This window comes from Dipteris shenzhenensis, chromosome 15 (genome assembly GCF_047967505.1).
Source record: "Dipteris shenzhenensis isolate YYH24624 ecotype China chromosome 15, Dip_SZ_1.0, whole genome shotgun sequence".
In the NCBI taxonomy this organism is placed as follows: domain Eukaryota; kingdom Viridiplantae; phylum Streptophyta; class Polypodiopsida; order Gleicheniales; family Dipteridaceae; genus Dipteris; species Dipteris shenzhenensis.
Window position 1 is genome coordinate 1,026,099 of NC_141610.1, and position 288,358 is coordinate 1,314,456.

Consider the following 288,358-nt stretch of genomic DNA (forward strand, 5'->3'; position numbering starts at 1 on the left):
ATTCTCCCACCAAAGTACGATGGTCTTGTTACAGCACTGAATACACAAAACAAAAATCCGCCCCTCAACTTTGAGGATTTCAGCATGATGCTTCTAGAGGAGGAGATGCGTCAAAAGAGAGGACTGGAGAAGATTCGGCTTTCTATGCTGGATCAAAGAAAGGTAAGGGTAAGGACTCTGGTAACCCATCTTCTTCTGATGATAAAACAAGAAAGAAGAAGAACAAGTGCTTCTATTGCAACAAGGCAGGGCACAAGCAGAATGAGTGCCAGAAGAAGATTGCAGATGAGAAGAACAGAGTAAAGAAAGAGTCCAACAACAGCACGCAGGCAGTACCAGTAGAGCTGTTCATAGCGATTGAGGAGATTTGCACGGAGGCAGTTCATGTACCTACGGATGAACCTTGGATTATTGATAGTGGTGCATCGCGCCACATGACCAGTCGAAAGGAATGGTATACCTCTCTACAGCCAGTAGGGAATGACATCCTGGTAGCAGTCAACAATGATGCAAAATGTCTAGCAAAAGGAAAAGGTACGATTGCTCTCAAATCAAATGGAGTTGTAAAACAGTTGTCCGATGTTCTTTATGTGCCAGATATCAAGAGGAACTTGTTGTCCGTTTCTACGATCACGGATCGGGACCTCAAAGTTCAATTCGATAAGAATGGTGCACAGATTCTGGATCTTCAAGGGAAGGTCGTTGGTAAAGGTACACGGTGCAACAACATCTATGAACTCTTAGCTTTCAGTGCTCGAGCCGATGTGAAGAACACTAAGCTATGGCATGAGACGTTTGGTCATCTAAACCTTTGCTCTTTGAAGGAGATGCATAAAAGTGGAATGATTGCAGACCTACCAGAAATTACAGATCTGATTGATGTATGTGAAGCTTGCATGATGGGCAAGCAGCATCGGCAGCCCTTTCCTAAAGAGGCTAGCAGGGCAAAGGCTCCTCTAGAGCTCGTTCACACGGACCTCTGCGGAAAGATGGAGACAGAAGCTTTGGGTGGTTGCTACTACTTCATGACGCTGATCGACAACTACAGTAGAAGAATATGGATATACTTCCTGAAGACTAAAGACGAGGCTTTTAGTAAGTTCAAAGAATGGCATGTAATGGTCGAGAAAGAAACGGGGAGGAAGGTGAAGAAATTGAGATCAGATAGAGGTGAAGAGTTCACATCAACTGAATTCGAAAGTTACTGTAAAAATCACGAGATCAAGAGGCAGAAACCCCCGCCACATATATCACAGCAAAATGGAGTAGCAAAATGCAAGATGCGCATCCATAAAAGATAAGTAATCTATTTCTTTTCTTTTCTATTTTAAACTTGATTACTTGGAGACATACTCCTATCTCACTTCCTTGGCAAGTATATCATGGAGCAAGGACATATTCTAATGAAGCTTAATGTAGGACTATGAACCCTAATGAACATCATGACATGAGGAGATGTAGACCTATCAATTGAGGACAATCGATCCCCAAGCAAGAGGGCATGTCATGAACAAATTTATGGCCTAGAATGTATTAGGCTAATTGATGAAATGAATTTAAATAGAAGGTAGGTTAGGTAGGCATAATGGCAGAGAGCCATGGATTGTGCATTTGACTATTTGATATTCATACTTTTGCAAATGGGTCTGGATTTGTTTTGAAAAATGTGAGACATGTTCCTAAGCTGACCAAGAGTCTCATTTCAGTTGGTCAACTAGATGATGCTAGTTTTCAGACCACTTTTGCCTTTCAAAGTTGGAAAATTCAGAAGGGATCTATGGTTTTGGCAAGAGGTGCCAAGTGTGGGACATTGTATCCCTTACATGTATTAGGGGTGTCTGATCATGTTGTTGCAATAACCAAGCAACCAAGTACTTCTCTAGTGGCATTGTTGGTTGGGGCATATGAGCCAAAATGGAATAAAACTCTTATGCCATTTGGGTTATGTACCGCATTCGAGTTTTTCTGACTTTGAATTTTGTGAGCATTGTCTTTGTGGGAAGCAGATAAATCAGCCCATAAAAGAAGGGGAAAGAAAGAACTTGAAAGGCTTAATTTGGTGATTTAGACGTATGTGGTCCCATTCCTACACGGTTATTAGGTGGGGCTTAATACTACGTGACATTCATTGATGATGCAAGTAGGAAAGTATGGGCTTATGCTATAGCTCGGAAGAGCGATGTGTTCCAGGTATTTCAAAAATGGCTGGCTTTGGTTGAAAATCAGTCAGGTAGAATGTTTAAATGCCTACGAACTGACGATGGTGGAGGGTCTCTCTCATGACTTTCAACATTTCTATGACACACGTGGGATCAAGAGGGCATTCATGTCCCCTCGTACTCCAAAGAAAAATCCTATTGCAGAATAGAAGAACTGCATCATCCAAGAAAGGTTACAATGTATGCTTTCCACTGCAAGTCTTTGTGGTGGTTTTTGGGTTGAGGCAATGAAGACTTTAGTGCATGTGATGAATAGATCACCTAGTAAGAGTTTGGATGGTGGCATTCTTGAAGAGTCATGGAGTGGCAAGAAGCCCTCTTACTCTCATTTGCATATATTTGGGTGTGAGACATATGCACATGTGCCAAAAGAGCTTTGGAAGAAGCTAGATCCTAAGTCTAGGATATGCATCTTTCTGGTTTATGGTGAAAGTGGATATGCAGGTAGGAAAGCAAGCTGAAATGCCCTTGAGAAGATCATCTAGAGTGTCTAGACCTCCTAAGAGATTTGTTCCAAAGGCAGACTATGTTATGCTTTACTGATTGCAGGGAGCCTTCTTACTACAAAGAGGCTATGATGTGCAAGGATCAGCGCAAGTGCGAGTATGCTATGCAATCAGAGATGAGTTCACTCATAAAGAATAAGATTTGGGACTTGGTTTCTTTGCCACATGGAAAGAAAGCATTGTCATGTAAATGGGTCTACAAGATGAACGTCACAGGTGATGATGTGCCTAAGTACAAGGCCTTTTTGGTTGCTAAAGGGTTCAAGCAAGAGAAGGGTGTGGAATTCGATGAGATCTTCCCTCTAGTTGTGAAGATGATCACACTTAGATGCGTACTTGGACTTGTGGCAGTAGAGGATATGGAGCTTAGAAATTTACATGGTACAGTCGAAAGGCTTTGAAGAAAAGGGCAAAGAGCATTTGGTTTGCAAGCTGAAAAAGAGTCTCTGTGGAATTAAAGGTAATTAATTTGGTTAGTGATTGAATGTCTTCTAGAATAGATGTCATAGAAGCATACAAAGAGATTTTGAAGGAGGACACTGAAAGAACTACAATAGTAGTTGAATGGAGTATTCACACACACACACACACACACATACACACACACACACACACACACACACATGCACGCACACACACACACACAAAGGATTGATCAATCAGCTAATTCATACATACATACATACATCTCTCTCTCTCTCTCTCTCTCTATGTGTGTGTGTGTGTGTGTTTGTCTCACAAAAAGGTGGATGAACCAAACACTCAACACATTTATTACACTGCAATGGCCCTCCAATTGCGAAGAGTGCCGATGTGTGTGGGACACCTGTATTTTTGCTATATACTTCTCTGTAGGCATGAGAACATTAATTAATTAAAGGGGAGATTGAGAGAATTCCAAGTCAAGTCTACATGGATGGTACTAAGCTTTCAATAGTGCCCTTGCCCCCGTATCCCATTTCACTACAGCTAGCATATGACTCATGAATGCCTACCATTTCAATGCACCCATGTATCCTATCCATTTCTACCCCCTAGGAACTAGTATGTGTGAATTCTTATCTTTATGTCGCCTACTCCCACTATGTCACATGCATAGTTATTTCCAAGATGCACACAACCTATCTTTCCACTGTCATAAGTGGAGAATCATTCCCTATGGGGAGTAACATGGAATGAAGCACCAGAATCCAAAATCTAGTCTTGGGAATATGCATCATCTGAAGTGGTAAGCAAGTCTGCAGATAGACTAGACATGAAGTGAATGTCATTGTCACTATCATCAGTGATGACTGCATTATTCTCCTCGATCTTCACTTTTTCTTTGTCCTCCCTTGTACTCTCTTCCTTCTTATTTTCACCCCAACTTGCATTCTTTTTCTTATCCTTTTGCTCTCTTTTTAGCTTTAGCAATCCTTTTTCATGTGGCCCTTCTTGCCACAGTGGTAACACTCAATATTTTGTGTCCTAGATTTGCTACGAGACTTCCCTCTTTCTTGGGACTTCCCCTTGAACTGTGACTTGCCCCTTTGCACATTTAAGGCTACATCATGCTTGTTGCCATCCATAGACTTCCATCTAATCTTCTTGGCCAACAAGCTAACCACAACATCATCAAACTTCAGTACTCCACCAGGTGTAGAGTTATTGGCAGCTGTACGGAAGGTATCCCATGAGGATGGCAATGAACATAAAAGGAATATTGCTTTAATCTCCACATCAAAATTCATCTTCTGAACCTGAAGCGCTGGTTGAAAATAATGTTGAATTCATTCAAGTGAGAAGCAATGGAGACCCCTTCCTTCATCTACAGCTCAAACAACCTCTTCATGAGGTAAACTTTATTAGAGGTAGTTTCCTTCTCATAAGTGGCACATAATTTCTTCCACAGATCTTTCGTAGTCTGCTCATTCACTAATGTGAAATAAATTGACTCTACAAGATGAAGTCTTACTGTAGACTTTGCTAATGCATCCAACTCATTCCAATCATCCTCAAACATACCTGTAGGTTTAGCTTCAATCCCTGCCAAAGGGTTTAATCTGCTTCTTTTGAATAAGCACATCCCTTATCTGTTCTTTCCACAAAGAAAAATTTGTCCCTTATAACTTTTTAATGCTGAAAAACTCCTTTTTAGACATGGAAGAGGATGCCATTATGCAAATGAAACAAAATCCCAAATGCTAGTACCTCTGCAAGAGAGAAATCACACCAAACACTAGGTGCACCCAATATGTCTGCCATAATGAAGGATAGTGTTACCAAAACTCAAGGCTCAAATATACATCTGACTCATGTGCATATACTATGCATCCATATGAGCAAAGTTGGCCCAAAAGAAAATGTCAACCCGCAATGACAAATCAATGGCAAACCCAATGCCAATAAGAGCCAAATGCCTCAAGCATAAGCACTGTCCATGGGCATAAGCATCAATAATGTCTCAGCTAATAGAGCGTAGCACTATGAGTGCATTAACTGCAATGTGTCAAAGCTTTCCCTCGGCATAAAATAGCATTTGTGTGCTAAATGTCCATCAATAAAGCATTCCACAAGGCAATCTGGGCCTATCAACCAACAAGGATCACAATGCATCCAAATGGCTTGTAAAGCATCCACTGCAACCCAATACAAACCACAAAGGAGCACACGTGGCTCAGAGTGAACACAGAGTGATTTGCATAAGGTATATCCAAGAAATCACAGCCTTATGACAATGACTACTAGTGAAAATAGAACCTGGGATGTCTCAAAACATGGGCATCACTGCATAATTGAACTTAGCAAGACAATCTGCAAATATCTCTCTTTTGCCACAAATCCAAAATCTCATCCAAGGATGGAGTAAGAGCCAGTCAACCCTTGCATTTACTTGCAAAAATGAACCTTAGGAAACTTAACCTTAGCCAAAATGCCACTTGGCAATCAACGAGAAGGTCTTGGAAACTTTGAAATTTTTCCTTCAAAGAGATGACGAAAAAACAATGAGAAGCACAACTCCCTTTATTCATCACGGAATGGCAAGAAACTTTGTAAATAGATGTTTCAAGTAGTTTTGGATCCAACGGGATAGACAGCTCTGTAAATGGAGGCCCGAATGTTGAGTTTCCACTCACACAGGAAATGACGGAATAAAGATGTTGGAGTAGACAGAGCTTCACCCACAACTTCAGAACTTCACGGAATTGGAAGGAGCTTTGCAGGTTGAAGTTTTGGACCGCTCTGAATCCATTGAAAGTGTTTGAACTGCAAATGGTGGCCTGGATATGGAGATCCCCAACACACGAAATCTGTGCAAGAATTTGAATTTCATCACTTTTTGCAAGAGCTGTAACTTTTCACTGAAAACTCGGATGACAGAGATGTAAAAATGAAAAATGAAGTACTCAAAGTCTTCTACAACTTTTCTTTTGATCTCAGGGCGAGATTCAGCTTCTAGAGAAAGATATCTTCATCACAAGACTCTTAGGTCTAAAATAGACTGTCTTTTGCCTCCAAAACCACCTGCTAGCTTCCAAAAAAACCACTCAGAGAGCTTTCCAAAGGTTTCTACAAGGTCTCTACACATCATGATGTAGGTAAAGTCACGCAATGGAGCTTCTCCTTCCTCCGACAGAGCTGTAGCAGCAGACTTCAGACTTTAGGCTCACACTCGGGCTCAACTAGAACACCTGCGCTTTGATACCAGTTGAGAGATCTCAACAATGGTAGCGGAATAGAAGAAGGTGAGAGAGAGGGAGAGCCAGAAGAGATAGTCACACAAGTTTTTGGTGGGTGCAGAGCACCCTAATCTTCTATCATCTGTATATATATGTATTTGAGTATTGTACATAACCGAGGTTAAGGTACAGTGGCCTTTAACCCCACACCTAAGATGTCACTCAAATTTTGTACTCTCTGCTTTGGCTTGAGCATCCTCCCTAAGATGTCACTCAAATTCATATTTAAGTGTTCTTCATCAGCTTGAGAGTGCTCTCAACGGAAGCAAGAACGGAAGAAGGAGAGAGAGAGACAGAGAGCCACACAAGTTTTGGTGGGTGCAGAACCACCCTAATCTTCTTTTTCATTCATTTATATATGTGTTTGAGTATTGTACATAACTGGGGTTAAGGCACAGTGACCTTTAACCCCCACAACCTCCCACTTAAAGGACAATGTGCCTTTAAGGGAGAACAACCAGTGAGCATACTATCCAATGCCCATCAATACACGATAATACTCAAACCGCTGACTAGGTAGACTCTTCGTCAGCATATCTGCAGGGTTATCATCTGTATGAACCTTGACAAGCTCTATGCGCTTGTCCTCAAGTACCTCCCTGATGAAATGGTACCTGACCTCAATGTGTTTGGTCTTTGCATGAAAGACCGGATTCCGTGCTAGCTGAATAGTACTCATGGAATCACTATGCAATGTCGGTACACCTGTATGAATCCCCAAATCTCCCACTAGCCGATCAAGCCATATAGCCTCCTTGCAACCCTCTGTGGCTGCAACATACTCAGCCTCTGTGGTAGACAAAGCCACGCACTTCTGTGCACGAGACATCCACGACACTGCACCACCTGCAAAGGTGAACACATAACCAGAAGTGGATCTCCTACTATCCACATGCCCTGCATAGTCTGAATCTGTGTACCCAAGTACACGCATGTCTCCTTTACCAAAGCAAATGCACATCTCCTTGGTACCCTTCATGTACCTCATGATGCACTTAACTGCCTCCCAATGCCTCTTTCCTGGATTAGCCATATACCGGCTAACAACTCCCACTGCAAATGCAATGTCTGGTCTAGCAGCTATCATAGCATACATAAGACTCCCAACTGCTGATGCATAAGGAACCTTGGCCATCATGGCCCTCTCCTCATCTGATTTGGGACTATCTGTATGACTCAGTTTCACATATGGAGGCAATGGAGTACTCACTGCCTTCCCCCCCTCCATATTGAAACGCTGTAATACTTTTGTAACATACTCTTTTTGTGAAAGCCAAAGGAGTTTCCTACTCCGATCACGCGTGATGCGCATACCAAGAATATGACCTGCAAATCCCAAATCCTTCATATCAAAGGCCTCATGCAACTTGGCCTTTAATGCATCTAGCTCATAAGTATTCTTGCTAGCCAATAGCATATCATCCACATATAGTGCCAGGATTATCAGGCTACTATCCTTAGCCCTTTTAGTGTAGAGGCAGTGATCAATTTCACTCCTTCTAAAACCCTGGGACCGAATGAAAGCATCAAACTTCTGATACCATTCTCTAGGTGCTTGCTTAAGACCATAGAGACTCTTCTTCAGTTTGCAAACTAAATGCTCTTTGCCCTTTTCTTCAAAGCCTTCCGGCTGCACCATGTAAATTTCCTCATGCAAATCCCCATGCAAGAAAGCTGTCTTGACATCCATTTGCATAAGCTCCATATCCTCTACTGCCACTAGTCCAAGCATGCATCTAAGTGTGGTCATCTTCACAACCGGAGAGAATATCTCATCAAAGTCCACACCCTTCTCTTGCTTGAACCCTTTAGCAACCAAACGGGCCTTGTACCTAGGCACATCATCACCTGTGACCTTCATTTTGTAGACCCATTTACATGGCAATGCTTTCTTTCCATGTGGCAAAGAAACCAAGTCCCAAGTCTTATTCTTCATAAGTGAACTCATCTCTGATTGCATAGCATACTCCCACTTGCGTTGATCCTTACGCATCATCGCCTCTTTGTAGCAAGAAGGCTCCCCGCAATCAGTAAGCATCACATAATCTACCCCTGGAACAAACCTATCAGGCAATCTAGACACTCTAGATGATCTTCTCAATGGCATTTCAGCTTGCTGTCCCACCTGCATATCAGCCACATTTGGCTCATCATTTCCACCAATAGATGATCCATCATCTACCCTTGATTGTATACCTGTGGGAGTACTTGGTGGTACCATTTCTTGCACATTTGGTGCATGGACAGCTTGCTGTCTATCAACATAGGCAGGTGGATTCACATCCTGGAAAGTGATTCTCCTCATTTCCACATCCCTCATGGGTGCCTTATGCATCTTCTTCTCATTGAAGACCACATCATGGCTGCGTATGATCTTCTTTGCTTCTGGATCCCAGAGACGATAGCCCATCTCTCCACTTTCACCATAACCTAGAAAGATGCATTTCCTAGACTTAGGATCTAGCTTCTTTCGAAGCTCTTTTGGCACATGTGCATATGCCTCACACCCAAATATACACAAATGAGAGTAAGAGGGCTTCTTGCCACTCCATGCCTCTTCAGGAATACCACCATCCAAACTCTTACTAGGTGATCTATTGATCACATGCACTGCAGTCTTCATTGCCTCAACCCAAAAACCACCAGAAAGACTTGCATTGGAAAGCATGCATTGCAACCTTTCTTGAATGGTACGGTTCATCTTTTCTGCAATTGGATTTTGCTCTGGAGTACGAGGGGATGTGAGCTCCCTCTTAATCCCACGTGTATCACAGAAATGCTGAAAGTCATGAGAGAGATACTCTCCACCATTATCAGTCCGTAGGCATTTAAGCGTTCTACCTGACTGATTCTCAACCAAGGCCAGCCATTTCTGAAATACCTGGAACACATCACTCTTCCGAGCTATAGAGTAAGCCCACACTTTCCTAGTTGCATCATCAATGAATGTCACATAGTATTCAGCCCCGCCTAATGACCGTGTAGGCATGGGACCACATACGTCTGAATGCACCAAATCAAGCATTTCAAACTCTTTCTTTCCCCTTCTTTTATGGGCTGATTTAGTTTGCTTCCCATAGAGACAATGCTCACAAAATTCAAAATCAGAGAAACTCAAATGCGGTACATAACCCAAACGGCATAAGAGTTTCATTCCATTCTGGCTCATGTGCCCCAACCTGCAATGCCACAAAGAAGTGCTTGGCTGCTCGGTTATTGCAACAACATGATCAAATACCCCTGATACATGTAAGGGATACAAAGTCCCACACTTGGCACCCCTAGCCAAAAGCATAGAGCCCTTTTGAATTTTCCAACTTTGAAAGCCAAAAGTGGTGTGAAAACCAGCATCATCTAGCTGACCCATTGAAATAAGACTCTTGGTCAGCTTAGGCACATGTCTCACATGTTTCAAAACAAATGCAGACCCATTTGCAAAAGAAAACTTTATGTCACCTGCTCCCACTATGTCACATGCATAGTCATTTCCAAGATGCACACAACCTGTCTTTCCACTATCATAAGTGGAGAACCATTCCCTATGGGGAGTAACATGGAATGAAGCACCAGAATCCAAAATCCAATCCTGGGAATATGCATCATCTGAAGTGGTAAGCAACTCTGCAGATAAAGTAGACATGAAGAGAACATCATTGTCACTATCATGTGTGACTACATTGATCTCCTCGATCTTCACTTTTCCTTTGTCCTCCCTTGGACTCTCTTCCTTTTGATTTGCACCCCAATTTGCATTCTTTTTCTTATCCTTTTGCTCTCTTTTCAGCTTGTAGCAATCCTTTTTCATATGGCCCTTCTTGCCACAATGGTAACACTCAATGTTTCGTGCCCTGGATTTGCTACGAGACTTCCCTCTTTCTTGGGACTTCCCCCTGAACTGTGATCTGCCCCTTTGCACATTTAAGGCTGCATCCTGCTTGTTGCCATCCATAGACTTCCGTCTAATCTCCTCGGCCAACAAGCTACCCACAACATCATCAAATTTCAGTACTCCTCCAGGTGCAGAGTTACTGACAGCTGTACGGAAGGTATCCCATGAGGATGGCAATGAACATAAGAGAAATATTGCCTTAGTCTCCACGTCAAAATTCATTTTCTAAGCCTGAAGCTGGCTGAAAATAATATTGAATTCATTCAAGTGAGAAGCAATGGAGACCCCTTCCTTCATCTGCAGCTCAAACAACCTCTTCATGAGGTAAACTTTATTAGAGGCAGTTTCCTTCTCATAAGTGGCACACAGTTTCTTCCACAAATCTTCAGTAGTCTGCTCATTTACTACTGTGAAATAAACTGACTCTACAAGATGAAGTCTAATAGTAGACTTTGCTAATGCATCCAACTCATTCCAATCATCCTCAGACATATTTGCAGGCTTAGCTTCAATCCCTGCCAAGGGTTTAATCTGCTTCTTTTGAATAAGCACATCCCTTATTTGTTCTTTCCACAAAGAAAAGTTTGTCCCATCAAACTTTTTAATGCTGAAAAACTCCTTTTCAGACGTGGAAGAGGATGCCATGATGCAAATGAAACAAAATCCCAAATGCTAGTCCCTGCAAGAGAGAATCACACCAAATACCAAGTGCACCCAAATGTGTATGCCACAATAAAGTGAAATATCACCAAAACTCAAAGCTCAAAGCATCAAAAGATGCATCTGACTCATGTGCATATACTATGCATCCATATGAGCAAATCTGGCCCAAAAGAAAATGCCAATAAGTGCCAAATGACTCAAGCATAAACACCGTCCACTGGCATATGCATCAATTATATCTCATCCAAGAGAGCATAGCACTATCAGTGCATCACCAACAATGTGTCAAAGCTGTCCCTCAGCATAAAATAGCATCCATGTGCAAAGCGTCCATAAAAAATAGCATCCCACAAGGCAATTTGGGCCTATCAGCGCATCCAACAAGGACCGCAATGCATCCAAATGGCCTATAAATCATCCATTGCAACCCAATGCACACCACGAATGAGCACACACTGCAACCAGAGTGATCTGCATAAGGTATGCTCAAGAAATCATAGTCCCACAGTAATGAGCGCTACTGAAAATAGAACCTGAGATGCCTCAAAACATGGGTGCCATTGCATAATCGGAATCAGCAAGAAAATCTACAAATATCTCTCTTCTGCCAGAACTCCAAAATCCCAACCGATGAGTGAGAAATGGGAGTCAACACTTATCCATTGCCATGTGGCATAAATCTAAGGTTTCAAAACCTTAGAATGAAAAATGCATAACAGAGAGACGAAATCGAATACACAGAGATCTATAACTCTGAAAATCCTCCACCAAATCGCGCAAGAACTGACAGGTAGGGGTTTTTGGGCGTCCGAAACGCAATGGGACAGACGGTTTTGGAAACCGTGGTCTCAATCACTGGGTCCAACACACGGGCTGAAAAACGTTTTTGGAAACAGAGCTGTTTGTAAACTCCACCGGAGTGCGAATGATGAGCAACATAGAAGTTTTAGGACCTCCTGAGTCCACCGGAACTGACAGATCTGCAAATGGTTGCTCCAAACTTGAGTTCCAACACCCGGGCAAAAAACGCAGGAACTGACACAGTGACTCAGAAACCCAATGAAATGATCCCAGATTCAGGAATGAAGGTGTTTCCAGGCTCCTGAAGTAATGTGGACACCAAAAGCAAGCAATAGTTGCCTCTACAAGTCAATACGGAGTCTCTGTCATCGAACGTAACAGGGAAAAGCTCAAAAAACGACTTTTTCTTTGAAAGCTCTTAACAGGCTCTCAAAACCACTTCGTAAAGCCAAAGTGACTTTTCCAAAGGTTCCTCCAAGGTCTCTGCACACTCGGATGCAAGTAAAGTCGCCCACAAAGCTTCCCACAGAGCTTCTCCTTCCTCCCACAAAGCTGCTGAGCTTCCAAGCATTCACGCACGCTCAGCTAGATCACCCGAGCTCTGATACCAGTTGAGAGTGCTCTCAACGGAAGCAAGAACGGAAGAAGGAGAGAGAGAGACAGAGAGCCACACAAGTTTTGGTGGGTGCAGAACCACCCTAATCTTCTTTTTCATTCATTTATATATGTGTTTGAGTATTGTACATAACTGGGGTTAAGGCACAGTGACCTTTAACCCCCACACAGCTATCCTCTATGCCTTCCTCATCTCTGCATCACTTTTGTGCAGGCGATTTGTAAGGCCCATGCTCAACATGTGCACTCCTATCTCATTGACTTAAGGTGATAGTGGAGAATTGCACACAAAACTATTCTTTAAGTTGGTAAGCACAGTTTTGGTGATCACCTTGAATAGGAGACTTGATCTCAATGCAGTGGCTCTATTGTTGCCTAAACTTGCTAGTACTTTGTGGGTCCTCAAGCATCCAAAAAAGAAATTCCTCATTTTCTTTGAAGCTTTTTGAACTTCTTCTGGCAAGCTAGAAACCTTAACTCCAACATCGTTTGCTATCCAGCACAAGGGGAAATTCCTTAATGAGGTCTTCTTTCTTCCATGGATGCTCTAAGAAACTAGCCTACAAACTACCTCCATTGAATTTGAGTAGTATGAAATCAACCATCTTTGTGTCGACTTGGATTTGAGTATTCGCACAAACAAGGTATCCATCTTTCACATTCACTCCTCTTAAATTTTTTGTGAAGATGTTAACAAAGACAATAGTGGATGCATTGGATGTTGTAGTTGCAAGATTGGCTAGAGCAAAGGACCCATTGGATGTTGTGGAGGAGCTAGTTGGAGGGTATTGAACCTTGGAGTGTGCCTCTACTGAGTCTTCCATGATTAATACAAGGAATAAAAGTTGCAAGGAGAAGGCTTGCAAGGTGCACTGATAGAAAGGAGTAAGTAGGAGTGTGAGCTCAAAAGCTATAGCAAAATCACAATCAATCAATCAACTACAAAACTAAATCCAATCAATCTCGGAGCTGGGACTCAGAAACCAAAGACTGGCATAGTAGTGGCACTTTGATCCGTTATGAAAATATCTTGGATTTGCATCTATTTATTTGTCTCATGCTGTGGCGGGGACGTGGTCTCCACAATCTTTGAACCCTCTAAGCTATGTCCAGAGTGACCCCTCGTCTCTGTCAATCTGCCCTAATAAAAGTTGTGATAGGTAAGACCTCAATAGAATGTAGATCAGTATAGATTAGTACTTAGCAAGGGCCCTAGCATGCCCTTTGCTCAAGCCCATTGGGGCTTGTATAAGCCTTATTTTTGTGCACTTTGTCCCATAGGCCCGCAAGGCCTCCTGAGGGCACTAATACTTCTTTCTTTCTTTCTTTCTCTCCCTTCAGTTATAAAAGACAAGAGCTCCCCCCCCCTCCCCCCCCCAAATTTTAGAAGACAAGGGCCCTCTCTTCCACCCCCCCCCCCTTCCCCCCATTTCAAAAGACAAGAGCTAAAAAAAGTGTCAGAGTGTAAGAAAGTGCCAAAAAGTGATAGAATATGCTAAAATATCAAAAATTGCTCTCATAGTCCTCAACTAGTTGTGATAAAATATGTTAAAAATGAAAAAGGTTGAAAAAGTGCAACATTACCAAAAAGTCTTCTCATAGTCCTCAACCAAGTGGCTTCAACCGGCATGGTGGTATCTCTCTCTCTCTCTCTCTCTCTCTCTCTCTCTCTCTTGCATTGGCTACACCCACCAATCATGCACTAGCCCATATTTATAGCACCTTCAATATACCACAATGAAGGTGCTATATTACAAACTATGTGCCATTACCACATTGTATGAGCCATGTAGTTCCTATTCACCTAAAATATTATCTCTCTCTCTCTCTCTCTCTCTCTCAGCTAACAACATTGGAAGTCCAACGACTAACTTGTGTTATGTCAAGCATGTATATAATGTGCTCCTCCTGTTGCTTGCATCCTCTCCATAGCTTATAGATGTCTTTCTTGTTTGGAGAAACTCTCACGTTATTGTGACAAAAACAATGTCACTACAGAGATACCTTCCTCACTTATGCTATCTGTGCTTTTCTTTCAGTGAGTTGATGCCCACAGGATTCTCATATGGGGCTGCATCGCTTCCACTCTATGACTAATCTCTTGTAAACCCCCATGTGCTACATGGCGGATATTAAGGGAAGCAGTGATGGGGATTACCTCAAAAGTGATAGAGAGAGCCATATGAGAGGAGACCTTCATGTCCAGTTTGGAGGGCGGTGATATCTCCAACCTACCATCATTATGCATTTGTTACGTCACCTTGATTAACTATATTTGGACCATTTTCGGTATGTGGTATTTTCCCCTTCCCGATAGATAATGGATTGCATTTCATTTTCATAGTTTGTAGTTTCTTTCTATATAACTTTTTAATACGAACTAACACTTAGGGAAGGTCCAAACTCTCCCTCCTCTATCATGGTTCCTTGTTGTTCCCTAATCAAATTCTTTGTCAACTTTCAAGAAATTCCTTTTCCTTTGCTTGCCAGAAGCAAAAGCACTGATAGCTAAGTTGGAGCTACCTAAAAGAAAGGAGAGGTTCAAGTCCTATTCGGTGCGTAATCATTTTACTTACTCATAATAAATCAACGATTGGAACCTCATATCATTGTTGAATTGATTCTAATGTTGGTCCTTCTAATGGATAATATCATTGACATTATGTGCCTAGGTTGTTTCGTGTTGTCTTAGAGGAAAATAATATAGCTAATGTAGCCCTCTTTGTAGCTAGCTAATCTAAGCTATGCATGCCTTTTATACTACTAATGCCATCTCTCAACTTAGAGAGTATGATATCTTGGGTGTGCAACTCCTATTGGATTGAAAGATTGGACACTCAAATACTTGGGTGCATGGTAAAGTTTGTAAGGACACAAGCCTGGTAGTCTCTCAAATGACTTGATGTTGTTGCCTTGAATGCTCCCACCAGTTTTGAGACCATAGTCGTGTTCTTTGCTTTGATGGCACTGCTCAAATGGATGCATCTATTGTCTAATTTGAGTCTATTTGCTCAATGGGGAGGTGTTTTTCCTTGCAAAAGTGTCTTTCATTGTTGCCGTTTGGATATTGTATCATTGGTTTCCATGACTTTCAACCCCTCCTCATACCCTAATCAGGTTTATCAATGCTTCTCTCTCTAGTTCTCTTGCAACAAATGACAAACTACATCGCACCATGTGGTACCTTCTTTTAAATAAAGAGAGAAAATCAAGAAATGAGAAATAGTTTATGTTAAATGAGCTAGCTTGAGAGGAGAAACAAGGATTCCCTTTAAGCTTCATGATAGAAATCGAAACTTGTGCACATTCCAAGAGAGCATGAGCGGCATGGAGAACATGGTGCTGGGGATGAATCTCCTTGAAAAGAAAATATGCTCCTAGAAAACACCCTATAGTATATCATAAGCTTATGCAAACTTTCTTTAATTATTATAATTAAGTATAGCATAATTAATTTAGTATCATCTTTCTTTAACGTATGATACAAAGGAGAGGAAAGATCAACTTGAAAATTTGTGCTAAGATATAGTATAAATATCACATAAATGTGCAAGGAAAGAAGTTATATAGACCATGAATTTATTTTAGGGTGCAACTTAGTCCTTACCTTTGCAATCATATACGAGAAAATTAGTTGAGCTTCCATAAATCTAATAATAATCCTCGAGTCAGCCATATAGACTAAATTTGCAGTTAGTGAATTTGGATTTAGTGGTCAATGTACTTGGCATGAGCAATTGTTTTGCCGAATATTGTTGGCTATTGAAGTAAATGCCATCTAATTCGCATGCCTTCAAAGATATTTCCTTTGGTAGCTATTTTTAGAACTGGAACCTACATACTACAACCATGGAAGCTCAAGTCTTTATGAAGATAGATGTAGAAGGTTTGTGAAGAAAAATCATGAGAGAAGGCAAAATCTTGCATTATTTAATTGGAAAAATTTAGAGTGGGTACACACTAAAGGAGAAGTTATTTGCATCTTGCTTATGGAATTTATGCACATTCTCTTACCATAAGGTGAATTAAAGCACACCAATATTTACATTCACATATTGTACAATAAATTGCAGTACCCCCTCCCGTCTCTCAACCCCTCTACCACAAAAAAAATCCCATGATGTATGATGAAACATAATCAACGATCGTTTAGTATGGCTAGTGATGCCCATTAGGTCCCCTGATTAGCATTGGCTTTGTTATAAGTGGAATGGTATATAAAAGCGAAGGCAAATAAAGTACAAACTGTGCATAGAGAAGGATAGGAAAAATTATAAATCGAGATGTATATACTTTATAGTAAAAAGCCACGTGCCCCATCTTACACTCGTGGTACATGACTTCGCTATAAAGATGAATTGGAGTGCACCAATATTTACACTCATTCATTGAACAATAAAATACAGTCTAAAAAACCTTCAATGTATGATAAAACATAATTCATGATCATTTTGAGTCACACGGATGTATGGCTAGTGATGCAAATCAAGTTCATTATTGGCATTGGTTTTATTATAGTTGGAATCCTAGGACATAAATGTAACCTAGGATTCCATGAGAATTATAAGTCGTGTAATTATAAATGAGTTAGAATTATCAATCTTTTGCTCATTCTCACAAGCAAGGTCGCAAAAAAACACCATAAACCCTGGAAGAAAGGTCATGAGAAGTCCATGATTTAAACCCGGCTTCCTGGGGGTTTTCTTTGCCGTAAATATCGTTGGACTGCTCACTGAATCGTTCGACAGCCGCCATGTGAGTCCCTGTACTACATGAGGCACTCGTTGGATTATTTTACTTTTTTTTTTTTGCTTGATACCTCTACAACGATTGACACCATCTCCTTCTTTCTGTTTTACGACCATCTCTTTTGTCATTGCTCAGCAATTGGTATAATTGGATCCGATAAACAGGCTGCAGCTTCACCCTAACATCATATCCTCGACTTTGCTGGACTACGAAGCTGAAGGGTTCTGATCGGGAACACAAGGTTTCTCGCACATAATGCGCTATAGTTTGATCCGATCATAGTGAGAGCATTAACATACATGGAAATCATATGCTTCAAGATCTAATTCAGCCTTTCAGTCAAGAATTTTGTCCGTGGGCTCAGTATGTAATAAGTTTCTACCGAAACTTTCAAGACTTAAAATTTGTAGCTTGATCGACAGAAGCGTTTTTCGGCCACGTCATGGGCAATTAAGTCAGCTATTCAGAAGTTGGCGGCTCTTCATGCTCCAGTTGAGACGGCCTAAGCCAATGAGATACTTGATTACGAGCTTGGCAACTGCTCATGCTGAAGTGTCTTATACAACCCTTGCTTCCTTCCAGCGTGTTAAATGCTACCATATACCGAAGAATGGCCTATAATATCCACACCACAAGCCGAAACGTCCTAGAACTGAGACCGCTGAAATAGGCCAAGAAGGGCTTGGTAGGTGTCTACTGCATTGACATAATGGCTTGCCCTTCTTGCTGTAGATGCCTCCACCAAGAGTGGGCATAATCTTCAAGGTGAAGAACAACAAATCTGATTTTACCTTGATCACCCTTTGGATATAGAAGGAAGTAGTCATCCATCTTGTTGAGCCATTCCTCCAATTCCTCAGGAGAGGTAGAATCACCTTTGAACTTAGGAAGTATAATCTTGTCTTTCATATCCTTATCTTGATGAAAAGATCCTTTTGGTTCAATAGATTTTAACTGTTTGCATATATTGCTGGAATGTCATTGCTGCCCTAAGGTCTGCTAGTAGCAATTTATATTCATGGAATTTTTGACACAACTTTTCAGCTGTTGAACTGTTACTATTAGGAGCCTTACCATGTGCTGAATCCTTATCCATAGGAGCTATAACTCCACTAGAGTGATAGGTCCTTCGGGCATAAGCCATAAAACCAACTAGGTCAGCTACATGTACAGGATCATCATCATCATCATCATCATCTGAACCTAAGTCTCCATCAATTTGGGGGATCCAAAGGTCTCTTCTCATCATAGATTTGGCTTCTCTTGAACTGGTCAAATCTTTTATTAAGAGTGGCGGACATGTTCTGCATCCTTTGGTCAATCCTCTGATTATTGGTCTTGATCTCATTGGTTAACTCCTTGAATATCTGTAGCATTGGATCCATACAACTCTTTATAATCAGCTCCTGGTTAAGGGATATTTGTACATGAGGAGTTGCTGCCAAATCCCCTTGAATATTGCTAACATGAGGATCATTGGGCTCAGAAACTACAGCTTGATCATCAATTGCTTCCTTCTCTGAGATGGAATTAAGGATTCCCATTGGTTGCTTACTAGTAGACCTCTTTACAGGCATCTTTAATGACTCGAATCAAGAGTAAATGCATTGTCTTAAGCCCTGATCAAGAATATCAAACTTTATTAGTTGCATCCATGGAGCTAGGCGACCATGTGTACTAAAGCTGACCCAAAATGGAGTTATAAATCTGAATTTCCGCAGCATTTCTTCTATTCCAGCTAGTCGAATTTGCTCATAGCTCCTCCATTTGAGCTCATATCTCCACGAACGTTTAGGAGCAGCACCTAGAGGCTATGGCAACCAGAACAAGCCAACTATGACAAGGTTGGGTACATTCAACTAGTAGATCATTGACTGGCTGTCCATTCCACCTGCGACTGGAATTCGAGTGCAATATGGGGTCAAACCCTACTAATTTTGTGATTCCAGCACATAGGAATGATTGGGAGATCAAGGGCTTTCCATTGATGCAAAAAGCCCCAAAATTTGATGCACTTCGAAAATCAGGGTTTCCCAAAGCCTGCCATGTTACAGCTCGCAACAGAGAGCACTTCTGGCGCTGAATTTTTGCACAGAGGTAGGCCCTAGGCTCAAGAGTAGATGCTCCAAATTTCAAAGTAATTGGACAAAGAATTTCCCACAAATTCCCATGAAAAGTGCTCTGATACCAATGCAACAGAACTGCTCCTAACTGACAGTAAACACCACTAAATTGGTAGAATATGCAGGAAAGTTAGAGTAGTGAAGTACCTTATGTTTTAGGAAAAAGGTAGGAGTGGAAGGTCATGGGCTGGACCTACAATAGAGACTTGTGAGGGACTGCACAAGGACAGGAGGAATCAATCCTTATTAGAATTCAGCTGAGTAATGGAACTCTTGCTGTGTATTCTGTTTCAGTAATGTAGTACAAATCATGAATGAATGCCAAGTACAACTAGGGCCCTTATATAGGTATCGCCTAGGTGAGTACAAAACAATATTGCATATGGGATTACCTGCTAGGATGCCACGTGGCAACTTATGGTATCCCCTAAAGAAAGGAAAAACACTTGCAAGCCAATAAAGGCCTTTCCACTAACTTTTAGCCTAAGTAAAAGCCACCCGCTGTTACAGACACAGATCAAATATAGATGTGTTTGGACGGATGTCTAGATGATGCTTTAAGGAATTGAAGCATGTGGTGACCCATGTTCCATACAAAATCAGGCTAAGAAGTGGATTACAATCCTCTGATGTGACAATGGACAAGAATACAATGCCTTTTGTAGGCATCATGATTCATGGCATCAAATGAGAGTGGGTAGGTAGGTTAGCGATGAAGACGAAGAGGATAAGATAATCGAGAGGTGATAAAATGAAGGAAGAACAATGAATGGTCTGTGTTCTTCTTGTCGAACTTCCTCCTTACCAGCTAGGCATTCTCTCTCCATAATCCTATGAACCCCTTGACAATTGTCGCCGATAAGTATTGTGCTATTACAAACAGCAGTCGTGATAAAAGCTGTGAATTCACTAAAACTCCACATGATTCTTTGTCTCTAGGCCCCAGTCTTTTGATAAAACTATGAATTCACTAAAACTCTGCATAATAATTCATCTCTAGGCCCTGATCTTTTGGTTAAATTATCATTGATACAAGTGTAACATCATCCAATAAGTGTAAGATCATTGATACAAGTGTAACATCATCCAATAAGTGTAAAAACTGTGATTTCAAACTTCACAATCCCATTCCAAATCAATCCAATTCTACTTCTGAGAGCTGCCAATATGTAACAAGCTAGGTCAAGTTGTGCCTAATTTGCATATGATGGTTTGAATTCACATCTATGTATTCCAATGTTTTTTGAAAGTGAAAATAAATATACGTGGCTGGTGTATGCAAGATATTCATCTCTCGAATTGCAATATGAGTACATAAACGGCATCTAGATAATATGTCCTTATCTTTTGTATCCATATTTTTCACTCAAGACTTCTTCAAGACGATAATATACCCAACAACGCCCAGCAAGGGCCACTTCCCTCGGGTTATAATTCTTTGGGAAAGGAAGTGCACTGCCTCCCCACCTACATTATGTGTGGTTATAACAAATAGTTACATAGTATTATAAAAATATATGTAATTGCTTGTTCTTACAAAACGTGCAAAACTTTGTTCTCGAAATATATTTGCTCAATCTAAATTCTTACAGCATCTACTATTCTGTCTCCGGTGCTTTCAATAGGCATATGATATCATTTTCCAAGCATACCCACTATCGCCTCCTGCTCTCCAACTTGGCACTGTCTACTTTTGTTGACACTTCATAGCCAAGTATTTTGCTACTATCTTATGCTTTCACCTTTTCCTCCTCAACAATACCATTTGATCGAATTACCATTCTTACTTTTGTCCTCAATCTATATTGTCGCATTCTAAACCCACAAAACGGCGAGTGCAAGGTGCTGATATGTAAATATAGTGCCCTGGGAAGTAAGACGATCTCTCTTGCACTCTGGGATATGCTTGGCATGTAGAACCTACTGAGTGCGCGGCTGTAGGAGTTAGATGTCGTTCTATCGCGGGGTTTGTGTACGTGTGGGCGAAATTGTATGAAGATGGGCGGATGAGCAATTACATGAGAGTGCGAGCGTTGCAACGAAAACTAGAAATGTGGACCGCTAGCACTAATTGGATCTGCCTGCGTGGCCTACTGGTGCTTGCCTTAGCTGTTCAGATGCGTATCACTTGGGTATCGGGAAGGCGAAACTCTGGTGCCTGGTCACCTTGAACTTGGGTTGGTAGTGAGTTAACCCAAGGTCGACATTTTGCCTCATCTTAGCTTTGTCTGTGTCCGCGAGGATGTGAAACAAAGGCGCGAAAGAACCACTCTCCAAAAGTTGGAGGCAAGACTGCCCGGGAACGTTGCCGAGATGTTGATATAGACTTAGGGCACTTGGAAGCTGGCCATTCTTGTAGAGGCACTGGGCACCTGATGTCACATGCAGGTTTTGCCCAAATACAACGAATGATCGCCGCTCCTTTTGATTTTTTTGCTGTTCACAGATCTTGCTAATTGTAGGTTGGCTGATTGAATCAGTTCCTGCTGCCACAGTGTGGCTTCTTTTGATTTGCTGCAGATCATTGCTTAAGATCGCCCTCAATCGCTTCTTCAATTAGATTGCTGCCTGAAGATCTTCTTTGGCTTTGATTGCAGGTTTTGTTGGTGAAGGCATTGCTGCCTTTGTGCTACCCACCCGCTCCTCTGTGGATTTGCTGCTGCTACTTTGTTCTTTTCGCAGGAAGAAGAGCTTTTAAAAAAAAAGGGTTGGTGAAGATTCTACCCCTTTATCTGATGTGAGAACTTTAACACATTTCCCAGTTTGGTTTTCAATCATGGCCCACGGATTCCGTAAAGTACTTGAGGGTCTCAGACTTCTCCTTCAGGAAGTACACCCATGTCTTCCTAGAGTAATCGTCTACGAATGTCAGGAAATAAACCTCCTACTGATTTGACATTCAAAGGACCACATATGTCAGAATGTAACAGCTCAAGGATATCTTTTTTCCTTGAACCTTCTTTGGAAACTTTTCGCAGTTGTGCTTTCCCATGATACAGCCTTTGCAAATCATCTTCTCTTGACGAAGATGAGGCAATCCATTCATGAAACCTTCTTTGTTCTGAAGGACTAGGCTTTTTATGTTCAAATGACCAAAACTTTCATGCCATGGGACTTCTTTCTTGCTCAAATGAGAGATGTAGGCCTCGAGTTAGGTATAGATGATGTCAATTCATAAAGGCCATCTTCTTCAATTCCCTTGGCTGTGATTTTGACATCATCAGCCCTGTCTCGAATGAGACATTCCCCTTCATCAAATTTTACCTTCTTGTTTTGTTTAGTAATGGCACCAATAGATAGAATGTCTTTTGTGGAACATACAATATGATATATAGGTCCCATATATCTTTATTCAGCATTTGTATTGGTAAATTACTTGTACCCTTGAACTCTAGAGTCTCCTAGTTCTACATGGTCAATGCCACTTTTCTCTAAGCAGAGAACGACTTCTTGTGCGGAGTGATGTGACCGGACACTTCAGAGTCAATGATTCATGACTCATCATCAGCTTGGCCAAACTTATTTGGTCTTGAGATAGCCAAGCTCTCAGAATCAGTAGTCTGGTGCATGGCTTCATTAGCGGTGTCTATACCACTACGTTTAGACCCATGTTTACCCATATTTGCGATGACACTCGGAAGGCGTCCCACTCCGTTTAGACCCGCGTTTACCCATATTTGTGATGACACTTGGAAGCGTGGCCAGGCTTCCCACAGTTAAAGCATTGTCCTTCTTGGTTTCATTCCGTTCATGATGATCTTCTTTATCATGTTGACATTGAGAAGTAGAATTCTGCTTTGGTTTAGGGCTGAATTGGGGTTTTTGATTTTGTCTTTTATTTTTAGCCATAAAGGCTATATCATCCTGATTACCTAACTTTTTGCTATGCCTTTTGGTTTTCTCAATGATGAGGTAACCATGCAATTGAGTTAAAGTGGGAGGATGCTCTCTATAAGAGAGCATGATGACAAAACTATCCCACAAGTGTGGAAGACTATTGAGAAGCAGCTCAACTACCTGTGGATCGTGCATCTTCTCACCAAGCATTGCTAGTTGATCTATCAGGTCTTTTAGCTGATTCAAACAACCAACTATTGCTCTTCTCTCAGTATGAGGATCTCCTGGCTACTGTAAGCCCTTCTCTCAATGTGAAAGGATAACAGGGTTTGAGATGATTATGCGAGCATAGCTCTCAATGACGAGGATCAAGTGGGTAAAACAGGGCCCTTGTAATACAAGTGGCAATTTGTATTGCCCTTCTCTGTGAAAACTGAGGATCGACCAATCAATGAACTAGGATATACAAATGTAAGAGGCAGCTACTGCTGCCCTTCTTTGTAGGCCTTGCTGTGGATGGCCTGTGTCTGCAGACAAGTGCTCTCTCTCTCTCTCTCTCTCTCTCTCTCTCTCTTTGTGCGTTGGTTTGCAGGTTTTGCCCCAAATACAGCGAATGATCGCCGCTCCTTTTGATTTTTTTGCTGTTCATAGATCTTGCTAATTGCAGGTTGGTTGATTGAACCAGTTCCTGCTGCCACAATGTGGCTCATTTGATTTGCTGCAGATCGTTGCTTAAGATTGCCGTCAATCGCTTCTTCAATTAGATTGCTGCCTGAAGATCTTCTATGGCTTTCATTGCAGGTTTTGTTGGTGAAGGCATTGCTGCCTTTGTGCTCCCCCCCTGCTCCTCTGTGGATTTGCTGCTGCTACTTTGTTCTTTTTGCAGGAAGTGCTCATGTCGAGATAACATGACCTTGGATGGGTCAGTCAGCATTTCCCTTTGGAGGACTGACAATTGTAAGGAAATAGTATTTGTGCTTTTATATAGTCAAATGGATTTTATGTCAAGGTCATCGGTAAGGGTGATTTGCATGAGTAGATGAATCCAAAGGTCAAAGGTCTAGGTGTTCCTATTCACGGATTTTGCACAGGGGCAAATGATTTTAAGGAATCCCAAGAGGGCGTAAAAAGGGGCATCTAGAGGAGCCTTAATTAATGGACATGTGGCAATCTAGATTCATCTAGGGAGATTCGGGGTTCTGTAGAGAAAAACATATGTGAAATGAAATGATTGAATTATTCGAATCTTGTGAGAATACTGCAGAGCATGGCTGGGAGGAAATTCTTGGGTGTTGAAAGCAATGGAAGCTCAAAAATGGAAGCACAAAGGAGAAAAACGAGATGCTGTAATAGATTGCTGCAAAACTGAAGTATGTAGGCTCAAGGAAGAGCCAACATAACAAAACCCTAGGGCTAACTGCCCTAACTGGACTAAGTGTCCTAACTGACCTAGATGGTACATAAACTAACTGTACCAATAGTCCTAACTAACTATAACTAGGCCTACAAGGCACATACCAAGGTATAAGTGGCATCTATGGATAGCCCACGAGATGGCCTACAAACCTCTCTCCATGGTATTGACTGAAGTATCCTGATGTGTCAAGGAGCCAACGGGGTATCTTTTTGGGCTCTTGAATTTCTGCTCTTTCCTAGTCAAGAGCCCTGTGCAAATGATCATGATCAATGATAGGCATATTAGGCTGAATTTCTGGCTGCACATGTGGCTGCAGAGGAGGTATAACCGTAGATGGAACATCATCCCGAGCATCGGATGGGAACAAAGGCATCAAACTGTCAAATATGTCAGGGGCATCAACAATGGGCTGTTTTTGACAGTCTAGCAAAGGCATAGTGTAAGATTCATCAAACACAACATCCCGATTGACAAAACACTTGCCCGTGCGGGGTTGAGATAGCATATAGCCCTTGCTCTCTGAACTATACCCAAGAAAAATGCACTTGACAGCGTTATCATCCAACCTAGTGCGTTTCTGTGAAGGCACATGAGCATAAGCTAAGCATCCAAAAGTCCTCATGTGGGAAATGCGAGGCTTACGACCCGTCCAAGCCTCACAAGGTGTGATAGTCTGCAATGCCTTTGTAGGACATCTATTCAAGATGTAATTTGCACACATGACCGCATCCAACCACAACTTATTAGGCAAATGTTTGCCTTTCAACATGCATCTGGCCATTTCCATCACTGATCTATTCTTCCGCTCAGCCATGGGATTCTATTGAGGAGTATAAGGGACTGCGCATCGATGATTGATGCCACGGGAAGCCCAAAAAACAGCAAACTCCTTCGACATGTATTCACCCCCCCTCTCTGTATTAAGGTGAGCAATGTGCAGCCCACTCTCATTCTCAGCCAAGGCAATAAAGTGCTTGAAGCATGAAGAAACTTCAGATTTGGATTTCAATGCGAAAATCCAAGTGTACCTGGTGAAATCATTAATAAAAGTAACAAAATAATAGAACCCCCCAAGAGTTGCAACCTTCATGGGTCCACAAACATCACTATGAACTAGATAAAGCTTGTGTGAAGCACCAACTCTCCCATCCTTGGGAAATGCAGCACGGTGCATCTTACCAAGCAAGCATGGTTCACAAAGATGTTTGGTAGGCATATGCATTTTGGGAAGATCCAGAACCATATCTTCCTTATATAACTTCACCAGGGCTCCAAAATTGAGGTGTCCAAACCTCTCATGCCACAAATGAGTATCTGCCATGGTAGAATCAAGAGCAAAGGCATGTGCATCGGCAAGTTCAGCATCATCATCTGAACATCTGTCATAAGCATCAAGTCTATAAAGACCCCTAGACAATGTGCCAGTTAAAACCATGGTAAAGGCATGTGTAGCATCATACACTGCACACCTCACATCATCAAAAAGAACCTGAAAGCCACATGTAGCAATAGCTGGAATAGAAATGAGGTTCTCACGAATGCCTGGAACATAAAGCACATGCTCTAGAGTAACAATACCACCAGAGACAGAAGTAAGAGCAACTTGCCCAATACCTTTCACGGTATATGATGCATTATTGGCACATGTGGGAAGTGATGTGCTTGCTAGCACCACTATCAAAGGAGGAGGCATCACGAACATCTGAAACTGCCATACAAGCATCATGAACATTAGGATTATACTGACATGTAACCAAGAAAGCCCAATGCTGGTCTTGTGCGAAATTAGTGGACTCATGTCGATCTTCTGCACTAGAAGAACCAGATACTGCAAGACAGACTCTTTCTTTTTCTTTTCAAATGCTATGTGCTTCCTGCATTCGGAACTATCATGCCCAGGTTTCTAGCAATAATTACATCTCTTCTTCTTTTTGTTATTCCCTGAAGAAGAGGCACCATGTGAATGATCAGCATGGGAATGAGTGTTGGAATCGGAGTCCTAGTGTGTGTGGTCCTAGAGTCCTAGGAGTGTCCTACAGTTGTGAGTGTGAAGAGTCTTGAGGCCACTTGTGCCACCTCATGTGGTAGATGTGATTCCTCCCCTAGATTATAGGATCTGGATTCTCTTGTGTGTGACCTCATCTATGAGGTGTCTGTGTGGGAAGATAAGGCTTGCCCAGCCTATAAAAGAGGCTATGTACTTGCTGTGAAAATACAATCCATCAACATCAGTTTGTGCCTCAGCTCTTGTCTCCAATCATGCGTCTCTCACCCTCTCCCCATTTTCAACAGTTGGTATCAGAGCAGGTCTTCCCTGACTGAGCCTTACCTCCACCGCACGTCGCCATCTCTATGTTGTTGACCAGTAGGCCGTTCCAGTTCTGTCCGCTATCTTCCCTGATGCTGCGCCATTCTGCCCGCCATCAGCCTCAAGAATGACGATGTTGTCCGCGCTGATGTTACCTCTTGCCCGCTATCTCCTCCGCTAACTCCTCTGCTTGCTACCTCTCTCCTCCCTCGCAATCTGCTGCCGCCTCTCTGCTCTCCTCCTTCTGCCCCTGACCTACGACAGCTCCTGCAATGATGTTGGCGGCGTCTCGCATGTACCAGCGACTGACGACCTTGTGAGGGCCGTGGCCATCGACTCGCACGTCACAGCTCTTCTGGTTTGTAGCTCACGCTTCCGTGCTGATTTGTGTTGCCCACGCTTCAACAAACTGTTCCGCCTTTGCTCAGCTTGATTGCCCTACTGTGAACTCGGAGGTATGTTGCACTATCTTGCTGCCCGTGTCAAAATCACTGCCACATTTGGAGGGGATTCAGACCGACCTGAAGAGCGGCTTGTTCCAGCCCATTTTTTAGCCCAAAACCCTAAATTGCGCTTTTCAAGAATTTTGCCTCATTTTGGGTGAATTTGTTGGGGCTTTTATGGTCTGAAGCTTCCCTAGTATTGCTAGAACACTATGCTCTAGGAAATTTTGAAAAGTCCCAATTTTTTGCAAACCCTAATTTTGAACAAGCCTGCAGTGTTGCTGTTTCTGGTCTATCTTTCCATGAGGTGATAGATGAAGAGTGGGCTTTCTAGAGTCATGTGTGTTAGGTACTCTGCCTTGGGTAGTCCCCCTAAAATGATGTAATAATTTGTCATTTTGTGTGCCTTGTCCTATAAAAGGCTCCACTTATTTCCATGTACCTAGTTAGGAGACAGGGGGTTGTTATGTCTTCCTTTATCAGGCCTGGCCTAGTTCCAGGATGTTGGTGTACTCCCTAGACCTATGAGTTGGTCATGCATCCATGCTCAGATTTGAGTATCTGATCACGTTGACACCTAAGCCATGAGAGTGCTTGGTTCAACCTCTGAATTATGCTCAGCTGTTAGCCTACGAGATTGCTTGGGATGCACAGCCTGGATGATGTCATAGTTTCTCACCCTAGCTTCGAAGGGGGGTTTGTTGGAATCGGAGTCCTAGTGTGTGTGGTCCTAGAGTCCTAGGAGTGTCCTACAGTTGTGTGAGTGTGAAGAGTCTTGAGGCCACTTGTGCCACCTCATGTGGTGGATGTGATTCCTCCCCTAGATTATAGGATCTAGATACTCTTGTGTGTGACCTCATCTATGAGGTGTTTGTGTGGGAAGATAAGGCTTGCCCAACCTATAAAAGAGGCTATGTACTTGCTGTGAAAATACAATCCATCAACATCAGTTTGTGCCTCAGCTCTTGTCTCCAATCATGCGTCTCTCACCCTCTCCCCATTTTCAACAATGAGAGGGTTTTCGAGTTGCAACCTTGCCTTTACCTTTGTGATGGGCAGCAAATGCTTGATCACTCGCCATAGAAGCATTGCGATTCACACGACTTTGCTCCTCCTGAAGACGAAGAGCAACGAACTGGTCAAATGAGAAATGATTGGCATCACCCCCTGCAACCAACCTCAATGTAGTAGCAAAGCCTTGATATGAATTAGGCAATGCATAAAGGGTAGTAGAAACCAGCTAAGAATCAGGCATAATCTCATCAATGTTGGCCAACTGCTCTTTCAAATCCTTCACATTAGTGAGATAGGCATCCATGTTACCACCCTCATCAAGCTTCAAATCTTTCAACTGCTTGCGGAGATCGATATAAAGATGCAAGTTGATCCCATGCTTGCTTAGCTGTCTTGCAAGACCGAATATGAGAAATAATAACCCGTTTCATTGAAAAGCAATCAAGGCATGTGCTTTGGCACCACGACCATCCCACTGAATTTGCTCTTGTGAAGGAGGCAAAGCACCTGGAGCAGGAGGTGCAGGTGTCCTAGCAGTACCATTAGAACCATCACCTGAAGACCCATCACTTGAAGAAGCAGAGACTGTAGGTGTAGCACGAGAAGTAGCAGTGCGTGTAGGCCTAGCCTCTGAACCTGAAACATGCAAAAATTCTTGGCAACCAAAACATGTCCCATCATGTATGACCAGATGGGATAATTGGTACCATCAAGCTTGTCATCAGCCCCAATCAGCCAAAACAAATCATCTTTGCCACCAGACATGGTGCTGAAATACAAGACAAATGCACCAACTGGCAAAGCAAATGAGAGAAAGGCAACCTCTCAGAATCAAGTAACAAAAATCTGCCCAAGCTTCAAAGCTTATGCCTGCAAGAGACTCTGCTGTCCCAAGGTGTACTTGTTGCAAGAAAAATCCCCAAAGGCAACACGAGGCCTTCCAAGGCAACACGAGGCTTTTCCAAAATGCAAATGAAGCAGAAATTGGAAAGAACCAATGCAACAACGGCTTACCCAATGATGTAGCGAGAAAGGACAACAGTGATAGGCTGAATGCGAGCAAATGAGGGCTGGAACTGAGAATTACAGAAAAAGAAGTGCTCCCACGAGGAGGAGAGCACTTAGAAATGGAGAGAAAGAGATCCAATGGAGGTGAACTCGCAGCCCGAGGCAAAGGGACGCCAAATGAGGAGGGAAGGGCTCAAGGAGAAGTCTCCGGATCAATTCAGCATGCTCCAAATGTCTTCTAGCACCAGCACACACCACGAGAAAGCACGAAAAAGCCTTCGAAATGCTAGCACGAGCTTCGAGGTGGATCAAGAAGGTAATAAATGCACCAAACCTGCTTGGAAAATATCCGTACAGGTAGTATGGAAATCCATACAGGTCGTACCCTCAATAAATGAGCTTGTACCGCATTAAAGATAGATCTGCAGGTCCGTACAGCCTCCAAAGATGCAGTAAATACTGGCACAAAAATTCGAACAGTTTCAGAACTGCTTTAAATGCACTCGCCATGCTCCGTACAGTAATAAAAGCTTCCATACTGTTAGGTTTGCTGCAGAAAAGTGCTCAAATTTGTTCCAAAATGTGTCTCCTTCGCGGTAGCTGCTCCAAATTGCGTCAGAATGAGATCTTTTGCGACAGAAGTTCTTGGAAAGGTCTCAAACACTCGTGGGAGTGTGAAAACCAGCAAGACCAGCAAGGAAAGGAGCTGAAATGAGGCTGGAACAGGTCACCAACAGCTTGGAAAAGCTGGAAATGGCAAGAGAACGGAACCTTGACCTGCTCTGATACCACTGTTGGGTGTTGGAAGCAATGGAAGCTCAAGAAAAACGAGATGCTGTAATAGATTGCTGCAAAACTTAAGTGTGTAGGCTCAAGGGAGAGCCAACATAACAAAACCCTAGAGCTAACTGCCCTAATTGGCCTAAGTGTCCTAAGTGATCTAGATGGTACATAAACTAGCTGTACCAATAGTCCTAACTGACTATAACTAGGCCTACAAGGCACATACCAAGGTATAACTGGCATCTATGGATAGCCCGTGAGATGGCCTATAGAAATTTATTGCAAACCACTCGTGATACTTTTGGTTTTGTCTTCAGAAATCATTTTGGCATTTATCATTTGACAACAAAGCACGTATCCACGGGAGAAGATGGTGAAATCGTGACGAAATTGAGAGGAGCTTTAGACGACGATGTCCATCATATGTACATGTATATGTGACCATCAAACCCATAGTGTGGAATTCCGACCTGCCCACGGGCTTCGTGATCTCCTTGTTCACAGCCTCGTACGGGTCTGGCTTGGGAGTAGGATTGTGGTTCGTGTTGGAGATATCATAGTCAAAGAGTGTGTTAGTGTGTAGTACTAGGTGATCCAGTACTAGTTTATGTGTGTGAGTCTTGTGTGAGTGCCACATGTCATCATGGGACTTATCCCATATGCACTAGGTGCTAGAGTGTGTGTGAGTAGCCTACATAAGGCTTGTACTTCACTTGTCTTGACACACTTGATGAATGAATGAGAGCCTTTCATTATGTCTTCATTGGAGCATTATTTCCTCACACCCTGACTCTCTCTCTCTCTCTCTCTCTCTCTCTCTCTCTCTCTCTCCTTTCACCATGTTTCTAACATGGTACAGAGCCACCTTCCATAGCTGCCCTAACCCTAATTCGTCACTCTTGCTCTAACCCTAATTTTGCTTCAGCTCTTCTTCCTGCAGCATGCAGCCGCCTCAGCCTTGCTTCATCTCAACCCTTGTTCATTTCCGCTTCTAGCTAGCTCATTCCGCCTCCTTCTCTTGCGGCCGCCTCAGTTCCACCTCCTTTGCACTCCTACTTGCCCACCTAGAACCGCCACAGCCAGTCGTACAGTCCGTACTGGCTGTACGGACTGTTCCGTACAGTTTCTCCCTGCTGCGCCATACCAGGTCGGCAGCTCCCGCAAAGTGTGCCTACGCGTGAGGGTTTCCAGGGTTATTTCGAGGCCATTTCAGAGCTTTTCGATGCTCAAGACAGGCTCAGCTTGCTGCTGCTGTGTATTTGACCACTGTGAGTGCTTTGTGTAGCACTTCGAGGCCTTTGGAGGCATTTCCGACATGTTTTGAGCTTGCTGCTGCATAACTGCCTTCAGTAGAGGCATTTTTTAGCTGCTTTGAGGCCTTCGAGTTGAGTGATCATCTAGCTCGGCTTCAATCTCTTGTTCAACAACTCTCAAGTTTGAAGAGTGTCCCTGATGATGAAGATAAGATGGCAGTCCTTATGAAGAGTGTGCATGGAATTTCTCGCTTTGAGCACACTCTTGAGATCCTTTGTCTTGCCACTACCACGTTTGATGATATGGTGGCCCTTCTCATTGAGAAGGATCGTTGCAATAAGGAAGTTGTTCTTGCCTCTCCTATTGATCATGCATTTGCTTCCACAAGCAAATGGAAGACCAACAAGAACATCATTTGCAGGTTTTGCAAGAGGAAAGGACATATTGAAGCCCATTGCTTCAAGAAGAAAGCACAGGAGCAAGAGACGCATCATGCCAATCTACTGGCTGAAGACGAAGCTGAACCTGAAGAGCCCCCGGAGGAGATACATGCAGCTACAGCAGAGGTTCATTGCCTCTCTCTTGACAACGAGGATCCATTTGACCAAGATTGGGCTTTCTAGGCCCCTTATGCTATGTGTGTTTGTGTTGAGTCACATAAAGGTTCTCAACCTTGAGTTGTCCCTCTAAATTGAATGTCTTTGGAGTCAATAAGAGGTCCTCTGCCCTAGGTTGTTCCCCAAAAATGATTGTATTGTGTTTTACTTTGGTTGATGGTATTGACCATCCAGTTCAGAGTAAGGGGGGATGATGAGTGATGGTTGCCCTTGCCGGTCGCAAGCTGACTGAGAAGTCACTATCACACGGGAGGTGTTGGATAGTTGGACTTGCTCTTTGCAGTATTGCGGTGGAGGGGTCTACTCTTGCGTGTTGGGTCTCACACCTCTTTGCTCTGAAGGGGGGTGTTGGAGATATCATAGTCAAAGAGTGTGTTTGTGTGTAGTACTAGGTGATCTAGTACTAATTTATGTGTGAGTCTTGTGTGAGTGCCACGTGTCATCATGGGACTTATCCCATATGCACTAGGTGCTAGAGTGTGTGTGAGTAGCCTACATAAGGCTTGTACTTCACTTGTCTTACACACTTGATGAATGAATGAGAGCCTTTCATTATGTCTTCATTGGAGCATTATTTCCTCACACCCTAACACACTCTATCTCTCTCTCTCCCTTCACCATGTTTCTAACAGTTCGATTGGCAAAGGGCTGGTCTTCACGTCGTGGGCAGCCAGAAGCTTACACAAGGGAGCTGGTTGAGGTCGCGGAGCAAAGCCTTTGGAGGTATAGTCATCCGTACACTGTACGGATCTGAGAGTGGTGTCAGTATGGGCTGTGACCGTATGACTGTACGGTGGTTTACTGCAGTGCTGTGACTGTACGGTTGTACGGCTATCTGCTGCTGTTGGAGGGTATACGGGCTATTCGGATAACTGCTGCTACAAAGTGTACGGGGCTGTACGGATAGCTGCTGCTGCAGGGTGTACGGCTGTACAGGGTATTTGTTGCTGCTGGGAACAGTCCGTACGATGAAACATAGTGCAAGCTAAAAACCCACACCAGGGAACTTTCCATTTCTCTCTTGAATTCAGCCTTTCAAGTTTTAACTTGGATTCAAGCTCTTTTGCAGCTGATTTCCGAGCATAAGAAAAGGGAGTTGGTTTCAAGTATTGTGAATTTTCAGGACTGTAAAGTCGCTGTTGTATAGATGCCTTTTGTGATAGTGCGATTTGAAAAAAACTATTGGTTCATACAGTGTGTATATCCAGTTGCTTGAGATTGCAAGTGTTTCCCTAGTATAGGGAAAAAGTATTAGCCTTGGTTGTGAATTTACAGCTTTATTGTTAGGGACTTTGATCAGTTGTGAATACCGTTTCAGTTTTAAGATTAGTATTAAAAAAAAAGCCCCAACCAACCCAGGTAGGGTTAGACCTTTGAGACCTAAGATTTTATGGATAAAGGCAAAGCTGTAGCAATGGAGCTTGAAGAAGAACCTCACGGGTGGATCCCGTAGAATCGGAAGTCCGTCCAGCATAGCAGGTGTCGCGTCCAGCAGCCCATACATTGTCGGGTAGGATTGCTCTGTTAGAGGATGCCTTACAACAATATTTGGCTCAGCAAGTACAAGCAAATGTAGGGCAATTTGAACTTAGACAAATGGTTCATAGTATGTCTGCAAGACCATCTAGGGAGGATAAAGGATAAAGGAAAATTTCTGATGGAGCGTGAAACCAGTATTCATACGGTCAAGCCTAGGAGGGCTAAGATACGTAATATTGCCAATTATAGGCCAGAAAAGTATTCTGGTTGGATGATTGACCGTAGCTCTGATGTCATAGAAGTCTGGTTGGATGAAGCTTTTGCCATTTGTAAAATCAGGAATGACAAAGAAAATCGGTGACGCCACTCATATGTTTAACGAGGCACAGTGGATAGGTGGTGGATTAAACAACAAAGAGATGATGCGGCATCCACTACTTGAGAGGGATTAAAAAAAGAATTTAGAAAACATTTCTCGCCTCCTAACGAAGCATCTTGAGCTTGGGATCAATATAGGAATCTTCATTAAAAAAATTTATCGGTGGATGAATATACTGACAAATTTAGAAAATGTGTATTAAAAGTATATGAGCCTCTTCCTCAGTCGGTGCAAGTAAAGGATTTTATTTTCAGACTGAATTATGGAATCAAGATGAAAGTTTGGGTTAAATATGCGAACACTCTAGGTGAAGCAATAGCCATAGCCTTGAACTATGAAGATGTCAAAGGTAACAAGCTAAGTGGGTTTGTGCAGACTGGGACTCGCTATGAGCACCCGAAAAGGAGTGGGTTTAAGAAGAAGTGGATTAGTAAAGGTAGTGTCTCATTGCCTAGTGGCCAAGCCAAGCAAGCAAAGCCAATAGAAGCTCCTTCTAAACCAACCACCATAGGAGTGAAGAGAAAAGTAACTCCAATGGCAGCCCGGGCTTGGTTAAAATCTTCTTTGACCCTAGAAAAAGCGAGGAGAGAAAGCTTATGTTTTTAATGCCTTCAACCTCATACGTGGAAAGATTGTGCACGTAACAAGGATTATCAAATGGCTGAGATGTGATCTCAGAATGCGACATGGAAATGGAGGGAAGTCCTAGAGCCGACCAGATGCAGATTCAGCCAGCGGGATCTTCTCAGACCTGTGTTATTGTGTGTACGTGTTGCTAAGTTAGTGAATAGTGCACCTGATAATATCCTATTTAACCCCACAGCAATGGGGTATATAGCTTTTAGCGATAAGGACTTAATTAAGATGAAAGGTTAAGCGGCTAACCATGACGTCATTTTGTTGTTTGACTCAACATCAACACACAATGCAATTAACTCCAAGATCGTAAAAAGGTTGAAACTAAAGACTAGTCCATCTGACTATGCATATACAGTCAGAATGGTAGATCGAAATTCAACTGAAGTATGGGACCAAAGGGTTAGCCAGTTAGAACTTTGGATGTAGACTATGTGGAGAAGCTAGATTTTGAGATGACCAGGCCTTCGAAAGGCATGGCATTCTAATAAGAATCCAGCCATTGATTGAAAAAAAGCACATTTATGTGTTATATGTCTTACATGGTGAAAATGATTTTGCCTCGGGAACTATTAGTTTCTGTGATGGAAGGACGAAAAACTCAAGAAGAGTTTTTGTTTCTTTGTACAGCATCGATAGAGTCAATTGACGGTCCATCGACTAGCACTGATGCTACCCAAGATGGGAAGATGGCCAAATTAGCCGATCAGATTGCAGAGGAGTTCTCTGATTGTTTTAGGGATGAGTTGCTTTATGTTTTGCCCCCAGAGTGGAATGTTCAACATAAGATTGAAATTATCTCGGGGGCAGAATCCTAAATAGGCCTCCCTATAGATTGAGTTTTACTGAGAAAGTTGAGGTGCGAAGGCAACTGGAAGAATACCTCAAGCTGAGGCAGATTCAGCTAGTTTCTCACCTTTCTCTTGGCGAGTGATATTAAAGAAGAAGAAAGATGATACTTTCCGTCGCTGTATAGATTACAAAGGTCTAAACAATATCATTGTTAAGCATAGGTATCAGATGGCTCGGATTGACGATTAGCTAGATGCATTACATGGAGCCATAATTTTTAGCAAGATAGATCTTAAGTGTGGCTACCATCAGATCCGGATTAGAACCAAGGATGTGCATAAAATTGCTTTTAAAAGGAGGTTTGGATGTTATGAGTTTTTGGTAATGCCATTTGGACTTACCAATGCTCCAACTACATTCGTCATACTTACGAACTATTTAGTACGCTCGTATATTGGAAAGTTTGTTATACTTTTTTTTGACGGTATCCCAAAAGTATTGTTGAGCATCGTGAACACTTAAGAAAAGCGTTTGATACTTTGAGGAAAGTTAGTCTATATGTGAATAAAAAGAAAACCGTGCTGTGCATGGTAAAGCTTGAGGTAATCTGGGGTTTATCATTACTCCTGATGGATCCAAAGAAAGTGGTTGCAATACTAACCTGGCCTATTCCTCAGAGTTTGACCGCTTTGCGATCATTCTTAAGATTTGTCAAGTTTCATTGAAGGCATATCAAAGGATATTCCAAGATAGTATCACCTTTGATTGAGCTGACCTCGGATAAAGTATCTTTTTGATGGAGACAGAATCAACAAGAGAGTTTTAATGCTATAAAGAAAGCTCTATCTCTGGTCCCGTGTTAAAAATTGTTGATCCCCAAAAATTGTTTTTTCTAGAACTGATACAAGTGGCATTGTGGTAGGAGCAATTCTTCTCCAAGACACTGGGAATCATTCTGAAAAGCGGATGGTCAGACAGAGATAGTCAACCAAACTTTAGAGGATATGCATAGAGCAAATGTTTCATTGAGGCAACATACGTGGGACAGTGGTTGCCATTGTTGGAGTTTGCCTACAACGATAGAAAACATTTCTCTATAGGAATGAGTATGTTCGGGTTGAGCTATGGTTATAGACTAGCTAATCCAACTACGTTGGAATACCTCAAAAAGTGCCAAGCTATGGATAGAGCTAACATCCACCAAGCTATGGATAGAGCTAAGGCGTATGCGGATGAAAATAGATCTTTCAAATAAAAAGTTTTTCTCAGAATTCCTTTACATTCCAAGTCTTTGACTGCAAGAGAGTGTGCTCCCGAGATTGTGGGCCGTGGTTAATTCTTAAAAGAATAGGCAAGGTGGCCTATAAATTGGAATTACCACAAATTTGTGAGCTGCACCCAATGTTTCATGTTTCTTGTTTAAAGAAGTTTTTGCACCTTGGTGACTCACTAATCGAGGGTGTTGTTTTGTTTCAGGAGATAGAGGATAATGCAAGGCGCAAACCAACAAGAATCCTGGACTGAGAAACAATGCAAGTATGCAATCGGAAGATATCCACGGTGTTGGTTGCATGGCATGGTCTATCTCTATCTGAGGCTACCTAGGAATCCGTGCATCAGATGTGGAGAGTATTTCATCATCAAGGATGCTGATTCTTAAAGAGGGAAGGAATATTATGCTCAAGTTGAGATAACATGACCTTGAAAGGGTTAGTCGGCATTTTCCTTTGGAGGACCGACAACTAAAAGAAAATTGTATTTGTGATTTTATATATATAGTCAAAGGGATTTAATGTGAAGGTCGTTGGTGAGGGTGATTTGCATGACTAGATGAATCTAAAGGCCAAAGGTCCATGTGTTTCTATTCACAGATTTTGCCAAGGGGCAAATGATTTTAAGGAATCCCAAGAGGGGGTAAAAGGGGCATCTAGAGGAGCCTTAATTAATGGACATTTGGCAATTTGGATTCATCTGGGGAGATTTGGGGTTCTGTAGAGAACACATACGTGAAATGAAACGATTGAATTATTCGAATCGTGTGAGAATATCGCAGAGCATGGCTGGGAGGAAATTTATTACAAACCACCCGTGATATTTTTGGTTCTGTCTTCAGAAATCGTTTTGGCGTTTATCATTCAAGCTTTGCTGGCGTCAAATATTCAGCGTTACTTTTGCTTGCAGATTCTCTTTGCTTGTACTTTTTTACACTAGTTTTGCTTCTTGTGCGAATGGCACTAAGATAAAGTTTATGAGAGTGGAGACAACACATAATGTTGGAGAAAGCTTCAGAAAGTTGAAATGGATTGCACACACTTTGAAATGCAAAGGAGATGTGGGTTTTGTAGGAGACCCTAAATCCTAGCTGTGGATGAAGTTCTAGAGCGACACTTGGCGTAGTGCCACATGTAAGGTGCATTATTGCACCAACCTATGATAGATACTACTCTCCTTTGTTGAAGTGGAGTCCGATTATAGATATGAACTCTACAAAGAACTTAATTGTACAGCTAGTGGAAGCTTTTGTGGTTTCTTGGACCTTAACGTTACTCAATCTTCCTTAGGTTCAGAAGTTGATATCTATGATAAACGACAACAACCTGAGCATGCTATGTTGAATATCATAGAATGCCTCACATAGTCTCAAATATCTCTGATATGGCTAAATATGGAGTGATTACTTCCCAATTCTATAGGTTTTCTCATCTTTGCACAAGTAAGAGTGCATTTATCTCTCAATTTAGTAAGAAAGGCCTATAATACAAGAAAAGTAACGAAGAAACGCCGCTTTGTCCTTCGTTGTAGTCGCTATATCTCCAAAATTTTGGCTTTGGGGATGTTTAGGATCATTAAACGTAGAATCAAAATCCAAAGTGGGGCACATTTTCTTTTTAATTCTAGATTTGTTCTATTTTTGGAGTCCATGTACTCATAGGTACTTGTTTCGTTTAGTTCTGCTATATGTGTGTGTGTAAATGTAAATATAATTTTGTTTTTATTACAAAGTAAGGGTAATAATTGTTTCCTTGTGCTTGCGTTGGTGTTTAATTTGTTGTCTTATATGTACGATTGGTTTATCCATTAGTTGTTGTTTCTTTCTGCTTCTTTACAAATAAAAAATTTCAGGGTTAGGTTGGGTTGTGATGGGAATTTAACCTGATTTAATTCTCTCTCTCTCTCTCTCTCTCTCTCTCTTCGCTTTTCTTCTTCTAATGTTCTGCTTATTTCTTTCTTTTTGCTTTCAAAGCTTTTGTTGTTTGGTTGCGATTTCAAAGCTTAGTAAGCACTGGGTTTACCCAAGAGATTCCAGAATATTTAGAAACCCAGATGGCAGCTTATGCTTGGGTACTGATGAGAACATAAGTGTAGCTTTGCTTTCTTTTGCTTCTTTTTACTTTTTCTCATTTACACATTTAAAAAAAATTCCTATTTTATTCTTTTGCTTGTTCTATAAATTTTTTATTAATTTGTAAGATTGGATATATTCTAGTCTTATGAAGGCATATATATGAACTCTACAAGGTGTCTAGGACTGTATATATTGGTTACACATGTGGTAACCTAGTGTAGACTCGATATTATAACGCATGAAGACATTATCCTAATCTAGGATGGGCATAGCCTAATAATTCCCTCCCTCTTTTAGTACATAAGATTTTCAACCTTTATACGCGACTCTTTCACCTTGTATTCAAAAAACTTGTGGAAGGCCTGATAGTTCTTTGCTATAGAGTGCACCCATGTGAATGTAAGAAAATATTGTTCCATAGAAAACAGTTTGGTTGACATGTATCCACTTAGCTCTGAGTAAGTGGTACCTTGGCTATGAATGTAGCTTCCTTTTAAGAATGGTTTCTGGTGTTGCTTGCCCTCCATGCAAGCCTCGTAGACTACTGAAGTGTTTGTTATGCTTTCACCATTCTAGTTCGTCATGTCTCTTAGAGTGTTTTGTAACTAACATAGCCAACCTCTCATGACACAATCTCAAGCTATCTGTATTTTTTTCAGTAAAATACTACATGTGTATAATTCGTCCTTCACCACATTGTGTGCAACCACCTTTCTAGTCTTCTTTGATCGGATTGGCACTCTCTGTCATCGAACTCGGCTCTCATCCTATTTTTAGTACCTTTTGTTCTCAAGTATGAGTCTTGAACGAATGCATAGGACCGAAACATGACAAATTCAATGCATATTACTCATTACCTTGAACCATCTCTTGTCATTGGATGTGTGTTTTGAGGGACCACTATCTATATACTAGTCACCACTTTGCTCTAACATTGTATGCGGGGTTCAATGTTCTAGCACCAAGAACAACTCTTCTTTTGACACCTTGGCCAATTCAGGTTTCGACTCTTCCTTAAGTTTGTCTTCTTTTCTTTTTCCATCTTCATTTTGTCAGCCTTTTTCTTTCTTCCATCCTTGGCTATGTGCGCACACTTGCCACATAGAAATATCTTCTTTCCTTTCTCTTGTCTTCGTCATCAGAATCTTAGATTTGTCACCCTTTGGTTCGCCATTACCTTTGGGCTTCCCCTTTCTGGGTAATTGCCCTTACCACCTTTTCCTTTCGCTAGAAAGGTCTTGTCACGTCCATCTCATTATACACGTACTCCCTTGCTGCCTCTTGCAATGGAATAGACCCGGCTCCTCTTGTAATTGGTTTGGATTGATTCTTAATCATAATTGTTGTCATAAGGCTCTTGAAGCTACGGTGCAGGTTTTTCATAAGGAGCATTGCTAGTTGATTGAGTCCACCTTAGAGACCAACTGCTCCTTGATCACCTTTACCTTTGCGAGGGGCAATGTGCCCTTTGTCTCCATATAGATGGTGAACATTCGAATCTGGGGGAATAGGATCCTGGCTGTGTTGTTGGTCTCGTACAGATTTTTAAGGATCATCCAAGCCTCATTGGTAGTCCCCGCAAGCTGAATATGAAACTCAACTGAATTTGTGATCTTGCGGATGATCATTGATGGGGCCTTTGCTTCCCTCGTCTTCCGGTCTCTAATGGTGTAGTTGTTACTATCTAACTTGTGAAATCACAAGTATCCTTAAGTTGAAGCTCCATCCTATTTGTAGTCTCCTAGATTACCCATGCCACAACTGAATTTGGACTTTACCTTCTTGATGGAAGTTAGTACCATATGCTTTCCATTCTTGCCCAAAAAAGGGTATTGGCATGCGGGAAGTCATTGACAATAATTGGAGAAGCTAAAAGAAATGTGCTTTAGAAAATAAACGCAATACTTGAAAGGAAAGGCTAGCACTTGGTTGAATCGGGCCACCTTTGCCTTTGGAGGGACTTCTTCCTTCAACTCAAGGGATGCCAAGAGTGCCACCTTGGCCTTTGATACCTTGCTTGAATAGAGTAAAGAATGAGGGCGTGGAGGACATTGACAAAAATAGTATGAGCGGCTGTCTTTGACTTCGTAGGTGGTCCTTTGAGCTTTGGTAGAGGTCCTTGTGAGGTTCCTGGCTTCTTCGGGCAATCAGCCCGAGTGTGCCCACGCTTCTCACAAATGAAGCATCATCCCTTAGCTGGTTTCTGTTTCTTCTAAGGAGTATCCGAAGATCTCACTTCTCCTATGCTAGAAGCTGAATTAAAAAACTTTCTCTTGTTCTTGCTCTGGGTCTCGGGTGTAGTTGACTTCTTGGTCGAGGCCATGGTATCATCATAAATGCGTGCAAAGTGAATGGCCTTTTCAGGGTAGAGCTTTTATTATTCTTGACCTGCAACCTATAGGAATTGGGTAGTCCAGCTACAAAGAAACCGAAGAGGGTAACGATCCATCTTTGTAGCGCGGGTCTACAGGTCCTGGAATGTTTGTAGATATGATTTGAAAGTGAGGTTCTGCTTGGTCATATCTAAGGCCTTGAACTTGGCCACGATATCATAATCATCGTCCTTTTTTAGCAATTCAATTCTAAAAGCTTCTTCGAACAAGGTAAATAACAGTTAGCTTGTACCTAACCCGGGCGTACCTATCTAGATGAGGTAATGTCTATAGGCTAAAGTAGATGTTTGTTTAGGGGTGTAATCACAAATAGCCAAGGAAAGGAAGAATCTTAGCTTCTTGATGCAGTGATTGTCTCAGTAATCAAAAAGTAACAGATGTATATTTGGTCTTGGATTGATATAATATAAACCCCCCCTTTTTTTGGCAAATAGCCAAGGACTACGTTAATTGATGTTTAGTAGAAGGATAGCTATTAATTTAGGATTAGGAAATAACAGCCACATGGGCCAAGACTATATAAGCAAACCATAAGCTTGGATCTTCTCGTGAGGCCCAATGAGTTGGCTCATGTGCCATGGCTTATTAAGAGAGAGTTGGCCTTAGGCGATGAACGTGACCCTTAGTTGGAGGGTTGTCCAAGGTATTGTGACCTTTGGTTGGGAGGAAAGCCTGATGCCAAGAACCCTTGGTTACTAGGTCTACATCATTATTTAGTGATCACTACTCCATTAGTATTTAGTGATGACTACGCGAGTAGTTTTAGGTTGTGGCCTTGACATAGTATGTACTCCCCTTGTATGGAACGAATCCAACTTGGTCGTACTTTAGACCTATGGTCTTTATTGTGCATAGATCTTTAGATTTTAGACAGAGTCAAAAGTAAGGTGAACAGATGGCAAGGACTGCAACCGACCCTAGCAAGAAGAAAATTTGTCCTAAACCACTACATATACCCCTCCATTATCTACTATATCTCCTACTGGTTCCCGACTAAGAAGTTCTTGAAACAGATCAACAGCTTGTTCTGATCATTTCCGTGGGGAGGAGATGAAGTCAACCACAAGGCCCCTAAAGTGAAGTGGCAAACCTGCATAAAACCAAAGGCTGTTGGTGGACTAGGAATAGCAGATGTGGAAAAATCCGCGGTAAGATTAATGGTGCAATGGATAATAAAAGCACTGCAGAACCCAGTTAGCTAGCTATTGTGGCACATTACAATGACGTGTGTGAGTAGGGTGGTTGTTGCAATTGATACTAGCCAATGTTGTTTCATTGTTAATGTGGCTTGAAATTGGCTGATAAATTTGCTGTAGTGCTGGACACCTTTAGTATATCCCCTAGGGTTAAGATGGTGTTAATGAATCATGTGTTGTAAACTTCTGATACTTGCAAATCCATCAAAGGATTACATGTAACATGTATATGTTCAAATTGAAAGGGTAGTCTTCGTGATCTATCACACTTTGGGCCATGCACTAGCTTGTGTAGTTCATAGCACATCTTTCTCAAATGGTGTAATATTTCATGAAGTTATGGTTGTTGTTATATGGTGCTTTGCAATAGGAAGAGTGATCTCATATGATTTGATAGTAATTTTTATTGATGATTAATAAGGATCTTGTGTTATGTATACTTTGCAAAGGAAGAGCAATCTATTATATGAAATGTTGTTGTATTCATTTTAGCAAGGAGTGATAAGGCTTTTGTTTGGTATAGACATAGTGTTTGATCATGACGAGTGGTGCGTACTTGCCTCCTGAAGCGGGTTACAATCCACGTAGAGAGGTATAATCTCTTTGACCTTCAAATTCGGTCTTTTTCAATATTGTGAGAAAAGACTATTGTACGAGTGGATGTACGAGTGGATGACAGTACAGTAAAGCTTTTGAGCAGTTTATGCTATGGGCTTAGATTACAAATCTACGATATTTCATCATTTCAACAATGTGGTATAGGAACTTTTGGTGCTCTTGCTCAACATATCTAGCAATTGCTTGTGAAAGAAATAGTGCTTGAGGAGAAAAGAAAGAAAGAAAGAAATTTTATTAGAGTCTTCGGAAGACCGATGGGTCTATGAGATTGAAAGAAAACAAGAAAGAAAGAAATTTTATTAGAGTCTTCGGTGATACAAATCACAGTAAGGGTGGAGCTACTGAAACGAGCATCATCACCCATGCTGAATCCTAAGTCTGATCATACATAATCAAATCTTGTATAGATTTAAATTTTATGCATAATCTTTTGTGCTCTAGTTGTCCCATGCCTTTAGTAATAAAGTTGAAGCTAGAGTATCAAATGTTTAAAGTCATCGTTATAGATCCAATCTCCTTAAAGTTGTTAACCATGGATGTTGAAATTGTCATATTGCTGATCATTGCCTTGCAACAAGGGTGCACTGTGCAATACCATCGATAAAGGCTATCTTAGCTCTTGTGGAGTTTTCCCCTCCCTATCCACTTCCATGCCCTCTTGATCCTATGATCTCGCAACCAGATCCTCACTTTTCCCCCCAAAAAGAAAGCATGTATGATTCTCTTGCCACCTATGGCGTGTAAAGTTGCATGTGCTAGTGGGGACTAGGGGAAGGTGATGGTACGAATAGAATTGTTGGGAAAGCAGGCATGAATCTATATAGAGGACATCCTTTAGGAAATACCGGTGATAAAGGAGCAAGTACATCCCAAAATGGTGAACAGATAGTTGGGTTGGATCAAATGAGAAACAATCTTCCATATTTGAAAGATTTAAACCCATGTTGATGAGGGCTTGTGAAGTGGTAGATGCTGAGGCTGAGAATGATGATGCGAATGTAGATACTAAGGATGAGGCTACTATGGATGTAGATCTATGTACAGCAGTGCTATCTATTTGAAGAACGTTGTGTCTCGTCTAGCTCATAAGTACTCTGTGATATCTTGTTGTTGCTGTTGTTGTCCCTTCTACTATTGTCTCGGTTGCTACATTTTGGGCTTCTCCTCTTTTTTATCAGCTTTTACAAAGAGCACTGCTTGCAAATTTTTGCGAAGGGCTTTATTGATCCACCGAGATACACATAGGGGATATCGGTCGGGTAGTTCTATGTTTCATCACATCGACTTTGCATTGAGATTGGACGGGCAGAGGGTATACCCAAAGAGTGTCACAAGTCGCATCTTCACTTTATGTGGGTAGCGGGGGATCGAGTTTGAGGAGCATTTCACTTTCAGATGCCTTGTATACTATGAGATCAGAGGTTGCTATCACTATTTGTTCAAGGACAACTTCGGACTCCTATCTAGTTTCTTGTCTTACCTAGATCAGAGATGCCTGACAACTTTCATCCATGAACACAGGGAGCATTTGCTTAGAACACATAGGTGAGATCAAGGTGTAGAGCTAGACCACTCAAAGCATGATCGGTGAGTTTCTCCTAACAGACAGCACTGATCGGCAGGGCTCGGAGAGACGGCAATCGGAGGACCATAGCGTGAGACATGTTAGACTTGCCAACGGGTTGAGGCACAGATCACAGACTAGGGCCCTTCCCTACATGCTTACCAAATCAAGGGGCTAGGAGACCATAGCGGACCACACATATCGACAGCCGTCGGTGTGTTATCATAGGTTTTATGCCACCACAACCTCACACATACCCGACCCCTCTTAGGCTTGACGGCTCTCCCAACGACGTCTTCTCTGCCAATTTCTAGAAGTGCCGCCAGCCCACATCTTCTCCATGAGGTCAGCGATTTCTCTTTATGTATCGGTATCGTTATGACTATAGTCATGGGCATTGATGCCCACTTAGGGGCTCCCCCTCTTTAGCTCGTTGTATCAAATGCTTTCAATCTCATAGACCCTTCAGTCTTTCAAAGACTTTTACTTAACTTTCTTCTCTTCCTCCCTCTCTCTCTCTCTCTCTCTTTCTCTCATGGTGGCTTTTTCTTGCAAAAAAGCATTGCATCTCTCTCTCCGAGCACGGCGACACGTGCAGCACACACAGCGTAAGGACACCTAGCGGCCCATCACTGATTTCTTCCAGTCACAGGATACCTCTCCTCAGTCTAGCCGACGACGCGGACGTGAGCGAGAGCCAGAGCCACGACAGCTGCGCCAGCGCACAGACTCACACATCCGGGTCCATGACATCTCGTCTTTGCTCTCTGCCCGCCCCACCGGGGTTACCGTTGCCCTCATCCACAGGGCCACCCGCTGCCCCCGACGATCGAGCTCGACTAGGCCGCGTGATGTTAGAGGCCAATCATCTATGGCAGGGTTTTTCCTGGCCTCTCATTTGACGGCCCCTCTATGATTGGTCTCTGACGATCACCACCTGCACATATATATTGTATCTCCCTCCTCTGCCCCATTTTTGGTGCCCCCCCCTTCTTTTTTGTATCATCTGGAGGTTGACACGTATTTTTTGTATCAGGACTAGACACACTGTCCTTCATAACCTCTTTTTTGTAGAAACGGTTGACTGGCCCGTTTTGAGACCGCCACCGTTATGCTCATTGTATCAGTTATCTTTAGTCTCATAGACCTTCACGGTCTCCCGAAGACTTTGATAAACTTTCTTTCTTTCTCTCTCTCTCTCTCTCTCTCTCTCTCTCTCTCTCTTCTAGATGTATTTGATTTGATTATGTATGATCAGACTTAGGATTCAGCATGGGTGATGATGCTCGTTTCAGTAGCTCCATCCTTACTGTGATTTGTATCAGGTTTTCTTTAAGTCTCATAGACCCATCGGTCTTCCGAAGACTCTAATAAAATTTCTTTCTTTCTTTCTTTCTCCCCTACTCTCAGCCCCTCCCCTCTCTCTCCCCCCACTGCTCTGCCCTGCTCTTCCGTTGCTCCACCCTCTTGTTGCTCGGCCTTGCCCTCATAGCTGCCCCGCCCGGCCCTCGCGTCTCTCGCTCCCCCTGCTCCTGCTTCTCCCGCTCACGGCTGCTCCACCCTCCGCTCCCGCTTCAGCCCTCCGCTCTCGGCTGCTTATCCCTTCGCCTCTTGGCCCCCCGCCTGTAGCTCCCTCGCCTTCACCTTCGACTCCAGCGTCCAGTCTTCCTGTCTGCATCTTCACTCCCCCCACCTGCAGCTTCGCTCCCCCCGCCGGCTCTCTTCCCCACGTGTCCTTCCGGGCTGCAATCCCTCCGCCTCCCCTCCCATTCCAACTCTGCCTCCCCTCCGGTTGCTCCCGGCTCCCTGCCCTGCTCTTGCTCCTCCTCCGTACCTACCCCCCGTAATGTGTGTGCCTCCCACCATGGAGGGGGGCCTCATACTCCCGCTCCCACTCCATCTCCCGCACTAGGACCTGTGCAAAAGGAAATCAAAGTCACAGTCCAAGAAAATGGGCAAAGGCGATAAAGAAAGAAAATGAGCAAAGGCGATAAAGAGACGGACAAATCCAAGAAAGACGACCCCAAAAAAAAAAAACAGCAAACACAACTGACACTTGAGGATGTGAACACAGGCTACAACTGGAGTGGACTTGGGGTTGACAGGAAGGCAAAGGCGGGATCCACCTTAGCCTCGGCTTCAGCCTTAGTCTCTGCTTCTACTTCAGCCCCTTTTTCAGCCTCAGTTTCAGTTTCAGCTCCCGCTACATCCTCATCTTCAGCTTCAGCCTCAGATTCAGCTGCAACCTCTACATCCCCAGTGACATACCCATCACATCGGCCTCCTCCCTTTCCTCTAGGATAGGGAGGTTGTCACAGTCCTCATCTGTCCCCTCCTCCCCCGTTATAGCTCTCGCACCGATTATGACACCTACTTCAGAGGTGTCATACACTGCTCCTCATTACGCCTCGACCTTTCTCTCCCCTCTCCCTCTCAGTTAGCCTACGCTCCCACATCCCATTGGGATGCCACTATCATCTCCATACCTCACCCAGCTCACCCAATCTCATCGCCTAGCTTTCGGCCTCATCCTCATACTTTTATGTCATAGCCATTCGAGTTTCAGCTAGGACACAGACGGGCTGACACACCAAAGGCCTGGGAGACCTTGCTCATGGAGGTACAGGGTATTCGTGAGCGCGAGATGGAGCTGACACACTTCGCACAGGAGCAAGTCTGCTTCAACCAGGAGTAGAGCCGCGTCATACGCACCATTTGGGAGCATGCTGGTCTCATTCAGGGACTCAGACATGATATCTCACAGCTCCAACACGAGGTCACAACCATACACACAGTCCGAGGGAGCAACCCGGTTGTTGAGGCACATATCGCGAGCATGCAATCTGTAATTGAGGAGACTTCCAGATGGATTGACGTGGCCAAACGGGAACCTGCAAGGGTGACTATTTCGGTTACCCTCATGGAGCAGCAGCAGAGAGCCAGCAAGGCTCTCAACCTCAAAGTCCATGGGATCCTGCGCACTGAGGCCACACCGATGACAGATGCGATGGCTTTCGTGGCCACTACTCTGGGTGTGGTTGAGCATAGGATCGAGAGGGCATGGCGGATGGGGAGAGACCCCAACCGAGAGCAGCCCCTGATCATACAGTTCCATGACGCTCATGCACAACTTTCAGCTTTACGGCGTAGGTCAGTCCTACAAGTTCAGCCAGCGATCTCCATGGATGAGGACCTCCCCCGCCTACAGGTTGAGGAGAGGCGCTTCTTGTTGCAGCAGCGGGATCAGGTCCGAAAGAAGGGGAAGTGGGAGTGGTACGAGAGGGATGACTTCTTACAGGCCCCCGTCAGGCACCAGCCCCCTCCCCTACATAGGGAAGCGGGGTCTATAAGACTCAGATATTCGAGACCCTATCCTGCACCATTTGGAACTGTAATGATACCGTATGGTCAGAACCAGGGAACTTCTCGAAATCCTATACAAGTCACGACATAGTCTTTTACACAGGGACACATCAAAGTCTAGAGCGCCTACTACCAGTAGTCAGCGGGTACACATGGGAGTCTGCCTCCTACAGAGATGAGATGAGGGATACATGGGGAGTGTGAGAGTCAGGTGGAGTAGTAGTCCCTTACAGATCCACACTTTTGGGGACCATTTCAGTAGAGCAAAGAGATACACATTCCAGGTTTCTTTGGATGCGGATTCGACACTTGGACAGCCAGGATTTATATGTTGCAGTATGCTACTTCCCTCCTGAGACCTCCCACTTTGCTAGAGATACTCGAGATGAGGATGAGACATCTCCGTTTGCAGCTCTTTATCAGTCCATTGTTGACTTTTCTAGCCACGGAGAAGTCCTAGGGAGAGTTGGTTGCTCTCTTGCGGACATGCTGATCCGGATATTGCTTTATGCATATGACATGGCTCTTTTGTCTTCCTCAGCAGAGGGGCTCCAGAGACACCTTGACGCACTATAGTCCTTTTGCGAGTCTCATGATTTGAAGGTCAACCAGGTTATGATCTTCAATACATCTCGAGCCGTCATGCGAGGAGCTGTTCACATTTGATGGGTCACTTGTTGAGATAGTTTCATCACACGTATCTTGGGGTTGTCTTCTCCGGACCTATCTTCACTATGAGACCTGCGATGTAGGCACGCTTGGGCAGAGGATATGCTTCATTGGCTAGACTAGAGAGGTAGTGCTTCCGCTTGCACTTTCAGGATCCACGGACCAAGGGGTTGCTTTTTGACTCCTTGGTCCGCCCAGCAGGGATGTATGGCAGCCCCTGTTGGGGGCCAGACGTGTTGGATACAAAGTGGGCTCGTGTGGAGTAGTTACAGGTTCTCATGTTATCATGGATGATTCGCGGTAAGCCATCCGTTCCTCACCAGGTCATTTAGGCTGAGTTTGGGTCATCCCCATTACAGCTAGATGCTGCATTTCAGGTCATCATGTATCTGTACTAAGTCAGGGAGGATGGGGATTACACTTCTAGATGCAGCAGGCTATCATGGCTAGCACTGTACTCTTCTATGGTACTTTCAGCAGGAGGGGACCAAAGATGCTAGTATGCACGCACAGAGAGATTGTTTGAGCGACTGAGGCTCCACATGGATAGACTCCCTCCCTTCCAGTACAGCATGGATGCTCCGTTTTCTCCCCTGCTATCACGTGAGGTTAACTAGGTTATCTGTGAGCATCTCTTACAGCTACACATTCCGGACCTTTGACCCACCAAGATACACACGGATCTACTTACCCCACTCACTGAGGATCTCTATTGGGCAGTTCTGGGTCTCTTCACATAGACTTCGTATTGAGAGCGGCATAGTAGAGCGCTTACCCAGGGAGAGGCGCATATGCACATTATGTGACATGCATGAGGTTGAGGCCATGGTTGACACGTACAATCACGTTCGATGCGTACCGTTCGATGTTAGTGCGGTACTAAACGAACTAAAAAATATTAGGCGTACGTCCGATGGTATGTTCGATACCCAAAAAAAAAGACAAAGATTTAAGAGTTTTGGAGTAGGTACTTGTACAAGCTTTAAAACTTGTACAAACATGTAATATAGGTGCTTGATGGAGATAAAGAGGGAGAGAGATGAAGATGCTTGATGCAGCTTGAGCCTCGTCACTTGTTGGAGATGGAGAGTGGAGAGTCGAGACTTAGAATTGGAGGTAGATGCTTAGTGGGGGCTAGTGGGGAGGTTGCCACAGGTTAGCGGGAGGGTGGTGGCGCGGGTAGCGATCAGCAACGACGAGTAATCAACAACAGCTATACCTCCCTCCGCTTAGATCATGGGTGATAACAACGATAAATATGTGCGTGTGTGTGTGTGTGTGTGTGTGAGAGAGAGAGAGAGAGAGAGAGATACAGTGGTCTCCCCATTTATAAGCCCCCAAATGAGGAGAGCGTGGGGGAGGTGGACCTAGGGTTAGGATTGCCACATGGGGCATCTGATTGGGTGCCATGTGGGCAACACACCCAGAGAGAAAAACAAAAAGAGGGGGCTGCTACATGGGCAGCACGTCAAGGCAAACACGAGAACACACATGGGGCTGCCACATGGACAGTGCATGGACTGCCATGTAGGCCAAGAAGTTATGAGGCTGCATGGAGGGCAGGACTGTGGGTATGCCACGTGGTCGCCGGGGACTGGCTGGAGCAAGAACTGCGCAGGGATGCAGGCCCGGGACAGGTGGTGCTGACATCAGCAGGAGTAAGGACTGTGCAAAGACTGTACCTCCGGAGGTATGCGGAGCAGGGTTCAAGGCTGTACGGGGCTGGAGAGGGCCTGGCAGGAGTGCAGCAGCAAAGGGGTTGAAGAGGCGGTAAAAAGGATGAAGGGGGCAAGCCCCTTGCCCTTTTATAGGGCCTGGTTGGGCTGGTTGGAGCCAGCCAACCAGGTCCGCTGCTACAGACCTAAAAGTCGGCGAGAAGGTGACCCAGACGAAGCTGCAAACTTAGCTAGAGTGGCAGCCCACGTAGGCTGGTATCCAGACAGTAAGGTGGAAGAGATCCTTTGGATAGAGAGTCTACATATGCTCAGTGGAGCATGCGGGCTACAAGATCTAGAGGTGCCACGCATATAGTAGGAGGACATTTTGGTATTGTTATGTGTTCGGTTTTGGACGGATGGAAATATATAAGTGTTGCTTCGATATTTGTCTTTGAGCACAGTCTATTTACTGGCTTGCACACACATGAATGGTTGTGGAGTACACACATGTTGATGAAGCTTGATTCCATAGTGTGACGCTTTTGTGTGTAATTCTTGGGCCCATCTATAAGTCTTCCGTTGCGGGATACTCTTTGTAGGGATTTTATTTTCTAACATGGTATCAGAGCCTTGACAGAAGTTCTCGGGAAGTGGAGCTTCAAGGCAAGGACCTTGCTGAAGGACGACCTTGATTCATTGCTTAGAGGAATTAGCTTCGGTGTTTGAAGGATTGTATCCAGGGGGGAGGCTCAGGTTCAGGCAGGCATAAGGGTTGTACTCAGGTGGGAGGCTCAGGTTTAAGACAGGTGTATGACACTTTGAAAATATTTACCTCTTTCAGCTCATTATCATGGCCAATAGATACCAGATCCCAAATTTTGGTGAGACAGGCAAGCTTAACGTGACCAATTACCCGTTGTGGAAAATGAAGGTTCGGGGCCAGTTAGTGTTGAGGGATTCATGGGGGATTGCAATGGGTATAGAGCTGTTGCCTCAGGCCACCGTAACTACTCGAGCCACATAAACTTCGGTGGTGATAACGCCAGCGGACCCTTTATTAGTGAGAGCATGGCAGATCCGGGATGCGGAAGCCTTGGCTATCATTGTGGGTATGAGTAGGCGGATATGGTGCTGCCTCATATTTAGATGGTGAACAGGCTTGGACGACATTGAGGGATATGTATGAGCTCGACAATGAGGAGAGAATCTTGGAACTTGAGGGAGAGCTGTACGGCATGAGGAAGATGAAGGGGAATCGGTACAAAGAACACATCACCAAGATCAAGGTGGTGCGGGATCAGCTAGCGGCACTTTGTCAAAGGACGAGCGTGACTAGGATGGCAAGGCTATTGCTGGGAATGCTCCCTCGGAGCTATAGTAGTTTTGTGACTACGATGATTGCAGGGCATAGGGCAACGCTAGTGACTTTGCTCCTGATACTGGATAGATTGATCTGGCCCACTATGCAGTTGCAGCCGACTATTTCTATTCATGATTATGACTTTGTTAGCATAGATTAGTACTTAGTAAGGGTCCTAGCGTGCCCTTTGCTTCAGCCCACTAAGGCTTGTATGAGTTTGCTTTTCTGTGTACTTTGTCCCATAGGTCCGCGAGGCCTCCCGTGGACATTAATATATCTTTCTTTCTTTCTTTCTTTTCTCTCTCTCTCTCTCCCCCACCACCCTTCCCCCTCTTTGGCCATGTTGGTTCCATCTCACTCTCTGCTGTTTTTTTCTGGTGCAGCAGGATTTTTTTTAATAAGATTCACGAAAGGGGCGAGATAAAAAAACCGGACTAGAAAGGCTCAAAAGGGGAGGTTGTGGAGCGCTAGAGGGTAGCAGGGGGGTTGCAGCAGGGTAGGCGGGAGGGTAGCAAGGGGGTAGCAAGAGGCTAGCAAGGGGGTTGCAGCAGGGTAGCGAGTTTGTTTTGGTAGGTAGGCAGGAGGCTAGTGGGGGGGGGGAAGCGGGAGAGTAGGCGGCAGGTCACGGGGGGCTAGCGCGGAGGTTGCAGTAGGGCAGCAAGGAGGTTCAGCAACATAGTGGGGGGGTAGCGGGATGCTAGATGGTAGTGGGGGGTAGCAAGGGGGGGGGCTAGTGGGGAGCTTGCAGGAAGTTAGCAGGAGGGTGGTGGCGGGGGTAGCGATCAGCAATGGCGAGTGATCGGCAGCAATCAACGACAGCTATGCCTCCCTTCGCTTAGATCATGGGTGATAACAACGATAAATATGAGAGAGAGAGAGAGAGAGAGAGAGAGAGAGAGAGAGAGAGAGAGAGAGAGAGAGAGAGAGAGAGTTGGAAATACAGTGGTCACCTCCCCATTTGTAAGCCCCCCAATGAGGAGAGCGTGGGGGAGGGCTTCCCTAGCAGCCCTCATCCTCGGTATGATCATTCTTAGCCTGAGCACCAGAGCCCTCAAGATTCTCAGACGTCCTTCCCCAACTCACCCCAGGTCTTCGGCTCTTTCTCCTCTAGGATCTGCCACTCACATAATGTCTCCTTTCTTGCCCCAGTCCTCCTCGCCGCCCCCCCCCCCCCCCCCTCCTTCCCACCTTGATATCCACAGGAAAAGCACCCTTTGAAATAATAAAGGGTGGAAGAAAGGTACCTTCCATTTTGCACACGAAAGAAAAGATCTTGAAGCAAATTGGTTTGTGGAAAGTTTGGATGCAGCCTATAAGAAGGTGAAGGAAGCCCTCCAGAAAAGCCTGCCAATTGTCATGGGCTTGAGTTGGTTTTGAAAGAAGGTGATCGGGTGCTGTTGCATTTTCATCAGAAAGCAAGACTTAAGCGTATGAAATGCAAGGATAAGGTGTACACCAAACTGAAGATGCGGTACTATGGACCATTTCAAGTCTGTCATGGTGATGATCACCATGGAGAGACATGATCCATCTAGATTTGGATCAAGAGTCCATCATTGAGATATAATTTCATTGCAGTCTGCTCCTTTTCTCCAAAGATCTCAGATTTCGCTAGGGAGCTTCACGAGGAGGGAGACACATTGCCATATGGATATCATGGAATTTTTTGAGTCGTGGGGAAGCTCCCCCTGGAGACTTCAATGCTAGGACCGCTGACCATCAAGAACCGATAATTGAATTTCGGCATACTTGATTATATTTCTTGACATTGATTTATATGAGGCAGGTATCTCCCAAGTGTCCATAGATCGATGATTCCTATCACGCCATATGGGCATCCTTCATTAATACTATGCTCGAGGATTTCGATGATATCCCTCTTCTAGAGGACAGAGCCACACTTATCACTTGTTCCCTACATGATGCTGCCATCTAGCTCTTCCCTCACACCACTAGATCCACCTGTCCACCACCTGTTGCATCAGTGTCCCACAATAGATAGTGCAATGACAAGTGTAAGGCGTGCGTTGCCAGCTCAGACTTGAGACCAAGCATCACTTTCGATTTATATAGAGACCAAAGGAGAGTATCGTCTTCTAGTCCATCGGAAGAAGAGAGAGTATCATCGTCTAGTCCGTTGGAAGAAGAGAGACTTTATCCATCAAAATGAGGAAGAAGTATTGAACATTTTGCTAAGTAATACTTTGAAGGATTTTTTATGGAAGTTTCTCAAGCCGAGGTCCACATCTTGTATCACTGATCCGACCATTTAGCACACTTAAACACACTTTTTTGTTGTAAGAAGCAATATTTCATTCAAAAAAATGTACATTCATAGCTGTCCAAAGTGGAACATTTATCATTGAGAAACTAAAAGCAAGAATGAAAGAGTTCTAACCGGGCTAGAGGAAGGTCTCCAAGACAATGTGCATTCTGAAGAGAGCGATGCAAGGATGAACATGAGAAATGATAAACATCCACCAAAGAGTGCTCGTATGGGTGAATGTTACGAGCACAATATAATGACCACAGAGCCCAATAGCGACACCAGCAAAAGAACTGATCATAGTTTGGCATGGAGGCATATCTGCCAAACAACTAGAATTCCCTGCCAAAACAAATCCTGAGAAAACAAGCATGAAGACGAGTCCTCAGCTCGAGAAGAAATCATGAGCGGTAGGGCAGGTCCAAAAAAGATGCAGCACGGTCTCCCTCAGATGTGAACAAGTAGGGCATGCCGAAGAAGCGATATTCTTGGCAGCCAACAAAAATCCCACTGGTAATGCCCAACACCACAAGAAAACTTGCTGCTTGAGAGGAAACTTACTCTCTTAGACATGCCGAAGACAAACCTTCCACCGAGTAAGAGACTTGTTAAGATGCCAAAAATGATTTCCATACTCTTGGATCCATGGCTGTGGAATTAATAGATGATAGGCTTTCTTGGTTAGAAAGATATGCAACTGAGAAGGGGGAGTAACTAGGAAGTGCTCCATCAAACTTCTAAACCCAATAGAGGAAGAGTAGTTAACAGCCGGGGTACAAGCTGAAAGGGTTGCAGCATAGTGGAGAGAATGTGCCAAATAGGCCTGTGATGCCTGAGTAAAAGAAAGATTCCAACTTGATCATCCACCACATCCTCCATTGTAGAGACAGCCAAACGATGTAAAACATATGCCTTTCAAAGCTGAAGTGGACTAAAGGGGGAGCAAACATGCAACTCCAGTGAAATTGTTCAAACTGTTGGTGTTGCCAGGATTTGGAGGCTGACCCGACCAAGGCAAATAAGCGAGAAGCTGATGCCAATTATGAAGCAGGTGAGAAGAAAGGGATAGCCAGGAATATGACCATGGAAGTGGCCAAAAATAACATCAGATATAGCAGGAATCCAATGGCCGAAAGCATCTGTACAGAGAGAGCCAACCATATAGGAAAGCACGAGAGCCCATGGCTGATGCTGGTCCAAAAGGGAGACAAGAGCGTGGCCTTGCGAGCTAGCATATGAGTGTGAATATTGTGAATGTTCAAACCCCCAGGCATCATGGGCGAACAAACGATGGAGTGCCTTATGATCATGTATGGTGCGCCAAAGGCATTTCATAACCTTGGCGATAAATTTTTGAATGTCTAGCGGCAAATAAAACTGTACATATGCCATGAGAATTGGCTGCACAATCCGAAGGCAAATGTGCAGCAGCCAAGTAGACAATTTCCAATAATCCAGGCTACCAAAAAACTTTTGTACAAAGTCTCTCTTGCAGCAAAGAGATATGCCATCCAATAGGTAACCCAAATGGTGCACCACCTGATCAAGAGGGAGCAAGAGGCCAAGCCATAAAAGGCAATGCCAATAATAGTCATGCAGAGGCAGAAGTTTTGATTTACTGAAATTTTCTTTCAGTCCTGCTGCAATACCAAACAAATCAAGCCGCTTGCATAAGATGTCTAACATCTTTTTTCGAGTTCAATAGAAAGAAAAGGGAATCATCAGCATAAGCTTGGCACACAAAAGGAGTGCCCTCAGGAAACTCAATACCATGCAAACACTACTGCAAAACTTAGGCATCCATATGCATCAACAATGTATGAGTGGTGATTGCATAAAGCAAGGCACTAAAAGGACAGCCTTGACGTAGAAAGTGGCCCAAAGTCCAAGACGAAGAGAGGGCATTAAATAAAAGGCAACAAGCTGTGGCATCTTCATAAAGCCAGTAAACCACATTTTGCATCGTGGGTCCAAAGCCCATCTGTCGCATAACATCTGCAAGAAAGTCTAGCAGTGTCAAATGCTTTTTCAATGCCCACTTGCATGATCAAAACATCTTGATGGGTGTATTTGGCATATTCAATGCTCACGTAAGCATTCACAATATTACCCATGATTTGCCTACAGGGCACAAAACCGGGTGTAAGCTCATATAGCGCAAGGCCAACATTTTAGAAATCAACTTATATACCACAGGCATCAGAGTGATCGGCCGGGAAATTGGCATAAAGGCTTTTTTGGAATCAAATGCTTTTCCACGATGAAGGCATAGTGCGAGAGAGCCAAGCATTATTAATTAGCTGATCTCAAAATTCGTTTAAAAAATCAACTCCCAACCAAGGGATTTGGAGCACCCCAACTCAGACAATGCCACTTTCAATTCTTGATCAGTAAAAGGCAGCTTTAGCTTATGTGCATCCTTTTGGGAGAGAATTGGTTGAACATTTCGAAGAAAAACATTGCGGGCATCAACCTGTATAGGTAGAGCAGGAGGGGGCTGCAAACATATGAGAATAATATTTCTGCACCACATCATCAAGCCGCTTCCTATTCATAGTTCATGAGCCGTTCTGACGCAGCACCCGATACAGAAAAATGCATGCAGCGGGAAGTATGAAGGATTTTAAAGAAGCCTTGGATGAGCAGCCCGTATCCTAGATGGCTTTCTGATGAGAGTGAAGCTGCCATTTTCTTAACTTTGATCATTCTCAGCCAAGCAATGAAGAGCTGCCTGAAAAGCAAATTGGCCATCCGTGGACAATTGGCGGCACATTTATGCACACACTTTATGGCATCTCTTATCAGCCTACACCAGATCTCCCGCATGTACTGTGCCCTATTCCTGCTTATTCTTCACCACTGATGATATCAAACACAACTCTCAAGCTACACAATGGCCAAGCCAAAGATCTTGAGGGGCTATGCATTGAATACATTGGACATGGGATTGGTACCCTAGCCCCGATCTTGGCAAAACTATTCAATGAAGCAGTTTGCACCTGTTTCCCCCATACCTGGACCCAACAGCATAATCCCAATCCACAAGATAGGGAGTCCCATGAGTCCAAAAACTACAGGACTATCGTGATCGGACATGTTATGTCCAAGATTTATTCACCACCAAGAGTTGTGGAGTGTGAGGAATTCAGAGCGATGGGGCAAGCAAGCTTTCGGGTAGATCACGCTACAATGGACTACATCTGCACATTGAGAGCTATCATTGAGGAGGCCCGAGCATGGAAGCAGAGAGTTAATTACACGCTTTGTGGATTTTTGGAAAGCCTTTGACATTGTACCACGGGCCCGGTTGTTCAGATGATTATTTGATCTATCCTATAGCCAAGACATCATATGGGCAATTCGAACATTATCAGGTAGAGTCAAGACATCGATTGGGTGGACACCGTGCAGCCAACAGGGCGCCCCGGCTCGACACCACACCTGCTTTCATCCAACTTTGGCGGAGGGCGTGGTGCCGATGGCTGCGCCTTTGGACGCGACCCCTCGACGTTACGTCCACGGTTCACTGTATTTCTCAAGGATGCGTGTCAATGATCCTTCCGCAGGTTCACCTATGGAAACCTTCTTACGACTTCTAATGATAAGGCTTAATGAAATTTTCACAACGTCACCGGCGGCGAACCATCGGTGTTGCCGCAATCCAAAAACTTCACCGGACCGTTCAATCGGTAAGAGCGACGGGCGGTGTGTACAAAGGGCAGGGACATAGTCAACGCGAGCTGATCACTCGCGCTTAATAGGAATTCCTTGTTGATGATCAATTATTGCAATGATCTATCTCCATCACAATGAAATTTCAAAAGATTACACCGGTCTCTCGGTTTGGTAAACTCGTTGAATTCATTAGTGTAGCGCACGTGCGGCCCAAAACAATTAAGGGCATCACAAACCTGTTATTGCCTCAAACTTCCATGGCCTAGACAGCCATAGTCCCTCTAAGAAGTTGGCCACGAAGAGGATCCTTCGTGTAACGAGTTAGCAGGATGAGGTCTCATTCGTTAACAGAATTAACCAGACAAATCATTCCACCAACTAAGAACGGCCATGCACCACCACCCATAGAATCAAGAAAGAGCTCTCAATCTATTAATCCTTACTATGTCTGGACCTAATAAATTAAGCCGCAAGCTCCACTCCTGGTGGTGCTCTTCCATCAATTCCTTCAAGTTTCAGCCTTGCGACCGTACTCCTCTCAGAACCCAAAAACTTTGATCTCTCATAAGGTGCTGGCGGAGTCATCGAAGTAACATCCGCCAATCCCTAGTCGGCATCGTTTACGGTTGAGACAAGGATGGTATCCGATCGTTTTTGAGCCCCCAACTTTCATTGTTGATTAATGAAAACATCCTTGGCCAAATGCTTTCGCAGTAGTTCATCTTTCATAAATCCAAGGATTTCACCTCTGACAATGAAATACGATTGCCCCCAAATGTCCCTATTCCATGCTAATGTATTCAAAGCATAGGCTTGCTTTTAGCACTCTAATTTTTTCAATGTCCCCGACAAAAAGAATGGAGTGACCGGTGCACACCAGAAGAGGCGGACCATTCACCCCACCCCGAGCTCCAACTACAAGCTTTTTAACTGCAACAACTTAAATATACGCTATTGGAGTTGGAATTACCGCACTGCTGGCACCAGACTTGCCCTCCAATGGATCCTTGTTAAGGGATTTAGATTGTAGTATTGTTATTTATTGTCACTACCTCCCCATGTCGGGATTGGTTAATTTGTGCCCCTGCTGCCTTCCTTGGATGTAGGCTCCCTCTCTGAAATCAAACCCTAGTTCTCCGTCACCCGTCACCACCATGGTAGGCCTCTATCCTACCATCGAAAGTTGATAGGGCAAAAATTTGAATGAAGCATTGTCGGCGCAAAGGCTATGTGATTTGGGAAGTTATCATGATTCATGGCGTTATCGGGCAAGTCCGCATCGACCTTTTATCTAATAAATGCGTCCTTTTTGGAAGTCGGGAGTTGGTGCATGTATTAGCTTTAGAATTACTACGGTTATCCGAGTAGGTACCATCAAAGAAACTATAACTGATTTAATGAGCCATTCGCAGTTTCACAGTACAAGAGAGTTTATACTTACACATGCATGGCTTAATCTTTGAGACAAGAATATGACTATTGGCAGGATCAACCATATACCTATCCTTGAATACACGAAGGGTGCGAGCCGTGTGTTCCAACTCCGCACGCGACGTGGCATGCCGCTATGGGAAGCGACCCACCCCGGGAGGGCAGGCCGTGCTCACCTACAAGGGCCGAGGCATGTCTTGCCATCCAAAGACGATATCATTTACGGTCGAATCACCCGCTTTGGAACGCACCCATCTAGAGCAGCTCACAACCCCTAGGATCAAGTCATCACGGAGTTGGAACCGCTCGATGGTTTATCACACAAGGTTCACCACCCTTTGTATGTCTACAAGCCACAACGTCCATCCGCAACGGGAAGCACCGATGCAATCCCAGAATTGATGATCTGTTGAATGAGCTTAAGGGTGCTCAAATCTTCACAAAGGTAGATCCGAGATCTAGCTAGCATCAAATAGGTCTGAGGTTCGGCTACAGATCAGGGTGAAAGAGGGTGATGAGCACAAACAATCTTCTATACAAAAAGATATTTGTATGAGTTCAAGGTAATGCCATGCGGGTTGACTATGCACCGGCCACCTTTTAGGCACTCGTGAATGAAATATTGCAGCCACTTCTCTTCCAATGTGTGCTGGTTTTCTTTGATAACATCCTCATTTACAGCAAAACAAACATGAGCACATTGAGTATGCCAAAGAATTGCTGGAAATTTGAAGCTGCATCGCCTCTATGCAAAAGCGAACAAGTGCATCTTTATGGCAGAAGAGGTTGAATACCTGGGGGCACATTGTGGGCAGAGATGGGATTTTGGTGGACCCCACAAAATCGAAATGCATGAGGAGATGGCCATGGCTACTAAACCCCACCCAGCTGAGAGGTTTGGGTCTTGCCTTGGACTACAGATGATTTATACAGATTCGCCAAGAGGACCTGCTACGGACCTCTTGAAGAAGGGCAGTTTTGAAGACCTGAAATTTGCATTGACTCAAGCCCTATGTTCTTATGCCCTGATTTCTTATGGTCCTGGTTGTGGAGGTAGATGCTAGTGGCAAAGGCTTGGGAGCTGTTCTTCTAAGGCGTGTGATAGCTTTTGAGAGCAAGAAATTTATCAAAGAGCTCACCTACCATGTTTATGATCAGGAAATGTTGGCCAACTTACATGCCTTCAAAAAGTAGCATCATGACCTATACGGGAACAAAATTAAAGTCAAAACTGATCATAGAACACTCGGACTTTTCCTTGCGCAGCCCAACCTGTTGGCTTAGCAAAAGGGATGGTTGCGTGTAGCAGTCCTATGATGTTGACTTTGAGTATCGAACGGGAAAGAAAATGTGGTTGCATATGCTTGGTCCAGGATGTGGGCTTGCACATTTTCGGTAGTCTCTACAATTTTACTAGACTTGCATACATGGCATTCAATAAGAGTACATGCAGAATTCAAAGACAGCAGCCATCTTTTCAGATTTGCAGAGGCCCTCATGTCAAGATCATCTGGAATTTAAATTGCATAATGGCTTGTTGTGGTTCTGGAACAAAGTTTATTTGGTTCCAGACTCACAATATAGGCGGCTACTTGGTTTGTTGCAGCCATCACACATTCCAAAGGGAAAATGGGCAGACGTAGCTATGGGTTTCATCACGTGGCTTCCTTGTACAGATAGAGGATGGGACAACATCTATGTAGTGGTGGACAGGATGACAAAACAAGCCCATTTCATACCTACCAAGACCTGGTAGTTTGCTGTACACTTTATTTTGCTGACATGGCAAACATTCAGCAACATATTTCACTTCATCTTTCTACAGAACTTCCCAGAAGAAACTCTCCCTTATCCTCTCTTATGTCCTTGTGACCCCTGTATGACCTTCCACAGGAGAAGAATGCATTCCCTCAACACTGGTATTAAGCATCATAGGTTGCCTTTTGATCACATGTTTAAGCATCGTGGATTTCCTCAAGAGATTGTCAATAATAAAACAGAGATGCAAAACTTATCGGTCATTTTTGGCAAGAATTATTGATAGCAGCAGTGGGTACTTTACTCACCCCTAGCATAGCATAGTCAGTCTAAAATGGTGAACAAATGGGTAGAGCAATACTTAAGGCATTTTTGCCATGACACCTAGAGGTTGTGCTATTCTGAACTTGGAGTTTAGATCACCCTGAGCTCAGCGACTCGCTACAGAAAGAGCTTGTGTCTCAATGAAAATGGCGTCATAGAGAGTCTTGCCTACCTGTCCTAAGGCAGTTTCTCAAAAATCACCTTTGCAGTGTGGCTTCTGCTTGTCAGGTTTGACTGATTGCTCATGGTTGGTGCTTGTTCTGACCTCAAGATGCTGAAGGAAGGGAATTCATGTCGATTATGTGTGCTGTGTCCCAATTTCCAGTTTTTAAGAGCTCAAGAATCAAACCTCAATCTACACATGAAATAGAATCCACATGCAACATGGTCAATGGGTTATGTTGATTGTTTTTTTCCACTTTGTTGGATGAATCAAGGGTTTCCTTTTGCTTTGGTCAATTACTTTGGTGTCTAGCTGTATTGGTGCATCTGGTATCGCTCTCAGTCTTTGTTCGCTTGTGGAAAATTGAGAAGTGCCTAAAACTTTCCAATTTATGTATAATCTGGCCAGTTGAAATGCAAAAGCAGATTACAAATTCTGAGAAATCCTCAAACTTAAACTGATTACTGTTCTGTTTTTCACTCATGGCCTGGTTTGCTGTGGTGTCAGAATATGTATGGGCCTCCTGGAGTGATGGGCTCGGATGTTCCTGGGCTTGCTCCTCCCCCAGGAATCAGACCATATATGCCAACAGGTGGTGGCTTGACTAATTTTGGTATTCCTGCCATGGAGAATCCCGCGATGATTGCTCAGGATAATCGCATGATGGGATCAGATACCGCCAGAGGACAGGTTGGGAATTTAGGTCCAACTAATGCAAGACAAGATTTTATTGGGAGACAACAGCTTCCTGTCATTCAAAATGCACCTGGGCTGCTTCCACCTGATGCCTCACCAACACTGTTTGTGGAAGGGATTCCAGCTGATTGTAAGCGAAGAGAAACAGCTCGTATCCATATTATGAATCAAATGCTTCGTTTTGTTCACTTTCTATGACCATGAATTTTCCTTTCCTGCTAGTATGTCCGCCCCCCTCCCCCGCCTCCCCTTTTTGTCACTGGCCGCCCTTCTAAGTTCTTCTTCACATGTGCTTTCCCTTTTCTCTGGAAAGAGACAATGCTGATTATGGAGTAAGATAAAATACTTTTTACCTGAGTGAGTCTTCACATAGCTGCCAAGTCCTCTTTATTGTCAACAGACTTGTCTTTGGGGGTGCATCCTATGGTCACTCGCCTAGGGTCTAGGTTGTTTCTCCTGGATAGTTCCAGAAAAAGCCAGGAGTCTCATGAATCTTCTTTCAGGTCATGCAATGCAACATCAAAATTGGCATACAGAGCACCTTTAAGGGGAGCTCAATAGCCAGTGATGTGGAACTTATGCCCATAAGGAAGCCTGCACACACAGGCTATTTAATGCCTGGAAACAAGACGAGTGAGCAGAGACTTGAGGTCTATGATACCAACATCCATAATGTATTACTTTACTTCTACTTTGTAAGGTCAATAGGTCATAAATATACTTTCAAGTCTGGTTATTATCAAGTTCTAGGAGGGTATCAATTAATTGTTCTATAAGGACACATTGAGCATGAATTAGCAACGTTATCTTATTTGACTACGGTTTCATCTTTTGGAGAACTCGTTCTCACTTAGGGGAGTCCTGCTTGACTTTCAACTCCTATGGTTTCTCAGCATCCTTCTTTTTAGCTTGACGTTTCTTTGGAGAGACGAGGAGTACATAGATGCATGGTTGTATAAATGGCAATCATATTTTGACATGCACCAATTTAAGGAAGACAGGTGTCTCACTTAGATGCAACTATATCTAAATGGCAAGGCTAGTGGAGAGACCTTGCTCCTAAGCCTAGGATTGGACTGTTTTAGAGAAGTATCCCACGATGCAGCTGTTTGATGACATGTTTGAAAATTACAACCACCTTATAATTCACATACCTGGAATGGGGCTCGATGACTGTACCCATGAGTTCAAGGATATGGTTGCACAAGTAGGCACTGTGGCTCCTTTGCAGAAGGAAACCATGTTTGTTCCCAGTGTTGGCAACCAGCTGGAAATGCTTCAGAAACAATGAACTCCCTCAATGATGCCATTCACCATGCCAAAAATCTATGACAACATTGTTGTGATGAGAAGGGCGAATTGCACTCCTTCTAATCTGCAACTTTCCCAGGATACAAGCAAAATTTGAAGGGATTGCCACCAATGCATGGTCATCTTGTGTTCGCATAGTCTCATCTTTTGATAAGAAGCGAACAAAAGTGGAGAATACAAATCATATCCAAGCCTGGAAAGACAATTTGTGCTTCACATGCATGCAGCCTGGCCACATGTCTTGTGATTGCCCATGGAAAAAGGTGTGGTGTGTGTGTGTGTGTGTGTAGAGGTGTGTGTGTGTGTGTGTGTAAGAGAATTTATGTGTGTGTGTGTGTGTGTGTGTGTGTGTGTGTGTGTGGAGAGAGAGCTAGGTCGTTGCTGCTCAGCTTCCCCAAGCCCCCGTACAGGCCCGCGTCAGGTCTCGTACGGACGCCGTACAGTGGTACAGACGCCGTATACCCGTACGGACACCGTACGTTCGGCGAGTTTCTTCACTGGGCATCCCCGTCCCTGTCTGCTCTCGTCCCTCGATTCCCCCTCCGTACCTTTTGTCCTTTCTCGTACAGTTACTGCGTCACCCTTCCGTTCATCTCCATCTTCCGTACAACCCCTGCGTCATCTTTCAGAAGCCCCGTTCATCTTTATTCTCCATACAGTTCCTGCGTCACCTCTCCGTACATCTCAGTCCCTTCGTAGACTGTCTTCCGTACAACCGTACAGCCTGTACTTTCCATACAGTCCGTACAGTTTCTGCTTCCATTATTTACTTCGTCCGTACAGTTCTACCCCATCTCTGCAATTTCATCAATCCCGTCCTGTTTCCCTCTATGGAGGATCAGTTTAAAAGTTACTCTCGCAAGGATTCGTCCCGGGATTCCAAAAGATAGCAACTTGATTTCTCTATTGCAGATTCCGTAGATGCTCACTATGTTTTTAACATGCTTAAAGATGAATTTCAGCACAGCCGGAAGGAGTGGGCCAAACCTCCCCCAGCCATCAAGTATAAGTTGAAGCTGCCTTCCTTGGTTGCTCCTCTTCGAAAGTTCTCTCAGCAAGCAGTCATCATTTTCTTCCCAGGAAAGTTACCTTCAGCAAATGATGTGGCCTAGTGGGTTCAGGCATTGTTGGGAGGCTGCTTTGTTGAAGGAGTATACTTTGCTTCCAGAGGTTTCTATGAAGTGCATTTTTCGGATGCCTCATATCGTCAGCAGATACTGGAGATGTCGCCTCTATTCTATGGCAGAAAAATGGTGCATGTCATGCCATGGTCGCCAAACAAGGATTACCACAGCCTCATTCGACATCATTGCCCTGTATGGGTTGAGGTAGTGGATTTTCCGGACTATATGAGGGCCGAGTTACCAAGTTTGGCAGCTACTTTGGGGCAAGTTGTATGCCCACCCCGTCCTTCGGGTAATTGCAATCGCTTTTGCGTTCTTTGGGATACAAATCACCCAACCCCTCCTATTGCGGTAGAAGTGGAGGATGTTCCCCTTGGTGAAAAATATTTTGATTTGAAATGAGGAGTCTTTGCAGGTGCTTGTTTCACATGCCATAAGTTTGGCCACTTAGCTTCACAGTGTCGTGCAGTCCTGCATCAGCTCCCACCTACAGCTATTGCTCCAGAAAATCCTTCCCCCCCAACTTATGGCCCGGGGCCTAAGGTTATGCCTACTAAACTGGGTGATGTGCCATCTAAATCTGTCCCTTCTAAAGAAAATGTGGTTCAGGTTTCAGCCAAGCAAAAGGATAAGGGCAAGGGCAAAATTTCAGAATCTCATGCCTCCCCCCAGGGTGCCTGGCAGCAACCCAAAAAGGTATTCGCTCTCAAACCACATCCTCTACAATCTCGCCATTGGGATGCTTCAACTTCTACCCCTGGTCAGACCTCTACCCCTGCTGACAGCCTCACTTTCCAACTGTGGGTTGATGTGTTAAAAAAGGGCATCCCTGTATGCGACAATGATGAGGATCATAGAGCTAATGATCCAGGAGGCCAGGTGGATGTTGATGTCATGGCTGAGGCCTGACAGCTTATACTTTACTCTGCTCTTGGTTTGATTGTACATATCTTCTATGTCTACTTCAATTACTTGCATCACATACAACGTTCAGGGTCTTTGCAATGTCAATAAGTGGAGACTTTTCTGGCATTATGTACATAGCATGCATCCCGATGTGATCTCTTTACAAGAACACAACAACACTTCTTGGCTGGTCAGCAAGGTCACTATGCTGGTTATGATATTTTTTATGCTGGTACAATGCACTTTTCGGGGGTCTGCATGCTGGTAAAACATGATATGCAGCCCATGGTTGCTTACAATGACCCTCAGGGTCGATGGATGGTGATCAGGTGCACTTGGCAGGCTGATCTCTATGAAATAGCATCTGTTTATGCATCACAAACCTCTGCGACTAGAGCTCAAATGTGGGTCTCCATCAAACAATATCCATGGCTGTCCAATGCTTTTTTGTGTGGAGACTTTAACAACTCACCTGCCACTCAAGACAATACCACTCATTGTTCTCACATGATCCCCACTGAGCTTCGACATTGGGAAGATATGCTCTCATCCCTGCATGCAGAAGATCTATGGCTCTCAACGAGGGACAGAGATATGGGTTATACATATCATCACAATGCCTTTACTCATTACTGGGCTCGACTTGACAGATGGTATTTGCTGCATGCTCAGCAGTATGCTGATTTTACATGTACACTATGGGTTGATCATTCCCTCTTGCTATCTGATCATTTTCCAGTATGCTTGACATTATCTATAGCACGTCTTACATATGATATGCCTTTTTTTGGTCGTCGACTGCTCCATGTTAACAGTGCTTATTTGCTTCATCAGCAATTTCAGAACATGGTGCGAGTGGCTGTCCGTCCCCTCCTCTCACATGCTTAAGAGGATATGGATTTTGCTTGGGTCAGTCTTGCTCATCGCTTGCAGGCTGTTATTCAAGATTATGGACGGAGCTACATGGGTAACCTCAGGCTCAAGCTGAAATGGGCTCAATCTCACAAGCAGCAAATGGATGCAATCAGTTCTCATAGACAGCTTACCTCTTCTGAACAAGATTCTTGTGCTTATGCGGTTCATATCATTCACCAAAATGATTTTCGCAAATTAAAGAAGTGGCAAATCCAAGCTCGCATGAAACCCCTTTTGGATAAGGGCTGTTCCTCCAAGACCTTTTTGAAAGGTCTCCACGCGGATAGGCGAAAGGGGGATATTTGCAGGATCAAGAAAGATGATGGCACCTGGACCATTTCCAAATCAAAATTGGAATTGCAATGTTCTAGTCATGTCTAGCATCTCTTTTCTCTTCAGCCTGATCATTTGATACAAGTGAATGCAGCTAGGTCTCAATTTCTTATGCATGTCCAGCCCATATTGTCTCGGGAACAGGCTCATGCATTGGAGCAGCCTTTTATGCTTAGTGAACTGGATGATGCTTTGTGTCATCTACGTAAAAGCAACTCTCCTGGTTGGGATGGTTTGACTGTTGAATTTTTCCGTGCATTTTGGGGTGATCTCAAGCACACTCTTCTTCTAATGATCAATCATGCTTGGGCAGAATAATCTCTTCCTCCATCCTGGAAGCATGGCTTGGTCAAATAGATTCCCAAAAAAAGGTTGTGTGAGACGATGGCTGATTGGCGGCCTATATCTCTCATGCTTGTTATTTACAAACTCATCGCTAAAATGATTGTCCTCAGGGTTCGCTTCCTTTTGCAAGCAGGACTTCATCCTAGGCAGTATGGGTTTGTCCCCAGAAGGCAGATCACTGACAATATCTCCAATGCTTTGCTTGCGATTGAGTATGCCAAATATTCTAAACAAGATGTTCTCATTCTGCAAGTAGACATTGCGAAAGCTTTTGATACTATCCATTGGGATTTTATTTCTCAGACTATGCATAAATTGGGATTTGGCCCTCGGCTCGTCCATATTATCTACTGGCTCTATTCTCAGGCCACGGCGCAGTGCTTGCTTGGTGTGGATTGTCAAGAACTTGGACTATGACCCGCTCAGTGAGACAGGGATGCCCTCTTAGTTCCTTACTGTATGCCATTGCTACCCATCCGTTACTGTTGCACATGGACTATCTTGCAGACACAGGACAGCTTCATGGCTTGCAAATTCCAGGGGCACAATCATTTCTTGCACAAGCATATGTTGATGATATTTTGGAAAAGCAAATCTCACAAAAAGGCTTTGCAGCTACTCCCAATGCAGTCTATTTGTTCACCCAAGACTCATGGGGGGCTGAATATTCTCAATCTCCAGGTTCATATGTTGGCAAGAAAGAGCACTATGATTGCTGATTTCTTTCAGCAAAAACAGCCATGGGCTATTATGCTAGCAGCTATGTGTGGAAACATGACTTCCCATGCATATGGGCATTGGATTACAGATCACTGGGAAGCAGTCATGACCACATTTCAGGGGAAAATTCCTGGTTGCCCTGTTTCTACTGCTTTTATTCATGATTGGAAGAGAATTCTTTCATATGCTAAATGGACAGGTGCTTCCTCTCATCATGGTAATTCTTTTCGCTTGGAAAGCATCCATTGGAGCAAGGTGTTTGAATCGCCTCTCGTTTTACAGGCACCTCTTAAAGCATACAATCTCATGAAATTGGGCATAAGATTTGTTGGCGATGTTGTGGATCAACAAGGATGTATGCTTTCATTTCCACAAGCTTGCAGGACATTCTCCTTGGGACTGCATCATAGGTCCATTTGGAAAACACTTTCAACTATGTTGTAGCCATTTATTCCGGTTCCTCCACTGTTTGTACAGGACAGATTACTGGACTGGAATTTGACTTCCTTACCTCCTGCTATGCATACGCTTTCAATGCATAATCTGACCTCCTCGAAGGTCTACAGATTTCTTCTCCCACCGCCATGGATTGACAAGCATGCCAACACTCTTTGGAACTTGGATAGGCCTTTATCTTGGTGGCAATCACAACTCATGAAAATCTGGAAAGCCAAATTGCCATTAAAACAAAGGCTTTTCTTTTGGAGATGTATAGTGGGAGCTTTTTCCATTGGGGTGAAATTGGCAGCACGTCGCATTGCTCCCTCTTCCAGCCCCCGTTGCTCTCATCACCGCGAGATAGTTCCTCACCTCTTATGGTCTTGCCCACACTCTTGCCTATTAATCACTCATGTTTCCCATTTGCTGCGGCTTCGGTTTCCCTCTATCCGATTTGGGAAACTCTTTTGGATGTTTGGATGCCTCTCATCTCAGATGTCTCCATTCCTCCTCTTCTTTCACTGGACTCACTTTTGGGTACTATGGACCATTTGGACACAGAGACTGCATTCCAGGATGGGTCAACAGTTTCCTCAAACGTATATTTTCTTCAGAATGTCTCTCAAGCAATCCTTACATGATAGTTTTGCTGCAAGGGACTTGGATGCTACTAGCCTTGAAGTGTTCTCTCACTGTTTTTGAGTTCTTTCATTGGGCTCTCCTTTGGAGTCTAATGTCATGTACATTGATTTTATGTTAATATAGTCATCTGCTTTCACCAAAAAAAAAAGTGTGTAAGAGAATTTACAGCAATAAAAGATTTCTTCTCACCAAAAAAAAAAAAAAAGTGTGTGTGAGAGAGAGAAGAGCCTCCCGCAACAAGCCCGTGAGCCTCAGCTCCCAGTTGCGCTGCATCAGAGCCCAAAAACCAGTGATCTGGAGCATTTATCACCTGCCGTACAGCCCGTCAGAGTTCCGTACGGATTCCGTACATGTGTATGGCCTGTACAGACATTTCCGCCTGCTACAGTTTACTGCTCTCCTTCAAAGGCATTTCATCTGTGGCGGATGTACTTCAGGATGATGGCACACTTTTATCTTTTTCTATGGCTGCTAGCAAATACGGTTTGGGAGCTCATTATTGTCCTTTATGGCATAGGATTTCAGCAATGCTTCAACCATTCTTGCCGGTACCTCGTTTGGAACTTCAGAATAGGCTTGAGGATTGGATTTTACACTCTTCTTTCTCATCAGCCCGTCCCTTGAAGCTCTCACATATCACAGTGTCATCTTTGTATAAAGTGTTACTACTTCCGCCTTGGATTTCTGACAGAGCAAATACTATTTGGCATATGGATCGCCCACTGAAGTGGTGGAGAAAACGGCTGCGTCTCCTTCGGCATTACGAAGTCCCTCTTCGGCAACAACTTTTCCTTTGGCGAGTTCTGCTTGGCATTTTTCCATCTGGCCAGTTACTCGCACACAGACATATTGCTCCGGCTGTTTGTCACAGATGCCTTTACTCTACTGAATCTGTGCTTCACATCTTTTGGTCCTGTCCACATACTTGTGACTTCATCGCTCTCATCCGACAGAGGCTTCAAGCGAGATTTCCTACTGTTACTTTTGGCAGGTTTTTCTGGTTGTTTGGTTTTCATCCAGCGAGACAGGGTTTTTACTTATTTTTTGTATGGGTACGCTACTGGGCACTATGGACTCTATGGATGGACAGAAATCATAGAGTCTTTGGTGACCCACTATTTTCATCTTTTCTTTTTTTCAAACGATCTCTGCAACAATCATTCTATGATTGTGTTCAGACTCGTTTGATTGATCAGGATGTGTATACAGCTTATACGGAGATCTTTAGTTGAGTAGTAGTTACTTCTTTTTCGAAGTAACTATGAATGTAATTATTTTACAAATAAAAGATTTCTTCTCACAAAAAAAAGATTGCCCATGGAAAAAGGATAATTGTAATTCTAAATTTACTAAATGTTTTTGGCCAGCGCTATTGGATCAATCATGGAAACTCCAGTGTGCATCTTGCTCGATAGCAGTTCAACTCATAACTTTATAAACTATCTGGTGCAGAAACTCCAAGCATGGAAGTGACCACAAGCATGTAGTGCGTCTAGTTAACGAGAGCAAACAAACAATTAGTATTACTTGTTGCGAGCTCTAGATGAAAGATTATGAAGAGGATATCCTCTTGATGAATCTTGAGAAATATGATGTAATGCTTGGAAAAGCACGATTTTATGATGAGCATGAGGACTAGTAAGTTATTTACAGAGTCATGTTATCTCTATAGGCTGTAAATGGACATTTTTGTAACTCATGGTGATAGAAATTCTACACCATTGGTTTCTGTTATTGCACAAGAAATTAATTATTGTATAAATTTTTGGAGTGCATTTTTGTTATTTTATACATAAGCTTTATTTCTATCCTATTAGTCAAGTCCATTATTTGAAATTTTTATTGAAAACACTGTATAATTGTGGGAACAACGATTTTTCCAGCGAATCTTCCCAACATCTAAGTGATCACAAAAAAAGGCTTCCAACTATGTAAAAATTTGGCAAAAATGGATCAAAATAAGTCATACGTTCCCTCAGAAATATGGAAAGTTTTATGAGAATGCCTATTTTTTACATGAATCTTTACATAAATATTTGGTGATGGTGAATAACATAATGGGATGGCTTTTAAAGAAACACACATGTAGAGGGTAACATTGAAAACCTCTCTCAACCTATCTTCACAAAAGTGTTTCTCCAAAGAAAGCTCATTGAAGCAAGCCATCCAAGGTAGTTTCGCTAGCGAGATCGCTTTGAAGCAGGTCTTCCAAGGTAGTTTCACTGGCGAAATTACCTTGGACAATACTTTTGAAAGCAACATAACTTTCATATTCAATGTCCAAATATAGCCATTCAACCACTCAAATTGATTAGAAAAGGGCCACTTGAGCACATCTATGGGGTTATATCTTGCAAATTCTTGCATCTATAGCCTTAAATATTACCTTTACTTTTACAAGAGTAGATATATAAGCCCAAGTTAATATTTATTTATAGTAATTTTAACTTCTTTAGAAACATATCCATAAATATCTTGTTTTTTATGCTATAAATATACTAGGAAGCTCTTGTCATTTATACAAATGTGTTTAATAAGTTGTTATTATATGTATAATATTATTACATTGAGAGTGATTATGAGGGATGTTTCTTAAAGGAATTCTTTTTCAACACTCTTATTAGGTAATTATAGGGGTACAAAGAATGTCTATGAACAAGAAAATTTACAACGTCTATATGTTTTTTATCTAGTTTTAGTGAAAATAAAAGTGCAAAAACCATGTTTCCTAAAGAAATACTATTTTGAAGAGGGATTCTTTCAAAGAATAATGAATACTTATATTAAGTGTTGTTACTAGGATGTTTTTCCTCCCCTAGTCACTGTATTTTTTAGTTTGATAGCGACCGTAGTAATTTCTTGTTGGGTAGTTGACCTGTCTTCGGGAAGGAGGTGGTAGATGGAGCTATATCTAACCCGTCCAATCAGCTTCCCAATTGCAACATCCTTACCAGCTCTGTAGGATGGATGGGCTCATTGGGAGTTTAGGGTATTTAGAGATGCAGACCTAGGCTTTGAAGTATAGACGTGCTCTACAAGCATGTGAGAGGGCCCTTCAGAGAGACCTGTCTTCCATAGAGTGGTTGAGGGAGTAAGACCTATACTGCTATTGGCTTGTTGACATATATGTGAGCGCTCAGTTGTCTCTTCAGAAGACCGAGGCTAGATGGGTTCGTAACCATGGAAGTTGGTCTCTGTCTCGTAGCCTGACTCTGTCTTTTATCTCTTCTTTTCTTATTAGAGACCCAAAGATGCAAAACGAAGTCCTCTTGAGCAAGCTCACCTTTAAGGTCTTACTCCAGGTACAGAGCCTTTTACAATAGAGGCTTCTAAGCATGGACTCATCATCAGACCCCAGTACCTTAAGGATAGAGGAGGACAAAATATTGTAAAACATGTACCAAGTATGGTCACAATGAGTCCAAGTGCCTATACGCCAAGAAGCAGACTGTGGATGTGAACGAAGTGTCAATTGATGACAAGCCTAAAAATGAGAAGCCTCCAAGGCCTAAGCAAAGCAATAATAAAGGAAAGAATGACACTCCCCGCACATGTGGGTATTGGCAGCAGTCTCTCAGGTGGATTTTCTCAAAGATGACCTCACACAAAAGACATCGTCATTGATGTGGAGCTTGATGAGGGTGAGGCAATATCTCTCAGCCTCAAAACCACCAGCTAGGTTGGCCTTGTGGGAACGCTCTTGTCGATCCATCGGGATGAGGAGCCCTTGGATTCAAAGTTTACAAATGACACGGCCTGCTATGTGAAGGGCACGATTGATAGCCTTGAGAGAGTATGGCACCTTCTAGAGACCTATTGCAGGGATTTTGGAGCCAAGATGAATTGGGAGGCTCTCATAGCATCCGAGGAAGCGCTCACTTGGAGGGATGATCTTGGGTTCAGACGGATATCCCGTGGCCAGATGGCACACTATCTAGGATTCCAGGTGGAATTGGATAATTCAATGGGTTAGTAGATAGCCCTTGTCGTAGAGAGCGCGTTCCTTCCAAGATTTCCCATGTAGGTCAAGCGATTGTAGTAAACTTGGTTCTCTTGGCCACGACCTAGTACATTGCATCTTGTTGATGTTTCCATAGTTTGTATGGGGCAGCTCAAGATGTTGGGTCTAAACTTGCTATGGGCAAGGCATAGATGCCGCACAAACTACGTAAGCACAAGTTGCATGGCAGAGAGTGATCCTCCCCTAGACAAAGTGAGGGGCTTCTATACTCCTAAGGCAAGCCAAGAAGTTCCAAGGTGATTGGGATATGATGTTGTGTCTCCATGTCCTTTATTGTGAAGCCGCGGTACCAAGCTATAAGGAAAACCTAGTGAGGTCCCAGGAGATCAAGTAACTTTGTAAAAGTGCATGGGCATGTGATCTCCTTCCAGAGCGAGGCTTGCTTGTACCCAATCTTGAATATGGCGTCTAGTGGGAGTAAGACCCACTAGACGCCCCATGAATACTCTGTCATTGAGTTCCTATACCAATTGATCAATCTGCTACTTGTCCTTTGGTTTGAGAGTTGAGGATGTTGCCATGGAGCTCCTCTGCGAGACCCTGATGGGTCCCTGTACCTATTACACTAGCACTGAGGTGTGAAGTGTTCTAGGGGAGTAAAAGGGGGAGAATAGGCACGAAAACGAGGCAAAAAAGGGGCGGCAGGGTGCTGAAAAGACTGGGGAGAAGAGAGAAGGAAAAAACAAAAAGGTTCAGGGAAGGAAAAGGATGCTCTGATATCCACAGGGAGGGGAAACAAGTAGAGAAGAGGGAGCAGAAGGGAGGAACAGACACAAGGGTGCAATGGGGGCAGAGGATTGTCGAGACCACCAATGCAGCCTCACCGCACTTGCATGACCTCTTCTTCACATTGGCTACTTCACCAACAGTCCAGGGGTTTTCAGACTCTAATCCGAGTCCCAAGGGCCTTGAGCAAAACGCAGCGAGAAGGCATTGAAAAACGCGCTTTAGTCAGGTCATCAGTCAATTCAAAGGGTTCTTGCTTTGGAGTTCTAAACTTGTAGCTACAAGACAATAAACTCCAAGTAAAGTCAGTACATATGCTGCTATTTTTTTGATGTTTTGGTCATGACTTTTGTTCTTATTTGCAGGGCAAGAATGTTTATTTTTATCTCTCTATTAAGATAGAATCTGACAAAATGACTAACTTTTAGTTTCGGCCTTTCTCTATAGTTAACCATAAAATGCTGATCCATACATATGTATCCCTAGAAGATATCGATGGTGACCATGCAATTTATAAAGGATGTGACTTCTAGGTTGGAGCATCATTTTGATTTTGTTGCATCATATTATGTATTTACAGCAATATAGGCTAATTATAGGCAAGAGTAAGTACAATCTTGTCATGTTATAAATTGTTTGACAATCATCAAAAGGTCAATTAACCAAGACAGTTCGCTTAAACAAATGTGCATGAAAACTACTTATGACTTAGTTTCAAAAGTTCCATCTAATATAGCTAAAGAAGCCCAAAAAAGACTTGAGAATTCGGATTAGTTATGGAAGCTGTTGTATATTAACCTTTAAATGGTTGAATGCTTTTTCGTAGAGTGTCTCCTTAATCACATTATTTGCTAAGTAGCTGTAGCATATCTTTTAGTGACTAGTTTTAGTTTAGAACCCAAGGGCTTTATCAGGCTTAATTTAAAAGCAGCAAATAAACACAAGAGTTGTTGAAGTCATTAAAAAATGATAAGTTATGTTGCTCTTGTTTTGGCCAAACAATCAATCTTGTGATATTCTTCAAGATGAATTCAAGAGCATCACATCCATATGCAATCTTGTTAGTCTAAGAAGGTTGCAGGTTGCTTACACATGCGTTCTTGCCTTTAAGCATAGGACAAACTCATTGCTATTTGAAGTTACTTGAGGAAACTTACACCACACAAAGCAGCCCATTAGGTATTCAGAAAATCTCTCAAAATTTAGCCTTTCCTGACAGATATAGGATCGGGAGGGGGTGGGGGACGGCTTGGCAGGGAGCAGGCGAGCGAGGCGTCCAGTGGGTCTGAAGCAGCCCTGTGAGGGCTGAGAGAGCTCACGGCAAGGGAGGGGTTCAGCCAGCAGTTGGGGGCAGGGAAGGAAGAGGTGGTAGGGTAACAGGAGGGAGCAGAGGGGGAGCAGTGAGAGGGTGGGGGCTTGGGCAGGGCAAGAGCTCCTCTGGGTTGATTTTGTTGGTGTTAAACCACAATTCAATCAAACATGGGGAAGGATTGGTGAGGGAATACAACTGGGGATAAAATGATCCTAGTGTATCACTCATTTTTTGCATTTCGGGTTCTCATTTTCAAATCATAGAGGTTGACAGTTTGAAATTTCTGGCTTCTAATTTCTAAACTGATATTCTTGGAGTCTCTGTGGGTTCTTCTATTTAGTGCTACTTGTATGTTTTATCATAATTTTACTTGGTCTTTGATCTCACATGTCATTTTGGGAATTTTCATGATTTCTGATTGTCTTGCCTTTGTCATGCTATGATGACTAATGTTTATTGTCATGCCATGATGGCTAATTTTAATTATAGGATATAATCCCACATGCCTTTGTGCATTGAGAATCATATTGCTTTTTATCTCGTAGGTTTCACTTGGTTTACACTTTAAAGAAGTTTCATGATGAGGACCTGGTGCTTTTTGATATATGAAATTGCAATTTAGAGTATTACTTAATGGGAACATGCAGACATATTTCGTCCATTCATTGGGTACAAGGAAGTCCGTCTTGTGCAGAAGGAGGCCAAGCGAGTGAGTTCTTTTACTTTTGTGGATATTCTGTGTGCCCTTTTGTCACCTACCACTAGGGATCTCATATGCTTTGTGAAGCTTGATAAGCTGTTCTATTGTCAGATCGATATCTTTGGACAGGCATTTAATTTGTGTATAGACTTGCTAACTTAAGGGTTTCACATTTCCTAAAAATCAATGAATTGCTACAAGAGAGTTACAAGAGTATCTCATTGCTGTTTATCAATAAAAAGCTGTCTTTTCTTACTCCTAACCATTACTTGGCAACCCCCTCCATCATGTAGTCTTGTGTGATGAGCTTGTATTATCTGATGCCTGCGCCTCTTACACTACTATGCAAAGTCTAGTGGGCCCACTTGTCTATCTCCTGTCCTTGCATTGAAGTCTCCTAGAAGGAGGGTGTCTCCTTATCTGGAGAACTCTACAATTTCATCATGTATTGTCTCAAATGGGCTGTGTCCCTCTGTGGTGACCTCATGGGCATATGATGATGTGTCTGGGGGGAAGTAGCATACCACAATGAAGATCAGTCGGGCATCTGGCAGCTGAACTCGTATCCACATATGATGCGCATGCTCCTCTTTCCATACTGCAGATATGAGTGGTCTCAACTGTGTTTTGAAAAGGACAGCCATGCCTCCAGAGCCTCTTACCCCATTGTCTCTCCTCAACTCTCTTCTATGAGTTGATTCCCAGGTATATTCTGTCACTGTGGGCAGCCCTCTCTCTGGGCTGTCATGTGTCTTGGTGTAGAAGATAATGTCTCTATCTGTGTATGTCTCTGAAAAGCCACCTGAATCAGACCAAAGGGTGCCATTACAGTTCCAAACAGCCATATTCAACGTGCCCTGTGTCTCTATCTCAGAGGCCTGACACTGTCATGCACACTATCTGTGTCTCCTCCACCTTTTTCTGCCCTTTCTTGAATGATTACTTTGCCATCTCGGTATACAGCCCATTTTCCTTCCTACCTCACAGCCATCACTCGGATCATCCCCTCCCTTCTATGCTCTTGTTGTAAGAGCGTGAGACCATCATCCAAGTAGGTTCTAGTCCCCTTCAGAGGTACCCTTATACTCATGAAGGTAGACCGTTCTGCTATTGTCTGAAATCTCACAATTATAGGTCTTGCTGGTGCATCATCCTTTCCTACCCTCCAAGCCGCCTCAAATGTAAGGTTGACCCCCATCTTGGTGATTAAAGCTTCAGCATCCGCCATTGCAGTGTTCCCAACTGGGAGGCCTCTAACGATTATATTTAGTGCTTTACTATTTCTTCTCTTCTCTTCCTCTAAGGCATCGGAGATAAACTCTTTCTTTGTTGGGGCTGCTTTGCCCTTACTGACCACTTCTTTCCATTCTTTCATCTCAGCATTCCCTCTGTCTATTTGTTTAGAAAACTCCTCATGTTTTCCTTGGATTGTCATATGTAGGGCAGCCATCTCTTTCTTTAGCTTTTCATGTTCTGTTTTCAGCATATTCAGCTCCTCTCATCAAGAGGCGGTCGGATCTCTCCTTCTTCAAGTGGATTGCGGGCTTTCAATAGTTCATTCTCATCCTTGAGCTTGTCAATCTACGTTTCTAGTTCCTTGATCATCAATGTGTTGTGGCTGGTTTTGGCATCAACCAAGCGGGTCATTTCCTTTTGCATCTTACAAATTTGGATCCCCATTTGTATTGCATTTCTGATCTCCATTTATTCATTTGTTCTTCCAAAGAAGCACACATTTCCTGTTTGATGGCATCAATATCTACCTCTTTGCTATCCTCAAGCACCTTCTATAAGTTTTCAATATCACCATCATGCATTTTGGAGATGTCTTTCATGGTATTTATGCATGTTTTGACATGCTCCCCACTTATCTTCTGTGCACTTGCCCAAATGGCACTATACTTTCTTTCTTTTTCTCCCCTTGTTTTCTTGTCAGGTGAACAGTCCATACTGGACAATTAGCCCTGCATTATCCCTTCTTGAATATTGTGCTGAAATCTAAAATTCTGAATGCTCACCTCAAGGTCTTTCCTGTTTTGTGGATTCAAAATTTCAAATTTTATGAATTTGAAAGCTGCATTTTTTGATCAGATATTTTCTTATGAGGTTTACCTTGAAATCATGCTCTGTTCTCTATTTGATGGTGTCTTGACATGGGAAAACCGTCCAAAATCACAGCAGAGGTGGAAGAAGAAAAAAGGGGAGGGGGGGAAGTCGATGGTAGAGGTCTCCTATTGGGGCCTTAGATAAGGCCAAGCTCCAATGGCAGCCCAGCTTGGCTTAGCCAAGCTATGGGACTGCCAAGGGCAGGTGCACAGCCCAAGCTGCTGCCACAAGCATGGTGGGGGGTGCGCCTGCACCCTCGTCATCTCAGGCCAATCGGGCTAGGTGCAAATAGCAATGTGCCATGGGCGTGCCGGAGGAGTGGGGGGTCTATGAGACTAAAAGCAGTCTATTAAAGTCTTCAAAAGACAAAAAAGGGTCTATGAGATTAACAGAAGCTAAGACAATGAAAATGATGGGTGGAGCCACTTCATGGGCATCGACACCTAGGATAAATACAACATCCATAACCAAAATCCATAATCCATAATCCTGCCCATAATGGCTTTTGTACATAGAAGGCAAAAACTCTTTGAGTGGAATCCAGTGAGAGTGCCAACCCTAGGAGGGGGACGTTGGTGTGTGAGGCTGTAAAAACCCTGTGATTAGAAAGAAAGAAAGAAAGAAAGAAAGTTTATTAAGAGTCCATTCTTCCTCATTTGGCATCCCTTTGCCTCGGGCTGCGAGTTCTCCTCCATTGGATCTCTTTCTCTCCATTTCTAAGTGCTCTCCTCCTCATAGGAGCACTGTATTTTGCTGTAATTCTCATTTCCAGCCCTTAGTTGCTCGCATTCAGAGCCTTTCACTGCTGTTCTTTCGGGCTACATCATTGGGTAAGCCGTTGTTGCATTGGTTCTTTCCAATTCTTGCTTCATTTGCATTTTGGAAAGGCCTTGTGTTGCCTTTGGGGATTTTTCTTGTAACAGGTACACCTTAGAATAGCAGTGTCTTCCAGGCATAAGCTTTGACGCTTGGGTAGATTTTTGTTACTTGATTATGAGAGGTTGCCTTTCTCTCATTTGCTTTGCCAGTTGGTGCATTTGTCTTGTATTTCAGCACCATGTCTGGTGGCAAAGATGATTTGTTTGGGCTAATTGGGGCTGATGACAAGCTTGATGGCACCAATTATCCCATGTAGTCATACATGATGGGACATGTTTTGGTTACCAAGAATCTATGGCATATTGTTTCAGATTCTGAGACCAGGCCTACACGCACTGCTACTTCTGGTGCTACACCTACAGCCTCTGCTTCTTCATGTGATGGTTCTAATGCTACAGCTAGGACACCTACACCTCTTGCTCCAGGAGCTTTGCCTCCTTCACAAGAGCAAATTCAGTGGGATGGTCGTGATGTCAAAGCACATGCCTTGATTGCTCTTTCAGTGAAACAGGTTATTATCCCTCATATTCAGTCTTGCAAGAGAGCTAAGCAAGCATGGGATCAGCTTGCATCTTTGTATCAGGTGTGGAATGAGGCGAGGGTTGCCTATCTATGCAAGCAGTTGAAAGATTTGAAGCTTAATCAGGGTGGTAACATGGATGCCTATCTCACTAATGTGAAGAATTTGAAAGAGCAGTTGGCCAGCATTAATGAGATTATGCTTGATTCTCAGGTGTTTCTAATATCCTTGATGGGTTGCCTGATTCATATCAAGGCTTTGCTACTACATTGAGATTGGTTGCAGGGGGTGATGCCAATCATTTCTCATTTGACCAGCTGGTTGCTCTTCTCCTTCAGGAGGAGCAAAGTCGTGTGAATCGCAATTCTTCTATGGCTAGTGATCAAGCATTTGCTGCCCATCACAAACAAAAAGATAAAGACAAGGTTTCAATTGGAACACCCTCTCATTCCCATGCTGATCATTCACATGGTGCCTCTTCTTCAGGGGATAACAAAAAGAAGAGATGTAATTATTGTAGGAAACGTGGGCATGATATTTTTGAATGCAGGAAGCGCCTAGCATTGAAAAGAAAAAGAAAGAGTCTGGTCTTGCAGTATCTGGTTCTTCTAGTGCAAAAGATCAACATGAGTCTGCTTATTTCGCACAAGACCAGCATTGCGCTTTCTTGGTTACATGTCAGTATAATCTTGATGTTCATGATTCTTGTATGGCAGTTTCAGATGTTCGTGATGCATGTTTCTTTGATAGTGGTGTTAGTAAGCACATCACTTCCTGCAGGAAGTTATTCAGCTCATTGGAGCTTACATCTCAGGGGGGTAGTGTCACATGTGTCAATAATGCATCATATATCGTGAAAGGTATTGGGCAAGTTGCTCTTACTTCTGTCTCTGGTGGTATTATTACTCTAGAGCATGTGCTTTATGTTCCAGGCATTCATAAGAACCTCATTTCTATTTCAGCTATTGCTACATGTGGCTTTCAGGTTCTTTTTGATGGTGTGAGGTGTGCAGTGTATGATGCTACACATGCCTTTACCATGGTTTTGACTGGCACATTGTCTAGAGGTCTTTATAGACTTAATGCTTATGACAGCTGTTCAAATGATGATGCTGCACTTGCCGATGCACATGCCTTTGCTCTTAATTCTACCATGGCAAATACTCATTTGTGGCATGAGAGGTTTGGACACCTCAATTTTGGAGCCCTGGTGAAGTTATATAAGGAAGATATGGTTGTGGATCTTTCCATAATGCATATGCCTACCAAACATGTTTGTGAACCATGCTTGCTTGGTAAGATGCACCGTGTCCCAAGGATGGGAGAGTTGGTGCTTCACGCAAGCTTTATTTGGTTCATAGTGATGTTTGTGGACCCATGAGGGTTGCAGCTCTGGGGGGGTTCTATTATTTTGTTACTTTTATTGATGATTTCACCACGTACACTTGGATTTTCGCATTGAAATCCAAATTCATGCTTCAAGCAGTTTATTGCCTTACCTGAGAATGAGAGTGGGCTGCACATTGCTCACCTTAATACAGACAAGGGAGGTGAATACATGTCTAAGGAGTTTGCTGTTTTTTGGGCTTCCCGTGGCATCAATCATCGATGCACAGTGCCTTATACTCCTCAACAAGAATCCCGTGGCTGAGCGGAAGAATAGATCAATGATAGAAATGGCCAGATGCATGTTGAAAGGCAAACATTTGCCTAATAAGTTTGTGGTTGGATGCGGTCATGTGTGCAAATTACATCTTGAATAGATGTCCTACAAAGGCATTGCAAACTATCACACCTTGTGAGGCTTGGATGGGTCATAAGCCTCGCATTTCCCACATGAGGACTTTTGGATGCTTAGCTTATGCTCATGTGCCTTCACAGAAACGCACTAAGTTGGATGGTAAAGTTGTCAAGTCCATTTTTCTTGGGTGTAGTTCAAAGAGCAAGGGCTATATGCTATCTCAGCCCCGCATGGGCAAGTGTTTTGTCAGTCGGGATGTTGTGTTTGATGAATCTTCCACTATGCCTTTGCCGGACTGTAAGAAACAGCCCATTGTTGATGCCCCTGACATATTTGACAGCTTGATGCATTCGTTTCCATCCGATGCTTGGGATGATGTTCCATTTGAGGTTGTACCTCCTCCATCTACTGGTCATTTGCAGCCACATGTGCAGCCAGAAATTCAGCCTGATATGCCTATCATTGATCAGGATCATTTGCACAGGGCTCTTGACTAGGAAGTAGCAGAAATTCAAGAGCCCAAAAAGGTACCCTGTTGGCTCCTTAACACATTAAAAGACAGCAAACAAGATACTCCTCTACCAGCCCGTACGAGAGCAACTGTCCGGAAAGAGCATGCTAGTTTGGTTGCTACAGCATGCAATGAAGAGCCCTTATTTCATCAAGATGCCTTTCAGAATGATTGTTGGATGAAGGCCTTACAAGCTGAATCTGATTCTATCCATCAGAATAACACTTGGGAGTTGTGTGATTTGCCTCATGGCAAGAATGCCATTGGAACTAAGTGGGTTTACAAAATCAAACGGAAAGCTGATGGTTCAGTGGATCGTTACAAAGCCCATCTTGTTTCTTAGGGCTATGCTCAGCAGCATGGCATTGACTTCGAGGAGACTTTTGCTCCCACTTCCAGGATCACTACCATTCGCATTGTTACTGCCTTTGCTGCCCACTTTCATTGGCGGATACATCAGCTTGATATTAAGACAGCTTTCCTTCATGGTCATTTGTAGGAAGAGGTCTATGTTTCCCAACCTCTTGGCTTTGAGGTTGAAGGTTCTGAAAGCAAGGTATGCCACTTGAAAAAGGCACTCTATGGATTGAAGTAGGCACCTTGGGCTTGGTATTCGAGTTTTAGTCCTTTATGTGGATGACATGCTTGTGACTGGGACACATGCTCAGCAAATTGCAGATTTTAAAATTGATATGCAGCAGACATTTGCTATGTCTAATCTTGGTCTTTTGCACTACTATCCGGGCATCCAATTTGCTAGCAGTGAGGGGGGCATTTTGATATGACAATCCAAGTACATTGGATAGCTTTTGCAGGGTTTTCAGTTTGAGGATTGCAAGCCAGTATCCACACCATTAGAGACTGGTTTTTACTTCTCTTCTGAGGATGGCAGCGGTACATGCGATGTCACTCTCTATTAGTAGGCAGTTGGTTGTTTGATTTACCTATGCCATACGAGACCTGATCTATAGTATGTTGTCTCACAGTTGAGCAGATATATGCACAGCCCATCTATGCACCATTGGCATGCCGTGAAGCGTGTTTTCAGATATCTTAAAGGCACTCAGCATTTAGGCCTTCTTTATGGGGCTAATACTTCACTTGTCATGCATGGATTCACTAATAGTGATTGGGCTGGTTGTTCTGACACTCGTGTGTCACATAGTGGCAATTGTTTTATGCTTGGTACTTCATGTGTTTCTTGGTTCAACAAGAAGCAGAGTACAATTGCTACTTCTAGCTGTGAAGTTGAGTACAAAGCATCTTTTACAGCTACAGTGGAGTGTGTTTGGCTTTGGAAGCTACTTGCAGATCTTTGTGCATGTCAGGCTGCTCCTACCGTCATCTTCACTAATAGTTAGAGTGCTTTGGCTATTGCACGGAATCCAGTTTTCCATGCTCGCACAAAGCACATTGAGGTTCACTATCACTTTGTCAAAGAGCGATTATCAGGAGGTGATATTGAGTTGTCTTATGTTCCCACTGAAGACAACTTGGCAGATCTTTTTACGAAGGCTCTACCTCGACCTAAGTTTGAGGCTTTTCGGCAAGCTTTAAACTTAGTACCTTTTGTAACTTGATCTGTTGTACTTTGTACAGTCATAGGTTGCTATATCCCTACAGGACGAACATGTGCAAGCATGACACTAGATATTTAGGTATCCTGAGCCAAGATACTTCAGCCCATACCATGGAGGGGGGTTTGTAGGCCATCTCATGGGCTATCCATAGATGCCACCTTTACCTTGGTATGTGCCTTGTAGGCCTACTTATAATCAGTTAGGACTATTGGTACAGTTAGTTTATGTACCATCTAGGTCAGTTAGGACACTTAGTCCAGTTAAGGCAATTAGCCCTAGGGTTTTGTTATGTTGGCTCTCCCTTGAGCCTCCACACTTCAGTTGTGCAACAATCTATTACAACATCTCGTTTTTCTCCTTTGTGCTTCCATTTTTGAGCTTCCATAGCTTCCAACACCCCAAGAATGCAGATGCCAGGTACGGATAGACAGAAATTATGTTGATGATTGGGCACTAGACACAGATGTTTTGGTATGCATTGCTTCAGGGTTCCCACCTTGGATCAATTTTTGGTGTCTATGATGATTTATGAGCCTCATTTGAGATGCTACTGTGTTTGTATCTGGATCCTAGATGCCTTGTGCGCAAGGGAGGGCCTCATAGAGGATGTTTTGCAAATTTGGGGGTCTCATTTGCAGGTGGGAGGAAGAGTCAATAAACACTTTTTCTCTACTCTTGGCCCGAGCCATGGTAGAGAGAGTGTTTCTTAGCTTATTGACCCTGACGGGGTTTTAAAGTATGATCTTGATGCAGTCTTCCGTATGGCTATAGATTTTATGCCTCTCTTTCTTTCAGCAGATCCTCACACACATACTAGAGATAATGCCAGAGATAGAGTTTGGCAGGGTAATCCAACATTGTTGAAACCAGATCTGAGAGTCTCACTTAATGCACCTTTTACCAATCCGGAATTCAGGAATGCACTTCTCACCCTCCACAAGGCTCAATGTCGGGGTTCAAATGGGTTGACACCTTCCTTGTTTAATTGCTTTTTAGGACATGATTGGGGACCAAGTTACCTCGGCCCTGTAGGGCGTTTGGGACTCTGGGTATTATGCTCAATTCACTTACGAAGGGTCTCATTCATCTTCTTCCAAAGGGAGGTTGCAGAAATTTGATTTCCCAATGGAGGCCACTTACTCTTTTGGGAGGCCATTTGATTTCCCAATGAAGGCCATTTACTCTTTTGATCAGACTGCCCTTCTTCCAAATGTCATCCATGACATATAGATGGGCTTTCATGTATGTTAGAAGCAAAGCGGCTAGAAAAGAGCCTCTACCTCTTTTGCCACATCATCAGTAATGCCAAGAGTTTCACCTCAGTCTTAGACACTGGAAGCCCACCAGAGCTCCTCATTAGGAGAATGTTCATACTGCTGACTTGCAGAAATCCTTTTGGAAGAGACTTTGGAAATCTCTCAAGAATAGAAGATAACTCTTTTCTTTTGGCTTTCTATCCGTGGAGGCAACCGGTGGTCATGTTTGGGACATACTCTACTTGTATCCGTTGCGTTTTTGCTGAAGAGTCTATCGACACTGCTTATAGGATTGTAGACAAGCGAGGATCATCTAGAAGGGAACTTCTTGTTATTAAGCACCTTTACTTCTCCTCCCTTCTTCATGACCCGGGGCTTGGTTGCTTGGCTATTTCTTAAAGGGCCTCAGGTATTTTATGAGAGATAGGTTGTTCTAGGGCTTTCTCTCCCATAAGCTTTCTTCTTGAGAAGGCACAAGGCGTGGTCGGGAGGGAGGGCAGTATGTCCGGTACCTCTATTCAGAAGATCCGTTGACCTTGGATTTTGTAAGCTAGAGAGGATAGATTGATGGAGAAGGTGTGGCTCCCTCCATCATCCATGCAACCATTTTTGAAGTGAAGTCTCACTGCATCCTCTTTGTCTTGGCTACGATGTAGAGGGCAGTTGGATTCTTCTTTTCTAGACAGTACCAAGTGGGGCTTGGAGACCTTTTTCCACTAGAGATAGATGGAGACCTCGGAGATGGATGGATGCTCACGTGGCAGAGGATCAAGGTAGTAGGCAAGGTTTTGGACCCTTCATCTAATTTCAATCACTACGGGTGCAATAGGGGTCGTGATGGCATCTTTGGTTATAGGAGAGCCAATCTCTTTATGAGGTGAAAGGGGATCTGGAAGAGTGGTTTTCAAACCGGCCTTCAATAAAATTAAAGGGCAGTAAAACTAACAAGTAACCAACCAACACTGTTACATTAACAATTCAGCAAAAACAAAGACACGGATTGGCCCCAAACCTTGGCACCCCTTTTGGTATTTCCTTAATTAAGTGAGAGGCCCTGAAATCCAGGCTACATAAAGGATACATTTGTTCTCACAACTGGGGCATTCCACATCCCAGTGGGCATCCACATACCCTGCATAGCCTTTACTGTTCACCGCTCTCACTAAACCTGGCAATAAGCATCCATCTCTATTCCATATTGATTGCACTCAGCCTGGAACTGTTACTAGCAGCCCACTCAGCCACTCAGTTCCCCATAGCTGTCACTAGTGCCCAATTAGTCAGAAAGCATACAGGAGCTTTCTCCACTGTCCAGGACTGCCATGGTCAATAGTCTCTCACCCTATGGGTCACACATATCCCTATACATCAACTTGTTTTCCATAAGAGAACTAGCATCACAACACAACAAACAGTATGGAAGTCCAAGATGTGCCATCTACCTAGCAACCACTGCCTGCATGTGACCCCGTCTCCTAGAGAAATCAAAAACATATTCCGCACATGGAACATCATGTTCCTTGCCAAAGCCAGCAAATAGGTTACACTGTGAATTTGATCACAAGTGCATTCAATGCTGTTCCCACTTTCCGTAGGCATCATAATTCCATACATTAACCTTGTGGGGCTCTCCTCTCACTCCCATGTGACCATAGGCATCTATTCTCAGTGCAAACACCTGCATTAGAACCTGGGAGCTGTTACTAGCAGCCCATACAAGACCACACACTCCCCAGACAACCGCAAGTGTCCACTGACTCACTGGAATACCCAAACAATGGGTGAAAGCATAACTGATAAGCCCACAATGCTTAGAAGCACGGACTTACTCTGTAAGCATGCATTGTGAACCATCCTGCCAAGCAAGACTCTCCAAAAACACAGCCCAATGCTCACGGGCAATCACTAGAAAGAATGTGTGAACCCTTTACCAGCCCGGAGTTCAACCCAAGCTCTTCCACGAGCCAATGCTCAACTCCCTTCTAGCTTTCTATATACATTGCGACTTAGTTAGCTGCCCCAAGCATCCTTAACCCAAAATGCTTGTGCACGCAGCCCAAAGCCACTGCAAACTGTCCACATGAGCTGTATGGTAGGCCAATACCAAACCCTTTACAAGCCCGTACAAACTGTACGGCTGATTAGTACATAAGAGTTCAACTTTGTCAAGAAAGCCATGGAAATGCATTCACCAACAGCCAAGAGCATCGTGTACAAGCCTGAATCCGTACTGTAAACCATGCATGCTTCCTATTGTAGCAACGAATAATTGAATCGTACGGCAGGCCGTACCAACTGTCGTATGATTCCGTAGCAGCAGCTATTGATGGATCCGTACGGCCGTACTAAATCCCCTTCCGTACTGTCGTACGGCCACCAGCTACCTCCATTTATCTACGTGGAAGAGCCAATGAGATCCCGTCGCTCGGGCCCCGTACGTGACCATCCTGTGCCATTTTCTTGCCTAATCCCTTCCAAGGCCTTTGTTTCCAAAAATAATTGCATGGGCATGCCACGTGGCAGCCCACATCTTGGCTTGCCCCCAAGGGCTTTAATTTGTCCCTAGGCCCCCTCTAATGGGACCTTTTCAAAAACCCCACCAATGACCAACTTCAATTTCTAAGGTTCTTTGGGCCCCTCTTGGCCCTAGACCTCTCATTTGCCCCCAAAGCACAATCCCCTAGGGAGAATCTCGCACACCACATCTCGTGACCTTGCCAACTAAATTCCCAGGTTTGGGCCCACATGCAAGTTCTAACACATGCCCTCATGACATACCCCTCTCTTGAAACATGGCAAGCGACCTCGATTACATCTGGATGTTACAAGGATATGCAGTAACTGAAATACATGTGAATATACCATCATGAAAGCATGTATTACCATTTGAGACAACATATATGATTGTTCAAAGCCTAGGGTAGCAATCCATATACACTATAAAAACCATCTTATAGTGACTAGTACACTAATTGTAGAAGTCCCAAGGCAGATGTACAGTCAGCAGCAGTACCCCAGGTGAAGCATACAATGTCACCGAGCAAGCTCTAGATATCTGAGCCTGTCTGTAACAAAGAGACAGAGGTTCTACCCCTCGTTTGAGCATCAGGCAATGCTCCAGACCTACACTCTACGGAGCCTGAAGGAGTCACAACCAAAATTGGCTCAAGCTAAGAAACTTCCAAGTAAAGCTGAAACAACTGAGGTGTATTTGCCAGATCATCCTCTTCGAGCCACTTTGCACACAATGGTGAATGATTCCAAAGCTTCACCAGAGAAACTTTACCTCTAACTTTCCTTATGTGTCAACAGCTGCTCTAGAACTAAGATATCATCAAGTTCCCCAACTTCTGGCTACACACAGAAGGCATATCCTCTGACACATCTCTTGGAAAGGTTTAAGAAGATTGACATTTCAAGCATTATGAATCCTTCAAAGATCTGGTAGCTTCAAGCGGTAAGCAACATCACTGATCTACTAACATACGATGCAAATCCCTACAAAAGCATCCATCTTTTGTCACAAAACTGGCCAAAGAAAGTTTGCACTGCTTTCAATAAAGCATCAGTACGTTGATTTCCTGCATGCTAGGACTAAACTGCTTGTAACACCAGAGACGACCATGCATATGAAGGAATCCATCTCTGAAAGTATAGTGCATGCTGCTGTCCATCAAACAACTGATCATAGCGCCTTGCAGACTCCCCATCCTTTGCATACTAGTCCTTCATTGGATCCAACTCAGGACTCAACACATATGCTTCTCAGACAACCTAGTCCATTCAATGGAATCATGTCTGCTATCCCAATCGTCGTCACTGTGTGAAATACTTGCTGAATGCATCTTGCTGCAATTCAATTACAGCGAGCAATACTTGCACCTGAGACAAACACATGCTCACCTCCTTAAAGAAGATGGTGATGTCTTCTCACCAAAGCAACCACGGACTCACCCCCTTGGGAAAGTTGGTGATGTCCCGCCAATGGAACCATGAAACCGGCCTTCAACAAAATTAAAGGGCAGTAAAACTAACAAGTAACTAGCCAACACTGTTACATTAACAATTCAGCAAATATACAACCAAGAGATTGGGAGCTAGAGTGCCTCTGCACCAAAACAAAGACACAGATTGGCCCCAAAACTTAGCGCCCCTTTCGGTATTCTTTAATTAAGTGAGAGGCCGTGAAATCCCGGCTACATAAAGGATACATTCCTTCTTACAATTGGGACATTCCACATCCCACTGGGCATCCACATACCCTGCATAGCCTTTACTGCTCACCGCTCTCACTAAACCTAGCAATAAGCATCCATGTCTATTCCAGATTGATTGCACTCAGCCTGGAATTGTTACTAGCAGCCCACTCAGCCACTCAGTGCCCCACAGTTGTCACTAGTGCCCAATTAGTCATCCATCTGCTCATAGTAGAGAAAGAAAGCATACATGAGCTTTCTCCACTGTCCAGGATTGCCATGACCAATAGTCTCTCACCCTATGGGTCACACATATCTCGATATATCAACTTGTTTCCCATAAGTGAACTAGTATCACAACACAACAAACACTATGGCAGTCACTCCTATACCATCCCTCTCGGGGTTCCAGGGATACTTCTCATTCCAAGCGTGGATTCTCGACCCCGGCCTACTCAGCAAAATGAGGTTGTACTCAAGATGTGCCATCTGCCTAGCAACCACTGCCTGCATGTGACGCTTCTCCTAGAGAAACCAAAAACGTATTCCCACACGGAACATGTTACTTGCCAAAGCCATCAAATAGGTTACATTGTGAATTCTATCAAAAGTGCATTCAATGCTCTTCCCACTCTTAGTAGGCATCAGAATTCCAAACATTAGCCCTGCGGGGCTCTGTTCTCACACCCATATGACCATAGGCATCCATTCTCAGTGCAAACACCTGCATTAGAACCCAGGAGCTGTACTAGCAAGACCATACACTCTCCAGACAACCACAAGTGTCCACTGACTCACTAGAATACCCAAACAACCACAATTGGCCACTAACTCACTAGAATACTCAAACAATGGGTGAAAGCATAACTGATATGCCCACAATACTCAGAGGCATGGTCTTACTTTGCAAGCATTCATTGTGAACCATCGTGCCAAGCAAGACTCTCCAAAAACACAGCCCAATGCTCACAGGAAATCACTAGAAAGCATGTGTGAACCCTATATCAGCTTGGAGTTCAACCCAAGCTCTTCCACAAGCCAATGTACAACTCCTTGCTATCTTTCCATACACATTGCCACATAGGTAACTGCCGCAAGCATCCTTAATCCAAATGCCCGTGCACGCAGCCCAAAGCTACTGCAAACAGCTCACATGCGCTGTATTGTAGGCCAACACCAACCCCTTCACAACCACGTACAAACTGTACGGCTGATTAGTGCATAAGAGTTCAACTTTTTCAAGAAAGCCACAGGAATGCATTCATGAACAGCCAAGAGCATAGTGTACAAGGCTTGAGAATCCGTACTATAAACCATGCATGCTTCCTATTGTAGCAGCAAATAACTGAATCGTATGGCAGGCCGTACCAACTATCGTACGATTCCGTAGTAGCAGCAATTGATGGATCCGTATGGCCATACACAGCTTCTTAATCCCCTTCTGTGCCGTCGAATGGCCACCAACTGCAGAAGAGCCTATGAGATCCCATCGCCCGTATGTGACCATCCCATGCCATTTTCTTGCCTAAGCCTTTCCAAGGCCTTCCTTTTGGAAAACAATTGCATGGGCATGCCACGTGGCAGCCCACATCTTGGCTTGCCCCCAAGGGTTTTAATTTGCCCATAGCCCCCCACTAGTGAGACCTTTCTGAAAACCCCACCAATGACCAACTTCAATATCTGAGGTTTTATGGGCCCCTCTTGGCCCTAGACCTCTCATTTTTCCCCAAGGCACAATTCCTAGGGAGAATCTTGCACACCCACATCTCGTGACCTTGCCAACTAAATTCCCAGGGCCGGTCCCACATGTAAGTACAAACTCGCACCCTTGTGTGACAGGTTTTGGCCTTTCAGTGTAGGACAATGGAAGATCTTAGTGGATGTGCCCTTCTTCTCATACATGATACACATTGGTCGTCCCTTGCTAGAGATAGCGACCTAGAATCCTTCGGAAAGTTGAGCAGCGGGTGCCATATCTCTAGATTCTGGTCACGCTTATGGATCAGTTGTAGGTTTCATATTTCTTCTAGATGGGGGCCTAAAGAGGATTGCCCATGGGTTCTTGGGTAGAGTAGATGCGAGTTGGTGGTAGATGCCACCATTGTGCAGATAGAGATATGGAGACAATCTCATGTTGTCTTTGGAGCTACTCTACATCACAGAGGATTTGGTTGGGGGCTCTATGCAAACAGGGGCACCTCAATCCCAGAGAGCTGTCCATACTAGCATGGGGGTGTTGATGCTATGTGCAAACCCTCCGATCGAGATTCGGGGACGGCAGAGTCAATCTATAACGTCTGAATACCTGCCCCCTCAAATGAGAGAGGGCTCTCGCTCATGCCTATGTCTCAGTGGGGAGACAATTCCATGTGCTGAATGAATTGGCTAGGCCACTATTCCACTGTGGCTGACCAATGTTCGTCCGTTGCCCTAGCGTGAAATCTCCTGATCCCGAATGTCTCGGTGCCATAGGAGGGGTTGTCGCTCAGACTCCTGACTAATTGAGGGCTGGCTCTAATGAGTCCTCCAGACAAGTGTTGCCAAATCTTGTGAAGACTCCTCATGAGGGGTGGACCCTCCCTTGTAAGGGAAGCCTCTGAGAAGATCCACCTATGGGTTTGACTCTGAGCACAAGGAGATGGCAAGAAAAGAAGGTTGTCTTTCAAATGCCTTCAAATGTATTTGTGCAAACATTGTTGGAAAAACTAGAGCCTTCGCATGGCTGAAATGCCAATTTCAGAATGGGATGGAGGAGATTCCCAAGGTTGATGACCTTAAACTCCAACCAGCAGGATCCTCTTACATGTTAGAAACTATTTTATTATGTCTTTCTATTTCTAGAAAGCTTTGAGAACGCACTTTCTAATATCCTATCGAAGCCTGAAGCAACATGGTATTCAAGTTTTGCCAAAACAGAACTAATAAAGATAAAAATGTAAGTTGTCAAGCATAACATCGTCATGTTGTTTGACTCAGCATCTACACACAATGTCATTAATTCCAAACTGTTAAAAACCAACCTATCTGATTATGCCTATACTGTCAGAATGGCAGATGGGGTCCGACTTAGGTGCGGGACCAAAAGGTCACACAATTGGAACCAAACATCCAAGACTATGCGGAGAAGCTAGATTTCCAAATCACCAAGCTTGCTCACGCAGATCTAGCTCTTGGGATGCCGTGGCACACAAAGAAAAACTTGTTGAGGCACATCTATCAAATTTGGTGTGATGTATGCTCATCCAGGCAAGAAGAATTGTCCTCCGGGTCCTTTGATCTCGATGTCATTGCTTTCAGATTGCTTTGGCACTGCGTTGTGATTGCTTGCTTTGGTGTGAGTGGTTTGGTAGTGCTTTGGCATTGCTTTGCATTTTTAGATTGCTTTACATGGAATATGCAAAGTACTCTACATGTGCTTTGTGGGTCTCACTGATTTAGCACTGCTTTGTATGTGTGCTTGTCAATGCTTAGTAGGCACTACTTTCTCTTTTAAAACTGCTTTCCGTGTAAATAGTCATTGCTTTCAGTATGCTTTGGCACTGCTTTGTGACTGCTTTTGCAGTGCTTTTGCACTGGTTGTGAGTGGTTTGGCACTACTTTTTGTGTAAACAGTCACTGTTTTGAAAATGCTTTGGAACTGCTTTGTGACAGCTTGATTTTGTCAATGCTTTTGTGACTTGTTTGGCAATGCTTAAGCACGGGGTTTAGATTTTTGTTTGCTTTCCTTTCTTCTTTACATATGCTTTACATGGGCTTTGCAAGTGCATCATGTGTTTTGTGACGGTTTTCAGGGAGTGCTTTGTATATTCATTGGTAGTGCTTTGTTTCTGCATTGTTTGTGCATGACTGCATGATTACTAAATGTGCTCTCGCATTAGTTTGCATGTGTTTTTTCCACCAGGATAAAATCTCCGTTGAAATTTGGCATGTTCTATGGCAATGCTTTGTAGATGAGAGATTTCAGCAAGGGAAAATCTAGCAACCACATGCATAAGGCATGAGGGAAAGAACATCGTAGCACAATCCTAGGGGCATAAAATCCATTCCCTTGCTGTACTTTCACAACTTACATGTAAGACACTACTTAAAATGATGCTTGATGGACTTCTTGTGAGCCTTTTAGCATGCATATTTTGGAATGCTTTGAAAGGAAAACACTCAAGAGTTTGCACGCTAATTGGTAAGAAATTGGTGCATGTTCATGCACCCTCTTTTTGTATGAAAGAATCCTTGTGAGAGCGGTTCTTTAGGAGGAAGATAAGCAGAGTGAGCAAGGTTTCCCCCACCACCTAGCCGAATTTATCATGCACAAGTGCTAGACCTTCAGCTCACACACTTCCACCCAAACTATGCATGGAAAAGGCAAGAAATACAGTGCGCATTAACACACACATCTTTCTTGCCTTTTACATGCATATTTTCGATTACGAGAATCACCGCAAGCAAGATTTCAAGCATGCATATAATGAGACAATCACTCCTGATTTGAAAAGGAGATGTTTCTCCTGGACAATTGCAGAATCAGCAGTTGCCACATATTGTTGAAATGTCCACCATTCAACCACTTGATCTCGTGAATCACGTGTGACCAGGTGGGAGTCCAGGTTTTCAATGGGTGCATTTCGACCATGTCCATTGAGTTAGGGGATGGTCCACCATGGGTGCACATGTCTATGACCCTTACACAAGGGAACTTTTGACAATTGCTTGTGAATTCAAGGTGAAAGACGCAATACGATTCTGAAAGATATTAAATGATCAAATGCAAAATAACGGGCTTGCAAAACTTGAATTTCGAGGGTTCATGGCAGATGCAGTGGGGGATAATTGGCTTGCTACACAGACAATTTACAATGGTGAGCCACAAAATGAAATGGAGGGCAGAGAAAGGACTTGTCGTTTCTATTGGGAGATGAGCATGGTTGGACAGTCTAGAATGTGTATAAATCTTAATCCCATGAACAACATAAAATGGAAAAAACTAACTAGAGTTGCTTCTGCAAACGGCTGCAAGCAAAGATTAATCCAATTTTGGTCTTCATTCCATGTTCAAGAGGGGGAGCTGCCTACACTTAACACCTGGTTGGCTTGGTGGGATGTTATTGATGGGAGGGAATGTTTTGCATCAAGAGAAAAATCCTGGCTTTGTTCCTACAATGATCTTTCAGAACCCAAACGCTGTAGCATGAGGATGGCCCATGGACATATTACATTGTATGATGCTTGTGAAATAGATCTTGCAATGAGTGTACTTCAGGGTGCTTATTGCAATGCCTATATATCTGGAAAACACTTGGGAACTGGTCCAAATTTATTAGCTTTGCGACAGATTTTTTATGGTGGATCTAGTTAGTACTTGCTTTTTGGGGTCTCTTGCTTTTGGGTAATCCTCATTGAAGATCTGCTACCTTCTTTCAGAGATCAGCAGTCTCAGTCTGGAGAGATTTCAATTTAACGATTCAGTTTCATGTGTAATATTATAAATAAGCTGTGAAAAAACAGTGAGTTTTTGAAGTGGTGCAAGTATGTCACCCACATGGTGGCAGACTGAATGCACATGCTTGATGGTAAGAAATGCAACATCAATGGTTCCTTTTATGTTTCTATTTATGGTTGGCTTTGGGGTTGTCAATGGCACTTCAAAGGGTGCTTATGGTGGCAGACTGAATGCACATGCTTGATGGTAAGAAATGCAACATCAATGGTTCCTTTTATGTTTCTATTTACGGTCGGCTTTGGGGTTGTCAACGGCACTCCAAAGGGTGCTTTGGGCACCGTAAAGCCTACTTTTAATACCCATTTCTTAAAGGCCTGCTTGGTTTTTTGCAGTCGCAAACAGTTTCTTACCTTGATAACCTTTTTTCATTGTCTGTCTATCTGGCTGTATTTTACTGTAATTCGAGATGAAATGGGGGTGCAATTGAGTGGGAAGTCTCAGTATTATTCAAGGACTGGTGCTGACAAAGTTGCTTGTGCCTTTGTTTTGCAAAGCCTGGAGGGGACCAACTCATATTGTGCTTTGTAGATTTTACTGATGCAAGATGTGCAGCCACTGCTTTGGAGGCCTTACAAGGTATGATGCTGGGATGCTAAGATGTTTTACTTGTTTGAATTTCAGATTTGCCTAGTGGTGCACTGTTTGGTAGTGTGGTTTCACTTGTCTATGAGTTTCAGAGCCTGAGGCAAAGCTGGATATTGAAGCATCAGTGTTGCTTAATGTGCATGACTGATAGAAGGGCAATGTACTTAACCGATGAAGGGCTAAGTTGCCTTGTAATCCGAAAACCTGTTTCCAAGCATTTCCAAAATATTGGCATTTTGGAAACTTGGAAACACCTACGAAACTCCCTTCCGTGTGTTGATAGGCAAGTGTATCCGTTGTCCCATGTAATGGTTGGGCAGTAGACACTCATCAATTGGCAAGTGGAAGCATCTAGACTCTTCAAAGGGTGCAATCACTATACATCTGTCATTTGTAATGTACATGTTGAATGTCGAATTTGTTTTCATCCTTGAGTTACTCATGCCTCTCTATAATTGAAGCCCATACCTTTATAGAGTTTGCAAAAATCAAATGCAAAGGGATACTACATCTCTATTGTATAGGGGGAAGTGCGAGGGTTGTACAATCATAACAAATGCTATTGCTTATGTGGCATTATGCACTGATGACGACATAAGTGTTGCTTTGCTTGCTAAGTATGTCTTCCTTTTGTTTTTCATAAAAGTTTTTGTTTACCTCTTTTTTCTTCTCTTTTATTTTCTTTGTAGATTTTTGATCTTTAGAACAACAAAAATTCTAGATTTGTATGATTGGACTTATTCTAGTCTTACCAAGGTATATCTTAGTTTTTGAATGTTTGTTTTTCCTCAGAGCTTGAGCCAAGAGCAGACTCATGAACTAGTAGGGAGCCCTAGGGGACAGTTGGTAGAGCGGGGTTTGTTGGACGATCAACTAGACCTCCCCCTCAGGTATTTGAGGTTGACTTGTGCAGGCTCCCTTAGCTTGCTCCTCCTAGGGGATGGGGGCTGGTGTGGGTCTTCGCCTCCATCTACTACCAACGAGGTGCCCGATATCTGTGAATCTCCATAGCTCGCTTTCCTAGCTTTCTTTGATCCACCGGCGTCCAAGCCCCTCGGATAACTCAACCTAAGGTGTCTAGGTCTCTTGCTGCTACCTATCTGTAGAATGTGTGTAGAGGTTTGGCTACACAACGCTCCCTCTGCTGTCTAGCGGAGGTGGAAGGGTAGAGGAGATGACCGGAGCGGTAGGGGTGAAAAGGAAAGAGGGGTGGAAGGAGGGGGTAGAGGAGAGAGTCAATTTGGAGGCAGGGCGGGGGATTGGGCCTAGATGATGAGGGTGGGAGGAAGGGGAGCCTCCCCTAAGCCTGAGCTTGGAATGGACTTATGAATTGATTTGGAGCCCTGGGGATGGTTGGGAGAACCGCGTTAGGTGGAAGATTGAAGAAGACCTCTCCCTCAAGTGTTTGGCACTGACTTGTGGGGGATCGCTTAGCACACTCCTGTTGAGACGACACTAGTGTTGGTGATGGTCTCACCCCCGCCTGGTAAGGATAGATCACCTGGCACCTACGATTCTTCGCAACTCACTTGCCCAATTTTTTGCAATTCACCCAAGTCCACGAAGGTTCAACCCGGGCGTTCAGGATTCATGCTATTGCCTGTCTATGGGTGGAGGTCTAGTTGCAAGGCCCTCTCATAGATGCCCTTGCTTTAGGCGGCGGCACAACATGTGTACTATGTAGGCAAGCTCTCGCAAGGTGCCCCATCTGTCTACACAGCGAAGGTACTGCCTAGGATGTTGAGAGACCACGCTCAACATCATGTGATTACATGTGTAACACATATATAGTGCTATAAAGGAAAGGGTTAGATGCCCTAACCCTAACCATAAATAGGTTTGTATATATTCTACATTTTGAACTAAATCTCGTGTACAGTTAGTCATGTACAGTTAGTCATTTGTGGTGTGCTCTCTAGCTGTGCCCTCTCTCCTCATCTCCACTCTTCTCCTCTCCCCTCTTCATATCTTGTCATGGTATCAGAGCTTTGACGTGTTGATGGTGCTTCGGAGTTGTAGGGTCGTAGCAAGAGCTTAGTCGCTCTAAAGCTATGGAGAGGTAGTTGTCTGAGAAGGCCGGGGCTCTTTCTACCTAGACTGGGACCAGTCTAGTCTCTCAATTGGAGAACTAGGGCTCTCAGTAGTCTGTTTCTCTCCCTATATCTCTCTCTGTAAATGAACGAAAACTTTCTCTCACACACTCAAGAATTTCTCTCTCTCTCGAAATACAAAGGAAGAAGAATGGATGGATCTTAAGCAATGAACGGAAATTTTTTCTCAACAAAGCGAAAGTTCTCTCAACGGAAGAGAACACTCAATCTCTCGAGCTCTCATCAGCAGCACCCCGCATAGTGCCACGTCAGCACCTTATCTCCCACGTGCCACGTCAACACAAGGAGACCCTATCTTGCCACATCATCAGACAACTCATCAGCTACCACGTCATTAAAGACACGTCATTAGCCAGCATTGCCACGTTAGGATTGACACATCACCAAGCTGACATCAGCATTTTCACGTCATCTACCACGTCATCAAGATTGACCAATCAACTGTCACGTCACCTTGTCCACTCAGCAGTGCCACATCATCACTGCCACGTGGCTCTGCCCCCTACAGGCACACTGGACCCCTTCCAGGCACACTGTATGTGACCACCTGTGCCACCTCATTACACAATGCCCCATAGGCACACCCCTTGGCAGGCACACCCCTACATGTGACACAGAGCTGCCACATCATCACTGTGCATTGCACCCTTTTTGCCCCTCCACCTAGATCAAGTTGTATCTCTTGATTCAAGAAGAATTTGAGGGCGCTCCAAAAAGAAAAATTACAATCCCTTCAAGTTCCTTTTGTGTGTATCAGCATTTAATCAATTGTGAACACTTATCTTTGGAAAATCTCTTCATCAAGCCAAACTATCAATGATTTCCACAAGGAGAAGTGTTGAACAAAATTATGATGAAGATTCCAACAGAGGGAGGTGCCAGGAGACATGAAAGTTGAAATCATCAGCTAGATGGTGGAATAGGTGTGCACGACGTGAAATCGTAATTTCTTGGAAGGTATAGGGTTGTCTTGGCAAATTGCAATTTCCAGCAGGGTAGGCTTCCAAATAAGCTTGATGATATCTAAATTTGTAGATAGCGATTTGGATGTTGGGATGTAGAGCTGGTTGTCGAGCGAATGCTAGAACTGCAGAAATTAGATTCTAAGATTTGGGGGAGGGGATATCATCAAAATCATCCAAGGGGGTATGGCTGACAGATAGGGAAAGTTGCATCGATGAAGAAAGAGGGTAAAGCTAATAGAAAGAAAGAAAGTTTATTGATGTCTGCAAAAGACCAAAGGGTCTGTGAGATTGAAAAAACAAGCTACAATGAAAGCTAAGGGTGGGGCAACTAAAGGGACATCCCTACCCAAGGTTGATGTTTGTTAGAAGAAAAGTGCAATACATTGCGTTGCCTTGCAAAAGGAACTCAAAAGGGAAAAACACGAAGGAGGAATCCCTCTGCCCATCCGAATGATGGGACATATGTATGTTGTATGTGGGACCAGCACCACCGAACGAATGAGGAGAGAGAAGAGGAGCTCATTGACAGTGGCTTGGGATTTAGTGAGGGCTGGCATGGAGGAAGAAAGTCAGAGATATATTCCTGCTGGTGATGGCTTGTCTAGGTCCATCCCTCTACTCTATAGTCTCTGTGATGCAGCTAACTCTCTGACAAGTGCTATTTCATCACTCCAGGGGTCTATCTCTCCACGTCGACGAGAGACTATATGTGTGCAATCCTCATGTGAGTGTCCAATCGGGGCCGAGTCTAGCTCTGTGGCTCTCTGTTGTATTTGGTCCCTTGTTGTCCCTAGCTCAAGTCACCAGAGAAAAAATTGTGCCCTGGTTGGGCTCAGTTGGTCCCTTATGTGCACTCCTTTGTGCTTGTATAAGTTGGTCTCCATGCCTTTAGGCCTCAAGAAGGAAAGTGGCTGCGCGTCGCTGATTGAGATGTGCAAGGATCTGTCCACTACTGAAAAGACATTGATGTCGTCCATGAATCTCATAATATACATGGCATCTAATGTAAAGTGATCCTCTGTCTCGGTCTCTTGCATATAGCATAAAATGCAGATCCATCTCTCATGTGGAATGCCCTCTACCTGCCTTGTCTAAATCCGTAGCTATGTGAATGTATCCAAAACTGACCAATTGTGATCCTTAATGCATGCGGAAGATGAATTTGGGTGTAGCCCGACGTTTTGGTAAACCCCTCCTTTGAGATTTGTGTGATCTTTGAAGAAGCTCAGTTTAACCGAAAGCTCAATAGGTGCTAACAAGGTCCTGTATGTGTGGAGTTGCAAGAGATCCTCTCCTATATATGTGGAGCTGAAAGAGATCCTCTCTGTATGTGCTAACGAGGTCTTGGATGGATGGAGCCTCAAGGCTGTACTGGAATGGTGGCAATTTGTCCATCTACCTTGCAAACCATGTGCGTGTTTGAGCTTATTACTTCCTTTGATCCTCCATCTAGCCATGGGAATCTACGGCATGCGGATGTTGTGGTACCAATTTCCTTGATCCTATGTAGATAAGTGATTGCCTAGAAGACTACATCAAGCGTATCCTCAAACTTTGCTATTATCATCTGATGCGGGACTAATGGATTGTTGTGGATCATTCGAGCATAAAGCAAAACTTGAAGTATCTCTATGTGGGACCAATGTGTCTTTGATAAGTCTGTCCCCCAGAAGGGGCTACCATACATCCTCAATTGGTGGACCATTGAGTCAAAGAGAAGACTCCCAGTTCTAGGATCTTGAAAATGTGAGTGGAAACATTGACACTAGAGTTTGGCTAGTGTGACATATCCCTTGCTCAAACGAGCCTGCATAGTTGGTTACATCTTGAAGTTCGAACCCAAAAAGAGAATCCCCCAAGTATGTATAGAATGCAACGATCTCTACTAGAGCCCCATCAAAGGTGAATTGCTCTATGTGCATGGCTGCTTGCAATATGTTGAAGATAACGGCCTTGTTTTACTTAAGTTGACCTTCAAATCATGCGGAAAAAGACTGTAGTGCATCCAAATGCCACTGAAGACCCTCATCCTAGGAGGACAGTAGGGCCACATCATCTGCATATAATAGAATCGGGATCAAGGAACCGGCCAAAGGGGAACTTGCTCTCCTAGAGACGGACTCAATCTCATCAGTTTACAAGCCAAGCAAGATCGGCGATAACGGACAATCTTGTTTGACCCCACATGATCTACTTTGTCCACCCCGTAAAAGTCCATATTCTGCCTTATACTCGATATAATAATGTATGAACTGCCTAGATGATGTCTTGACTATACCCTAGATCAAGTAGCTGTTTGAAAAGTTGAGCTTTTGGCACAATGTCAAATGCTTTGTGGAAATTCACAAAGAAACAATAGACTCTCTTTTTCCGCGCTCGGATGACAGCTCTTAGTGTAAAGATGGAGTCCAGTATAGCATGATGTGATTGAAAGCATGTCCGTCCCATCACTTTGAATCCCCTACACTCTTCCTCTCAGCATAAAGTGCTGCTGCATAAACCGTGGACATAACATGTCCAATCATGATGGTCTTATAGTTCTTTGGACCCCCTGCCTTGTGGATTGGGATAATAGTGTTAAGGGTCCAAGCATGGGGGAAACCGATTGAAACCACTTCATTGTAAAGCTTGGGGCTAGTGTACTAATACTTTGTGCAATGTACCCTATAGAATGCCCCTCATGAGCATTGCGAGTTTGATATCATTGATAGTGAGGAGTGCGTAGGAAGAAGGGTGCCATAGCTGTGGGTGGTCTAGTGAAGGCTAGCAAGGGATGCCATAGAGTGTGCATGTGTAGGTGTGCCAAATGATCGGGTCAGTGAGAGGTGATGCGGACCTCCGCTCGAGAAACTTCCGCAAAAAATCATTGGAATTGTTACTAAACAGAATGTTCAATAGGCTTTCCTCATTATGACGGATAGAGTTCTCTTCTTTCGATGGAGCATGCTATATCATAGTCGAAAGGTGATGCTTGGTCTTGAGTCTAAGTTGATGATGCAAGGCCATACACTCGTCATTGTACTAGTTATTATAGGGGACCGATCCACCAATGGGCAGTGGATAGTGGACCTAGCCATATGAGGGAAAGATTGGATGGCGGCATCATCTAGGGGTTGGATTAGAAGTGCGGCTTGTTCCTCTAGAAGAGGGATACTATCAAGGTCCTCAAGCATAGAGGAGAGGCAGGTGGCATAGGTATGGGTGTGTATGGTCAAAGTGATCTCCTAGTAAGCAGTGTAAGTGGGATGTGAGGTGCTCTGTGGTGGGAGGGGAAAGGATAAGTTAAAGAACATGCATGTAGGATCAGCTCTGAGAAGTGGTTTGGAAAGAGAAAAATCTGTGATGGGGGATGTGAAGGCAAGGGATCCCATGATATAGTCAACTACCTTGGTCCCTCCTCCATGTGGGGAACAAGTGAGCCCATTGAAAGATGGCCATCTCTCTAGACCATTGTATATGATCAGGTCATGTATCGTGCCCATATCAAGAAAGGTGTGCCCATGTACGTGATTGGGGATCTACGATCTATGGATACTCGCAAGATACTTGGCTCATGTGAATTAGTGTCAGGTGACAATCAAGTCATGATGAAAGTTAATGATCGGTACCTAGTGGTCAACGATCCTGGCGTTGAAGCCTCCAAGAAGGAGACCTCCACGCGACTTGAAAAATACATGATATCCTTGTATAAGACAGTGTATGGAATATCCTATCCATCCTCTCGAAGCTCCTTGGCAAAATGTGAGGTCTCAGGAGGGAAGTAGTAGACTGTAATTAAAGAATCTCGTGAAGATGTGCTCTTGATACGGATCCAAATGAATTTGATCCCTCCACGGTGACCATCCCTGTGGGAGATGATCTGTATAAAATTGCTACTCTACCAGATCCACGTACTCCCCTCCTTCCTTGGTGTCCTCCCTAAGGCAGACTCCTATGTGTATCCACAAAATGGAAGAGCAAGAATAAAGGAGAAAGCAAGATGACATAAAGCAAGCTATTCTAAGCAAAACTATGCAGATTGTAACATGTGGCAATTAGAGTGACTATGGTTAGTTAAAGGAAATGTGACTACAGTTAAGGTTGACTTTAAACTGATGGTGCCTAAAGACCACTATCCAATGATCAATATTCACTTAGATCCAACTAATTACTCATTCCCAAGTGTTCTAAAATCATCATTGACCCCAATAACAAAAGCTAGGTATCTCAAATTTGCCCCAAATTTTTCCAGTCATTCCTATCATAGGCTTGTGCTCTTGATCAACTTTAAGTGTCCAAGATTTAACTTGGCTCTATTGTGGAGATCATATTCAACTAAATTTCACTATATAGTAACGGTCTTGCTATGCTTAATAAACGTCGCAAAGCCATTGAAGAATTATGATGCAAAAATGAGTGAGTACTCTTGTAATGTGTCCATGTGGATGTAAATTGACCGAGTGCACGGTGATGTGGTTTTGATCTCTAAACAATCAATGAGTTGGGTCCTTCTCTCTCTCTCTCTCTCTCTCTCTCTCTCTCTCTCTCTCTCTCTCTCTCTCTCTCTCTACGATCAACGCTAGGACGAGCACGCGCCAAGCACCACTCTTGGACTTCCAAGATGACTCTATCATGCTACCAGACATGGACCTAAACGGAGCAGGTATGGCCAGGATCTCATCGGACCGACACGGGCCTGTTACACCATATGGACACGCGCTCCTTGACCTGGGCAGGATGCATGATCTCATCATCTACAACGGGCTTGACCTATGGCCCTCCTCAGGTGGTTTTACTTGCTTGGGCCACTAGTGTAGTTGATTGCATCATGGGATCCCCAACCTTCACCTCATGTATCACCGACTTCACCGTAGCACCACTCCCTCCAAGAGCTGATCACACATACATATTCTTCACTATTGCCACCTCACGCTTAGCCACACCACACACACCACATATGACGCACGACAATGATTTGGAGGTCAACCTTGGCAAGACCAAGGTCATGATCTTTAACACCTCTCGAGCAAACATGCACCAGAAGCAGTTTACTTTCGGTGGGTCACCAGTTGAGATCGTATCCTCATACACTTACTTAGGGGTCATCTTCTCCGGCCCGATCTTCACGATGAGACTGGCGATGCAGGCCAAACTGAGCTGGAGATACGCCTCACTGGCTCGGCTATAGAAATAGTGCTTCCACTCCCACTTCCAAGACCCTCGGACCAAGGCTCTTCTCTTTGACTCCTTGGTCCGACCAGACGGTATGTATGGCAGCCCTTGTTGGGGACCTGACATGTCAGATATAGAGTGGACACGGGTGGAGCGCCTACAGATCCTTATGCTCTCACAGATGATCCGGGGGAAACCATCTGTACCACATCATATTATTTAGGCCGAGTTTGGTGCTTCTCCACTCCAGCTAGATGCAGCCTTTCAGACCATCACATATCTACACCGGGTTAGATCATATGGGGACTGCACATTAGGGAGACAGAGGTTGCCATGGTTGGCTCTCGATTCCTTCATGAGGTTGGCAGTAGAGGAAGACGAGTGATGCTAGTATGCATGGACTCACAGGTGGTTTGTGAGACTGGGGTTTCACATCGATAGGATACCTCCTTTTCAGTACAGTTTGGATGCCCCCTCGGTACTCCCACCCACCATCCCAATCGAGCCACACACCAACCAGGTCATTCGAGAGGATCTCCTGCAGCTATACACCTTTAGGACCTGGTTGGAGCCAAGGGAGCTTCCAATGAAGCTGAGCTTCTACAGAGATTACTATCTTCGTATTTCGGAGGAGGGATTCATCACACCACCGGGGTACACTAAGCTACACATGCCTCACTCACTATGGATCTCCATCGGACAGTTTAGGATATCATCACACCGCCTCCGCATAGAGAGCGGCAGAGCAGAGGGGATCCCTAGGGAGCATCGCATATGCACATTGTGCGACTGTCAGGAGGTTGAGTCAGAGGAGCATTTTATTTTCAGGTGCCCAGTGTACTACGAGATCCGAGGTCGCTAGCACTGTCTCTTCAGAGATGGCTTCGGGTCCCTTTCCAGATTCCTCGCCTACCCAGATCAGAGATGCCTCGCAGCCTTCATTCACGAGGGGGTCCGACACAGAGAGTACTTACTCAGGCGACGAGGCTTGGCCACACCACCAGACACCTCTCAGAGCAGGATCACAAAGTTCTTCCCATCGAGTGATATTGATTGTGCAGTCTCTAGCCGCAAACATGACAGAGACCCCAACCTGACGACCGTAGCACGACACACGAGGCATCGAGGGGACACACAGATCACTCTGGGGGACCTCCTGTCATTGTTTAGACCCGGGACACGTCCCACGGGAGTCACGGTGGCTATTCAAAACTGTTTGCCGCAACAAGGGCTCATCAATATGTTCTTTTGGATTAGAGAGCAAAGTATGCCTTTCATGTACGTGAGTCATTTTGGATTGAGATGGAAGAGTCTAGACATAGTAGAGAATGTGTTTATTGACTCTGATGGGATTTTACAGCCAGATTGTCTTACGCTTAGCTACTGATTTTTATGCTTCCCTTGTTTTAGTAGATTCAAACATGCCTTTGAAAGATGATGCCAGTCAAAGATTTTGGCAGGGTATTCTAGTATTGGTGAAACCAGATATGAGAGTCTCAGTTGATGCACCTTTCACCGGGCACTTGCCCTTGTGAAAGGTAAGAAGTGCAGTCCTAAATTTTAGATTGGGCTTAGATGGTTGACTTCCTTTTTCATTACTTTTTGGGACACAATTGGGGACCAGTGTTACCTCATCTGTGCGGCATGGCATTTGGGACTTTGGTAATATGCTTGATTTAGAGTTCACTTACAGAGGGTCTCATTCATCTAAGGGGGCTTGTGGAAATTTGATTTCCCAATGGAGGCCCAACCACTTTTTTAGGCTCCTTTATAAGATTTTGGCTAAAGCTTTGCAACCCATTCTTCCATATTTTCTGTATGATATGCAAATGGGCTTTGTGCATGGCCGAAGCTTTAATTTTTGGCAGCTTCTGATTGAGCTATGCTGAGTGGCCAGAGGTTAGCCATTCTACTTTTGGATTTCAAGAAAGCTTATGAGAAAAGAAAGAAAGAAAGACACATCCAAGCTGCTGTGGGGCTGGGGCGAGGGCTCACTAAGGCCCTTCGCTGAGTACTATGCAAAAGTTAGAAAGCAAAAACTAGTAGCTAGTACTCAATATCAAATACTTAGAGTCAAAATTGAATACATAGCCGGGTGCCCTGGTAGCTACCCTATGGGCTGCGAGTATATCTCGTACCTGCATCTGTGGGCTTGTCTTCTGCCATGGCAGTGGGTGTGGTCTTCGGGATCTCTATATGTGGCGGGCCATATCTAGAGTGACACCTTTTCCCGAACGGTCCCCTCCAAACAAGGTAGGAATGGGCTGATCCATCGTGCGTGCCTTGGTCCGCCTCTGCGTTGCAAGTGGTCCCTGCATGTCTAGCTATGCCTCGCCTCTCCGTCTCCTCTCGCTTGCTAATCCATGTGGCCCACAAATCATGTATCTCCTCCACCTCTACCCCGGGGCGGACTCAGAAAATCTAGCCCAAGTGTGTCCCCCTTCCCCATCTATTTGCTAAACATCATTTCACGCTTTACCACCTCGAGATGACAGGCATGTGGAGTTGGAGAGGAACACAAGAGATAGCAATCGTGATTCCAACAAATATTAGAGAGATTGTTTGATTGTGTGCCACTTCATTTGCCATCTCTCTTTTCTCTCTTACGAGTAGCTTGACCCGTCTACGAGCGGGCTAGGGGCCTCCTTCTCTCTCTCTCTCTCTCTCTCTCTCTCTCTCTCTCTCTCTCTCTCCACATATGTAGCCCATGTCCTAATGTTTCAAAAGCTTTCCTTTTCCTATAATGTGCATATGATTGTTGCTCACTTATAAGTCTCTTGTGATGGATTTTGTAGTTTTTCCCAAGAAAGTGGAGCCGAGTCTCCCTATTTATAAACCATGCAATATTCATCTGGAAAGATTCAATTAGGTGATTCTCACCTCCATATGGATGCCTTATGCCTATCGGTGACATGTCGTTGAGTATGGTCCATCTCTGTATCCTGTGTCCCAGTCTCATCTGTTGTAGAGTCATGGAAGTGAATCAGCCTGTAGAAAGGCCCTAAAGCAGACCCGTCTTGGAAGAGACATTGGTACCTCCCTCAGTTCTCATAGTATATTGGGCAGGTTCACAAGAAGTGCTTCTTTGACTACACCTCTCCCAACATGCATAACGTGCAAATCCGTTGCTCTCGAGGTGTACCTACAGCTCTCCCTGTCTCTGATGGGATGAGACCCACATCTGTCCGATAGCAATCCTCAGGGCATGCAAAACTCGTCTATTCTCCAACTACTGGGTCTTGATAATCACTCTTGCTACTGACACTCTCAAGAAATAGTCTCGGTAGAACTGTGCCTTGGTGGGGACCTCCTGCTCCCCCCCTTCCCCTCCCCCCAAGTCCATGATGTGTAGAGCTGAAGTAGGTCCAACCGTATGATACGGTTGATCTCCTCTTGAGGGATCAAATGATCAGGGGCATCCAGGTTGTACTGAAAGGAAGGGAGACGGTTCACATGAAAACCTTGTCCTTCAAACCATCTAGATATACAGGCATACCATGCTGTCCCGACCCCCCTTTCGGCTAGCCGTATAGAAGACTCCAATGCTAGCCTTGGTAACCTCCCCTTGGGTAAGGCCCAGACTTTGTGAAGGTAGGTGATTATCTGGAGCGGCGTCATAGCAAACTTTGCTTGAATAATTTGATGAGGGACTGTTGTCTTACTCCTGATCATCCTGGATCCCATGGTCACCTGGAGTCTCTCAAAACACTATTCAGGCTCTAAAAGGTCACCACCCTAGAAGGGTGCCGCATACATGGCAGTAGGTATCACAAGTGTGCCAAACAGTCACCCTTTCATCGGCGGGGGATCTTGGAAATGTGCTGGAAGCATTGTCGCTCAAGTCCAAGCTAAGGCTCCCTGTCCTCGTGTGAGTCGTGCTTTAGCTGCATGGGTCATCATGAAAATTGGTCCCGCAAAGACAGCACCTACATAGGTGTATGACTGTACAATCTTAGTTGGCTCCCATTGGTAGGTAAAGTGATGTCGGTGGAGTGTTGCTCGTGAGGTGTTGAAGATCATAATGTTGGTCTTACCAAGGTTGAGTGTGAGGTCTCTTATCCTGCAAAACACCTCTAGGGCCTCCAGGTGTTTTTGTAGACCAGTTGCTGTGTTGATGAGGATAGAAGGACTATGTCATCTGCATACAGAAGTATTAGCACCAGTAAGTCGGCCAGCATCAATCCTTCCCCCCCAAGCGGTCAATGAAAGTCATAGTCTCATCAATATAAAGCCCACACAGTGTCGGTGAAAGGGGGCATCCCTATTTCACTCCTATCGTACTCTGGATCTTGTTTGGATAACCTCCAGGGACATGGAATCTCCCTCTAACTAACTCATATAGGCTCATCACCACCTAAATAATAGCTTTTGGGATCTACATCTCTAAAAGCCATGCAATCATGCGAGACTGTGAGACTGTGGGATTGTGTCGAAGGCCTTTGGAAAGTCTCCTAAGCAGGCATAGACTTTCTGGGATCTAGATCTTGCCTCCTCGATGATATCCCATAGAGTAAAGATGTGATCTAGAGTGGAGTGTTGTCTCAGCTCAATGCAACATTTCAGGTCATCACTTACCTATATCGAGTGAGGGCTTACGGGCAGTAAATTACCGTGGCTAGCATTTATCGCACCATTAGCTGCTGTGCAGGTGACCAGATATTCCGGTTTGCACACACAGTGAGGTGGTTTGAGCAATTGGGGGTTCCACATGGGCATGCTTCCTCCCTTCCAATACATCATTGATGCACCGTTTTCCCCACTCCAGTATCATGAGTTCAATTAGGTCACATGTGAGGATCTTCTACAGCTACACACATTCTAGACTTGGTTGGAACCGAGCTCCCAATGAAGCTCAACTTCTATAGAGATCGTCGACTACACAACTAGAAAGCACAGGATCATGAGGGTCTACGGACTGAGCATTTTGTGCATGGGCAGGAGGTCTTAGCTCTGGTCCTAGCACACATGTTCAACCAGGTTGTTTGTCATGGTTTCCTACCCGCTTGGAGCACCACTACTATTGTACCGATACACAAAGCCGGTGACCCTATGGTGGGAACTATTGCACCCTCATGATTGGTCATACTCTAGCCAAGATCTATGGATTTGTTCTAGAGAGGGATCTGAGTAGTCATATAGAGGCTGGAGGGCAGTGGGCACTAGGACAGGCTAGATTCCGAAGGTAGCATTCTACCTTAGATCACATATTCACCCTAAGAGCTATCATTGAGGAGGCGAGATCCAGACACCAAAAAGTCTACACATGTTTTGTAGACTTTTGGAAGGCCTTTGACATTGTCCCGTGATCCCAGACTATAGGAGATATAGATCTTGCAGGTGCTGATTTGGGGTGTGGTGAGCTTATATGAGTCAGTCAGAGGCAGAGCACGTGCTTCAGGTGGTCTATCGCACTAGGTCGAGAGCACGACTGGAATGAAGTAGACCCTCTTCGGGCTCTACATCGATGAGATCACATCTTTCATAGATCGCCTAGGAGGCGAGGGATCACTATTGGCTGACCTCATGATACAGATATTGCTATACGCTGATGACATAGTCCTCATATCGTCCTTAGTAGAAGGGCTGCAGATCCTTAGTAGAAGGGCTGCAGAGTACTCAAAACCAGAAATAGTAATAAAAGTCTTCCAACTGGGCCTGAGGAGGGAATAAGCATCTTGAAGAGACCGAAACAAAGAAGCTCAAAAGGAGGGAAATATATTCACTAAAGAGTACTCATACAGCCGAATGGTACAAGCATGATACAATGACCAAAGAGCCCCAATAGTGACATTAGGAGAAGAAGTGATCATAGTCTGGCATAGCAACATGTCTTCCAAACAACCAAAACTGCTTGCCAAATGAAGGGAGGGAAAATGAGCTCAAAGTCTTGTCATCAAATCACGAGTCGGAGGATAGGTCCAAAACAAATGTAAGACCCTCTCGTGGATGAGAACAAATGGGCAAGCCGAAGCAATGCAACTGGCAACCAAGAAAGATCCAACTGGTAAAGCCCCAACCAAACAGCACCATAGAAAGACCCTCTACTTGAGAGGTAGTTTATTGCTCCAGACCACACACACTTTTTTTGGTAAAAAAACATTTCATTAAGAAGAATGTACATTTGTAGCTGTCTCAAATTGAGACAACTACTACTCATATGCTGTGAAATAACAGTTCTAGCTGGGCCGAAGGAAGATCTCCCACGAAATGTGCGTCCTACAGGGGGTGATGCAGGGAGAAACGGAAGAAATGATAAATATCCACAGTGGATTGTCCATAGAGCCGAGAGTTACGGGCATTATATAAAGAGCACAGTACCCAATAACAACACCAAGTGAAAAACTGGTGTATCTCCCAAATAACCTCCCTCGGATGTGAACAAGATGGACACTGCGAGGCCAGAAATATCCCACTGGTAGAGCACCGACCAAACACCGCCATAAGAAAAGCCTATGTCTGAGCGGGAGCTTACTGTTCCAAATGCGGCCAAGACAAACCTTCCACCAAGTAAGAGGTTTGTCTAGATGCCAAATAAAAAGGCCATGCTCTTGAATCCATGGCTGTGGTAAAAGAAGACAATAAAGTTTCTTGGCAATAAGATCCGCAAAGGAGAAAGTAGAATAACCCAGATGCCTCGATCACATCTTCAATCCATAAGAGAACGTTCAGTAAACAAATGGGGAACTGGCTGAAAAGGAAGCAGCATGGTAGCGAGAATACTTTAAAGAGGCCTGTGATGCATACCCAAAGAAAATTGTCTCCTGGCTTGTGGAAAAGAAAGAGTAAGATCCCTATCATCCAGCGTGGAAATACCAAATAATTCTTTCTAGGCTGAAGATGAGCCAACGTTGGATCAAAGACATGGCTCCAATGAATACTCTGTGAAGGGAGTGGGGATGGCCTGACCAATGCAAATGTTCCAGAAGAAGCTGCCAATCATGGAGCAAACAAGTAGAAAATGGACAACCGGGGATGGAACCATGTAGATGCCCCAAAATAACATCAAATAGATTCCCCCCCCACCCCCAAACACACATATGTATAGATAAAAATACATACAGATCTCTCTCTCTCTCTCTCTCTCTCTCTCTCTCCTCCTAGTTTTCCTTCAGTGGATGAAACTGATAACAGAGCCAATACAATGGCAGCAACAAAATCAATCCCAAAAGTTGAACTGGTGTCATCTTTAATGTCTGTCTTTTGTACTAGATAGGCAAGACCAACCAGGCAATTGGAAGGGTAAATTGGGTGCTGCACCCTGTAACCTATAAAAGCTTCAATTTGTTCTTATCTCTGCCTAATTGTAAAGATCCTTTTCTGTTTCTTTAAAGAGTCTGCTCATAGGAATTGTTAATGTTACCTGAAATGATCTGCATTTCAATGTGTAGTTAATGTTTGCAAGACTTCTGAATAGACTGATTGTTGCTTCTTTCTCAAATATTTGAGGGCTGGTTAATGCTATATTTGGTATCTGACAGCTTACATATGTAATAATGTTACCTTTTGCTTTATTAAAGCTTATGTTACAATATACTGGCTATTTTTACAGGTTATAAATTGGATGAAAATGAGCGAGATTCTCCCTCACTCAGGTTGCAGTTTGCACGAGTTGTCGGTCCCCGTGGAGGACCCCGTCGAGATAGCGTTGGTGCAAGACATGACAATGTTTTCTGGAAAGCCTGAATAGTCTATTAGAGCAGGTGATGCTAAGGCTAGCAGGGTTTGATGATTCATTGGGATTCAGGAAAATGAGGCAGGAGCCGGGTCAATATGTCAACTACGACTTTCTGTAATTCGTGTGAATTCTACACAATCAACCTTCAAGTATGGTCAACTGATCAATTCATGGAGCGATCAGATTATGACAATGTATAGTGGTGACTTAGTGCATCACCAGCTACCTCTCATCTTTTTTTCTATGCTTTCACTTTGTTTGGTAGCTTAGTTTTGTAGAGATGATGACTGAACAGAGTTGTGCTGTGAATATCAGAAGTAGCTCATGCTGTTTTGTAATCTATGCGGAAAAGCACAATGACTTTTTTTTTTTGCCAGCTTTGCAAGGTGATCATAGAGTCACACAATCTCTCCATAGATACTAGTGCAGCAGGTTAGAGCATTCTCTGTGGCTAAGGCCTGGCCTGCAGGAATCTTTTACACCCTTTCCGGTGGGAGATATCCAATGGTGGATGTATAAACCACCACCTTGGTTGTTAGCCCCCATTCTAGAGTATCCTTAGGTAGTGAGCTGCTTCTCCAGTACAATTTGGTCCTTTTCTTCTCTTTGTACTTACCATCCTTAGTTTCCTTTTCAAAGCTGATTTGTATGGTGTTTCTCAAGCATTAATAGAAGGTTCCTTTTTCTAGAAAAGGAACCTTTAATTAATAGAAAGTTCCTTTTTGTGGAAAAAGGTTGTGGAGCTCATGCAGCACTGTGCAGCCTTTTAGTCCCTCCCTAGACCTTGGGCTTCAAAGCAATACCACATAAGATACTATTTTAGCTTAGGCACTACAATTTTTTTTAGAATGCCACATGGCATATACTTGATATTGGCTCGTCAATAGCATTTTAAACGCATGAAAAAAAATGTAAAAAACCTACGTAGTACTTGGGTTGAGCTTTCTTGGAAGCATGTCATATGGCTCGTAATGTCGACTAGAATCTAACAATGAAATTGGCTCTTGACCTCCTACTGGTTGCCAATATCCGACTATCAAAATTTGACCCAGAATGTGCCTTGTGGCACCACTTCCCATATCATTGAACAACACTCTATGCTTGCACACCCTTCCCCAACCTGAGCACATTAATAGTTTCTCGTCTCAAATGTAGTGATGGCAACATTTGCGAAGGGAAGGTGTTCCATCATAGGCATAATGAGGCCACCTCCTTCTGATCCAAGCAAGTTCATAAGGTTGACAAACAATGTATTGTCATTTCTAATGGCCTAAGGTTGATGTAAATGGTTAAACATTGGTGCAAAAGCCTATTATGGATTGTCTAACTTGCCTACGTCTTACATGGTTATGCTTATGCATGTACCAATGAAACAAAGAAACTCAATTCAAGTTTATCCCACATGGAATAAGGTTGCTTATGCATGTACTTATGAAACAAAGATACAAGAGATCCCACATAGAATAAGGTTGGTCACATTCACATGAGATTGGGCAAATAGAAGTACCTTATGAAGCACACCACTACCTCACTACTATGAGGTTAATGCTTGCACGAGATACTAATGCTACCATTGCCTCTGCCATCTCATGTGAACATGGTGCGCCTTCCATGTGTCATTGATGGCATCATAGGGACTATATGGTCACCATCCCTAAGCCAAAACACATTCAACGGCTAGTACAAAAACCTAAGATAAGCATGGTGGGGTATGAATTGTCTCTTGGAAATCTCAAATAGTTGGATGATGAGCATGACACAACCATTAACATTGATCTAAGGTTCAAGTAAGTGCCCTTGTTTTTTGTAGAACCCTTATCCTATGTACAAGCATGCATGATGTTACTTCTATAGTATTGTGAACAAAACATTATGCAAAGTGTTCCACGATGCTTTGTAAATTTTCATTCTTTGTGATGCTAATGCATTAAATTACCCTCAAGTAAACATTACGGTTACAATATTTAGAGGGGTGACATATCATTATGATGTGTAGGACCAAAAGGTGTTACTTTTTCTAGCAAGCAAGCATCTTTTGAGGGTGCTCCACTCCTTTGAATGATGACAAAAGGCACGGGACAAATATTTAATGGCCCTTTCCATGTAAGTTTATTTGCAAAATCCCCCTATTGTCATGACCCTCTAAGCTAGAAAAAGACATGGAAACACAAATTGGCCAAGTATGTTTCTAGCTACAGGTTCCAAGTCAAAAATGAGAACAAAATGCTAGAGAATGGTCCTAGCTTGGCCCAATCAAGGTACAATTTTTTGAGGACATAGCAAAGGGAATACACCTATCGTTGAGGTTAATACATCTTTTATAATAAAAAAGATCAATACTGCTGAATGATACAACTCAATGCTTATGATGGTGGATACATGCATGCCTTGGCAAGAACCTTCCATTGGTTTTTTGTCCTTGACTAGATGTGCTCCATAACCTATCGGGGCAATTTCTAGGAATGGAATTTGATACTTTATTAACCCTTGTGGGAATGCGCAAGCTTACTTGTCCATTGAGCCCCTTAAAGGAATATTTTGGGAAATGCTAATGGTACTCTATAGCAATTTCTAGGAATAGAATTTGATACTTTATTGACCCTTGTGGGAATGCGCAAGCTTACTTGTCCATTGAGCCCCTTAAAGGAATATTTTGAAAAATGCTAATGGTACTCTTTAGCAGGAGAAGGTTTTCTACAAAAATATTACAAACTCCTACTTCCTTCATGAACATGGGGGTTCTTCACCAAATACAACCCCTACACTCTTACTTCTTCATCGACAATGGGGGTGCTTCATTAATTATGGCCCCTATCAAGTGAGGAAGCCAACTCTGATTCACTCTGTTATGTAGATGATAACAATAAAAGGAGCACACTTCCAAAAAATCTTAATTAGTCAAATGAGGGAAAGCCACAAATAAAGTATCCCCCCTACTAGTTCAAACTTGTTGTAGAAAGATGATGCTCAAGGCCCTACTTAAAAATGAAAAATTGGAAGACAAGATATGGATACTATATCAGATAGGGAAATACAACCACAAAAGAGATACCAGTTGAAAGCCTGTTTGATATGCTACAAGATATGGACATTACATCAAATAGGATATACAACAAGGATAGTTCTTGAGACCTGATTTTCTAGGGTACTCAAGGGTGAAATAGTTGGACTAAATAAGGAAAAGAGAAATAAGCAAGGTAACTAGTTCATTGTGGCGAAGCACAAAAAGGGTTCAAGCCAATGTCCTTGATTAACTTGGACCAATTAGGAGACTAAGGAGAAGAGAAGATTTTTTGCTAAAAGGGAAATCGTTTCATGATGCCACATTAATGTTTATTTCTAAGCATTAATATTCAAGTCCTTAGAAACTATTTAAGCCTAAAATGTTCAAGAGGTGGTTGACGGCCCTGACTTCATTATTTAAAAACCTAAGACTATTGAAATGAATATTTTCCAATCATGATGGAGACAAGGATAGAAAGTGAGTGATCGCCTGCATCATGAAGGTAAATCTCTCTTGCTCAATCATGTCTATTTTCTCCTACTCAATCATGTGTATTTTCTCTCTCATCCATTTCTATTTATGTAACCAAAGACAAAGCAACTTTATGGCACACTTGGAATATACATGTAACTTTATTCTCTTGTGAGATTTCAACATGGTTAAATGAAGACAACATAGATGGAAAGGTTGGGGACTTTCGTACAATGGAATGAAAATCAAAGACAAGCTTATAAGTGGTTAACAATTTGAAAGACACTTCCTTCATCTTGCTTAATCAATAATGATATAATGAGGGAGTGAGCAAATTCTTAATGTATGGGTCATTGCCTTAGTTCTAGATCTCCTTCCATGTATGTGTTTTGTCCGCCACAATTCAACATTGTATCAAAGCCATTTGTGTCTCGAAGGCTAGGTGGATGTTAAGGTGAGCTTTTGGAGCTTCCCATTCCCCCTTGTTAGCTAATGTGCTCAAGTTTGGAGCTAACAAGTTTCAACATTGAGTGAGTGTCCACAAGATATAATATGTTAGCCTTCTCTCCCATTTGTTCCAGCTCCTTCTGTGTCAATGTTGGGATGTGTTGTATAGAAGGACAGGAACATAAGGTGTGTCGAGTAAAGAAAGATCTATATGGCCTTAAGTAGACACTTAGGACATGGTACAACACTTATTTGGTAGCACATGGCTTCTACAATACTCCAAACTAAGAGTACACTCTATGTAAAAATACTAGAATAACATGTTTGGTCATTGTACTTTATGTCATGATATACTACTCATCAAACCCCTTGAGCAAGGCATTGTAGCCTTTAAAGGCTGAATTACATGCCTTGTTTGAGATGAGTGATCATTTCTATTTGGGGGCATAGCTTTCACAACAAGTAGATGGTATCATCCTGATGCAGATGAAGTACATATAAAAGCTATTCTAGAGTTTTTATTTTGAGGATTGCAAGCGACTTGCCAAACCTATGGAGACAAATATGAGGTTTGGTCTTTCAAGACTTATGAGATCCATTTGATCAAACTTTATACCGATAGGCTGTGGGCTGCTTGGTGTATTTATGCAACACAAGGCAAACAAACAATATGGGGTTTCATAGTTGAGTAGATTTATGCGTAGGTTAGGGAGTAAGCACTGGCAGGCTATGAAGCAAGTGTTCCATTCTCGACATATGGTTGGCTTTACCCCTAGAGGTAATTCTTAGCTGCAAGCTGGCTACTTTGACACACGTGTCCAATTTTGACTTTTGCTTCTTCTTGGTAGCTCATGCATTTCATGGTTGAGCAAGAAGCAACCTTGAGTGGCCATTTCTAGTTGTGAGGCCGAGTACAAGGCAGCATTCATGACTACTGTTGAGTGTGTGTGGCTCAAAGGGTATATGTTGATTTGGGTATGGGATAGCCATCCATTACCTCTATCTTCATTGACAACCAGAATGCTTTGGCAGTTGCAAAGAATTTTGTCTTCCATGCTCACACAAAGCATGTTGAAGTATCATGATTTTCTACAAGAGACATCAACATGATCCACATGCCTACATATGCTAATGTGGTAGATATATTCAGGAAGGCATTGCCACATAAAAAGCTTGAAGGCTTTCATAAGATTTTGAGCTCATAGCCTTCTGGTGGTTGATGTCACATCTACCTTGTACTTGATCACCAAATCTCTTGAGGGGGGTTTGTAAGATCTCGTATTAGGGAGTGCTAGATGATCATATAGGTTTAAAGCCAGGGCACTCTTTACTCCAGCTAGTGGACATTTTTTTCCACATGCTTAGTCATTGCTTGGTAGGCACAGTTCTATGTGACCTACAAGGTGTGCTTGTGTTGTACTTGGCATATCTTGTTTAAAGCCAAGGCACTCTTTACTCTAGCTAGTGGACATTTTTTTCCACATGCTTAGTCATTGCTTAGTAGGCACAGTTCTATGTGACCTACGAGGTGTGCTTGTGTTTTACTTAGCATATCCTATGAATATGGCAACTTCTAGTCTCCTCATGCAATCTAAGCTTCATCCTCTTTTAGTTTCCTACTCCACGACTGTGTGTACATGCTTCCACACTCCAACAGATACTTCTAATAACCCTTACTCAAACCAAATCTAGCTAGATCCCATCACATTATTCCTTGATACTAGTGTTGAAATCTTTACTCGATGCATTAAACATCTTACTCAAGCCTTCTCCTGCACAACTAAATCCTTACTCGCATGATTTCTTACTTGGGTCATTCATTGCTTAGGTAATATCCTATTCAAGTCAATCTATCATGTCATCTGTGCCATGTTTAATGCCACATGTCACCAACCTTAGACAAATTTCACCTATCTTGGGTAAAACCTAAGTTTGGTTAAAGCTTGTCAAGTGTTATAATGATGGTTATTTCAACCAAACACACCAAAATAGAGGGGTAACTAGATGAGTGCATCCAATTAGGCTTTATCACATGTACTAATTCCAAGGTTCTTTTACATAAGGACCTTAAAGTAGCATCAACAACCCATCCTAATGTCATGGTTTGGGAGTACTAATGTTCTCCAAATCATCCATTCAAATATTTGGCATTGTGCTTCTACACTGTTACACTAACAAAGCTTTATATTTCATTTTTAACTAATGAGTATTATAGGAAGGCCTACATATATTTGAGAATCATGCCAATAAGTGGATAAATATCCTCCAATGTGACAATGAAGAAGAGTACAACTTGTATGAATTCAATGCCTTTTATAGGCGACATGGCTTCAAAAATTGTGTTGTAAAAAGAGAAAATAGAATATTTAGGTAATTTGCAAGATGTATGTTTCTTAATGATGAGAAGAAAGGTCCGAGATCATATTGGGCAAAAGCATCTGCAGCATCATTATATTTGATTAATAGAAACCCCAATACTATTTTAAAATTAAGCCCTTAATTAATTGTTTGAGAGTATTTGGCTCTCCAACATATGCACATATACAGATGAGGTGAAGAACAAGACTGACATGAAACCTATAAAACATGTTTTTCCTAAGTATTCAAAAGAGTCCAAAGCATATAAGTTATATGATCTATTCAAAGGACATTGATAGTCTCTAGAGGTGTTATCACTGATGAGATTCCTTCATACTTTAACCACACCTGAATGGCAGCATGCAATGATGACAAGTATAATGTACTAAACTTCTAGTAAGTAAGAACCCTATCGGATGCAAATGGTAAACTTGAATCAAAAGAGTACAATGATAAACACAAAGCTGTACTAGTTGCCAAAGATTATGCACAATATTATGGCATAAATACCAATTGCAAAAATGTGACTATCAAAAAAACTTTTGCTCTACAGCCAATAGATTAGATGGATGCTAGATGAAGAGATCTACATGGAAAATATAAAAGTTATGTTCCAAAAGGATAAGAATAAAAAGATTAGAGAGTAATAAAACCCTTGCATGGATTGAAATAGGCACCAAAGCCACGATCAAAAATCACTTTATCAATATGGGTTTTAAACCATTAGCTTAAATACTTCTCTACACATAAAAAAGAAAACATAGGACATCATGCTTAATGTTTTTTAGGTGGATGACTTTGATCTCGATAGAATCAAAGGGCAAGCTCATTTCAAATGTCTAAATTTAGCTCACATATTCATTTGGCATGGACTTGTTTTCCTGGCTTAAAAATATAAAGAGACACACATGGAATGATGTTAACTCGAGACAAGGACATGCAAAGAGTTCTAACATAGCTTTACATGCATGATTGCAAACCCTTGCTTGATCCCATGGATACCATCGTAATATTTTAGCTTATCCAAATACAAGTCTTGAGCAGAGGCAATCAAGCAAAACATAGAGTTGGGGAGGAAGACAATGTGCTGGTAGAATAAGGTGTTTCATTAGATTAGCAGTAGGATTGGGGGATACATTAGATGCTAATTGAGTGTTGGTTTAGTCTACCGTGGGTGCCAAGTGTCCTCTGTGGGGCACACAAATTTTTTTTGCATGGACTCAATGCATCTGCAAAATGGCCACCAATTGCCCATGGCCTAATAGTTATCCATATTGGAGATGACCCATTAAGAGACACCATGCATGTGGAGGTCCATGAGTATCACACAACCAATCCATTACATCCATGCTACTGAGGTCCATGCCATTAATCCATTGAAGTAGAGTGATGTTATGTCATGCCATGTCCTTATGAGATGAACCACTACCACATGGCATGCAATATGGTTGTCTACCATGTCCTATCTACTCTCTGCCTTTGAGGTGACTAGTTTGCCACATTTGCATTGGCTATGCCACAAGTAGCCAAGTAGCAGTGCTAGTAGACTATCGTATATCCAGGACCCTTGACGCTGCACTATGGCCAACGCATCACATGTGTGGGTGGCTCTAGGGCTACTGTATGGGCACTGGCTACTCCATGGCCACTTGAGGTTGTATTATGGCATGTGTGTCACTTGCGTGGTTGGCTCTAGGGCTACCACATGGGCATTGGCTGCTCCATGGCCTACCACCTTTGTCTATCCATTGATGTAGACATCATCGCGTTGTACTCTACCATACTACCACGATATGATATGTCATTAGACCTTCTTGGCCATCATGCCATTGTCTTAGGGATTCTTGACTTAATCTATTGTCTGGGGTTCCAAGCCTCCAACCTAAGCTCCAAACCCAACAAACTCCTTAACCCAAGGAATTAAGGGGGCCCACAACTCACTATTGTTGCTCATCAAGGGAGGCCGACCAAGTTGCTACATTGCTATCGGGGTCTTGCCATGTCATGTGCTAGAGTGTGGAGTGTTTGAAATGAGGAGTGCTCAAAGAGGAAGAAACTCAACATAGGATAAGAAGAAGATGAAGGAGATGCCACATGAATAGATAGGCCAACAATATCACATAATCATTTAGCTATCAACATTGTCAAGATAAGGGTCCTAGGTGCTCCAAACAATACACCAAGGTTTCACCTATTAAATAGGCAACCAAGTCTCCACACTCTTATCCAATCCCTATTCAAGATATGAACCTCCAATCATTTTAATGATAAAAATTTGACACCTTCTCTCAATACAAAGTAAGAGAGAGGAGTATTGCAACACATCAGAAAATATAAAAATAGGAGAAGCCTTTATTTGCACATTGGCCATTCTCACACAAGGACCAACATGAGGATGTCACCCTTGCTTAAGTGATTTGCACATGGATATAATTGGGATTCCATGAACATGCTTGTTCTTCTTTTCATACCATGCTTCCTCCAACAATGAGGATAGCAACACCTCCTCCAAGGGCAATGAGGCCATTCCTTTGAATGATGGCAAATGTATAACAAAAGGAGGGCCTTACCACTTGCCTTATATGAATAGTCAAGGACAATGTCTATTCCATTACAATGTAGAGAAATCATATGCATATCTTGGAAATGCGGGTGCCGATCAACTTCTTCAAAGATAGAAGAAATCTCTTGTACCTTTCCCTGTTTCTTGCTCTTACTTGTTGAGAGCCCTTGTTGTAGCTCACGTCTCACCTTAGGGCTTAATGCTATTGGTTGAGGAAGCATGATGCTCAAAGATCAATGAGCAAGGTCCTGAATGACCGAATCGTCTTCTTGCCCTAAGCTAATAGGAAAATCTGAGGGCGACCACTTACTCCTGCAAGATCTTTTAGTCTTCTTTGTTGGTGGGTTTGCCATCTCAGCATCTGAGGGCTCTGAGAAGGACACCTTCTCCTGGGCAGCCCGGTCCATGGTTTGGAGAGGGGTCCGAGGTGGTAGAACTTCTCTTCCCGAGGTCAAGGACCTCTATGTCAGAATCCTCGGTGCCTGATTCACTTAGAAGATTCACCCTTTGAATATTGGGACATTCGGTGCAATAATGACCCTTCTGGTGGCACTCATAGCACACAATAATGGCATGTTCTCTTGGAGGGTGATTAGCTTGATTTCTGATGCCCACCATCTCAAGCCAAAGATCATTCATGGCCTTGGCTAGGTCATTGAATCCAAGCTCTTTAGCAAGAGGGGCCGGGGAGTATGAAGGAGGGAGGCTCATGGGCGAGGCTGGGAAAATCTTCTAGGCGGAGGGTGAGGATATACACCTTGTTGAGGGTAAGCATCTAAGGGAGGACCATACATTTGAGGTGGATACATCCCTGATGGGGGGTGGGGGTATGCCCTGAGTTGGACCCCCCTGGTTGTTGTTGCGAGAATTAAGGGGGTTGTGAAAGGACAACCATCTTCTTTGAAGCGAGGTCAGACTAAACTTTATCAAACATTTGAGCAATCTCTTGTGCTAGCACCAGGGTCTCTGGATTCTCCCATTTAAGCTTGAGGCGGAATTCATCACTTGCTCTTGCTTGAAATTCGGCGTTGTCCTCCTGTGTGGCAATTAAATGGTTTAGGAGCACGGCCACTCGATCTACATATCGATGCGCTATCTCACCTTCTGACTGCTTTAGGTTTGCCACCTGTAGGTACACATTCTCCGGCTCCTTTTCTTTGCCGAAATACTCGATCATAGCTGCTGTCAACCTTGGCCAGCTTTAGCAAACGTCCTTGGCCTGCTTCTCATACCACACTTGAGCCAAACCCTCTAGAAATGTGGGAAGAACCAACAACCATCTATCTTCAATAATGCCATGACAAATATCAACAGTTAGAGAGCTTGCACATCACCTTCAGCCTCTTCCAGTTCTTGTAGTCGCCATGCTATTTCTTCAAGGGGTGTGCGGTTTGGCATCCTTCTTTTGAGCAATGTCCTTAAGGACCTTTCTGATGATCTTCCAAAGTCGGTAAACTCGTATCAAATATGCCCAACACTTAGTTTCATGATGACCACAACCTTTGCATTCCTTACAAATGATCACCCTCATTCGTGGCTTGTGGCTTTGTTGGGGCGGTGCTTCCACTCGCTTCATGCGTGATTGAAAGACAAGCTTCTCATGCCAAGAAATCAGCAACTAAATTTTGAGCTCGAGGGATATGTTGAATTTTTGCCTCTTCAAATTGTTGGCAAAGTTCCAATGCTTGTTGATGTCATGGAACCAAGCCTTCGTTCCGCACCTTCCACCTTCCACTAACTTGTTCACACACGAGTTGAGAATCTCCTTGCACCTCAAGTTGCTTAATGCGATGTTCTTGCACCTTTTGTAGCCCAAAAATGAGTGCCGAGTACTCAACTTGGTTGCAACTACTTGCGGGTGCAGACTTGCTATAACAATACACCTCAACCCCTAGTAAAGTGAGCTTCACACCCACATCAGTAGCCTTGGTCGAAGGTTTATATGCTCCATCAAATTGGAGGAGCCAAGATGTCATCACACCAAGACTAAAATCCGGACATCCCAAGTCGGTAGTCCAAGATAGGTAGAAGGAGAGGGTGGGGAGAATTCAATACTTGAGCAAGACGTTCAGCACCAAATAAACTTGCAATCCTTTGTTGATAGTTTATCTTTAGACAAAAAAGAATTACAACTTGAAGCTCAAAATGTGGCACAAAGGGTTGATTACAAAGGGATTCCTTAGTCGAAACATTACCGATCATAGTCGAGCCCTAGAAACCTTTGTAGTGAGGTCGAGAAGAAATCATTTAAGATGAGCTTATCCACAGGAGTTAATAAGGAGATGCGCTAAATCTCCCCCCAAGCTTGTGGATCATCCCACCCTTGGAAGAATGTCATCCTTTTAATTACCTTCGATGCAGTAAGTAGCTCGATCACTGCACAGTGAGTAGAATTGGAATCAAAGCCCTCCCAGTGTATCACTAGTTCTTCACCTTGAATCATCCACGGTGTATCATCCCACCCGTCGTCTCCTTGAGCAATGCATTGTACAATCAATTGTTGAAGATCAACATGAAGATCAAGAAAGAGATCTTGCCAATTGGTAGCCATAATGAGCGGAGGACTAAGTACCAAATCCTTGAATTCGTCGAGAAGTGACATAAATATCCACCCTCCTCGTGTGGCATGCGTCCAAGGGGTGAACTTGAAAAAGTTCAAAATTTGTGATCTAGTATGAGATATGAATAGAGCACATGGAATGAAGTACTTTTGCTTTTTACAGCAAGAGGAAACTCCCTACAGTTAGAGAGTTACAGTTCATGAGATTTTAACATATAAGCAATATCATTACACTATCATCACTTCCTATTTGCTGGCCCATTGGTAAGCCTTCCTTTTGTGAATGGGGAGGTCTTGGGTTCAATTCCCAATCCTTAATAAAAAGAGAGGAGAGGAGAGGAGAAGAGAAGAAGAAGAAGAGGATAGGGGCGCGAGATGTGTTCCAGTTTTGCAGAAGCCCAGAAAACCTGTCGCGACCAGAATCCAGAAAATCAGTCATGATTTGTCCACGACGCGCGTAGATGCGCTAGCTGCAAATAGGGGCACGCGGATGTTGCAGGTGTGCCTGGTATGACCAGATTCGCTAGCCAGAATATGCGCAGATGCGTAGGAACCACGAGTAGAAGGCATGCAGACTGGAAGTGCAAAACCAGGGGAGTTTTACAGCCGCAGAGACAGAGAATCACGAGTAGAAGACACGCAGATTAGAGGCACAGAAGTAGAGAACCACACACAGAAGGTGCTGTAGTACTACGCCTAACCGTAGGTGTAACGAATTTTACGCCACTAGCCGTGGAGATTTCGATCCCAGCAGCCACACCAATTCTATTAACTAGAAAAGAAATCAAGGCATAAGGCTAGATGCTAGGCATGGCAACGCTCGAGGGCCATGGAGGAAAAGGGAATGTGAGGAAGAAGTGTTAACATAGGTGGGGAAAAGGGATTAAGAGGGGTGGGAATAAAGAGGGGGACTATGGCACAAGGGGGAAGGAAGAGGGGGAAGAGGAGCATGTACATGATGGGAGGTGGAATGTAGAGATGGAGACATCAAGGGAAGAGAGTCATGCTTTATTTGAAAGGAAGGATGGGGGAAATCAAAGTAGTAGCTAGGTGGCTTTGCAAGAATGAGCGTGTTCCATCAAGGAATAGCCCCCTCCTTTTATAGCCAAGAGAGGGGGTCTCTCCCAATAAATGCATCCTCCCACATTCATGGTGTGTGTAGAAGAGTCTCCCATGTAGGCTAGGTGGGTACGCACTCTCAATTGTGTGCGACAACCCTTTGCCTCATTTTTTCACATAAATCAAACCCCATATCCCAAGTCTAAGATACTCCCTTGGTCTCTTCCCAATTTTATAATACGTTCAAACATCTAGGAGGACAAGTGGAGGGTTGGCACAAGGAGTCTTGCCACCTCATCCTGCTTTTCCCATTATTTAACTTGCATTCTTTGACTATCTACCCCCCCCCACATGGGCCTATCCTACATGGAGGGAATAATCCAATATAATATCCATCTCCACCTATTTTATATTACTTCTCCCATGGTCCTTGGGCCATGTCTCACTAAATGCAGGCATGGGACCGCCTAGGTGGAGGGGTGGCACATGGAGGAACCATGCCACCTTAACATTTTATAATATTACTACCATGGATCATGTACAACACACCTTATGGGTCCTCTTACGTGGAAGGGTGGCACATGGTCATGCATTGCCACCTCAACCCTGGGCCCTATGCACACCATATTTTATTATACTATTGCCACACATACAAGCACACACACATATTTATGCCTTTTACCTTGGTCAAACTTATCCATAACAACACACTGGTTGACTAGCCTTGGAACCTTCTATAAAGAAAGTATGGCCTAAGGCCACAAAAATTCATTGCCACATGATAGAAAGTGAAAAATCTTTGCAAGATTAGACAAAAAGTCTAAAACCATCATAAAAAATGACATGAAATACATCATGGGAGCTTCCAAGAGACAGCCATCTAGAACAAAGAAGAGATACACAATAGAATTGATATATTTCTTGAAATGAATTTCTTGATACAATATTGCTTCTAATAGAAAACAACAGTAGATCTTTTAAAAAATATTCAACTGAATGGAAATGTTGAATAGTAGTATTAAAAAATATATTCTGGCAACTAAAAAAACAGTATATAAAAACATTCCTAGCAACTAAGGTGGCCTTTAACATGCGTTGCTCAGAAATGCACTAATGTGTGTCACTTGTTAGCATAGTAGAAAAATACTTGCTAGCATAGTTGTCTTGTTGAAAAAAATGCTAAGAGCGGGAGATGAATGCAAAAAGAATATTGAACCAATAGATGTAAAATAGGGAAACCCTTGTAAAGGCAGCAAACATCAGAAAAGTGTTGTTCTTTCTCCAAAGCATCAAGTAGCAAATAAATAGGACTTTGAACAAAGAGAATAAAGGCCTTAACAGACTATCGATACAGCAAGAGGAGAGAACATGCACCTAATTGGGTGATAAAACTAAGTGACAATTAGTAGATCTAAAATGATTGGGAGGTTGAAAGAAAGGAGAGCTACAAAAGGGACATCAGAGGAAGGATAGGAAAAGAGAAACTATGGCTATGATACCATGTTACAAATGAGGAGTGTTCAAAGAGGAAGAACCTCAACATGGGATAAGAAGAGGATGGAGGGGATGCCATTCAAAGAGATATTCCAACAATATCACATGATAATTAGCTATCAGCTTTGTCAAGATTTCCTAGCTGCTCTACACAATACACCAAGGCTTCACCTATTAAAAATAGGCAGCGAAGTCTCCACGATTCTATCTAGTCCCTATCCAAGATATGAACCTCCAATCATGTTGATAATAATTTCAATAGGGGAGTTGATTTGAGAATGTGTTCACCAACCCTAAGCTTATTGATGAGTTGATTTCATTACACCCCCCCTTACAATCTAACCCCATCGAGCGAAGGGAAGTGTAACAATTAATCTTCCACTTCGCCCTGAAACCACCGAGTGTGGTAACCTTCTGACAAGAGTCCTTGCTAGCTGGAGGGTGAATTCATTGGGATAAGTAGGTGTGGTTAGGTTTGAAATATTCTACCAATCCCTGTGATTGAAAATTAGACCAAGCTACACATTGCATCCTTGGTCAACTACCACTGTAGGAAACACCGAAAGGATATGCCTAGTTAACTCATAGATGCTTCAATGCATCTCTCAGCATGGAGATAGGAAACACCAAAAGGACATGCATGTGACTCAATATCACTAACTTGTAACCCCCCTACCTTACCTGCTTGTCACATGGTAGGGTTGATTGTAGCATGTTTCCAGCCTACTCATGATCTCAGTTGGGAATAGGAAGGAGAAGTGTTTCACATTGATCCAACTATAGACATGGCCTAAAGCTCCAACCGAACAATCACTACATGAATGGTCCTCTTACACATTCAGCTGCATGTTTGTTAATAGCTATGCTAGTGATACCTTTTGCTTTGAAGCACTCCATCCTCCTTCCTTAATGAATATGAGCTACACAACCTTTGTGTTAGAACACCACTACATGAGAGGAGAACTGAGAGCTTAGAATTGGCCACCCAACCATGCCTCTACGTAGCCCTCCAAGCTTTCCTTGGGCACTTTTGCTATTTTGGGTAACCTTATCTTACTTGGCAAATTACCCATGCTTGACGTGTGCGGCCAATACTATAGTGTCTATCACCATGTTCCCTCTAGCCTAGCTAAGCTGGCTCCCACCGGACCTTGACTAATGGACACACACCATTGAATAATTTATGACCATGCTTCCTAAGCCCAATACTTGATGACTATCCTTCCTACTATGATCCTTTATTGTCAATCTTAGTTCTCGCTATGCTTTTGGAACCTTTGTCATAACATTACTCCCCCCTTTAAGAGAGAGTTTTGGTCCTCGAAAATGGTAATTAGGAATCTGCTGCTTATAGATTCAAAATCTTCTAAAATCATTGAGTAGCCTTAATCACTTCCTTCAATAATGATTTGATCTTCATCACGTGTAGCAGAGATTGGTCTCTTTCTTGACTCCAATGACCATGAGGATTCTATGTAGGAGACTATATGTCCAATTGTTATACTATTAGTAAAACCCAACTCAAGCACATACTTGCTATACTATTATTAAATCCGAACTAGAGCAAGTACTTAGGTTTACTTTCACTTCATTCATGTCCTTAGGAATTGGATTAACTTTCTCAGTTGAACCATCACTCCATGAAGGATTAACAATCCCTTACTTAGCATATTATCCCATATTTGAATACAATATGCTAAAGTAACTATTGGCCTTTGTATCGCTCTTGCTCAATATATTAGAGGTGGCATCATCCAACATTTGATGCATATAAAAGAAAGTTTTTGGTAGAGCAAAGACTATCTACTTATAAGAGGGTTTAGCTCGAATAACAGATGACCAAAAATATCCTTTTATTTGCTAGGTGGTATGGAATACTTTAGCAGATGATGAGGAATGAAGTAATCAACAAGTAGTTAACCAGTAATTGATTGAGAATTTTCTCATTCAAATAAAATTCAAGATAGTGACATTGGAAATGTAAATATTTGGTTAAAGAAGTAAAGTTTATGGTTGATCAATGAGTAAGAAGAAGAACTTAGAGTTCTAGAAGATTATCCGAACTAATAGAGATCATGGTTTGGTTTGGGTAGTTTGAAATGGATTATCTAAAATGTGTCAGTTCATTCCAACAAAAAGACTGTGAGTATGCCACAATAGCTTGGTAGTTTGTTGAATATATCGATCACGTATATATGATGGTAATTGACTTTGTCTCGCTATCGCTCACTATAGGAAATTAGCCTATATGTGATCGATATGCTTAATGAATAGTTGAGCTACTCTGGCATACTCATAGTCTTTTATTTGGAATGAACCAACACATTTTAGTTAATCCATTCCAAACTACCCAAATCAAGCCATGGTCTCCATTTTGTTTGGATAGTCTTCCATAACTCTTAAGTTCCACTTCTTATTTATTGATTGACCAAAATATTTACACCTTTAGCCAAATCTTTACATTTCAAGTGTACAATATCTTTAAATTTTCTTTGGAGGAGAAATTTCTCAAACAGTAATCGATTAATCAATTGTTGATTACCAAATTTTTATCATCTATGTCCCATACCACCTAGCAAACACAAGGATACTTTTGGTAACCCATTACTAAAACTAAAACCTCTAATAAGCAGACATCCTTTGGTCTAGTCAATAATTTTTGTTCTATCGAACTAATTAAAGTGGGAGAATGTCACCTCTAACATTCTTATGTGGTAGTTTTAGACCTAAACATTGTGATTGAATAGTGGATTGGAATCCCAACATCATATCTACCACCTATGGAATCATGTAACATATCGTAATCTTTTCTTTTTACGAGACTTATTGCTAGTGGTTGTGCCTGTGTCGATAAGGGCCCACTTTTCTTAAGGATAAGTATCGTCTCATCACTACGGCACACCAAATGTGTGGCCATTATGTGGATCACCAACACACTACCCGTTTAAGTGATTACAATCACTCTTTTATTAGATCATCTATATCCGTAAACCATGGATATACAACTCCTCAAGCCGACTTCCCATTGTAGGTATTGTTTCTTTGAGTTGAAGCCAAACTCTGAATCAACTTGCCCAACAAGCCTTTTGATATTTCAACTTTCTTTAGCTAGATAGCTATTTGATACTCTCAAGACCAAAACCTATCTCAAGCTAGGCATCATACAACCAATGATAGCATTTCTTGAATGCATGCACCATAGCCGCACAATTCCTTTTCTTATCAAATACTTTTCATGGAAAAAGTACAATGATTTACTGAATAGGTTTACTAGCTTGCAAAGAACGGTTCCTACAACCATACTAATCATCTTCATATCCACCACAAAGGTTTGGACTCCGATTGATTATAAGTCACTTTTTAGCGTAGTCACCATAGGCTTATAAAAGCTCATCTTAAAACAACCGTATGTATTGAATCATACGAGATTATGTTGACTTTACCCTTCTCTTACTATTTTTCTATCCATGAAATAGCAAAAGAAGGACGAATAGAAATAGTATGAAAGCTAAAAATCCCCAAAAGAAGAAACCTTACCTTTATGGGAAAATTAATCCATACATGCTAAAGTCTGTGCCTATGAGGTGATCAAAGTAAGCAAATGTAATAGACACAACTCAAAAGACAAGCATAACCTACAAAGAAAGCTTTATCCCAAACACCTGGGGGGTGGGGCACTGTTCATAAACCCTATATAGCACGTGCAAGCAAGCACATATTAAAAAAACCCTTATTCTTCCATTCTTATATTTTCCAAGGTAATTGATTATCCCCCATCTTGCCCATATAGCAAGCGAGAGCAAGCACACATTACAAATACCCATATTCTTGCACTTTTACATTTTCTCATGTAATTGATTAACTCATCTTGCATTTTTATCCGCCGATACAGTTGGTCCTTCATCATGGCATTGAACATCTTCAAAGTCCAATTCTCCACACCTCTGGAGGCAAACTGATGAACCCAGAAAGGGTGTGTGTGGGAGCCCCCCCATACTAATGGAGGCCCCTTTTCGAGGTTGCAAAATCAAAACTGTCAGCTCTAGAGGCATGGGGTACAAGTGTGGAATCTCAAGATAGTTCTAGGGCCCAAGCCTCCAGAAGTCCCTCAGTAGAGGGAGAATCGTGGGGCAAAAAGCTTGGAGGATAGAGCCCCTTCCCTCGATACCTATGAAGAGGCAATATCCTACAGGGGGGAGGGAAGGCGACTGCTGGAGCACAGAAGGGGCTGGGGGAGGGGAGGGCCTAGCCTTGCCCTTAATCCGAGGCCAAGGGAACATGGCTGGGTCTAGAGGGAGCATGGGGCGGGTGAGCCTGCTTCGACGGGGAGGGGGAGGGTGGGTGAAAAGAGTAATAACAAGAGGAGCGGCGGAGGGGAGGGGGGGGGGGTTGTCAGTTGATGGCCTAGAGGAGCTCCTTGTTGCGCTGCTGCCTTGGAGCTTTGGGCCTCCTCCTCTAATAAGGTGGAGGGGCGCTAGTAGCCTCCAAATCCTCCACGACACTTGTAACGTGCTACTACTGCAAGGGGGCTTGGGTGCTCGACCCCCCTACTCTAGAGGGGTCAACCAAAGGAGCGGCAGGTGTGCCCTCTGAAGGTGAAGTGGTTGTGCTCTCTTCTTGCAATGGTCCATTGTCTTTGGCTCTTCGTGGCTCACTTGCTCGGTTTTTTTCCCACCTTGGTCCAATTTCCTTCAGAGGGCTCCAGCCAACGGGGTCTGGGACTCCAGCTGCTACTCTCACTACTGCCTCGGGGGAGGGGCGGGTGACTCTGACCTCTAGTGCAATCCCCCCGTATGTGCCTATTTGCCTACAATGAAGACATTGTCCTAGTAACCCAAAAACCTCGAATCTCTGTCAGAGCGTTCCCCCCTCAAGGGTCTCTAGGAGAATCACCTCCAGAAGGGACTTTGGGTTCTCTATGACCATCTTGAGCTGAGGGACACAATCATTTGCCACTATAGAAGTTGCGGACTTCGAGGGAGACTCCAACAATGTACCAAAAGCCAGTGGAAGAATGGCTCTAGGAAGTGAGGAACGTGGTGTGTCAAGTCCATGTCCTCCACTATGAATTCGTGGTACTAGGAAAGAGGTAGACCAAATGGGAGCCATGGAGAATTGGGCTCTACTCCACAAGTGTCAGAGCAGTGGTAGGTGAGCTCAACTGGAGGAGAAAGAATCCTCTTCCATAGATAGTGCCCTCTTGGATGTGGTTCCCATCTAGTGTCAAACTCACCTAAATTAAATCCCTGACTTGTCTCCTCATAAGCATGAAGGCAACTACTGTCCTATCTTGAAGGTGACTTTATTGCTAGGTTCACCTGTTGCTCGTAAGCTTGAGAGAGAAGAACATTACTGGCTGTGGGTGTTGCCATAGAGTCGCTCTGGCCAGATCAATGGTCCTCCCACACCTCCCTAAATCTAGCCCTCCTTAGTGCCCATTTTTTGTTAAGATTTGAATTCACCGCTCTATTCTCGTCCGACTTTGCAGTGTTCGTCGGCCAGTCATCCGAGATCCTTTCTATGATAGCCCTTGTAATGTCCGCTTCTCCGAGGTTCAGCTAGCTTCATCGCACACACCCTTTTACAAGCACTGGGTGCTCACAACTCCTTGGAGCATCATGGCTCCACCAAATTCCCTCCTTGAGACTTGCATCTCCTCTCAGACAATTCCTACCAGCCCACTGCGCGAGATTGATGGAGACCTTCCATGCTCCCAACCCGACAATTAAAAGTAGAACCGTCAATTTGACAGGGAATTGGGAATTGGGAAAGGGCAGAACCTTAGAAATATTTTATTTATATTTTCTAATAGAGAAGGTTCCACGTGGCACTCAGAGGAGAGGGTGGTTGGTTGGCTGTCTGGCAGCAGTTGCAGGTGCTGACGTGACGTGTGGCAACAAGCGGCAGACTTGATTTAACGGCTGCGGTAAGGCGCTCATTGTGAGCCGTTAGATCATGAGCGTGTACTTCAAATAGCCGGCACGTTTTCCCATTATGCAAAGATCTCGATCGGAGGGCTGGGATCAGGATTCCGGGGCCGAGGTAGAGAAGAGATAAGTGGGCTGGCATTTTCTTTGAAAAGTAATCTCAAATCATTCCTAACATTCCACAAATGCATCAAGACTAGATTCGCTGGGTTGGCGGGAAACAAATTCAAGCAAAAAGTTCCCGCGTGCACCATAAATCTCTCCTGCTACGATTTTTGGAGGATCGCATTGTGGTGCTCCCTTCTCAAAATGTGATATGAAGCCCTCCTTCTCTTGATTGCATCCCTTGCTTGGTTGTTCCAAGCCCAAAACTTCATCAGCGAGTGATCGAGTAAGTACTAAGTGGTTACATGTGGAAGCAGTTCCTAAGCATAGCATCTGAGATAAACGATGAGTTTGAAATGGTAGGGGAAGCAATAGCACTGAACGATTGAAGTGAAGCTGCATGATTAGAGCGTAAGTGGAACTGAATACCTCACCTCTACCGAAACTTAGTGAAACTGAGTTTTTGTAGAACTGAATGCAGGAAGGTAGTGAAACTGAATATGATTTCTAGGAGTAGAGAATCGTTAAGGAGTGCTTCAGGCTAAGCGATTGAGATTTGAATGGAAGGTTTTGTGTCTCAGAATTCGACAGAAGTCCAAGAGAGATGGAGCGTGGGCAAATGCAGGAGTCTCTCGCCCTTGTTTGTGTCTCCAATGCATCATGCTCACCCGAAGAACACCAATCGCCACTCGCAGACAGCTTCTCGCACCGGTTGCGACCCTTGCTAGATACCATTTCTGGACTGCGTAGCTTGGGGATCTTGGACGAGAGCCTGCACCTGCCCACCATTGTCGTTGTGGGGGATCAGTCAAGTGGTAAGACCAGCGTTCTCGAGTCGCTCACAGGCATCGAGCTCCCAAAAGGCCAAGGGATAGTGACTCGCGTGCCACTCATCTTGAGGCTAAAGCGAGAAGAGAAGTCCAAAATCACGGTTGAGTATGGCAAGAGGACGGAGCAGATCGAGCAGAACGCGATCCCCCATGCTCTACTGCAATGGATGAGCTTGCTGGCACTGGAAAAGGGATTTCGAACGAGCCGATAACTCTGCATGTCAGCAGGCCAGCAGCTCCCGATCTGAGGTTGATTGATCTTCCAGGCATCACGAGAGTTCCTGTTGAGGGGCAGCCTGACGACATTCACGACAAGATATCAAAGCTCATCCTCGAGTACATCTTGCCCGAGGACACCATCATTCTCAACGTGCTCTCCGCAACCGCAATAGACTTTTCCGTCTGCGAGTCAACTCGAATCACTCGCCACACGGACAAGCTACGGGCACGCACTCTGGATGTCATCACGAAAGTGGACATGGGACCAGAAGGCCTTTTGAGGAAAATCACCGATGATGGATGCTTGGGATACGTTTGCATTCGCAATAGGACCAGAACGGATGATTCTTTATTCGAAGCAATCCAGGCGGAAAAGGAACTGTTCGCAGCTCACTTCGAGCTATCGAAACTCGACAAATCGATGGTCGGCATTTCAGGGCTTGCACATCGTCTCACGCAACTACAAGTAGAAACCATCGCCACTCTACTACCCAGAATGCTCGCGCCAATCGATAACGCACTAGAGAGCAAGCGCAACGAGCTACGGAATTTGTTGGGGGTTTTTTCCAGTCCTGGAGAGGCAAAAGTGGGTTTCTTCCGTCTTTCCAATGATTTGAGAAACAGCTTGGAAGATGCACTCGTGAATGGTAACACCGGCTTGTTTCCGGATGACCCTCGGCTGCATTACACCGTTCGCCTCCATGAACTATTTAAGGAGTTCTCCCAAATCCTCTCCAAAGTCGGTGGCCGGATTGTAGAGCCTGGTACTGTGAAGTCTCTTCAACATCTTATTGCGGGGAGTTCCACTCTCTTGCCGAATGTTGTGTCGATGTTCGTTATAAAGAAGCTCGTACGCCAGCAAATCGCATTGATCACAGACGATGTCAGAAATCTTTGCACGCAAGTCTATAACCTCTCACAGGCGGTTCTATTCTCCGTCATGGCCAAACATGTGGGTCAATTTCCAAATTTGAGGAAAATCTACATTACATTGGCTCAAAAGATTCTCAGCGACTGCAGAGAAAAAAGTCTACACTCAGTAAACCGTCTATTGGAGATGGAACGGTCCGTAATATATGCTTCGAATTGCAAGTATAGTAACGGCGTGAACAAGTTGTCGGATGCACTGCAATCTGGAAAGTACATCTCATGGAGTGCTTCTCTAATCAAGGAGATACAAGGACTTGGTTTGGTATTGCCTGAAAACATTGATCTGGAACACATTTGCCCCCTAAGTCAGGTGGAAGTGGACGCTTTACTGAGTGTGATCGTATACTGGGCGGGGGTGAGAAGAAGGCTGGCTGACAATGTTCCGCGGGAACTTCTATTTTCTTTTCATGCAGCGATGAGGGGCTTAGTTGATCATGGAGTGGCCGAAGTTTTGGGCGGAGAGAGCAAGATGAACATAGAAGAGATGATGATGGAGGAGTCGGAGGTGATGCAAGAAAGGCAGCATTTGCAGCATAGCATCGATGTGCTCCTTCAGAGCAAAACCCTAATCTTTGATCTCCTGGGTAGTGTAGGACGAAAACGTCTTTTCGAAATGGTCACATGCCTTCGCCCCCCCACAGCAAACGCAAGTTTACCAAAGAAACCGAGGACCTAAGATCCAAATACTACGGCAAATTTTGTATGTTCTTGAACTTGAAGCTCTTTTTCCAAGTTCTTTTTCCTTCATCTATATTTCATGTGCGATCTGGCCCTGCCTCTGTTACCTCCAGTTCTCGCTATTGGATTTACTTTCTGGTAGTTTTCTTTGCTGAGCTTTGGCTTTCTGTTTCGATTTTAGAAGTAATTCGCTAAGTTTTTTGTGACTTTCGATGCAATCAACTCCCTTGCATTCTGTGAAAAAACGAAAAAAGTTAACTCCCTTGCAAACATCCCATCACTGCTGGTTTGTCTTTTCTTCTTTTGAGCTTACGCAGCATTAGAAATATGCTTTTCCCCCATTATCAATGGAACGGGAGAAACTGAACTCTACTCCCGGCTAATTCCTGATGGTCCACCCTTGGCTTTTTACCACTTCCGTATCTCCTTTCTTGCATTCTTGGCTTTCCACTTAACAAGATTTCGCTAATCATTGTAACCTCTTGCACATCCTTTCCAGATGAGTAATGTTTCTGTTTGGAGTTGGGAAGCATAGGCTTCAATGCAAGGGTATGAACTCCCAACTACACAAAGGGTTTTTGTTTCTTTGAGTTCATAGTAAGTAATGACAAAAAAATTCGGATTACTGCTGGACATTGGAGACCTTCCAAAATTTACCATTGGGAGAGCTTTAAATCAATCTAGAGATTCAAAGATCATCTTGGAGGAGGCCTCAAGGAATAGGAATGAGTCTTTTCAGCGCTGCCTTTGGGAGTGTGGATAGCCCAAGATCAATTGGACCGGGCAGAACTTCTGAACAAGTTTTACTCCTCCACTTTGTTTCTTACTTGGAGTACAATGGTCTGGCTTTCACTTGCAAGTCCTCGGGCATTTATGAGAGTCAAGGCTCCTCTTGGGCTATCATAGTTCGGCTCCATTGTGTACTGTTCCATCGACTTCATGCCATCCTTGTCAATATAGACTTGCACATGCATCAGTGGGCGCTTGTTGGGAGATTGTTAGAAGCATCACTACTTGGCACATTAGGAGATCTAGATGCTCAGAGGCTATCGATGGCACCCAAATCCACCAAGGTCATATCATGGCCAGTATCTGGACTTACATTGTACACACCTTGATGACTATTTGGTCGAGGATACAAGGATCTTCTAGGTCTACTTTGGGACACCAGGACGATTTTTCTCAAAGAGTGGAGGGGTTGTCCTTTCTTTTCTGAGACCATCACAATCATGATGTGGCATTTCCAGCCGCAATCTTGGTTTTTCATTTGTTCCAACTTTTTGAGCGGTGTTTGGGTTTTTCATGCTTTGCATCATGTACCTATGTCTTGTTGGCTCTTCATTGCTCTTAATACAAATCTATTTTAAACGATTTTTGTGAATAAAAATAGGCTGATTGGCCAATGTATAGGAGTCAACCCGATCTGAAGGCAGTTGACTAGTAGTTAGGTCAGCCAACATGTTGATCTAGTTCCTTGGCCTATATAGGCCTTTCTTGAAAGCTTATGGCTGGCCGATTGCCTAGCCCATCTGACCTCTCCAAGCCCTTGTACCTGCTGTAGTACTTCTACCTTGTGTTGTCTTGTCCTAGTCCTTGACCCTCTTTATAGGATCTTGACTGAGCTACACATAGCCCCAAATTCTGCCCAAGCAATGGCCTTTCAGCCTGACATGTTGAACTTGGTGGCCTCATGGGCTTTCCTGAAATCAAGTCCATGGGGCTGCCAATGTGTTGCTCACATGGAGCCTAATCCAACCGTCTTTCTCACCCATGCTGTATGTCAATGTGTTGCTCCATGGGGCTGCCAATGTGTTGCTCACATGGAGCCTAATCCAACCGTCTTTCTCACCCATGCTGTATGTCAATGTGTTGCTCCATGGGGCTGCCAATGTGTTGCTCACATGGAGCCTAATCCAACCGTCTTTCTCACCCATGCTGTATGTCACCCTCCCCATGTCCTCCTCATATGGGGACTTACAATTGGGGAGGTGATCCTAATATTCAACAACCCCTCTTTGACCCATAGTGGACCCACACCACATGTTGATATAGTTGCTCCATCAACTCCTTTGGAGAAGCTCTGGAATAACTTGAAGGCGTCTTTGAATTCGGATCCATGACTCTGCAGCTCTTGCTTCATCAAGTGTTTGGTACTGCCAATCCTGATCACAAGCATGTCAGCTTCTTCACTCAATCCAAGTACAACAAACATACCCATTCATTTGTTCCCCTCATGGCTGAGAAAACTTTGAATTTTGCAAAGTACCAAGTCTCCCGCAATCTTGTAGCAAGTGTTGAAAGCCTCTGCAAAGTGTAGGACTGAAGACAAGCTTTCAAGATCAAGGCCTCTGACTAAAACATCCACTCAAATATGCTCTCAAGACTCGAATCAACAGATGGAATACATGGATAGACCAGAAATGCAACTCTATTATTCAAGAAAGGGAAATGGGGGGGGGGAAACCCTCAATACAAGCTAGAAGTCCACAATGGGCAGCAAGTTAGCTGAATGGAGAGGAGTGTATGTATCAAAATGAATCATCTACCATATAGCTGAATGGAAAGGAGTGTGAAGTGACTGTCATTGATAAGGCTTTTCAAGGTAGGGTATGGAAGCCCTCCACAGGATTTCATCATTTGTCTCATCAATCCTTAAAATCTAGTAGTCAAGTTTTGGTAAATACTTGGAAGTTCCACCCTACATCTGCAAGATCCCTTCAGTGAGAATGTAGAGTAAAACAGAAGCTTTATTTCATCTTAATTGAGGATTTAGATATAATGCTAGGATTGTGAGATAGATAACCTCCAATTAGGTGGGTCTGTGGAACCTCTTATAAGCAAGGGTCTAACTCCCATCAAGGGGGAAGTCTGCTATGCCAAGTAGTTCAGCTCAATAGGGGGATTGCTCCTGGACCCTTTTTTTATCAAGTTGTGGAGTAGCTACTTTAATGTGGGTGTGACCTAAATCATGATTATGGCCATGTAGTGAATCCTCCATTATAATGGGTTCCATTGGAAAACCAGTATCCACTCTTGAGGTCAATCTTTATGAAGATGATAGCTCCTTGCAGTTGATCCCACGTAGAAAACTAAATCTCTGTTAGACTAAAATTGGACAGGGATTGGTGACAGCTCACCATCAGATTTAAAAAATGCATGGGTTCCATTGGAAAACCAATATCCACTCTTGAGGTCAATCTTTATGAAGATGATAGTTCCTTGCAGTTGATCCCACATAGAAAGCTAAATCTTTGTTAGACCAAAATTTGACAGGGATTGGTGATAGCTCGATATCATATTTAAAAAGTGCATAGGCTAATGCCCTAGGACCAACACCAACTCTTCTTTAAAACCCTCGAGGTTTAGTTTGTACCAGAAGCTTGCCAACATGGTCTAGTGAATACTAAGGTGGGTATTCTTATTGGTAAGGTTAAAGTACTGCTTGCCTTCATGGATGGACATCCAAGATCCTAAAGATTTTCAAGGATGAAGGCCATATCTAGATCTTGAATCACGAAGGTGACCGCATTAGAGTCACATGTAGAAGGCCACCAATATACCAATGGTGAGGCCTAACCCTTAAGTCCTACAGACAGATCCAACCAAATTGACATTACTCATTGGTGAGGTGTCAGCCCTAAATCCTACAAATCTTAAATCCTACAAGGTGGGGTAAATGTGCTAGGCTTCAATCAATCTCCTAAACATACTTAAGCTAGAGGGTAAAATGAGAAGTTCTTCATTCTCAATCCTAAATATTACCAGGTGCTCATGAACGCATCACCTCCAACATCGAACATGATCGTCATTGAAGGGGGGGGCAGAGTGTCCACAAAAAATTGCAGTTTGCTCGATCAACAGTCAAGACTCAAGAGATGGCTAAATCTTTGGAACTTTGTGCTGCGTCTCAATTTGAACTTGGTATACAATTTGACACGACAAGATAGTTGATGCTTGGAAGTTCAAACCTTAAAAGTTTGAACTCTGTACCTTTCACTTCGAAGGTCTCAAATTCAAGTATGAAGTACTAGCTCCATTGATAAGTTGATTTGTAGAGTTTAACACGGTGATTGGATCTGGGCCCTGGGGACTTCTTTGCTGTAGACCTCATTATGTGATTGAATGAGTTCATAAAACATGTCACACAGTGGTAGGGTCTATCTTTGGAGACATCTCGTATAATTTGAACAAAATTGCGGGAAGTTGATGGCATTCAACTAACAGCAAACGAGGCTTGTAAACGCATGTTTCATAGATATGTAATATAGCACTTTAAAGTCCCTTATCTGTGAAGGAATCTATCTAAGTATAGTAGCGTACAAGAAGAATGTCACCTCCTTTATCCTCTTTGAGTGATTGATCCCAGATGGCTAGAATTGATTCCTAGAGTCCTAGAGTGAGCGAGTCTCCCATAGCCAAAAACTCCACTTAGCAAGCTCATCACTACAAGCTCGTTGGTTGATGGCCCATCTCCTCCTTAGTCGCCCAACCACTCTAATATTCTACCACTTCCATAAGTCTGTGGTACCATCATCCATACGGTCTGTGTCATCTAATTTAGAAATCTCCCTGGCCACAGAATAATCGACGTTTGTCATAGTCAAAAGACTCCAATAGGCACCCGTGTTTTGGAAAACTAGCTAAACCAATGAGGGGTTTGTTGGATTGGTTGGGTGTTGAGTCCCTCCTGCCATGCCTCTAATGTGACTAGCTCCCCTGACGCAGTGCATAAAGCCTCTCCTCAATTTCTTTGGAAGCGAAGCTGGCTCCAAGACCCCATGGAGTGGGCAGGTCCTGTACTCCATTGTGCCTTGCTGATGTCTACAGGGTGATCAAGCATGTGCCCCTCTTGATTCGCCATACTTTGAATGCTAAAGGGTTGGTGCTTCAACTTCTCCTTGCACTATAGGTTGAGGTTTGTTGAGAGATGGCTACACACCCTCATAGTCTCCTCATCAAGGGTGACCCCTTCCCCATTTAAGGGGGCCTCTGTGAAAATCCAATGGGACAATTGCTGCAGCCGGCCCTCTTTTGTGCAAGTGGGTGTTCCCTAGGAGACCTTGTTGAACATGATGCCTAAGCATCTCTCCTTTGTGGAATGACCATCATGCTACCAAGCAAGTCTCTCTTAAGTATTCCATGTACTATCTGATCTTTCCAACAAAAATTGTGGACCAATCTCCTGAGCTGTCTCCCATGTAGCCTCTTTGAATGAGCCAACACGTACCTTGCCATGGCCAAAAGAACGTGGTTCACTACTAAATCTCTCCTTGCTAAGGATAGCTTGGCTAATATCTAATAGAAGAGCTTTCAATGCACCCTCTTCAGCATTGGAGCTTTTTGTTTATCTGTCGAGATATCCAAGCCACTTGGTAGTTGAAATATCTCACCTAGAGGTATCAATCTAAAGCCAAGGTCACTACCCCATGTGAGGTTGTCCTCTATCACCTATAGGCTGTTGAGCCCTCTACAAATAAGGTAGTATCATTTGCAAACTTTGAATGAAAGAGCTTCTCCTATTGCCAAATTGGAGGATGCATCCTAGACAAGCTATCCCAACGAAGCTATAGCCTCATATGATCGAAGGAAATAAGCCTAGGGCCTTTTCCACAAACCAAAACAAGGCAGCCAATGGGGATCCTATAACAATTAGCAAGAGAGGGAAAAAGGCCTCTCAATATTAACATCCGTTGAACTTGCCCACATATAAGCTTGAGATCCACCTACCCAATACTCCAAGAAATCAAGTCTTCGCATGGCCCCCTCCAAAAAGGCCTAATTTCCAAGCATGTGCTTTGGGTATGTGGGAGATTCTTATTATATTCACGAGACGAGATCAAATGAGTTGGTGTTGAATTGGATGTGCTAACCCACACTTGTCTACCACAGGTCCACATGCCCATATGCCAACCTTCCACCTTTACTCAATTTCCCCATGGGATGCCCTTTTTTGGCTTAGTTGTTGAATTTACCATTTAATGTGCTAGAATCTCACAGTGCCCACCTGTGAGCCCCCGATTTGAGGGGACAAGAGGCAGTGAGAGGTAGGAGGGCTGGGTAGAGAGACTCAGGCCGGCATCGGAGGGAGAATATAGGCGACCAGCACACGGGCTGGGTTGCGGCCTGCAACAGCAGGTATGAGGGGGGCTTTAGGCCTCACATGGAGGCTCTAGCAGCAGTGCGGACTGGCTGCCCAGGGTGCCCTTATATAGGGGCCTGTGGCTGGCCAAGTCGGCCCAACCAGGGCCACCGACCAGGGCCAACCCTGGTCGGTTTATGGGGCCCATGAAGTCAGCCACCAGACAGGGTACCGACCCTGCTGGTCGGTCATCTGAAGGGGCCTGGGCAGAGCCTATAGAAGGTCCACTTCTCCATTGAGCCCAGCATCCAGTGCATTACAGAAAGCCTTCTCCAAGGCAGTGTTCAGCACCCAGATCTGGGGAAGTTTGTGAGAGAGAGTTCATCAGTTTTCTCCAGCATCCTGTTGTGATTTGTACTGCTCCCTTGGAGCCATTTTCTGCCCACCATCCGGTGGATGAATATACTCTCTCTCTCCATCTATTCTTGCTGTTATTTCTGAGTGTGTTTTTGTTGCATCTGTGGTCATCTATCTAAGCTGAGTGTGTAAGAGTTAGAGAGATCTTGGGTGGAGGATTGAGTGATTCATTCCCTCTTCATTTCTAACATGGTATCAGAGCCATAGGCTCTCAACTCTTCTTCATCAAAGCATTCTTTGAAGGAAAGAGTCCCTTGGCAGAAAGGCGATTTTGTTTTCAGCTCAGGCTAGCACGGGAGATCAGTATATCTCTTTTGCTTAAGTTTTTTTTTTCAATGCTATTCACCGAGATGGATCAGCGTTCAGAAGCCTCTACACCCACTGCTCGTCCTTCTTCCTCCTCCAGTCATCTTCCTTCTTCATTCATTCCCAATTTTGGTGAAGCTGGAAAGCTCGATGGGACGAACTATCCAATTTGGAAAGTCAAGATCCGAAGCCATCTGGTGGCATGGAAGCTATGGAAGATAGTGATTGGGACCGAGGTAAAGCCGGAGGACATTGTGGACAAAAGACGTGATGTTCTATTTGAAGCAGATGCGGATGAACTCAGTGCATGGGAGGAGAGGGATGCTCAAGCCTTAGCAATGCTAATCGGCACGACAGCAGATGTTGTGATCCCTCATATCCAATTGGCAGAGACGTATATGGAAGGCCAGAGTTGAAAAGGAGACATGGTAGAATGTCGAGATGTTTCGTACAGACAGGGGGGGAGAATTCACCTCCAATGAGTTCAAAACATTTTGTCGCAAGCATGGGATTAAGTGACAACTCACCACAGCACATACATCTTAGCAGAACGGGGTAGGCGAGAGGAAGCACAGAACCACCACGGAGACAAGGCTTGCTATGCTCCGAGGGAGGAACCTTTCTAAAGCCTATTGGAGTGAAGCTGTCAATACAGCAGTACACAATCTTAATAGGACCAAGACGAAAGCCGTCAAGGAAGAGACTCCATATGAGGCATTTTATGGTAAGAAGCCCTCTATCACTCATCTTTGCATTTTTGATTCTAATGCATGGGTGCATTGCACAAGGAAGAGAGGACCAAGCTTGATCGAAGGCCTATCGACTCTTCGACCCAATAAAGAAACATATTCTTATCAATCGGGATGTCATCTTCGAGGAAAAGGAATCTGAACCCCAGGAGGAGTCTTAGATTAAGGAGGAGGAGATTGTCCAATCCTCGAATCCACACTGCCCCAACCATCCAAGAGGTGAAGAAATTGGAAGCTGATATTCCACAAGGTACTGAGGAAGAGCAGGATGTTCCAAAAGTAGTTCTAGTTTTTCCTCCCACTGAGAAGCAGAAGAGGTTGCCTTAATGGTACCTAAGAACATTTTGTCGCAAGCATGGGATTAAATGACAACTCACCACAGCACATACATCTTAGCAAAAAAGGGTAGCCGAGAGGAAGCACAGAACCACCACGGAGACAGGGCTTGCTATGCTTCGAGGGAGGAACCTTTCTAAAGCCTATTGGAGTGAAGCTGTCAATACAGCAATACACATTCTTAATAGGACCAAGACGAAAGCCATCAAGGACAAGACTCCATATGAGGCATTTTATGGTAAGAAGCCCTCTTATCACTCATCTTTGCATTTTTGGTTCTAACGCATGGGTGCATGTGCACAAGGAAGAGAGGACCAAGCTTGATCGAAGGCCTATCGACTCTTCGACCCAATAAAGATATTCTTATCAGTCGGGATGTCATCTTCGAGGAAAAGGAATCTGAACCCCAGGAGGAGTCTCAGATTAAGGAGGAGATTGTGCAATCCCCGAATCCACACTGCCCCAACCATCCAAGAGGTGAAGAAATCGGAAGCTGATATTCCAGAAGGTACTGAGGAAGAGCAGGATGTTCCAGAAGCAGTTCCAGTTCCTCCTTCCACTGAGAAGCGGAAGAGGTTATCCCAATGGTACCTAAGAGCATTGGAAGACTCTTAATGCTATATTGGGATTTGGAGATCCATTACAGAATGTTACTAAAAGCCTTGGAGCTGTGAATAGTAATGTGCCTTCCATAGTTCATCATGTTGGGTCCTTCGTGCCTTCTGTAGATCATCATGTCGAGTCCTATCTGACCATATTTAGAGTCTAGTAGCCCATATTCAACACAAATGGAATTTTATCGTATGGAGGCTCTTCTATAGTAAGCTCTCAATTCAGCATAGCTTGGTGGAATGGTGACACTTTTCCCAATCTGCAAGATCAGAATTGAGACCCATCCTCTGTTAATAATCTTTGTGAGTGGCTTGTCCTTGTATTGCAAGGAGCTACAAAAAATGAAAATCTCTAACTGGTTCTGTCTGACCCTATGGACATTATAGTTCTAGTCTTGGCATATTGATGGGGTGCTCTACTCCTTGAGTATTTTTATGGGAGTTTCTTTGCTGAAAAGTTTATCCTGACTGCTGCAAATATTACTGTGTGATTAGGTACTTCAAAGAACTTGACCTGGAGACTGGAGATTGTTTTCATTCAACCTGATCGAGTGTAAATCTTTGACCAATGGCGAGATCCAAAACCATATAACCTAATCAGAAATTTGTGATCAGTAAATGTTTAGACTCCAGAGGGCGGTTGTGTTTCAAGACTAGGGAATACAATGGCAAAAAGGCTATGTACTCTAATGAACAGTAAGCCTGAGCAATCTTTATGAGGTTCAAGCCTACTAATAGCCACAAATCCTTAATGAGGTACAAGTCTACTAACAGTCACAGAGTCTCTGCATGCTATTGCCATATTAGGCATGTTACAATTGGAGGATTTTGTTGAATGTCATTAGCAGCTGCTATTAGATTGCAACCTTTTTGGACTCCTGATTTTGGCTTCTAGATTCCTAGGAGACTAATATCCCATCCATATGCATTATAGAGTCGGTCGTTTGACCGGTGTCATGCAGGACTTTTGAGCATTCGGCCCTACTAGAGCTTCAGATTATCATTCTAATGCTACTAGAGTTTCACTGGCCTACACCTAAGTCCTAGAACATGAGTGCACATTTTATTGCTAGCATCCATACCACTTGGTCCCATCAAGACTAGGGGTTGTTTTCAAAATCCCAATTGAGATCTAGGCCGAGTGTTAGTATTTGAAGTATTCACCTAGCCATGGCAATGTACATAAAATTTAGACCATATTAGTTCACCATCAATGTTTCAACTATAACCACATAGGTGATTATGATAACATGTCCTCTTGCTTGTTCCATAGTTGTCCTTTATTAGTTTACTAGTACATGGATGTCCTTTGTGGACTATTTAGTGGATAGTAACAGGGTCAGATCTCTGTGGACTATAGCTGGGGAGATTTCTCAAGCTTTTATCTCATTTATGCCCCAGATTGGAACAACCAGCACGAGAACTTTTTACACATAAACAACAAGCAGCACTAAACCTCCCACACCTCTGCAACATTCATTGAACTTTTCACTTTTGGCTCAAAGAAGTTTTTAGCTATGAGGGGTTACCTTCAACATGCCTTTCTAATCTCAGATTTCATTTATTTACACCTCTCTAGTGTGTGTATTATTATCCATGCATGCGATGACTCAAAACAGGATGCAAACTAAGAGTTATTTCCTACTATTACTTCCCTAAGACTCAAGAGCTATGTTTCACTATTTATTTGCATAGCTTTCCAAAACGATCTGACAAGCAGTTATTTGCTTGCTAAAATTTCCATGAATTTGCTTGTTAAATTTAAGCTGTTTAAGTAGGAGAAACAAATAAGGGAGCTTCTTATTCATTTTATAAGCCATCAGATGATTGGACTATTTAACTATAGATGTTCAAAGATTTTCAAGTATTGAGAATCTAAGATCCTAGTTATGATTGGGGCAAAAGAGAGTTGTTTATGAGAAATTTCCTTTTATGATGACCCTTTTGTGCCACTGTATACTCTACTTCAGCTATATGGTCATCATTTTGCACTCTTTCTTTGTACTCATAGGGAAAATAAGCTTTTATGCATGTTTCTGGTTGGTGAGAGCCATATATGCTTCTATGAAGTTTGGCTGATGTGTGTATGAGGCTGCCATTAGTCGCTCAGTTTGGGGATGAAATATATTATCTGATATTATTTGCACATCAGAGTACATTCAAGAGTGGATATTGATGTTATGAATGGGGATATGTATCTTTACTTTGATTGAATATTAATGGAAATGGTTGGACTTCTTTTCAAGGCTATAATTGAGATTGGTAGAACATGTATGCCACTCCATCCTAGTGACTTAATCTGCAGCACCTCTTGTGTTCAAAGCCCCTAAGAAATACTTTACTATTGGACTCATTCCTTTTTATGTTTTACTTTTGTAAATAGTAATTCAAATTTCTGCTCACTGCAAGACCACTGCGGAAGGAAGTTTTACTTCTCTTCACATTACGATAAGATGGGCTTATGATCATGAGATATTAAAGATAAATGATTTAGTAATGGATAAGGATTTGCAAGTTCCAAAGTCCTTTATTAGTTTGACTAATTTTATGGAAGCAAGAGGACTTAAGGAAGGCCCTCCTTTGACTTTGGCCATATAACAAAAAGTTAATGTAGAAAATTGAGACTTTCTAGAGCAGTCTTTAAGTATTTCTCTTTAGCATGTGGATTCCATTACCCTTTGGTGATCTTGAATGAAAGGTAACTTGAAATGATTTGTCCTTTGAATTGTTTACATGGGAGATTTTTTCACATTTTATGAACTATGATGATAGTACCTACGATGGGCTAAGTGCAATGTAATGAGAAGAGTCTCTCAAATTCGAGCCTCTAAATTACTCAAGAAATGATAAACACTAGGTTTTATATTATTCTCGAGCCTTCCTTTCCATCGTACTCCTTTATATCCATAAACACTAGATAGTTTTGGAAAATTATATTTGTCAATCTTTGATTATTTGAATGGCAAGGTTCAATTAATGTTAATCTAGATAGAGTGATGGGGGTAACAATTGTGTGTTGGCATTGAAGCTTGACTTTATAACTTAAATGTGTTGTTATAACTTTCATTTGGTTGTGATGGTGTCAAGTGAGTCTAAATGTATTGTTCTAACTTTAATTTGGTTGTGATGGTGTCAGATGAGTCGGCATTCCTTTCCATCAGATTTGCAATTAGATCTTTGGCATGATTCATTGGACTCGGGATATAATGTTGGTAACTTCGAATAGTACTCTATGGTAGATTATCTCCAGCTAGTGTAAAATAGAAATGAACTATTTATTGGAGACTAGTTTTAACTCTTTTTGTATTTTGTACAGTGTATTAATATGAATGCAAGTATTTGAGTTGACTACCACTTTGATACTCTACTTGAAGAGGTCGAATAATAGCAAATTACTCCCATTGGTGATTTGAAAAAAAAAAGGTATATGATTGTATTTGGCTAACTAAAATATTATAAATTGGTCTAGTAGTATTGTAGGATAGATAGTTTGCTAAGATGAGCACACACTTGTATATCCATTGTGAGATAATAAAAATCTTGTGACTAATGGGTATACTTGATTTGATTAGATTGGGTTTGAAGTGTACGTTTAGCATTGGGAATTTGGGAGATCTCCTTTCCTTGGTTGTTAGGCCTTGATGCATGGATTGGCATCAAATTGATGGATGAAAACATTGTCCTTCTTATGTATAGTACATAGAAGGATCCATATTCTTTTTAGCTTTTTGCTATGAATTTATCATCCTCACGAGACTAACTAACAATGAAATTTATTACATCCTTTCATGATTTCTAAGAAAAAGTCTCCGTTTATCAGGGATAATTTGTACGTATCTTTGAAGTCTTAGTAGTAATTTTAATATAAAAAATTCTCTTTTGATTCTTTTATTGATGACTTCGATCAATTGGTCGAGAAGGACGCTAACTTGTTGCACTCAAAAGTGGTCCACGACTGATTGGTCAAAGGACTTTTTCATGAATATGGAGACCGTGCCACCCTTCATCGATCGGTTGGAGAGGTTTATACTTTTACTTACTTTCAAGTATGGATTTAGATCTAGTACCATGTGGATGGGTGTTCATAACAGTTCACTATTTCATTTGAAGGGAACTCCTACAACCCATTCATTTCCATCTCGATAGGAGTGGGATGTGAATGTGATTACCAATGTATCCTTATATATATATATTTAATGAATATGACTTTAACTAGGATAGTATTTTGATCCAATCCATGGTGATGGACGGACTATTGTCTTCACTTGGATTGTGTGTCTGACTTGCGGGAATGCTTTTGGTGGGAAACACATGCTCACACACAGAGACACACACTTCCTCTTGGGGATGCTTGTGATCTTGGAGTTATTGATATGAGGATAGTTGTGCAAACATTATTGGCTCTGACACCTTGTGAGTAAAAAGATATGATTATCAGGGATGTTTCATGCTCTCTGCTTGTGATCTTGGAGTTATCGATATGAGGATAATTGTGCAAACATTATTGGATCTGGTACCTTGAGTAAAAAGAGATGATTATCAAGGATGTTTCATGCTCTTTGCATTAGGTAGCCAAAGTCTTCCCCTCTCAGGGACTTTTGTAACCTTTGGGAGTGCTCAGAAGTGGTAGGTCCTAGTGACATTAAGAGTATATGGATGCCACCTTGCACTCTTGTAATGGATTGGCATAATACTAGTAAGGCCAAGATATATGAAGAAAGAAATTTGGTAATTTGATAATTCAAATTTGGAAGTTCATGGAACTTGATTATAAGGAATTTGGTATAGGATGCAAGAGTGTGAGACTTGCTTATACTTATGGTATATGGACTAATGGACTTGGGATTGAAGTAGTCTTATCAAGTACAAGATTGACATTTCTCCCTCCACATTGGGGCACATTATTAGAATTTGCCCCTCCACATGAAGCACTTGGGCTTATGATGAGCAGGGGGAGTACCTAATGTGGGATACCTTCTTTCTATTATCAATTGGCTACAAACATTTATTGTCGACTAGTAGGGATTATAAGGCGATGGGTATATTTCATAATGCATGTATCTATACCTATATTTCACTAAGATCTTGTTTCCATAGGCATACCTTTGGACAAGAAGGAATAATAAACATGCCCCATATGGATACCAAAAGAAATGCTTCAACTAGCCTACATCAAGGAAGGCTTATGTATATTGGAAGCTTTAATGTCTAAATGATGAACTTCATATTTTGTGTTATTATGAAGGTGATATCTAGCCAATATGAATGACACTAATGTTGGACCACAATGTCCCTTGTTTGTATGCATGTTAAGCATGAATTACTAGTTGTATAATACTTTGCAGCATCGCCTTGGGAGGATTGATGCATTGATGAACTAGGAGATGAGGGAGATTTTTACATGACGTGCCTAGACCAAGTTTGAGCTATCCAAGAAGAGAATCATCCACTTCTAATGGATAGAGCTAGAGATGTAAAAAAGCTCAAAGGCTTGCCTTGCTTTTTGATTTTGTGTTCACAGTAGTATGTGGAGTACGTGACATCATGAAGTGACAAATTTACTGAAGTGGTCTTGCTCTACATCCTACTCTGTGTAGTTTTTATTGTAGATTAGTAATGATCTTGTCGATGATTCCCAAACATTTTAATCTAATTTATTTACTTCCGCAAACAAAACCAAAGTCAATGGAAAGATTGACTCCTTGGCTTCACGCAATCCTACATACCTTGTATTGACTATGAAAAGATTAGTGGACAATTATTCACAAGTGAAGGGACAAGTTAGTGGCTAGTTATCCATAGTCAAGGTCCATAGTCAAGGGACAAGCCTTGAAATGGAAGTCGAGATGCAACAAGAGTAATCATAGGATCTAATCTCAATCATTAGTGTTTAAAATTTTGTTAATTCCAATCCCCAACAAGAAAGAAAGCTCACTCGCATTCACTGCCTTCCCATATTTACGGTACCAAACACATGACATTGATTGAGAATTGGTGAGAGATTCATTAGGAAGAATGGATCGATGCCTTGATGGTGTATTCTAGAAGATAGAGAAAAAAATTTGTTCAAGAGAGTGCTACAGTACCTCATAGTTGCCTCCTTAGTTTAATGCAATCGCTAAGTTGCTCAACAACGCAACCCTAACATAAGCAACACTGTTGACATGTATCCCTTTGTGATTATCAGAGGGATCCCATCTTTCCTTTGATGTATCAAACTCAATAGCCACCAATTACTTCAAAGCAATGGTTCCAAGATCATCAAAACATCATAGGTTCTATTTGTTGGTCAATATAATGGATCTCGTAGCTTTGCTCTTCCATATTTTAGGTGCAAGAACTATGGCACCTGAGGATCTACCCACTGATATGCAATTACATTTGTTGTTTTTCTTGGCAGGATAGGTCCTAACTTGATGCAAATTTAGTTGGCAAGGAGATGTGTTGTGCCAACGTGGATGGCTTGTGAAGCTTACAATCGGGCAACATCATTCTAGACATTCTCTACAGTGACAACTTGCTTGAATTGCTTGCGTGTACTCCTACAATGGAGGGAAGCTGACAAGAAGCAATGTTTGACAAAACATGTGTGCCTCAGGATCTATGGAGCGCTCTAAGGTGGATGGAACCTATGTGGAAACATGATGAAGAGAGTGCTCATGACATGTATCTCAAGTCAATTAGGTTCCAAGATAGATTAGCTTGGACTCATAAAGAGAATCTTGAGATAGTGCATAGTGCTTGATTGATATTCCTTCAAATGAACCTCCCTTTTATAGGTGAGGGTACTTACATCCATTTGCTTGCTCACATGTGGGATATCTCCTCCATGCCATGTGGCAGCTTATCCTTTGCTCATACCTTTGCTCTACATGTGCTCATGGCACCATAACTCTCAACAATGTTGCATTGCATTGCTAATTACTTGGAAGAGTATGCAGTGGAGAACTTGGCCAAGCAGACAGAGCCCTTCTTGCCCAACATGGCCTTCTATGGTTGGGGAAAGTGGCTGGCTATCCTCAAGAGCTATGATCTAGTCAATCGACGGGAGATCCATAGACAATAGCATTAATGAGATTGGGTTTTGGGATGGTGGAACCTCAGATGAAAATCATTGGCTTGGGGATAATCCCAATTGCTTCTTTAGAATAGTTGAGGTAGGAACATGGGAGAGGGTTGAGGGTCCCAAATCTTTTGGCAAGGAAAATCGTGGCCCATTTTTTGAGACTGAGCTTAAGGCATGTACCAGTAGAATTGTCAGTGGTAGGGCATGGCCATGGGGAGTGATTTAATGGCCCCTTTAGTGGGACATTTAACAATGTTGCAATTTTAGGTTTGATTCTAAAATTGGGAGGCCCTTTGACCCATGATAACGAATTCATCTTACATTGGCATTGTACTTCTGGTTCAGGAAGAGACAAGGGAAGCAAGTTTTTTTAAGGGGAATTCACCCTTGATACAAGGCCACAAGCTCAAGTCATGGAGATGGTGGTGTCTTTTCTTCATAGCTTTGAATGCACCTCTGTATTGAGAAAACCTCTTCAAGCTATGATAATTTGCCACTATAGCAAATATTGTAGCAAATTGCTCTAGGAAATAATGGCCTCATAGTTGCATAATGTTTCCTTGGACAATACCCTCATCCCCATGGTACCACCCTGTGGGATTTCTCCATGCCACATGAGTAGATGACAGTAGGATGCGAATTTACAAGGATCATGGAACCTCGAACGATTTCTGATATCGAGGTCTATGATCAACACTGTCTATGCGATTAAAAAATTTATCTATATGTGTATGTGAATCTTTGTGAGTGTGAGTGATAGAATAGGATAGACAAAGGATTCGAATCAACAAAATGTTATATGACATTGATTTGCATGTGTTTGATGTGTTGTACTTGCCATGTAGGTATTGACTCCAATAGCACCATTATCAACAAAAGGATGTGCATGCCCAATTCATCAAAGTTAAACTTTCCTTTCCTTGTCTTAATTACATAAAGCTGAACAGAGAGCTGAGTTAAAAGCAGAACTAGAGGCAGAGTTGGAAGTAGAACTAAAAACAAAAGCTAATGAGAGAGGGGCACACTCTCTCTTATTATAAATAACTGGAGAGCAAGTGTGCCACCTCTCCCCATACGTAAAGACTTAGTATGTATTTTTTTCCTTTTTTAACTTTCTCAATTTGTACGTGTCATCCTTGTGCACGAGCAATGCTGATCTTCTCTGTATTGTTTCATTTTTATTAGATTTCTTCGAAGATAATTTTTAAAACTTTCTTATTTCACAAGTTTCTTACTTTCTTAATTTTGAAACTGAAACAGTCACTATTTTAGACATTTTTCCTAAAGTAGAAGATGTTTTTTTCAATGAAGGAAATTGCATTAAAAACTAGCTCTTGTAGGTACACTACTAACATATTTTAACATCGTTTTTCTAGGCATCTCGTCGTCGATGTTTAGAACAACTAATATGACATAAGCAACGCACACATTAATGAAGATCAAAGAACCATGTAAGTTTCTATAGACCCACAATGTTGCAAAAGAAATCATTTTGTTAGTTTGAAATATTATATCAAAATTAATTAAGTTTAGTTTCAACATGTTGCTTTATTTGTTTTTGCTGAATGCACCATTGACATCTAATAATTCAATGCAAAAAAAATAAAGGAATAAAAGAAACAGAAAAGAAGTCACAAGAAAGGTTTCCAAATGAGCATGAGCCATTAAAAAATATGCCTTGATCCATTGATGTCATCATTTGATCGGCTATATAAAGAACGGACAGAAAGATGTAGCTCCATGCTTTCAAGATTATGCTCAATGTGGTAGGGTAGACTACCACACAACAAATAAGCAACTACATAGAATTCCTAGAAGAAGCATCCCTCCATTGTCATCCCTAAGAACATCTTCATGGAATAGATAGTGGGGTTCCGTTACATAAGATGCCTTAATGATAGTGTATGAGAGAAATATATACTCAACTGCTAGACAAGGTAGCTACTTAAACCGCATCCATTTCACACATAGATGTTAAGCATCATCAATGTCTCAATAAGTGTGAAGACAACAGCACATGCAATTGCAAATGACATCTTTGATAAATTCTCACTTCTACATAACCCATGGGATCTGAGTAGGCCACATTGCATCAATCAGAACAAGATGTGAAAATCTATGCTAGGTGTGCTTACAAGCATAACCCCAGTGATTCAACATTATCTTACAATGTTTGAGCGATCGCACTATAAGATTAGGGTATGTATATTATTGACCAAGGCTACAGTGTCCATCACCTTACAACACTCCATTGATAGCCCATTTGACTTGATGGTCACCACAAAAACACAAAATTCTTACTTTTTCTTGGAAAACATGATACCTACAACCCATGCATATGCAATTAAATAGGAGACACACACACTAGATAGCCAGAAAGTTCTTAAGAGGCTTAGGATTGGCCATTGATCGGCCTCCAACATTCTACACAATAGAGAGTTCATTGACTTAGTAGATCATCTGACAACATTATATCATTTGCATACGAGCACTGAAATAACAAAAGTTTGTTTACAATATAAAAGGTAACCAAAGTAACAACTGATCTAGCAGACGATTTGTACAAACTAGGAATGGACTCGTTCACCCAAAAAAATAAAGGTATACAAGAAAATGCTACCCTGAGGCATAATTGTATAAAGAAAATAAGTATTTACTTTTATGTTATATGACAACCATGACTTGAATGCTTCTTAATGTTTTAATCACAAAACATATGCACCCATTTTGTCATTTTTAATAATCAGTTAGAAATTATACATAAAATTTAGCTTTCAAACGCAAGATTTAGCAATTGAAATCAAAGACTCTTGTCATGTCAAATCACAAGAAGGGCATCAAGTGTAACCACAAATTTTAAATTCTTAGTCTCACATAAATCTTTTTCTTACGCATGCTTCGATATACAATTTTAAAAACTGATTTCACTTAAGTATTTCTTGTGTCTATTTTAAACTGTAGCTATACTTTTGTTAATAATATCTTGTGCAATAGTTTTGTTATTTTTTATAATCAATAGATATTCAAATTTCAAAAATAGATTACTGGTAGAGCTAGTCATGCATTACTAGTTTGACCCCGAGGTGAAAATGCTATTGATAGCCACAAGCTCAGTCCACTCTTCGAAGCACTTTGGACTCCTTGTACACTTCTGGAGGTTTGCACAAAGCTCAAAGGACTCTATTGGAAGTTCTTTGGCACCAGGGGAGTGAAGGCCAATAGCTTGCATCTTTATCAAGAAATGGAATGCTTTGTGGCAGGCAAAACTCGTCATAATAACCTTCAGGAAGTAGAAATGGTATGAGCACCCTTCTACATCTTCCTTCACATGGGTTCAACACTGAAGTAGTTCTAGGATCATCTTTGGTAGCTGAAGGGAATTGAATTCTACTCTTCATGGGCTTCTCTATCATTGAGACTCAAATTTTCTCCTACTACACTATAGCCACGGTGCGTTAGTTCACTAGCTTGCCTTTGTTACATTTTGATCTAAATTATTTTACACTCTCTGACTATTTTTACAATAGTGTACAGCGTTGATACATTATTGCAACCTTTTTTCATTGGTTGAACCTTTAGTGGATGATAATTTTGAGTCTAACTTTGTTTTAAAAATGATGATGTGGTAGTCTATGTTCATATGCAAGAATACACAATCTACTTAATAGGAGGTTGTTGTGTGCTGACTGTGCATGCTGAAGTGGTAAGTGACACGTGGCTAATGATGTGGTAACTTTGACTATGGACATAGCCCACAATGGATGAACCACGATTATCGGTGTGTCTCTTTCTCTTCCATTCTGTGAGATTTCTATATTGTGTATTTTATGCAATCTGCTTCTTGCATTGTTGCTCCTAACAACTGGTATCTGAGTATTTTTTTGAGCAATGCCTATTTGACTCGTTTGGAACGAGGTTCCTAGTTTGAGTGGGAGAAATGGTGAAAGAAGGCAAGTAAAAATTGAGAAGTTCAATGCCAAGAACTACTAGCATTGGAAGATGCAGATTGAGGATTATTTGTACCAGAAGCTCCTTTTCTTGCCATTTGGCAGGATTACAAAGAAGCCTGCAAAAGTATGTCAATTGAAGACTCGGAGGTTCTTGACAAAAAGGCACTAGGAACAATATGATTGTGTCTGGGAGCATCAGTGGCTTTCAATGTTCTTGAACGAAAGACAACAAAGGACTTGATGATGCTAAGATACATTGATGAAAAACCATAAGCTTCTAACAAGGTATTTCTTATGAAGTGTCTATTCAATTTGAAGATGTCATAAGGTGTGCCTATAGCTAATCATTTGAATCAGTTCAATTTGAATACAAGCCAACTAAGGTCTGTAGGAGTAAACTTTAATGATGAGGTTCAAGCTCTCCTAATTTTGTCCTCATTTCCAAAAAGTTGGGATAGCTTGGTCATGGTTGTAACTCTATTTCTGGGTCAAACACTTTAAAGTTTGAAGATGTTATTGGTGTTCTCCTCCTTAGTGAGGAAGTGCGGCAGAAAACCACAAGTGAAACATTAAGTAATGCTTTGACTCTTGAGAATAGGTGAAGAAAGAGACCCAAAGAAAGATTGTTGGTCATGAAAAGAAAAAAAAGGATATGGACAACAATAGAATACACATGAAGCAAATGTAGTAGATATTGTGTTACAAGATGCCTTAATTCTTTCATTGGATACTATCACTGATGCATGTGTAGTGGACTGAGGGGCTTCATTTCATGCTACACCTCATAGGAAATATTTTCAAGACTATTTTCAAGGTGATTTTTGAGAAGTTCATTTAGGTGATGATGAAGCGTTGAAGGTTCTTGGAAAGGGCAAGGAGTTGATAAAATTGTAGAATGGAAACCAATGCTTGTTGATGAAGGAGGTGAGAGGTGTTATTGATTCAAAAAGGAACTTAATTTTGACATGATAATTGGATGATGAATGCTGCACAACCACATTTGTAGGAAATTTGTGGAAGGTCACTAAAGGGCCAATGGTAAAAAAGGACCTAAGGTAGATATATTATATTTATGTACCAGTAATGCTTACTCCTCTATTGCTTTAGCTTCTATAGAAGCAGATATAGATTTGTGGCATCATAGGCTTGGATAACGAGTGAGAAGGGATGCACATTCTTCACTCAACAGAGCTATTGCCAGGTTTGATGCAAGTTGATTTGAATTTTTGTGAGAACTATTTTTATGGAAAATAGAAGAGAGTCAGATTTCTCAGAGATGGGAAACAAACAGAGAGAGAAAAGTTAGAGCTTATGCATACAAATGTATGGGGTCCTGCTAATGTATCATCTCTTAGTGGTTCTCACTATTATGTTACTTTTATTGACGATGTAACTAGAAAAACTTGGGTTTATTAAATTCAAAGAAAATTGGATGTCTTTCAAACTTTTAAGAAATGGAAAGCTTTGGCTAATAATGAGACACAAAAGAAATTAAAGGCTCTCTGAGTTGATTATCAAGGTCAATACCACAACAAAAAATTTGATAGTTACTGTTCATACAATGGAATTTGTAGAGAGAGGACAACTCCAAGAATGCCACAAGAAAATCTTGTGTTAGAGAGGATGAACAGTACAATCATGGAGCATGCAAGGTGCAAGAGAGTACACACAGGGCTACCCTTATAGCTTTGGGCTAAAGTAGTGAATACAACTATTTACTTGATAAATAGATCACCTTCAAGTCCCTTGGATGGTGGCATTCCACAAGAGTCATGGACAAGTAAAAGGTTAACTATTCTTTTCTAGAGGTTTTTGGCTGTGAAGCATTTGTCCATGTTGATAAGGAATTGAGAACAAGCCTTGAGGAAAAATCCAAGAAGTGCATCTTTATTGGATATGGAGGTATAGTGAGTTATGTTATCACATGAGTAATTATAAAAGTAACAAAATCATTAGGAATAGAGATGTATTCAATGAAATTGTTATGTATAAAGATCACTTACAAAAGAAGAAGAAAGAAAATGTGCATGTAGAATACACAACTCTTGATGAAATCACATGAGATGATATTCCAAAGGTTGCAAAAAATGAGAATTTGCAGGAGTAGCAACAACAACAATCTCAAATTCCTCCATGTTCACTTAGAAGGTCTATAAGGGTAAGTAAAACACCTGTGATATTTTCTCCTTTCAATTAAATTCTGTTGACTGATTTTGGTGAACCAGAAATGTGTGAAGAAGCAATGTAGGTAGAATCCAAAAAGGAGTGAGAGTGAGGCATGGAAGAGGAAATTGACTCTTTGCTACAAAACTAGTCTTGGGATTTGGTTCGCTTGCCTCCTATGGGAAAAACAACATTGGGGAATAAATGGGTTCACAGTGTAACAGAAGAAGATGGAGGAAAAAGGAGGTACAAGGCAAGGCTTGCTGTAAAGATGTTTACATAAAAGAAAAGTATAGACTTTGATGAAATATTTTCTCCTATTGTTAAAATGACTTCAATCAAAACTATTCTGAGTCTTGTGGATGTAGAAGACTTGCATCTTGAACAATTACATGTGAAGACATCTTTTCTTCATGGGGATCTAGAGGAAGAGATTTACATATGGTAGCCACATAGATATGAGGTCAAAAGAAAGGAGGAATTGGTATGCAGGTTGAAGAAGAGTATGTATGGTTTAAAGCAAGATCCAAGGCAATGGTATTTAAAGTTTAATAGGTTTATGACATAATTAGTTTTTAGTAGACGTCATTCTGACCATAGTGTTTACTATTAAACACTAGACAATGGTAGATATGTGATCTTGTTATTGTATGTTGATGACATGCTTATTGTAGTCTCTAACATGCAAGATATAAATGTGCTCAAGAGGATGTTAGAAAATACATTTGTAATGAAGGATTTGGGTACTGCAAAACAAATCCTTGGCATGAAAATAACAAGAGATAAGAAAAACTACAAATTGACATTGTCTCTGAGTGAGTACATTGAAAAGGTAGTGAAAAGGTTTGAAATACAAAATGCAAAACTTGTCTCTACACCTTTGGCTAATCATTTCAGATTATGCAAGGATATGTGTCTTTTATAACTAAAAGTCCATTCTTGTAGCGTTATTTTATAACTAAAAGTTCATTCTAAATTCTAGTCGCATAATTTTATAGAGTTATATAGCTACTACAAATCTATAGCATATCTGAAAACCTTCAAAATGTTCATGTTCTATCTACTAGATAAATTTTGTACAAAACTAGACTTGAAGAACATCTTGAACCTAATCTTTCAGAAGTTCAATTGCTCTATTTGTTTGTATAAAGTGATCTTCAATATTACATTGCAAGAATATATACGATGCTACGATATTATAAGTTTTTACTTGCTTGCTATTTAATGATATCGATGTTGGTAGTGCCGATATTAAATTAATATGTTACTTTGTATTCTAACATTTGTATTAGATATACCTCATTTAAAATTACTATGGCATGAGTAGCTTTTATAATTTATTATATAGGTTGAAAAGGTGGAGCTTGTTTATACTAGTTTTATTCATGCGAATAAATTGTTTTATTCTTTTACTCGTATGAATACATTTATTCGTATGAATAGCCAAGTATATTGTTAACATATTGCTAACTAAGATCTTGATATCCAGCTAACTAACAAACAAGGCATCAAAACTAGTAGTTTAAAGACTAACAAGTTACATATAAGTTCCCAAAGGTGTGCTATTATAGTGGGGTGATTGTGTACATTGGCCTTCTTTGTGGCATGTGTTCTTGATATAATGTACAATATTTGAAAGTATATGGACAAGGGGCCACTTACTATCTAGCTCGGATGGTATTACTTTTTAATAGGGGGACTTACCTATCATTTATAAACATGACAGAATTTATAAAATAACATCTTAGTGTAATTTATATGTGTAGATTCATGGAGGATTATCTAAATTAAGATTTAAAAATGTATACATGCAAGAGGGGGTTAATTAGTTACATGAGAAAATTTAAAAAAATGCATGGGAGTACTCAACACAAAGAGTACAAAACTAACCTGAATAGAAATGTAGGAAACCATAAGGAAGTTGGGAGAGAGCCTGAGTGGAAGATAGCAAGGGGGGAAGAAGATGAAATGGGAAGCCAAGATGTGATATATGGCTACAAGGGGGCAAGAGTGTGAGAAAGAGGGAGTGGCCAAGGAGACCTCAAGGGCTTAGGCACATTGAAATGGGGCTCCAAGACTCTCGATTTGAGGCCACTTTGAGCCGGGGAGACCTCGGAATGTTCCCTATTGGGCCTCAAAGACAAGGGTGTGGGCTCAGAGGGGGTGCAAAGACATGGCTCCCAAGAGTCCATGGATTGTTCCTCATATTGCCTCAAACATAGGGATTGCGAGCCTCTAAGGGGGTGCATAAATCGGGCTCTACAAAGCCCATTTTGGATGTGCGCTAGCGCACATAAATACGAGGCTCCTAAGAGTTTTGAATTGAGGCCATCACCACATTGGATGCAATGCAGCCATTTGAAATGACATTACTAGATGCAGTGCTGCCAATTGAAGTCAAGGACACACTCGATGCAGTGCTGCCAACTGTAATGCATGGGCCAATTGCAAACTGGATGCAGTGCTTCTAACTAAGAAGTGGCACCAAATGTAGAGGTTGAGAGGATATGAGATGAGAACTTGAGGTGACATGAGAAGAGACTTGAGTTCCCACTGAAGTGACACTAGATGCTGAGCTTAAGAGGACTTGGTATGAGAACTTGGGATCACATTTGAGATGAGACTTGAGTTTAAACTGAAGTGACACTGGATGTTGAGCTTGGATGACATGTTGGATGGCAAAATCCCAAGGGGATTTGTGTAATCTAGATACTCCTAAAGGGCCAAGTCTGCCCATGGATCCCATTGCTTGTTTCTTAAGGGGTTATGAAGTATCGACTGTTCCTAATGTTATCATCTATACATTGTGAGCTCTTTTAGAGCAGGGTATGGAGAGATCTAGAAAGATCATCAAAATGCAGGAGCATTTAGCATGGCTTGTAGTTACCTTTTACATTTTCGTTGATTGATGAATTCGTTGGTTGTGTAGCCCTCCACCTTGGGGGTTGGTGCTTGCTAATGGGATACCCTTAGCAGTGAGCTGGGATCGTAAGAGGCAGGTTGCATAGAGGTCAAAATTTTCTTATGGTCAGCGCCTTATAGATAGCTAATATCAAGTTTCTAATAGATGGTTCTTTTCTTTTTTTTAAACGAAGAACTACCATTCCAAGCAAAGCAAAAGATAATTTGACAAAAACGTGGAGAGGCAACATGCTTGCCCAATAGCTTAGAATCAAAGACTAGGATAAGAAGATGTTGGTTAATGCATTGTTTACCCAATGCTTTTCTATTTTTGGGACTCACCCACCCATGGTCCAACGAGGGGCACCTTGCCTAGTAAGAACAATGCACATAGCAGAACTTGAATGCGGGCAGCTAGCTCCAATAGGTAGATCCTACTATTTGAGCCGCCGTTGCTTCACTTCCCAATGCCTTTAAGACATGAGGAAGAAATGCCCACGGGAGGCATTTCTCGAAAATCAAAATGGTGAGCGAAAGTCGAGGTCCTGGGATGATTGTGGCATGTGTCTTGTCTTTCAATCCCTAACTTAGAGATTTTGGATTTGAGGCCGATGGATGGGGATCCTAGTGTCTTGAAAGATTGATGTTGATGCATTGCATGTGGTGATTTAGACTTTTGCAAAAGGTCACTCGATCGAACGGCTGGAATTGTCTTCCATCCTTCCAAATGTCAATAAGGTTGGTCGCACTCTTGAAGTTGCTAGTATGAGCCTTCAAACGTAAAAAATAATTTGGAAAATATATTTTTAGGTAGGTAGCATTGTGACATAAAAAGGAAATCTGGCCTCTCATGAAGCCACGTGTCATGTTTAAAATTTCATTTTTGTTTTTCAATGATTCAAGAAACTGCCTCCAAATCAAACGGTGCTTCCCATCGTCTTCTTGACATCTTCTTGGCTTCTTCATCCCTTGAAGCTTATTCTGCTCTCTTTCATTGTCCACCCTTCTAGATTTCCCTCTTTTGAAATCTCATCTCATTTCGATCTGCAAAGCTTGCTATTGCGCTCTTTTGTCACTTGGTTGCAGTCGGAGCAGGAGGTCGGAGCAGGAGGTAGCAAGCCTTGTGCATCAGCCTTCAGTGGTGACCAGTTCAACGACTCTGATCTCACAGACAGGAGTAAAAAATCTTCCTTCTTCAACTGGTGGATTTTCGCACAGTCGTGTGCGAATGTGGTAGCCCTCACCGCATGCGAGCCTGTATGTAGTGTCTTTAGACTGCTTTGACTCCTTTTGTAGTCCATATGGTTGCGTAGGGCAGCCTTCTTTAGCCACAATTTGAGTCAAAATAGCCGCAAACTGTTTTGGGCGAGAAAGAGGAGAAGATACTGTAAGAAAATAATACAACGTCTGTGCTCAACAGATAATAGGATCTCATACGCAAGAGAGAAAACAAGATAGTATGGAGAATCAAAAATTTGATTACTGTAGAGCTGATACAATAGATGGCGCTGCCTCCCAGCCGTGTGCTCCTATGAAAGAAGCTTCGATGGCATGCTGGAAATAGTAGAAGACGGAGGCTAAATACTAAGGAATCAAGGTTGCTGTAGCCAGATGAAATGGGCTTCACGGGCTTGCTCTTATATAGCCACCAGTCATAGTCGGTTAGGCTCAATTGGGTGGCCGACTCAGTCCACCCAAAATCGTCGACTAGGGGTCGGGGTCCCGAAATAGGCCACCGACCATACGATAGAATCAGTGCACAAAACAGAGAAACTTACCTACGGTTTCCGTTTGGCCCACAGCCATCCGGGATCATCTGAGGCTCCAAACGGGCCCCGCAACCCGAGAGTGGGTTGCCCTGAGAAATGCTCCGTCTACCCTCAGTGCAGTCAGTCAAGGGATGCCTTCCCGCACTTGCATGTAGCCTAGTTGGTGGTGTGCCAAGTCTATCTGAAGCTGTCTAGCCATCAGGCCACACATGGCCCCCACCAAACCAGGACCTACCGGATAACCGAGCTACTCAAATGCCTTCTCCTCATATGGGGGGCTTATAAGTAGAGTTAGCTGGTTCCTGCGTAGTTACATGAGAGTGGAGCATTGATATCTAACACCCCCCCTCAATGTCCACCCGCAAGTGAACTTACTTTTTCGGTCTAATGCCAAGTCGATGAAGATGCCTCTCTAGCAGGTCTCTTCCAAGAGCCTTCGTGAAGATGTCCGCAGCATTCTCTATAGTCAGACAGTACACCAAGTTGACCTCTCCATCCATGATCAGCTCGCGCGCAAAGTGATATTGAATCTCAAAGTGTTTTGTGCGAGCGTGGAACACCGGGTTCTTTGCAATCGCCATGCAACTCTAATTGTCACATGATAACTGCGTAGGCTTGTTTTGCCCTGCACCCATGTCCCCTAAAATCCTCCTCAACCACACTACCTCGCAAGAAGCAAAGCAAGCAGATTATACTCGGCCTCGGTAGAAGAAAGAGCAAATGTGGGTTGCTTCTTGCTGACCCATGACACAACTCCAGATCCAAGTGAGAAACAGTACCTGTCACTGATCTCCTGTTGTCCACATCTCCTGCCCAATCCGAGTCACAGAATCCGGTCAAGATGCCCTTGGTATAGGTGATGCCATAATCAAGTGTGCCTTTGATGTATTTCAGCACCCACATCCCTGCCCTCCAATGGTTCTCCCGGGGCTTATTGGAAAACCTGCTTAGTACACCAGTCGCAAAGCTGATGTCCGGCCGTGTGTTGCACAGGTAGATCAAGCTGCCCACAAGCCTTCTGTACTTCCCTTCGTCCACCGGTGGTGATGAATCCTCGTTTGAGAGCTTTGCGTCAACCTCCATAGGGGTACCAACTGTTTTGCACTCAGCCATGCCAAATGATTTCAGTATCTCTCCAGCATATTTTAGCTGTGAAATGAAGATCTGTTTCGGCTCCTGCCAAAATTCAATACCAAAACAGAAATGCATCAGTCCGAGGTCTATCATTTCAAACTCTCTTCCTAGCAAATGCTTCATCTGTGAGATCTTCTCTTCATGGTTCCCTGTTATGACAAGGTCGTCCACATAAAGGACCACGATCATACACCTGCCTCCTTCTCTGAAGATATACAAATTTGCATCAGATGGGCTCCTCCTGAACCCGTTTTGCAGAAAGTAGGCATCGATTCACTGGTACCACGCTAGTGGGGCTTGTTTTAGCCCGTAAAGTGCCTTCTTTAGTTTGTAGACTTTACCTTCTGAACCGAGGATCTCAAAGCCTGGTGGTTGTTCCATGTATACCTCCTCCTTGAGATCTCCATTCAGAAAGGCGGATTTCACATCCATCTAAAACACGGGCCAACTTCCCTCGGCAGCTAAAGCCAAAACACTACGAATTGTGGTTAGTCGAGCTGTGGGAGCAAAAGTATCTTGATAATCAAAACCATGTACCTGTGCAAATCCTTTTGCCACGAGCCGAGCCTTATACTTATCCAACGTGCCGTCGGACTTGTACTTGATCTTGTACACCCACTTGGTTTCGATTACCTTGTGCTTTGGTGGTCGATCCACAAGGTCCCAAGTGTTGTTCTTCATTATGGAGCCATACTCCGACTGCATAGCCTCCATCCACTATCATCGCTTGTGCCTCTTCAAGACACTTGGGTTCATTAGCACGGCGGATCACTTCTGTCATTAAAGCATAGTTGACCAAGTGTTCCTGCGCCCTTCTTTGCTCCTCTAATCTCTTGGACCGGCGGTGTTTGGATGGTTCCTCCTCAATGGCTGGAGGTTCTCTGCCGTCCAAAAGCTGCTTTACCCACTTCGAGAATGGCCATTGCCGTTGTGGTTCTGCAGGCTCTTCTTCATCTTCTTTGTCTTGAATCCTCCCAAGCACCGTTGGGGGAGTTCGGTTTGCTGTTGGTGGTGGTACTGGATGGATATCCTGGTCCTGGTTGTCTGGGAAGGAAGCATTCTCCTCCAATTGATGCGGCTGTTCTGAGAAGACCACATCGCGACTTACAATTATCTTCTTGGTAACAGGGTTATAGAGACGGTAACCCTTCGCCTCTTCACTGTAGCCTAAGAAAATACACTTCCGGCTCTTCGGTTCCCATTTGGTTCTGGTAGCATCAGGGACATGCACAAAACAGTCACATCCAAAAACTCTGAAATGTCTAGCTGAAGGTTTCTTACCAGAAAAGGCTTGCAGTGGAGTCATCCCATTCACAGCCTTTGTGTAGCTACGATTGAGGATGTAAACTGCAGTGTTACATGCTTCAGCCCAGAAAGTCTTCGGCAAATCTTTCCCTTTCATCATACTCCGGCCCATTTCGTAGATGACGTGCATCTTGCATTCTGCTACTCCATTTTGCTGTGATGTATGTGGCGGGGGTTTCTACCTCTTGGTTCCGTGACTTTTGCAGTAACTTTTGAATTCAGTCGATGTGAACTCTCCACCTTTGTCTGATGTCAGCTTCTTCACCTTCCTCCCCGATTCTTTCTCGACCATTACATGCCATTCCTTGAACCTACTGAAAGCCTCGTCTTTCGTCTTCAGGAAGTATATCCATATCCTTCTATTGTAGTCGTCGATCAGCGTCATGAAGTAGAAGGAACCACCCAAAGCTTCCATCTCCATCTTTCCGCAGAGGTCCATGTGAACGAGCTCTAGAGGAGCCTTTGCTTTGCTAGCCTCTTTAGGAAAGGGCTGCTGATGCTGCTTGCCCATCATGCAAGCTTCACATACATCGGGCAGATTTGAAATTTCTGGTAGGTCTGCAATCATTCCACTTTTATGCATCTCCTTCAAAGAACTAAGGTTAAGATGACCAAACCTCTCATGCCATAGCTTAGTGTTCTTCACATCCGCTCGAGCACTGAAAGCTAAGAGTTTGTAAATGTTGTTGCGCCGTGTATCTTTACCAACGACCTTTCCTTGAAGATCCAGGATTTGTGCACCATTCTTATCGAATTGAACTTTGAGGTCCCGATCCGTGATTGCAGAAACGGACAATAAGTTCCTCTTGATATCTAGCACATAAAGAACATTGGATAACTGTTTTACAACTCCCTCTGACTTGGGAGCAATCGTACCTTTTCCTTTTGCTGGACATTTTGCATCATTGCCGACTGCTACCATGATGTCATTCCCTACCGGCTGTAGAGAGATATACCAATCCTTCTGACTGGTCATGTGGCGCGATGCACCACTGTCAATGATCCAAGGTTCATCCACAGGTACATGAACTGCCTCCGTGCAAATCTCCTCAATTGCTACAAATAGCTCCATAGGTACTGTCTGCATGCTGTTGCTGGACTCTTTCTTCACTCCGTTCTTCTCATCTGCAATCTTCTTTCGGCACTCATTCTGCTTGTGCCCTGCCTTGTTGCAATAGAAGCACTTGATCTTCTTCTTTCTCTTTTTATCATCAGAAGAAAATGGGTTACTAGAGTCTTTACCCTTACCTTTCTTTGATCTGGTCCAGAAAGCCGAATCTTCTCCGGTCCTCGTCTTTTGACGTATCTCCTCCTCCAGAAGCATCGCGTTGAAATCCTCAAAGTTGAGGGGCGGATTTTTGTTCTGCATATTCAGCACCGTAACAAGACCATCGTACTTTGGTGGGAGAATCCGTATGCACCTTCGTGCTAGATTCTTGCTGGTGATGGTGATGCTAATCGCAGTCATCTGATCGCACAGATTCTTCACCCTGGTGATGAACTTCTCTGGCGCTTCAGGCTCAGACAACTTTTCATTCGCGAGTTGAGTCTCCAGATTCTGAGTCTGATGCGTGGTCTCGTACTGATTTTTCAAGACCGTCCATGCCTCCTCCTCTATGGTGACATCTTGAATTAACGCCATGACAGAATCACTAACACTGCAGACAATAGAACACAACGCATCTGCATTTCTTCTTGTCCATGCGAGAATCTCATCCGCAGTTGGTACTATCTGTTGTCCTGCATTAGCTGGATTCGGTCTTGGAACCACAGCCTCACGTCCACCCCAGTAGCAGTGTCCCAAAGCTCATATGCGCTTAGGATGGTCTTCATCTTGAACTTCCAAAGAGGATAGTTAGAGCCGTCCAACTTTTCGCTTTCGCCGAACGGTGGGATTCGCAGTCTTGCAGGCTCAGCCATCTCTCACAATCTGCTCGCAAACAGAAACACACTACCAAATCTTCTTGCTAGAGTCCGGGCTCTGATACCATGTAAGAATATAATAATACGTCTGTGCTCAACAGATAACAGGATCTCATATGCAAGAGAGAAAACAAGATAGTATGGAGAATCAAAAATTTGATTACTGTAGAACTGATACAATAGATGGCGCTGCCTCCCAGCCGTGCGCTCTTGTGAAAGAAGCTTCGATGGCATGCTGGAAACAGTAGAAGATGAAGGATGAATGCTAAGGAATCAAGGTTGCTGTAGCCAGTGATGAAATGGGCTTCATAGGCTTGCTCTTATATAGCCACCAGTCGTAGTCGGTTAGGCTCAATTGGGTGGCCGACTCAGTCCACCCAAAACGGTCGACTGGGGTTAGTCCCGAAATAGGCCATCGACCATACGATAGAACCAGTGTGCAAAACAGAGCAACTAACCTACCGTCTCCATTCGGCCCACAGCCATCCAGGATCATCTGAGGCTCCAAATGGGCCCCGCAACTCAAGAGTGGGCTGCCCCAAGAAATGCTCTATCTACCCTCAGTTCAGTCAGTCAAGGGATGCCTTCCTGCACTTGCATGTAGCCTAGTTGGCAATGTGCCAACTCTATTTGAAGCCATCCAGCCATCAGGCCACACATGGCCCCCATCTGGTGTCCAAACCAGGACCTACCGGATAACCGAGCTACTCAGATGCCTTCTCCTCATATGGGGGGCTTACAACTAGAGTTAGCTGGTTCTCGCGTAGTTACATGAGAGTGGAGCATTGATGGTATAAATGGATGCAGGTGGAGGGCATACCTCCCACTACTGTCACACGTATTTGCATCTTGAAAGCTTGTGGTAGCATCTGATCCATAGTAAAAGTCCAAGAAACACACCTTGAGAATGATAGACTAAAATTAGAAAGAGGTCGTTTTGTTGGCAGCAACTTGGCTGGTGTGTATGCCAAGTTTGGATTCCTTGTGGGATCAAGCGATGTATTTTGACAGGCTTGTGCTCACGAGGTAGTCTTATGAACTGCAATAATTGGAGCATATCTTGAACATGGGCTTTGTGAGGAAGCACTAAACTGTTTTGAACATATGCAACTAGGGAGTGTCTCGATGAGTGATCCTAGAGTTCTCTCCCTTGTTTGGGCTTTGCAGGCTGTGCCTGGCCATGTGGCAAGCTGCCACTAGCCCAGGCTCTCTTGATGTGAGCCTGACTTGCTTCAGGTCCATTTTAATGGCCCAATCCTTGCCCCTTTCCATTGCATACCAACCCAAGCCACATCTACCCTTGTACTAGCACTTGTGCAGCCTTAGATCTAATGCTCTGTTTTTGTGCAGCCATTGGTGCTGATCCATACCATAGGTATGTCCAATCCTAGCTATGGTCTAGCAACTCCATGCTATGTTCTCCTCCGGACCTGTCACGTCAACAGACTGAATCCATATGGTTCTTTTTAGTCTCCTCTCCCAGGTTGTAACAGTTCTGAGCCATCTATAGGAGTTGGCACGTGTTGGTTTACTGATTAAACATCATCACAAGAAGGTGCCTATGGTATGGATGCCTATATCGAAATAGAGCAAAAAATTCAAGGTTGCACAAGTGTAGGCAAAAATCATTGAGCCAAAAAATATTATATTTGACTCGTATGCTGGTATGGAAACTCTAGAACAAGGTTAAGAGATTCATTCAACTATGACTAGCAACAAATAGGAGTCACATGGATGTGTCCCAGCAACCTCAAAGTTTTTTGTACTACAAAATTGATCCATTGAATTTTCAAAAATGCAAAATACTATGTACAAAATACAAAATCATACATTTCTAAAAACAAAGTACCATGTGCAAAATGCAAAGTGCTATGTTCTATATCCCAAACACAAATTGCTACATACTATATGCTAAATGCTATGTGCAAAATGCAAAATCATATGAACCCAAGGAAGGGCACGTTCCTTGGTCTTATAATTTTTGGAGAGGAAATGTGCCGACTCTCCCCCCACACGAATGTGTGGTTAAGTTTATTTGTTTGTGTTGGATACAAAGTGCTATTTGCTAAACACAAAAATGCTAGTTGATCAATGCTAAGTGCTAATTCTAAATGCAAAATGATATGTACGAAATTTAGAGTGCTATTTCTCAAATTCAAATTGCTACCAAATATATACAAAGTGATAAATGAAAACTACTATATCCCAAATTCAAATAGCTACAAATGTTTGGCTTAAGTTCCCCGTCCTTTGAGTTAGAATCACTATCGTTTTCTTGGCTGAAGAGATCCGGTGCTAGAACGTTTAGGAGCCACTCTTGTCCGCACCTTTTGGCTAGCTCACCTTCCTCTGCTAGCACCAGTCCTCCATCGGTTTCAATCTGCACAGTGGGGGAGCTCCAATCTGAGCATTGAGTGTTCTTGATCTCTTCAAGTTGATGTAGCTTCGAGTAGTCAAGTAGCTCTTGTGCGCCAAGTTGCTCCTAAAGGTACTTGCACTTGAAAACCTTGTAGAGGCAGCTTGATGATTCAGAGTTTTCAATTGGCATTAGCTTGATGTTCTTCTAGCTTGTCCTTGTTGCTTCGATGGCCATGCTATTGATGCTTGCAATTTGAGCTACTATGCATGGGTGATTGCCAACAACCTCAAAGTTTTTTGTACTACAGAATTGATCCATTAAATTTTCAAAAATGCAAAATACTATGTACAAAATACAAAATCATACATTTCTAAAAACAAAGTACGATGTGCAAAATGCAAAGTGCTATGTTTTGTATCCCAAACTCAAATTGCTACATACTATATGCAAAATGCTATTTGCAAAATGCAAAATCATATGAACCTAAGGAAGGGCACGTTCCTTGGTCTTATAATTTTTGGAGAGGAAATGTGCTGACTCTCCCCCCACACGAATGTGTGGTTAAGTTTATTTGTTTATGTGTTGGATACAAAGTGCTATTTGCTAAACACAAAAATGCTAGTTAATCAATGCTAAGTGCTAATTCTAAATGCAAAACGATATGTACAAAGTCTAGAGTGCTATTTCTCAAATTTAAATTACTACCAAATATATACAAAGTGATAAATGAAAACTGCTATATCCCAAATTCAAATAGCTACAAATATATGCAAAAAAATATATGCTAAACACAAACTCCTATGTGCAAAAAGAAAGATCTATTTACCATGTTCTATACTCAAAATGCTATATGCTACATTCAAATTCCTATATGCTATATTCAAATTGGTATCAACATAAACTAGAGACGTTATAAATTTTGAGTGAAAATAATAAAGTGATAACAACCTTGATATTTTGTTTGCAGATTATTCGAATTGGTGAATTTCAAGTAATTTTTAATGCTCTCATCCACAATGGGAAAATAAAGTAGGTGCTTCTACTTCAGCATATAATTTACTTTACAAATATGAAAAGGTCTCTTATTGAAAGGAGAGAACGTGCTTCCTACATTAGCATAGAAAACAAGAAAAGACGCTTACAACCAAGTTTCTCCTCATGGTTATTCATCAATAATTTTCTAAAAGAATGGAACCAAATCACTTCTCAATATATTTCAAAGATGCAATATTGTGTATATTGTGGTAGAATAGAATTTAACAAGTTAAAATTAGTAATATCACTACTAGAATCAAGTATAACACCATATGACTTATCCAATACGTTCATAAGTTTGCATGTAGAAAATGGCCTAGGACATAGATAAAAAATGCCTTGTAAAGCATGCATAGATAGTCCATTCAGAAAGTTGTATTCGGTTCCCTATGATCCAGACTATTGACAAAATGTATTAGGTGCGGACATATTTCAAATGCAAATGCTTTCTATAATTGATATATCCCTAAATGTTTCTAAAGGTATTACATCTTTAGCAACAGGTATACTACAAAGGAGATCGATGTTGGATAATCCACTAATATGTTGGAATCGCCAACAAAGATTCTATAGTAACTCAACAAACTTACTATCAACAACAAAACATATTCTAGCATTTCACTCTAGAACAAACCCCATATTTAAAAAATACTTAACAATGTATGAACGACCGCATCCAAAACTAGGAGTAAGTGTTCTTTCTTTAGAAGTTATTTCTGATATTCTTGAAAGACACTCTGCTGACTCACCATTCGATCTTATGAAAATTGCGCATGAGGACAACTACTTGTCATTACTAGAACAAATCAACATGCTACCTACAACTCATCAATTAAAAAAAAATACATCACATGAAGTCGGGACAATTGTACTTCGTGATTCAACAAGAATTATTGAGCGTCAGCTCATAACATCTATGGAAGGTTTGTCACAATGTGACGAATTAACAATAGAGTATGCATTATTCCCATTCCTCTATCCTTTCGGATATGGTGCTCATGACGGCAAGATGTTCTTCAATGTATATTTAAAAATGAGAATATCAACATTGTTCTCCATGTTCACTCTTTACAAACCATACTTGTTATTGATGTACCAAATACATCAATCTATTTTAATAGCAAACTCTACTCAAACTACAATATGACAAAGAGATATTGACCAACAAAAATGACAAGATCTAAGAATATCTGAACAAGAGATAGTTAGACGTATTCTTAAGTTTCAGATACCAAATTCTATTCTTGGATCTCCTTCATGGCATCGTAGAAACTTAAAAGATCTAATGGCAATGGTTGACACATGGGGTTTTCCCAATATATTCCTTACACTTACTGCAGATGAGGTATCAACCACAAGATGGTGTGAAATCGATCAAATAGAAACCATTGCTAAATAATTCAATAAAAACTTCACATGGAGAGATTGTCCAGTTGAATGTGCAGTGCTCTTCCATGTTAGATTGCAACAATTCTTAGCAAGATATATTCTATGCAATAAAGGACTACTAGGTAGAGTCAACCATCACATCATAAGATATGAGGTACAAAATAGAGGATCTATGCATGCACACATGATGCTATGGATAGATGCACAAGACATAGATATTGTATCAAACCAGATAGATGCACATATCTCTAACATGAATGATTTTAATAACTGGCCAGAGAATTCAATTCAAAGAAAGCTTAACTATATGGTAAAGAGAAAACAAATCCACACATGTAGGCCAACATGCAATCTATTTTACTCAACCACAAACCACAAATGCAAATAACATGCAATCTATTTGACTCAACCACAAACCACAAATGCAAATACGGATGTCCATATCCAATACATTTAGATACTAAACCTACTATCGATTCTCTCACACAAAGATGGATCTACTTCCATCCATCACTAGAACATCGTAATGCCGTTCCATACCATGCAGGAATATTACTCTTGTGGCAAGCACATATGAATATTCAGAAAATAACAAACACAGGCCTCTCATATTACCTTCTAAAATATGCTATGAAAACCGAACCCATGGGACACATGAACTTGAATCTTGGTGATGCGAAACTTCTAGGACTAGATAATCTAGATCCAATTAAATTAAAAATGATATCTGCATACATTCTTTCAAAGCCAACATCTCCAACAGAGGCAGCATTGTCATTCTTACAAATATCTACCATTCAAGGAAGTGAATCTGTACATTTCATTAACTCCTCTCCCCCATCTATGCGCCAAAAATACCTTCGTGAACATTGTGTTTCTGTAATGCATCCTATAGATACATATTGCATTCGTCCAAGTGTCATGGAGAACTTGACCTTCTATGAATTCTGGAAAAAATACAATGTCCAAAAGTCAAAGAAAAAAAACAAAGATAACATAACTATCGTAGATTATTTCGAAAATTATATGTATCCATCAACACCCATTATTGATTTAAAGAAGCATATGGCAAACATTTTGAGTCTTTCCCGACTCCAACAAAGAACAATATATTTCAGCCCCCTACAGGTACATTCTTGACTCCATATCTTAAAATACATACAAACTTCATCTTCTAACATACAAGAAAAACTCATCATACTTCATTTTGCTATTTCAAATAGGAAATCGCGAAGAAGACAAAGAAAAAGGCACAAAAGGCCCATATTACATATATTCTATTCTATGTATTGCTACAGAAAAAAGATATATTGGACAAACTAGAAATCTTGAAAAACGGATAGCACAACACCAAATCAATCCTCCATTAAAATTGAAACATGATGTTAATAGGTACAAACCGTTCGACTCGAACTTCAAAACAGAAATCCTAGCCACCACAAACTTTAAAAGCAAAGCGGATACACTCGAAAAGAAATACATAAAAGAACTAAACACAACCAACTCGAAATATGGATACAATAACCTCAGTGGAAATCCAGCATCTACAAAAAAATTTTACTTTCTAAAAAATAGAGACATAATCTAGTATATTTAAGTAGAAGCCCATTTTCAATACATGTAAAGGACTTCCTATTTCAAACTATAGCTACATCATACTCTTGAAGGACTCTTAATTCATAACATATATTACTCATTTTTTTTGGTTTTCAAAGCATTACTACTTTTTTTCAATACACATAAAATAATTCATGTATAACCTATATTAAAAAATGCTTACAAAAGCATCATGTTTTTAGTGATGTATAACTCCATTTATAACAATTCCAATAATAACCACTTTTAGGTATACTATATAAATTTTCATGTATTGTTACTCTTATAATAATAGTATAGTGTATTTCAAAAAATTCTACTATTATAGTGCTCTTCTTCATATCATAATTAATTCTTCTCAAATTGCAAGTTTACATAAATCTAAGTTCTAAATTCACTTTAACAATCAAGTCAAGATGGAAAACATTATTTAACAATTTTAACGAAATAGCACTAAATTCATTCATATATATTCTAGCTCAATACACTTACTAGTTTGTTTTAGGTGTACTGAAATTGAAAGTCCAATGGCGTCCCCTATGTTGCCTCACAATGTTGTCCTCTCCGTCCTGTATGTTTTAGGTGCTCTCAGTTGATAATTGGTAAATGCTTCTCTCTTGATCATTGGTAAATGCATGGAAAACAGAGGATACATAGATACGTAGGCTTTGTACGGCGTCATAGAAAAGAAGCCTTTTGTATCGGTGATTTCTCAAGTCTGTTCTGGATAGAGAGAAAGATTACCACGTTAGCACAATCTCCAGCAAGTTTTCGGCAGATTCTGACAGCAACATGCCATCTGGATCTTGGAGGTCAAAGAGGGCACTTCAGCAGGTACTAGACTCTGGACAAGGTGTTTGCAGCGAATTTGAAGGAGTTTAGTGAGGGGGCTGATCTAGTCCGTTTTATTTTGAAAAGATGCTCTTTGCAAGAACGCGCTTCTGACAATTTCTTTTTGTTCCTGATGCTAAATTTTGTCCTATTAGCCAAATCGCGGCAGATAATGTTCGAAACTGTGGACTTGTCGGAGATTCGAGCAAAGAGGAATACCTGGATGAGGAACTCCGAGCAGTTGAGCTTATGAACATTCCAGTATCTAGGGACATAATTTACAGGCTCCTACTTGAGTGTACAAGAAGTAAAGACCTAGGGGCTGTTAGGCGTGTGCGTTCACTCATGGTCAGAAGTGGGCTAGATTCAATCGCATTTTTGACAGACTACCTCATTCGCCTGTTTTTCTTGTGTGGAAGCTTAGCCGAAGCAAATGAAGTATTCGGCAACGTTGCACACCGAAGTGTATATACATGGAATGCAATAATTTTAGCACATGCCAAGCTTGGAGAGTTTGTGACAGCTCTCAGACTATATTTAGAAATGCAGCAGAAGGGCATAGAGCCAGACAAAGCCACATTTTCATGCATCTTAAAAGCATGTGGCAGCATAGGTGCGGTAGATCAGGGCAGGTTTATACATAAAGAGATTATCATGAGAGAACTTGAAAGAGACGCATATGTTGCAAACACCCTTCTTGATGTGTATTCCAAATGTGGTTACCTGGAGGATGCCCGTAAAATTTTTGAAGCATTACCTCAACCAGATGTGGTGTCATGGGGTGCACTCATTACAGCTTACACCCATCATGGACATTATGTTTCAGCACTTCAGCTCTTTGAAACTATGAAACAGGACGGGGTAAAGCCAAGCAGGGTCACATTCTTGTGCAGTTTGAAAGCATGCAGCAGTGTAGGAGCTATTAATCAGGGTAGGGTAATACATGACCAAATTGTTCGAAGCAGGCTCAAATCAGACGTTGCAGTTGGAAATACCCTTATTGACATGTATGCTAAGTGTGGCAGTTTAGAGGAGGCAACTAAAGTGTTCAATGAATTGCAGAGTAAGGATGTGGTGTCATGGGGTGCAATGATCTCAGGATGTGCCCAGCATGGGCATGGCCTTTTGGCTCTTGATTTTTTTGAGAAAATGCAAAAGGTGGGCATTAAGCCCAACAAAGTGATATTTTTATGCTCTTTGAGCGCATGTAGCACCGTACGGGCTATAGGACTTGCCCGGCTAATACATGATCAGATAATTAGAATTGACCTCCACGTAGATGTCAGTGTTGGCAATGCACTCATTGATATGTATGCTGAGTGTGGGACCCTAGAGGAGTCCCACACAATTTTCAACAAATTGCCATTTCGAGATGCAGTGTCATGGTGCACAATGATTACAGGTTGTATCCAACATGGCGATAGTTCTGCTGCTTTTGCGTTATTTGACAAAATGCAAAAGCAGGGCATAAAGCCGAGCAAAGTGACATTTCTTTGTATCTTAAAGGCATGTAGCAGCACAGGAGCTGCAGAGCAGCTGAGGCAGATACATGAGCAGATAATCAGGAGTGGGCTCGAATTGGATTTGACTGTTGGAAGCAGCCTTGTTGACTTGTATGCCAAATGTGGTAACTTGGAGAAGGCATGGGAAGTCTTCAACAAACTGCCAACTCGAAATGTAGTATCCTGGGCTGCGATGATTGCAGGATATATACAACATGGGCATCATTTTTGTGCACTAGAACTTCATGAGCAAATGCTGCAAGAAGGCATCATGCCTGACAAATCTGTATTTCTCTACATTTTGAAATCATGTCGGAATATAGGAGCCATTCACCAAGGTAGGTTACTTCATGGCCAAATAATTAGTAGTGGACTTGAATCAGATGTGGTGGTTGGGAGTGCCCTAATGAGTATGTATACAGAGTGTGGGAATCAAGAAGAGGCATGTGAGGTCTTCAATAGACTGCCAAGTAAAAATCTTGTATCATGGGGTGTAATGATCTCAAGCTATGTCCAGCATGGCAATGGCCTTACTGCTCTTGATCTTTTTGCACGTATGGAACAGGAAGGATTGAAACTGAGCAATGCCTTGTGTTTATGCATTTTGAAAGCATGTGGCATTGTAGGAGCTATAGGACAGGGTAAGCGGATACATGACGAGATTATCAGAAGTGGGCTGCAGTCAGATGTCAATATTGGAAGTGCCCTTGTTGAAATGTACTCCAAATGTGGGAGCTTAGAGGAGGCAGAAAAGGTATTTGTCGAATTGCCTCCTGGAAATATAGTCTCATGGGGTACAATGCTTTCAGGATACGCCCGACATGGAAAATTCAAGCTGGCTAGGCACTGCTTCAATGACATGAAACAGCAGCACTTACAACCAAATGATGTGATTTTTGGTAGCATTCTTGCTGCTTGCAGCTATGATGGTTTATTGGAGGAAGGCTGTCAGTACTTCCAATCAATGAGAGAAGATTTTGGCATTGCACAAGGTATTGAACACTATAGCTGCATGGTTGATCTTCTTGGCCGCGTGGGGCTTTTGAAAGAGGCAAAGGACTTGCTTCAATGTATGCCAATCCCACCAGATTTTATTGCGTGGACATCATTGCTTGCCGGCTGTAGAACATATGGTAACGTGCAGCTTGGAAGAGAATGCTATGATAAGGCTGTTCGATTGGATGTCAATGATGCATCCAGATATGTACTGATGTCAAATATATACGCGGACGCTCATGTATGGGAGAAGGTAAATCAAATACAAAAGGTGAAATGTTCTGCATATGCGCAGAAGATGCCTGGGAAGACCTGGATGGAGATTAACAAGGCAATAAATGAGTTTATTGCCGGAGACAAATTACAAAACGATAGGATGTCTTCCAAATTGAAGAGATCAACTAAGCTTCTAAAGCAGGAAGGATATGTGCCACAGTTGGATTTGGTTTTGAAGTTGGTTTTCAATGAGAAAGAAAATGCATTCTGTAATCGTTGAGAACATGGATTTCAACTGTAGAGAATGCTTTCACCAGTATGTGTGCATGTGTCTACATATACATATATACATATGCATGTGCAAGTGCATGTGCATGTGCAAATGCATGTACATGAGTGCAAGTGCAGAGTGCAGAGTGCATGTCCATGTGCATGTAGATCATACATACATACATACATTGACAAACATACAAATAGATAGATTGATTGATTGATAAATGAACAGAGAGATGGATAGATGCACATGCATGCGCACACATGCACACATGTGAATAAACACCAAAAGAGCCCTTTAGGGCAGGTGTGTGTGAATAACCCTTAAGCCACATTGAGTGTAAATTCATTTTTGTTCATAATTACAGTTAGCTATCTTGTGTGAGCTCTCCCATCCACTCGTGTGTGTATGGTTTATACATCTCCTCCACTCCTTTTTAAATGTTTTTGTACATTGTTTTCTTCTGTTAAGGCTTAATCTTCTCCCTTGTCCTAGCCTATGCATGGTTGTTAATATGAGTTTTTCCCTTCATTCTAATCCAAGGAGCTATAGCTATGGAATGATGGTTATGGCTCCTTGAAGATTGTGTGTTTTTTCAGATTTTAGTGAACTTGGGAGAAAGTGAGAGGAGAGAGAGGGAGAAGAAAAGAAAGAGGTATGTCCATGGCACGAGGTTGATTGTGTAATTTGAGCAGATCCTTCAAAGGACATTGCTCGAGAGCCTTGGTGTGGTCGTGTAGTACAATCTTTTCCCTTCATTATAATTTCTGAAGCTTTGGATTTGGAAGTATGAAGTGAGAGTAGTGGTTCCTTGAGGATTGTGTGTTGTTTGAGGTTTTGAGAGCTTTTGAGTGTTTGGGAGAGCAAGAGACAAGGAGAAGGGGGGTGTGGCACGAGGTCGACTATGTAATTCGAGGAGATCCTCTAGAGTACATTGCTCGCAATCATCGAGGCATTGCTACAGCCTCCCCCATAGTGTTTGTGCGAAGCTCAAGGTCCCTTTCCTCGACCCTTGAGGGCTTTGCCTCATGCACAGTAGGTAACTGGCGGCAGCTTCCTTGGGAGCTCAGATACGAAAGCACGTGGAGTACCAAAAGCCTCTTGATCAAGCTCAAGGCTCCCTTGAAGCTCTTAGTACTCTCTAGTGGTCTCTACACTAGCATCAAGGGCTTTTCCCGTGATCTAGCACCTAGTACTCTTATTGTCATGGCACAAACGTTGTGCAACCGTCCATTTATGCTATTGGCAATCACTTTTGGTGTAGGGTGGGCATATCGTGACTCCCCATGTTTTGTACTCAATGTCAAGGCCTTGTACTCAAGGGTGTGCATATTGTGACTTTGTACTCAAGGTCAAGGCTTAGACCCTTGCAACCGCATCCATTGATAAAAGAGTCAACAATCAACAACCACCCACATTGGCTCAACAACCATATTGTGACTTTGTACTCATGGTCAAGGTCTTGACCCCCGCAACAACCATGACATCAAGCTACCAGCCATCACAATACACACCCACTACAATGCCTACACCAACACTAGTGACTTGCAAGCATTAACTGTCGACAACCACAATAGTGGCTTAATAACCAAGGAGGGTCTCGACTCCTCGAGGTGACTTCCCTTAGCATTCTAATCCCTCTTTACATCATTAGGTCTATGACCTAGCCTCACGTTGCTTCCTCTTCACCTCATCATGCAGCCTTCAAAGCCCCCTCCCATCATTGCCCCTCTAGTTTGCTATGAGCTTATAAAATGTCCTTAAATCAATAGAATCTCTTGATTCTAGCAAGAGGATGTGTTGCATCCCAACGTGTTGCTTGAGCAACAAGTTGTTTGTATGTTGTGTTTTGTACAACTTGTTGCTCTAGCAAAACCTTGCAGTGTTTGCTCAAGCAACATGTTGTCTCTATGTTGTGGTACATGCAACCTGTTGCTCAAGCAACACCTTGGAGTGAAATAAAGCTTCTTGCTTAAATCAACAAAATATCTTGATTCTAGCAAGGGGTGGTGTCACACCCCAACCTGTTGCTCAAGCAATAGCTTGTCTCTATGTTGCGTTGCATACAAGTTGTTGCTCAAGCAACACGTTGAATCAAGAAATTTTTGATTGGAGCAAGATTTTGTGTGGTATTCTAGCTTATTGTTTGAGCAAGAAACATTTGGAGGGAAATTAAACATGTTGCTTAAATCAACAAAGTCTCTTGATTTGAGTAAGAGGTGGTGTTGCAAACAAACCTGTCGCTCAAGCAACACCTTGGAGTGAAATTTGGTACAAGTACTTCCACAAATATACTTTCAAAGAGATGTTTGTGAGTCTTATTGCACTGGAGAACAACATAGGCGGTTGTTTCCAGCGTCTTGGTCTTGATGTACAACCATATGGGGTTATGCTTCCACATAGTCCATTATCACATCTAGTAATGGGACTACTCTAGGAGGATGGATATATTTCTTGAAACAAAAGTCTGAGACACTCAGTGTTTCAAAGACTTCCAATCCGTGGTAGAATAGCATACTAGTTTCAGAGAGGATGTAGATATTTAACAATTGCTACCACAAATGTTGCAAGGATTGCACTCCAAAGATGACGTACAAGAATTGCAAAAAAGGGTCGATGATGCGAAAATACGTCACTCAATTTTTTTTCTCTTATTTGTAATTACCTCTCTATGGACATTCTATGGGTTACTTAGCTACTAGCTTGATTTGTGGTACATGTTACTTCACAGAGCCTAGAAAATTCCCTTTTAGCACATACAATATACATAATGTGTGTACATAAGTTGTGTTGTCTACCATAGTTTGTGAGCTATCCACCATAAGTTATGAGCTACCTACCACAAGTTATGACCGTAGTTAATGTGCTATACATACCATATTCTATGCTATGCAGCACACCATCTATTCTATACATAATCTACAATGTGTGCCATATACAATACATACTATTTTGTCCAACATAATCTGTTCAACATAGCATGGTGAATGTACAATGTAGTGGAATCTATGCTATGTAGCACATGATACAAACTATATAGCTTAGTTATTGTGATATGCGGCTTTTTCTATGCTAAATAACATAATTTCTTCTATATGGCATAATTAATGCATTGTGAAGCATAATTTGTGCTATATAGCTCATAACATGTAAAGCTAATGTGTTATGCAGCATATCTTTGCTGTATAGCAATTAATCTATTCTTTCAAGAATAGTTAATGAGCTATATAGCTTATAAATTATAATGTGTGCTAGATAGAACATAACTTGTTCTATATAGCATAATTGGACTTGCAAATTGCAACATAATTTATGCTATATAGCTTAGAATTTTCTCTATACAGCACAGTTAATGTGCAAAGCAAATTATGTATTCTACATACAACACAACATGTGTAAGATAGTTATTGTGCAATGTAGCACATAACAAAGCACTACCTCTGCTCTACATTGCAAAATCCATGATATATAGTAGATAATCTATCGTATATAGCACATTTGATATGCCATGGAGCATTACTTTATGCTATAAGCATCTCTAAATCTAGTATGTAGATTATACAATTAGTTGTATTAGTTGTAGATAGCATAGTTAATGTGCTATGTAGAATTAACTATGCTAATTAGTACAAACATTGTTCTTTAAAGCATAAGTAATGTGCTATATAACATAATTGTGCTTTGTATTTGCTATATAGCACAATTGATGTGCCGTGCAACACAATATGTGGTACATAAAACATATTATATGTCAATATTCTGTATATATTTGTAGGTTTCAAAATTGGTATTTCCGATATATAGAACTACATTTCAATTAAAATCACTCAAAGATCTTCCATATAGTGTAATGCATTGGCCTAGTTTTAATCTATTAATGTTTTTAGTTGTTTTTCCATGTTGGTTGTATGTGCCATATAGCACAATTCATGTGTAGTGGGGTTATCTCTTAATGTTATTCAATTATTATTGTTTCATGTTCTTTTCTGTGAAATGTAGAAAATCATATGGTATATCCTATGTTCATGTGCTATATAGCACAAGTTTTCACATGGATTTCAATTCTTGTCTATGTTATATAGCACAATGCTTGTGTAGTTCTTAATATTATTCAAATGCTATCTCTTCATGTTCTTTGTCTATGCTATATAGGACAAGAATTTAGATGCATGTATTTTCTTGCCTATGCTTTATAGCAAAATGCATGTGCAATTGTTATCTCTTTATGTTATTGAGTTGGTGTCTTTTTATGTTCTTTGTCTATGCTATATAGTATAATGCATGTTCAATTGCTATCTATTGATGTTATTTACTTATTATCTTTTCATGTTCTTTATCTTTATTTGTGCTATGTAGCACAAGCTTTCACATGGACTTTTTTTCTTGTCTATGCTATATATCACTGCTACACAAAGAAATAGACTTTCCTTAGTCGATGAAGAATCATTGACCCAAGTGCAATTGAAAGTGGCCCACAACTTGCATACCAAGCGAGCCACCCCATGCATCACCTATGATAATATGGAATATGGTCAGGAGAAACAAGTCGACCACCAAATCTATTTCCATCAATAGAGAGTTTACAACTAACACCTTGAGGGAATCTACTACTTCATCAAGACTGCCCCGAGAGTTGAAGGGAGAAGCCCTCTCTGAGTGGCCAAGAGTGAGGATTTGGATGAAATGGCTTGCTGAGAATGGTGTAAATTGCCCCATAGACATAGGACATTGGGGAAACCCCTAACCCTAAGGGATGAACATGTATATATTAATCATGCTCAACATAGAAGTAGTGCACAATACATATCACTAGCACTTCTCTCCCCTATTTTAGTAATCCTTCATATGATGGCACAGAAGCTTAAAAATAAGCTATATGTGGTAGCCTACCACCTCAGTGCTATCATGTCATCATTGGCCACATGATGCAATCACATCATCACCAATTCCACATCAATAGTACACATAGCATATAGCCACATCATCTAATGCCATACCACCATGCCACGTTTGTCAGTCATAATGCCACATCAACACGCCATGTAAAGAACCAATTCAACAATGTCACATCATTATAATGCCATGTGGCATATTGCTACTTGATTACGACCACCTAAGGGCATTGTGTTACATAGGCGCACATTTATATGTAGCATAATCACTCTCTATCAGTCAATTGGACAAAGCTTAGCAAAATTTAAAACGGCAATAACTTTTGATCTATGAGGAATTTCGAGGTATTGTAGAAACAAAAGATGCTTAACAACTCATGTGAAATGCATTGATGAAAGAAATTCTACCAAGTATTAAAGAAACCCCATGAGCAAAGCTCAAGGATAATATACTTCTAGCATCGATTGGCCACTACATCAATAGAGTGGCTCAGCACATTTTGGTGTTCCATCCACAATTATCGCCAGATGGAAAGATAAACATCATGAAGTCCAAGGTCCTCAATCGGATGGTGAAGATGAGGCCCATCCGTCCTACTACCGATCGTGTTGTTCTGATTAGGCGTAATGTAGCTTTATTTTTATTCTCAAACACACGATATGGTCCGCTTCATAGTATTATAGCTATTGCAAGGCTAGCTGGCATTACAGATCCCTTGGCTATAGAGAATGAAATTGTGCAGCCCTCTCTGCTTCAGCAAGCAAAAAAGGGATCTGAGCCAAGCAAGAAGAAGCGTAGACTAGAGTAGCTTAGGCATTTAAGCTTTGATGATCTTTGTGATACTACTCAATGTAAATAAAGAATACCATTTTCAAATGATTTTCTCTTCCCATTTACAGAACATTATTTCCTTTTCTATGTTAAGTAAAATTGAGTATTATTTCCTTTTGCATGTTCTAAAAAGATTTGATGTTTATTATTTCATTTTGCTTTTGTATACATTGAGAGTGCATGTAAGTAAATTAATAGATTGCAAATACATTGAAAATAAATTTAAGATTGCACATGCAAAGACAATTCTAAAAAAGACTTTTTATTATATTGATGCCCGTAGGCAAAGTACAAGGTAGATGCCCATAGGCAGCGTACAAGATAGATGCCCGTAGGCAGAGTACAAGGTGGAGCAGCCAGCTGGGTGTCATCCATGAGGTCTACTAGGTAGGCCTCTAATGTATGATGTAGCGCAAGCAAGGCATCTCTAGAAATATGCCAGGGAGCCTCCACAACTCCATGCCTGTAAAACTGGGACATTGTGCTGAGGTCCTGCATGACCTTGTGTACCACCTTTGCAAAGCTAGCCATCGGGATCAGTAGATCAATGGACTTCTGAAACTTTCTAATCTCCCATAGTGCCACTGTCTGTGGCTTGAATCTGTACCACCTCACTGGAGGAGGGCCTCTTTGCCCTCGATGTGGAGGGCCTCTTCCTAGATGTTGAGGGCCTCTTTGACCTGCACTTGGAGCTTGAGCACCTCTCCCCCATTGGCGTAGACCTTGATTGTTGGACCCTAATTGTCTGTTCTTCTCTTGGTCCTCTACTTTGTCCTTCATTGTTCCTCTTCCACACGCTCCTCCTCTGTGCTCTCCAAGTCATCCGTCTCTATCAGAGGATCTTCTTGTGCCTTCCTTTGTCCCTCCTCTTGTGCCTTCCTCTGTCCCTCTTGTTCCCTATCTGGCCTCTGGATTGGCAGTTTCTCCCTTCGACAGGGATCATCGAGGGGAGAGGGGGGTTGGCTATCACTCTCTGTCTCTAAGTTTGGAGGTGTGGCTGTGCCAGTCTCCGTGGTGCCTTGATCTTGGGCCTGGCCATGGGGGATGGAGAGAGTGTGTAACAAAAAGGGTGAGGGTGCAAGAGATAGGGTGGAAATCTCAGGGGCAAGTGGGAGGTGGTGTGGGACTAGAGAGCTCTTTAAACCATGAAATGAAAATGAGGGCACATTCTCTTATATAGGGACAAAAACCTTGATTTTTTAAAAATACTTGTTTCAATAAAAACCCTTGGAAAAGTAAAATTAGTGCAACCTTGGGCTAAATACTTATAATTAACATCCCATAACACAAATTTTCTCATTTATACTGCAACTCACATCCATTATATGTTGGCTTTACTGCAAATCACATAACTAAAACTACAAATAAATTCTGAAACTTATGCATGGGCATCCACATTGGAAGAGTCTACACCATCATTTTCATTTGTCTCCACCCATATGCACCCTTGTCTATGATGGGTTGCATGCCAACTTGCATGATTCTATCTTGCATTCGATGAGTTGTATATTCTTCTTCGATGTTCTGCATTAACATCTTGCACTGCATGGGACACTAAGGACTCTTTGAATGCTAGTGTTGCAGCTACTCTTATTTCGATACGCCTGTACCACCCTTGAACCAATTGAACCATTAGGCTTGACTTAGTTCTACCACCCCCGTGCTGGGTCACCCTAATATATGCATAATGTGCTTGCCAATGTGATCTTTCCATGCCCTGAGTAGACCACACTCCGATGCTTCCATAATTCCATGCCATGTATGGTGCATGAGCATATAATATGTGCTGCCACAAATAGAAAAACAAATCAGTAAATATAGGACCATTCAATATGCACATCTCAATGTCCAAGTTAGAGATTACCATGTAGTGTGTGAAATGATTCTTTCCCCAAGCTATTTCCATATTCCAGCTAAAGTCATTCACAGCATTGATGAAACATTGTGCATCATTTTCTTAGAATCTTTTCTTTTGTAGTAAAGGTACCAAGATCTCAAGAGCTAACCACACTCATGCCTTTTCCACTCTTTTTTGTCCCTTCCCCCCCGTTCACAATAGGCATTGTGTAACTTTCTCCATACATCAAACTCATTAGCATGTTTGAGCTTGTCATTCTTCTTCTTTGTAGAAAGGAATTTTAAAGCCTTGACACCACCATTGGCTTTCAAGGAACATTGCCTGTTTTTCCAGATCTTTTCTCATCTTTTGTAATCTTTACTTGCCCAGAGTGTAGTCCCATATCTGAAAGAACCTTTTCAATTCTTGCAATCATTCTCTCACTCTCTTGTTGGGGCTTCAAGTTATATGCATCAATGATGTATAGATGCACCAACTTTTCAATTATTCTCACAATAGCATGAAGCACACAAATGTGTACTTGCTCAAGAGGAATTTCAAGAATTGGGCTCCATGATGGACCTTTCCCTGGAGCATCCCTATTTGGTGCCTTAGTTTGATCTATATCTACAAGTTTAGAGGCCCATTGCTTTTGATTGTTTTTACCACCCTTTGCACGTACTCTCATTTGCATGCACAGTGGATAAGGATGGCTTGTTTCTGCCCCATGTGCCATGTTAAACATACATTTGATAAAACACCCTAAATAGGCAAAAATAAGCTCATGTGATAGAGCTACCAAAGTACCAAGGATGAGGCTGGAAGTATCACCTCCACTCTACAATGGGCTCTAAGAAAAATGGGGATCCACTCCACTCCCTAAAGAAAAGTGTCCTACTAGTAGAAGCTACATGAGAAGACCCCTACATGCTCACCTACGTGGCCATCAAAGTGTGTATAAAATTTGTCCAAATGCTAGACAATGTGTGTGAGGGTGGATTTGGGAGCCATCCAAAGCCTTTATGCATTTATATCTCCAAATATGCCATGTTCAAATGCTCACTAGAATCTCCCATCAAGTATCCATCATGGCATGTGCAGGTCTGTAAGGTAGTTCAAGAACATCATCCAGAGAGAATGAGTTAGCTAAGTGTCACCAAGATGAAAGACACCAAGAAGATTCATGCCTCTCATAAAAAGCCTGAGGCCCCAAAAGGGAGAGCCAAACCACCAAACCCTAAAATGAAGAGCCAAGCCAATGAACTGTAAGTCATGAAGAAGGAAGAAGGAACAAAGGTACTCAAAGACTAGAAATCTCCTACTACATGATCCTCTCCTGTCTCTAATACCATAGTCAATGTTGAATAGAGTCCTCAATAGGATAGGTGGGTTTCCCTGAACATGGACCTCGATTGATTCATGGCAATCCCTCCATGAATAGATAGCCAAAAGAAAAGAGTGATTTTTCTATTCCTTAGGGATTTCTAGAGTCACTTCCAAATTTTTTTGTGCAAGTCAGTGAAAATGCAAGAAAGCTAGATTAGGGCAAGTAGAACATCCCCTTGCCTCCATCATCACCTTGTGAGAAGCCCTCATTGTCCACCTGCAACATCCCCTCATCAACTCTCCACGAGGAGCCCTCATTGTCAGGCCCTAAACTATTATTGGTGGAGCCAATCATGAGGTGGCACATAGCTCATCCCACCAAATTCCCTATACTTGACAGATAGGGATTCTACTATGGACCTATAACAAGTTGAAAATCTTAGTATCTTGGCATTGCTAACTAGTAACCAATTAGTGAAAGAAGGGGAGTCTCTTACTCTCGGTGCCTTGCATTAATCCACTCCCATACCTTGGGGTGCCACTACAAATACTTTTTGTGGACATCTCCATAGATCTAAATCATCTATGAACCCAAGGGAATGTGATCCAATTTAGGGTCTAGATACCATCCAAAATCCAAGAAACACTACTCCACATGACCTAAAACCATGATAGGATGAAGAACAACATTCACAAGAATACCCTCACTAGAACTGGATGGCCCACCACCAAAACAAACATAAAAAACCACAGTATCCCTATTTGAACCTCGTCGTAGTCCTATTACCTAAATATAGAGGCCCGATCTTGTAGACATCCCAAGCCAAGTAAAATAATGTTGAGGTATGTCATTTGTGCCAATCCAAGGGTATGGTCACATTTATCTACATAATTTTTGTTGCACTTTCTCTAATATGACTTACTAAAAGGAATTTGCAATCATCTGAAAGGTTTTTGAAATCCTTCCAAGAGCCCACAAAGCAAGTGGGAGCTCTCTCCCAATGAGACCACTACATATAATAAGAAGTACATTTATCCATGTCAATACAGTCCAAGGGTATGGCCACATTTATCTGCTTAGTTCTCGTTGCACTTTATTTAAGATGAATTACTAAAAGGAATTTGCAATCTTCTTAAAGGTTTTTGGAATCCTTCCAAGATCCCACATAGCAAGTGGGACCTCTCTACCAACTACACCACTACATATAGTAAGAAGTACTGAGTGGTTTGCCATGATCATCAAGTATAGTGTCACATTCAGATTTCCTATCAATCTCTTCCAGAGAGGAGGTAACTCTTAGAAGAATAATCCTGAAGCAGTCTCAAGATTTCAAGATAGCAATCATAAGAGGGGAGAAAGTAACCCTGAGATAGCTTGAAGTAAAGATCCACCTGATATATCCATTTAATCTCACTAGTAGATGGAGAGCAACACTATATGCAAGGGATGAAAATATATTTCCAAACTCCTACCTAGGCAAAATTCCTGTGACCACAACCTTGCAAAGCAAACATATTTACTACAAGTCTGGATCAATAATATTGAGGCCTTCTCCTTGCATAGGAAGAATCAAAGTCTCCCAAGCCACCATGTTTGCTAGACCATCTGGCCCAATTTACATAAATTTAGGCTAGTCCTTTTGAGATGAGTGATGCATTCCCTAAAGTGGCACCAATAAGAGCAAATAAACTCTTTTGTGACTAGTAGTACCTAGTTAATAACCGCCATGTAGAAGCAAGGTCAAGTTTTATTGAAGTCTGAAAGATGAGTTTTCCCCTGATACTCTCAAAAAACATAGGAGCAAGCTACCACGAAGAAGAGATGCCTACATTGACCTAAAAGACCAAGTATCTGACAAAGAAACCCCTCTGTATCCACATGAAACAAAAATCAATCTCCCAAAGTACATTGTGTTGTCACTAATCCAAAAGACATTTGATTTATCCCTAACAAATGTGTGCACCTACTATCGTACAAAATAAATATGGGGCTACCCTAAATGAAGTGAGTTTGTGGAGTGGCATCCAAAAAAATAGCAGTGTCATCAATGAGCTCATTTTCCAAGATCTCCTCATTATGTCTCAAGGAAAGTCTTAGCCCAATAATGCCATCGTGGGATCTCAAAAAATACTCTTTGCTTCAGCCACAAATGAAAATAGGAAAGGAGCAAGAGGGCATCCTTATCATGATGATCTAGAGATATGAAGTCTCTCTCCCCTATCTTTTCTAATAAGCACCTTGATGTGGGTTGAACTGTATAAAAAAGAGGCCCCTCTTATCCATGCATATTCTATGTCTGGTGTCATTTCTGAAAGATTTGTCAAGATCTATGGAAAGACGGGAGGCATAAAAATCAATATTATCTGCAAGAAGGCATCAAGATCTAACTGCAAAACCTTGTTGTAGCCAATAAATTGAGATAAACAGACTCTACCATGTCTCGGGCCAAGAGGAGAGAAGAAGTTTCTATGGCTCTTCCTTCCAAATGACTCCGAAATGACTCTCATGCATGATAGACATACTTTGCTCTAACAAACACACCTGATGAGTCCTTGTTGTAGCAGGGCATTCTTGGATCAAAGCATCTATATGTTGTTTCTCCTCTTTCCCATGTTGGGATATTGTAGGGATATTACTAATTTTGGAGGCCCACCTCTGTCTGTGAGAATCTCACATCTCTTGGTGGTACTAATAAGGTGCTAGAGTCTACTTGTCTATGAGGCTGGAGCCACATCCTTCCCATGACCAATGAATGGTATTTGTAGAGCTAGCCTAGAAGGGTGCTTCTCAGATAGGAGGCCAAGGTCAAGAGAAGGATATGAAGGAACATCATCACTAGCCTTGGGTCACGAGAACCACTGACCATTGGATTAGGGGCATCATTGGGTACAATGAAAACTAGGATATCACTAGACTCAACTGGAGCAGGGTCTAGGGTAAGAGAAGGGGCCTCCTCATCTACATGTTTGGAGGAGCAAAACCTCTAGCCACAACCCAATGCGTGGTATTAGGTGCAAGCATAGTGGGTTCAGGACATGTAGGAGGTGCCAAAGGAACATTCTGAAAAGGATGAGTAGGGACCACACCACAAGATTTATTAGGCTTTTTCTTCTTCCTTGGGCAATACCTAGTGACATGCCCAAAGGTTCTACAAACTTTGACACTAATCTTGTCTTCCTGCAATCTCAACTCTATAAAAAAAAGAGAGACATCAAGATGCTAGAGCATGATGTGGTCATAAAAAATATCAGGGTTAGACACAATGACCCTAAATCTAGGGACCCCATTCGATCTGATCACCTCTACTTTGGAAGATGGCAAACCAAGGAGGGGGATCTTTGTGATGAGCCCAAAAGAGGCTCCAATTATGGCAAGGAGTTGATGATAAACCTATGGAAGGTCGATGAATTTGATGAAGAGTGATGTGATTTGGTTGTCCTCCTCTATGAGGTCAAAACCCAACATGAAAAGGTAACAAAAAATCCTTCTATAACCAATTGCCAAGGGGCTAGTCTTGAGCACAGTGCTCGCATCTCTTAGAGAATCAAAAGCCACCTAAAAGAAACCTCATCCCAATAATCTAACATTAGAAGGGAAAATGTGGGGGTGAGGTTCGAAGCTAAGGCACCAAGCATCTAGTCCCTAGCTTGTGCCTTGGAAGGGTGAAACCCATGGATGCATGCAAAGAGGGTGGTCGAGCTCTCAAACTCATCCTTTTGGAGCTACAAAAACTCACCTTTTGAAAATGTGCACGTTCACATGGATATAGGAAGTGTTCGAGGATTGGTTGAATGGGAATTTATTCATGAACCAAAGGTGGAAGGATGACTTAAAGAATTAGGAAGATCCATCTATCATTAAGAGAAGAAAAAGGGTAGTTTGAAAGAAGGTGAGGATAGAGAGGTTGAAGGGAGGAGAAGATGCTAAAGGCATAGAAGGAGAGGTATGAGAAGGAGAGGGAGAGGAACTGAGAGGGAGAGAGAGGAGGGAGCTAGGGCAGAGAAGAGACAAGGGAGTGAGAAGAAACTACAAGTGAAGGAGGCAGCTGCTACTATAAGGAGACAGAGAGCACTGAGGAACTGCCCATCGGGGAGAAGAGCAAGGCTTGGGGAGGAGAGCAAGATGGTGGGGAGCAGAACAGTCGACGATGGAGGAGAGAAGGCTATGGGGTTATTCCTCAACCTGCATGGGGGAGAACTAGCAGAACAGAGAGGGGGAGATAGTCAGGAGTGAAGGCAAGGGCAGAGATTATCAGCTAGGGTCAGAGAAAGGCAGCAAGGAGGGAGTTCACGATGGGGAGGCATTGCAGCTTCAAAGGATTAGGACTCAAATTATTGAGAAAGTCCAATATCCATATATGAAATGCAGTAACGGTTTTATCTTTGTTCATTTTATGTGCTCGGCTAAAGAGTCTGCAATGGATCATTGTTGGCATTTGCTTGATGAGGGATATTGAGGATTATATTTAATAATTTGAGTCCCGATCCTTCAAAGTTGTCGTGCCTTCTTGCCGTGCGTCTCCCTCCTTATTGTCTTTCTCTGACCCTTGCTGCTTCTCCTTGTCCTTGCCTTCACTCCTAGCTACCCACCCCTCTCTATTCTACTATTTCTCCCTCGTGCAGGTTGTTGCTCGACCCCATAGTCTTCTCTCCTCCATCGCCCATTGTTTTGCTCCCCTTTAGCATTTTCCCCAACTCTTCTCCCCCACATGCAGTTCCTTAGTGCTCTCTCTCTCTCTCTCTCTCTCCCCCCACAATATCTGCCTCCTTCACCCGCAATTGTTTTTCCACTCCTCTCTCATTTGCCCTACCCTCCCTTCTCTCTATCCCTCTCAGTCCCTCTTCCTCTCCCTCTCCCTCTCCCTCTCCTTCTCATCCCCTCCCTCTTCTTCTAAGCTCTCAACATCATCTCCTCCCTTCAACCTGTTCTTCCTCACCTTCTTCAACTCCCACTTTTTCTTGTCCTAATGACGGACGGATCTTCCAAATTCTTTGAGTTAGCCTTCCACCTTTGATTGACAAATGGATTCCCATTCTACTAATCCTTGATCACTTTCTCTAGCCATGAAAACGAGCACATTTTCAAAAGGTGAGTTTTTTACGCTTTAAAAGAATGTGGAATTTGAGAGCTCCACCATCCTCTTTGCATGCATCCATGGGTTCCACTCTTCAAGTCACAAGCTAGGGATTGGATGGTGCCTTACCTTTGGACCTTGCCCCTGTGTTTCCCCTTCCAATGTTAGATTATTGGAAAGGGGTTTCTTTTAGGTTGCTTTTGATTCCCCAATAGCCTCAAGCATTGTGCTCAAGGCTAGCCCCTTGGTGCTTGGTCCTAGGAGGATTTTTCTTTACCCTTTCACATTAGGATTTGACCTTATAGAGGAGGACATTCAAATCACATCACTCTTCATCAAACTAGCTAGCCTTGAACCTTGAAACTTCTCTACTCCTGAGAGAACATCACTCATTGACACACCTTGCATGGTTTTCACAACTTCACAACTACATACCTAGAATAAAGGAAAATGGGTTTGTCTAGAGCCTAATTCCTCAATCATCCTAAAGGCATGACCTAAGCGTACAAGTAGTTGTGGAAAGTGAAACGGTGTTTATATGTGGAGATATCATTGAGAGGGATTCACTTATGTACATCATTAGTCTACAATCCCTACTCCCTTTTGCCACGTTATGCTTTTGTTGCTTTGCAGTCAAGTCCTAAGTACTGGCTCACACATACTTTCATGGTATGTGTCCTATCAAAGCTATTTAGCAACTCATATATTTAGGCACTCAGAGAAACTTGTAAGTGGAAGTGTGATTGCCTATTGGTTTCAGCTGGCCATTCAGACTCATCCATGGAACCTAGCTCAAATGATTTGTGAACCCACCTAACTTGAGCATTCACTCAGCATAGCAACTAGCTAGATGAGTTATTGGGCCCATCTTCTTAGATGCATTGCTAGTTTCAGTCTGATTGACCTACTGATCAAAACCCCTAATTATCTAATTATGGAAAACTTAAAACATTAAATAATGACCTAAAAATGAAACAATACATGCTTTTGTTGTATCGGGCATGTTATAATGTAGCATGCCTAATGCACTCTCTCATAAACTTGCCTGTGCTATCTACTTATGAGTGGTCTAGTTCTAGAATAGCACAACTTTAAAGGAGATTAAACTCTGCCAATTTGGGTGGGCCATTGGCAAAAAAACCCGACTAGTTTCTAATGGAGTTAGTCCCCTTGGATCTATCATCAATGTTCACATTTATTTATTTGGTATACCACCATAGTACTTCTGGTAGTGGGCAATTCAACACATCAATTATACAATTGCCAACATGATCTAGCTTTTGGATTCACAACAGTTGCATATTTTTGCACTACACATGCTGCCCTTGTAAATTCATATTGTTGCTATTTTTGGCATTGGCACATACATTAGCCTTGTAAAAGACTCTTGGCTATTCCTAAGACATTGTCCTCATCATCTTATTACAAGTTTCATCCCTCACATCTTTGGCACATTGTTTCCTCGTGAATCAGATCAAACATTTGTTGAGAACTGCTCTCATATTCATGTAGGTTAAACAATTTGATTTAAGAGGGAGTATTAAAGATTGAGAAAGCTCAACATAATCTCTTAAGCGGCAGCTTAGAGAAAAAAACTACAATGCCAGCTCTATTTCCATGCTCAAATTTATGGATACTCACAAATCATCATTCCTAATTTCCATAGTCAACAATCTTCCACGGTGAAGCATCATAGTGTTCTCATGGATAGACACTCTCGATGAAATACAGGTAAGCCTCTAGCACAAAGCACCATATAGTCTCTAGCATAGAGCTCTTCATATTCAAATTATAGTGATGATATTTTGGTCATGACTCTAGGTTAGATCCATGAGTGGAAAGAGTTTGACATTTTCATGCCAATCTAGAACTTCGATTCGAACCTCACATATCATGAGAAATAGATTCATCACACACTTGCATGGATCAAACTCCAATTTCCAATCATGTAAATTTGCAAGTAAGGCTCTTCCATCTACATAATCATGGACTGATTCTTATGGTGTATAGCCATCACATGATTGTATGGACCAAATTCCACTTTTGGACATATAGATTTGTAGGTAAGTCTCAACGTGAGGCCCTCCCTTGTAGGTATGCCATAGCGCATTGATTATGAATTCGGTTTCTACAACCAATTGATCTCAACAAATTAATCCTTGGGAGGGATGAGTTGGGACTTGCAGGAGCTTAGGCACCTCTCGGATGGACAAATTCACAATTCTTAGATGAAAGTGGGCCGCATAATCCTCCACATCTTGATCTCGGTGCTCCAACCGCCGCAGTCCTTCCAAAGTTTACGGTATCATTTTCTCCAACAAAACCATCTCAAGAACGTGGTGCGGACGAGATCATATGTGGTGAAATGGTCCATTGCATACTCTGCAAGCCACCTTGATGCCTTGCCCACCAAGGTCGATTCAAACACTGCCTCCTGTTGGAGTGGCACCATGGGTGGCAGGTTCTTGACCACATACACTTTCTTGAATTGCTTGACATGAGCATCGGGGTCATCACTTTTCTTTCCCGAAAACTTTGTGTACTTAACTTGGGCTCCCATCTGTCTCCCTCTTGCGGGTTGAACCACTCATCTGCTCTCTCCCGGTGTTGCTACAACCCCTGCTAGGAGGGGTGTCGAGGTATAAGGTTCGAATAAATTATGTGTGGCTACTGTAGAGAGGCGCACTCAGCACCCGACGTCCATCCAAAGAGACCCACACATGTAGGCTTGGGTGCGTGCGAGGTGGTGTGTGAATGCGAGGGCGTACCCTAGTGTTGGTCGGACCCTCCAAGAGAAATCGGGGAATGATCGTCTTCATGATCGGGATCGCTCCTCCTCTGAGGTATCCATGTCAGTGTCAAGGGATCAGGAGGACCTTGCAATCGTGTTTGCATGCATGCCTACTGTGTGGATAGCAAGTGCAAAATCTGCTCCCGAGACCATCGAATGAGGTTGGTCAAGGCAATCTCCGCTCTCGCCTCACATAAGCAAGGTGTCATGGCTTTGTTTGCATTAGATGGAGCTCGTCTTGAAATTCCCAAATGTGATGTCTCACTGCTGTAATCTCCTCTTGAACCTCTGCATGAGTGCGTGCCATTGCCTGTAAACTCCCATTTGGCATTCCTCCACAATTGCAGTAGGGAGAGGACGACATGGGAACTAGAGACACCCTACAGAAGATGGACCACTGGCCAAATCATGACTTTCCTTACGTGCGTAGTAAGAATGCGCATCATGATTGCCAATGTGTAGCATCACTATATCGCACAAACGCTACAAGATACACGAGAAATACACATCGCATCATTCTCTGATATCAAGAATGGAGTCGGAATGCTAATAATAACATGTGTACCAAACAATGTTTGGGAACTGTTTGAGAAAATCGGCAGTTGCATCTAACCTACCCGTGCACACCCCTCATGATCACTGCTGCTAACCCGCATAGTTGTTGCTAACCCACATGGTTATGCAATAACAGTCCCACTGAATGTCCCAAAGAGGTTGACCCTCCCAGAGCCATAGGTGCCAAACTGCTCCCTCCTAGGCTAAAAGATTATTGTTTGGATTAATATGCCAACCCTTGCACAAGTAGCCCGCTATCCTAATACGCTGCGGCAAAGACTCTAGGCTCTCTAAGGCCACCTCATCCTCACCCTCCCTCTCTAACTTTATATGCAACAAGTCTCTTGTCCTCACTCTGTAAAACTTGTGATGATAGAATCCAAGAGACGCTTGAAAAAAACGAACCCAGAGAGGCACACCTATCCACGAGAACTGCCCAGACCAGTTATGAGGGCTTTAGGGACTACGTAGACTCTCCCACCAAGAGGCAGGGATTGCTGAATCTATCTTGGCTCTCTATGCCCTTGACCCCCTCAAATGGGAAAGAACTACATGATGGTCTCTATATCCCTAGGGATCTTCCTCCAAACCCCGAAAAATATGGCCGGTGGGTTTGGGCCGCCTAACTAAATGTGTGTCCTTTGACCTAGCATATGCCCCTTCGCATCCTAACCTTTGGGTGCCAAATGAGTGGCTACCTCTCAAACTCCTTTTTGCAAGAAGGGCTAGTGCGAATGAGGCCCCTCGCTAGAGACTACCAGACCCTAAAAAGGCTCCTCATAAGGGGGAACCCTTTCCTGGGAGAGGAGCCTCTTAAAAGATCCACCTGTGGGACTGCTGCAATTGTCCACTTGTGTGCGTAGTGTTCCCAAGAAGCCCCTGCTAGAGGAGGAGCTTCCAAGGCTTCATGCATGGAGTAAGATAGCATACCACTAGCTTGCCCAGGAGGGCTATGCTTTGCATCTCCAGATCAATGATACCCAAACCTCCATATGCCTGTAGTGTCACGCCACTCAGGCTCTAATATTTTGCATGCCATTTGATCCAACCCAAAAGAAGTTGTGCACAAAGCATCTCAACTACTCCATGCATACCCAATGGAAGAGACAATGTCCCAGGCCATGGCAAGAAGGACTTGGTTGACTACTAGTGCTCTACCGGCTAGGGAGCCAAGCTCCAATGCAAAATCTTGTGCCACACGCTCACTAAAACTAAAGTAATTTGCTTCTTTGTGGAGATATCAATACCCACATGATAGACAAGGTACCTCACTATTTGCCCTTGTGGAATCCACCAAAAATTAACCCATTGCTTCCACTACAAAGAGAAAGAGGAAAGGGGCGAGAGGACAACCCTTTTGAACTAACACAAAAAAGAGAAGGGATGGCCCATATGCCCCCCAATGATCACTCGACTAGAACTCTCTGCATAAAGGCCTGAGACCCCTCTGACCCATTGCTCTGAGAAACCCAATCTTCTTCGCATGGTGCCCTCCAAGAAAGACCACTCCACTGTCGTGACTTGTATGCCTTATCAAAATCCATGAGGACAACAAGAGGCTGCAACTCCTCCCTAGCCCAATCCATTGCCTTGTATGTGGTAGGTGGGGCCTCAATTGCAACGTCATGACCGTGGCTAAGATCTTGTAAGTGGGGTCTAGTAAAGTGATCTGTCTTCAATGTTTGATGTTCAATCTATTTCCTCCCTTTAGAATCAAATAGATCCAGCCTCGGCTCAAGGACTGCGGGTGCCTAAGTCAAAAATCTCATGGCAAGCCAATCGAAACCACGTGGAGATATGCTTCCAAAAACAATGGAGAATACATGGAGTCAAGCCATTCTGAGGGCCTCCTAGAGCTCATCATCCATGAAAGGAGCCTCTAGGTGGCTGTTGCTGAGGACTATCGATAGAACCTACGTGCTCAAACTACCTCCTAGGCTTCCAACATCGTTGGGTGACTCCTCCTCATACTAAAATAACAACTGGAAGAAGTTCGTGGTCAGCTCAAGGATCTTCTCAAGATCCGTGTACATTTGCCTCTGCGCATCTTGTAGCCTCTGAACCTACATCCTAGTTGACGGTGGCCCTATGGTCCAGAAAAACCATATCATCATCCTATCGCCCTGCTGCACCCATCTAGCCGTAGAGTAATAGTATGAGAATTCAGTTCGATGGACCTTTGTGGCCTGAAAGTTGAGCTGTGCACTCTTATACCTGTCATTGAGCCACTGGGAGTCTGGCTTCTGCACTTTAAGTCTCTCAATGGATGCTAGGTTGTATCATAAAGCTCTCTCCCACTGTTGAAGAGCATGTCTCCGATTGTTGAAGTCACCTCCAATAGTCCAGGAGTCAACATCTGGGAGGCTCTCTATTAGCTACCTCCAAAAGGCAGGGCGATGCTGTGTCTGCAAGCGGGTGTATAAACATTCAAAATCCCAATCTTGGACTCACCAACACGGAGACCCATCCAAATTGCACAACCTACGATGAGCTCGCTGAGCTCGCCCTGCTCAAAGACCTCCGAGGCTATCGGCTTGGAGACTAAGATGCAAACCCCTCCACTTTGGCCTACTGTTGGGGGCGAAACCTCTAGGCCCTTCCGAAGGAGGAGATGGTGGTGATGTCCAATGTCTGCTACTAAAAACATGTGCTCTTGAATAAATAGAAAGTCTACTGTCCATCCTACCACTGCTCTTTGCAATTCCTGTTAAAGTATCAGGTACTATGGTTGACTATGTGCACGGGCGTAGAACCCATGCATGTCCAACTCATGATGGTCCACCTCATTGGGAGGGGTTGGTAGAGAACAAGGCTCCCCTAAGGATGGGAGCCTACTCCTGCAAATTAGACCTATGTGTCTTTGAAGGCGGTTTAGAAGGAGAGTAATCTATGTTTGTGCATCGGCGTACCAAGGTTGCAATTGGCTCAATGCCAACCTTCTATGCCCACTGCAGCATGAAGGAAATATCTACCCCAAACATTTATGCACATTGCTAAATCGTCCAATAATGCAGGTGTGTGAGCACCACCTGAGTAGATGGGCGAATCACTCCTACTACCAGACCTGAGCACGGCATCTCTAGGGAAAAACCAAGCTAGAGATGAGCATAATCCCTATAAGATTCTATCCCCTACGGACCCATCCATTTCAATTTTAAAATTTAGATGCCCTTCCATAAATCTAGACATATAAATTACACCAAGTTGCTATTTTACAAATCCCCTCATGTATATAAATGGCGTGTATGCCCGCTATTAAAAAATAAAGCCTCACTAAAATTTTATGTTACATGTTTATGAGTAACCCCCTGATATCTAAAATAAATGGGAGATGCGTACAAATTTGCATCATGAAACACACATGACATAAGAGACTGGAATTGTATAGTGCTCACACTAAAACTCAATCTTGCATGTTCACATATGGAAATATAACCTTAAAGCTTCATACCTGTATTGAAAACATCTAGGGATATAACCCAAAAATGGTAAAATTGATGGGCAATAAAGTATAAGTCTAGGATCCCAAAACTAGGGAACATAATGATAGATTAATATCCAAATCCATAGATCCATAATGCCATACATAGATTAGTATCCAACTCCATAGGACCATAAATCTAAAACCGCAAAACTGGGAAGCATCATGTAATATCCAAATCATTAGTGCCATGATGCCACACAAAGCAAAAGAAATGATGTTTTCCCATAACTATGGAGCATGTGTGAACAATTGAATTCACGTCCAAAGTGTCTATAGGCACACTAGACTCCACACACACACATCCAAAAAATGTTTTAAAAAAAGGTGCTCTAGGGATAAAGATATAACAAAACTTCCAACTAAATAATACACTGGCACTTGAAACCTCACTCCCACAATACTTGGCTAACTCTTGTCCCTAGAAGCAATTGTTACCCTAGAATCTTCCACTTGCTAATGGACGAACTATGCAACCACGATACCACAAACCTCATTGCTGGGATGCAGCCACACATTAGAAAGTTGAAGGAAAAAGCAATAGCTTATTGGAGTTTTGTTGTTTGAAGGCTTTCGGGGAGTCCAATCTCTGTCCAAACGGTTCGTTTTTCTTCATAGGGCTTAAAATCACCCTTTTGGTGGTGAAAAGCAAGCAATGGTAGTTTGTTTTTATCTATAGGTAGATTGTGTACCATCCCATGGGCAACCTAGAGTAAAATATTATCTATAGAAGTAGGGTAACTTGTTGATATATGGGTTGGAAACTATATGGAGGTTTTTGGACTGCTGCCCACAGCTTAAGGAGGACGTTTTGAACAGAAAGTTAATAATCACAAACAAGAATAAGGCTCCACAAATTGAATGATGGCCTATAGAGACTGAACACAAGCTGTGGGTGGCTCTCCAACATGGGCGATAGCCTATAGAAGCGCGAGGAGGGTAGTGACTTGTTGCTGAAAACATGTGAGTTTAAGATGTAGTTTTAAAAAAATATGCACGAATAGTGCATCGCATATATCTCTTGCTACATGCTGAATTTTGATGCAATGGTTGAATAAAAGTTATAGAGGACTCCAAGCTCTACATCTGCTTTTATTTTGCCTCAATTCAAGGTCGACATCGAAATATATCACCTCTACAAGAAGTGACAAAAATTAATATTTGTGTGGAGAAATAAACAATAGTAGGAGATGAGTGACCAACCCTTAAAAAACTTGCTCCCCTCTTGCATAGCTTAATGCGATAGATGAGTAGTCTCTCTCTCGTGCTGATGGAAGAGGAGAGTAAGACTCCGCGGTTGTGCGTAACATGTGTCTCCACCAGAAATTTGCATCCTTCGTTTTCATGTGTAGAACACTTGGTTTTCATGCTTGGCTATCCTAAAGAAGCACTCCATGTCATAATAGGAGTACTCCAAAAGCTTTGCCTCCAGACTACCATTGAAAGGTTCCAGTGTTAATTAATTGCTTTATCCCATCTTGCTTACAAATTTTAATACAATTCTCTCTCTCTCTCTCTCTCTCTCCACATTCTTGTTTCTTCTTTAAAGTTTGGGTTGATGTAAGGATTGGAAACAATTTGGCATAGAGTTGAGATCGTGTCAAATTGAAAAATGTGATAATTCGTGTGAAATTGAAAAATGTGATAGTTCGTGTCGGCTTTTATGTAGTGTGGTGGGAAACAATTTGCTGGGATCTAGTCAAATTGAAATTGGATATTTGAGCTTTTCCCTTGAAGGCAAAGCAACTAGATCCTAGGAAATAGGCCAAGGGCTCCCTTGAAGGTGAAACGGCAGGCAAGTTGCAAGCGTTTCATTGGAAAGGCATAATGATAATAATAAATAATAAAAATCTCATTTGGCGTTCAAAATACACAATATATCATGATTCAAATTACGTAGGATTGGCCTGTGTTTCAAATTCCTTAGGTCACAAACTTTTAATGTACGGCATTTCCAGCCAGCAAGTAATTACGTGACTTTAAAAAGGGGAAAAAGGACTTGTAAGATCCAGCCAGGAAGGAATTACTCGACTTTAAAAGGCCAAAAAGAAAATGAGCTTCCTTGCCTTGCCTTGCAAAAGTCCTTCGAACCTTACGGTTCACGAATCTCAAAATTCTTTAGAATCTGGAATGTGTCAGGCCTTTTTTCCCCGCCTTTTTATAAATTTCTACACGCTTTTCCATTGAAACGAAGGGCGTTTTGTCAACTCATCAGACAGAATTCAGAGCAGCGTCACAAGCTTTTTCCTTTCTTGTCTTTCCCAACGAAATAGAAAAACCCTTTCAAAGCTCAGCCAGTCAGTTTTAAATAGTCCACTCAGAGCTACATGGAATTGCAGGTTTTTTTTCGATATCAAAAATTAATAGCGATCTGAACAAAATATCAAAGGCGGCTATTATATTATATAGTTAATGATGTCAATAATAAGATTGTCGCCAGCAGAAGAACGTTATTATTTCGTAATCCAAAATACAACAGGTATTTCTGGAAAAAGAAGAAGAAGAAGGGAAAAAGCCAGGCAACGGCTCCGTGGAAACGTGGACCAGGGTTTGACTTAATTCAAGTGACTGGAGTGGCCGGTGCACCAGCCGGTAGCTCCCGGTGGGCAACCTGCCGACAGGTGGCAGAATGACGTGGAGAGTTGGCGATGCCGTACATCCGGTAGAGGAGTCTACGGCAAGATTGAAGCCTAGGTAGGTGATTAATGAGTGATTTGCAAAAGAGACGGTGGATTAACAGTTTTAACAATTCTGATTAATCACGATCAAACTATACCATTCATTTTTACGTCGTCTTGTCTGTGAGCTGCTCTGCACTCTGCCGACCTTCCCTTCCGCCATAGCCACGCTCTCTGTTTCAAAGCTCCAGCTTTCCGCCATAGCCAGCCTCTCTGCTCCATCGCAAGCCTCTCACCTCAAGCTCCAGTTGCTATTTCGCCTTTCCCCCTTCAGCTACATCCAGCCCCCGCCCTCTGAGCCCACGTTTCCACCAGTCCCCCGTCGCACTCTCCTACTCCTAGGCTTCCCCCTCCTCCCTGCATTGCTCCCCAATCATGTCCGATACCCCTGGAAAAGTCCTCTCCAGCCTCTCCCCCGCAGCTGACAAGCGCAACTCCTCCTCCAAGCTCGGCGGGTGTGCTGGCGTCTTCTACCAGCTCTTCGACCGCCTGCACGGGAAGAGACTGTTTCCTTACAAGCTGTTACCCGCAGGTGCTTCTCACATCTTTGTTTTCAACTACATTTGCGCAAAAAGTAGATACACGACTCGAATCTGTTTCTCGCCCTTGTGTGTGGTGTTCTGGCTCGTCAGCATCTTTCAAGGGGTACTGTTTTTCTCGACTCCTTCCTGGATTTTGCTCGCGCTACGTACTAGAATCTAGAATGTCTAGAGCTCGGTGGGTTTTATACCGAGAAAGTTAGCTTTCTCTGTCAATCAGACTGCAGACTCAACAAATCTTCTCTGTTGAATGCAGAACGACCAAAGCAAGTGTCGAAACATCATCAAGATGACAAACTACCAATGGCCAAGTTGCTCCTCGTAAGTGCCTGCCCCCTATCATGCTCCTTCCTCTCTCAAGCAGAGTGCTAGGTGCAGATCGTCAGCTGTTTTCCGATTTTGCAGATTGCTGATGAAAACAGAGCTGGCTTCCCAAGGAGTTGTCCCAACGAAGCTGAAGAAGCTTTTGCGAGAGACGATGGCCCTCAACAGAAACCAACCAAGCGGACGCCTGGTGTGGTGGCGAGGCTCATGGGTCTTGAAACCATGCCCTCTCCAGAGCCTTATCGACAGAGGAAAGAAAGTGAGGCGGACAGAAACGGAATGGGATCTCAGTCGAGCTTGGATCTATTGCTGGCAAGGTGCGACTCCATGGGAAACTCTGAGGAGTTCAGGTCTCCGTCCTTCAAGGGGAAACGCAACAAGGGAACCCTGGAGAAGTACCCAGGGAGACAGAGGGTGCCTAAAGACGCGGCCAGAGAGATGGCTAAGAATCAAGACGAACCAATTGCAAACTGTTCCGGGGAACTGATTGTCCACATTACAAATGCAGATGCCGGCTTGAAACCAACCTTCATCCCCAGGCTTCCTCCTCTCTCACCCCGTAAGGCTGATTCCACATTTCGATCGATTCTGTCTCCGTCTAAGACCCACAACAAGCTCATTTCTCCCATCAAGAGTCCCTTGGCTTCGAAAACTCGCTTGTTTGAAGCTGCTGCAAAGATCCTTGAGCCTAACATGCAAGTCAGTACCCGTGCTAGGAATTCAGGTATCCATTCCCAGGTTGCAAGGCCACCACTTTCGGGAGATGCGGATGGGGAAGAGAAAGGTTGTAAACGGACAGCCCCTGCTCCATCCAGTTTAGCCAGACATTGGGATGATCCTGCCCTGAATAAGGGAACGAGTGAAACTATTGCAAGTCAGAAAAAGCGGCGGGCTGATCAAGTTGTTTCTCCACGCTTGTACCCTACAGCTGTTCAAGCTTCTATCAACACGCAGGACGAGGTGTTGCAGATGGTAAAGCCTCTAGTGAGATCCAAAACTGAAAGAAAACCCGGCAACGCAGGCTACTCACGGCCCGACCTCCGTAACGGCCAAGAAATTACGTCAAGGCCGCAGGTAGCCAAGAGAAGAGGGGCGCCAGTGTCTTCAAGCAGCCAGAGGCGGAGTGGAAGTGTGGGGGAGGAAGTGCCTCCGATCACGTCCAAGCAACGACCAGCTCGCAGTTCAATTGTGAACGAAGCGAGATCCCCCGCGAATTGCAGCCATGATCTACCACCACAGCCAAAAGCTCGAACAGAAGATAAGGTGAAGCAAGAGCGGATAAACCAACCAGCTAGCTTGAAAAACCAAAGTTTGAAGCGAGCGGGAACCAAACAGGAAAGACAACCAAGGCCTCCTGAAGGAAACGTCGAAGCCGATGCACCAAATACTCCATATAGTTTAACAAAATCTGCCATTTCCACTGTCAGTAGCAACAGTGGCATTAATGGCACTCGATACTTCGGCTCTCGCAAAGTAGGAATGGTAGTCTCAAACGATGAGGGGAGCAAGATGAAAACAGTACAGAGAAAAGAAAATTCCTCACCGATGAGGTCTTCGACAAGGAAAAGGGCAACCTCAACCGGTATCAGGACATCCACAGAAGACTCAAAGTCTGTTAAAGGAAATTGGGAATCCTCTAAGCGTAATGGCATTGCCTTATCTGAGACTCCTTCAACTTCAGCGTCTCAGAACTTGCAAAGTACACAAACCTCAGATGAATCCTCAATGTCTATAGATGAAGATAGCTCCTCTAATGAAGTTAAACTCCACATTTGGGAAGTATCGATCAGTCAGAGTGAAAGGGACAGCATGGAGACTCCTAGTTCACTCCAATGCACTGATGATTCTGTGTTAAATTCTAATACTCTTACTGAAACTAGCATGGAAATTAAGTCAAAAGGCCGTGAACGAGTGAGAGCCCGGTGGGAAACTGTCGATAGCAGCTCCATAGGGGCACAAAATTCTGAAGTGAGTGTGAGGAGTTCCAATGTGTTCACTGCAGTAAACTCTGTTCAAAGCAGCAGTGAATCTTCCTCGGGGGATCTTCGTGACAGTGCTTCATCTCATGTTCCTTATCCAAATGTTGGCAGTGGAAGAACAGAATCTGTTTCGTATTCCGGAAAAACCACTGCAGCCATTCTTCAGGAGTTGTTGATAGCTTTAAATTCATCCAGGTCACCATTTGCAATTCAGGAGAAGCCGGAAGACAAGGGTAAAGATTCCAGGCTCACTGGTGGTGGTTCTACTTCAGACTCTATTGTTTACAGACAGATTGAAAGCACAACGGTGAGCAACATTGGCAGTTCTGACCAGGGAAGACCGCATGATAGTCCTGCTGCTGGTTCTACTGGCACTATAGGTAGCTTTCTAGGAGACCAGACAGAGGTGAGAATTTCACTGCTTTTCAGCTTTGGCTGTGTGTGTGTGAGAGAGGGGAGGAGAAAGAAGAGGAGGAGCAGCAGAAAGATATTTGTTTAATGAAATTCCCTTTACTTTATAAATATGCATGAGACCAACGGTAATACAACAAGAGGTGTGCCAGCTAAGATCTTAGTGCTTGTCGATGTGCTAAGAATGAAGGTCCCAAAAAGGGATCAAACACAATATATAGCTGCAAGAGGAACATGTAGCTTCCCAAAATATAATATTATCAAAGTAGTATGTACTTCACGAAAGGAGGGTTATTTAACAAAAAAATAAATCAAAGGAGGATTCTTGACCTTCACGGACTATACTAGCTAGGAGTAGGCACTGATTTGAGGGCAGTTGAGATCTCCTGAAGTGGCAAAGCGTTCCATGCCTAGCAGAATCTCTCTGTTTTAAGGGCATACGCAATGTCTGTTGTTATCTGTCAGTAGGGGCATGTGGTCGCAGACTCTCCTTTACATGAGTCTGACGATTTCGTAGGCCAGTCGATCAGTCCTCTGTGCTGATGAGTGTTGATAAAGTCCAAGGTTTTTAATATCAGCATATTGCTCTCTTAACAATGATCTTTTGCAGATGCCAAGCGCTTACAATAAGTTCTCTGCTAAAAGAGAATCGTCTCTTGAGGAATGCGAGTCTGTCTCGGATTCACTGTGCACTGAGGAGTGTGGGCAGCCGAGCCCAATTTCCATCTTGGACTCTCCTTTTCAGGACGAAGCTTCCAATTCTTCAGACAGTTTTGAAAATATACAAGGTAGAGCGAGTAATATTCAGCATCTTCAAGTTACTTTTATTCTTCTTGGAATGATTTCAATTGACGCCAGAATATTGTGATTATGCTCTGTGCTAGGAATGAAGCTTCACGAGGCTCGTGGTAATGATGATTGCACGAGTACAACAACAGGAAGCCAAACAGGAGATGGTGATTCTGATGAAAGTAGGCACATTGTAGAATGTGACAAGCTTATGGACACGATTTCTCGAATGCATCATATAGATTCTCCTTTCATTGGGTTGGATGCAGAGTCCAAAATAATAGTTCCTTGTGAAAGAGAATATGTGGAGGAGAGAGTATGTCATGCCAAGCTCTCTGCTGAAGATCTCTATTCAGTTCAATTGCAACTGTCAGGTCCCATTATTGATCCAGCTCTCTTCAACCAGTTGAAAGAGCGGGTTCAACACTGGGGATGGGGAATCTGCTCTGCAAGCACCTGTCCCAAAGGCGATGACGAAGCGGGTAGCACCTGCAGGTTAGATACAGATATAAGTTTGATGAGCCACTATGAAGAGGCTGCTGTGCAAAACCGGAAGTTGATCTTTGATTGCATAGATGTGGCTTTGAATTTGAGCTTGGGGGCTGATGAGCAGAGTTTTTGGTTGTGGTCAAGACCCCTTCTCCATTCAACAGCTCCCACATATCTATTGCACAATGTGTATAGACGGATGGAGGATTGGGGGGCGATGGCTTGCTGCATGAATGTGGATGACATGGTAGAGAAAGAAATGAACACAGGCAGGGGAAGGTGGTGTGATTATGGCAGTGAGGTCGCAGAGATGGCACTGGAGATTGAGAGCAACATATTCAAGGGACTGATGCAAGAGCTGGTAGGGGACGTAAGCAGCTGCAAAGTGCCCATCAGGTCCTGTGTGGTGGAAATACTGCAGTAAGTTGATTAATTGATGAGGAGAAACTGCAGCTGGTGCAATGTAGATGAGGACAACTGAAAAATGGGTCCAAGAGATTCTTTGGGTCGAACGTGGGTTTAAAATGATTGACCAGCTTGAAACAGTCAGTACTCATAGCACATTTTTGGGCCAACGTCCCCCGTCGTTGATCGCCAAAAGAGAGAATGATCTGATTCGCGCCTGTCCGCAAGCTTTGAAGATTATTTTGCCCAGAGCAGACTTGAACGCTAGTCCTTACCGGATGAACGAGGCCCCTTGCCCGGAATGATTACTTCAAAGCTACATCACGCCACATTATTAGACCAGATAGCATGACGCATGTTGCCAAATCAAACAGAGGTGTACTTGGACACGATTGCATCTTTTGTCTCCCTGCGGTGCCCCCCATTTTGTAATTACTCGTTTATTTTCGAGTCAACGAACTTCGAAAAGCGTCTCATTTTTTGAACTGAAGTAATGGTTGCAGAACAACAACGACAGGGATCCAACCAAACCAGCTCCGAGACACACAACCAGATATCGTACCTTGTCTGCAAAGGCTGCCCTTACGCATCCCTTGTTTTCGTTTTTTGAGAGAACTGCCTGTGAGCAGGCAAAGTCTCTCAGGCTCTTACCATATCTCTTGAAACACGATCGCCTTACTTCCAATTCCCTTTTGAACTGGAATGCATAAATTTTGCACTTTCATATTATATGCCTCTCTTACTCTCTGTTTTATATACTTTGGGTTTGGGCACATCTAATATTGAGTTAACGATAGAATCTCGAGTTAGGTATTATGTATGTAACCTCTGGGTTAAGTTAAGGTAGAGTAAGAGCAAATGCTTATGCAAGAGTGAGATGTTAGGAGATCGAGTGAACTAAGGAAGAACTAAGGAAAGCTAAGTGAATGCAAATTAGTCTATCGATGGAAAATACTTATTCCGATATTAACTAGAGTCCTCTCAATAGGTTTCTTAATGATTGACCAGGTATAACAAATAGCTTGACCCGTCTATGACGGGCTAGAGACCCGCTCTGTTGGGTCTCAACTTGGGATCTTAAAAGGTCTTTGATTTCAAGTTTCAAGACTCCCTCCATTGCAAGCATTGCATCACTTGGCTTTATGCTCAATCTACTCAACTATTCAACTAGATGAGTGACCTTTTGAACACGTCTTTTCAAATGAGGTAGATGAAGTATTTAAAAAAGGAATATGTGAAAAGGGCTAGATCTTTTTGAACACTTTTTTTAAACCAATTTCAAACATTGAACCCAATGGTATTGAGGGGATGAGCCTCGACACACACACACGTCCCTCACTCTGTCTCTTCTCTCTCTCTCTCCTATTCTCTCTCTCCCTCCTCTCTCTCTCTCTCTCTATGTGTGTGTGTGTGTCTCTCTCCCTTCGTTCCCCCCCTCGCCCTCCCCATCTCTCTCTCTCTCTCTCTCTCTCTCTCTCTCTCTCTCTCTCTCTCTCTCTCTACCACCACCACACACATACCCCTCACTTTGCCTCTTGCCACTCTCTCTCTCTCTATGTCTCTCTTTCTCTCCCTCCTTCCTTGCCCTCCCCTCTCTTGCTCCCTCTCTCTTGTTCGTCCTTGCCCCCCTCCCCCCGCCCCCTCTCTCTCTCTCTCTCTCTCTCTCTCTCTCTCTCTCGTGCTCCCCATCTCTGTCTCCTCTCTCTCTCTCTCTCCCTATGTGTCTCTTTCTCCCTCGGTCCCTTCCCCCTCCTCCCTCTCTCTCTCTCTGTCTATGTCTCTTTCTCCCTCGGTCCCCTCCCCCCCTCCCTCTCTCTCTCTCTGTCTCTGTCTCTCTCTCTCTTTCTCTCTCTCTGACCTCTTCATATACCTAAACCCCATCTTTGCATCTCGGGACTATTGAGGACACAAAATAAAGATTCAAGCATAAATCATACATGGAAATAACAACCAATAGCTCATGTATGCAGAAAAAGTTATGAGTGCACATGACTCACCTTGCCCATATCCCTTCAGCAACAGTATGCATATAAGAAAAGGCAGATATATACTCAAACAAGGTGGTAATTATGTATTTTTAACACAAGGTGCTACGATGAGACATAAATTGGCATTCTTTTTGAAACTGGAAACAGTATCCCTAGCATTGTGGACACGCTCATCACTTCAAAATGGTAGGTTTTCTCTACCACCCTAGACCTATACACACGCAAATGAGGAGAGACCAACGATAGAACCATATGCGAAAGACCACACCACTTGTCTCTACACCCTTGGACCTCTACCCCTACTACAAAGGATGGCATTCTTTTCAAAAATAGAAACATTCTCTCCGTAGCCTTGTGGACATGCTCATCACTTCAAAATTGTAGTTTTTCTCTACCCCCTGGTCATTTAATGAAGTGGGACCAAGGACGATACCACTTTCCTCATTCAACTTGAATACAAGCATTTGGTAGGAGAGGAAGTGTGAGCATACCCAATGGAGCTATGTGTCCACACTAAATTCAAATACAAAATCATATCCATTCATTCATATGTATATGGAATTATCAACAAATAGCATCTCAATTTGACTAGGAAAGGATAACTAAAGCAAATAAGCTAGCGATGAAAGGAGAAGGTACAATAAACAAACTATAGGTCAAAACAAAGATGGGGGTTTACATCCCATTAACAAATGCTTGGCATAGTATAGCTGGGAATTGGGAGAAATATGAGACTTCATAGAGAGGGGGATCAAGTGGTGACACATGACCACATGGTGACACAAGATAGAGGATAGGGAGTAGATGTTGATGGACATGGTGTTTGAGACCATAGTTGGTGGTTCACTCTCGTTCTTATTTCTTTATCCTTTTTGAGTATATATTCTGTACTAGTGTACACAATGTTTTTGGACTACTCTACATGATAGGATTTTACTTTTTGTTGAATTTAAGGATTGCCCCAAAATTCTATCTCAAGATTAGGTATTATATGTTGCTTATTGATCCTTGGTTTCCTTCAAGGAATAACATAATTGGGAACCCAAAATCCGGCTTGGAATTTAGACACTCACACATAGAGTCTTTACATTTTTAGAAACTAGTATTGTGACAATTTACTATTGTAGCATGCTAATACTAGCATGTAGGGTGTATGGATTGATGGAAAGGGTATTTTTTAAATGACAAAAAGGGTCTTTGACTTTGGTGATGTGCATGGTTTGATGAGGATTTGTAAATACAATCTGTGGTCATGTTAACTATCAAATTGATAATCAAACTTTAAAAATGCTTCCGTTCCTCCAATTATTTGAACTCTACCACTTGTTCATCTCATCACCTCTTGTGAGTATGTATAATATTTATCATTCTCAAAGGTTCCTCCACCTTCATGTGTACTTATTCGACTTGTTGCTTTGGACAAATGACTACATCTCCTACATTCTTAGCTAATTCATGTGAGGAAAAAATACTGTTATAGGTTCTACTTTGATTTACAAAATTTCTTATGCTTTGACTTTATTTTGTAGCATGTGAAAAACTTTGCTAGAATGCTTTTGACATCTCTCCATTCACACAAACCTTTGCTCTAGAATTTGAAAGCCAAAGCTGTATATATTACACATAAATAGGATCAAGGCCAATGTATTCTATTGATTGGACTAGGAATTCCCAATCAAGCTTGTCATAGGCTTTATTAAAGTTCATTTTCAAGAAATGAATGTCTTGGTAGGTGACCTTATCCTGCTTGTGAAAGAACAGATTGAGCTCTCTTATGGACCCTAATCTACTCTATTGACAACACTAATCTAAGGTGGATGAATCCTAAGAGTGATCATGATCTATAACTCAAGTAAATTAGGTTCCAAGATAGATTAGCTTGGACTCATAAAGAGAATATTGAGATAGTGCAAAGTGCTTGATTGATGTTACTTCAAATGAACCTCCCTTTTATAGGTGAGGGTACTTACATCCATATGCTTGCTCACATGTGGGATATCTCCTCCATGCCATGTGGCAGCTTGCCCTTTACTCATACCTTTGCTCTACATGTGCTCATGGCACCACAACTCTCAACACCTCCCCTTGGTGCCATGATCCTTTGGCTACTGCAAGGTGGTCAGATGTGAGTTATAAGATCAAATCCTCCCCTAGGTGCTCACATGGCTACTCTCATGTGGTCAGGTTTGATTTACAAAATATAGGCAAGGTTGGCAAGGTTTTTGTTTCTCAATACATTCCATTGATGTCACCTTTTGGCTCATGGCTTGATGAGGATGTTGTGTAGTTGACTTGCTTGTTCTTCAATCTGCAATCTTCTTCCTTGTGTCCCAGCTTCTTGCAATGGTGACACTTTGGTTTGTTCTTCAATCTGTAGTCACTTTGATAGTGACCCATCCTTCCGCAATGGTAGCACTTCGTTGATGCTTTACTAAATAGTGCTTGTTCTTCATTATAGCTGTTGCATGTAGATGTTGATGTCGATGTCGATGCCTTCAACTCTCTTTCTTTTTCAAGAAGAGAGGATACGCATTCCTCAAACTTTGGATCTGGCAAATTCTTCAAAGTGGTTGTCAGTGCACTATACTCTGCAGGCATGCTTTTAAGGAGAATTGCAAGTGCATCTTTCTCCCCTACTTTTGCATTTATGCCTTCTAATTGGGTCATAATGCTTTTGATTTTGTTGACAAATTGTGCCATGGATTCATTGAAGCCCATGTGCATACCATAGAATTCAATCTTAAGATGGATTTCTTGGTTTTTGGCTTTTGCACCAAACACTGTGTTCAACTCATCCCATGCATCCTTGGCATGATCCTTGGAGTCTATATGATGAATTATGTTTGGACCCAAGTGCAATCCAATGAGTGATAGTGCTGCTTCGTCTTTTTCCTTCCATGCATCATTTTGTGTTGTGGGTATGTCTTCTTTTACAGTCTTCCAAAGCTTTTGATGCATCAAAAGATAACTCATTTGTGTAGACCAGGTATGAAATCCTTCCCTAGTGAATTTCTCAATAGTTGGGGTGCATATTGCCATTGCAAAGGTCTTACCGATTGACGATACTTTCAAATCTAGTAGTGTCTAATTGCATACATAAAATCTGAGTCAACAAGCACGTAGAGCTCAAAAAACTAGTTATTTTTCCTTTTTGGAGCGTGTGCAAATTCCTACTAGATTGCAAGTTACGCCTTGTCGAAGTTTTTGTATAGAAGAGAAGGCCTTTGCTAATGTGGCACAGGGATTCACAAGTACAATTCCATACTGTGCTTAGCAAGGGACTCTATGCTTAGGTGGCATTGTGATGACTTTTTAACCTAGCTTGGTTAACCCAAGGTTACACAAATTTTACCATGGTTCAATTAACACAGACAGTTGAACCTAACCACAGTTAAATTTGACCACCTTATCTGTCACGTGGCCTTTTTTAAGGAACCTTGGAGATTTGAAGGTTTGCTGTGCAGGGAAGGTCGACACGATCGGCTTCGACAGAGGGAGCTCGAGGATAACGAGTGGAGGATGCAGTTGCTCGTGAGAAGGAGATGTTGCTCGAAGATGATGCTGGAGCTCTAATGTGACCGAAGTTGCTGCAGGTCGGCTACTTGGAGACGGCCGCTGGGCCGAACTGCTACCTGCTGCTGCTACTACTTGTGATGCCAGAGAGCAGCTATCTGGCTACTCAGTCCACCACAGTTTTGCTCTCTCTATTGTCCGACTACACAACTTTTGAAAGGCATCTCATTGCTCGAGTTGACAAGCCTCATATTTCTAAGATACCATTCCGCTCTCTATTCACGGGGCACTTGGGTAGCTGGCACGCTGCTGGATGGAGTCCTGGGCTACGACTGCTTGCTATGAGGAGCTGCTACTGCTGGTGCGAGAAGTTGGAGTCGTATGTTGTAGTAGAATCGGTCATGCCTGTGTGTTGGCTTGCTGTACGCTTGTTGTGGCTTTGTTTGTTGAGCCAACCGTGTTTGCAGGTCCTTGTCATGCTATTGCTTGTGCGTGGCCAAACCTTGCTACTTGTTGTTGGTCATTCCATCTTGCTAAAGTCTGGTTGTGTAGTTTATTGCTTCTATTTATGTGTGCTTGCGCATAGGCTAGAAGGTAGAACTTAGATAGGATAGACTTTTGTCTAAAAATGCTCTTTCTCAAAGGAATATAAAGTAGCACTAGATCATGAGGAACGATCACTATCACTTTCTCTCACAGAGGAACTCAAACTCTCTCTCACAAACTCAATTAATCATGAACGGAATAACAAATGGAAAAGAGCGGAAATCTTTCAACGGCAGAATGAAAGAATGTAACACTGAAAGAGAACACTCAACCTCAATCTACAACTAATCTAGGACAACTAGACCGAAGCTTTGATACCATGTGAAAGAACATATTGAGCTCTCTTATGGACCCTAATCTACTCTATTGATAACACTCATTTAAGGTGGATGAATCCTAAGAGTGATCATGATCTATAACTCAAGTCAATTAGGTTCCAAGATAGATTAGCTTGGACTCATAAAGAGAATCTTGAGATAGTGCAAAGTGCTTGATTGATATTACTTCAAATGAACCTCCCTTTTATAGGTGAGGGTACTTACATCCATATGCTTGCTCACATGTGGGATATCTCCTCCATGCCATGTGGCAGCTTGCCCTTTACTCATACCTTTGCTCTACATGTGCTCATGGTACCACAACTCTCAACACTGCTCACATCCTCCCATAAGTTTATTATCACTTCTAGTAAATGTTTGCCTTATGAAGCCCTTTTGTTCTAGGCATTCTCAAGTAAATCCTTAGAGCTAGTGCCTTTGCAAAAAAACAGGAATTATAGGTTAGCATTGTTAGAGGTCTCTAGTTTATAAGGTTTACAAAATCATTTAATGGGCAACAAACTGTTGAGAGTTCACGCTCAACATCATGTGATCATGTGTGAATAACACCATCACGTGATCATATGTGCATAGCACTAACCTTATAGAGTGCTATCAAGGAAAGGGTTAGATCCCCTAACCCTAACCCTAAATGGGTTTGTATATATTCTATTTTTTCAACTAAATCTAGTGTACAGTTAGTCATTTATGGTGTTCTCTCTAGCTGTGCCCTCTCTCCTCATCTCCACTCTTCTCCTCTCCCCTCTTCATATTTTGTCATGGTATCAGAGCTCCCTTGCCTGCCTTTCGCTGAGGCATCAAGATCATTGTGAGAGAGATTGAGAGATCGAGAGAGATTGAGTGTTCTTTCACTTCCATTGAGTGATAGAGAAATTTCCATCCATCTGAGAGGAATTTTCGTCCATGAGAGATTTCCGTTAATCTCCTTCCATTTGATTCATTGTTTCATTGAGAGATTCATTGTTTGTGAGAGAGAGTGTGTTCCTCTTGTTCATCATTGAAAGACAGAATCCATTGTGAAAAAGAGAGAAAGTTTCTCTTCTTTGAGAGCCATTGAGTGAGAGAGACAGAGCCTCTTTTTCAGTTCAACATCAAAGCTTAAATGATTGCCTTGATTTAAGGAGCCACAAGATGGCTCGTTGTAGGAAATTGTGACCCACACAAATCTGCATAGCAATGGCAACGGCTAAGCATAGCTCTTTCATCTACATGGCTATGTAGCTCCAAAAGCTAGCCTCAACGAATAGCTCTAGGCTGTAGCAGATGACTCTCGGCCTAGTAGAACCAAACGAACTGCCTCCAAGCTCTCGGTCCAGTAGCCACCTCAGACCTAGAGCTTCGTCTTCCTCCACGATGAGACTACGAGCCACTACAACAAACCTCTCCAATGAGGCTCTACCTCAAGTGCATGACTGTGAGGCTTTGCCCATAGCATAGCGCAGGCCTCCCGTGGGCTATCTGACCCAAGCACAACTTCTATCGGCTGGACACCTTCAGCAACCACAGACTTCTACAGGCGTCCCTACTCTACGAGCCTTTGTGTGTTGCTGAGCAGCTGCTCCATAGCTGCAAGCCTCATAGCTAGCAGCAGCTGACTCAAAACGGCTTTACAACAAGCCTCAGCGACTAGCTCTAAATGTCACCAACCAACAACTCACCAATTGTTCAAACGCTTCCAATGCCCACCGGCCGACCAGCCCATCAACATCAAGCCTCCTACGCAGTCCATCACGAGCCTATGGTTCTCTTCGACATAGCCTTGAAGGCTCCAAACAAACCTGCCATCGCCAAAGCTCCACCAGACTGCGCCTCCAATGAGTAGATGCCTCCACAAACGATGCAACGAACCAAGCAGCTTCCATGACCCAGCACACACCCCTGCACCAATGCCTCTACAAATGGCTTGCGGCTCCAATGTGCCTCATAGCTCTCAGAGCCAGCCGACGGACCTCCAAGGTTCCACGCCTCCAATAACTCCTACAAGCGACACCCAGCAGCACCAACTCACTCATGGGCTACATACCAGCCTCCAACGGACTCCACGCACAGACGGAATCTTTGATAGATTTCGGTAGTGGCATAATCCGACACGTGGCAGATTTTGATCTCCTCGAAGGAGACACATGGAGGATAGCTTATCATCAGGTCAAGGCCACCACATGCTAAGTTTTGATCCAAAGATTGCCACGTGGCAACCTTATCATCCTCAATCTACCACGTCACCCATTTGACATGTGGTAGTTGACTGCCACATCAGCAACCTTATCGTGCCACGTCAGTAGCCTCTTGCACTTGCCACATCACCTTATCTGACACATCATCAGCCACATCATCAGTGACATGTCACCTACTACATCATCAGGGACATGTCATTAGTGCCACATCATCATTGCCATGTCATCTACTGACATCATCATCTATGCCACCTCAGCTGTCTAGTCAGCATTGATCTTTGCAAGCACACACAGTGCTTCATAGTCATTGCATGTGACCACTCCTGCCACCTCAACACAGGCTTCACTGGCACACCTCTTGCTAAGCACAGTGCCACATCATCACTGCATGTGACTCACAGTGACACATTATCATTGAGCACATTTGCACTCCTTTTGCCCCTCCACCTAGATCAAGTCATATCTTTTGATCCAGGAAGACTTTGAGGGGCTCCAAAAAGGAAAGTCGCTCGTTTTTTTGTGCTCTATGTGCTTGTCACATCACATGCACATTTCGGCACAAGTAACACTCACATTTGAGCGTCGCCAACAAGACCACTTCCTTCACACACATTTGTGTCTACATCGACGCATCTGACCCGGCACTAAAAAAGAACAAAAGAAAAGGAATTATTTGCTGTTCTTTCATCGATCGACGATTGGTATAGATCTAGATTAGAGTAGACCAGATCGCCATAGAGGGGATGCTTTGAATTTTCCCAAGTTGCCAATCTAAGCCATGCCCGATATTCCCGACCAGTACCTACTACTCAGAGTCAGTCCATACGCTCACATATGGTTTCACATCATTACATTACCTGAAGCTTTACGTTCATCAGTTCAGTGAGCAGACTTCAGAGAGTACAAAGGCATTGCAGAATGTTGCAGTGGGCAGATAGCATTTGATTTCACACACACATGCCACCATTGTAAAGCCTATTTGGCTATTTCACGGCATCGTGCACATCATTTCGGCCTTATAAAGCCTCTTGGCTATTCCCGGCATCATTGCCACAAGCCTTGTAATACAAATCAGATTTTATATATTGTAGTTCTATCTTCATCGACAGTATAGAGATTTCACTTGGCATAGTTAGTGTATTTGCAGTTGATTTATACAGAGATTTTCACGACACTTTTGAGTACATTTCTTACACCATATCTATGACTAGAAACCTCAATCTGGAGGCATCTGCTAAGTTAGACAACTCCAATAATGGTACATGGAAATACCGGATGGAGACCATTCTTGTACTTCAGGACAAATGGGAGTATGTCGATGGGTCTACACCTAGACCATTGGCCGATATAGCCACAAGTAGCTCTACTCCATCTGTTGTCACAGCACCAACAACGAGATCTACAACGGCATCTATAGCTACACAAATAGTTTTCGCACCAGTAGTAGATCCTGCCATTGCCTGAGCTCAGGCAGAATGGGATAAGAAAGACAAGTATGCCTATCACTTGATCAAGCAGAATGTGCAAGATGTCATGCTAGGATAGCTTAACACAGTCAAGACATCAAAAGAATCATGGGATATGTTTGCGGCTCTCTACGAGTCTAAGAACACATCCAAGATTCTCACCCTGAGAAACCAGATCAACTAGAGTCTCCGCAACAGCAGTGAAATTGGTCATGCTTATGTACTCCGCATAAAAGACTACAACAATCAACTTGCAGTAGCAGGAGAGACTATGAACCCTGTAGAAATGGTTCAAGTCATTTTGAATGGACTAGGAGAGGGATACAAGAATCTAGTCCAGAGTATTGCCATCCAACAGCAAATTCCAACACTGGAAGAACTTCAGTCAGTTCTACTTGGTGAAGAACTCAGGACTCAGGACATTCAAGCACATAAAGGTCATTCTAATGATCAAGCATTCACAGCTTCAGACAGAAGTAGAGGCAAAGGCAAAGGCAGAGGTAGATCATATCAGAAAAGTGGTCATCATCAACAACAACATCAGAATCAGCATCAGCATCATCCTCGGCAACATCAAAATCAGCAAAGAGGAAATCATTCCAATCGAGGAAGATTCCAAGGACGAGGGAATGCATCCACCAATGTGTCAAACATTCAATGCAACTACTGTCACAAGTTTGGACACTATGAAAGAGATTGCCGCAAGAAGCAGTACGACCAAGGCGGTCAATCCAGCAATAATCGAGGGAATCCTTGAGGCAGAGGAAATCGTGGTGGACATTCTAGTTAGTCATTTTGCAAATGAACATGGGAATACGTTTCTTGCAAGTGAGGAAATGTATTAGACTGATACAGTGTACCTAGACACTAATTTCAATCCCAAAGAGGACTACAGCTATCAAGTTGACCAAGTGGAACAAGATCCTTGGTACATCGATAGTGATGCATCATCTCACATGACAAATCATCTGGAATGGTTCACAGAGATGAAACCATTAGAAGGTTAGAAAAATGTCATATACACAGCAGACAATACACTGAATCCAGTTCAAGGGACAGGCATTATCCCTATGAACAATTTCACTGGTACAAAAGGATTAGTGAAAGATGTGCTCTATGTTCCGAAGCTCAGCAAGAACCTTTTGTCAGTAGGTCAAATGATAGAAACAATTACAAAGTCATCTTCGACGGTGATGAATGCACTATCAGAGATAAATCCAAAAGATGTCAGCTAGTAGCAAAAGGTGTCAAGGAAGGATGCTTATACAGAATACTAGCTACAATACCAGATAAGCATGCCATGTTAGCTCAACCGCAATAGATGCCACTATCTACAAAATGGAACAAGAGATATGGTCATGTCAACTTCAAGTACTTGTTAGATCTCAGGAATCAGAATATGGCAATTGGGATTCCGAAGCTACAGTTTCTTGGAAAAGTTTGCGAAGCATGCTGCTTCGGCAAACAAAAGCAAACCACTTTGTCAGAAGTACCTCTCATGCACGAGGTATTCTTGATTTGATACATACAGATGTGTGGGGTTATGCCCAGATCCATAGCATCAATGGTTCACTTTACTACTTGACTTTCATCGATGACTACAGCAGATATTGTTGGGTCTACTTTTTGAAAGAGAAATTTGAAGTGTTTTTCAAATTTCAAGAATTCAAAGCCATGGTAGAAAACCAGACAGGAAGAAAGATCAAGGTCATGAGATCAGATAGAGGAGGTGAATACATGTCTTCAACATTCATAAACTTTTGCAAAAATCATGGCATTCGAAGACAATTCACATGTGCAGATACTCCTCAACAAAATGCAAGAGCTGAAAGGAAGAATGGGACTTTAGCAGACAGTGCTAGAGCAATGCTTAGTGAAAAGCACCTTCCAAATTAGTATTGGGCAGAAGCAATAGCTATAGCAAACTACTTGCTTAATCGGCTTCCTACTGAACCGATACAGGGTATGACTCCTTATGAAGCATTCACTGGACACAAGCCACACATTGGGCATCTCCACATATTTGGTTGCATAGCATATGCCCACATACATGATGATCATCGCAGGAACTTGGATGCAAAGTCACACAAATGCATCATGGTTAGCTATAGTGAAGAAAGCAAAGCATACAAATTGTATGATCCCATCAACCACAAGGTTATTATCTCCAGAGATGTAATCTTTGATGAGGAATTAGAATGGAAAACCTCACCTACACAAGAGATAGAAGCATCGACTTCACAGTCATCTATAGAACAGGTTGATGAAGAAGAGCAAGAATTGCCAGCAACACCCCAAGCAGAGCCATAGCAGCTTAGACGGTCTACTAGGGAAAGAAGACCTCCAGCCAGATTGATATATGCTCAGAAAGGCAAAGCAATTCAAGTTGAAACCACCAATTATGCTCTTATGACTACCATCATGGCTACAGAAGAGCCAGTGTACTTCGAAGACGCAGTAGATAAGCCAGAATGGCAGACTGCTATGAATGAAGAAATGGATGCTTTGTATAAGAATAATACTTGGGAATTATGCGACCTTCCACCAGGAAAGAAGGCCATAGTAAACAAATGGATATACAAAGTGAAGTGCAATCTAGATGGTAGTATTCAGAGATACAATGCCAGACTAGTTGCAAAAGGATTTGCACAACAATATGGTCAGGATTATGATGAGACTTATGCTCCAGTAGCAAAGATGGATTCCATACGGTTCTTGATATCACTAGTGACACTCAGCAGATGGAATGTGTATCAGTTCGATGTCAAGAATGCATTTCTCAATGGTTACCTAGACAAGGAAGTCTACATGCAACAACCAGTAGGTTATGTTGAAACAGGAAAGGAGAATAAGGTTTGCCATCTCAAGAAAAGTCTCTATGGCTTAAAACAAGCACCCAGAAGTTAGTACATCAAAATCGACAAGTATTTTGCTGATCTGGGTTTGCTGATCTGGGATACATGAAGTCCAACATAGATCATACTCTCTACTAAGTTCAAGGGGAAGACATTACTATTGCATTTTTGTATGTAGATGATCTGATTGTGACAGGAAGCAAGGATAGCTTCATCAAAAAACTGAAACAAGACTTATCTTCAGAGTTTGACATGAAAGATCTTGGACTTATGCACTATTGTCTTGGAATTGAGTTCTAGAGAGATTCAGACAGCACATTCATGAGTCAGCTCAAGTATGTTGACAGTCTCCTGAAGAAGTTTCATATGGCAGATTGCAAGATTGTAGCCACTCCCATGGAACAAAGTTTGAAACTTACTAAAGATTCAAAAAAGCCTACAGTCAATGACATACTATAGGCAACTCATCGGATCTCTTATATATCTGACAATCACACAGCCAGATATTTGTTATGCAGTAAGCTCACTACCACAGTTTATGGCAAATCCAAAACAGTCTCACTAAAATGTAGCCAAAAGAGTCGAGATACATAAGAGGTACAAGACAGTTTGGGATAGAATACACAGGAAGTCATCCACAGTTGCATGGATACTGTGACAGTGACTATGCTAGAGATCATGAGACTAGGAGATCGACACATGGATATGCATTTTTCCTTGGTCAAGGTGCTATATCATGGTTGTCAAACAAATAGCCAACTATTTCTTTGTCTTCGACTGAAGCAGAATATAGAGCACTCACTATAGGTCCATGTGAGGCTATATGGCTTACAAGACTATTGTCAAAAACAGATTACTTTGATGATTCAAAGCCAATAACAATATACTGTGATAATCAATCGGCTCAAGCATTGGCCAAAAATCTAGTATATCACTCTAGGAAAAAGCACATTGATGTCAGAGAGCACTTCATCAGAGAAAGAGTGTTACTTGGTGACATCACACTGCGGCATTGTGATAGCAAAGGGAATGTTGTAGACATCTTTACCAAACCACTCGGTAAAGAGCTATTCGAGAAACATCGACTAGCTCTTAGTTTGAGCAGAGGAAGGACATTCCCATTAAAGGGGTGTGATGGAATGTAATGCTTAGTCCTTCTTCGATTCCCTAGAATCATCATCTTGAGGGAAGGCCTACTTCATGATGTTGATCTTGAGGGAAGGTGTTGAGAGTTCACGCTCAACATCATGTGATCATGTGTGTATAGGACCATCACGTGATCATATGTGCATAGCACTAACCTTATAGAGTGCTATAAAGGAAAGGGTTAGATCCCCTAACCCTAACCCTAAATGGGTTTGTATATATTCTATTTTTTCAACTAAATCTAGTGTACAGTTAGTCATTTGTGGTGTTCTCTCTAGCTGTGCCCTCTCTCCTCATCTCCACTCTTCTCCTCTCCCCTCTTCATATTTGTCACAAACATGCTAGCAGTGGAAGGCAAAAATGCTAGTGCTAGAAGGTAGATGTGCCAAGGGGGGTGGTATGTTGGTTGCAAATTGGTTGAGGGCATGGTTTGATATGGGGGAGGATAGCTAAGGGGAGGTTTGGTTAGGTTGGGGTTGGATAGGTAAGAGGGGGTTTTGGGTTTAGGGTTAGGGTGGTAGTGTGTGTATGTGTGTGAGTAAAAGGGGGCAAAAAAATTGCAGGGTAGTAAAAACATGCCATAAATAAAATAAAGAGAGCCAAACCAAAGATAAACCAAAGATTGTTAACAAAACAGATAATCTAAATGGGGGGAGGGGGCACCACATCATTGTAAGAGATACGAGATGTGTGTGTGTGTGTGTGTGTGTTTGGATTTGATAGTCCCATCAATAAATGTTCCATACAATTAATTCCATCATTTGGATAAGAAATTATTTATGTGATAGGGACAAACATCTAAGTTGAGAATTGCATTAAATTTAGAGTTTGCAGAAAAAAAAAAACAAAGCTGAGAATTCATTATAATATTGAGTTTGTTCAAGAGGAACACAAGATTGGAACAAGGTGTGGAATCTATCAGCTAGTCTAAGTTTCAAGGTTAGGGTCCACTTACATGCCACCATCCAAATAAGCCATATGTTAGAACAATAATGCCTGTTCTCCCTGGCTTGTTATCGCTTTACCTAGGAACAAGAACAACCTTCTAAATTCAAGAGTCTTTAAAAAAAATGACTTTGCAATGGAAAAAAAGGGATTAGAGCTCATCCCGTGTGTGAAAAAATAAAATGGGGGCCATAAGTGAAAACCAAAATGATCTATTTAAAGCATACCAATGGATGACCCACCTCTTTATGTAAAAAAAATCCAAGGGGGGTAGTCCACACCCTTGTGAGAAAGAAAAAGCTATCCGATTAGGGGAGAATTGTGGTCTCAAAAGGGACTCATAAAACATGGATTAGGGAATGCTTAGTGGGCTAATGCAAGGGGATTGGAGGGTCCTAAGGAGGCCAGCCCAACCTAGGTGGGTTAAGCCCACAATTGAGCCCATCTTGCCCCCCATCAATGAGGGGAGGGGGAAACTTTTTGAATTTGAAATTCCAAATTTTGAATCTCCCTCCCTCCCTCTCTCTTCCTCCCTTCCCCTACCCTCCTCTCCCTCCATCTCCCTCCCTCCCCCTCCCCCTCCCCGTCCCCCTCCCCCTCCCTCTCCTCCTCCCTCCCTCCCTCTCCCTCTCCCTCTCCCTTCCCCTTCCTCCTCCACTTCCCTCCTTTCTCCTCCTCCTCCCTCCTCCCTCTCCCCTCCTTCTGCTTCTTTTGGATCCTCCTCCTCCCTCCTTCCTCTCCCCTCCTTTGCAAGCTACCCTACTCCCTCTCCCATCCTCCTCCCTCCTACAATAGCTCTCCCCTCCTCCTCCCTCTTGTAGTAGCTCTCCCCTCCTCCTCCCTCCTACCATAGCTCCTTCCCTCTCTTCTGCACTAGTCGCCCTACTCTCCTCCTCTTCCTCTTGCCTTGGCTTGCTTCTCCTCGTTTCCCTTCCTTGCTACTCCCTCCCTCTAATTGCTCCCTCTTTGCCATCTTCTCCTCTGCCTGCTCTCCCCTACATTTCAATCTGCAGCACTAATACCTCTCCTTGAGTATTCTTGGCACCATTTGAGGACATATCCAACAAGTGCCATGTGAACTTACAACTAGAGGATGAATATGCAAGCACATGCCATTTGAGATTTAATGGAACTCCTCAAAGTGTGCTCCACAGTCTTCAATTACAAGGGAAGAAGCATCTTGACCTTTGGGTGGATGGAACCTTGTATCCTTTAGACCCTGCCACCCAAACAGTTCTCCTTTTCATACGGTGCATGATGTTGTTCAATTTGTTGGTGATGGACATGTTGGATTTTTTGGTTATTGCAATCGATTGAACCATTATCAAACATTGGCTATGCAAGCAAGCGAGGTGAAGAGAGCCCAAGTAGAAGAAACAATGCATTTGGGAGATAGTACAATTGTGGCAATGCATAATCATATGCAGGATCTCCAATTGCAAAATAAGGAACTCAGTGATGAGAAAGCCCATGCGGCAACGAGAATTATAAGAATCAAGCTTTGGAAAGGTCTATCTATGGCCAAGTTAAACGTGCTGTGGAGAAGGAATGAGAGAAGTTTATAGAACAAGTACAAAAGTTGAAGGGAACACCTTTGGGACTAAAGGAGAGGAAAAGACAATTGCAATCTATGGATGCATTGTCAGCCAATAATGGTGCCCAAAAGAGGAGAGTATGGGCTGTAAGGTTACTTCCCCAATGTTTCAATGAAATTTCTTATTGCAAAATATTTGTGCTGTTGCATTGTTTCCACTAAGACTCATTTGTACTATACTTTAGGAATTTCATGGAGGCTGCGATGGGAACAATGGAAATGGATGATAGTGGCCCTTCATATGTTCTAAGAAGTTTAATAAATCCAAGTGATGTGATTGAAGTGTTGAAGGACCCTAGACAAAAAGGTATGTGTGAACAAGTTGCTAGAGAGGTGATGAAGGACTTCAAGGGCCTCGTGCAAGCAAAGGAGGTGCTTGGAGCCTGTGATGCTACTGGTGTAAGTCATGAAGCTTACAAATTTGTTTTTAAATTTTTCAAGTCTGCTATGGAGGAAAAGTATAAGATATCTACAATGCCATTGCCACACCCTCATCTGTAAGGCTTGCACATCAAGAAACAAACCAATGTGCTAGAGAAAAGCTTGGATGATACCATTGTGTAAGTAGCACAATGACTTGGAAGAGTAAAAAGAAATTTAGCATCCAAACGTTTGAGATGAATGCCTTCAATAATGTTTACATGGATGTAGAGAATTTGCAGAGAGCCATGGTCAATTTCTATGGGATGAGAGAAGACGGTCAGAGAAATTCCCTCTTCGCATCAACTTTAGTTCTTTTGATTTCTATATCCGTATTGTATTTCACTTTCATTGTATATATGATAAGCTAGTATTTGTTATAAAATTGGATGAATATCAGTTGGTAAAAGAGCATAAGCTAGAGAGGGTGAGTGCATTTTGCTAAAGGGGATGAGGAAGTTGAGCAGGGTTTCTCAATCTAAGAAGGACATATGGTGGCTTGCAGCATTTGAGACTACAAAGGAGTGACACGAGACATTGAATTGGGTTTTGGAGAGAACTAGCAGGGCCATCAATTATTCAAAGACAAGAGGCAGGGCAAACATTAACAATGGATGCACATGGAATGTTTCAAATTTGAATGTCTAGCTGGTGATTTGAAGAACCTCAAGTGCTTGTATAGTCGTGATACAAGTACATATGCAAAATGGGCATGCTCGTATTGCACCCACTCTTAGAAGATGCAAAAGGGAAGCCTACAGTGGGAAAATGGCATCCTTTCTTTTGCAACCAAAGTTCAGCCCTTGATCATCACAAAAGGTATCCTAAGTGGGACCCCATTTTTTCAATTCCATTGGAGAGGGTACATGTGTGTACTTTGCATGCTGAACTAAGTATACTTGACAAGTTACTCTATCTCCATCTAGTTTATGATTGGAATTTGAGGCCACAACAATTCTCTACACAATGCATTGCAAAAGCTAAAAAACTACTTCACTAATGGGATGTCATGGAGGCAATGTGAAGCTGAAGCAGGATAAGAAACAATCAAGAAAGACAAAATCTTCATGCTACTAAAGTGTCCATGGGTGGAGGAAAGGCAAGGAGATTCTTATGAGGAGCGAGGTATGTAGAATTGTCATGAGTGAGCAATGTACCATGAGCATTGAATAGAGAATAAGAAAAAGGAGTAGCAAATAGGCCTGAGGCCAAAATTTGCCACAAGTAATGTGAGGACAATAGTAGGTAACTTCGAAGGGAAGGTGGGGATGTTAATCTGTAAGAGATGAACATCTACAAGGAGAGTTGTGGCAAGGAGAAGTAAGCCAGTAAGGAGGCTAGCCCAGTAACAAGTGAAAGGCATAACTACTTTCTGAAGCCATATGGGAAGAAAGGCAACAAGTCACAGAAGGAAAAGGGGGGGTCCGATAAGTAGAGGAGAGCACCTATGAAGAAGGAGAGGCAATATAGATAAGGAGGAGAGGCAGTCAAGAGAAGGAGGTATCACCAAGAAGTTGTAGCAACATGAATATAAGCATGGTAGTAAATCATAGAGCTAGAGTTAGCTGAATGTGTATTCTCCTCAATGATATGCGCTACTATAGAAAAGGCCAGAGACACAAAGCTTGAATGAGGTAGGGGGGGATATTTTCAAGGGGAAATTTAAGTAAGAGACTTAAAATTTAAGAAATGCTTCAAGGAGGGGAGGGGGGGGTAATTACTGTCACTTACATGAAACATATGAAAAAAGAATGGAAACACCAACATTATTATATAACCGCTCAAAGTACCATTATAGATTTCTAATAAAGAAAAGTGCAATAAGAGTGGGTTCAAAAAAGTGCTTTTGAAAAAGCTACAAAAAGGATTTAGAACCGAGAAATCCCAAACAAAAAAGAGGGAAAGTCCTTAGAACAACAAACACCATGTGTCATTCTTGCATCAATGAGATACTTCCCAAAATATCACTAGAAAGTTTTTAGAGTGGGAGCAGAAATCAAAACATGCTGGGACCTGAAAAGAGTGTAAGTAGGGTAACGTGCCATGTTATTTGTGCTTGTAAGCACATTTCAAGAGTTGGTGTAACAAGCATACAAGTTGGCCCTTTAGTTATTTTACATGTACTCAAACGATAGCCTCTCCATAGCTGGGCCTACAAGCCAACGGCAGTAGCCCTCGAACGATTGGCCGACTCCCACGGGTAGCGACGGACCTCCAAGCTTCTGCAAGTAGACGAGAGAGATGACAACGAACGACGAAATCCAAGATTCCGTCGGCATCTCCAAGATTCTGGCAGACCACGAGGCGACATGTGGCATCCCACACTCAACCCAACCTTATCCTCAGGGTCACCACTCACCCCAGAAGTGGTCTGCAGGTTGACACGTGGCAGACCTTATCTGCCATGTCACCATCGGAGCCACGTCATCAGCCTATCCACCTGCCACGTCAGCAGCCCAGCTCATCAGTGACATGTCATCAGCCATGTCACCTGACACATCATCAATGCCATGTCACCAGGCCACGTCACCAGGCCATGTCATTAGTGCCACGTCATTAGGCCACGTCATCAGGCCACATCATCAGGCCACATCATCAGGCCACGTCATTAGCCATGTCATCAGTGCCATGTCACCAGGACACATCATCAGTGCCACGTCAGCATTGCCACGTCACCCTGTTGACATCATCTGTGCCACCTCAGCACTGCCACCTCAGCAGTCCAGTCAGCACTGACCCCTGTAGGCACAGTCCCTTGCCAGGCACACTGTGCACACACTACATGTGCACACTCCTGCCACCTCAGCACAGAGCTTCACTGGCACACCTCTTGCTAAGCACAGTGCCACATCATCACTGCATGTGACTCACAGTGATACATCATCATTGAGCACCATTTGCACTCCTTTTGCCCCTCCACCTAGATCAAGTCGTATCTCTTGATCCAGGAAGAATTTGAGGGTGCTCCAAAAAGGAAAGTCGCTCGTTTTTTCATGCTCTACGCACTCGTTACATAAGACGCACATTTTGGCGCAAGTTACACTCACATTTGTGCCTCGCCGACAAAACCACTTCCTTCACGCACATTTGCCTCTACATCGACGCATCTGACCCAGCACTTAAAAAGAACAAAAGAAAAGGAATTATTTGCTGCTCTTTCATTGATCGACGGTTGGTTTAGATCTAGATCAGAGTAGACTAGATCGCCATAGAGGGGACGCTTTGAATTCCCCAAGTTGCCAATCTAAGCCATGCCCGAAATTCCCGACTAGTACGTACTCGGAGTTAGTCCATACGCTCACATCTGATTTCACATCATTACATTACTTGAAACCTTACGTTCATCAGTTCAGTGAGCAGACTTCAGAGTTCAGAGGCATTGCAGATTGATTCAGTGGGCAGATAGCACTTGATTTCACACACACATGCCACCATTGTAAAGCCTATTTGGCTATCTCACGGCATCGTGCACATCATTTTTCAGCCTTGTAAAGCCTCTTGGCTATTCCCGGCATCATTGCCACAAGCCTTGTAACACAGATCAGATCTTATATACTGCAGTTCTATCTTCACCGACGGTACAGAGATTTCACTTGGCATCTACAGTGTATTTACAGTTGATTCATACAGAGTTTTTCGGGACACTTTTGAGTACATTGTTTGCACCATGTCGACTAGCAACCTCAATCTAGAGGCATCTGCTAAGTTAGACAACTCCAATTACGGTACATGGAAATACCAAATGGAGACCATTCTTGTGCTTCAGGACAAATGGGAGTATGTCGATGTGTTTCCAATAACAAGTCATTTGAACGATGATGAGTCGTATGTGAAGTATAATTGAAGATGGGCCATGGGTGGTGGAATGAGTACTTTGTTTGTTGCCTCTATCAATGTTTTCATGTGAAGAAACCATGAATCAAGCAAGAAATAGAGAAAGGAGTAGACCCACTACCTTCAAGCCTATTTACAGAACAGGAGACAAATATGCAAACAGCAAAGAGAGAGATGTAGGTACAAAGAGGGAGAAAGATAGAGCTTGAGTGATCGAGAGCTAGAGAGAGACATTGAGACTGAGTGACAGAAGATGCTTCCTGAGGAGTCTCGCTTTCGTCTGCATATTTGTCTCCTGTTCTGTAAATAGGCTTGAAGGTAGTGGGTCTACTCTTTTCCTATTGCACTCCAACTATTCTTTAGTGCAATAGGAAAAGAGTAGACCCACTACCTTCAAGCCTATTTACAGAACAGGAGACAAATATGCAGATGAAAGTGAGACTCCTTAGGAAGCATCTTCTGTCACTCAGTCTCAATGTCTCTCTCTAGCTCTCGATCACTCTAGCTCTATCTTTCTCCCTCTTTGTACTTGCATCTCTCTCTTTGCTGTTTGCATACCTCAAGGCTCTTTAATCTTGACTCAGGAAGTTCAAAGTCCTCCATGTGAGTTTATTCCTTTATAGTATATTAGTTCAGCCATGCAAGAATGCAGTTTGACTACCCAAGATGGGAAGATGACCTTATTAGCTAATCAAAGTCTGAGTGAGGTTTTCAATTGCTTTAAAGATGAATTATCATATGGACTATCCTTGGAAAGAAATGGTCATACTATCTGCTTTTCTCTCTTGCATACGAGATCCTGTTATCAATTGAGCATAGACGTTGTATTATTTTCTTACAGTGACAACAAAAGGATCACCAAAAGACTTTCTTGATATAGAGAGTCAACTACTTTGCTTCTATGGGAACTCAGAGGATATGATGATGGCGTAGCTCACGCTTAAGAATTCTGAAGATTTATCCAAGTTACAAGAAATAGGAAGCAACTTTGATATTCAAGTTGTGATTGGACAGCAACCTCAATATCTATCATTTGGTCTAGAAGAGTTTCAAACCCTAAGATATCGAGGAAAAGAGGTTAATGAGATAAAGTCATAATGGACACCCTCAGGTTTGATATAAACTTAATCTTTGCTTAGTATTTATATATTGATTAAATCTAATGAGCTAATGTTTGGTTATTTTCTTTATCTTGGCTTAGTATTTATATATTGATTTAATCTAATGAGCTAATGTTTGGTTATTTTTATGTAGTATAATGATATCTTGGTTTTTAGTAAATTTTACAAAGTGTGTGTATATCGTAGATTCCCTTCTTTCTACATGGCTCAACAATACTAAAAAGTCACTAGAAGATCTCTGTACTTGGTTGCACACTCTCAATATGGACAACGTACGAGTTATCATTTTTCTATATAATGAGACGTAAGTGACACAGCAACCTCATATTTACTTTTGCAAGATGTAAGATGGAGTCAAATAATAAAGATTCTTAATTGGTCATGCAAGAAACATTGGAGTTTGGTAGCTTTGGACCTACAAGCCAATAAATGCTATTTTGCCAATTCAATGCCAAGATATCATGGCAATGTGTTAGCGTAAGTATATATCTTTTGTGGTTCACTTACTCTTAATGCATTGTAACTTTCATGGTATGTATCTTTTGCGATGCACTTACTCATTCCCTTGTATGTTATGATGGTGGATAGGTCCACATCAAGGTTAATAAGTGCAATTGAACAAGTCACAAACTATGATGGTGAGTTGCAAGAAGCAATGGACTTACAACGATGCGAGGTTGTAGAGCAAAATGATCCATACAGTTGTGGGTGGAGAGTGTACTACAACTGCAAGTTGCTCCTTGATGAAATATTTGATGTGAAGGGCTTACAACCCTCAATGTCTACATATTCTGATGTAGAACTATATACATTTGTGGCTCATACTATTCGATTCATAATTGCTCTATCTCCAATTAAAATAATTGAGACACAGAAGTATGCATCAAAGACTCTCAAGAAAGTAGAGACTCAATATACTCCCAATCCATCACAGCCTTTGAAGGAGTCTACTCCCAAAGCATCACAATCGACTCCAACTGCCACAAAAGTTGAGATTCAACATACCCCCGAGGAGTATAAACCCAAAGCATTAGAAGGGAATCCACTCACAGAAGTAGAGACTCAATCTACGGCCAAAGATTCATACATCATACCATTTTGGGGAGTCTATGCTCAAAGCATCCCAGCAAAGTCCACGAGTGGAAGTAGAGACTCATTCTACACCCTAGACATCACACCCTCCAAGGAGTCTATGCCCAAGGAATCACCATCTACTCCACACTCAAAAGTAAAGATTCAATATATGCCTAGGGAATCACAACCTCCACTGGATTCTACACCTAAACCATCACAACGGAGTCCACACTTGCAAGTAGACAAATTCTATGCACAAAGGAAGAGTCCATATATGCCTAAAGCATCAAAGCCTAGAGTCTACTTCCAAAGCATCACAATGGAGTCCATAGAAAGCATCAAAATCCACTTCAGTGTGAAGCTTTATGATGGGGTTTAGCATGTACATGAGTTATTTTTTGAAGTATAAAAACTTTATTGACAAGTGATACATGTGAAAGTGCAAAGTGGCAAAACTTTGTATTTGTGATTTTGTTGCTCAAAATGTTATTTTGGTTGATTGTATTAATTGTGAATACATAATGGGCATTCATCATGGATACATATTAAATGTGTGACTTGTTTTCCTTCTCTCACAATGTTATTTTGTTTGAACTTGCGAGACTAAAAACAATAAGATAACTCAAATCATACTATCTCTTATCTTGTCAACAACCCAATCTTCTACAGACTCCATGTCCATATCATCAACATAATTACAATGAAGGAAGAAATTCAAGCAGTCACAAATTGTTTCTTTATAATCTCTTTGGGAGGCCCTTCTTGTTCTTTCAGCATTTGCATCAAATTGGCCATACTGAGTGCTTTGATAACATAGGTTGCTTAAGAAGTCCAAGAGATCTTGTCGTGCTTTTATAATACATTATAAAAGTCTTTCGCTCTCTACTATCTTCTGAGTCTCGTCCTTGTCCACCTCTATGTATCGAATTCCTCTCTCTCCATCCATGTCAGTGTGGAGAGCCTTGTCGAATTCTTGTGTTTCTCCTTGCTCCTTGGTCAGTAATCCATTCTTTGAGACTATCGATTCTAGATTCCACGTCTCTGATGATGCCAAGGACATCCATGGTGGGTGGAGAGATAATTAAGAGTGATAAACAAAGAATGTGCTTGTAGAAGGACTAGGATGGATGAAAGAAGGGAGTCTGATAATTATATTATTCTTGTCTTCAATCACTTTATTTTATAGATTTAAACCGATTCAAAATCTATCATCTCATGTGTCTCTTACATTTACGGTCTTTCATTTTTTACTTCACTCAATGGACAACTCACCTCTCTAAATTTATTAAATCGGTTTTACTTTTTTTGAAGTCTAACTTATTGTATACAATAAATATCTCATGATGAGAATCTGATAATTATATCATTCTTGTGTTCCATCACTTTATTTTATAGATTTCAATGTACTTAAAATCTATCATCTCACATGTCTCGCATTACGGTCTTGCATCTGCAAGTCTAACATATTATATATAAAAAATATCTCATGATGAGATTCTAATAATTATAACATTCTTGTGTTCCATCACTTTCTTTTATAGATTTCAATGTACTCAAAATCTACCGTCTCACATGTCTTGTATTACAGTCTTGCATCTATTACTTCACACAATCTAGTCATCTCAGCCTCTCCCAATTCTTTATTCTAAATCTTTCATCTCACATTATGAGTCTGCAATTCTATAAATCCCTCTCTAGTTGTTAATCTTCTACATCTCACCCACAGTAAACACTTCTTCCACTTTGCTCTTCTTACCTTACTCCTCTCCTCAAGCTTACTCCTTCCATCTTGCCCGCAGCCTTACCTCCTCTCCTCAAGCTTACTCCTTCCATCTTGCCTTACCTCCTCTCATTGCCTTCCTCGCTCTCGTTACCTTCCTCCTCTCCTTTCCATGGATCTTTTTGAAGTCATTGATTCTGACAAGCAAGCCATTAGTACCAGCAAAGAATGGATTGCTGTGAATCAGGGGAAGAGGGAGGAGAGAGAAATTCAACTCCATTAACCCAATACGAGAAGGATGATTTTGCTTATCTGAAGGGCTTAGAGAAGGAGGAGAAAGGAAAAGTAAGTATGGCTACTAGGGAAAAAGACAAATTACATTCATATAGGAGAAAGGAAAAGTAAGTATGGCTACTAGTGAAATAGACAAATTACATTCATATAGGAGAGAGCTAACAGACTTTCAGAGTGAGATATATTCACGTGTGGCCCATTATGGAAGATTTCCACCCCAAGAAGCGCAAGCCATTCAAAATAAACAAAGTGCTATACAAGAGAAAATTCATCAATCCTTACTTCTCTTCTATAGTTTTAACTACATCGATGAGGATGAGATGAACTCAGCCCTTGAATGGGTTGAATATAGGATTTTAAGAGAAAATAGATTTGCCTTCTAGTGAGAGGCTTAGTAACTTTTGGTGTTTGTCAACACCTTTATAAATATTATGAGAGTTTGCTACGTCCAGTTGTAACTTAACTTTTTCTGCATGTAATCTAACTTTTGAAGATGTTTGTTAACACCATTATAAATATTAAGAGAGTTTACAATTGCTGAATGTTATCTTTTGGTGTAACTTATCCATGCCACATTAAATTTTACAATTTTGACTTCATCTCCTTTAAAAATATCTAAAAAATTGCTTATTTTTATGTTTTCATCTGTGCTTAGAAGAGTGGGTTTTTTCTTAAATTTTAGCTGAAAACTAGACCAAAAGTATATGTAAAAATGAATTTGTACATTGATAAGTCCAAAATTAATGAAATAAGTGTTTCTCTTGCATCTAGATTATGAATCTTGTGGCATTAGGCACTTTTTAAGAATCCCAAGTGTAGTTGGATTAGCTAGTCTAAACCCATAATTCAAATTTTAAAGACTCATCCTTGTGGATAGATGTTTTTTTATCATTTATAGGAAAATTCCAATAATGGTAACCACTTGTTCCATGTACTTTGCCTTAATAAAACATATGCTCTTCCAAGAGTTAGGTTGACTCTTCCATTTCAAGATAATCCCCAATACTATTCCAAATTAGTCCTACTTGCATTAAATGATATGGTCCAAAAATCTTAGTGAAGCAAAAGTGAGATTCTAAGTTGAGACCATCCTACCTTGAGGCATTCTTCCAATCATCTTAGAACCTTAGCTTCTCTTGTAAAACTTAGCCTAAGGAGGTCTATTATAGGTTCAACCTTGTGTTGACCATTTCTTTCCAAGGATAGTCCATATGGTAATTCATCTTTAAAGCAATTAAAAACCTCACTCAGACTTTAATTAGCTAATAAGGTCATCTTCCCATCTTGGGTAGTCAAATTGCATTCTTGCATGGTTGAACTAATATACTATAAAGGAATAAACTCACATGGAGGATTTTGAACTTCTTGAGTCAAGACTAAAGAGCCTTGAGGTATGTAAACAGCAAAGAGAGAGATGCAGGTACAAAGAGGGAGAAAGATAGAGCTTGAGTGATCGAGAGCTAGAGAGAGACATTGAGACTGAGTGACAGAAGATGCTTCCTGAGGAGTCTCGCTTTCATCTACATATTTGTCTCCTGTTCTGTAAATAGGCTTGAAGGTAGTGGGTCTACTCTTTTCCTATTGCACTCCAACTATTCTCTATAAATCAACAAGGCTGAAAGGAATGGCAAGTCTAGACCTAGGGAATATTGGCTTAAAAAGTTTCATGCATACCAATTCAAGCACTCCACAACCATTGCAGACATACATGCAGCAAAAACAGTCCCAAACTGGCTGTTACAGACTCTCAGGGAGAATAAAATTGATGCTCCGTTATCTGGCAGGACTCGCAATGCAGCAAGGCACATGGAAGGTGCTAATTCAGTGGAATCAGCATATGCAGGTACTCTCCTTGATGAGGAGGAGCCTGCCACATTCGAAGAGGTAAAGGATAATGTGCATTGGATGAATGTTATAGAGAATAGTTGGAGTGCAATAGGAAAAGAGTAGACCCACTACCTTCAAGCCTATTTACAGAACAGGAGACAAATATGTAGACGAAAGCGAGACTCCCCTATAGAGAATAGTTGGAGTGCAATAGGAAAAGAGTAGACCCACTACCTTCAAGCCTATTTACAGAACAGGAGACAAATATGCAGACGAACGCAAGACTCCTCAAGAAGCATCTTCTATCACTCAATCTCAATGTCTCTCTCTAGCTCTTGATCACTCAAGCTCTATCTTTCTCCCTCTTTGTACCTGCATCTCTCTCTTTGCTGTTTGTATACCTCAAGGCTCTTTAGTCTTGACTCAGGAAGTTCAAAATCCTCCATGTGAGTTTATTCCTTTATAGTATATTAGTTCAGCCATGCAAGAATGTAGTTTGACTACCCAAGATGGGAAGATGACCTTATTAGCTAATCAAAGCCTGAGTGAGGTTTTCAATTGCTTCAAAGATGAATCACCATATGGACTATCCTTGGAAAGCAATGGTCAACACAAGGTTGAACATATAATAGACCTTCTTAAGCTAAGTTTTACAAGAGAAGCTAAGGTTCTAAGATGATTGGAAAAATGCCTCAAGGTAGGATGGTCTCAACTTAGAATCTCACTTTTGCTTCACTAAGATTTTTGGACCATATCATTTAATGCAAGTAGGACTAATTTGGAAGAGTATTGGGGATTATCTTGAAATGGAAGAGTCAACCTAACTCTTGGAAGAGCATATGTTTTATTAAGGTAAAGTACATGGAACAAGTGGTTACCATTATTGGAATTTTCCTATAAATGATAGAAAACATCTATCCACAAGGATGAGTCTTTAAAATTTGAATTATGAGTTTAGACTAGCTAATCCAACTACACTTGGGATTCTTAAAATGTGCCTAATGCCACAAGATCCATAATCTAGATGCGAGAGAAACACTTATTTCATTAATTTTGGACTTATCAATGTACAAATTCATTTTTACATATACTTTTGGTCTAGTTTTCGGCTAAAATTTAAGAAAAAACCCACTCTTCTAAGCACAGATGAAAACATAAAAATAAGCAATTTTTTAGAGATTTTTAAAGGAGATGAAGTCAAAATTATAAAATTTAATGTGGCATGGATAAGTTACACCAAAAGATAACATTCAGCAATTGTAAACTCTCTTAATATTTATAATGGTGTTAACAAACACCTTCAAAAGCTAGAGTACATGCAGAAAAAGTTAAGTTACAACTGGACGTAGCAAACTCTCACAATATTTATAAAGGTGTTGACAAACACCAAAAGTTACTAAGCCTCTCACTAGAAGGCAAATCTATTTTCTCTTAAAATCCTACATTCAACCCAATCAAGGGCTGAGTTCATCTCATCCTCATCGATGTAGTTAAAACTATAGAAGAGAAGTAAGGATTGATGAATTTTCTCTTATATAGCACTTTGTTTATTCTGAACGACTTGCGCTTCCTGGGGTGGAAATCTTCCATAATGAACCACACGTGAATATATCTCACTTTGAAAGTCTGTTAGCTCTCTCCTATATGAATGTAATTTGTCTATTTCACTAGTAGCCATACTTACTTTTCCTTTCTCCTATATGAATGTAATTTGTCTATTTCACTAGTAGCCATACTTACTTTTCTCCTATATAATGTTTGATTCTTTTCACATTTGATACTTTAAATATACATTTGATGTAAAGTTAATTAAAAATTAAAGATTAAATAAAAATTACAAACACATGAAATAGAGAGTATGTAAACACATAAATTATAAACTAAGGTAAAATAAATAAAAATAAAATAACAAAATGATAGACATAAAAAAAATCCTACATTTTTTTCCTCTTATATATATATATATACATACATACATACATACATACATACATATACATATATATATATATATATATATATATATATATGCATATATATATATATAGCTAAAAATTTTAAACTAAATTAAATATACATTTAATGTAAAATTAATTAAAAACATAAATACATTATCTAAGCTAAACTTAAATTTAAAAATACAAAAAATTATATATTAAATTCATTAATTTTGATTTAAATAAAAAATGATATACAAACTAATGAAATTAAAATTATGAAATGGTAGACCTCCCTCTCCACTTTACGCTAGATTAACTGACTAACTAATAACAAATTAATTAGTAATTAATTAATTTACTAAACCCTCTCCTATAACCCTCCTTTTATTAATTAACTAATTAATTTACTAACCCCCCTTCCCTATAACCCCTCCCCTTAACTAAGCCCATTCCTTATAACCCCCCTCCCTTATAACCCCCTTCCCCTTAACTAACCCTTTACTTATAATCCCCTACCCCTTCCTTATAACCCCTTATTCCCTAGCCGTTTAACCCCCTTCCCCTTATTCCCTGGCAGCTGCGACCACCAGGGAATAAGGGGGAGGGGGTAATAAGGGAGGGGTAGTGAACTTTCCCCATCCCATCGCCTCTCTTTTGCGGCTGTTAGGGAATAAGGGGGAGGGGGTAATAAGGGAGGGGTAGTGAACCTTCCCCATCCTGTCGCCTCTCTTTCAATGCCCTCCGACGCCCACTTCCGATGTCCATTCCTCTCCTTTTTTCATCGTTCCATCCCTTCTCTTCTATTGCAATGCATTGCGACGAAGATTTGGATGGAGCGACAAAAGTTTGGAGAGAATAAAGGGTGGGAAGAAGATGGAAGTTTGGAGAGATTAAGGGGTGGGAAGAAAGGGATTAAGGCGGCGCTAGTGCAGATTAAGGGGTGGGAAGAAAGAGCAGGAGATTAAGGGGTGCGAAGAAAGAGGAGGAGAGAGTAAAATTTCTACCTATTAGGATCGTCGGTATTGATGAGACGATGAATTAGGGGAGGAGGAGATTAGGAAAAGAAGAGGTGAGGAAAGTGAGAATAGAAATGAGGAGATTCAAATTTTGAGAGAGTTTAGGAGAAAATTTGCAAGGGAGATTCAAATTTGAAATATAAACTAAAAGTATGGGAGGATTTGAATTTAAATTACAAATAAAAGATCCAACATTCTCCTAAACCAAAAAAACCAACATTCTCCTAAACATTCTTTTATCCTTTCCTCACCAAAAATGCACAACATTCTCTTTCCCAAGATCTCTTACCGACAATAGTACAGGAATAAGAGATCTTTTCGACACTTTTTCTTTGTTGTATTTTTTAAAAGTATGACACTTCCTTCTCTACTATTTCTACTAGGTTTTCCATATCAATTTCTTCCAACCTCTTTCTCTCCCCTCCATCCTGCTCTAGAATGTCTGTCAATCAAAATTTCCGTCGACGTTAATGTCACCGATCGCCACAACATCGATTTCTCTAGTCCCCATTACTACATCGATTTATGCTCAAGAATTATGTCATTCCTCATCGCCATCGCCATCCCCAGCCTACCATTGCCATTGTCGTCACTGTCGCCATAGCCCACCATCGCCAAAACTTTTGCCATCGCTCCACATCGTCAAAATTTTTATCGTTGCCCGTCGACCAATGCAATCGCCACCGCACCTTGTGCAATCGCCACCCGCCCGCACCTTACTTGTAGACTGCCCTTGCCCTCTGCATAGCCTCGTGCATCACCCGCACCCTGCCCACGGCCATGCACCGCCCTTTGTAAAGGGAAGGGATCCCCATATCCTTCCATCCTGATACCTTATATCGTGATACCCTTCCATCCTCATACCTTCCGTCGAGATCATCGCGATCTTTTTTGCTGCATTGCGACCTTTTTGCGTCGCGATCTTTACTTTCCTCATGTTTAATCCTTCCGTCGTGATCTTTCCTACTTCTTGACACGTTTGTTTCTGTTCTCGTCCCATCCCTTTCCCATTCCCTCCCTTCTGTTCATCCTTTCTCTCTCTTCTCTTCCTTTTTCCGTTGATCCTTTCTCTCAATTTCAGTTTCTTAAATATTTAAGAAAAGAAAACATGAACATAAATTCTCCATACCTGGCTGTAGACTAGGTTTTATAGGATCCTTGATTCTTCCTCTTGCTCCTTCTTGCTCCAATTGATTAAGATAAGAATGATGAAGAGAAGAAGACCTTTTTATACTTCTTTAGGGCAAATTAAGACGTTCCTTTTCTATCCCTCTCTTTTCTTTTTCCTTTTATTTCCTTTCACTATCCTTTTTCCTTTTCCTTTCCTTTTACCCTTCTCTCTCTTTCATACTAGTGTGCCACTTTGCACCTAAGTCAATACCACATAGGTTGAGGGGCATGCAAAGCATTGTATCCATCGGATAAGCTTTGCATTGTTGATCAAGCATTAAACACCGTTTTTTCCTCATTGTGATGCACATTCTTAAAAAAACACGCTCTTAGGTGTATTATCCAAACAAGTAATTATCGGATAGGTGCACCACTTTGCACCCAATTCAATACCATCTAGGTTAAGATGCATGCAAAGTATTTTGTCCATTGGATATGCTTTGTATAGTCGATCAAGAATTAAATAATTTTTGCCTCAATGTCATGCACAACCATATAAAAACATGGTCCTAGGTGTGTTATTCCAACAAGTACTTATCAGATGGGTGCATGACTTTGTCAGCATGTAAATACCACCTAGGTTGAGATACATACAAAGTATTGTGTCCATCGGATATAATTTGCATGGTCGATCACACATTATACAACGTTTTCCTCCTAGTGTTATGCACCATCATAAAAAAACATAGTCCTAGTTGTGTTATTCGAAAAAGAACTTATCGTATGGATGTGCAACTTTCAACTCAAGTCCATACCATCCAAGCTAAGGTGCATGCAAAGTATTTTGCCCATTGCATATGCTTTGAATGGTCGATCAATAATTAAACATCGTTTTTGCCTTAGTGTCATGCACAACCATATAAAAACATGATCCTAGGTGTGTTATTTCAACATGTACTTATCATATGGGTGATCCACTTTGCAAGCATGTAAATACCACCTAGGTTGAGGCACGTGCAAAGTATTGTGCCCATTGGATAGGCTTTGCAGTGTCAATCAAGCATTAAACACTGTTTTTGCCTCAATGTCATGCACAACCATATAAAAACATGGTCCTGGGTGTGTTATTCCAATAAGTACTTATCAGATGGGCATACCACTTTGTAAACATGTAAATACCACCTAGGTTGAGATACATGCAAAGTATATACACCGCTTTCCTCCTAGTGTTATGCACCATCATAGAAAAACATAGTCCTAGGTGTGTTATTTGAACAAGAACTTATCGTATGGGTGTGCAACTTTGCATGTAAGTCCACACCATCTAGGTTGAGGTGTGTGAAAAGTATTGTGCCCATCTCATATGCTTTTATTGGTCGATTAAGAATCAAACATCATTTTTGCCTTAGTGTCATGCACAACCATATAATTGTATGAAAGGTAGAATAAAGCTCTTCCAATCATACATCCTTTCAACCATGGAGCATACTGTACCTTCTTTGCTGCCACCAACTTGCCTCCCACATTTTCTTATCAAGTCATCCATCGTCTCCATGTCCTTATGTTTTAGCTCTCTTTATACTGTGCTAAAAACCTGATCGATATCCTCATGTGTGTGTCCAACCAACAAAAGCCCAACTTCAATCTCATTGAAGATTCGATGAGCGATTAGCATTGATCAAAATGCAAGAAAGAGTACATTCTTATTCTCTCATCCACAATTGTCTGCTTGTATTCTCAAATTTGCTGGTAGGTGACCTTTTTCTACATGTACACTATGAATTGCCTTCATAACTGAAGTTACAACTTGATTGCTATCATGTAGATGCAAGGAATCAATCCACATGTCTGCAAAAAACTTAAATCCATGCACTAACACTCCACATAGATGTGTCTTCAAAAAGTATTTTCCTTGTAGCTTAGGTGGAGTATTTATGAATCGAGGTCATGTTGTTGTGTTCTCATCCATACCATCTACAATAACACACATGTACTCATTTGGATGAGAAATAGCTTGCTCCTTCCAAATGCATATTTTAGTCTAGAATGCCGAACCAGTCCATGATGAAATTCTCTTTTTTTTTTGGTATGATTCTCTTTGTTCTGGAGACGTTGTACTCTTAAGTGCTCGCTTTAGATCATCACAATCACTGCACTTTGACATTTTTTGCCTTTTTGGGAGTTTAACATGTACAAAGCTCTTCTTCCAAAGACTATACAAATTGATAAAAGATGTTAGAGCATGCCCTCTTTGCCTTTATGTTTCTCCAATAGACTTAAACAAAACACTTCTTTTTTTGTCAAACCTATCGGAAGATGCATTTCAGATAGATGGGGTTGAGGTAAAGCATTTTCATGAATGTAGTCATTTAAAATTGTTGTTGCCGAGACTCTTAAGGCTCTTGTTTTGGGCCTTCCTGTGTTTCCATGAATGTTAAACTTTACTCCATACTTTGCTTTGTTTACCAAATCCCACTACGTGCCATGTGATAATCCTATAGTAATGCGATATGCATTATTGCAAATACTCTTTCCATTTATACGATGCTTTATCTGTTCTTCAAAATTTGGCTCTTTCGTATCATTTACCAAAAAGCAAGAGAGCCTCGTGAGTAGGTATTCATTTCTTTTGCTCCCTCTTCTTTGCCACACCTGTTCTCTATATCCCTTGATGTCAAGTAAGTTAATGGAATGCATACAACTTTGCTTGTAACATGTAGATTGCATTGCTTTTAGCATAACATCTTCATTCAATACTCTTATTCTCATTGGTTTCTTTTCTACATCTGCCTGGACTCACTTTCTTTTCATGCATATGTATGTCCATTTCTTCTATATGTTTGTACACTTCTCCTTATCAAATTTATTTGTCACTTTATTGTCATGGGATGTTGCATCCTTCATTTGACTACCATCAAAGTCAAATACCGAATAGTCTTTTGTTGGTTCCTTCTGTACATCCAAGTTTTTGAAAATTCTATACTTCTCCCCATTGAATTTATTTGTCATCGTGTTTTCATGGGATGTTGCATCGTTTATCTTGTCGTCCATGTTTGATAAGCCAACACTTTTGAACTCTTTGTGCTCCTTGACAATGTGTATGAATTCATCCACTCCAGATGAGACATCACTTCTAAAACCTTTTGTTTTATTGGTACCAATGAACTCATCCACTCTCGTCGACAAGATAACACATTTATAAACACTATATTAGAGAATTAGTGAAAATCCAAATTCCCATGAAATAAAATATAGTCACTTTAAAAGTAAAATTTGATGTTTTTTATTGAAACATTAGCTCCATTGAGGACCCAAGTTTCAATTATGTTGGGGGAGACTAGACCATGCACAATACTTTCCCAATTCCTAGAACCCAAGCAACAAGCTTCCGTATGTTGCTATGGCAAAAGGCCTTAATAGATGTGAACATGGCTCCATGGCCAAAACATTTGTTGATTTGCTAGTGAAAGAAAGATGTTTGTTGTTTCATATGCATCGAAACCACAAACAAAAGCTAATTTATAGATGTTACGTTAGGAAGATTCATTGGAGTAAATAGTAAATTGTAGTATTGATATATGCAATAGGATTGTTATAGATCTTTGACATCCATCATATAAATGTGGTGTTCAAAAATAAAATTAGACTTGCAACAACTATCAATTTTTATTTGGTATATTAGATGTATCAAATTAATGCCAAATGCATATGTTTCTATGTTGATAAATTGCAGTATTGACATTGACATATGCAATAGGATTATGGTAGAGCTTTGACATCCATCATATAAATGTGGTGTTCAAAAACACCGTTCCATCACAATAGAGCTCGTGAAACTCTCCATCACAATAGAGCTCATGAAACTCAGAGACGTGGTCTTCATAAAAACCTTTTTTTAAATTGCTTTCTTGTGCTAAATATAATCAAAACCATTGACACATCCAATTTTGCACCACATCGTTTAACATAATCATTAACAATTCCATACTAGTATTCATACTCACAAAGTAACTCATCTCCGAAGGAGATATCCTTTATGGTTTGCACAGTAATGTAGCCATGGGCACTCAAATCTCCTTGTGACTTTTGAGCCCAAGGTGGTAGTTTAGGGATGTATACAAATATAACATTTGTTATTTCTTTTTAATACATTGAGCTATTTATATATCCAGCAATGTTTCCATACAATACATCTCCCACAATACATTTCACATCTATCAATGGCTCAATGAATGGATCTTCAAACATTCTATAAGTCTTCATCCTTGGGAAAAACTTGAGGAGAGATCTCCAAGTATTATAATCATACTTTGGACCATTATATACCATCAAATCTTGTTTCTTCTTGATGCTTGTATGTACAAAAAGACCATATCCTGCCCCAAGCATTGTTGATTTCTTTACTTCATAATGGATGCCATTCATTTCAAACACGTGCTCAATGAGAATGGGCAATTCATGTTTCCATAGACCATTGGATGCAAGATCAAATTTTGTAATAAGATAGCTCTTCAACTTTTCAGGACAATCTGCAACACCTATCTTATGTTTAAAATCAAAGAATCATTCTTTTAGTGGAGGAATACAAACCCACATCACAAAGCACAGAGCATTTTTTGGACAAGGTACTAACTCAATGTCTATTCATTCTTTCAAAAACAAATTGAAACATAATGTTTTGCAAATCGAATCTAACCAAATAGTGTCCAAATATAATTCAAAATGTAGGTACAAATGTTTTAGTTAAGCATTTGTGTCTGCAACTCTAATTAACAAGATCACTCAGATTCGCTAAGGGTTGTCTATGCAATAAAATCGAATCAAGTTGGCTAAGAATGCCCTTGCAGCATTGGCAGTGATTCCCCTTTCCTTGCATCCAAGAACCATAGCAAAGCGTTTTGCCTGACTATCTTTCAATGGCCCCATTTTGGCAATTTTTCCTAGCATGCATTCTTCCTCTTCATTCAATGTAACATGTTGAGCATGCACTATACTTCTTGTAGTAGGACAAGTCCCTCTCACTCTAGTTTTGGTTATAGGTGAAGTAATACCTTTCTCTGTGTCTTTTTTTGAACTACGAGTAGACATATGAGATTCGACATTCATCCTTTTGAGCACTTCTTTGTTTTTTTCTTTGAATTCAAGGATCACTGGTTGAAAATAATAGAACATATCATGCCCTTTGACAATCGGAGCTTGACCAAATCTATTAGAAGAGATGGCACTGCGCACATCTACTGCATCATCTAGCATCTGTAGGTACGGTAATAACTCATGAAGCAAACTAGAATCACCACAATCTATATCAAATTTTGTAGGGAAAATGCAATTTTTTGCTGGATTAAAACAACCCTTGTAAGGCAAAACATCAATGAACACTATTCTTACTGGTTTGCATTCTTCTTTAAAATAACACCACACTGTCATTAATGGTTTAAACTCTGCTTCCACATTCATCCTATCTGGTCAAATGATTCTACTCTTTGTATGCTTGTGGCATGCCATCGCACCCCAAACCATGAAGAAATGTAACTTTCTGTTAGCATGATGCTCTAAAGTGTCCAGCATGTGTTGCACCGTGCCCTTTTCTCCTCCAATGGACCAAATGCCAAATGGTAGTGATCAAGCAACCATTGTAGAAACTCTAAACACCCAGGATGGAGAACAAGCCAATGCTTCCCATTGTGCAAGCTCATATGTTTGTTTGACTTCGAAAAACAACGCTCAAGCAATAACCCTTTCAAATCTATTATCACTGCTAGTCTTATTTTTGTTATCACCTCTTTTGACATTATGTCTTTTCCTTTACCTTCTAAGATTTCTTCCTGCACCTTGGCTTCATACAATGACATTGCATCTTCTCCTTTACCTTCTAATCTTGCATCCACATTTGTCAATGGAACATTAACTCCAGACATTGCATCCTCAAATTTTCAATCAACCATGTTGAGCTTGGAACTTGCATGCTAATGTTCAAATTAGGCAAATTACAAATCATTGGATCAGGTGTCACATGTACAAGCAATGCTTCTAGCGATGTGAAATTGCAAGATCTATTGTTATACAAGGAAATGATATTCATAAGTAGAAACAAACTGAAGATTGAGATGGAAAACCAAATTGTCAAACTTTAGGTTGTGTGCTCTCAATGCAATTTGTTTGTGTGAAAGCATTCATGCTTTTTCTTTTTTAAAACAAAATTGGATAACTAAAAAAAAGAAAGCATTCATGTTCATATGCTTAGTATACCCCCTAAAGTTGTTGAATATATACCCTTTCAAGTTATTTTAATCCCCAAAACTATATATCCTTACAATGTCAAAAACCTTTGCGTAATAGATAGAGTGGAGTCCAACATTATCTAGCATTGCCCGAGTGTTCCCACTAAGAAAAGATTTGGCCAAGTAGCCAAAACATATTTGAGCATTCATATGAAGTGAATAAGATTGAAACAACAATTTACACTAATTCATTCATCACGATCAAGACTCAACACACTTTTTAACATTTATGAACTCATAAATAAATTTGGATGTGTATCACACTCTGAAGGTATTACAACATGCAAACACATCTTTTCATGAAATATAGAAAATTAAACATATGCAAGAATACATATGAATGTTTGAATTCTGGCAATGAGATAGAAGAAATTGCCAAGTAATATTAAAAGATCTTTTGAAGGAAATTAATACATCATATGGAGAATATAGCAAGATAACATATGGAAAACACGAACACCATATAAAAGGACAATTTCAAGGACCTGTTGCTTCCTCTTCTGTTTCCCAAAACTTTGAAGCGTGTTTTTGTAAATGCTCACCCTGTTCTTCATTGAAGGGTTGAAGCTCTTTTTGTCCTGGTATGGTATCAATTTCTTTATCCCCTCCACCTTCAATTGTATCATCTTTTAGTACCCCCTCTATTGCCAATATTGGTTCTTGCAAGCCAGCCCATTGTCGAATTTCATGATTACTGTAAGCATATGTACAACATATACTTTCAACCTTTGCCAACTCCTCATAAGTCTCAACAACTGAAACAACATGCCTCTTACAAGAAAGAGACTCTATTACAACAAGCCCCTCAAAGAATAAGTCCAATACATACTCATCTTCTCGATAGAAACCCATGATCATGTCTTTCATGATACTTGAACGTTTTCTTTTCAAAGACAATTCAATGTCAAATTCATCATCATCATCCTCATCACATGATTCTTCTACACCACTCAATTTTTCATATTTTTCATCTACAACATATATTGATGGCTTACATTGTGCATTGGTATAGTGCTCAATATCATTGAAATGCTTTTCCTTGCTTACCAGTACACAGGCAATCAAGCCATCCATAGATCCAATGACAAATATCTGCAGTTTCAAAATTAAGGCAATCGAAGTGTATTTTATGTTGTCTGCATGTCTTATTTAATGCATTCTTCAAACATGATACACGATCCATGGTCAAGAACACCACAAGAAGGAATTGCACTGGGGGAGAAGCGATTGTCATCAAGCTTTTCAATAAACACTCAAAGCGATCCTCCTTCCAATTTCTACTTCTGCATGGTCCATACATTACATCCAAAAAAGAAACCCCTATTGCCATTGGCTCTTGGTACACATTATGTATAAATTCCATTCCCTCCATGTTTGAATCGACTGTGTAGAACCTCCAAGGCCAGGTGGAATTCGGTCCATGACTTGCACCTTCACTTTGTCCCATAATCCACCTCAGATACCCCTTTGCAGCATCAAGCAATGGTGGAGTTTCCTCGCCCTATTGAAGCTTCACTTTTAACCATGAGTCAGAGCAACCACAAATCTGATGATACAATTCTGGAGTAATTTTAAAATGTAATCTGCACTCATCCCAATTTTTTAACATTAAAGAAGGTCATTCTGCTGATATAAACATATAAAGTTCTTCTTGTAGTGCAGCATCTCTCTTGATCTGCATAGCTCATCCTTCAATATCAAGAATCATGGCATCAGTCTTTGTTTTAGCTATGACTACTCTACCTTCCTTAATGTCATTTTGAATTTGACCAATTTGATCATCACTCAATCCATGCAAGCATCTAAACATTGAGACTGTGGGTTGCCTACGGCATTTTCCATCTTGTGAATATTTGCCTACAATGTAATCCTCAAGGATGGAGATCCAACCATCATTAATGGCATCGCTTGTGATTATCATATGTACATCCTTCGTGGCAAAGGTATTGCCCAATGTTACCTTGCCAGTGTCAATGAAAGCCTGCAAAATATATGAATCCATTAGAATGCAATAATTAAGAAAACAGACTTGTAAAAAATGATTCATAATTAAAATCTGTACTTACATCCCAGTTCTCATGATCTAGATGTCCTTTTGCAAGCCCTTGTTGTGCTTTCTTGGGTCTGTTAAAGAGAATCCATTGTCCCCTCACCTGCTTAAGTATATCAATGTATGGAGATTGTCTGAAGATATTTTGAGACTCCAGGTTTGCCACCTTTGATATCTTCACACAAAAGCGTGCGGGACCATTGACTACAATCCTCACCTGGTGGGTGCAGTAGTAGTTCTTTCTTTGGGCCGTGCTATTATCATCATTAGATGTGAATATTTTAGCAGCATATATTGAATGTTGTCCAGATAGTATCCAGTAGTGGCACTTGGCTAAATCCTTTTTATCTACCCTTTCTAGGGGTTGCTTTGTTTCAGGATTGAAAGGCATTAAATATGCTACAGTAGCACGAGGCCTAGAGTTATAACTGAAGTCTACAGCAAGCTTCTCCATATGCTCTTTGTTCAACCCTCTATATACATAGCTTGGAGGAGCTTTTTGACATCTTGCAACTGGAATTGGAAATGTTGCATGCACCCCGAATGGGTAGTATTTTTCATATTCCACCAAGCTTGATGGTTTCTTTTGCCCTTTTTTTCCTACCCTCTGGAGGTGTTACTTCTTGTGGTACAATTATAGTTAGCTTTCCTTTCTTTGCCCCTTCTCCGCTACCACCTGGTGCTTGAACCATTGTCGACTTTCCTTTCTTTGTTCCTTCCCCACTATCTTTCCCAATCTTAGGCTTCTTTAATGTTGTTGAAACTTTGTGATATGATTCAATGATTGTTGTCACTATGTCAATTTCATTTCCATCAATTGATTCAACACTTATCCAGCCTCTTGAGTGCATGTTGTCATCTACATCAAACTTCATACGAGATGCTTCATAATCGCTGGGATCCAAGAGAAATTTCTTATTTTGATTTATAATGATCAACGATCCAATATCTCCCTCTTTTCCAACCACATCTTTTGTGATTTGATGTACCAATCCAACACAAGTGTATGCACTTTTATTAGGTAACAAAACAAATAAGTGAACTCGTGTCAACTGTGCTCCCTCAATACTATATATGTCAAAGTACCAAGGTATGATTTTTTCTCCAAATCCACTTACAACTTTCTCAACGTTCTTCACATTTGTGTCTTTCCTGTAAAAAACCCAAGCAATATACAAACTATCATCTTTATAATCTTTAATGTTAGACAAAACACATTATCGATAAACATATCTGAAATAGAATCTAGAATTGACACTAGACATAGTAATAGATTTGAGAAAGCACTAGATTCTAGGGAGATTTGGCCGCACTAGGGAGATTTGGCCATGTGGCCAAATCTTATGGGCTTCTTTTAAAGCACCGGAAGGGGAGGTTTGGATGTGTGGCCAAATCATATGGGCTTCTTTTAAAGCACCAGAAGGGGAGGTTTGGATGTGTGGCCAAATCATATGGGCTTCTTTCAAAGCCTAGGATAGGGAGCCTCCCGAGACCTCTTATTTTGACATAGTTTTGAACTTTTTTGCTTGCAATTAGCTAACCAAGGGTGGAGGAGTGTTTTCCAAGAACTACCCCATCTAAGACGTTGTCCTAAGGCTCTCAAACCACCCTAGTTACACATTTGACATCTAGGAAGGGAGAGAACAAGGTGAGCCTAGCACTTGATCCCCCATGAAGATGAATTCAATTCCTTCTCATAGGTTTACTTTTTATGCTTGGTTTAAAAGGTTTGTTTAGCTTTGCCTTTTAAAGTTTTGGTTTTTTAATAGTTTTAGATTTTTTGGTTTGCTTTTAAAGTAATAGTATGATTTTAACATGTAATAGCGTGAATCATAAAAAGCATGTACGATTTTTTTGAAAGTAGGATCTCTAGATTTGAATTTCAAAATTTGAAACTTGAAACTTGAAACTTGAAATTTGAATTTTGAAATTTCAAATTTGAATTTTTTATTTTAAAATTTGAATTTTGAATTTTGAACTTTAAATTTTAAATTTTAAAATCTGGATTTTCAATTTTTAAATTTAACATTCGAAGATTTGGCCATGTGGGCAAATCTTCCTAGTGATTTGAAAGAAGCTAGCAACATTTCGCAGCATGACAAAATCTTCCCAAACCCTAATGCTTTGAAAGATTTGGCCACACACCCAAATCTCCCAGAACCTGGTGATTTGAAAGATGCATGCAAGAGGAGGTTGCACGCCAAAACTCCCCATACCCTGGTGCTTTGAAAGAAGCCTACAAGATTTGGCCACACGACCAAATCTCCCCAAGTTTGAAAGAACGCCACAACCAAATCTTCTCAGTGCTTTGAAAGAAGTCACCAAGGTCTTGAAGGATTTGGCCGTGCATTCAAATCTTGCTAGCTTCTTTGAAAGCACCAAGGTCTGAGCAGATTTGGTTGTCTCTGGTTGTGTGGCCAAATCTTATTGCTTCTTTCAAAGCACTGGTGTCTTAGGAGATTTGGACATGTGGCCAAATCTTGTTGGCTCCTTTCAAAGCACCAGGGTCTGGGGAGATTTGACCATGTGGTGAAATCCTGTGGGCTTCTTTCAAAGCACCAGGGTATGTGGAGATTTGGCTTCTTTCAAAGCACCAAGGTCTAAGTAGATTTGGATGTGTGGATAAATCTTGATGGCTTCTTGAAAGCACCAGCATCTCAGGAGATTTGGTTGTGTGGACAAATCTTACTATCTCCCTTTCAAAGCACCATGGTCTATGAAGATTTGGCCATGTAGCCAAATTTTGCTGCCTAAAATTCAAAGCACCAAGGTTTAAGAAGATTTGGTCTTGCAATGAAATCTTGTAAAGCATTTTCATCCTAAGTCACACCATCAGATATCAATATTAAACTATAACAAATGCTATGTACTATGCAGGTGCCACATTGAAAGTGGGAGTTAAAGTCAACTTGCTTGTTAGTGGAAAGATTATTGCCATTGGGACAATATTCTCTACATCACATGATGACATGTGCCAAGGTGTGCCCTTGGGAGAAAACAATGTATCGGTGGCGATCGATATTTGTATGGATGAAAGTGCACTTCTTCCATTTCCTACAATGGATGCATTCTTAGTCTATGAGGCTTTGCGTAGTGTTGTTCGTTGGAAAGCACGATCAATGAGTTGTGTGGACAATGTCAATGGAGCTATTGTACCAATGAATGATATAACATTAGATACCATTGATGTTAAAAAACATGGCATGCCGTTAGCATCATCTAGACTCACAAGGGATGCAATCGCAAAAGTATCTATGATTGATTGTGGTAAACAAAATTGTTGTCAATTTTCCGATCATCAAATGATATCCAAATTACGCATAGAGTATTGGGGCCAAAGATTGGAGGCTCGCACCGATTATGTATATGACACTCTTGGGGTTGCATGTCGAAAAGATGACAATGGGCAGTTCAAATATGTCTTTTCATTGAATGGTATTCAAGTTTGTTGTAGAGCGTGGTATGAAATGCATGGTATTCCAAAAACAACATTTTATTGATACAGGGAGCAATTTGAAATTGGTATATGAAGGTGCATGCATGGTAATAAAGGAATTGTGCGGAGAGGTTGGGACCACACAGAACTGGATAGAGCCATAATCCAAGATTTTGTGGATAAAAATTCTGAGCGTATGCCACACAAAAGTAGAACACTTCAAGATGGATCAAGGGAAAGACAGTTGGTGATACCGGATGTATACAAGCAGGTTGATATTCTCTATGAGGTTAACATGCAGTTAAGGCATAGTTTGGGTTGTAAGGAGATGTCAACTTCCACATTCAACTGCATATGGAACTCTGAATTCAAGCATGTAACATTGTCAAAAACAAGTGAATTCTCTAAGTGTGGTTTATGTAGTGCAATCAAGGCTCAGCTTGCAGCCACAAAATGCCAAAATGAACGTAATAAATTGATGAAAGATAGAAGAAAGCACATGTTACAACAAAAAAGTTGTAGAAATGTGTCCTACACTTGGCGCAGATTTTTTGAAATGTATCCTCAGACATACTTGTGCATTATCCATGATAAGATGGACCAAAAGAAGACAGCCATCCCTAGATTACGCAATCGTTCAAAGGACACAGACAAATCCTTTCAGGTCCCAGTGGCTTTGACTGGCATGATAACACATGGACATGGTCAAGGACATTATGGTCACTTTTCTTTATCCTTGTGGCCGTCGGATCCTAACTTCACAATTGGTTTGTTGGCTTTGTGTTTGAGAAATCTTGAAAGATTTGATAACCATGCACTTGGAGATTTGATACATGATGGGATGCCAAGGTCTGACAACGCTCTGCTAAACGCACTAACCTCAAGAGAAGCATTGGATTCTCACTATGTTTCTAATGACAAGCAACAACTTCATCTTGGAGCAGTGGGTGGAACATTCAAAGACCTTGGACTTGGAAGTTCCCATCAAGAAAACCCTTATAAGATACTACCCGAACACCTATTGTTGCAGTTGGATAATTGTGGTTCTGAAAACAAGAATAGGTACTTGTTTGCATGCCTATCATTACTTGTTACTTGAGATCTTCAAGTCAATTCAATTGGGATTCTTGATGGTTGGGCATACACATGAGGATATTGGTGCAATGTTTAGAGGGTTTTCAGAGAGGTTAAGAACTAGCCAAACATTGACATTTGCACATCTCATGGATACTTTTAGACAATGTGAGGAGTCTTCTCCAACGCCATTTTTGGTAACGAATGTCCCTGATTTCAAGAGCTATGTTGATGGATGCCTATGCGATGGGCAAGATGCTTTAGTGGGACACTCAAAGCCTCTCTAATTTCATTTCTTTATGCGAAATGAAGTTCCTATCATGCAATATAAAGTGCATCCATGATCATTAGATTGGCAACCAAGTGAAGGTGGCATTGAGTTGTGGAAGAGACATCCAAATGGTCATCCAATGCTACCAAGTGGAGAGCCACCTTGTGTAACCATGTTTAAGTATGTGAAGGATCATTTAGATATGATAGTTGGTATAAAGGAGTATGTACGCTTTTGGGAAAAATGGGTGCACCTGCAAGGTCCAGAAGCATCTTTCACAAAGTTTTACAAGCCGGTAGTGAAGTACTGGAAGAACATGTTTGATGAGCTTGATAAACCAAACAATAGTGTAGAGGGCATGTACGAGAGATTTTGGCCAAAGACGCAACATATTGATTGTGTGCAAGTAGTTGATAATGAAAACGATGAGTTTCAAGGAATTGAAGTGTTGAATGATCACTACTATGGACCTCAAAGGAAAAGCCAAAATAATCATTTGATCCAATGGTTGATGTACAAAAAGGACACTTTCTTTTGGTCCAACCAGCAGAAAAAATTTACCCAATTTGGCTAGGCATTGCTCAAATTGATGTACAAAAGGATAATAAATCTAAAAATTTCAAGAAGTTTTTCATACAATATTGGGCACCTATATGCACAATGCACAAATTGAGGAGGTGTATGCATATTGTTGGAACAAGATTTGGGAATCTTGTTGATGCTATTGTATGGTCATGGGTTCCAAAAGGTAATCTCTCAAAGAAGGTTTCCTCAAAGAGCAGCAACCTCCCCATCAAGGTGAAGATACCAACCATTGCACGCAAGCAAGCTTTATCTAGTTTGTCTCATAGAACAGATTCCGACTCTGATGCTAACTCCACAATGGAGTGAAGGTACTTGAAAAGCATGACTTTTTTTTCCTTGCACAATGATAATTTAATTCAATACTGACAAATATTGGAAGGTATGACATTGATCTTTTTTCTTTATCTTTTTTTTTGCAGACCATTGCTCTGTGGTTGCAAGTTCTGCACACTCGACAAAATATCAAGGACTAGTATTGCATTCTTACTTTTTCTCCCACTAAACTAAAATTGTGTTTTTGAACACCACCTTTTTTCGAGAAGAGGCAAAAAATGCTTCGTTAAACTCAAACATATTATGTTTTTTCCTTGGCTAATGCAGAATAGGCACACTCCAAATTGTGAGTTTCATATACTCGGCCAAATCGAGGGAGAAAGTCAATGGAGTGCACTCAGTGCATTGTAATTGCAACCCCTCAAAAAATACCATGCATTGGTCGAAACCTCAACATTTGACATTTTATTTATGTTGATGCAAACCATGCACATTTGCGAGATTTGGATGGACTACCAAATCTATGGGAAAATCAATGAAAAACATTGAATGTTACATAATTACAACCCCTCAAAAGTTCCCAAATTATCAGGATTTTTCCAAATTCTCTAATATGGTGTTTATATTTAATTGCATTGAAATCATCCAAGTTTGAGGAGACAACACAAATGATATCTTTATCTTTCTCGATGTGTGTGAATTCATCAACTCCAGATAAGACATCACTTTTGTAGTCTTTTGCCTTCACAGTACCATAGAACTCACCGATTATATCTTTATCTTTCTCGATGTGAGTAACTTCTATAGAGGATTGCATTGAAATCATCTAATTCTGAAGAGACAACACTTTTGATGCCTTTGCCTTTCTCAATTTGCAAGAATTCATCCACTCTAGAGCAAGCATTGCTTCTAAATTCTTTATCTTTCTCCGTATCAATGAACTCATCCACTCCTGATAAGATGTCACTTCTGTACTTAAGTTCATTGAAATCATCCACATCTAAAGGGACAAAGCTTGGCTTGCATAGGCATATTCTTTAAGTCCTTTGAAATTGTAGTATACTCTATCTTTGTCATTGAAAACCACATGTCCCTTTTTAATCTTTAAAAATTGCATGCTTCATCTCAAATCTTTTCCTTTCTCATAATAGGGACCATCCAATGATGTTGTGTTATCATCCATACTATCATTAGTAACTTTCATAATCCTCATCTTCACAAATGACCACTAATCCCAGTGTTCAAACCCCAAAACTTGACCTTCCGCTATGTTCTTATTTGCAAATGATATCATTTGCAAAATATCTCCCACACTGAAATCCAAAGAATTGCACATTGTATTCTCAATGATATGTGTTGGATAAGCCTCATCTCTATCCCATGCAATAAATGATTTATTGAAAACATTATAAGGCATAATATCTCCAAGTACTTCCATATCTCCATACTTATGCTTTAGCTCAACATGTGCACTAAGAATCTTTGATATAATAACTGCAACCTTATCTTCACCAAGTCTTTGAAAGTGATAAAGAAAATTTGGATCACTATCATGGATTGTAGCAAATGCAACTACTTCTCTTTAGCAACATAATATCACCTCCATCCCAGGAATGAAATCTTTTGCCATCTTCCTATGGAACAATTATAGAAAATATTAGTCTCTTTTGAATATTTTTCCTATTAGTTGTAACTTTTTATTAAATTAATCTCTTTTATTTTACTTTTACTTTATTTTATTAAATTTTGATGGGTGATACAAGGATACAAGCATTTAGCTAATAGAATCTCTAATTTAAATTTTTGATTTTACAGTTTAAAATTATAAAAGATAGTATAAAGCATGCAATGTGGTGCATGCCCATCCGATCAGTACTTCTTCGAATAACACACCTAGGAGCACGCTTCTTGAAGGATGTACATCACACTGAGGCCAAAACGGTGTTTAATGCGAGAATCAACCATGCAAAGCATATCAGATGGGCACAATACTTTGCACGTGCCTTAACCTAGGTGGTATATACTCACATGCAAAGTGGTGCATGCATCCCATATGTACTTGTTCAGATAACATACCTGGGAGTGCGTTTTTTTACAGTTGTGCATAACACTAAGAAAAAAACGGTGTATAATGCATGATCGACCATGCATAGCATATTTGATGGCCACAATACTCTATACACACCTCAACCTAGGTGGTATTGAGTTGCATGCAATGTGTTGCACCCATCCGATAAGTACTTGTTGGAATAACACACTTAAGAGCGTGTTTTTGTATGGATGTGAATCACACTGAGCCAAAAACGGTGTTTAATGCTTAATCGACAATGCAAAGCCTATCCAATGGACATGATAAATTACACGCACCATAACCTAAGTGATATTGAGTTGCATGTAATGTGTTGCACCCTCCGATAAGTACTTGTTGGAATAACAAACTTAGGAGTGTGTTTTTTTACGGATGTGAATCACATTGAGCTAAAAAAGGTATTTAATGCTTAATCGATAATGCAAAGTCTATCCGATGGGCACAATACTTTGCACACGCCTCAACCTAGGTGGTATTTACTTACATGCAAAGTGGCGTGCCCATCCCATAAGTTCTTGTTTGCATAACACACTTGGGAGCGAGTTTTTTTAGAGTTGTGCATAACACTAGGGGAAAAACGAAGCATAATGCGTGATCGAGCATGCAAAGCATATATGATGGGCACAATACTTTGCATGCATCTCAACCTAGGTGGTATTGAGTTACGTGCAATGTGGCGTACCAATCTGATAAGTACTTGTTGGAATAACACACCTAGGACGGTCTTTTTTTACGCTTGTGCGTGACACTAAGGCAAAAACAGAGTTTAATGCTTGGTCGACCATGCAAATCATATCTGATGGACACAATACTTTGCACAGGAATCTATTCAAGTGGTATTGACCTGCATGCAAAGTGGCATGTCCATCCCATAAGTACTTGTTCGGATGACACACCTAGAAGCGCGTTTTTTGACGTTGGTGCATAACACTAGGAGGAAAACAATGTATAATGTGTATAGACCATGCAAATCATATCATATGGACACAATACTTTACACACGTCTCAACCTAGATGGTATTGACTTGGGTGCAAAGTGACGCATCCATCTGTTAGTACTTATAAGGATAATACACCTAGGAGTGTATTTTGATGGATGTGCATCACAGTGAGGCAAAAACGGTGTTTAATGTGGAAATCGATCATGCAAAGCATATCGTAACAACTATGTAAAATTGAACAACTAAGAAAGAGACGAGAGGCAAAGAAAGGGCAAGGAGACAGAGATTGAACAAGGAGTCCGTCGAGACGACCACCCCTCAAGATGCATCACATTCCCTGCTATTATAGATCGATCACAACTGCCAAAATGATTCCATGCAGCACGACAATTTGCATGGTAATCTCCCACATAGTCCTAAACCTACGTAGCAAATCCACGTGGTGGAACGATAGCTGGTCGGCAACAACGTTACGTCTTTCCCTCCCTATGAATGAAGAGCTCGTGCATTAAACTTTTTGATACGAGATATATGGGCTGTCGTCTGTGTCCTCCGGCCATCTTGGTTGCAACGTAGCAACTCGTATGTCATTGGTCCGATAGGTCTGAGGACTCGATAAGGGCCAATCCACTTTGCAAGAAACTTCTCAGCCAAACCTTTCTATCTGATCGGATAATGGACCATTACCAAATCCCCGATTTCAAAATTGGCAGGCTTATATCGACGATTGTACTGAAACCTTTGACGTCCTTGAGCTCGTCACAAATGTTCAGCAGCATTTTGACAAAGAAATGAAAGAGAATCTTTCAAATAATCAGCCCACTGTTGAGCTTCTTTGTGCTTGATGGCATTGCGATCAACCATGCCAATTTCAGGAGGAAACTTCGGAGGTCGTTTATAAAGAGCTTCAAAAGGAGTGATGCGTGTTGATTCCTGAATTGCCGTGTTATAAGCTGCCACAACAAAAGGGAATGAAACATCCCAATTTGAGTGAGATGGGTCGATATACATTGCTAACATCAACTTGAAAGTCTGATTCGGTCGCTCCGTAAGGCCATTGCAATCAGGATGATAAGAGCTTGCAAATTGTTGTTTATCCAACCGGTCTGCTAAAATGCCGATGACTTCAGATATAAAGTTCTTGCCCTGATCCGAAAGAATTTGCTCTGGACATCCATGTGGAAGAATCAGATTTTCCAACAACGTGGCAGTTTGGAGAGGCCTTGCTATCGACCACCTGGTGAGATAATCCGTCAACACAATAATGTACTTATTGCCATCAGACGAGTTGGGCAGCGGTCCCATGATATCATAAGCAACCAACTCAAACGGCCTGGAAACAGAAATAGAAGTCATGTCACCGGAAGGTTTTGTGGTGAGGGACTTGAAAGATTAGCAAGTAGGACAGGAGTGAAGATAATCATGAAGGCTCTTTCTTTGCTTTGGCTAGTAAAACCGTGTGAATTTTGGTGGACCACCGAATACTCCATCGTGGAAAGCATGGAGATATTGTTGTCGACAGGCTACTGACAAATAAATTATCGGCTGGAAGGGCGGCTTATGATAATAGATCAATCCATCAATCTCTTGAAAATAGAGAGGTGGCTATGGTGGTCACTGATGGGCAAAGGTGTGCGAGATGCTACAGCAACTGTTTCTTCTGATTGAGCCGCCATTACATGAGCATGAGACAGAGCATCAGCAATTTCATTGAGGCGACCTGGTCGATACGAAATCTGGAAATTATAATCTTGTAACAACAAGAACCACCTTGCTAATCTTCCCTGAAGACTCTTCTTTTTCAAAAGAGCAGTCAACGCGGCATGGTCAGTTTGGACTTCGAACTCAGTTCCATGGACATACGGATGCAGCTTATAAATCGCCCATACTACTGCCAAACATTCTAATTCAGTGGGGCTGCATACCGGCATTCTTGAGGAGTCAAAGATCTGCTGATATATGTGATTGGTCGGAGGTCCTCATTTTCATCCATTTGCAAAAGTACCGCACCTAAACCATCCTCAGATGCATCAGTTCTGATAATGAATGATTTATTCAGATCTGGATGTCGAAGAAGAGCATCTTCCTGAAGTACATTGCGAATCTTGTCAAATGCTTCCTGGCATTGGGTTGTCCACACAAACTTGACGTTCTTCTGCATCAAATTTTTGAGTGGGGCCGAGAGCTGGGATAATTCTGGAATGAATCTGCTGCTAAATCTAGCCATCCCCAGAAATCTTTGTAACTGTTTGGCATTAAGTGGTGCTGGAAATTTTCGTAATGCTTTGACTTTGGCTAGATCAGGATGTATACCTTCACTAGAAATAATGAAGCCAAGGTATTTCAACCTAGATTGTGCCCATTTGCATTTCTGTGGGTTGAGCTTCAAGTTGTATTTCTGAAAAAGCCGCAATACTTGCAACAGAACAGCTTTATGTTCTAGCCAAGAAGAGGTATGGATTAGAACATCATCCAAATAAACTAGAACTTTGCCTTGAATGATCAAATCGTGCAGAATAAAATTCATAACACGTTGAAATGTCCCTGGAGCATTATTGAGCCAAAAGGCATGACGTTGAATTCGTACAGCCCAAATGGTGTTCTGAAAGCTGTCTTTTGTCGATCTTCTTCGACTTTAATTTGCCAATACCCTGATTTGAGGTCCAGCGTCGTAAAGAATTTCGAATGAGCCAAAAAATCCAAAATGTCATCCAATCTAGGAAGAGGATATTCATCTCGAACAGTCACTTTGTTGAGAGGACGATAATCTATACAAAATCTATAGGTGCCATCTTCTTTTTTAACCAAATGAGGCTCACAAGCCCATGGACTTTTGGAATGCTCGATTATTTTGTTGCGCAACATTTCCACCACATGATCTAGACTCAAAACTTGGATATCCTTACTGGACCTTCGTCTGTGTGGTGTAGAAATGGGACGAGATGACCCAGTTGGGATCTCATGAAAAACCGCACCTGTAGTGGTCGTAGGCACGGGTCCTACAAAAGCATCTCCAAAATGTGACAGCATTTGTTTGACTTCGGCTTGATGGTATATATCTTGTTGAATTAGAGCAAAAACTACATTTGTCAGAGAAAACGATGCATACAGCCACGGAACAACTATTGAATTGTCTAAGTGTAAACATTTTCTTTTAAAATCAATTATGGCTCCATGTTCACAGAGTTAGTCGCATCCTAACGTCAAAGGAAAAATCTGTTGGGGCAACACTGTTGTCGGAACTTGAAAAGTAGAGTTAGCTAACTAAATTTCCAATTGCACTAGTAGAAGATTCAACGTTGGTCTGATTGTCACCAAATGTAACACGGCTCGTAGGGAGAGAATAAAAAGGAAATTTTTCATCAAAGACAAAAGGTCGAAAAGAAGAGGTTAAGGAACTTCCAGAATCAACTAAGACTAATAGGTTCTTGTTCTTGAACTTCGCTTCCACCACAAAGGCGATCGGAGGACTCTTTTTATGTCCTGAAGTCGATTCCTCCCTCACGGCTTCAGGTTGTCTTTTCCCGATACCAATGTGTTAGAATCAGAAGCGTTCATGACCTAGGAGCTTTGTACATGTTGAAGTAACCTGCAATATTTGCGTACGTGGCCATATTTATTGCAATGAAAACATCTGGTCTTCCCCTGTGAATCGCGATCCGGCAACCTTGATTTGTCTGATTGAAACGGAGATTTATTGGGTCAAAATGAATTACGAGAAGCCAAACGTTTTCATCAAGTTGGTGATACCACCGAGCAGCGAGACCCTGAAAAGAAGGCTTTATCTCCTCCACTTTTTGCATATCAGACCAATGGTGGTGGTAGTCGGCCAAATTAGAAAAATGATCAAGCCAAAGATAAATGTGATCTTCTGCAGCGACAGTTTGCATGGTAACCTCCCACATAGTCCTAAACCTACGTAGCAAATCCATGTGGCAAGAACGATAGCTAAGATCCAACATGGCTGGTCGGCAACAACGTTATGATATCAAATGGGCACAATAATTTGCATGCATCTCAACCTAAGTGGTATTTACTTGCATGCCAAGTGGCACAGCCATCCCATACGTACTTGTTCAGATAAGACACCTGGGAGCACGTTTTTTAACAGTTGTGCATAACACTAGGGGAAATATGGTATATAATGTGTGATCGAGCATGCAAAGCATATCCGAAGGGCACAATACTTTGCACACACCTCAACCTAGATGGTATTGAGTTGCATGCAATGTGGCACACTAATCTGATAACTACTTGTTGGAATAACACACCTAGGACAATATTTTTTGACGCTTGTGCATGACACTAAGGCAAAAGTGGAGTTTAATGCTTGGTCGACCATGCATATCTTATTTGATGGCCTTAATACTTTGCACAAGTCTCTATTCAGGTGATATTGACATGCATGCAAAGTGGCATGCCCATCCCATAAGTACTTGTTCGGATGACACACCTCAGAGCGCTTTTATTGACAACTGTGAATAACACTAGGAGGAAACCGTTTTATAATGCGTGATTGAGCATGCTAATCATAGCCGATGGATAGAATACTTTGCACACGTCTCAACCTAGACAGTATCAATTTTCATGCAAAGTGGTGCACCCATCCGATAAGTACTTGTTCGGATAACACACCTAGAAGCGTGTTTTTTACGGATGACATGCATCACATTGATGCAAAAAAGTGTTTAATGCTTGATTAACAATGCAAAGCCTGGCACAATACTTTGCACATGCCTCAACCTAGGTGATATTTACATGCTTGCAAAACACATCTTGTTAAGAAGGAGAAAAAATATTAGATCAATTTGCATCTAGACCACCTTGTGTCTTGCTCTTGCTAAATGAATGTCTCTCTCTTTATTTTTCATCTTTTAGGGTTTGGTTCACCCCAAACACTTGCAATCCTAGAGTATGTTTGAGCATTTAGAACTCAAAAGATAGACCTATATTTGTAGGTGGCCTAGTTATGGTAGGAGGTAGGTGATATAGTGCATCAATATGCAAAATCATGAGGCTACTTCTCTAGAGAGCCTTAAGGGTAGGAAATCTGACAGTGAGGGGTTTGCCACTAGAAGTGATCTGTATGTGCCAAGTTAGATGACCAATGGAGCTAGATAAAAAATAAATTTAGATACAAGCTTTCACTTTGTAGTGTTGATAACTTGGCAATCTAGAAAGGATGTTGGTGTAGGGGGGTTTCATATGAGGATAAATTTCACTCCAAATATTGTATGTGAAAAAACCTTTACTCTAGCGAAATAAAGTACATCATGGATAAAATGGTTTACACCAATACAATAAAATTGGAAATAGAGAAAAAAAGAAATTCTACAAGGTGAAATAAGAGTGACCATGGTTTACAAAGTCTATCAGCGATTTCCCAAAGTAGATGGTTAATTTGCTAAGAAATAACAAGGCAATTTGACATAAGGGCTCACATCTCCATCGCCCACTAGTAAAGAAATTGCCATTAAAGAACTTGTTGTGATGTGATGGTGTGGGATCCATGACCACCATCACTATTATTTCTTGCTTAAGAAATAACCATGACCACCATCACTAGTATTTCTTGCTTAAGAAAGCCCTCAAGACATCTCCATTTCCCACTAGTAAAGGAATTGCTATCAGAGAACTTGTTGTGATGTGATGGTCTGGGATCCATGACCACCATCACTACTATTTCTTGCTTAAGAAATCCCTCGTGAAATCAAGTTATTTTAAATGATGATGCATGACCCATGATTTAATCTATCCTAGTTAACACAAATTGATGTGTAATTAGCTAAGTCAAGCTATAAATTTCTAACTAAGATCAGGGGTTATGGACAACCCTAAACCTAGATGGTTCAAGCTTTGAAACATAAAAGATTTTTCCAATGTTTTGAAAATCATGTTTAAATATTTCTTCAAATGTAAATTAGATTAATAATTAGTTTTTTATTTTTCATCTTCATTACCAACACTTTTATTGAAGATGGATTCTTGGTGGGCTAGCCATCTACTGATGCTTGGGATTCAATTCTTCATGGACCACAATAGTTTGATGATAAAGGATATAATGAATTCGTGTCTTCTACATACTCAAAAAATATTTATTTATCTTCCATCAATTTCTCATAACATGGTGGAGTTACAAGACGTTCAATGCAAAATATCAGGTCCTAAAAAGGTTTAGACTTTGGTTAGTTCTAGCATATATGAGAGGGGCCTTTATAGCTTGATATGCAAAACCATCATTTCAACATTACTTTGGTTTTCGTGGAGTCGTTAATGTGCATAATTTAGCATGTTTGATTTGGTCATGTCCATCATAGAAGCTTGGCATATTTGTTCAATCATAACATGGTTGAGAGGATGACTATTTTATAGCAAGTTAAAGGTGTGTGCTTGGAAAGTTGCATTGGTTTCCTTTTCCTAAATACAGCTCAATGAGAGCTATACAAAGGTTGCAACTTGTGTGCAATTGTGCTTGGTTCCATTAACACTCACGCGCAAAAAAATGCAAAATATTTTGTCACTTTTATTGATGATTTCTCAGTTTATATTTGTGTTTCTCATGAATAGAAATATGTAGTGTTTCATTGGATTCTTAACCTAAGGATTTGGTGAAGAACCAAATCAATTGTAAACTCAAGATGATAAAAATGATAGATAGGGGGAGTATATGTCAAACACTTTCTTGGGATAGCTCAAGGAATATGGGATTAAAAATCAAACAATGTTGCCTTTTAGTATCAAAACAAGCTTGTAGAGATAAGAAATGAAACACTTGTGGAGAAGACTTTGTGTATGATGAAGCATAAAAAATTGTCAAAGGCATTTTAGGGGGAGGCTATAATTATAGTCACCTATATTTAAAATTGATTCCCACAAATTCATTGGTTAACATAACTCCCTTCTTAGCATTTTATGGGTACAACATGCCAAGGTCAATCACTTTAAAGTATTTGTGTAAGTGAAATCTCCTTTGATTTTCATATGCAATGGTCAAATCTTGATGTTAGGGGGATCAAATGTACTTTTTGTTGGTTAAAGTGGTGATGAAAGAAATGGTTATATACCTTAGAATCCCACCATTGGACATATCATCATCAATTGGGAATGAAAATGAAAGTATGCAACATGAGATTCTTGGGATACCACTTGACAATGATACTTCTTTGGACATGATTAATTTGAGTCTAATGATGTTCACATGATGAGATAGAACATCCTAGACCAAATGTTTTAGATGAGAAAAACATTATAGATAATGGACAACAACCATTATCTTTACAACCTCTGGCTTTTGATCCCATCGTACTACCAATGCCATGGGACCCAAAAAGCAAGTGCTACAGCCACCAAGCCACCACCAAAATTGGCCAAAATCTACCCTTTGTGACACTCTCGGTTAACCTTCTTTGAAAAGGACAAGGGAAATCAAAAGGCAAGCCAATCAAGAGGTTAATGATAATAATATAAACATGCACTCATGGAAAAAAGATATGGAATCTGAAACTAGGTCCATTGAAAACATTGCCACATGGCTGATTCTTCCATCAAGAAGAATATTGTGGGCACAAAAAGGATAAACAAGATCTAATATCATTCAAATTATAGAATGGAGAAATTCAGATCCCATCTTATTACTTATGAAGGAATTCATCATAAAGAGACCTTTTCTCTAGTAGCAAAGCTAATTACTATTCATTTAGTCATTTCCTTAGTTATAATCTATGGGCGGTAAGTTCATCAAATGGCCTTTTTGAATGGGGATCTCAAATAAGAGATCTATGGTAGAAACCCCAAGGTTTTCAAGATTTGGGATAAGAGCATGAGGTGTGCATGATTAAAAATGCATTTATGGGTTCAAATAAGCACTACATGCATGGTATTAAAATCTACATCAATTTCTTTTCTCTAAAGGCTTTGTAAACAGTCCAATTTACCCAGACCTTTATGCTATAAAAGTAGAGTCTGACTTGATCATCCTCGTACATATGTTGATGATGTAAACAATGATTTTAAAATGCAAAAGTGCAAGCTATGTTTGTCCATTACATTTTGCCATGATAGATTTGGTTGTATTGCACTATTGTTTGGGAATGGACTCAAACAATGCATCTCTAAAAAAGTATGCCAAGGTTCTATTACAAAATTATGAGATGGAGAATAATAGATACATAACTATTCCACTTGAGAGAGGCCTCAAGATCAATATGCATGTCATGGCTAAAAATTTTGATGATAATCTTTACAGACAATTGGTAGGCATCCTCATTTAACCAAAAAGGGTTTGTTACAATATTATAAGATGGAGAGCAAACAAAGCATCTCAAACAAAGTATGGCAAGGGCCTATTACAAAAGTATACGATGGAGAATAACAAACCCATAGCTATTCCACTTGAGAAAGGTCTCAAGCTCAATATGCATGACATGGTGTACTCTTCATAGGTAGCTAGTAGGCATCCTCATTTAGTTAAATATGCTTCGAGGCTTGAGATTGATAATACTATTTATAGTCAGTTGTTGCTGGTAGGCATCCATTTAATTATGTGTTCTACAAGACCCTAGATTGCCCTGTAGGATGAATAAATTTATTAATTATAAAATAATGAGACATTGGAATGCATTAGAATGTAGCTAAAGTGTGTTTAGGTATGTATGTGGTACTAACGTTTGGTTTGTTTTATGATCACAATTGTGACTTTAACTTTCATGGGTACACAAACTTTGATTTGTTGGGGGGGATTGATGTATATGTGCTCCACATCTAGCTATTGTTTCTCATTGGGGCTATCTTGCATTGCATGGCTCGATAAGAAGCAAACCAAAGTCTCTCTTCCATCCAGTGAATTGGAGAGCTAGCAAATGCAACTACACCTGACTTGAATTCCATGTTATCCTTTCCATGTGCACTAGTATTAGGTCCCATTGTCTTAAGAGGACTTATGAGTCTCCAAAATGTCCAAGTCAAAATATTTTTTCTAAGTAAAAAAGTAAACTCAAAGTCCACATCAAAAGATAAAATGCCAAAACCCAAGGCAAAATGTCAAATCCTATGTCAAAATCAAAATCATGATCATGATCAAAAGGGTCACTTCAACGTGTGAAATTCCATAGTATCATGCATGAAACTACCGTGACGTTGGAACTTCCAAGTTCCACACATGAAACTACCAAATTTAAACGAAAGTATCAAATTTCTTTAAAGTGGAGGCTAGACCACCTTTTGTAGAACTGCTCATTGTAGCCAAGTTTTGTCAAAATTTCTTCCAAATTTCCACCACCATTTGCATTGCCTCAAACTACTCACATCCACTCTAATGATCAACTTTATGGTACAAGACCTAGTACCAAGACATTTAATACTGATCATTCACTCTTTGACCCTGCCCCCTGGAAAAACACTTATGGAGGGACAAGTGTTTGTCATGGGGCAAGGTCACAAATGGGGAGGCCTTAGAATCATCTCACCAAATTCCTCCCATCTTGAAGATTCCACCACCTTAGGTCATGGAGCACTCCCTTGACCTTGGAGAGGATTCCCCCCTATTTAGGAGTATCTCGTTTCTCTCATAAGACAAATGGTCCTCTCCAAATATAGACTTTAGCCAAGGATCTCCTTCAACGTTACCTATCATTAAATGCTATGTGTTAGCCAAAGATCCCCAAGGCTGCAATGAGTTAGACCATATTGAACTTAGTCAATTAACTTGCAAGCTTGCATGACAGCTCAATATGTTTGATTCATTATTCTCAACAAATTCCCAATGTCTCAAGAAGAACAAGGTCCTAATATCCATAGTGAAGTAGTGTATGACTTGAGCATAGGCCCCAATCTTAAGTAAGTAGCTTGGCTGTACACAATCTCAATGTAGATTAATTTATCCCTTTTGAATACATGGTCAAAACAAGATTTCAAATTCCATTCCATGTTTTTTGCTAGATTGTCCACAAACTCCTTGCCCTTGGTGCTCTTGTTTAGTGGTGGCTAGATTATGGAAACCTCTTCAATTGGTTCTAAATGACCCAAGGGACTGGATCAAAATTAGGAAGGGGAAACTCAAGCTTTAATTTTATGAAGTCCACATTATAGATTAAGTATGTACATTTTGTCTCTTTAATGTGTAAACAATTGTTGAGGCCAACATTTATATGTAAACAATGACTAGCAGACATGGACAATTGTGCTAGAAGGGGCAATAGTGATGAAAAGGATGAGTCATAGGAGGATCCTTTCAATGGTCAACCTTTAGGGTAAGGGTGAAAACTCGGGTGAGAACGGAGAGGGAATATGAGGGTGGCTCCAATGATGAGTAAAAAAAATGGCATGCTACTTGTGGAATTTAGAGCCTTTTTGGTGTTGGCAGTGTGTAGCTACTATGGTAGGCCTACTCATCCTTGAATGTCATATTTGAATGATCCTATATAATGAAGAGTTTTGGGTCATGCCTTTGGGAATTTCTTGTATAGACATATATATATTTAAACCTTTAGGGATGAATGGAACAATTTCAAGCCCTAATTACCCAAATATAATAATTAAATGGTTCTCAGGTCTGCTAATCACAACCTCAATATTGATGTATATTAATAATAATACATCATGTTTTTAATGCTTCCTTAATGATGAAAGTCCTATGTTTATACCAATGCTTTTACTCCTTTATTTCAATAAAATCATTTGCAATTTCTATCACAATAACCATTGCAAACGGTAGTACTGAGCAACTTTGAGGCCTTGTTTCAGGTTCCACCACAATCTAATAACTCAATATTATGACTAAATTAGGATAAAACAAACTCTTACATAGATTTGCACCAAGTGTTAAAAAAACTTCTCAATTTTTCCTTTTCTAGAAATCATTGACATTAGTTTCTAGATGAGAAAGTAAAAAATAAGAAAAACACCAATGAAACCAACTCTAATGAAGCACACTATGCCATCTTGTTGAATTATCATGAGGATGATTCTCAAAGGGAAACTTGCCTGAATTATTATTAGAATTAGTGTAGATTTTAGAAGCCTTGACCATTTAGTGCATGATCATCAAGATCCTTATGAAGGATTTCCACCTTTAATGTGTTATGCACACTTCCAAAATATTACTAGGTCAATGCTCAATTCAATGCCTCCCTTGGTAAGAGCTTCTACACAAGTGTCATTGATGGTGGCTCTCTGTAGGATGCAACTTAAATAGAAATCCACAAGAAAGGGGAGAAAGCGGATGAGGTTAAGAAAGGAGGGAGAGAAAAGGTACAAGCATGATGAAGGGAAGGGGACATAGCAATGCTACATGTAGTGGAAGAGATAAGGTAGGAGGCAAGACCTCAACACCATATAGTCAAAGAGAGTTCTATTCCACCAAAATGCATTTTGAATATGAGCTTTTCAAACTAGCTTTTATACATGATGTTTGGAAGGAAGATTTTATCCTCATTCTACTTTTTGAACCTTTTATTTATCACTTAGAACAATGTGGTCTAGTCACTTCATTCTAACCTACCCCTAATGACAAAAGTTTGTTTCAACAATTCAAAATAAGAATATTTATGAAAGGTGCACTACACCATGTGGTTAACATGCCTCCTTCACTTCTCATGGCTCTTCTTCCATCATTCCATATTAGCTTTAGAGCATTGCAGTTCATTTCCATTATTAGGATAATACCTTGTGCTTGCAACAACCCAAAATCTATCACTCCTAGTGGTTGGGAGTGATGAAGTTTTCTTCCATGTGAGCAATGACATTTATATCTTGTCAAAATATTTGATTCTATTCTATCAAATATCATCCATTATTTACATGATCAATTGATTCTTGGGATAGGAAAAACCCCATTTTCAATATAAGGGATCCACATGTCCAGCTCTGCAAGTAGTAATGATGCCTCTATCTTCTTCAATGGGTTGTCTTCCCTTTGCCTTTGTTACCTCTACCTACCTTTGTAATGGCATTTCTTTGACATCTTCTATTGTTTTATCTTTGATCATTGAGATTATTCTTCTTTCCTAGGTTGAGGCTGATTTGATTGGTTTTTATGGTGATTCAATGAAATCGTTAGAGGGTTCATTATTGAAGCCACCTCTAGCACATGTTCCACTTCTAGTTTGTTTGTTTCTAACATGCATCGGTGCGCTCAAAGCCTAAAATCCATTTCCTTGCCTAGTTTTACCTTGGTGGTTTGTTCCCTTATATTGGCTACCATCAACTGTGCCTAATTTACTCCTTCATTCCTTGAGGCCTTGATTGCTTGTGCTTGTAGATGTCTCGGCACCCATGTGTCTTGAGACTTGAGTTTGTCCTCTTGGAAAAGAATCTGAAGAAGTCATTCATCTTTGCTATTATTATCTTGTTAGTTAAATATCCTTGTCCCTATATCCATTCCCCTTTAAGAAACAAAGCACCCCACTAAGAGATACTTGTATCTTCACCATTCTTCTCCATTAGGGGTAGTTTAAATACTTCAATTACTTGTTACTATCACTAACTTGCTAGTTACATAGATTCTTGTCCCTACATCACTCTCCTTTTAAGATACAAAGAATCGCATTTTGATCCACTTGCATCTTCAATAGTCTCCTCCATTAGGGATAGTTTGAATACTTTAGTTACTTTTTGATAGTCCATGATGACCTTTTTGCCTTCCAATATGAAGGAAGTGTCATAGCTTCCTATTACTTCCCTTGCCACATCTTTCAAACACTTGCATTATGGAAATTATTATAATCTCTCAATTGCATTTGCATGATCCATTAGCATGCCACATCACTCCATGCTCTCTCCATTGGTGGTTGGATCATGTAGTTAAGTCTTTGCTTTGTGAAAGTGACCAAACTGAATAACAAAAGAGCTAGGAGTGTGTGTGTGTGTGTGTGTGTGTGTGTGTGTGTGTGTGTGTGTGTGTGTGTGTGTGTATAGATTTAACAATCCCAATCAATAAATGAACCATACAATCGATTATTCGATCATTTGGATAATTACAAAAAGTTGCATATGAGAAATGGATTGAAATATTTACGAAAAGGAAATTGAAGTAAATCTCAATAATATTGCAACCAAAAAATTGGTAGGGTCCCTAGGTGAGGCATCATAAGTCTACTACCATTAGTTGAAGGACAAAAAACTATGAAGGGTAGATAAGAATTTTTCATTATATTGAGTTTGCAAAATTAAGCACAAAATTGGTGCAAAAGTGTCAAATTAGTTGGGGTAGACATGTAATGCTTGTGTTCCTTGGCTTGTTTTATCACTACACCTAGGAACAATAACATCCCTCCAGATTCTAGAGTTAAAAACTGTACTGAATCCACAATTATAATAGTGCTACTTGATTAAGTCACCTTTGTGTATTAATAATTATAAAGCGAGGTTAGTGCACACCCTCAATTGAGACGTAAGGATCATTTCTTTTTATAAGAGAATATCACTCAAGGGGGGTTAATGAAGGATAAAATTAGTCAAGGCAATTAATTAAGTGCAAAAGAATTAAAGGAAAATAAGGAATTGCTTGAAGGAAAATTAAGGGAGTCAATCTAACAAGGGGGGTAGTCCACACCCTTACAAGAAGGATCAAATAAATTAATTTAAGCAATTAGATAAACAAAACAATTAAAGGAACATAAGTAATTAATTGAAGAAAATTGTGGAGGAAAGTATGGCAAATAATGAAATTGAATAATGGAAATTTAAAAAAAAAGTAGACGGACTAACGTAATGATATATTTAATTATTTATTTATAAATAAATATATTTATATATGTATCTATGTACCTAAATATATATATATGTAAATAAATATAATGTATATGTATCTATGTACATAATTATATATATGTATATGTATAAAGATAAAAATATATACAAAAGAGACAATAAGTACAAAGAAAGAAAAAAGTAGAATGATTAACGTATCCACGGAAACCAAAACGGCACATTAAAGGCAAAGGGAGTAAATTTATTTTAATTAAAGCATAGTTATAATTAAATTAAAGAAAGAAACATTGAGATCTTAAAGAAAAAGTCAAGGGAACCAAAAATGTAAAGCAAAAATGGGGTTACATCCATACAAGTGTATGCACATACATAGATCTATATCTCATCTATATATAATTATTTATATAAACAACAACCTAAAAAACAAGGAAGAGTATAGGAGCATAAAGGACTAAAAGTCCTAAGAAAGGAAAATAAAAACTAAGGGAAAGTAAGGTTTAAAAGTGAGCTCTATATATGTAAATATGTGTGTGCATTTACGTGTGTGCACGCGTGCGTGCATGCGTGTGTGTGTGTGTGTGTGTGTGTGTGTGTGTGTGTGTGTGTGTGTGTGTGTGTGTGTGTGTGTGTGTGTGTGTGTGTGTGTGTGTGTGTGTGTGTGTGTGTGTGTAGATTTAACAATCCCATCAATAAATCAACCATACAATTGATTCGATCATTTGGATAATTACAAAAAGTTGCATATGAGAAATGGATTGAAATATTTAAGAAAACAAAATTGAAGTAAATCTTGACTATATTGCAACCAAAGAATTGGTAGGGACACTAGCTAGAGGCATCATAATTCTACCACCATTGGTTGAAGGACGATAAACTATGAACAATAGATAAGAATTTTTCATTATATTGAGTTTGCAAAATTAAGCACAAAATCGGTACGAAAGTGTCGAATCTGTCAGGTAGTCTAGGCTCTAAAGTTAGGGTCAACTTACCTACCACCATCCAAATAAATCATAAGCTAGAACAATATAGCTTAATTTTGGTAGATAGGTAATGCTTGTGATCCCTAGCCTGTTATCACTTTACCTACTAGGAACAAGAACATCCCTTCAAATTCTAGAGTTAAAAAGTGTACTAAATCCACAATTACAATAGTGCTAAGAGTAAGTCACCTTCTTGTATCAATAATTATAAAAGGGGGTTAGTGCACACCCTCAATGGAGAGGTGAGGACCATATCTTTTTATAAGAAAATATCACTCAAGGGGGGTAAATGAAGGATCAAATTAATCAAGGCAATTAATTAACCAAAAAATAATCAAAGGAAAATAAGGAATTACTTGAAGGAAAATTAAGGGAGACAATCTAACAAGGGGGTTAGTCCACACCCTTACAAGAAGGATCAAATTAATTAATTAAAGCTTTTAAATAAACAAAATAATTAAAGGAACTTAAGTAATTAATGGAAGAAAACATTGGAGGAAAGTATGGAAATCAATGCAACTAAATAATGGAAAATTTTTAAAAAAGTAGATTAACTAATGTAATGATATATTTAGCTTTATATATATATATATATATATGTATGTATGTATTTTATGAATTATATATATATGTATATGTATTTTATATATATATATATATATATATATATATATGGGGAAGAGTATAAGGGCATAAAGAACTAAATGGCCTAAGAAAGGAAAATAAAAATTTAGAAAAAGAGAGGTTTAAAAGTGAGCTCTATATATATAATGTGTGTTTTATTTTCTATATGGATTATTTTTTTTGAGTGTGTTGGATTCCTTACACTTGCTTAAACAAGCAAAAAATCCACCACACTTGCATTACATATGTGGTTGTTGTTGGAGAGTCAAGAAGTGGAAAGCAAGACATGATAGTGTATTCCACAAGAGAGCTTGCCTCAATTGGAAAGCTGCATTGAAACGAAAATACAAGTCCTAGGTTATATTACACTAGCCTAAATAGCATACCATTGCCTATATTCCTACAATTCCCCCTCCATGGTATGGCTTAAGTTTGAGTAGTACCTAGTCTACTACAATACCATGGTTGCACATAAGGATAGAGCATAGCGAAGTACAAACAAATAAAACAATGTCATTTTCCCCTTGACATTGTTTGTAGGTCACTCATTCCCAAGCCTTTTCCAAGGTGTATAGTGTGTAGGTGCGTGCACACACGCACGTGCGGGTGTGTGTGGGTGTGCGTGCATGTGCACGCACATGTGTGTAAAGACATGTAGGTATCAAAAGGCAAAATGATAGAAGAAAGTAGACATAACTAAGAACATGAAAAGAGTAGAGTTACTACATGAAGAGGCAATGAAATGACGAGCCATGCAAAAACGTGAAAGTCGAAGAGAGTCATGAGATTGGGTACTAGCAACCAAGACTCAATGCCTACCAAGTAGAGAGAGAGAGAGAGAGAGAGAGAGAGAGAGAGAGAGAGAGAGAGCATTGTTAATCAAAAGGGAGCTTAGTAGAACCAAAGCGGAGGCACAATTAGCTCCGCGTAGCTGAGGCCACAAAGGCAAAAAATGGTAGTATAAGGTAAGATGCCAAATGGCCAAACAACGATAGCAAAAAGTAACCAATAGAACTGTTACAACAAGGGTTGCAAACTGAGAAGTCTAGAACTGGGTGATAAAACTAGAATGGCAATCATTTAAAGAGTGAGATCTAGATGGAGAAAAAACACCAGAGGAAGGGGTCAAAGCAAGCAACAACTAAAAAGGAAGCTAGCTTATGAGCAAGGAAGTTAGATATGAATCCGAAGGGTGTTGCCAAATCAGCCAAGCCATGGCTACATGAGGAGAAAAGAACTTGAGTCGCCAAAAAGGCAAGTGTTAAAGGCAAAAGGATGGACAATAAGGCATAAAGCAAGAAGGCATGGCCATGAGGATCTGGCCATCAAAGGTCGAGGAAAAGAAATTGCATGGAAGGAAGAGTGGTTAAACACATTGATGACATAAGCCCAAGTTAGAAGAGACAGAATGCTTGCAAGTTGATATAGTTGTGAATCAAAAGAGTGCTCAGATTGAGAGGGAGACTAACACAAAGCTATTGAGAGCTGCAAACTATCCCACACACAAAGTGTGAAGCTACCTGGAAGCAAAGAAAGAGAGCCTTGCAATCCTTATGACCAGCTATCACTAGAGAATAGTGAACTTGAAGGGAGGCACAGCCACATAAAAGGGATGAGCTCTAGGCAAAGTACACACAGCTCACACAGCCAGTCACTAAAGGCAAGGCAGCTATGATCAGAAAGGAAGAGTTGCCACCAACAAGGAAGGCAGCCATGAAGGGAGTGGTGAGCCAATAAGGCTAGAAGATGGAAAGAGAAGCAAAGGTCATCAAATCTATAAAGCAACGACTGTCAAAATCAATCACTTCAAGAAGAAAAGTGTCATAAGGGGCATGAGTAGTGAGTAGGCATGTGTGGTGGAGGGAAGTGTTTGGGTTGGGTAAGGAAAAAAGTGGGGGTTGGATTGTCTGTAGTAGTGTTAAGGTAGTATGTGAGTGAAAAAATAAATTTCCTATATGTAAGGAGCACATGCCAATACTACCGACGATGAACACAAAAATTGCCCCGTAATGCCCAAAAGAAATTTATTCCACTAATGCTTAATGTAAATTAATGTCAATAAAGCCTTTAAAAATTTTTAAAATATAAAGATATCAAAAAGGGGGGCAGAGGGTGGGGGGTGGTTTTGGTAGGGGTGTGTGTGTGTCTAAGACTGGACAACACCCCTTTGCATAGTGAAAAGTCAAAAGAGCGAAGCTAGACAATGGAATAGGACTACTTGCATTAACCAAAAATTTTGTACAAGTTGGTGAATCCCTGTTTATAAAGGAAACCAGCAATGGGCCATTTTATAGAAATGACTTTGTGAAGCTATATAGAAGTTAAGCTTGGATAAGTCCTGGCAAGCATCATTTTTATTAAAGAGGGGAGTCTACCTACCTGCCACCATCCAACAAGAAAAACGTGGTGAGAACTCGCTTAAACCTTAGTTGGGAAGATAGGTGTCATAAACACCCCTCCCTTGTTATCGGGGTCATAATAAAAATTAACTCATAACCACAAACCTATCAAGCGAGTCATTAATTTTATAAACATCAAGTAAATTGGAGTAACCATGAATGAGTTTTACATCATTTAGGGATGACAGTGGGTGTATTTGGCAATTTTGTAGAAAGAAAATGAAAGTAAAGAAGGGGGGGAATTAATGGTGGAAGGGATAGGGGGTCAGGAAAAAACATTAGAAATAAAAATGAACTTAGCATTAGAAAGAAACTTTTGAGGAGGGGAAGACTTATAGGTTTTGGATCTAATGATAAGAGTTTATAATAAGAATAGATGAAGATAGGGTGGGGGGTTCGAAATCAATGGGAAATTTTTTCAATTTTTGGGAGGTAAAAAATAAAATTAGAGTAGTTTGAATTAAGTGGGGGGTGGGGAGGGGGGTAAGGGAAGATTAGAAGGGAAAATTAGAGGGAGGAAATTAGAATGTGAAATTTAAGGGAAAATAGAAGGAAAAATATAAGGGAAAATAAAGGGTGAATAATAGAGAAGGGGGAGGAAAAAAGAAAGGAGAACAAAAGAAAATAAGTATGTAGAAAGGGAAAAAGATATATATATATATATATATGGAGAGGAGGGGGAAGGAGGGAGAAAAGTCTATATCGAGACAGGGAATTAGCAGGGGGGGTTTGATACGATATTTGACAAGGGGAAGTTTAGAAGAGGAAAATTTTAGATATACTTATATAGAAAGGGGGAAAGATATCACTATTCAGAATAGGGAAATTAGATATGTGTATAGAAGGGGAATGGGGGGGGGAGAAGTTGTGAAGAGTGGTATGGGGAGGAGAGCGTGAGGACAATAAATAAAGGGGGGGGTTTAATGGAATGAAGAAGAAGAACCAGCGAATCCAATAGCACGAAGAAAGAGGCGAGTTGACGGGCGTGCTTTGAGGGTGGCAGTTCCAGACTGTGCAAAGGCGAGGCAAGGGGGCGTAGTTCCAGACTGTGCAGTAGCGTAGTAAAGGTAAGTCATGGGGCATACCTGTTTATGGGGGGATGCACAGCATAGGCAGTGGCAGGAGAAAGGAATGGATAGGCACGGAGCAGAGGCGCTGACGAGCCACAATACAAACAGTGGTGTAACGAAGAGGGGAGCAAGACGCTAGCAGCAGGTATAGTCGAGAGGTCGGGCACTATACTGAGCATAGACAGCGAGGTGCAGACAGTAGCAACCACTAAAGAGAAGTGAAGAAGCTTGGAAGTTGAGGGAGCCATGGGGATGCACAATGAGGTAGGGAATCGAGAGGTAGGAGGAGTAGGAAGCTATGAGATGGTAGGAGAAAGAGACTAGTAGGGGAAGTTTAAATAACCAGAATGGCTCTCAATCGGAAGAAAGGGTAAAGGAAGAGTCGGTTGGGAGGTGAGTAGTCGAGTTAGTTAGGGAAAGTTTAGTGTGAGCGTTGGTTAGGGAGAGAAGGGGGGTTTAGTTAGGGAGAGCAAAGTTAGGAAAAAGCAAATAAATTAAATTAGAAATGAGAAATTAAAAATTATTTTATTAAAAAAAATGAAATTAAGGAGAATAGGGGGTAAAGGACAAATATTAAGAAAATTAGAAAAAAAGGGGAATTTTTAAAAAAAGATTTAAATTATGAAAAAGAGAAATAAAAGGGAGAGAGAAAAATACGGATAGAGAAAAATAGGGACAAATAGGAAAAACTAGGGATAGGAGAATTAGGGAGAATTAGGAAAGAAGGGGAAATTGGAAAATTAGGAAATTTTAAGAAGAAACTAGGAAATAATTAGGGAAATTTAAGAAATTAGGAAAATAAAGAAATCTAGGAAAAAAAGGGGGAAATGGGCAAAATATAAAAACTGAGGAGAAAATTTTAGGAAGAAAATCAAAAACACTATGAAAAAATATGTAGAAAGTTAGGCAAAAAATAGGAAAATTTTGGGGGAAATAGGAAAAAGTAGGGAAAATTAGGAGGGAGAAAATAAGGCACCTTAGGGAGAGGGATATAAGGAAAAATTGAGGGAGTTAAGGAAAAATTAGAAAAATGAGGGTAAACAGGGAATGAGGGGGAGGAAAAAATAGGGTGAAAAGTAAGGATAATTAGGGAGAGGGGAAAATAGGGAGGGTTAGGAAAAGTTAGGGGAAGGATAAAATAGGGAGAAAATAGGGAAAAATAGGGGAAATAAGACAGATAGGGAGAAGTAGGAAGAAATTTTTGAAATATTTAGGAAGCATATGGAGAAAAAAAAAAGGTAAATTTTAAGGAAATTCTAGAAAAATATTTAGGGAAAAAGCAAGAAAATTAGAAAAAAGGAGGAAATATAGGAACTAGGAGATTATGCAAATTTAAAGAAAAAAAAAGGGGGGGGCAAAAAGGTTACGAAAGATTACGAAAATTAAGAAAGGTGCAAGAGTGGGATAACTTGAGAGGCTTTTTAAAGGGGAATTTTGGAGAATAGTGGGGGGGGGTGGGTAGAGAGAGAGTGAGGAAAAATTTTTGGATAGAGAGAGAAAGGGGAAAAGGTAGTTTACAAGTGTTTTCAAGGGAAGAAAAGTAATTAGTATGTTCAAGAGGAAAAAAGAGGATAGTAAGTGTGTGTGTGTGTGTGTGTAGTAGTAGACATTAACAACACCCCTTTCCATAGTGAAGAGTAGACAAATTTGGAGTAGGAAAGAGAAATGTTTAATAGATAAATTTGCAATAAACATTCGCAAAAAATGAAGTAGCATCAATTAAAGGATGAACAATTTTTTCTTAAAGAGGAAATGTGCACAGTAGAGCTTTGATAAGTCGATGGTAGCATCACTTTTATTGAAGAGGGGAGTCTACCTACCTATGCAAATCGGAGAACTTGTAGCAAGATCGGGCAACAATGTAGCAGTCGAGATCGAGAGATTAGAGGCACGAGTAAAAGACGTCAAAGCGGAGGAGTAGCGGCATCATGCCGCAATCGATGAGCAGTCTTTGGAGATGCAGTAGCACGGACAGTCCTGAAGCGTGGAACTAAAAAGGTCCTAGAGCATGAGGTTGGCTCGGGGCATGGGCGAGTGAAGGGCCAATAGCAAAATGATTTAGAGGCTACATAGGAGGACGTAGTAGCGGGGGAGTAGACAATGATTTTAAGGAGTGATGGGATTAGCAACAGGCGCGAGAGGGAGAGGGAGTAATCATGAGAGAGGTGTGTAGGAGAGGGATGCGAGGGACTTAAATAGGAGAGGACAGTGCAAGTCAAGGAGTTGGGGAGGTGAGAGAGGGGGTGGGGAAGCATCTTAGGACTTCGAGGGTTGTGAATGTAGAACGGCGGGGAAAAAAGGCCAGAAAACTATAGGAAAACTTTGGGATAGTCAAATTAGTATCGTAATAAGGAAGAGAGTCGGGACACTAGGGTTTTTTGGGGAGGTGGGGGTATTTATAACAAGGCCATGTATGTAGGTAGTTAGTGTAGTTAGAGTAGTTAGAGTAGAGGTGTTTGAGAGGAGAAGTAGTTAGTGGGGGGTTACTTACGGAGATGAATGTAGTCAATGATTAGGTAGGGAGAGTAAAAGTAATTAGCATCGTTTGGGTGAGTTCAGTTAGGGAAAAAAGGGGTAAAATAGGTAAAATAGGGGAATAATTAGGAAAAGTTTAGAAAAAATTAGGGGAAAATAGGAAATAATTAGTAAATGGAAATGAAAGAAAGAAAAAAATTTGGGGGAAAAGGAAACAACAGTGAAAATTTTAGAAAATATTAAAATAAGAATAAATTTAGGACAAAAATTGGTGTGATTTAGGAATAAAAAATAGTGAGAAAAATGAGATAAATTAGGGGGAATTAGAAATTAGGAAAAAAAGGGGGTCGGTAGCCTAAACATGAAACGAGGGAGAGTCAAGTGTCGGGTTTTGTTGGGAGTAGTTGGGGTTAGATAAGAGGGAGAAAATAGGCAAAGATTAAGAAAAATTTACAAGAATATTTAGGAAAAAATAAAATTTTCTTTTAGCAAAAATGAAAATAATAGGTAGAAATAGGAAATAATTAACGAAATTAGGAAAAAATAAAGGAAGAACTAGTAAAAAATAGGGGAGAATTAGGAGAAAACATTGAAAATTTAAAAAATGCTAGAGTGGGGTGAACTAAGAAGTTTTTAGGGGAATTTAGGAAAAAGAGAGGAGAAACATGAGTGTAGAGGGAGTGAGGGGGAAAAAGAGTTTGGGAGAGAGAGAGATGGTAGAGAGAGACAGGGAGAGGGTAGAGAGAGATGGATGGAGAGAGAGAGAGAGAGAGAGAGAGAGAGAGAGATTAGGAAAAACAAGGGAGGGGGGGCGGGGGAAGGAAAGGGTAGGGGGAGAGGTAGTTTAAAAGGGGTTGTCAAAGGATTTATAAAGGAGAGAAAGGTAAAATGCAAGGATAAAATATAAAATAAGAATAGTATGTGTGTGTGTGTGTGTGTGTGTTTTTTGTTATGGATAAATTTGACCAAGGTAAAAGGCATAAATATATGTGTGTGCTTGTATATGTGGCAATAGTATAATAAAATATGGTGTGTATAGGGCCCAAGGTTGAGGTGGCAGGGCATGACCATGTGCCACCCTTCCACATAAGAGGACCCATAAGGTGTGTTGTACATAATCCATGGTAGTTATATTATAAAATGTTAAGGTGGCATGGTTCCTCCATGTGCCACCCCTCCACCTAGGGAGTCCCATGCCTGCATTTAATGAGACACAGACCAAGGACCATGGGAGAAGTAATATAAAATAGGTGGAGATGGATATTATATTGGATTATTCCCTCCATGTAGGATAGGCCCATGTGGGGGGGTGTAGATAGTCCAAGAATGCAAGTTAAATAATGGGGAAAGTAGGATGAGGTGGCAAGATTCCTTGTGCGAACCCTCCACTTGTCCTCCTAGATGATTGAATGTATTATAAAATTGGGAAGAGACTAGGGGAGTATCTTAGACTTGGGATATGGGGGTTGATATATGTGGAAAAATGAGGCCAGGGGTTGTCGCACACAATTGAGAGTGTGTAACTACCTAGCCCACATGGGAGACTTTTCCACACACACCATGCATCTGGGAGGATGCATTTATTGGGAGAGACCCCCTCTCTTGGCTATAAAAGGAGGGGGCTATTCCTTGATGGGACACGCTCATTGTTGTAAAGCCACCTAGCTAGTACTTTGATTTCCCCCCCCCCCCAATCCTTCCTTTCCAATAAAGCATGACTCTCTTCCCTTGATGTCTCCATCTCTATATTCCACCTTCCATCATGTACATGCTCCTCTTCCCCCTCTTCCTTTCCCCTTGTGCCATAGTTCCCCTTTTCATTCCCACCCCTCTTAATCCCTTTTCCCAACCTATGTTAAGGCTTCTTCCCTCACGTTCCCTTTTCCTCCATGGCCCTCGAGCATTGCCATGCCTAGCGTCTAGCCTCATGCATTGATTTCTTTTCTAGTTAATAGTGTGTGTGTGTGTGTGTGTGTGTGTGTGTGTGTGTGTGTGTGCCCACCTTTGCCCCAGTAGGATACAACACACTAGGTGAGACAGTAGGTCATCACCTAGTGTGATGACCTACTGTCTACCCGAAGAGGTTAAGAAGCATTGAGAAGTGCAAAATTTAAGGAATGGGAAATATGCGCTTGAGTAAGGTAGGTTAGAACTTAGTTGTGTGGAAGCAAATAGAATAAGTTGAGGTCTTAGTAGTAGTAATAACAAGTAAGGAGAGGAAAGTGGGCAATTCTAACAACTGTTCAGGTTTGAAGAGTCCTTAAAAAGGTAAAAATTTAAAAGGTAAGTGGAAAAATAATGTTGCTCATAAGAGCAATGAAAGGAGTCAAAAAGGTGAAGGCCATGATGACTTAAATCTAAAGTTTGGGAGGCAGCACTGAGAGTCGGAGTGGGTTGTTGAGAGATATGGATTGGATCGTGATATCCCATGAATATTTCTGCAAGGACAAGAAAAGGATTAGAAGAACATCTTTAGAAAAGAGGAAAACCAAGTTAGATCAGGGAGTCAAAAAGCCAAATAACAGCCTTGATGACTTAAAGGTCCTATGTGCAACCATCCAAAGTTACAGGGGAAAGCATGTGTATGTGTAGTAGACATTAACAACACCCCTTTCCATAGTGAAGAATAGACAAATTTGGAGTAGGAAAGAGAAATTTTTAGTAGATAAACTTTGCAATAAACATCCACAAAAAATGAAGTAGCATCAATTAAAGGATGAACAATTTTTTCTAAAAGAGGAAATGTGTGCAGTAGAGCTTTGATAAGTCAATGGCAGCATCACTTTTATTGAAGAGGGGAGTTTGCCTACCTGTGTGAATCAGAGAACTTGTAGTAAGATCGGGCAACAGCAGCACAGCAGTCGAGGCCAGGAGATTGGAGGCAGGAGTAAAAGATATCAAAGCGGAGTAGTCTTTGGATATACAATAGTGTGGACAGTCCTGAAGCGTGGAACTAAAGGTCCTAGAGCATGAAGTTGCCTCGGGGCATAGGCGGGTGAAGGGCCAATAGCAAAATGTTGCAAAGGCTACGTAGGAGGACGTAGTAACGAGGGAGCAAACAATGATTTCAAGGGGTGATGCGATTAGCGACAAGCGTGAGAGCGAGGAGCGATGAGGTGCTTTAGACAATGGAGCAAAGCAAGTATAGTAGATAGAGACTAGGAGAGGGAGTAATCATGAGAGACATGTGTAGGAGAGGACATGAGGGACTTAAATAGGAGAGGAGGGTGCAAGTCAAGAAGTCGAGGAGGTGAGAGAGGTGGTAGGGAAGCATCTAAGGACTTCAAGGGTCGTCAATGTAGAACGGTAGGGAAAAAAGGCCAGAAAACTATACGAAAACTTTGGGATAGTCAAATTAGTATAGTAATAAGGAAGAGAGTCAGGACACTAGGGGTTTTTTGGGAGGTGGGGGTATTTATGATAAGGCCATGTATGTAGGTAGTTAGTGTAGTTAGAGTAGTTAGAGTAGAGGGGTTTGAGAGAGGAAGTAGTTAGCGGAGGGGTCACTTAGGGAGATGGGGTCAATGATTAGGTAGGGAGAGAATAGTCCAGTAAGGAAAAAAAAGGAGGAAAAAAAGGGGGGAAATGACAAAGTGAGGATCCTACTCTCCTAGTCACTAAGACAACATCCTAATACAACACTAATCTACGGAGGATGAAACCTAAGTGCAAGCATAATGAAGAGAGTGCTCATGACATGTATCTCAAGTCAATTAGGTTCCAAGATAGATTAGCTTGGACTCATAAAGAGAATCTTGAGATAGTGCAAAGTGCTTGATTGATATTACTTCAAATGAACCTCCCTTTTATAGGTGAGGGTACTTACATCCATTTTGCTTGCTCACATGTGGGATATCTCCTCCATGCCATGTGGCAGCTTTCCCTTTGCTCATACCTTTGCTCTACAAGTGCTCATGGCACCACAACTCTCAACACCTCCCCTTGGTGCCATAATCCTTTGGCTACTGCAAGGTGGTCAGATGTGAGTTACATTCCATCACCTCCCCTTAGTGCATGCATTGCTACTTAAGGTGGTCAAGTGTGGCTTTTACATGTCAATACCTCCCCTGGGTGCTTTCATAGCTACTCTCAGGTGGTCAGGTTTGATTACAAAAACATAGGCAAGGTTGGCAAGGTTTTTTTTTTTTGTTTTCAATACATTCCATTGATGTCACCTTTTGGCTCATGGCTTGATGATGACTCCACGTAGTTGACTTGTTGATTCTTCAATCTGCAATCTTCTTCCTTGTGTCCGAGCTTCTTGCAATGGTGACACTTTGGTTTGTTCTTCAATCTGCAGTCACTTTGATAGTGACCCATCCTTCCGCAATGGTAGCATTTCACTGATGTTTTACTGAATAGTGCTTGTTCTTCATTATAGCTATTGTATGTTGATGTCGATGTCGATGTCGATGTCGATGCCTTTAACTCTCTTTCTTTTTCAAGAAGAGAGGATACACATTCCTCAAATTTTGGATCTGGCAAATTCTTCAAAGTGGTTGTCAGTGCACTGTACTCTGCAGGCATGCTTTTAAGGAGAATTGCAAGTGCATCTTTCTCTCCTACTTTTGCATTTATGCCCTCTAGTTGAGTCATAATGCTTTTGATTTTGTTGACAAATTGTGCCATGGATTCATTGAAGCCCATGTGCATACCATAGAATTCAATTTTAAGATGGATTTCTTGGTTTTTGGCTTTTGCACCAAACACTGTGTTCAACTCATCCCATGCATCCTTGGCATGATCTTTAGAGTCTATATGATGAATTATGTTTGGACCCAAGTGCAATCCAATGAGTGATAGTGCTGCTTCATCTTTTTCCTTCCAAGCATCATTTTGTGCAGTGGGTATGTCTTCTTTTACAATCTTCCAAAGCTTTTGGTGCATCAGGAGATATCTCATTTGTGTAGACCATGTGTGAAATCCTTCCCCGGTGAACTTCTCAACAGTTGGGGTGCGAATTGCCATTGCAAAGGTCTTACCAGTTGATGATACTTTCAAATCTGGCAGTGTCTAATTGCATACAGAAAGTCTGAGTTGACAAGCGCGTAGAGCTCAAAAAACCGGTTATTTTTCCCTTTTGGAGCGTGTGCAAATTCTTCCTGGATTGCAAGTTATGGCTTGTTGAAGCTTTTGTGAAGAAGAGGGGCCTTTGATGATGTGGCACATAGATTCACATGCTGCTTACAAACTGTGCTTAGCAGGGGCTATGTGCTTAGGTGGCAGTTAAACCTAACCATGGTTTAGTGTGAGGTGCTTGACCAATGACCAAACCCAAGGTGGCCTAACTCAACCATGATCCAACTCTATCTACCAGCCTTGGCTAACCAAAGTTAACTGTGGTTGGATTAACTTAACCATAGTCAAGCCTTATCCTGCCACGTGGCTTTTTGTGGGAAGACCTTGGAGAAGGAAGAGAAGGTTTGAAGCTTTCTCTGCGACGACGGCGACGAAGACGTCGGTGCTCAGCGAGTCGTCGTAGGAGCCGTTGAAGCTCATGAGGCTTTGGAGGTTTCGTTGGTCATTCAGAAAAGGTAAGTGATCTGGAGCGTTCTCCAGCCGGTATTGCAACCCATGGCTGTGCGCATAGCTAGTCCATCACGCTGAGACGGCACTGTGTATTGCTGTTGGCTATGGAGCCGCTTCTATCGCAGGGATGTTGAGGCTGCTGGCTGGTGAGCAGTCCGTGAAGGTCACTAGGTAGCGTGGGCTTCTTGTTGAAGCTGCTGTTGCGCTTAGCTTCGTTGGAGGTCTCGTACCTCTGTGGTTGCTGCACTTCGTGTTTGCTTGCTATTGCTGCAAACAAAGATGCTCAGGCGACAGGGATGGCCATTCATGGCGTAGCTGGGCTACTGCAAGGTGGTCAGATGTGAGTTACATTCCATCAGGAAATAGGTAAAATAGGGGAATAATTAGGAAAAGTTTAGAAAAAATTAGGGAAAAATAGGAAATAATTAGTAAAAAATAAAAAATGGAAATGAAATAAAGAAAAAATTAGGGGGGAAAAGGAAACGACATTGGAAATTTTATGAGCAAAAAAGGAAATTTTTAGAAAATGTTAAAATAGGGATAAATTTAGGACAAAAATTAGGGTGATTTAGGAATAAAAGATAGTGAGAAAAATGAGATAAATTAGGGGGAATTAGAAATTAGGAAAAAAAGGGGGTCGATAACCTAAATATGAAACGAGCAAGAGTCAAGGGTCGGGTAGGTCGGGTTTTGTTGGGAGTAGTTGGGGTTAGATAAGAGGGAGAAAATAGGGAAAGATTAAGAAATTTTAGAAGAATATTTAGGAAAAAATAAAATTTTCTTTTAGCAAAGACGGAAATAATAGGTAGAATTAGGAAATAATTAACGGAATTAGGAAAATATAAAGGAAGAACTAGTAAAAAATAGGGGAGAATTAGGAGAAAACAATGAAAATTTAAAAAATGCTGGAGTGGGGTGAACTAAGAAGTTTTTAGGGGAATTTAGGAAAAAGAGAAGGGAAACATGAGTGTAGAGAGAGTGAGGGGAAAAAGAGTTTGGTACACACACACACGCACACACAGAGATAGTAGAGAGAGACAGGGAGAGGGTAGAGAGAGATGGATGTAGAGAGAGAGAGAGATTAGGAAAAACAAGGGGGGGGGGGAGGGTAGGGGGAGAGGTAGTTTAAAAAAGGTTGTCAAAGGATTTATAAAGGAGAGAAAGGTAAAATGCAAGGATAAAAGATAAAATGAGAATTGTGTGTGTGTGTGTGTGTGTGTGTGTGTGTGTGTGTGTGTGTGTGTGTGTGTGTGTGTGTGTGAGTACCCACCTTTGCCCCAGTAGGATACAACACACTAGGTAAGACAGAAGGTCATCACCTAGTATGATGACCTACTGTCTACACGAAGAGAAAAAGAAGTATTGAGAAGTGCAATCTAAAGTAATGGAAAAGGAATGAAAGAGAAGTGCTTGAGTGTAGTACGTAAACAGCAGTATGGAAGCAAATTGGTTTAGTGTGATGACCTACTATCTACGCGAAGAGAAAAAGAAGTATTGAGAAGTGCAATCTAAAGTAATGGAAAAGGAATAGAAGAGAAGTACTTGAGTGCGGTATGTAAACAGTATGGAAGCAAATTGGTTTAATGGATATATGGGTAAGTTGTGGTTATAGTAATATTAGGGAAGCAAAGGAAGTGGACAATTATGACAACAATCTAGGTTAGAAGAGTTTTACATAAAAAGGGAAAAACTAACAAGGTAAGTGTAATAAAATAGTATAGCACAAAAGAGAAATGAAAGGAGTCAAAAGGCCAAAAGCCATGATGAATTAAATGTATTGTTTGGGACGTGAGAGCCAGAATCATGGGTTAGTTGCAGGGTTTAGGGCAGCCTTCATATGACTGCTGCTACAATGCACTCCTGTAGCTCAACTTCTTGCTGTCTCCTTACTCCCTTGCTCTCACGCTTCCCTACAATGGTATTAGAGTAGCATTTCAGCCCTGCCCTGTGCAACATGCTCTCCAAGCCTTTTGGAGCTTTTCTGTCACGTGAAAGTTGGAGTTGCAGCCCCTGTTGATCGGTTCTGTAGTAGCCACCACCCTCAGCATCTCTCCTACATGTAGACGAGTCATTTCTGGCACTACGGGAGGTGCCTCCCTACTGTTGGAGCATGTTTGTGCTCAGGTCTTGCTATTTCGGAGACCTGACTGCCAGGACACACCTCTTTGAAGGCGTTTTGCACGTGACTGTTGTCCCTGTAGCATTTCGGAGCTCTTCTGCTCCGTTCTGCTTCATTTTGAGGCATTTCTGTGCATTTCAGAGCTGCCATGCTCCATTTTTAAGTTATTCTGTACCATTCTGGAATAGCTTTGCACAATTTTGTGGAGCAGCTGTCTAAAGAAGCTCATTTTGAGCTGTTTTGCTCCTGGTTTTCCCAGCTTTTGAGCTGAACCTTCTGTTTTGAGGTCTCGATTTCAGCCTGGTTTTACTGTTTCAGTCAGGTTGGGGCAGTCAGTACAGTTTTCGATCTCCGTCCGTTGTTCTCCGTCGCTCCAGCAATTTCATCGATTTCGATGAGGAGGAGCTTGATCGAGGTTTGAACAATGAGGGGCTCGATCAAGGTCCCTCTCTTTATATAGGAAAATTTAGGGTTTCACAATACCACGATCATGGTATTTTAGTACGAACATATCATGCCATGCATACTAAGTCTATACATTGCTCCTCATCACATGCACCTACTACCACCACAACCACTTCTGCCACTTCCATTTCATCTACCACTACTCCCGCATCACAAAAAATCTACCTTCAGTGCACGAGCAAATGAGGCAAAATTCCAAAGAATGCTTGGTGTCAAAGATGCACCCCAAGTAGAGGAAACTTTAGCTCAGAAGGCTCTAGGAATGGTTGCTTAATGGAGGAGAACAGAGCTAAGCAAAATCTAGGGAGAAAGAGGGTAGAAATGAAGAAGAAGGTGGAGGGTGGAGAGTGGCATATTGAAGTTAGAATGGGCTAAGAACTCAAGGAGGATCATGTTGCTTTGATACCAAATGTTGGAACTTGGAGAGAGAGGAGAGCTTCATCATGGAGGGGAGTGAGAACACATGAGATATTCAAATGAGTGTTCTATTCATTGTGAGAGGGAAGTCCCTCTTTTATAGAAATGGAGAGAGGGTGGCCTAAATCAATGGCACCTCTCCTACATCAATTAATTTGATTACTGTAAAACTGATATAATAGATGGCACTGCCTCCTAGCCGTGCACTCTTGTGAAAGAAGCTTCGATGGCATGCTAGAAACAGTAGAGGACGGAGGCTGGATGCTAAGGAATCAGGGTTGCTGTAACCAGTGATGAAATGGGCTTCACAGGCTTGCTCTTATATAGCCACCAGTCGTAGTCGGTTAGACCCAATTCGGTGACCGCCCAAAACTGCCGACTGGGGGTCGGAATAGGCCACCAACCACACGATAGAACGGTGCACAAAATAGAGCAACTAACCTATGGTATCGTAAAGCGCAGAGCCATCCAGGGAGAGTAAAATTGATGCTCCATTACCTGGCATAACTCGGAGTGCAGTAAGAATACTTAGCAGATCCACTTCAAAAATTGGCACAAGAGATGGATTTCTTTTTAGAAACCATTCCTCCTCATCATCCTCCACTTTAACCACCGTGTTAATGCCTTCAGCTGCCAAGGGCTGAACATTTTTCGGTACATTTCTTGTTTGAACCATTGCCATCTTAAATTTCTTCTTTCCTTTTTTAATAGTCACCCTATCAACCCCCAATCCTGCTTGATCTTGGCTACCCAAAACCACGGCTTGCCAAGCAACATCGAATAAGATTGCTCATCTCTCTCTAATCTTAGGACCACAAAATTGACCATAAACGTCAATCTGCAAACTCCAATCTGCATTTCGCAGAATTCCTAGAGGCTGGACCCTTCTTTGGTCCACCATCTTCACCTGAAAAGGGGCTGGTTCTAATTCAGTGAGGCAGAAGTTCCTGTAAAGATCTTCAGACAAGATGTTTACCCTCGACCCAACATCTAGCAGGACTTTTGGTTTCATCTGTGACTTATATTCCACCTGAATAAGTGGTACAATATAATCCACATCCTCTATCTATGCTGCATTCATAGCTGGGTCAACTTCAAAAGACTCTCCCTCTTCCTTTCTTGCCTTATCCATTAGGCTCCCCGTGTCAACTGACAACTTAGCCAACAATTGCGTTTTGAATTCTGGTACCACATTGAGAAGTTGATCTAGTGTGATTAATCTTCTTGAACAGGCTGTGAAAAAATTCTTCTTGTTCCCCTGTAACCTCCTTTTCTAATTGCTTAAGCACACCAATCCTCTGCTGAGCCTCTGTGCAAGCCCCTTTCTTTTTTAGAATGTCTACTTTCTAGCTTTTGTCTAGCCTATTAGCACCAGATACCTCAAGTTGTACTATGCTCCCTTTACTATCAGCCTGATTTTCCTTTAGTTCCAACTCAATCACTACTGGATTTGCACATTGAGGTTGGACTTTGTTCTCTGCTGGTTGTACTGATACACCCATTTTCCCTTGGGCAGCAAGCATAGGTTGTGTGGTGTCCATCAATGCCCACTTAACCTTTTTCTCTGCATTCACCTTATCCAAGGCTTTAAGAACCTCATGTTGAACTTTCTTTTGCTCATCCCAATCAATTGGGTGTCTACGTTTGTCTACCATTGGTTTTTTTACCTCCTTTGGGATTGGTCCTTTAGACCTTGTTATAGCCAGTGCTGTCGAATAATTTTGTCCTTCCAACATGTCACTTTCTTTTGCTGACATCTTGAGCAATCACATAGAATAGCCAATGTGACATATGATGAATAATTCTGCAAGGACAAGAGAAGGATTAGAAAGATGTTTATTAGAAAAAATAAAACAAATGAAGAACAAGTTAAAGAAGGGATTCAAGAAGCCAAAAAGGCCTTAATGACTTAAGGTGTACTATGTGCAACTGTCCAAGATTGTAGGGCAAACGACCTATGTGTGCAAGACTTGACAACACCCCTTTCCATAGTGAATAGGTCTAATTGCATTAACGAAAAAGTTTGTACAAGTCGATGAATCCCTGTTTATAAAGGAAACCAGCAGTGGGTTATTTTGTAGAAATGACGTTGTGGAAACTGCGTGGATAAGTCCTAGCAAGCATCACTTTCATTGAAGAGGGGAGTCTGCCTACCTGCCACCATCCAACAAGAAAAACGTGCTTAAACCTTAGTTGGGAAGACAGGTGTCATAAACACCCCTCCCTTGTTATAGGGGTCGTAATAAAATTTAACTCATAACCAAAACCTATCAAAAGCGAGTCATTAATTTTATAAACATCAAGTAAATTAGAGTAATAATGAATGCGTTTCACATTTAGGGATGACAGTGGGTGAATTTGGCAATTTTGTAGAAAGAAAATGAAAGTAAAGGAGGGGGGGAATGAATGGTGGAAGGGTAATAAAGGGAAGAAAACATTAGAAATAAAAATGAACTTAGCATTAGAAAGAAACTTTTGAGGAGGGGAAGACTTATAGGTTTTAGATCTAATGATAAGAGTTTACAAAAGAAATAGATGAAGAAGATAGGGTTGGGGTGTTAGAAATCAATGGAAAATTTCTTTAATTTTTTAGAGGTAAAAAAGAAAATTAGAGTAGTTTGAATTAAGTGGGGGGTGGGGAGGGGGGGTAAGGGAAAATTAGAGGGAGGAAATAGAGAAGGGGAGGAAAAAAGAAAGGAGAACAAAAGGAAATAAGTATGTAGAAGGGGGAAAGATATATATATATATATATATATGGAGAGGAGGGGGAAGGAGGGAGAAAACTATATATAGAGACAGAGAATTAGCAGGGGGGTTTGATACAATATTTGACAAGGGGAAGTTTAGAAGAGGAAAAATTTAGATGAAGAGTGGTATGGGGAAGAGAGTGTGAGGACAATAAATGAAGGGGGGGGCGTTGTTACTGAAATGAAGACGAAGAATAACCAGCAAATCCAATAGCACGGAGAGAGAGGCGAGTTGACGAGTGTGCTTTGAGGGTGGTAGTTCAAGATTGTGCAGAGGCGATGCGAGGGGGCACAGTTGCAGACTGTGCGGCTGTGTAGTAAAGGTAAGTCATGGGGGCAGACCTGTTTATGGGGAGATGCACAGCATAGGCAGCGGGAGGAGAAAGGAACGGACAAGCATGGAACAGAGGCACTGACAAGCCATAATACAAACAGTGGTGTAACAAAGAGGGGAGCAAGACATTAGCAGTAGGTACAGTCAAGAGGTCGGGCACTATATCAGGCATAGACAGCGAGGCGCAGATAATAGCAACTACTAAAGAGGAGTGAAGAAGCTTGGGAGTTTGAGGGAGCCATGTGGGATGCACAATGAGGTAGGGAATCGAGAGGCAGGAGGAGTAGGAAGCTACGAGATGGTAGGAGAAAGAGACTAGTAGGAGAAGTTTAAATAACTAGAATGGCTCTCAGTCAGAAGGAAGAGTCGGTTGGGAGGCAAGTAGTCGAGTTAGTTAGGAAAAGGTTAGAGTGAGCATTGGTTAGGGAGAGAAGGGGGGTTTAGTTAGGGAGAGCGAAGTTAGGGAAAAGTAAATAAATTAAATTAGAAATGAAAAATTAAGGAATTATTTCATAAGAAAAGATGAAATTGAGGAGAATAGGGGGTAAAGGAAAAATATTAAGAAAATTAGAAAAAAGGGGAATTTTAAAAAAAGGTTTAAATTGGGAAAAAGAGAAATAAAAGGGAGAGAGAAAAATAGGGAGAATTAGGGAGAGGAGAAAGTAGGGACAAATAGGAAAAACTAGGGATGGGAGAATGAGCAAGAATTAGGAAAGAACGGGAAATTGGAAAATTAGGAAAATTTAAGAAGAAACTAGGAAATAATTGGGGAAACTAGGTAAAATAGTGGGAAATAGGAAAAACATAAAATTTTAGGATAAAAATTTAGGAAGAAAGTTAGAAAAAAGGTAGGAAAAAACATGTAGAAAATTAGGCAAAAAATAGGAAAATTTTGGGGGAAATAGGAAAAAGTAGGGAAAATTAGGAGGGAGAAAATAAGGCAACTTAGGGGGAGGGATATAAGGAAAAATTTAGGGTGTTAAGGAAAAATTAGTAAAATGAGGGTAAACAGGGAATTAGGGGAGGAAAAAATAGGGTGAAAAGTAGGGATAATTAGGGAGAGGGGAAAATAGGGAGGGTTAGGAAAAATTAGGGGGAGGATAAAATAGGGAGAAAATAGGAAAAAATAGGGGAAATAGGATAGATAGGGAAAATTAGGAAGAAATTTTTGAAATGTTTAGGAAGCATATGGAGAAACAAAATAGGTAAAATCTAAGGAAATTCTAGAAAAATATTTAGGGGAAAAGCAAGAAAATTAGAAAAAAGGAGGAAAAATAAGAACTAGGAGATTATGCAAATTCAAAGGAAAAAAAGGGGGGGGGCAAAAAGGTTACGAAAGATTAGGAAAATTAAGAAAGGTGCAAGAGTGGGATAAATTAAATGGGCTTTTAAAGGAGAATTTCAGAGAATAGAGGGGGGGTAGAGAGAGAGTGAGGAAAAAATTTCAGATAGAGAGAGAAAGGAAAAAAGGTAGTTTCCAACTGTTCTCAAGGGAAGAAAAGTAATAAGTATGTTCCAGAGGAAAAAAGAGGATAGTAAGTGTGTTCTCCATATTCTTGAAATGTCCAAGCTTTATCTTGGTACCACAACATATCATCTTGATCATATCACATCCAAGCTCATCACTTACAATCTTTTTAGACATCAAGGTCAAGGCAGAGCACCCAATGAAAAGTGATGATCTTCTATATATGTTACTATGAACAAGTAAGTACCTTTGGGCAACTCCTTCTCCTTGTGAAGACATGATATTGAGTAGGTCTTACCACTTGATATATTATTCAAGGGTAGTGTCTATACTCTTACAACCAGTATCTCTCAACACAAGTCACCAATCTCCAAAATGATGACTATCCCTTTGCAAATGGCACTGAAACATAGACAATGTAAACACCATCACCATAAATGACAAAAGTAACATGACACTTATAGAGTCCATTTTGGAGTCAATACTTATTCAAACATAGATCTATTAGTGCACCTAGCTAAAATAGATATAGAACAAAAATTTGACTCGTGCCACATGATGGCAGGCAAGCCTTGGAGCATCCCATATACTACTGCCAAGGGTGAGGTCATCAATTTATGGGGGGGTGTTAGAACAAATTGATTATGGGCTTAGCATATGGTCTAGAAATTATTGAATGTAGGACAGTGTGTGAAGTTGCATGAGCACTTTAGTAGGTGAGTCTAGTGACTTGGCAGTTAGGTATGTTAGGTTGGTGTGGTGTGTGGATTTGGAGTGATCATAGGAGGTAACTGATTGAGCTAATCATGGAGTGATTTGTGGATCTGGAGATGCTCTCCTTTGGGGCACATGCATTGTATCAGTTTTCAATCTATTTAAATTCAATTTAAGCTAAATTCCTTTATGAATTCTTTCACATTTAACTAGCACCCTTATTGCTTAGTCTCGTTTGAGATTTCTGAAACATAGGCATTAATTTTGCTTTCTTAATCCTCAATTGCCATTCATGGGTGTGGATTTACCGCCATCTTTAATTTAATGAAATCGTTTGGCCTTTAATTGCAATTCAAAGACATGGATTACCCCCCTTCAATATTATTTTAATTTTTTTATCTCAATATGCTCCCTTATTGGCAGGTCTTTTTTTCTTTTTGCTTGGAAAATTTTAATTATGCATGCTTCTTTTTTTATCCTCCTCTCTCGCCTTCCTTTTTAATGAATTAACCATTTAACTAATTACTTGCAAGTTATTTTTCTCTCTGTATTAAAACTTTCAATCTCTCTACATTGATGCCAATCTTGGGTGTGGACTATCCACATCTTTAATTCAATTAATTTGTTTGGTCAGTAATTACCATTCAAGGATGTGGAGTACCCCCCTTCTTTTATATTCATTCATTAATATGTATTCACTCTTGGGCATGGATTACCCTTCTTAAGAATGTTTTTTCATTTTTGAATTCCTTAGAATCTATAGGGATGTCTTTGTTCATAGGATAAAGCGATAACAAGCCAAGGAGCACAGATGTTACCTATCTTCCCAAATATAACAATATTGTTCTAACATATGGTTTGTTTGGATGGTGGTAAGTAAGTGGAACTTGACTTCAGAGCTTTGACTACCTAACAGTAAGTGGACCCTGACCTTGGAGCTTGGACTACACACACACACACATTGTCTATTCTACATTATCATTACCTTTTAGTACTTTTTTTCATTTGTGTTTTGATTAACTCTCTAACACACTCACCCCCTTTGCATTTTCATTTTGCTTTCATTTTTAAAGTTAGATTTCTCTTAACTTAATTTTTGTTCCTTTATTAACTTATTGCTTTCTTTTCTTTAATTTAACTTTAGCGGGAGAAAGGAGGAGAGATAGGGAGGTGCGGTGTAGCAGAAGAAGGAGAGACAAGGAGACGTAGCACAGCGAGAGGAGGGGGAGACTCGATGGAAGACAAATAAGAGGGAGGGAGGGACGGAGATGGCGATGGCAGGAGGGGGAGCCACGGTGGGAGAGGAAGCTCGATGGGGAGAAGAGAGGGCATGCCAATCGAGGAGAGGAGAATGAGGATTTTCCCCCTCTGCCTTATTCCTCAGTGGCCATAGCTGCCAGGAGGTAAGGGAGAGGGGGAGTCCACTTTGCCTTACCCCCTAGCTGCTACAACTACTAAGGGGTAAGGGAGAGGGGAATCCCATTCTCTCCTTGGAGCCACAGACATATGGACTATGGCAAGCGATGGCAATCAAAGGCAAGCCTCTATGGCGATCGAGAGAGAGGAGAGGAGAAGCCGACAAATGGATGGAGGGCATGGCGATCAAGGATAAGGATGCCACAGGGAGGGTGTGGTGAGGGTGAGGAGATTACCCCCTCTCACTTACTCCCTGGTGGCCAAAGCCACCAAGGGTTGAGGGTAAGGAGATTACCCCCCTCTCCCTTACTCCCTAGCGGCCGCAACCACCAAGGGGTAAGGGAAAGGGGGCACGGCCCCCAAGGGTAAGGGAGAGGGGGAATGACAATGGAGAGACAGTGGAAAAATGGACCGAGACAGATGGCAAAGAGACAGATTGAGTGACGAATGGGAGATGTGAGGTAATATAAGGAGAGAAGAGAAAGGAGAGTTTGAGAGAGAAAGGACAATGAAAGAGAGAGAGAGAGAGAGGAATATGACATAGAGAGAGACAAAGAGTGTCAGGAAAAGTACAATGAAAGAAAGAGAACAAAGAGTGTCAAGAGAAGTAAGATGACAGACACATAACTTACCAACGTACTGGGAAAAAAATGTCATGAAGCAAGGAAGGAATGTCATGGAAAAGAATGTTGTGAATGTCGTGAAGTAAGGAAGGAATGTCGTAAACTGAAGGAATGTCTAGGAGAATGTTTAAGAGTATGGCATGCAAGAAAATTTTTAAATTTCTCTCACTTTGGATCTCCCGCAGTCCCCTTTTTTTAATTTGAATTTGAATCTCCTACACTCCCCTTTTCTTTGAATCTCTCACACTCTCCTTAATTAAAATTCGAATTTGCCCTTCTTCTTTCCCCTAATATTGTGTTTTCTTTCTTTCCACTCTTGTTGGTAAGCAGCTCTGCCTTCACTGTGGATAAATCCATCTATCACGACTGTCAGGATTGGTTGGACTTTCCCAACTTACCAATATGGTTGGGTGAGTCGATTGACAAGCTAAGGTTGGTGATTGGAGACCGATCATGATGCTAAATGTATCTTATAAAATTATTGCTAAAGCTCTAGCAATCCAGGTAAGGGATATTTGCACGATTGTGGTTGACAAAGAGCAAAATGGATTTATTAAGGGCCGAGATATTTTTGAAAATATATTGAATGTCACTACAGCTATGGATTATGCTTGTAACTCTAGGCAAAAGGTATTCTTTTTTGGATTTGATCTAGACAAGGCTTATGATCGAATTTTTTGGGACTACTTGCTTGAGGTCTTTAGTAGAGTCGATTTTGGCTCAAGTTTTTGTAGAATGGTGTCATGCCTATTTGGCAATGTCTCTGCCATACTCTGCCTCAATGGAGGCATGGTGGGAAGCCCGACTTGGTGTAGGAAGAGGCTACAATGTATATGGAGGGGCTGCACAGGTGGTAGAACTAGAATGCTCCTCTGGAAACTATTGTGTCAGTGGCTCCCTGTTACAAGGAAGCTTGCTAAAAGGATCCCTGTAAGCCCCTTATGTCCCATTTGTGGGAAATCCTTGGAGGTTGTACGTCATCTCTTTTGGCTCTGCTCACCGATAGTCAGAGAGATTTGGCTCAGGGTGGAGGGGGCGATTCGCCAAGCTGGTCTCATGTCCAAACTTTGTATTGGCAAGCAGTGGTGGCAGATAACACTGTTGGGTGATCCCTCGACCTTGGTTACCTATTGGCCTCTAATTAGAACAGTGGTTTTCTTAGCAGTCTGGGATCTTCGCAATCAGCTCACTTTTGGGCAGAGTATCCCTTTGGTTAACAGAAACTGGTTATGTTGGCGGAGCTTAAAGCCAATTGAGGGACCTTATTTGGTTAGTCAGCTCCAAGGATGAGCTGATTAGCAGCAGCCTGTTAAGAATCAATAATGTTCTTGTCTAGTTGGGTTCATGCAGTGTAGGTCTAGGGCCTCTTGCCCTCTTTTGACCACCTTTTGTACT

At 41.7% G+C, this 288,358-nt stretch overlaps 4 protein-coding genes, 1 non-coding gene and 1 pseudogene across 15 annotated transcripts; 4 read left to right on the forward strand and 2 right to left on the reverse strand.

Moving 5' to 3' along the window:
• Positions 1 to 17,027: 17,027 nt before the first annotated feature.
• Positions 17,028 to 110,368, forward strand: LOC147893185 (RNA-binding protein 1-like). Of its 10 annotated transcripts, none has more exons than XM_087385928.1 (7): positions 17,034 to 17,189; positions 17,297 to 17,402; positions 42,710 to 42,778; positions 61,543 to 61,882; positions 75,172 to 75,233; positions 94,005 to 94,086; positions 109,872 to 110,368. In XM_087385928.1, the coding sequence occupies exons 3-7, from the start codon at positions 42,725 to 42,727 to the stop codon at positions 110,003 to 110,005; spliced, it is 672 nt and encodes a 223-aa protein (XP_087242054.1). In that variant the 5' UTR covers positions 17,034 to 17,189; positions 17,297 to 17,402; positions 42,710 to 42,724; the 3' UTR covers positions 110,006 to 110,368. The 10 variants fall into 10 exon arrangements, with proteins under 10 accessions (XP_087242053.1, XP_087242062.1, XP_087242054.1 ...); XM_087385929.1 differs by having other exon boundaries at positions 17,326 to 17,402; XM_087385932.1 differs by having other exon boundaries at positions 17,037 to 17,167.
• On the reverse strand, positions 57,234 to 58,858 carry LOC147893186 (18S ribosomal RNA; annotated as a pseudogene).
• Positions 110,369 to 130,181: 19,813 nt separating the features above from the next.
• Positions 130,182 to 144,405, forward strand: LOC147893187 (dynamin-related protein 4C-like). 2 transcript variants are annotated; one of them, XM_087386469.1, is made up of 3 exons: positions 130,182 to 130,271; positions 130,567 to 132,664; positions 144,277 to 144,405. In XM_087386469.1, exon 2 carries the CDS (start codon positions 130,979 to 130,981, stop codon positions 132,638 to 132,640), a length of 1,662 nt encoding a protein of 553 aa, XP_087242595.1. In that variant the 5' UTR covers positions 130,182 to 130,271; positions 130,567 to 130,978; the 3' UTR covers positions 132,641 to 132,664; positions 144,277 to 144,405. The 2 variants fall into 2 exon arrangements, with proteins under 2 accessions (XP_087242595.1, XP_087242596.1); XM_087386470.1 differs by lacking the exon at positions 144,277 to 144,405 and adding an exon at positions 141,636 to 141,704.
• A 4,899-nt stretch (positions 144,406 to 149,304) lies between these two features.
• Positions 149,305 to 149,407, reverse strand: LOC147893188 (U6 spliceosomal RNA). The gene has a single exon (XR_015542298.1). It is a non-coding gene; the product is annotated as a U6 spliceosomal RNA (small nuclear RNA).
• A 20,883-nt stretch (positions 149,408 to 170,290) lies between these two features.
• On the forward strand, positions 170,291 to 173,565 carry LOC147893189 (pentatricopeptide repeat-containing protein At5g27110-like). The gene is made up of 2 exons (XM_087385479.1): positions 170,291 to 170,564; positions 170,717 to 173,565. The coding sequence occupies exons 1-2, from the start codon at positions 170,362 to 170,364 to the stop codon at positions 173,553 to 173,555; spliced, it is 3,042 nt and encodes a 1,013-aa protein (XP_087241605.1). The 5' UTR covers positions 170,291 to 170,361; the 3' UTR covers positions 173,556 to 173,565.
• A 23,637-nt stretch (positions 173,566 to 197,202) lies between these two features.
• LOC147893190 (uncharacterized) lies at positions 197,203 to 202,629 on the forward strand. The gene is made up of 5 exons (XM_087385980.1): positions 197,203 to 197,548; positions 197,812 to 197,876; positions 197,961 to 200,264; positions 200,880 to 201,057; positions 201,154 to 202,629. The coding sequence occupies exons 1-5, from the start codon at positions 197,392 to 197,394 to the stop codon at positions 201,969 to 201,971; spliced, it is 3,522 nt and encodes a 1,173-aa protein (XP_087242106.1). The 5' UTR covers positions 197,203 to 197,391; the 3' UTR covers positions 201,972 to 202,629.
• Positions 202,630 to 288,358: the final 85,729 nt, after the last annotated feature.

What these genes read in the sequence shown, in the direction of transcription:
- LOC147893190 (XM_087385980.1), top strand. Translation starts at nt 197,392, where the DNA reads ATGTCCGATACCCCTGGAAAAGTCCTCTCCAGCCTCTCCCCCGCAGCT. An exon ending in CAATGGCCAAGTTGCTCCTC is followed by an intron (nt 197,877 to 197,960) that starts GTAAGTGCCTGC and finishes CCGATTTTGCAG; the next exon opens with ATTGCTGATGAAAACAGAGC. An exon ending in CAGTTTTGAAAATATACAAG is followed by an intron (nt 201,058 to 201,153) that starts GTAGAGCGAGTA and finishes GCTCTGTGCTAG; the next exon opens with GAATGAAGCTTCACGAGGCT.
- LOC147893185 (XM_087385927.1), top strand. Translation starts at nt 42,725, where the DNA reads ATGACGAGTGGTGCGTACTTGCCTCCTGAAGCGGGTTACAATCCACGT. An exon ending in GTTACAATCCACGTAGAGAG is followed by an intron (nt 42,779 to 61,542) that starts GTATAATCTCTT and finishes CTGTGGTGTCAG; the next exon opens with AATATGTATGGGCCTCCTGG. An exon ending in TGCTTTGGAGGCCTTACAAG is followed by an intron (nt 94,087 to 109,871) that starts GTATGATGCTGG and finishes CTATTTTTACAG; the next exon opens with GTTATAAATTGGATGAAAAT.
- LOC147893187 (XM_087386469.1), top strand. Translation starts at nt 130,979, where the DNA reads ATGGATGAGCTTGCTGGCACTGGAAAAGGGATTTCGAACGAGCCGATA.
- LOC147893189 (XM_087385479.1), top strand. Translation starts at nt 170,362, where the DNA reads ATGCATGGAAAACAGAGGATACATAGATACGTAGGCTTTGTACGGCGT. An exon ending in CAAAGAGGGCACTTCAGCAG is followed by an intron (nt 170,565 to 170,716) that starts GTACTAGACTCT and finishes TTGTCCTATTAG; the next exon opens with CCAAATCGCGGCAGATAATG.